We start from the raw sequence: 243,793 nt of genomic DNA, 5'->3' as shown, positions 1-243,793 counted from the left end.
GTACCCCACTATAGTTTTAAGTTGCATCTCAATAAGAGGTAGTAAAATTGAACATTTTCTCATGTCTGTTACTTCTGTTTCCTCTTGGTGAATCATCTGTTCATGTCCAACTTTACATTAAAGGTGATGTTTTTTGGGCTTCCCTGGTGGCTCAGTGGTTGAGAGTCCGCTTGCCGATGCAGGGGACATGGGTTCGTGCCCCTGTCCGGGAAGATCCCACATGCCGCGGAGCGGCTGGGCCCGTGAGCCATGGCCGCTGAGCCTGCACGTCTGGAGCCTGTGCTCCGCAACGGGAGAGGCCACAGCAGTGAGAGGCCCACGTACCACAAAAAAAAAAAAAAAAAAAAGTTTTTCCTTTCAATTTTCATGAGGTTTTGTGCAATACTGGGAGAGATTCTCTCTGGTTTATTTGATGAAAATATTTTCCCCAGTTGGTTTGCCTTTTTATTTGCGCTATGATAGTATTTACTCTACAGACTTGCAAACATTTCCCACTGAGATTCATTCAATATGTTGAAGGCCTAGAAGCAAAATTCCACTACACATATCACGTCTACTCTTTTTATTTTGATGGTTTTACATGTTTTTATTCTTAATATTAACTCTGTAATACAATTGGATTTATTTTGACATAAAGTCTAGAATTTTACTTAAAATTTCTTAAATTTGAGCAATTAATTTAATGTGGGACTCGGGTTCTTCATCTGTTAAAAAAAAAAAAAGCACCTAGTTTTCACTTTTATTCCAAGATGCTCTAATAGAATACTGGGTGGGTCAAATACTTGATTGCCCAGCATACCCCGTTCTTCAACCATACTATGTCAGTTATCAAGTCATTACCTTTTAGCTCCCCAGTATTACCTGCTCCCCGGTATTACTTTAAGCATTTGTTTTGTACAGGGTGCAAGATGTTAAGCTTTCTCAGTAGAGGAAGCAGGAAGGGACTCTTCTGCTTCTGGCGGCTGCACCATCGGTCAGCAATGAGGATGTGAGAATGACCAGTGTTGCTTTCCCCCCCGCCCCCCATATGCCTAGAACACACAGTCCTTTGACGATGTTTCAGCCTCAGCCCGAGCTGGTGGTCGCCTTCCTGCAGCTCTCTCAGCATGGACACCGAATGCTGCAGCCCATCCTGCCTGCACTGGTGCTGCAACTCCATCTGCTTCCCTATGCCCCACCTCACAGGTTTGTCTCCTGGGACTTTTGGCGCCATAACCCTTCTGACACAAGCACCACAGCTCCAGATCTCCATCTTACACTGGTGCCCCCGCTTTCTTTGCACACTGGTGTGGCCACAGCCACTGGTTGTGGCTTTACCCCACCTGCATTCTGTGAGTTGCTTCTTGCTGGCCCAGCAACTGCAGATCAGCTCAGGCCTGTGCAAACCAGTGAACTTCTCTGCCATCTACTGGGCTGCAATTATGCCAGATCCAAAAAAGTCTAAATGCTAGCCTTGGGCGTGGGTGGGGGGTTCCCATTCCAAGTTTGTCCTTCCTTGGTTACTCCCTTTCAGCCCTGGGTTAATGGTCTTTTTTTTTTTTTTTTTTTTTTTTTGCGGTACGCGGGCCTCTCACTGTTGTGGCTTCTTCCATTGCGGAGCACAGGCTCCAGACACGCTGGTTCAGCGGCCATGGCTCACGGGCCCAGCTGCTCCGTGGCATGTGGGATCTTTCCGGACTGGGGCACGAACCCGTGTCCCCTGCATCGGCAGGCGGACTCTCACCCACTGTGCCACCAGGGAAGCCCGAATGGTCTTTATATTAACCTTATCCTGTTTAAATTATTGTGTGGTTTCTGTCTCTTGATTAGATCCAAATTGATAAATGTGATATGAACCAGGGTGTCTTTTATATTTTTCTCTAGAGAAGGGGTCAGAAACCTTTTCTTAAGGGTCTGGATAGTAAATATTCTAGGCTTTCGGACCAGATGATCTTTGTCACAAAACTCAACACTCATTCATGTTAAAAAAAAAACCACAAGAAATGAAAAACCAGAAAAAACTCTCAACTCTCAGCAAATTAGGAATAGAAAGGAACTTCCTCAAGTTGATAAAAGTCATCTTAGAACAGCTTACAGTTAACATCATGCTTAATTTGAAGACAGAGATCAGGAACAAGGCAAGAATGTTCAATTTCAGCCGTTCTATTCACCTCTGTTCTGAAAGTCCTAGCCAGTACAATACAGAAAAAAAATAAACAAGTGGCATGAAGGTGAGAACATAACTGTCATTACTCAAAGAAAGCATAATTGTGTATGTAGAAAAACCTATTTAATCTATAAAAATATTAGAACTAATAAGTGAATTTAATAAGATTGCAGAATACAAAGTTAATATACAAACTCAATTGTACTTCTATATATTCTAGCAACAAACAACAGAAAATGAAATTTTAAATATACCATTTACAGTAGCATCATAGGCATAATTACTTAAGAATAAATCTAAGGCTATGTGCAAGACTTGTAAAACGTTGCTAAGAAAAATTAAAGAAGACCTAAATAAAAGTAAATATATATCATGTCATGGTATATGTTTATGAAATCTCAATCATTTAAAGATTTCCCACAAAATTAGTCTATATATTTCATGCAGTCCCAATCAAAACCCCAATAGGCATTTTTTTTATTTAAAGAAATTGGATTCTAAAATTTTATGGAAATGCAAAGGATCTAGATTAGATAAAATCATCTTGAAAAAAAAGAACAAAGTTGTAGGATTTATGCCACTTGATCTCAAGACTGTAAAGCTACAGTAGTTAAAACAGTGTGGTACTGGCCTGAGAACAGGCTAGTGGAACAAAATAGAAACTCCAGTAAAACCCCATGTATATATGGTCAATTGAATTTTGATAAAGGTGCCAAGGCAATTCAGTGGGGAAAGGAAATTCATTTTTAAGAAATGGTGGTGAAACAACTAGGATATGTATGAATAAAACCAAGTCTCAACTCCTATCTCACTCCACACAGGAAATTTAATTTGAGATGGATCATAGATAGGCCTAAATATAAAAGCTGCAACCAAAATGCATAGAAACAAAAACCAGAATATTTTCATGATTTGGGGGTAGGCAAAATTTTCTTAGACAGGACCAAAAGTCACTAACCATAAAAAAAAAAAAAAAACAATAGGGGTTTTTTGTGTCTCCATACAAATTTTAGGATTTTTTGTTCTACTTCTGTAAAAAATGCCATTGGTAATTTGATAGGCATGCATTGAATCTCTGGATTGCTTTGGGTAGTATAGTCATTTTCACAATATTGAGACTTCCAATCCAAGAACATGGTATATCTCTCCATCTCTTTGTGTCATCTTTGATTTCTTTCATCAGTGTCTTATAGTTTTCTGAGTACAGGTCTTTTGTCTCCAGAGGTAGGTTTATTCCTAGGTATTTCGTTCTTTTTGTTCCAATGGTGAATGGGATTGTTTCCTTAATTTCTCTTTCTGATCTTTTGTTGTTAGTGGATAGGAATGCAAGAGATTTCTGTGCATTAATTTTGTATCCTGCAACATTACCAAATTCATTGATTAGCTCTGGTAGTTTTCTGGTGGCATCTTTAGGATTCTCTATGTATAGTATCATGTCATCCGCAAACAGTGACAGTTTTACTTCTTTTCCAATTTGTATTGTTTTTTTTTCTTTTTGTTCTCTGATTGCCATGGCTAGGACTTCCAAAACTATTTTGAATAATAGCAGTGAGAGTGGACATCCTTGCCTTGCTCCTGATCTTAGAGGAAATGCTTTCAGTTTTTCACCATTGAGAATGATGTTTGCCGTGGGTTTGTCATATATGGCCTTTATTATGTTGAGGTAGGTTCCCTCTATGCCCACTTTCTGGAGAGTTTTTCTTACCATAAATGGGTATTGAATTTTGTCAAAAGCTTTTTCTACATCTATTGAGATGATCATATGGTTTTTATTCTTCAATTTGTTAATATGGTGTATCACACTGATTGATTTCTGTATATTGAAGAATTCTTGCATCCCTGGGATAAATCCCACTTGATCATGGTGTATGATCTTTTTAATGTGTTGTTGGATTCTGTTTGTTAGTATTTTGTTGAGGATTTTTGCATCTATATTCATCAGTGATACTGGTTTGTAATACTCTTTTCTTGTAGTATCTTTGTCTGGTTTTGGTGTCAGGGTGATGTTGGCCTCATACAATGAATTTGGGGGTGTTCCTTCCTCTGCAGTTTTTTGGAAGAGTTTGAGAAGGATGGGTGTTAGCTCTTCTCTAAATGTTTGATAGAATTCACCTGTGAAGCCATCTGGTCCAAGACTTTTGTTTGTTGAAAGATTTTTAATCACAGTTTCAATTTCATTACTTGTGATTGGTCTGTTCACATTTTCTATTTCTTCCTGGTTCAGTCTTGGAAGGTTATACCTTTCTAAGAATTTGTCCATTCCTTGCAGGTTGTCCATTTTATTGGCATAGAATTGCTTGTAGTAGTCTCTTAGGATGCTTTGTATTTCTTCGGTGTCTGTTGTAACTTCTCCTTTTTAATTTCTAATTGTATTGATTTGAGTCCTCTCCCTCTTTTTCTTGATGAGTCTGGCTAATGGTTTATCAATTTTGTTCATCTTCTCAAAGAACCATCTTTTACTTTTATTGATCTTTGCTATTGTTTTCTTTGTTTCTATTTCATTTATATCTGCTCTGCTCTTTATGATTTTTTTCTTTCTACTAACTTTGGGTTTTGTTCTTCTTTCTCTAGTTCCTTTAGGTGTAAAGTTAGATTGTATATTTGAGATTTTTCTTGTTTCTTGAGGTAGGATTGTATTGCTATAAACTTCCCTCTTAGAATGGTTTTTGCTGCATCCCATAGGTTTTGGATTGTCGTGTTTTCATTGTCATTTGTCTCTAGGTATTTCTTTTTTTTTTTTTTTTTTTTTTTGTGGTACGCGGGCCTCTCACTGTTGTGGCCTCTCCTGTTGCGGAGCACTGGCTCCGGACGCGCAGGCTCAGTGGCCATGGCTCACGGGCCCAGCCGCTCCGCAGCATGTGGGATCTTCCCAGACCAGGGCATGAACCCGCGTCCCCTGCACTGGCAGGCGCACTCTCAACCCCTGCGCCACCAGGGAAGCCCGTCTCCAGGTATTTCTTGATTTCCTCTTTGATTTCTTCAGTGATCTCTTGGTTATTTAGTAACGTAATATTTAGCCTCCATGTGTTTGTGTTTTTTACCTTTTTTCCCCCTGTAATTTATTTCTAATCTCACAGCGTTGTGGTCAGAAAAGATGTTTGATGTGATTTCAATTTTCTTAAATTTACCGAGACTTGATTTGTGACCCAAGATGTGATCTATCCTGGAGAATGTTCTGTGTGCACTTGAGAAGAAAGCGTAATCTGCTGTTTTTGGGGAATGTCCTATAAATATCAATTAAATCTATCTGCTCCATTGCATCATTTAAAGCTTGTGTTTCCTTATTAATTTTCTGTCTGGATGATCTGTCCAAGTCCCCCACTATTATTGTGTTACTGTCGATTTCCTCTTTTATAGCTGTTAGCATTTGTCTTATGTATGGAGGTGCTCTTATGTTGGATGCATACATATTTATAATTGTTATATCTTCTTGGATTGATTCCTTGATCATTATGTAGTGTCCTTCTTTGTCTCTTGTAACATTCTTTATTTTAAAGTCTATTTTATGTGATATGAGTATTGGTACTCCAGCTTTCTTTTGACTTCCATTTGCATGGAACATCTTTTTCCATCTCCTCACTTTCAGTCTGTATGTGTCCCTAGGTCTGAAGTGGCTCTCTTGTAGACAGCATATATACAGGTCTTGTTTTTGTATCCATTCAGTGAGCCTGTGTTTGTTTGGAGCATTTAATCCTTTCACATTTAAGGTAATTATCAATATGTATATCCTACTACCATTTTCTTAATTGTTTTGGGTTTGTTTTTGTAGGTCCTTGTCTTCTCTTGTGTTTCCCACTTAGAGAAGTTCCTTTAGCATTTGTTGTAGAGCTGGTTTGGTGGTGCTGAAATCTCTTAGCTTTTGCTTGTCTATAAAGCTTTTGATTTCTCCATCGAATCTGAATTATATCCTTGCTGGTTAGAATAATGCTGGTTGTACGTTCTTCCCTTTCATCAGTTTATATCATGCCACTCCATTCTGGCTTGTAGAGTTTCTGCTGAGAAATCAGCTGTTAGCCTCATGGGAGTTCCCTTGTATGTTATTTGTCGTTTTTCCCTTGTTGCTTTTAATAACTTTTCTTTGTCTTTAATCTTTGTCAATTTGATTACTATGTGTCTCAGCATGTTTCTCTTTGGGTTTATCCTGCCTGGGACTGTCTGAGCTTCCTGGACTTGGGTGGCAATTTCCTTTCCCATGTTAGGGAAGTTTTTGACTCTAAGCTCTTCAAATATTTTCTCGGGTCCTTTCTCTCTCTCTTCTCCTTCTGGGACCCCTATAATGTGAATGTTGGTGTGTTTAATGTTGTTCCAGAGGTCTCTTAGGGTGTCTTTGTTTCTTTTCATTCTTTTTTCTTTATTCTGTTCTGCGGCAGAGATTTCCACCAATTCTGTCTTCCAGGTCACTTATCTGTTCTTCTGCCTCAGTTATTCTGCTATTGATTTCTTCTAGTGTATTTTTCATTTCAGTTATTGTATGGTTCATCTCTGTTTGTTCTTTAACTCTTCTAGATGTCTGTTAAACATTTCTTGCATCTTCTTGATCTTTGCCTCCATTCTTTTTCCGAGGTCCTGGGTCATCTTCACTATCATTATTCTGAATTCTTTTTCTGGAAGGTTGCCCATCTCCACTTCATTTAGTTGTTTTTCTGGGGTTTTATCTTGTTCCTTCATTGGTACATAGTCCTCGGCCTTTTCATTTTGTCTACCTTTCTGTGAATGTGGTTTTTGTTCCACAGGCTGCCGGACTGTAGTTCTTCTTGCTTCTGCTGTCTGCCCTCCGGTGGATGAGGCTATCTAAGAGGCTTGTGCAAGCTTCCTCATGGGAGGGACTGGTGGTGGGCAGAGCTGGGTGTTGCTCTGGTGAGCAGAGCTCTGTAAAACTTTCATCTGCTTGTCTGCTGATGGGTGGGGCTGAGTTCCATCTCTATTGGTTGTTTGGCCTGAGGTGACCCAGCACTGGAACCTGCAGGCTCTTTGGAGGGGCTAATGGCAGAATCCGAGAGGGCTCACAGCAAGGAGTACTTCCCAGAATTTCTGCTGCCAGTGTCCTTGTCCTCACAGTGAAACAGAGCCACCCTCCGCCTCTGCAGGAGACCCTCCAACACAAGCAGGTAGGTCTTGTTCCATCTCCTGTAGGGTCACTGCTCCTTCCCCATGGGTCCTGATGTGCACACTATTTTGTGTGTGCCCTCCAACAGTGGAGTCACTGTTTCCCCCGTCCCGTTGAAGTCCTGCAATCAAATCCCATTGGTCTTCAAAGTCTGTTTCTCTGGGCATTCCTCCTCCCTTTGCTGGACCCCCAGGTTGGGAAGCCTGACGTGGGGCTTGGAACCTTCACTCCAGCGGGAGGACTTCTGTGGTGTAAGTGTTCTCCAGTTTGTGAGTCACCCACTCAGCAGTTATGGGATGTGATTTTACTGTGATTGCGCCCCTCTTATCGTCTCACTGTGGTTTCTCCTTTGTCTTTGGATGTGGGGTATCTTTTTTGTCACCAAAACAGTTCCAGTGTCCTCCTGTCGATGACTGTTCAGCATTTAGTTGTAATTCTGGTGCTCTCGCAAGAGGGAGTGAGCACACGTCCTTCTACTCTGCCATCTTGAACCAATCTCCCATTATGCTTTTAACGCCTATAGGGTCTCTAGTGATAATTCCTCTTCGTGTTAATTTGTGTTGTTTCTCTTCTGTCTTACTAATTAGAGGTTCATCTCTTTTGTTGACTTCTTTCAAAGGACTAACTTTAGAATTTGCCATTTTACCTTGTAGTTTTCTCTTTGTTCTATCAATTATTCAGAAATGTGTTTAATTTCCAAATATTTTGAGATTTTAATGAATATCTTATTGCCATTTGTTTCTCGTTTAATTTCACTGTGGTCCAAAAACGTGCTCTGTATGATTGTAATTCCTTTAAATTTATTGAGACTTATTTTATGGCCAAGCATATGGGCTATCTTGGTAAATCTACCACGCATGCTGGAAAAGAAAGTTTGCCAGGATTTGGAATTTAAGTTGAGGTGGTTAAGATAATCTTGTTTATTTTAATTTATTTTATATTTTATTTTATTTTTATTTTTTAAATTTTATTTTAGTCTACTTAAGTGCCAAAAGAAAAGAGTTAGTATCCACACCTATGTAAAATGTAGAAACCTTGCAGTCATGTAAATCCATTTACCACTCTACCAGTTGCCTTTCAAGCCATAGTTGTCATATGTATTATGTCTATATGTATACCATGGAAACTGAGAGGAAAAATAGTTAACAAATATTTCCTAGATACTTACCATTTCAGAAGCTGTTCATTCCATCTTTAAGATCTGATTTTCTATATTGCATCATTTCTCTTCAGACTGAAGAATTTCCTTTAGCATTTCTTACTGTATAAGTATTCTCATAATAACTTCTCATTTACTTTTATCTGAAAATGCTTTTATTTTTATTTCATTTTTGAAGGATATTTTCAGATGATACAGAATTTTGGGTTGAGAGGTTTTGTTTTCTTTCAACAATTTAATGATGTTTCACTGCCTTCTAGCTTCTATAGTTTCTGATGAGAAGTCAGTGATTTCTAGTTATTGTTCCTTTATGTGATGTGTCGTTTTTCATCTGGAAGCTTTCAAGATTTTCTCTTTATGTTTGGTTCTCAACATTTTACCCACATGGAGTAATTTTCTTCTTATTTATTCTGTTTGGGGTTCACTGAACTTCTTGAATCTATAAGTTTGTATCTCTCAAGAAATTTGTGATTTTTTCAGCCAGTGTATCTCCAAATATCCTTTCCTTCCTCTCTCTCCAGTTACAAAGGGTATTAGATTTTTTGATATTCTCCAAAGTTCCCAAAGTCCATGAAAAAAGTCTTTTATCTCTTTTTCAGACCAAACAATTTCTTTGATCAATCTCAGTTCCATTAACTCTTTCCTTGGTCTATTCTGCTCATAAGTCCAGTCAGTGGTTTTTTTTCTTTAAACTTAAGATATAATTTTTTGTTCTAGAATTTCCATTTTTAACAGTCTTTTTCTCTGCTGGGATTTCCTGTCTTTTCATTAATTATAAGCATGTTTTTCTTTACCTTAATGGACATAGTTATAATAGCTGCTTTAAAGTTCTTGTCTGATAATCCAACATCTGGGTCATATCAGGGTTAGTTTGTTGCCTTTTCTCTTGAAACTGGATCACATGTTTATATATTGAATAACTTAAAATTGTATCTCAGACTTTGTGCATATTAGCTTGTAGAGATGCTGGATTCTGTAACATTCCTCAGAAGCCTAGTTATTTTTGTTTTAACAGACGTTAACTTTGTTGAACTTAAATGGAAATCTCTGCCTCTTTGGCGGCAGCTCAAATTTCCATGTAATTTTTTAACCTCGGATGGTGATCCTGTAACCTGATTGTGCATGTGTGGTTAAGATGTCAGTCAGAAATATGGGAAGAGTTTGTATACACAATATTTTTGGTTCCCTGTCTCTGGCTCTCTCCTTGCTGGGATTCTCTCTGCACTTTTCAGAAGCTATAGTTTCTCCAAACTCTGTTTTCTGGTTTTTCAAGACAGAAAGACTATATGTTTTCATTCAGAGATTAAACCTGCCCGTATGGTACTGACCACGTCCTGCCTCAGGTTCCCTCAAGCTAAAAAAATATAATAACAGGAAACTCACTACATCAGAATCTGCCTGTCTTTGGTCACTTTTCAGGATCTCTGGGTAGTTGTTATTTGTATGCTGTCTGTCAGAGGGTTCTGTGTTAAGAGTTTACGTTTTCAAATGTACTGGAAGTGGAATTTCTCTTGCCTTTATTGTTGAAGGTTAGTTCCACTGAACATACAATTCCTTGTTACATATTTTTGTTATTTTCCTCTTTCTGCACTTTCCTGTCCCAATATCTTCTGGTTGCCATAGTTTTTGTTGAGAGGTCATTGATATTGTGTCATCATTTCCTGGAATGTGACACACTGTTCTTCTCTGGTCACTTTCAAGATTTTCTTGCTATCATTTTTCAGCAGTTTGACTGTGACGTGCCTGGAGTGGTTTTCTTTGTATTTATCATGCTTGGGATTATTTAGGCTTCTAGGATCTACTAATGTTTTCCATCACATTTTGGAAGTTTTCAGTCATTGTCTCTAAATATGTTTTTTCTTTCTCTTTTCCGGTCTCCTTTTCTTCTAGGTCTTCAATTTCACATATTTTGAAATCATCCCACAGGTCTCTGAGGTTCTGTTTACTTTTCTCCAATCCCCTTTCTGTTCTTTTTGTTGAATTGGGAAATTTTTATTAATCTATCTTCAAGTTCAATGATTCTTCCGATCTCTCCTCCTGCTGTTCAGTCCATTTAATATGTGTTGTTGTACTTCTCAGCTCTAGAATTTTCCTTTTGCATTTTTAATACCTTCATTATCTGTTGAGATTCCCTATACATTTCTTCATTGATTTTCCTTTAATTCTCTGCACATATTTATGATTGTTGCTTTGAAGTTTGTTAAATACAACATCTGGACTCAAAAGTTTCCATTGACTGTCTTTTAGCCATTAGAATGGAACACATTTTCCCATTCCTTTTCATGTCTGAGTTTTTTGATTCAGAAATCAGACATTGTAGGCAGTATATTCTAGCAACGTTGTAGTCTACTGTGTTCTTCAAGGTTTTCGTTTATTTATTTTTGGTCTGTTGTCTGCTTGTTTTTTTTTTTTTTTTTCCTATTCTAGTAGGAAGTTAACTTGCCTGTATTCAAACTGCAAACGTTTCTCTGCTGTAATATGAAGCAGCTCACATTTTAATTCTGTTTTTATGGTTTGTCATTGCTGCTTTTCAATCCTGGCACCTTGGGTGTTTCCTCTATGGCTACATAATTTGGTGGCAGATGTTGGAGCTCACTCTTTCAGTGATTTCCCTCCTTAACTTTTCAACTGCATTGCCAGCCTTGGAGTCTGTCCCCTGACACTATAATCCCACAGGACTAGATTACTGCTGCCCAAGCTGTACATGACTTGGAAATACATTTCAGTTAACAAGGAGCAAACACACAGACTTTGCTCCATGCAGTTCTATCTCACGAAATTCCTCTGTTTTCTGCCTATTTTGGTTTTGAATAGGGCTCCCTGGGTTCTCCCCGGTACATGCTTAAGTAGTTTAGTGATCAGCCAGGAATAAAAACAGTTTATATTTAGATTTCATGACTCACTCTTACTGTGGTTTCTTGCTGCCAAGATGTTGTCTTTAAATTTTCACTTCTTTTCTACCCTTGAACTCTTATCTCTGGCACCTTGAGCCAGTCAGGCTGTAGTTTTCTGTGGCCTTGGCCATGAAAACTGGGGAGTGCCCTTAGGCCAGAGTGTCACCACCTCACAATTCTTACCTCTTCCAGGTGCAGTTTTTGGAGACTAAACTCTATGCTTTTGAACATTTTCTTGTGAATTTAAATACTTGTTGACTTTTAAAAACATTTCATCCAGGTCTTAAAATTAAGATTAATTAAGGGATTAGTTAAGGGATTTGGATTACCACTTCACATTGCCACATTTCTGGAAGTGCTCTAAATGTAGTTTTAAATTATATTTCTCTTAACATGAGTGAAGTTAAATATCTTTTCAAACTTTTAGGTTTATATATTTGCAAATAGTTGATGTCCTTTGCCTGTTTTTCTGCCATGTTTTTGGTCATTTTTCTCCCTCAATTTTTAAGAGTTTATGATATACTAAACTCTTTATGATATACTAAATTTCAATTTTTATTTGGGTCTGTTTCTAGACTCTATTCTATCCCATTGGTCTATTTGTCTTTTCTTGTGCTAGCACCATACAATTTTAAGCGTGAAGATATTATAGTGTTTTGTGTGTTCTTACAAGTCCCTCCTCACGGCTTTTCTTTTTCAGAATTTTATAGTTACTCTCACATATTTATTTTTCCATTGAACTTTATTATCAACTTTTCAAGCCTTATAAAATATTTGCTGTTATTTTTATTGGGATTGTGTTACATTAATAGATTAGCTCAGGGGCTTCCCTGGTGGCTCAGCAGTTAAGAATCCACCTGCCAATGCAGGGGACACGGGTTCGAGCCCTGGTCCAGGAAGATCACACATGCTGCAGAGCAACTAAGCCCATGTGCCACAACTGCTGAAGCCTGCACACCTAGAGCCCGTGCTCCGCAACAAGAGAAGCCACCGCAATGAGAGGCTCACGTACCACAACAAAGAGTAGTCCCCGCTCGCCGCAACTAGAGAAAGTCCGTGCACAGGAACGAAGACCCAACACAGCCAAAAATAAACAAATAAAATAAATTTATAATAAATAAATAAATGAGCTCAGGGAGAACTAACATCTTCATGATGTTGAGCCATTCTATCTAAAAACAAGCGATATTTATTAAGTCGAATTTTGTGTCTTTCAGGAGTGTTTTAAAGTTTTCCCCGTATTGTTTTTGTTTATTGTTAAGTTTATTCAAGCTACAGTTGATCCTCATTATTCATGGATTCCATGTTTGTGATTCACCTAGTCACTAAAACTTATTCCTAACTCCGAAATCAATACTCAAAGTATTTTGTAGACATGCATATGCTCAGAGTGGTGAAAATCTGAGTCACCTTTCTGTCTCGTTTCAGCTCTTACTGGAAAACAGTGTCCTTTTCATGGCATATTTAGTGCCATGTTTTTCACATTTTTGTGTTTACTACTGGTGATTTCACTGTTTAAAATGAAGTAGTGTTGAAGTGCTGTCTAGTGTTCTTAAGTGCAAGAAGGCTGTGACGTGCCTTACAAAGAAAATACGTGTTAGTTTCCTTCAGGCATGAGTTATAGTGCTGTTGGCCATGAATTCTATGTTAATAATTCAATAATACATATTAAATAAGGTGTCTTTAAACAGAAACACACATAAAAGAAGGTTAGATATTGATCAGCTGGTGGAAATGATGTGACCAGAGGCTCACAGGAACCTAACCCCTAAGGGCCATAATTCAGTATTTGCTCAATTTAGTTTTAGAGATGACTTTATAGAACAGAACTGCCATTTTAAAAATGAGATTTATGAGAATTGACTATATTTAGTTTTCTATATTTCTATTGTAAATGAGGTTTTCATTACCAATATATCTTCTAATTGATCGTTATCTGTATATATGAAGACTACTGATTTCTGTATATTAAATTTCTATCCTGCCCCCTCACTGAATTATTTTTTTGTTTCAATTCGTATTATTATTTATTCTCTCAGGTTTTTCAGGTATATTCTCTTATCATGTGCAAATATAATTTTACTTCTTTTTCAATTCTATTTCCCTAATTAATTTTTCTTATCTAATTGTGTTTGCTACAACTCCTCCTCCCTTTTATAAGGATGCATTTTCATCTATGTTGAACTGCTCTGAGCTGGTAACGGCCTAGGTTATTGATCCATAGATTCCTGAAGTTGAAAGGAACTTAGAGGTAATGTTGGTGATTCTGCCACTTGATGCATGAATCTTTTTTACACCCTTCAAGTGGTCATCCGGTCTCTTCTTGAACCATCTGTTCCCTTTCTTCTGGTAAGAGCTTATCACCCTGTATGCATTCCACACAGTTCTCTGTGGCTACCCGTCACTTCATCCTGATGCCTCTGCACCTGGCTTATGATCCAGGCCAATTATATAGGGTAGGCTATAAAATCTGGATATATAGCCATTATTTTTAACAGATTGAATCCTTTTATTGCTGCTTCTGTCACATGCTAAAAGTGCAGATTTATTCAGTGAAAATCAAACACACAAATTACCTGAGGCAATGCATACAGAGGCACAAGAAGGATGGATGGTAACGCATCCCCTCCATTTGCTGCAGCCTGGAAACTGTCTCTAGACAGTAAGTCGGGCACTCACAGGGCTCACTTCGTTTGTTTCTCAGAGATCAATGCTTCTGTCCAATGTTTTGGAAACTGTTGTTACATACATTTTATCAGGTGTTTTAGTTGTTTCAGGTGGGGGATGGGGGTTGGGGTGGAAATCCAGTTCCTGTTACCATGCTGGCTGGAAGTGGAAATACGTAGTCATTATTGCAGTCTTCCCCAACACATAGAACTGGGCATGATCGTTGAAGGACAACACACTGAACATATCACTTGATGTCACTGAGCATATCATGCATTGTAATATAATATCAATACACTATTTCATATATTTGTCCTGTGGTTCATCCTTGCATCCCCGTGGAAATGAAGAGGGTAGAATAGTCTAATGGTCTCTCTGCAGCCTGGCCCACTGTGAGCACTCAATTGTTTGTTGAATAATTGAATGAATACATGCAGGCTTACATGAATGCACTCAGGCATGAATGAATCACTTTGACTGTGTGAACGGATTCTTTCCTACCCGAGCCCACCCCCACCCCCCAAATTCTCCACTGTGCAGACCAAACCCAGACGACTGCTCCAGAGCCTTCCTGCCCGGGTTCTGGGTGACAGGATGTCCAGTGACAGGACACTGTCCCCGGCCTTGTTCCAGATCATTTCCTCACTCCTCAATTTCTTCCTCCCTGCCTTACTACTTTTAGCCTGATGCTGAGCTGATGTCCCTTCTTCTTACATATTTTTGGAAGTGGTTAAATTCTTCACCATCACCCTGGTGACCCCTTAGCTTTTGAGAATGTAAGTATCACTTTTAATTAGGTTGTGGATTTTAGAGTATCACAACGCTGCCCTATCATTTCTATTTGCAAAAAGCATCCAATATTTTTCTTATTAATAATCTGTACTCTATTATTATCTAGCCCTAGGGCTATTATTGACTAGAAGAAAACAATTTGGGAGACTATTTCATTTTTTAAAATTAATGATGCTAATTTTACTAAAATATTTTTGAAGTGAATACTTTGGTACCTCATTGCTAAAATGTGTTCAGAGAAAACAGTAACAGCCCAATAGTTCTGAAATGTTTCCAATGTAAGAGTTTTTATTCTGGTTCCACGCTCAGAGGTACCTACAACAGACTACAGATAAAACTAATTAGGGAGGGCTCAATAAAAATTTTCAGAAAACAGTAAAATAGGCAATGTTCAGCCTTGCAGCTCTCAGACAAGTTACTTGGTCTTAAATTTCAGTCCTAACATTTAATGATAAAATCTCTAATTCTGATGAGATAATCAATTTAAAACAAGACTGCAGGCTTGGATTAGAACTACATAATTTCAAGATTAGAACTACAGATTTCAAAAAATTTGAAAATCCTATGATGGTAATCTATCAGAGTAAATTTCTGGGTGTGGGGAGTCTACCAGAAGATGGTATTCAATCAGTTCTGTGGGGGCAGGGAAAATAATAGGATAAAGAATGGTCCAGGAAAGCCAGAACCAATAAGCTCAAACAGATCCAGGTGGAGGATGGCAGGGAAGTCTACCTTTGTTACAACCGGGGAAGGCAGGGGTAGAATGAAGCATGGCCTCACCTCAGCAGAGGGGCTAGTTCCACAATGTCTGGTGGCTGAGGGCAGCCCAGGAGGAACACTGGTTCTCTTAAACATGGTTGCCACTAGACTGCTTTCAGGTTTCTCAGCGATGCTCCTCAGCGCTTTGCTGCTGTGGGTGGCTTTATAAGGGCAGGGCAGGGCAGGGCTGCTCGAGGTGGAGGTGTGGCAGCGATGGCGTGGCTGGTTAACTCCTAGACCCCACGCCGGGGACTTTCTCTGGGGAAGTGGATGTCAGCGTTACTTAAGGGTGTTGGAGTTTTTGCTGTCCTGGCGCCTAAACTGGCCCGGAAACTGGGGAGTGATCTTACGTGCACTATCCTTGAGAGACATTTCAGGGTGTTCCTGAGAGAAATGATGTTGTCCCTCTCCCAGCCTGGGCTTGGGGTGTGTTTTGTGGTAGGACTCTCGGGACCTGTTTCCATGGGAAGAGTCATCTGAGTCCGAGGAGACCATCTCCTGGAGAGGTAGCCTCTTGGTGGCTTTCTTTTTCTTCCTTCTAGGGTTCTCCTGTCTTAGTGCTTGTAAATCCCCAGTGTTAACTTCTTTGATTGGCCATATTAGGAGAGTAGAGTTCTTTATCTCCATGTCTTCCCTAGAGAGAGAGAAAGAGAGTGAGAGAGAGAGATCAGGGTTATCCTGGTCTGGATGGCTGCTGTGTCTACAGAAATGTTCAAGCCAAGAGATAACAAGTGTGGTGAGGATGTGGATAAAAAGGAACCCTCGTGCACTGCTGGTGGGAATGTAAACTGGTACCGCCACTATGGAAAACAGTATGGAGGTTCCTCAAAAAATTAAAAGAAGAACTACCATGTGATCCAGCAATTCAACTTCTGGGTATATACCCAAAGGAAATAAAATCAGTATCTTGAAGAGATATCTCCACTCTCATGTTCATTGCAGCATTATTGACAATAGTCAAGACATGGTAACAACCTAAGTGTCCATTGATGGACGAATGGATAAAGAAAATGTGATATACATGGCATATTATTTAGCCATAAGAAAGAAGGAAATTTGCCATTTGTGACAACATGGATGGACCTTGAGGGCATTATGCTAACTGAAATACGTCAGACAGAGAAAGACAAATACTGTATGATCTCACTCATATGTGAATCTAAAAAGAGCCAAACTCACAGAAACAGAGAATAGCATGATGATTGCCAGGGGCTGGGGAGGTGGGAGAAATGGGGAGATGTTGGTCAAAGGGTATAAAAAAATAAAAGAAAATATATCGGGCAGTTTATTTATCTAGAAGTGTCATCCTTCAAAGAAGGCGTCTTGGGAACACCACGACCCCATCTCAGCCAGGCCATCATGGCATACCATTTCGGGAACTTGCCTTTTTCAGGGCCTTTAGGGTACAGTAAGGACACCAGCTGTTCAACCTTATTTTGTTCCCATACTCAGTACCTGCCACCTTGATCACCCATCTTTCACTCTGAGTAACTTTGCCATGGCTGCTTCAGATCCTTTTGGAAATTGTCCAGAAAAAAATTAGTAGAGTGGAAAAAGATTTTTAGTTACTTTTAAATAGAAAATTTCATCAATCAAATTCCTCTTCAAAGGATCAAGATTCACCACATGTGATACTTTTCAAAGATTGGCTCAAGGACTCAGGAGGTGATTTCCAAGAGACTTTAAAAAATTGGCCTGACCAGTTCACACGCATTAGGATAGCTATTGCCAAAAAAAGAAGAAGAAAAAAAATCAAGCAGTAACAAGTGTTGGCAAGGATGTAGAGAAACCGGAATCCTTGTGCACTGATGGGAATGTGAAGTGGTACAGCTGCTGTGGGAAACAGTGTGGCAGTTCCTCAAAATACTAAAAATAGAATTATATAATCCAGAAATTCCACTTATGGGTATGTACTCACAAGAATAAAAGCAGGGACCCAGATACAGATATCTGCACACTGATGTTCATAGCAGCATTATTCACAATAGCCAAAAGGTAAAAGAAGCCCAAGCGTTCATTGACGGACAAATGAACAAACAAAATAGGATATATACACGCAATGGAATATTGTTGAGCTTTAAACAGGGAGGAAATTCTGGCATTTGCTGTGACGTGGACGAACGTTAAGCTGAGTGAAATAAGGCAGTCACAAAATGGCAAACGCTATGATTCCGCGTAGATGAGGTAGTACCCGGAGTCGTCAAGATCACAGAGGTAGAACATAAAACGGTGGTTGCCAAAGGCTGAGGGGAAGAGGGAGTGGGGAGTCCGTGTTCATGGGTGCAGAGTTTCAATCTGAGAAACTGAGGAAAAGCTCTGGAGATGAATGGTGGTGATGGTTGCACAACCATGTGGATGTACTTAATGCCACGGAACTGCACGCTTAAAAATGGTTAAAATGGTCACTTTTATGTTATGTATATTTTACTACAATGAAACAGCTGGCCTTAGCAATAGCAGGAGCATTGGAAAAAGGCTTCCCAGCAGGCCACCAACAAGATTATCTTTAAATATAAGGCCAGCGCCTGTGTGGATGGGTAAGTTCTGTGAGGCCAGGTTCTCAGAGACTCGAAATCACGCCGCAAGGCTGTAATCACCAACCCTGTTCTTTGAAATCTAAAATCTTATCCACCACACCACCATCAATTCTCCCGCAACTCACTACGCTGCTCCAGAGGAGACTAAGTTGATACATACTATTGCCTTTCAGAGGTTTTCTCTGTTTCCCATATATTAGAGTTGGTCGCAGTCCAGTCTATAACCTATCAGCTCTCCGACAGAAGAGCAGCAAGGAAGGAATGCGAAGAAGAGAGTTTTCCGGGTGTACTGAAGGCACCCAAAGAGTAAGGCAGAGGAGAGGCCTACCTGCCCACCTGAAGGACACCAGGAGATGATCTTGGAAGGAACCCAGGAAGAAGAGCATGAAAGACCGAGAAGCAACGTGTGTCCAGCCCTCCCTCAGTAGGGGGTTGGTCACATAAGTGGTGGACCACCTGGACAACTAGATTCGAGGCAGGCAATAATGAAACAAGAAGTGCCCTTGTCCTGTAAAGACGCAAGTAACATATTAAGTAGAAAAAACGGTGCAGAACAGAACGTACGTTACGTGTTCATTTCTGTTATTAAGATTGTGAATATGGGGGATGACTGGAAACCTTCACATCCGTCTCTTAATAGTTGCCTCAGAGAAGCGGGTTCCAGGAGAATTGCCACTTTCTCCACATTAAGAAGTCTTTTTTCAACTGTCATAAATGATTAAGAGAAACAAAGGTTTCTGTTTTGAGGAAAGAGAAGCAAAATAGCAGAGAAAACGCTCTAGAAGGAAATACATCAAAATGCAAATGGCGATCACTCTTGAAATGTGGAACTACGGATGGTTTTTATATTCCTTTTGTTTTTTGCTTTTAATTCCTAAATTATATTAACTATGCATTACTTTTTGAATAAGAATAAAACAGTGTAAGTTAGCACGACTCGAATAAAAATGGGCCGGGATTTTGATCAAGGAAAAGCCTTTACATCAACCAAGTAGATGCTGCTAGGCTACCCTATTATATCCTCCAGCATGACTGATGTCGACCAAGTTCAAGATATTCCACAAGGAAATGTCCCCTTATAGGACAGGGGAGCAGGGTAGGTGTGAATCTGATGTGAAAGCTCTTTTCCACGCCCCCCGGCCCCCCACGCGCCCTCACTCTGCTCTGTGGGAAGGGGAAGGGCGGCCATGCTCCCAACTTCAGCCAGTGGACATTCTCCACCAGCACACCCGGAAGGGCCCTGCTAAGTGGCTTTCTTTTGCCTTATTTCATGCCCAAACTGAATTCGATTTAGTGCCCTATTAATTATTTTAGGCTACAGAGTTGGTCAACACTGCAGGGGATCGTGGAGGAGCCAGGCACTGTGCCTTCCTTCACTGGCTCTTCAGAGCAGCTCGTTCCGCTACGGGGACGAGTTCTGAGCATCCTGTCCTTGCTCTCCTTGGGTCAAAATCCACCGCCTTCACCTGACCTGGGCATCGTCAGTCTGCCCGTATTCTTGCTGGCTCCCTGAGGCCTCATGTCTATTCTGCCCTAAGTGTGTCTCTGTTGGCAAGGCCATCTTAGAACATAAAGAACAGGAGGACGTCTGGCGTAGGTACCGGATACACGTTTGACGAGGGCCAGGAGGCCCCTGAGTTTTAACAACGGAAGGGGCAGAAAAAGGAGAGACTGAGAAGAAAAGGCAGTTTTTGCTATCCAGATTGCTCTCACTGGCCCTCAGGGGTAACGAATCACCATGACTGTCTGTGCTCTTGTCCCAAGTACAAGCACGCCTTCTTCCCAAGTACTTCCCAAGTACAAGCACACTTCCAGGCAATGGCACCTGTCCCTCTGGATAAGGTAGGACACTCACAGACAGGGTTATGGCGGACCTGCTTGTTTTCCAGGCCTTAGGAAATGGGGCTCCTGATCTGGCCAGAAGGGACCGAGGGAGCTGATGACATACACAGGCTTAATGATTTCCAGAGGCACAGCTCCTTCTAAGGGAAAAATAGTCAGTAGTGACCCGGTGAGAGGATGGGAGTGATTCATCTCAGAGGCAGCACTGAATCCTGAAGTTTTAATCGATGACTTAATAGCCCTGCTGTCAGGAAGGCAATGTGAGGCCATGCTACGTGGATAAGGGGAGGAGGGGTCAACAATATGGGAATTATCATTTCCTTTGGGGGCACAGTCCTAAATCCGAATAGCTTGATGGAAAATTGCTAAACTGCTCAAAGAAAGGTAACGAGAGGCTCATATTTTGTGTAATAGGAATTAAGAGCTGGCTGCAGACCCAGACACACCACATCAGAACGCTGGGAGGGGGCTCTCCCCTCCAGGATTCTCCTACCCAGCCACGTCCCCAAGACCACACGGTTATAATTGTGCACGAAGGGAAGAACACTTTCGTCTTCAACAACCTCCTTCAGACGCCCAGTGATTTTTCCGGAGCACAGAGGAAATGACTAGTCCAATCTGGTTCTCCTGTGATTCCATTGAGAATGTTGCTCATTATTTCAAGAAATCAAACTCCCTTTGTGGTGAATCTTCTTAAAGAGGAAACTTGAAGGTAATTTGCCCAAGCCTTGTTCTGTCAACAAGGGAGGGAGGATGGATTCCAGCTCGGCTGCGAGGGGTTTCCTGCCAGTTACATGGCACCAGAGGCGCCCTGCCCAGAGGAGCACGTGGTCCCCACCTGTGGGTGGTTGAGTAACACCTGCTAGAGGCACTTCCCTTCAATGGAGAAAACCGGAAGTCAGAGCATGAAGCCCAGCAAACACGCTTTCCCTGAAGGAGCCGGAGGCCGCAGCCTTCTGATGTGAACAGGACCCCAGGGCAGGCAGTCAGGGAAGACCTCGTGCTGTGAATCTCCGGCCTGGCAAGGAGGGAGGATGCCAAAATGAAGGAAAATTCCTTCTGGCTCCCTTGCCTTTTGGAGTTAGGAGAAATTACATGTGTGTTCTCTAAATGGAGAAAGTTACTGACAGGTTAGGGACTATTTGCATTCAGAACAGACATCTCTGATGGCGTGAAATGCAGAAAAAGCTCAGGGACTTTCCTGAAGGTAAGGCAAGGCAAGAGCAATCATTTCCCTCCACCAGACACACCTCTCTCAGTGGTGCTGTCAGAGAATGCAATCGTCAGGTTTCAAAGGAAAGAGAAAATTGGAAGAGCCTCACCTGACTTCATATCACAAACATGGTAATACTAAAACTCTCTCCTTTAAGGACTAGTTATTTGGAATTTAGCAAAATGGGTAACATATTTTGCAAGACAACCTTGCTATAAGTCTTCAAGAATCATCTCTGTCGAGCCTCCCTGGTGGCGCAGTGGTTGAGAGTCCGCCTGCTGATGCAGGGGATGTGGGTTCGTGCCCCGGTCCGGGAAGATCTCACATGCCGCGGAGCGGCTGGGCCTGTGAGCCGTGGCCGCTGAGTCTGCGCGTCCGGAGCCTGTGCTCCGCAACGGGAGAGGCCACAACAGTGAGAGGCCCGCGTACCGTTAAAAAAAAAAAAAAAAAAAAAAAAAAATCATTTGTGTCAAATTTTGAATTGAAAATGAAAATTTGTATCAGCTGTGGCCATATTCAATCAATTTTGAACCTTTACCTTCCAAATACTTTTCTTCCTGCCTTTCACTGTGTACCAGCCTTGTTAGGAACCAGAGGAGGGGCTTGCAGAAAATACTCTCAGTGACCCCAAACTGAAGACCCCAAGAAGGAAGAAAAAGAGGAGGGGCAGAGGGTGGAGAGCTGGATGTCTGGCATCCTGGTCCACAGCTGTCTGGGACCATATACCCCTTGTCTTACCAACCCCCTATGGATGGTTATAGTGGATTCAGTATTTTAAAATTAAATTTGGCCATATGATGTCCCGTTGAAGTTGTAACCTACAGTACATTTCTTTAATTAGCCCATGAAGAAAGCACCACGATCTTTTTTTTTTTTTAAATGGTCTCATCTGGGGTAAGAGTGTGAAGATTTACTAAAGAACAACCAAAGGGAGGTGGCACGTTTAGAAAGGAGGTGAGAAAGAGTTTCTGATGAGAAAGGACCTACCAGAAGGAAATCCCAGAGTAGATGCAAAATAAGACCTACGCCTTTATTCTGTGTGCTCACATCTACCAGCCCTGATTATGGAAACAGAGACAGATTAAGCTCTGAACGTAGCGGGCTGGATGCGACCTCTGCTTAGGAGAATTAAATGCAGTCTCTTTCTAACGGAGAGGCAGCTAGAGCAACAAAACAGTGGAAATTACAATGGGAGACAAGGGGGGTCAACGAACGCTTCCGCTGTGTAAAGCCCCAGGAGCTGGGGTAGGCAACTAGCCGCAGAGCTTTAAATAAGGCCTGGGGTAGTACTAAGGCAGAAAATAATGAAAGGTCTTTCTCAACATAGAAAGAACTGAATTTTAATTCTAAAATAGTGATGGATAATACTGAGTTTAGTGAAGATGGTACCTAGACAATACCTAGACACGTGTATCCACAGTCCGTTATGAGGTACTGTAAGTTGGATATCATACTGCTTGAGTAGGATTTTGCGACAACAAAAGTGCTCTTATTGAAAATGATATATTCATCTAGAAAAAGACTGAAGGATTGTAGAATATATTCTCAACAATCACGCCCAACAGAAGCTTCTCTGTGGAACTACATGCCCCTCAAGGAGCCTTGCTGGGCGTCCCCTAGTATTTGTGTGTTCACTGGTTCATTCTTCAAAGAGTCCTTGGGTACATCCTGTGGGCTGGACCCTGGCAACCAGGATTTAGAAGCAGATAGAACCTTGCCCCCGCTTTCAAGGACTGACGCCTAGTAGGGGTGATGGTCCTGAAAGTACACGGCCCAACACAAGGTAAAATTCCTATAATGAAAACGTCTACAGGATGCAGTGGAATCGCCTCACCACATAGGGCTGGAGTCCTGGAACACAGGGCTTGCGTTCAATGTGGGAGTTCCCCAGGTGGCCAAGGGCAAGAATAGCATTCCAGGGAGGAGATACTTAGTCTCTGCAAAGGTACAGAGCCTTGAAAATGCACAGCATGGGAAAAAAACTGCAAGTTTTTTAATGGTTAGTTTACAAATTTAATATGGTTAGTGTGCAGAGGGGCTTTTGGGAGGTTTGTTGGGGAGTGGCTAGGGGAGAAGTAAGGCCAGCTAGGCAGGCCTGGTTCAGGGCAACAAAAGGCTAAGCTAGGATAAGAAGAGGGATGGGGGGCGGGGTTCGTCGGAGAGGGGCAAGAGCAGATTTACACGTGAGGAAGATTCCTCTGCTCAGCACTTAGGGGAGATGGCAGGACCTCAGGGCAGGAGGAGGCCTCAGGAAATGAGAGCACTTGTGCCGCCAAGCTGAGAAATATTTGCAAGCTGTTTATGGAATGTGTATATCTCTAACTAAATCCACTTCTTACCTATCACTTTGTCTCTTCACTGAATTCTTTCTGTGATGCGACGACGTAAAGAACCTGAGCTTCCAGGTGTGTGAGACCAGGTGTGTGATCTCAGTTAAAATACAGTGGGTTCAACTCCCAATCTGGATTTTGGCTGGATTCGAGTCCCAGCCCGTGGGTTCAAGTCCCAGTCTGAGTTGTGCGGTTTCAGATCTGGGTGGCGAAGGGAGAGGAGGGTGCTGGGTCACACTGCAGCAGGCAAGGAGGTCTAGTTATTTAGGATCGTGTGTGCACACATGCATGTGTGCGTGCCAACAGAAGAGGCAATTTGGGGGTTTTGCAGAGGAGAAGGAATCGGTGGAGAGGAGCTAAGGAGAGAGGGGAGGAGAGTCCAGGGGTAAATCACAGAGCAAGGACCTGGGCAGGGGGGGGACAGGCCTGCCGGACGGATCAGCATTGGATGAGGAGGGACTCTGACATCAGGGGGAGAGATCCAGGCTTCCACAAGCCCAGAGGTGAGGAAAGCAGAGCAGGAAGAGAACGTCTGGTGGTTTCTGTTTATGAAGCACAAGGTGAGGCCACTGGGAGGTTGAAGGTTGGCACCCAAAGACGGCTCAATCCGTGCTCAAAATCCACCTTCACCTCCAAGGGCAGGGCTCTGACTCCAACTTTGATGCCCCTCGTTGGCCCCATGGACTTGGTCTTGCCTGCTCTTCAGGCCTCAGCTTTTTCTTACTGATTTTGCTTTAATCCACCTTTCCAGCTGTGAGCCATCCTGCTGCCTCAGATGAAAATGTGTTTACCCCACTGTCGCCCCTGGAAACCACCACCCACCCACCCACACTCCCCTGGGCACAGGCAAGCCAGGGCCAGCACCTCACTCTCACCCCCAACAGGGAGAGGTGATGGGTGATTAGTCCCAAGTGCAACTTAGTCTAACCTGTGCTTTACAGTGAGGCTTCATTAGAAGACCCTGAGTCCTTACAAATAAGAGGAAAATAATTCCTTCAGAGTCACGACAGGATTGAAAGCTTTGCTGAAGGGTCAGTAAAATACATAATGTTGAATTTGAGATTAGAACAAGATAGACAAATAACCGGCAGGTAAAAGCTGTGACGTTGCAGGAACAATCATCATAGACTTGCACTTTGGTAGGAAGTCCTCCACCTTTGCTTTTCTCCCCAAGTATGTAGAGATAGTGGGTCTCAACTCAGAAACAGATTAAAAGTGCCAAGATATAAATAAAATTCAGAAAGTAGAAAGTTGGGTCCACTTACACTTTTGAATCCTCCTGAATTGGGGGTGACTTAATATGAGCGCAAGAGAGGGCGTATTTGTTTTGGCTGATCTTAATAAGTGCACTCCGAGGGCAAAATCCCTGTAATGATACCAAAAGAGTTCATTCAATTTAAATCAGAAATGTCCATAATTCAGATGTAATTTTAATCTAGCTCAACCCACTGTAACAGCTGCCAGCCATTATCCTGTTCCGGGCAGCGTAAATGCAGAGTCCAGCTTGACAAGTTTACGCTGAATAAAAGTCATCACTGAGTTCTTCCTGTCATTTCTCCACATCCTGGATCATTTGTCAAGTATACCATTTGCCAAGGGGTGTGTGTGTGTGTGTGCGTGCACGTGCCTCCACTGATGTACACGCGCGCACACAAACACACACAGACACACACCTTCATATAACCACCTTCCTTTCTAGCTTAAGTCCAGCCTTGGCCATCTCTTTCCTGGACTTATGAACTATCACCACCACCCCACGCTGTATGTCCCACTGTCAGCCCCCGGGTCTCTCAGAATTTCTATCAGAACTGTTCTCAGCATCCATCCCCAAGACCATGCCGTCTAGTCCAGGGCCCCACTGCCAAGGGGGGTAACCTGCAAGGTCCTTGTTGGGCTCTGAGGCTCTTCCTCAGGGATCCTGGGTCACCAGCTACATCTCTCCCCACACCGGGGACCCACCCACAGGCATCTCGTCAAACGTCCCTTGATCTGCTTTCTCCTCTCTTGCCTGGTAGATGTCCCCAGACCAGGGCCACCTGGCAGAGATGCTTCCCACCCGCTGCCCTTCCAGGCTCCTTCAATGTCATCCAAACAGCTCCAGGAAAGTCCATTATCTCTCACGGTTTTTCCTGGGTTGATGAGAAGATGCCCTTTCTCCCTCTTATTCTGTCGGATGGGATACAGTGCTCCTGCGGCCACTGGCTCTGACGGCCTTCACTCATCCATCCTACATTTCATCCCTTCATCCTAAAATTCATTCACCATGACCCCTTCCCTTATGGACATACCCCATGCTACAGTCAAGAATCGATTAGAGATTCACTTTGTTATACAGCAGAAACTAACACAACAATGTAAAGCAATTATACTTCAATAAAGATGTTTAAAAAAAAAGAACTGATTAGATATTTTTGTTCTGTTTACTAGGCATTTGGGCATAGACAGTTAGAGTGCAGGCCACGGAATCAGACTGCCTGGGTTCAAAGCCTGTAACACCGCTCACCCTGGGTGTGACTTCACCTCTCTGCGTCAGGTTCCTTATCTGAAAATGGGGATAAGAGTACCTACCTCACAACGTTCTGAGCAGCCAGCTGTTCACTATGTGTGAAGCACCTGGGTTAGGACCTGTGCCACATAGTAAGTGCTGAATAAGTTAGCACGACTCTTTCGTTTGCTGCTTTTCGCTTGCCAATCCATTTTCCAGGCGTATTAAGTGGGCCATCAGAACATGTTATTTCCATTAGAAAACATTGTTCATTCAAGTACCTCATAAAGCAATTGTGAGAACTTGCTCTTCACCAGCAGTGGTACCAGGGATGCAAAGATGGATAGGACCCGGTCCCTGCCTTTAAGGAGTTGGGAGATTGGTGAGGGAGCCGGGGCGGAAGGAAGGCAGGACAGTGTGCAGGGGAACCTGAGGGCCTCAGCAGAGATCAGGCAGCATCTTCAGGTGACAGGAGTTTTTATAGAAAGAAGATGGGGAGAGTGGTCCAGGAAGGGTTAAAACGCAGGGGCTTGGGAAAGCCCACTGTGTTCGGGAAGCAGTGAACCTTCCATAGGGCTGGTAGCCAAGCTCACGGGGCAGGTGGGGGGGTCAGGCGGGGGTCGGGCTGGGCTTTTCCTTGAGGTTGCCAAGAAGTGTGTGTGTGTGCGCATGTGTGTAGGGGGGGTGAGGGACAGGGGGCACATCAGGTAGGCAAGTGACATCATCAGATTTGTAAACTGATAATGATTTTTCTTCTAAAACTTTTAGGAAAAATACAGAGGGAACAGCAGCAGTAGCAGCAGGGAGAGAGAGAGAGTGGGGCTGTAAGAACCTGGGGAGGCCCTTGACGAAGCCAGAATTGGCGTGAGCCTCCCCAGACCCCAAACGTGGAACGAGAGCCCCAAAGACCACCTGACAGAGGAGTGAGGAGGCCATGGCGACCTTAGCAAAGGCGGATTTTGTGTTGTACAGCGGACAGAACTCTAACCACAGCGGGTGGATGTGCAGGGGGAATAGAAACAGCCAGGGAGATCGCTCTTTCCAGACATCTGGCGGTGCCAGGAGAGAGCCAGGCATTGCCTGCAAGAAAGGCAGGGGTAAAAGGAAGCCACTCTCTGCCTAGCAAGAATGTTCTTTTCTAGTGAAAGTCTACTTACTCTCCGGTTGTTACATTTTAAGACTGTGTAGACTTTATCTTCGGCCACATCTTGATTTGGAACTGCTATGACAACGGCGGGCACGTAGAAGCCAAACCCTCGGGGTATCACAATTTTGGCAAACACATAATCTCCAACCTGTAGATGAGAACATCTTTCACGGCAAATATTTCGCTTATCCATCTTAGAGACAATATTCATACAAGCTTGTTTTAAAACACCCCAAGATGACTAGCAAGTACTGATGCTAGAATTCAAATACATATTTTTTTCCTTGGTTGGAAAGAGTCGCTAGGTCCAAAATTCCCTGGGCTCATTGGGCCACAGCTGGAATTTTGTGACCAGTTTGGGGAAGCCGCATTTTAGCAGGGCTTCCCCTGACAAGGGTCTCAGGGACAGTCAGCAAGATGGTGAGGGGTCTGGAAACCGTATCTTACAAAGACTGGTTGAAGGAAGCTGTAATGTTTCACGTGAGGGCCAGGGAGAGAATGGACGGTGCCCTCCTGTGTCTGAAGGGTTATCGGGGACAGAGGAGAGGAGCAGATTGGTTTAATGTGGTTCCAAAGCTCACACCTGGAGTCCATGGGAAAAAGTCCCAAGAGATAACTTCCAGCAGAAAGAAAGTCTTGTGAAGGAGCATACAAAGCTGCAGGGCACCTGTCAGATGGAGAGGATTCACGGTCAGGGGGAAAGTGCACTGATGTGCCCTCTGAGTGTGCCCAGGGGAGGTGGGAACAGACAACCGATGTGAATCCTACGAGCACTCCTCAGCACTCTTCCTCCTGGCTCACATATCCAAGAAACAGCAGCAGTGCAGCTCTGGGGGGTTTTCTCTCTACACTCTCGCCTTGGTGCGGGGATAGGGATAGCACAGGAGGATGTGCCAGACACAGCACAGCTCTGATGAATTTATAAGCAGAAGAGAACACATCAGCTCGGCTCACCCCTGGAATGCATGTTCAGGGGTAACTGCATTATGCCATCAAGGGCTGGCATCAACTGACTACAACGTCAAGGAAAGGGCTCCCTCTGCCTTTGTTATTAAATCCGTTTTAGTATAATCTTCTGCAGTGAAAGCTTCGAGAGCACCAGCAGTTACAGCAACTCCCGCCCAGGACCATCCATCGTCTGTAAAGCAACAAGAGCCTCAGGGCAATGCAAGCAGGTCTGTGCGGTCCTGAGCTACTTACCAGGGCGTTAGCAGACCAGGGTCAGGAGCAAAGAAATTGCTAGGCAAGGGGTCATAGGAAGAGGGGTCACTGTTATCCAGAGCTCTAGGAACGGTGGAAAGGGGCCCAGGGGGCTTCCCTGGTGGCGCAGTGGTTGAGAGTCCACCTGCCGATGCAGGGGATGCGGGTTCGTGCCCCAGTCCGGGAAGATCCCACATGCCGCGGAGCGGCTGCGCCCGTGAGCCATGGCCGCTGAGCCTGCGCGTCCGGAGCCTGTGCTCCGCAACGGGAGAGGCCACAACAGTGAGAGGCCCGGGTACTGAAAAAAAAAAAAAAAAAGGGGGGGCCCAGGAACAGATGGCTGGAGCAGGTACCTGGAGCAGTGGGCAGGGCATGGCGCCCCCCACAGGTGTGATGAACGAGATGGGCACGACCTTGGTGTCGCCACACCTGAAGCCCACGAGCGCGTGGGTGGGGCTCACACACCTCTTCACAACCCCTGTAAGGAATCACATTTAAAATAAAACAGAAAGGCAATGCTTATTCCCTTAGGCTCACCCCATCCCGTTGGTCAAGCTAAGTTACAGCACTTTGCCTGCTTACGTCACTGTGCCCCTTGGTTTCTCCACCAGTTAACACTGGATACTCCATGATGCCTGCTGGGGTTGACCAACTCAGAGTGCAGTGCCGTGCTCTGCTCTAGAGCTGAGCTGGGAAGCTAAGAGAATGCATGGAAACTTGTTCAACCAGCATTACCAGCGGCCATCCTGCTGGGAACACTGTTCCTAGAAATATCCTTTCCCTGGACACTTCCTCACGTCTGATTCCCTTATTTATTTTAGTCATATTTCCTTCTATAATACTTGGAGACAGAAAATCGTTGTTAGTATACACACTACTATATATAAAATAGATAACTAATAAGGACCTACTATCCAGCACAGGGAACACTACTCAATACTCTGTAATGACCTATATGGGAGTAGAATCTAAAACAGAGTGGATGTAGGTATATGTATGACTGATTCACTTTGCTGTACACCTGAAACTAACACAACATTGTAAATCAACTATACTCCAATAAAAATTTAAAAAAGGAAAATCACTGTTAAATTGTGAAAGTGAAAGGAAATATGAATTTTCATCCTCAGCTTTTCATCTAATATTATACACCCCACAGTGTCCCTAAAATGTACAATCAGAAAAGGAAGAAAAAAGGAAGCAAGAAGTTTTCTCGTCTTTTAGTTACGTGCAGAGATTATTGTAACAGGAAAAGAAAATACTGGTGTTAAGGTTCACATATTTTGTCATTTATCCTAGTTGAAATTTATTATATTTTCCCATTTAAAAGGGATTATAAATACTGGGGGGACGTTTTGACTTCCCCGGCAGTAACAGCTGCACTTGGATGCCCTAGTTTGAGACAGAAATGTGCTCGTCCCCACTGGGCTCCCACAGCGTGAGTGCCCGGCATCCTCGCCCCGGCTCACACACCGGCGTTCGCAAAGTCCTATGTGCTTTCAGGTGGCGAAGAAACAGCTGCTGATTTTCATCTCAAGTCCAGGTGTCTTGTTTTAAATGGCCAAAGAAAGGGAAAACTTATTTTTTTAAAAAACACCACACACACATGAAAACCAGCTTTATATTGTCTGTTTTCTTATTGGACTAGATGTTCGGTTTGGCTTCTGAAACATTCTTTACACATGGTTCACACATTTTCTACCATAAACTGACTCTACCCTTTTAATTAGGAAAACTAACACTATTTTTTAGGAAGAATTCCTATTATGAAAATGAAGAACCTCTCTGAGTTGAGGAGAATCCTAGCAACCCCAGCACACAACCCCATCCCAACCCACCCCGACCCCGGCCCTGCCCCAGGCAGGGGTAAAGGTCTGGGCTGCCAAGATGACCTTGTTGGCCAGTGGGACCCTCCTCAAATTCTTAGCCTTTGGGACTTTGCAGAATCCGGTCTTAAACCTGGGATGCAGTTTTTCAGGTATCTGCCTCAGGTGAGTAGCTGTGTGACTGGACGGCCTGCGGCATCTAAGCCATGTATCAGCTGCCTTTTACAGAAAAAGGCTGCCGACCCCTGCTCGAGACCGTTAGACCTAGACTTTTGGTATGTTACTACCAGCTCTTTTTTTTTTTTAAATCTCTTTCCACATCTTTTATTCTGATAACAAGCAAAATAGCTCACTTAGTGTCTTGTATTCTTTTTTAATTTTATTTATTTTTTTATACAGCAGGTTCTTATTAGTCATCCATTTTATACATATTAGTGTATACATGTCAATCCCAATCTCCCAGTTCATCCCACCACCACCTCCCCCCGCCACTTCCCCCCTTGGTGTCCATACGTTTGTTCTCTACATCTGTGTCTCTATTTCTGCCCTGCAGACAGGTTCATCTGTGCCATTTTTCTAGGTTCCACAAATATGAGTTAATATATGATATTTGTTTTTCTCTTTCTGACTTACTTCACTCTGTATGACAGTCTCTAGGTCCATCCACATCTCTACAAATGACCCAATTTCGTTCCTTTTTATGGCTGCGTAATATTCCATTGTATATATGTACCACATCTTCTTTATCCATTCATCTGTCGACGGGCAATTTAGACTACTAGCTCTTTTATGTTCCAATCTCTGCAGGTGTGGACCCTTGTTCGCCTCCAGAAATCAGTGTAGTTTCTTCCAATCTAACTCTAGAACCAGCCTCACGGTGTTGACACCTGGCTGTCCTCCAAGGTGGGAGGACCCAGAGCTGCTGGCCTGTTTGGTCATGGCTCAGCCTCTGCACTTACCCCTTCTCCACCTCATTAAGGAGATGCTACCATTTCTAGGCCCTGATTCAAGATCAGCTTCCGATTTTTGGCTGCCCTTACACTGCAGCTTCTCTTTGCCCTCAGCCTCAGAGAGGTGAGATGGTGTTTCCTGCTCTGAAATGTCTCCTGGGACCATGTTAGGGGACTGGGCTCTGGAGGTTGGACCAGCAGGCAGAAAGAAGCATCTCTACTCCGTCATCTTCCTGGGTACGAGTGGGCCTCCCCACCTCAGTCAGGGGGCTCTCCTATACCCAGGCACGGGGGAAAAGGGGGCACACCTTAGTTGAGACCCTCAGCAAAAACACTGCCTATGCCCAGAGGTCAGGGGAGTGAAGAAACAGTCTAGGCAGACAGCACGGGTGAGTTCATTTGGTGAAAAAAGCAGGAATGGTTTTCAATCTTTGCTCCAAACAGGAATTTCTCAGGCTGGAGAGCGGATTTTTTTTTTAACCTCTGGCTATAAGAACCTTCCGATATTCACAGCCCGGCTCGAATCCCATTTCCTGAAAAGGGCGTCAGTTCTGCTCCACCAGAAGCGTCCCCTCCACCTGCCCCCCTCCGCTGAATGCCAGCCTACACGTCTAGTCATCACATTCTCTTCTTCTTTAGTCTCAGAGGTTTCCTTTAGAGCGCACTCTGCTGGTTTTTGCCTTTTCAAATTGCTCTTAAAGTTTGAAAGCTGTTGTTAAAGTTTTTAAACTGCAAGCGCTCCCTCTACCCCCAGGTGAGGACCCCAGGTGAGTTGTTTATATCTCCCAAGAGGAGATAATAGAAATACTCTACAGGTAATGAACACTTTCCAATTTCAAGATGCTGTACATTATCATGTTTAATCTACACCATGATCTTATGGGGGGTTTAACTGTTTTAAATCTCATTTGGCAAGATAAGGAAACAGGCTCAGAGAACTTCAGTGATTCCAGTCACACGGCTGGTAGAGGCAAGAAGCAGGCTTCGAATAAATAAAAACTTAGGATTGTCTGACCCTAAATCATGACCCCTGAGAAAGTATTCAGTCCTCCCCCGCCCCAACCTTTTTCTTCCGTTATAACTTGTTCCAACAACATAGTGCAGAAATCTTGCAACCCAGACTTTTCGTCACTGAATTTCCTGAGATAAAATGCTGCTTCTTGCTAAACAATGGGAAGGATGACCCAATTCCTACAAATAATGATTTAAAATAAGGTTCTGAAGTGTGTCTGCCTCCCTGCCTTTCAGCATCCTAATAAGCCAGGCTACCAGCTTGTCCCTTCTGTTCTGCACGACGCAATCCTTCCTCAACTAGTGAATCCACACTGACCCCTGAATAGAGTTAGCCATACGGAAATCCCTGCCCTGATTCCCAAGGATGGCAGCAACAACTGGGTCAGCTCTGCTCCAGTGTAGACCTGGCCTCGAGCAATGGATGCTCTGATCCCATTGCTCCAAAGCCACCTTCCGCTCAGATACATTTTAAAGCTATTTTTCATTAAAAACATTTAGGAGGTTTTGAACAAAAGTTATCAGAAAAGGAGTCATCCGTGAATATCATGCCACAAAACTCTATTTGGCCTTTTTTGTCAGGGGTAAAAATAGTCACCTGCAGTGACCAGGTGATCTAAATGAACATCACTAATGAGGACACCTGGACATCATGTGCCTTTGGATAGGTTACCCTGAGAGGGATGCGGCATCAATGATATCACATAACATTTTGGCTGGAAACACTTAACCTGAATCTAATTTAACCCAAATTGAGGAACATTCCATAACATAATTGGCCTTACTGTTAAATAATGTCAGTATCATGAAAGATGATGGAAAAGGCTAGAGAATGATCTAGATTAAAGCAGACTAAAGAGAAATAACTAAATGCAATAACAATTCTGAATTGGGACCTATACTAGAGGAAAAAAATGCTATAAGGGCTATTCTTGGCATAATTAACCAAATTGAAATATATAGATAAAACTATACAATATTAACTTTCCTGAATTTTATAACTTGACTGTGGTAATATTAAGCCAATACCCTTGTTCTTGAGAAATACATGTATCAAGGGGCAAAGGGGCATGATGTTACCTAATCTCAAATAGTTCAGGATAAAATAATGTGTGTGTTATGTAGAGGGAAGGAGACACAGAGAATGGAAAAATAGAATAATAGATTGGTAAAATAAATGTGACAAAATGTTAAAAATTGGTAAATCTGGGTAAAAGTATACAGGAGTTCTCTATTATTCTTGCAAATTTTCTGGAAGTTTAAAATTATTTTTTTTTGAAAAAATAACTCTATGAGGGTAAAATAGAGTTGAAGTTCCCAGTTAAAGACAAGATACATTGACTTTGTGGGGGGGAGGGGAGTGTAAAGGGGGGCTGTGGGGAGGGAAACAGAAACTAAGTCCATCCTTAACCGATGCATCATCATTTAATTCAGCTGAGTCAATATTTACTAACTAGCCACTAATCAAAATAACTGATTATATGACTAAATTCAAGTGTTTGTTATGTTATTACCTTTTTTTTTTTTTTTTCTGGCCGCACCACACGGCTTGCAGGATCTTAGTTCCCTGACCAGGGATTGACTGAACCCAGGCCCTGGCAGTGAACATGCCGAGACCTAACCACTTACCACCTGACTGCCAGGGGATTCCCATCAAATATTTATTACCTTTCAAGTGACTTATCTGAGCCACAGATTAAAAATTCCCAAATGGCCAAATCCCATGGAGCTATTAGGACTGTGCGTTCTCTGCTTCTAGCTGCATATTTAAAAACAACCAGGGCAACAATCATTGCTGTCATGGCCTTAGGTATTGCATGTGGCTATACGTTACCTGTTTCCTCTACTCCCCCAGATCAGCAGTGGTAGGTCTTCTGCATTTCCTTATTACGCAGGGATGGTTGGGGGAAAAGTTTGAGCAGTATTATTTTTTTCTGGGACCCTGGCCGGCAAACTGATCTCAAGCCCTAGTCCAGCCATTTGGAATCCTGTCATTTTCAGCATTTTCATTCAATTGCTAAATTAGCCTCGGGTCCTGCTCCGTGACTCAGATTCAGAAAACCAAGCAGGGGTGGCCTCCCATGATCACCTCTCAGTGAATCTAAGCCCCGGAGAAATAGGAGGTTCTCAGGCCCTGCTCTTGCAAAGAAGAGTTTCATGCCTCCGCCTAGGAGCTCATCTCAAATGCCTGGATCCGTTTTTCTCTCAACCAGTCAACTTCAAAGCACATTTACCAAATTTCAAATAAAATATCCTAGTTATAAGTTCTACACATATGCCTGCTGGAAACCCAAACTCCAGATGAAGCATTTTTCTCACTTAAAAAGCAGATTAAATTAAGTTTAATAAAGAACTACTTAACTGGTGATTGACAAGATAATGCCTACGTTAAGATCAGCTATATTTTGAGGTACAGTCTTTCTGCTTGACAGCTCTTCCTCAGGGTTCTTTCTCTAAGCTCTCTTTCCCAATAGGCCTTTACCATGATTTCAATGACTCCTTTTGTGCTGATGTGGCAAAAATCTCTATCTCCCGACAGATTTCCTCCTCCAGACTCTGGACCCTTTATCTCCAATTGCTTCTCTGACAACTTTAGCGTCTTGTGGTGCACCTACAATTCATCACGTCCCAGACACACCTCGTTATCTTCCTGTCCATACCACCATCTCCTACAGGTACCATCCTTTACCTTATGACCCACGCCAGGGACCCGAGTGACATCCTAATCCACTCTGTATATACTCTTCACACAGCGCTGGGAGGGATCTTTTTAAAACTTCAAGTGTGATTGTGTTTCTTCCTGCTTTAAATGTGACTCCCCAGTAAAGTTCAAACCTCTTAACATAACCCTTTATGAACAGCCACACACTTACCTCTCCGAAGAGCTTTCTTACTTTCTACCCTTCCCTTGCATTCTAGGTTCCAGCCATAATCTATTTTATTTCTCCAGGCATATAAAATGTTTTTCTTCACCTCTAGATCTTCACACGTATCATTTTCATTATTCATGAAGCTCTTGCTTAACTTCACCTGGCTGATTCCTTCAGGATCACATGCCCCAGAAAGTCTTGGGCAAACCCCTTGGGTCCAGTCACACTGGCCTCTTCCTTCAAGGAAGAGGGTGTCATGGGCACTCCATCCTCAGGACTTCGTACTGCTGTTCCCTGTGTTTAGAACTCTCCCTGAGATAATCTCATGGCTCCTTTTTAAAGTCCTTAGTAATATGTTGCCTTCCCTGGAAGCTCTTCCTTGACCACCATATCTAGAATCGCGAGCTTCACCTTTGACACGCTCAACCCTCTTCGTGGCTTCATTTCCCTTCATAGCCCTGTGTCTGACACACTACGTATTTTACTTATTTGGTTGCTTGTCTGTCTCCTCTACTTGCATGTAAGCTTCATGAAAACAAGGATTTTCTTCTGGGGTCTGCTCACTACGCTAGACCAGCACCTTAGGGATATTACATACGTGGAACATAGTAGGTATGCAGGAAAACTTTACTAAACAAAAGAAAGATTAAAGTAAGTTTTTCTGGCTGTTACTTCCCCACAAATATGGGGAGAAACTTCATCATTTCATTTTAGAAGTAGAATACCTCAGCATAGCTCATGAAGTGTCAGTGTGCTAGGGAAAGCATAGTTTGAGAACTTCTGGTTCCTAATATCATATTATGTAACAAAGGAATCTTACAAAATAAAATACCTACCTGGAAAATAAAAGCCATTTTCATCACATCTTGCAATAACCTTCTGGCCTTTGAGTGGATCCAGTTTTTTGGATTTGTTTTTCTTTGTTGGAGTTCCTTGAATTTTCTGTTGCTAAAAAAAAAATAAAACATTAATAGTTGATAGAAAAAGTAAGTGCAGACAGTGAAAGTCACAGATACAGGATAGTGTGCGATTCTTTACTTAGAATCACACTGTTGAGGAATTACAGGACATGCATATACTGTATACTCACTCTGGAGTACTTTCTGTTCTATGCTGTTGGGAACAGCCTTTTGAAACTGAACTGATATGGGAAACACTGCACATAGAAAATGAGGCAGAATTTACAGTCTAAATCTAATCAAGCTTTGTTAAAACAAAACAAAAAAAGGCAGCCTTTTCTGGAGAATTTAAACAGGATCCAGAGTTTTGAACTATAATATTCAACATATGCATACACGATCCAAAATGCAACATACAAAAGAAGCAAGCAAACATAACCAATTCTCAAGGTAAAGGAAATCAACAGATCACAGTATTTAGATGGCTCAGGTGTTGGAATAATCAGATTAAGATGCAAATCAGCAGTTATAACCATAGTACGTGAGGTAAAGGTAAATACTCTTGAAATGAACAGTAAGGTAGTTGTTTTCAGCTGAGAAAAAGGAACTATAAAAAAACAAATGGAAATTTTAGAAGTAAAAAAAACCCCAACAATAGCTGGAAGGGCTAAATAGCAGAATTGATACGATGGAGGAAAGAGACCTGAAGACAAATGAACAGAAATCATCCAATCTGAAGAAAGAGAAAAAAAGATATTTAAAAATGAGCAAGGGCCTTCATGTTCCAGATAACCCCTTCAAAGCCCAGCTCAGTCATAATCTCTCTGGGAAGACTTCACCCCAGGCAATTTCAGAAAAAACAAAGGAAAGTACTGCTCTGTTATTTCCAAATGCTACCACCTGAATCAACACTTGGAGTGAATGTGATTGTTGTGTCCACTACAGGAAGAAACTGGTAGCTTCATTTTTGATCTGTAAAGTCCAATTCTATCTAAAGTCCTATTTTCTATGCTAGATGATTGATCATTAGTAGAGAGACCCAATCTCCACTACTCCTCCAAAAAACCCCCAAAAGCCTCCATTCCATCATCCAGAAAAGTCATTATTTTTGATTTCCAATCAATGTGAGGACCAACGATCTTGTAAAATAAATTTAAAATGAATGATTAGAAAACAAAATAAAAAACAGACATATAGTGTTTGGGTTTCTAGGTAAAATCTATTTAAGAATTCTGAAAAGCAACTGGTAGCAAATGGGTTGGAAAAGAAGACAAGAATTCAAAGTACCACCAAATTGGTAGGGTGTTTACCATTTTTTTCCTCTGGTATTCCCTGGCCTGACCTCAAGACAGCCCAAAACACAGAAGTGGGCTCCAGGGTATAGACAGAGAGAGTTCTAAAAGAAGCCCTCTAGTTCTGGCTTGAGGAATGGGAAAAGGAACTCCTAACCCTTGGAGAGAATACAGAAATCCTTCTCCCCTTTCTCCCTCCATACTCAGACCTCAGTCCCTAAGCAGTTCTGTGCAGTGGCAGCAGTGTTGGCAATACGAGCCTGGAGGAGCCAAAACCCTGCAGGAGTGGAATCTTCTTGCTCCAACAGGGTGGGTGAACCCCCACTGTTCTCTCTCTCTATGTATCTAGCCTCTGTTTGGTCCCAAAGGCAAGCACGATATGTGGAAGCACGTGACTGAGTTAGGGACATAAAACCCTGGATTTCTGGCTGAAGGACTGAAGAGAGGAACCCTAGGAAACCAGAAATTACTGGGAAGGTCACTTATATTAGAAAAGGGAAGGCCAAGTATTACCCCAATACCAAAACAGGCAAAGACATCACAAGAAAAAGAACACTACAGTCCTATATTCCTCATGAATATAGATGCAAATATCTCTTAAGAAAATATCAGCAAAAGATCCAGCAACATATGAGAAGAATTATACACAGTGACCAAGTAGGAGTCATCCAAGGAATGCAAAGCTAATTTAACATCCATAATTATGCATCCACAATTAATGTAATACTCCAAATTAGTACAGTAAAGAATAAAACCATATTATTATCTTAATGCATGAAGAAGGCGCATCTGACAAAATCCAACAGCCTTTCATGATAAAGACGCTCAACAAACCAGGAATAGAAGGAGACTTCCTCAACTTGATGAAAAGCATCTGTAAAAAGCCTACAGCAAGCATGACACTTAATGGCGAAATATGGGATGATTTCCCCTTAAGATCAGAAACAAGGCCAGGTACTCTTGCAACTTCTACTTAACATTGTACTTGATGTTCTAGCCAGTGCAATCAGGCAAGAAAAAAATAAAGGCATCGAGATTGGAAAGGAACGGGTAAAGCTGTCTTTCTTCATAAATGATATAACCCTATATGTGGAAAACCCTGAGGAAAGCACATAAACACTACTAGAGTTAACAAGTTTTGCAAGATGTCATGATGCAAGTTAAATATACAAAAAAAAAAAATTGTATTTCTATGTACTAATAATGAACAGTCTGAAAATAAAATTAAGAAAAGAATTTCATTTATAGAATCAAAAAGAACAGACTAAGGAATAAATTTATCAAAAATATATGAAAAGCTCATACACTGGAAACTACAAAACACTGCTGAGAGAAATGACAGATCTAAGAAGTTGAATATCATGTTCATGGACGAGAAAACTTGATATTGTTAAAATAGTCATTTTTACCAAACTGATCTATAGATTCTACATAAATCAAACAAAATCCCAGTAATTTTTTTTGGCCAAAATTGAGATGCTGATCTTAAAATTTACACATAAATGTAAATGACCCAGAAGAGCCAAAACCATTTTGAAAAAGAACAAATCTGGCGGACTTACTCTTCTTAATTTCAAAACTTACTGTAAACCTTCAGTAATCAAGAAAGTGTGGTCCTGAATTAAGGATAGTCATATGATCAGTGGAACAGTATTCAGAGTCCAGAAATAAATCCTTACATTTATGGTCAATTGATTTTTGACACTTTGGAAAAGCTTTTGGCAGTTTCTTTAAAAATTAAACATAAACTTACTGTATGCCCTGGAAATACCACTATTAGACAGCTAGCCAAGAGAAATAGAAATTTTTATCACACAAACACTTGTATGTGAGTGTTCATATCAGCATTATTCACAGTAATGGAAAGATGGAAATAATCCAAACGTCAGTGGACTGGGGAAATGGGTAAACAAAATGTGGTATATCAATGCAATGGAATGTTACTCAGCCATTTATATATGAAACTTACAGAAAACACAAATTTATAGAGACAGAAGTTGATTAGTGGTTACCTGGGGCTTGAGGTGTAAATGGAGACTGACTCCAAATAGGCATGAGGGATCTTTTCTGGGTGATGGAAATGCTCTGAAACTGGATTGTAGTGGTGGTTGAAGCTCTGTCAGTTTTGCTAAAAATCACTGAATTGAAATAGGCGAATTTTGTGGTGTGAAAATTATATTTGTATACATCTGCCTTTTTCAAAAAGGTTAAAATAGGCAGCCATCTACTTCTTGTTTCCTCTGTGTAACTGCTCAAGGTATTTTGCAGATAGTGGGCTGAAGAAGCAAATGAACACAGAAGTTTCTGAATCTACTCTTAAATCAAAAAATAAACAAAATAGGCCTTTTGCTTCAAATTGCTATATTGTAGAAAATGGGGGTTTTCCCACCCAGATTTTTTTCATTTTTTTCCTTTCTTGACCCTTAACTTATTAATTTTTGGATTTCTCAAAGAAATTAGTCCTCCAACCCAATCAAAGCACCCAGTGACATCATTCACCAGCTTCTCATCTTTGCAGACCATCAAGTGACCCTCTTCTCCATGACACAAAGCCAATACAAACTGTTTTCACATGCACTTTGATGCCATCTTTTTTGCACTGCTATAGCTATATCATCAATAAAGTATTCAATGCATATTTTATGAGTTCATCTGCTGGTCTTCACTTAAGCAAGTCTCTAATTTATGAGGCAATTGACAATAAAAATTTAAATAACTTCAGGTGGTGTGAACACCACTTACTCTTGGGTCATGATTCATGTTCAGTATGGTTTGGGCTCCTGAAACCTGCAGCTCATTTCCCTGGTGCACTGACATAACTGAGCATTTTGCAGCCATCTATCATTTGTATCTGTTTGGTGATACTTTTCAGGTTCACTAAAAGAAGTGGGAGTATGCTTTATTTCCTGGGAGCTGAAAAGTTAGAGCTAGGTCCTCAGGGAAGAAATAATGAACTAAGGGCTTAAAGTCTCTTGCAGGATGGTGGTATATGATCAAGTCTTCAGACCTGTGTTGCTTGTAGCCTATGTGGTCACAGACAAAAATGTAAGATGAACACCACCCTTTTGTTTATGATGTTCCCATCTAGTTGAATTTTGCTGGGGACCCTCTATTCTCATGGAATTTCTATTTTTACAGATGTACTCAATACGTCAAAGAGGATGGCCCAACATCATTGGTAGCTGATGAATGTCATCTGCCTGTTCCTGGGCTTCACTCAGAGAAGAAACCTAAGCACTCCTTCCCGTGGGCAATCAGAATGACCTCCTGCCCATCTGAAATGGCCTCAAAGGGAGGAGACTGGACCAGGGGACAGGAGAAATGGGACTGAGCGCTGTCCAGGTGGCTGTGTGACTTTGGGCAGTCTGTTCACATTTCTGGGCTTCAGTTTCTACATGTGCAAAATACGGGGATAAAATAAATGATCTCTAACATCCTCTCATATCTGTCCAGGAGAGTCTAGGCCTTACTAGCCTTTCTGCAGTGCTGGGGAAACTGTCAGGCTATGTGTGTACACGGACAGGAACACAAGCAGGATACCCTTGCTTGTGGTTTTTACAATATAAGGGAAATGTAATGGCCAGAACTGTGACATGAACAGCAGTGTTTTCCATCATAATACTCCAAAGAGATGCCCACACCAGTTTCCTACAGTCAGTTCCTTGATGGAAGATTCCATGTACAGTATATTCTCATTATTGATACAATTTAGAATCTTGAGAATTTGGAATAAGCCAAATTACATCAGCTGTTGCATAAATACCTCACCTGTACATAAAGTGAACCTCCAAAGCCACCTTACTTCACACCATCAGTGTTCATATCAAAGACCAATCAGCCAGGGAGGTGCTGTTGGTCCCTGAGGCATCAGACAGTCTTATCACCTCCAGACCAGTAACAACCTGTTACTACAAAAGATGTCCACATCGATTCCAGAAAGCGATTTTTCCCCTTTAGGTTTCATCAACAGACCAGACATTTATTAGAACCTATGCCTAGATACATTTAAAACTCCTTTTCAAAATTCTAAATGAGTGTAATCACATAATTTATTTAAATAGCGCCTTTTTATCTCTAGATTCCAAATACTGATTCTCTCAATACACTAGCCAGAAGCTAACGAATGTGACTGCTTTCTACAGTTTCACATGTACAAATCTGGGAAGTCAGTTGCCAGAAATCATCAGGGATCTCTTTTTTTTTTTTTTTCCCCATAGTTGTCACTCACTTCCCAATTCATCTGATATAGGAAAACCACTCACTCTGTGAGGACCTTCCCTGCAAGGGCAGCAGCAACGGACGGAAGCGATACAGAGGGCTGCCGGTGTTCATTTTTAACACACTGAAAATGCCACCTAAGAAACTGCCTTTTTAAATCGCTGAAAAGTATCACCTCCCATTCGAGTCATTCACACATCTGTGAGTTTACCTGAAAGAATCATTACAGCTACTAAAGGGCTTTGCATACTCACATTCACTCTGCTCTTGTTTCCAACAGTTACTACTATTGGCAAGAATTCATTTCTGGCTGTTTCCACAGCACGTAGCTTTATGGAAGGAACTGTTCACTGTACACTCAGTGATTCTTCCATATCCCTGCAGAGGCAACTCAGCTACACCACAGATAGAGCAGAGAAGCCATGGTGAAACAAATCAACAGGGCCAGCATTAATAACAACGGTTCATTCACAGAAATAGAGCATTGGTCTCCCAGGATGGAAGGACATCGATCAGGGCAGCTAGACACACCATCCCTTCAGCCACAAAGTTGACAGCACCTTTCCAGAAAGATGATATCCCGCTGTTTCTGAGTCTTGCCAAAGACTTTAGAGACCCCTTACAGCCCATACTAGAGGACATTAGCTTCCCTGTTCCTTTCCTGCCATCAGTCACCTATGCACGTGCACAAGACAAGCATGCTACTGGGCTTTAAAATGAAATCTATGGGGACTTCCCTGGCAGTCCAGTGGTTAAGACTCTGCACTTCCGATGCCGGGGGTGCAGGTTCGATCCCTGGTCCAGGAGCTAAGATCCCACATGCTGCACGGTGCGGTCAAAAAAATAAATAAAATAAAAATAAAAAAACAAAATAAAATAACATTCTTTACAAAAAAAAAAAAAAAATCTATGGAGGACAAGGGGATGGAGAATCAGCGAACAAGAAATGCTAGCAGTAAATAAATAAGCTGACCCATCTCTAGGTTCAAGTGCCTGGGAGTCACTGCGTGCCAGTTTCAGTGAGGAAGTCAGATAGGCAATGATGCTGGCAGTTAGGGATGCTGTCCACTGGATAATTGATTTTGCCTTGTCTCCAAAATTCAGAGAATCCAATTCACTTCTTTGCCAGATTCAATTATCAGAGGGTGCAGATCAGGATCCAACATGGTCTACCCTCCTTTCATTGCATTACTTAGTTTCAAGGTCATGCTCTCAGGTTTGCATTGGTGGAGTAAAGTTACTAAATGTTTGATGCTTTAGAATTTTCCATTTAACAAACAACATGTTTTCACATCAGGTACACAATGCACTTCCATGATGTAACTAGAACTAGTCTTCGGCTCAAAATCTTGTCATAAAACCACTATATTTTTTCCTGCCCCAAATCACTGAACTCTGCTGGACCCAATCCCCAAACTGTACTAGCGGCAGTTCCAATGGCTTGTCTGTCCATGTTTTGTCCTTAAAGCCAAGTAAAGTCTGTGACTGTGCTAATCAAGATAATACACGTAGTGTAGTGTCAGGCATGTTCTGACCTTTCCTCTCGCTAGCATACCTAATTATAAGACCAGAATACTTGCAAACTGTCTCTGAATAATTCAACTCTTTTTAAAACCTTGGTGAGGAGGACAGAGCCAGCCTGGAGCATTTTCTGACATTCACTATCTCTCCCTTCATTTAGATTTAGAGGGGTTTCTCCACCATGAGAGTATCCAGGGTCTTGCATCCCTTTTGGAAATGGGTTCTGGAGAGAAAATGAGAAAAAGACCTTACAGGAAAACATAAATCAGGGGTGGCAAACTCCTGCCCAGCCCCTCTAGGCAGCGGAGTGACCGACCCATGGTAAGAACTGAAAGGACTTGGATAGGCTATTTGCATTTTAACAGGAGTCAAACCATAAGGCTAAAGAAGTGAAGCTCTAGGTGGAATTTCCTGCCTCAGCCCCTCCGGTCTGAAGAGGAAGCTAAGACTCCTTGCAAGACCTCTCACAAGCACAGCAGGTCGGCGCTGGGCTCCCGGGGCCCCTGAGGACACCGTGTGTGAGCCCAAGGCTTAAGGCGGAAGCTGCGGCCAGGAGGACATGCAGAGAGAATTATCGTCCCCTTTCAGAAGCCTCAGGCGCTTAGCCGTGCTTTAAAATCCAAAGCAGCATAGGGACGTGCTTTTTCGGAGCTGTTTCCCCCTCCTCCTCAGGGAACATCATAACTTTAGGAAACACAGCGTGAGCAACACGTGTCCCCAAAACTTCTGTGCGGGTTTCCACTTCCCCTCTCCGGGGGCTGCTTCCTGAGCAGATCAGGACTGGTGAGCTGCTTGGTCTTCCCCTCTTCCCAATGTGGTTCCTGTGCTGTGTGAGGGGCTGCTTAGGAAGCACAGGAAACAATTACAGGATGATGCCCTGAACTACCAGACAGCCCCCAGACAGGTCCCCAGCACTGAGCAAGGGAGAAGACTTAACCACTCTGACAGTCAAATCTCCAATCAAATCTCAGTCAATAGCAACTCAAAGGGCTTTTGTGGGAGGCTGAACTTATTTTGGGTGGTTTTTTTTTTTTGGTAGGAGCAAAGGAACCTAATAAATATGCATTAGATTCTGAATCGAACGATTTCCCTAGCTTGAAGAGCACACTTGTAACATCTTCTCAGGGAACACTCCCTTGTTGCTCTTTTAGGGAAGAATCAAAGAGAGAAAAACTTGGAATGTTTTAAGTATTGAAACCTGAAAATTACCACAGCGCTGTGGCCTGCAATTCGGATGTTACTGACATAGTTATCTACAGGCAGCTACTCCAGAGATGCACCACAGCCATACACTGGAGCCGCTTCTGTGTCACTGCCTGGAGCGTGGACCACCGCCAGCTGTCTGCTGTGGTTGTATACAGATACCTCACACGAGGTGATGGCATAAAAAGAAATGCTGAGCCTTTAAGAAAACTTTTCAAGAGATCTCTGTGCTGGTTACTCTGGGCCATCCACCTGCCCCCAGGTCCATTCCCTGCCCTGCTCCATGCCCCAGGAGGCTGACCCCCAAGGACAACATGACCCAATTTCTCTTGTTGGCTGACTTTCCAATAGGCGGAGCCAATGGGAGGCGAGAGGTCGGAGGGCAGCAGGGGGAGGAAGACAGGGGTATTGGCTCTGGGCTCCCTCCGTGCCCTTTGTCTCTCTAGGAATACCCCCTACTCTGGCTAGTGGCCTTCGCTCTTACAGGCTCCAGTAGCACTATTTCCCTCCACCCTTCAAGTCTGGGGGTGGTGACAACTTCCTGCTATTGCCAGTGCTGGGGTGAAATTCCCTTTTGGCTGCCTTAGACCTGCCTCCGCCTCTGCAAATAGTCCCTTCATTAATGTTTCTTCACTTGAAGTGACTGAATGGGATTCTGTTTCCTGCCTGGACCCTCCTGATAAGCCCTCCACATTCAGTTCTCCTCCTTCAGACTGGGAGGTCAATGACCATCCCCAAACCTGTTTAGGGTAGAACTTATGCCAATGAAAAAAGATGAGCCTTGTGGCAAAAGAGTGCCAGGGTCCACCCAGCTGCAATCTCCAGCCAGGATGGCTGTCCTCAGCTTTAGAATGAAAAGACAATCTGGCAGTGATTTTTGTCCCTGGAGCTGATACCCTCCTTCCCACTGCTAAACATCAGGATACTAGACAGAAACCTTTCTGGATACTATTTAGAGTTGGTGGGAGTTTTTCTTCCCTTCTGTGAATTTCCTTCAGTGGCTGGTCTTCCTGAGTAGGATCCTCTCCTTAAATCCCCAGCTAACTGGGGCATGATCACGGCACGGCAGCATCTTCTCTTTGGCATCCTCGCCCATCCCATCCAGGCACCTCACTCTCTCTGGGATTTCAGTCTCACCCTGGCCACATGTCCTACCCTTATCTCTCAGGAACCCATCGGGGGTCTGGTTTCCGTATGTTAATGTATCACCAAGGCACTGGCCTGAACGTGCACGTGTCATTCTTTGTGTGATGGCATCACTGATGCACAACCCACACCTGCTAATTCCCCACCCTTGCACCAGGGGATCTTCTGTGTCACTGTCACTAAGGAGTCAGTCCTCCTACCAGACCCAAGTATCAGCAGAAGAGACTAAAGGTTTTACTTGTGGAATGAGAAAGGCTGGCTAGTCATAAAGGGTTAAGGTGTGATGCCTCCGTTCTCCCCTTAAAGAGGGAATAATGAGAGCTGCAAAAGGATGGGTTACAATGCAAGAATGACAACTGGTCCAATTATTATTTGGGAGCAGATATAACAAATGACGCTACTTATTCTGACTTCATTTTATATACAACTCAAAGAAGTTTCTCTCTAAGTCTCCCCAACTAATGTTCTCCTGTGTAGTGTCAAAGTCACAACCCAATATAATGTTTTCAAATCCAAGTGGTCTCTTTTCGTCCCTTCATTCTCCCATTCCCATCTCACCCCGCCTCACCCATATCCTCCTTCCTGCTGTGCATTTTCCTAACACTCTCTTTCTCCTGGACAGTTTTCCATGGAGTGGACCACTCAATTAGTCATTCTTCAAAGCTAGAGACTCCACATTCCTTGCCAGTCTCAACTTGGAAAAGTAACCGCGTGCAGCCAGCTGTGTAAGTACATTTCCGAGGCCTCTATTAGGGTTGTTTAGAGCTACTTAGAATTTAACAAGACTTTCTGCCTCCGAGTTTTTAAAGGCAGCCAAGGTTGGGTGCAGAAAGCCCGTTGGATCTTTCTGGGTCTGGATTCTGTGGGATTTGCTCTGGAGAACAATCCTTATTTACCAAGAAAATGCTGCAGGACAACATAGCTGGAGCTGCCCTAGACCAGGCTCCCAGCGAAAACTTGGGAAGTTTAATTACAACTCAGATGCCCTTGGTGATTTCCACCATACTGCAGCTCCGAGGGCTCAGGAGTGGCCAGTGACGCTGGACTCTGCAATCACGGCAACAAGAAGGGTGCTCGTGAAGGGAGCTTTCAAGTGGAATTTACAATTTCAGAATTAAGATCTTTCATTATGCAGTCAGTAAGCCAAGCACCTGTCTCCAGGGATGCCACGAAACTAGTGGATTACAGAAACAGGGAGGGACAATTAATCATGGAATGTGTCCAGTATAAGGTGCTGGGCAGAGCAGGTGGGATAATGATGCTTGCCCTACGTCTGATCCTGGGGCCAGCAAGGGACTGCCAGTGAAAGCCTGAGTGGAAAAAGCAGGGCGCATTCTAGCCAGACACTGGCATGTATAGCCACTTCTCCCCACCTCTGATCCTCACCAACAGAAAAATCAGGAAGCTGTCCCAAACTCAGGAACCAATACGGCAGCTACTGTGGGTGCCAGCGTACTGTAGGGGAAAGAATCAGAGAGCCACAGACCTCCAGACTCCTTAACATATTCTGGAGTGGATCAAACAGTGACCACTCCCTTCTGAACACACATGGGCATTTCTGATTGGGCATCCCATTCCGACCAACTTTGATCACCTTTTGTTACTTCTTATCAATAAACTTTAGGGGGTCTTAATGAAAAACAGGTTTCTTCCTCTCCAAATTACAGTCATTGATCAAAATCTTCGGCCTCTGCTAAAAACATTTAAAGTGAGACTTTTTTTATATGAGTCAATAAAAATGACTTGCGCCTGTGATGGATTTTCACCGCAGGATCTCAAAAGGCCTGGCAATCTTGAGCTTTGGTCCGAACCATTTTTCAGGCTGAAGGATGAGACTTGTTAGCAGGTCATGAAATCAACTCAACAGAGCACGATAAAAATGGAATAAAAATACCACACAATACATCACACATGGTAAGGAGAAGTACCGTTTTAAGAAAATAATACAGAAAATCTTCCATTGCAGAGGGCCATGTTGAGAGTGGAAAGAACTCTGTAGATGAGCTGCCAACTATGGACCCCTCCCCGCCCGTTCATTACCTACGGACTATTGTCCTAGGCACATGGGTGCTTTCCTGAACTGACAGTGGGGGCTTTGGTCACCCTATGTAGGGACAGGGCAGTGAAAGGACAGCCTTAGCCCCTGACCAAGAAAGGGGGCAGCAGTGGACCCATCAATACCATCACACAAACTCAATGTCTTCCTCACTCTGGCTCCCACATCAAGTTCCCTCCATTTTTTCTCCTTTGCTTTCTAGGAAGATCTTGAACAAAAAGTGCGCTTCCTGTATTTACTTTCTCCACTGCTCTCTACTTCTCCATCCTCTGCACACTGGCTTCCACTCCCAAAATGCCACCGAAGTTGTTCTGGCTAAGATCACTAACGATCTCCCTCTTGAAAATCAAATGGTTTTCAGACATCATCCTGTCTGACTTTCCAAACTCCTCAGTAATATTTTAACAACGGAAATAGCAATGACGGGCAAGGTGGGTTGAGGGCATTTCCTGTTGAGCATTTAGTGTGGCACGCTGTACTGAGCATATTACGCGCGTTGTCTCACAACCATCTTGCAGGTGGCTACTATGATTTTTCTAATTTAAGGATGAGGGATCTAGGCTTAGAGTGCCTAAGGAAGGTCCACATCTGGAAGTACTGAGACTTGCATTCAGGTCTGTCTGACTCCAGACCCAGGGCTCTTGCCATCTCTCCTCCTCAGGCTCTGACATCATAGCTCCCTACCCTGCACCTTCTGCTCCTCTAGCTTTCCTGTCTTGGCCCTTTCCACAGTCTCCTCTTCCTTTCTCAGCACCTCAAATGACCTCCAAATCTATCTCTGTAACATGGACTTCTCTCCTAAGCTCCAAACACATGGCTGCCTATCGGGTTTTCTCGCCAGGATGCCCTGTGGACATCTAAGGATCCAGAGGACCTAAAGTGAGTTACCTTTCCCTGAAAACCCACTCTGCCTCTCATGGTACCTCTTCCTCTTGTTCTTTCATTCATGTATTCATTCGAATACCTGGGAGTGCCTACAAGGTGCCACGCGATACTGCAGCAACACTAGGTATACCCAGAACACAACGGACCAAGTCCCACCCTCATTCCAGCGGAGGAGACAGATGATGAACAAATACGTACATGATGTCAGGTGGTGAAACGTGCTGTGAAGAAAACAAAAATGTGGGAAGGGGTTAGAGAATGACAGGGTGTTTAGAGGGGCTGTCTCTCTGCGGAGCAGAGGTGACACGGATGTGGTGGCTAACCGTGCCTCTGTCTCCCAGTTGTCCAAGACGGGAAGTTTGTGGGTATCCTCAACGTTGCCCTCTGGCTCACCCCACACATTCACTTTCCACCAACTGGTATCTCTTTCACCCATTCCCTCCCCACTGTACCGGCTTGACTCAAGGACTCAACACCTCCCAGTGGAGGCTGCACCTGGTTTTGGTCTTCCCCCCCTACACTGAGCCTCATCTTGCTGCCAAAAAAATCTTTCCAAGACACAAATCTGCTCATGTCCTCCACTTGCTGAAAAGCCCTCGCTGGTACCCACTTCCTACAGGCTTGGTTCCTGATCCTAGGAGAGATTTCCAAGTTCCCTGTATTCTGGGGCCATCTTCCCTTTCCCGTCTTGTCTCCTGCCACGCCCCTGGTGAACATGCCATGCTCTTTCCACCTTCCTGCCTTTGCACAAAGTTTCTCTCACTCAGAACATTTCTCACACTCGCCCCCTCAAATTCCTACACATCCTTCCAGACCAAATTCAATCATCCCCTCCATGAAGACCTCCTCAACGCCTCAGCCAGAATCGTTCGCTTCTTCCCATCTTCCAGTTGTTCTATGGCTATGCCTCTGTTGTCATATTTATAATACTCTGCTACAAGGATCTGGGTTTCATTCCTTCAATAAATATCTTTGCGTGTCCACTGTGTGCCAGGCATCATTCTCAGTGCATGTAGCTATGGATACAGCTACAAGTAAGGCCAGACAAGACCTCAGCTCTCACATAGGTTACGTTCTATGCCAGTATGTCTCCTCCACTAGGCTGGATCCATGTCTCCATTGCTGTTAACAAACCCCTATTTTGTGTCCAATGTATGGTATCACCTTGGGAGGCCCCAAGGAAAGAAAGAAGAATGTGGCAGGCTGAGACCACCTGTGCCAAGGACAGAATCTGACCCATGGTCGGGAGTGAACAAATGTTTCTGGATGAAGAAATTGTGGAAATTATTTTAATTCCTACTCTGTGGACAAGGGAATAAAAAAATAGAGCAATTAATTCACATCCCATGAACAATGAGCTTTTGGTTCCCACAAATTCAGGAGACTACACTACGCTCTGAAACACAAGAGGCTTCTTTCCACTTCATTAGCAACACTTCCCATTTTAACACTTAATATAAAGTACAGATAAAAGAATAATGCTTGCAAATTCTGCTGTTAGGCAGTAATGTCACCAGAGCTCAACATGCGAAAGTCCCTCATTTAGAACCTATCTGTTCACCTCAACTAGAATAAGAGTGGGACCTGGTCCATGTGTTGAGGTACCTCTAGTGCCTAGAATAGGGCTTGGTACCTCATAGGAACTCATACATATTTCAACAAATAAATGAAAGAACAGAGAGGAAGAAGCGGGAGGAAAAGAAGAGCAGGTTTCCAGGGCGAGGGATTTAATTCATTTGAATTCAGTCTTCTTGATTCTCGGCGTTTACAGGGCACCTACGTGAGGAAGGCCAATATACAGCCACATGTTTGGGGTCATCAGATGGTACCTTCTAAGGAAAGACTGAACAACTCTTTGAGGAGGTCACTTTGAATAAAAACGACCACCCCCCCCCAATATATATAAATAAATAAATAAAAACAAAAATATAAATAAAGATATGATAAAACTTTTGTACTCCGCACAAAAGAAATCGCTTTCTACACTGAAGGAAAAAAAGCCATTTGCAGGGGAAAAATAAATTTAAATAAAAATAAGCAAATAAAACACAAGAATCTAGAACAGCAAATACAGAATTTAAAACCAGGCAAAGCTGGTATCACTTAGCAAAGACTGAAATCAAAAAAGATGAATCTCAAAGGTCAGTTCCTTGGATATATCTTTTAGACTATCATATGGTAAATATATTAAAATTATATAGAACTCAGTAAGATTCTGGATGAACTGTTCCAGGTTTACACACACCCTACTATAGTCAGAAAGAGGATATTACACAGGCAGCAAGTATTTAGAGCCCCCAAATGTTCATGTCCTTTGGTCCAAGAATCCCACACCTAAGAATTTATCCTAGCAAAATAGTTCAACTATATGCACTATAGAAGCAATAAAACATGATGTGAAAGAGAAGAAAATTGGAAAAAAACCCTCAAATGCCCAACATCCAGTGAAGAGTTAAACAAATGAGGGCATTTACACACCATGGAATATTATGTAACCACAAAAAATATCAGTCTGATGATTCAGCAAAAACACCAAGAAAATATATGAAACGTTGAAAAGTAGACCATAAAATGATTATGGATACTCTAACTGCAATTCTGTGTAAAATTTATTCAAGGAAAAGAAACAATTAAAAGTAAATGATACAAAGTGGTAATAAATAATATGGCTGCCAGAAAATAAATTTTCCTTGTAGAAGGTCTGTTTTACTAGTAATAATAATTGCAAACACTTATGTGGGGAACTTTCAATACTAAGTACTTTAAATGCTCATTTTGCTTCCGTAACAAGCCTATGAGGCAGATACTATTAACACTCTTATTTTACAGATTTAAAAAAAAAACCCTAAGGTTTAGAGAGACAGAGCCACTGGCCAAGATCACACAGGGATTAGGTGGTGGGTCTGAGGCTGGACTTCGGTCTGGCTCATATCAAAGTCCAGGCTTTTAATCACTACACGGTACTTCTGTTTAGATTTATTTTTCAATTAAAACACGTACTGTTTAAAAAATAAGGCCAGAGTAAAATCAAATGGCATTTCCTTTCTGTTGAAAGAAGTCCTGCGACCTTAAGTGGGTTGGCTGCAACTCTTAGAAATCAGTGCAGTGGGAGGTGGGAGAGAGGGGAGGCCAGCACAGGAATGGCAAGGGCTTGGGATAGGAGGGAGGGAGGGAATACAGACAACCTCCACGGTACACACCTCTTCAAGGGCCCTGCTCACATGATTCTCCTTCTTGGCAGCCTCCTGGAGCTCCATGGCCTGCTGCACATACATTTTCCCAGCTAGGATTTCATTCTCCAGCACTGACAGCTCCTTCAATGAAATGGGCCAATTCAACCGTTCTAATGCCTTGTTTAAAGCTGCCTTGTTTTCTAAGTAACGCATTGGTTTGTTTGCACCTAACCTAAGAAAAGAAGAAGAAAGAGAAACATAAAGTGATCATAGTAGAACATAGTAGAACATATGGAAAGATGTTTTTTCTGTAAACCCTCCCCTGAGAAACATCTGTCAAAGCAGATGTCAGGTGTCAGTTGACAGAATCACAGCCATGCCTTCTGGCTTTGGTAGTTTACGCAAGTCAGAAACAATCATCTCCGAGTCACGGTAGGCACTTTTCCCCATTACCTAATTTGATGATCTGATTTTATAGAAGTTTGATACACGTAAGTTATTTTTTCAACAATTTTTTCAGCGTATTTGGAACCCATTCCTTTCTCCCTAGGTCTAACATTTGGCAGAACCAACAGTGAGTTTCAAAGACATTTCACACAACTATGCCTAGCAGTGACTCTGGAAAACAAAGCAAACCCTAAACTCAAATATTTGTCTCAGTGCAGTAATTCTCCTATTAGCTCATGTTAGCTATTTTTATCTTCTCTCCTCTTGTGAGCCTAAATAGACCTAAACTTTCTGGCTTCACTGTTTTGGTACACAAAGAACAGAAGCCAAACTTTCTATCAGCTGATGAACAAGCTGTGTGATTCCAGGGGAACCCAGTGGGGTATGGAGGTCCCAAGTCCTGGATTCTGTTTCCAGTCCCAGTACTTATGAGTCAGATACTCATGGAAGCAGGTACAGAGATTGACTGATTGAGGGACATGGGGGAGGAAAAACATTGCATAATTGTCATTCTCTTATTGTTGAAAATGTCATGGCATTTTTTTAGATGTCGGGTGTTGGAAGAGCACACTGTTAAACCAGTACATTCACAGGACTCAATCCACAAACAAACTTGTCAACAGAAGACAGCAAAAATTCTTATTAAAACATCTAAATTGGTGTGATGTCAGCAAAGCGGTGAAATGAGAAACCCCAGGCCCTCATGCCCCCACGAAGACGCTGACTAACCATATAAAGACCAAACTGCCTTTGTGAGAATTCTAGAAACCAGTTAAAATGTACCTACCCTCCAGCACCACAAAGCCAAGAAGAGTAGGCATTGAAGCGAGTAGGAAAATGTGTTGCATTTTGTCTGGCCAAGCCCCTCCCCTTCCCTGGCACACTGCAGAGCAACTGGGAGAAAACTCCTATTCAACATGTATCCAACATTTTGGTCTTTTGTGGGGCTTCCCGGGAGACTGGCTTCTGTCTCACTTGACTCAGAATGTTGATAAAAATGGCAGTATACTTTGGATGCCAGGTTGGGGCAGCTGAGAACAAAGGCAAGTTTCATGGGTGGTTACAGCACCAGAGATACTGCCGTACTAAAGACAGACACCAGGGAGAGCAAGAGATTACGGGTTCCTAAGAGAAAAACAGGGGCAAAACCTCTTCAACTGGGAAATGACATGCACAAGCCTAGAGAAGACATATCCCCAGAAAAGGTGTGAGAGGGTCCCAGAATCTCTAGCCAGAATGATTGGTGAAGGTCTTCCCCTGTAAGAAGCCATCTGTAAAGACTGGGAGAAGTGTTTGTTTTATCAAATGCCCAAATATTGCCTAAAGATACTAAGGCATACAAAGAAACAGAGAAAGATGGCACAATCCAAGGAACAAAATAATCTCCACAAAATCTACCCTAAAGAAAGGAGATCTATGAATTACCTGACAAACAATTGAAAATAACTGTCTTAAAAATGCTCAATGAGCTCAAGGAGAATACAGACAACTAAATGAAATCAGGAAAATGATGCATGAACAAAATGAGAATATCAACAGATATAGAGACTATAAAAAGAACCAAACAGAAATTCTGGATCTGAAGAATACAATAACTGAGCAAAATGGATGGCTAGTGGGAAGCTGCTGCATTGCACAGGGAGATCTGCTTGGTACTTTGTGACGACCTAATGGGGTTGGATAGGGAGAGTGGGAGGGAGGCTCAAGAGGGGATATGGGGATATATGTGTACATATAGCCGATTCACTTTGTTGTACGGCAGAAACTAACACAACATTGTAAAGCAATTATACTCCAATAAAGATATATATAGAAAAATAATACAATAACTGAAGAATTCACTAGAGAGCTTCAAAAGCACACTTCGTCAATCAGAAGAAATAAATTAGCAAATTATGATTATTTTAAGTCATAAATTGTCACAAGGACAAAGAAGGACATTATATAATGGTAAAAGGGTCTATCCACCAGGAAGATTTGACAATCATAAATATATATGCACCTAATTTCAGAGCTCCCAAATATAGAAGCAAACATTAACAGAATTGAAGGGAGAAATAGAAAGAAAGAATATAAAAGGAGATTTCAATTTCCATTTTCAATAATGGATAGAACCACCAAACAGAAGACCAATAAAGAAACAGAGGACTTGAAAAACACTATAGATTAATTAGACCTAACAGACATATACAGAACACATCACCAGCCAACAGCAGAATACATATTCTTAAGTACACATGGAACATTCTCTCCAGGATAAACCACATATAAGAACACAAATATTAAAGGTTTTTAAGATAAAATCATATAAAGTATAATCTCCAATAACAATGGAATAAAACTAGAAATCATTAGCAGAAGGAAAACTGGAAAATACACAAATATGTGGAAATTAAACAACCCACTCTTAAACAACCAATGGGTCAAAGAAGAAATTCTAAGGGAGATTATAAAATATCTTGAGATATTTTAAAATAAAAATACAACATATCGAAATGTCTAAGATATAGCAAAAGCAGTCATAAGAGGGAAATTTATAGTGCTAAATATTTACATTAAAAAAGAGGAAAAATCTCAAATCAACAACCTAACTTTACACCTAAAGGAACTGGGAAAATGGAGAATAAACTAAACTAAACTAAACCCAAGTTAGCAGAAAGAAGGAAATAAGGATCAGAGCAGAAATAAGTGAAATAGAGTATAGAAAAACAATAGAAAAAATCTATGAAACTAAGAGTTAGATTCTGGAAAGAACAACAAAATTGACAAATGCTTATCAGCTAGATTAAGAGGAAAAAAGAGAAGATTCAAATAACTAGAATCTGAAAGGAAACAGTGAACATTACAACTGTTGTCACAGAAATAAAAAGGATCATAAAAGACTCCTATGATCCATTATACACCAACAAAATGGATAACCTAGAGGAAATGGAAACATTCCTATAAAATTATAACCAACTAAGACTAAATCAGGAAGAAATAAAAAATCTAAACAGACCTATAACTAGTAAGGAGACTGAATCAGTAATCAAATAATTTCCAACAAGCTTGAGCTCAGCACTATGTAGCTTCCATGGAGAGTGCTACCACACATTCAAAGAAGATTTAACACCAATCCTCCTCAAATACTTCCAAATATTTAAGAGCAGGGAACATTTTGAAACTCATTCTATGATGCCAGCATTACCCTGATACCAAAGCCAGACAAAGATACTACAAGAAAACTACAGCCCAATATTCCTTGTGAACATTGATTCAAAAATCCTCAACACAATACTAGCAAACCGAATTCAACAGCATATTATGAAAGGATTAAACACCATGAAGAGTGAGATTTTATTCCTGGAATGCAACATACAAAAATGAATCAATATAATACATCACAGTAACAGAATGAAGGAAAAAAACCACTTGATCATCTCAATTGATACAGCAAAATCATGACAAAATTCAACACTCTTTCATGATTAAAAAGTCAAACACTCAACAAACTAGGAATAGAAGGAAACTATCTCAACATAATAAAGGCCTCATAACTAACTCAAACCTTGCTTTAGATAGTGAGGAGGGAAGTGATGTCATGAAAGGTGGTGGAGTAGAGAAATCAAGGAATTTGTCTTTTCACCAAAACAACTATTGATAGAATTAGCTATTTTGAAATTCTGGAATCTAGTTGAATACTTACAGTATCCAGGGGAATGCTTGATGAAGACAGAGGCTGGCATTTAGGGAAATCTCTGTCAGGTCACTGGCTGACCACAGAGATGAAACAATACTTCAGTGAACACACATGACAAGGAATATAGTCTTTGCAAAAACAGTGTGGAAAGACACTAAACAGACAAGTGCAGCCTTCATCAGGCAACAACAGAAATTTCTGGGAAGGGTAGAGAATCTAATTTCCAGAGTTACTACGTTACAATGTCCAAAATGTTCTGTTCTCAATAAAAAATTGCAAAGAACACAAAGAAACATGGAAGTATATAACCCATTCACATGGAAAAAAAGAAACTGACAGATGAAGTCCAGACACTGGATTTGGTAGAGAAAGACTTTAAAATAACTGTCTTAAATATGCTCAAAGAGGTGAAGGGAACCATGGACAAAGAACTAAATGAAGTCCTGAGAATGATATATGAGCAACTAGACAATATCAATAAAGAGAAATTATGAAACTGAACCAAATAGAAATTCTAGAGCTGAAAAGTGCTACAGGTGAAATGAAAAATTCATTAGAGGGTTTTAACAGTAGATTTGAGCAGGCAGGAGAAAGAATCAGCAAACTTGCAGATAGATCAAATGAGATTACATAGTGTCTGAAGTAGAAAGAATACAAGAATGAAGAAGAGTCTAAAGGACATATGGGATTCTATCAAGCTTAACAACATATGCATTATGAGAGTGCCAAAAGGAAATGAGAGGGAAAAGCGTGAAAATATTTGGCAAAAATGAAATAATGGCCAAAAACTCTCCAAAATTTGATGGAAGACATACATCTACACGATCCAAGAGGCACAGTGAATGAAAAGCAGAATACACTCAAAGAGAGCTATACCAAGACACTATACTATAATTAAACTGTTGAAAGACAAAGACAAAGACAGAGAATCTTGAAAGGAACAAAAGTGGCTCATGAACAAGAAATCCTCAATAAGATCAACAGCTGATTCCTTATGAGAAACCATGAAGTCCAGAAGGCAGTGATAGGGTTTGTTTGTTTGTTTATTTATTTATTTATTTATTTATTTAGGCCACGCCGCATGGCATGTGGGATCTTAGTTCCCTGAACAGGGATCGAACCCAAGCCCCCTGCATTGGAAGCGTGGAGTCTTAACCACTGGACCACCAGAGATGTCCCCTTGATATGGTATATTTAGAATGCTGAGAGGAAAACACTATCAAGCAAGGATTCTATATCTGGCAAAACTATCCTTCACAAATGAAGGAGAAATTGATACATTTGTTAACACATAACAAAAGCTAAGGGTGTTTGTTGCTAGTAGGGCTTCCCCATACAGGAAATGCTAAAGAGAGCTCTTCAGGATGAAATAAAAGGACACTGGAAGACAAGTTACACTGGCCATATGAAGAAATAAAGATGACTGGCAAAGATGACTACATACGTAAATATAAAAGCTAATATTCTTGTATTTTTGGTATGTAACTCCTCTTTTGTTTCCTATATTATTTAAAAGACAAATGCATAAAACAATGATTATAAAGCTATGTTAACGGACACATAATGTAAAAGATGTAATTTGTGACAATAACAATATAAAGAGGGGATGGAGCTGGATAGAGACAGAGATAATGTACACTATTGGAAATAAGTTGATATCAATTCAAACTACTTTGTTATAAATTTAGGATGTTAACTGTAATCTCCATGTAATCATTAAGAAAATAATGAAAAACTATGCAAAAAAGGAAATGAAGAGGGATCACAATGATACATTAGAAAAAAAATCAAATACAAAAGAAGGCGATATTGGAGGAATTGAGAAACAAAATAGACAAGACATATACAAAACAAACAGCACAATGACAGAAGTAAGTCCTTCATTATCAGTAGTTACTGTAAATGTAAACGGATTAAACTCACCAGTTAAAAGACAGAGATAGGCAGAATGGATTAAAAAAACCATGATCCAACTATATGCTACTATAAAGAGACCCACTTTAGACTTAAAGACACAAATAGGTTGAACATGATAAAATGAAAAAAGATATTCCATGCAAATAATAACCAAAAGAGAGCTGGAATGATTATACTAATATCAGATAAAATAGATTTTAAGTCATACACTTTTACAAGAGAAAAAGAAGGACATTACTTATATTAATAAAAATGTCAAATCATCAAGAAGACATAACAACTGTAAATACATATCATCTATCAACAGAGCCCAAAAGTATATGAAGCAAACATTGACAAAATCGAAGGAAGATATAGACAGTTGTACAAAAAGGAGACTTCAATATCTATTACTTTCAGTAATAGAACAACCAGACAGAAGATCATAAAGGAAACAGAGAACTAGAAAACACTATAAAACAATTAGACTTATATATAGAACACCTCACCCAACAACAGTAAAATAAGTATTCTTAAATGCACATGCAACATTCTCCAGGATAGACCATATGTTAGGTCATAAGGCAATTCTCAAAATATTTTAAAGATCAAATCATATAGAGTACCTTTTCCAGAACAGTGGAATGAAGCTAGAAATAATAACAGAGATAAAACTGGAAGTATATACATACAAATATACACCACACTCTTAGACAACCAATGGGTCAAAGAAGAAATCACTATTAGAAATTGGAAATTAGAAAATACGTTGAGATAAATAAAAATGAAAATACAACATATAAAAACACATGGGATGCAGCAAAGCCAATGGTCAGAGGGAAATTTCTGGCTGTAAATGTCTAGTAAAAAGAAAGAAAGATCTCAAATCAACAACCTAGGTGTACACCTTAAGGAACAAGAAAAAGAAGAGAAAACTAAACCCAAAGCCAGCAGAAGGAAGGAAATATTAAAGATTAGAGCAGAGATAAACAAAAGAGAGAACAGAAAAATAACAGAATCAACAAAATGAAAAGTTGGGTTTTGACAATATCAACAAAATTGGCAAAGCTTTAGCTAGGCTGACTAAAAGGAGAAAAGACAGAACTACTAAAATCAGAAACAAAAGCAAGGACATTACTATTGATCTTACAAAAATTAAAAGGATTATATGGAATAATATGAACAACTGTATGTTTTCAAATTAGATAATCTATACAAATGGACAAATTCCTAGAAACACACAAATTACCAAAACTGACTTCACACAAAATAGACAATCTCAACAGCCTATAATAAAGACATTGAATCAGTAATCAAAAATCCCCCAACAAAGAAAAGTCCAGGACCAAAAGGCCTCACTGATGAATTCTACCAAACATAAAAAGATCAATTAACATCAATCCTATTCAATCCCAAAAAAACAAAAGAGAGGAGTCACTTCCAAATATATTATATGAGGACAAGATTCATCTGATACCAATGCCAAACAAAGATCCTAAAGAAAAGAAAACTACACGATTATTTCTGCTTATGAATATAGAACTAAATAGCCTCACCATATTACTAGCAAAACATTATTATTTATTTATATAAATTTATTTATTTATTGGCTGCACTGCGTCTTCGTTGCTGTGCACAGGCTTTCTTTAGCTGTGGTGAGCGGGGGCTACTCTTGGTTGCGGTGCATGGGCTTCTCATTGCGGTGGCTTCTCTTGTTGTGCAGCATGGGCACTAGGCACGTGGGCTTCAGTAGTTGTGGCATATGGGCTCAGTAGTTGTGGCTCGTGGGCTGTAGAGCACAGGCTCAGTAGTTGTAGCGCACAGGCTTAGCTGCTCCGCTAAGGGGATCTTCCCGGACCAGGGCTCAAACCCATGTTCCCTGCATTGGCAGGCAGTTTCTTAACCACTGCGCCACCAGGGAAGTCCGACTTCAGTTTTTTAAAACGAGAAAAATAACAAGTGTCGGCAACAATGTGGAGAAACAAGAACCTTCATACATTGCTGTATGTACGAGGTGGGAATGTAAAAAGATGCAGTTGCGGAAAGTAAATGAGAAGTTTGGCAGTTCCTCAAAAAGTTAAACACAGAATTACTCTGTGACCCAGAATACCCACGGCTAGGTATGTACTCAAGAGAAATGAGAACACATGTCCACACAGAAACGTCTACGTATTTTGCAGCATTGTTCATAAAAGCCCCAAAGTAGACACAACCCAAATATTCATCAATGGGAGAATGGATAAACAAACTGTGGTATATACATACAAGGGATCATTACTCAGGCAACAAGGAAGGAAATACTACATGTGCTTACAACTTGGAGGCACCTTGAAAACATTAAATCTTTACATTAACTAAGTAAAAGAAGCCAGACACAAAAGGTCACATGATATGTGATTCCTTTCATATGATATATCCAGAATACGCAGACTCACAGAGACAGAAAGCAGATTGGTGGTTACCAGAGGGGGAGAGAGGAATGGGGAAGGATTACTTAATGGGTACAAGGTGTTTTCTGAGATGATAAAAAAGTTTTGAAACTACAGGGAGGTGGTGGTTTGCACAACATTTTGAATAACTTAAATACCACTGAATTGTACATTTAAAAACTGTTAATTGTAAGTTACGGGAATTTCACCAAAATTTAAAAAATTTTTAACAAGTGAGAAGAAACTGGCTTACTTTTTTTTTTCCTCTTGAGATAATGCTTGCCAAACAATTTTATTCAGGCGCCTGTTTAAAAAAAAATCAACAATAGTTATTTAGGAGCAACAGTTCATTTCATGACAAAAAGCTGAACCCGGGCAGGGAGATCCCAAGCCCCGCAGCACCACCACCGCTGGACCATGTCACTGCCACTCGCTCAAAGAGATGGGATGTGAGTGTCTCCCACCCTCAGCATCACTGCAGAAGCCTCGGGGCTTTGTGGCAATCATGCTAAATATTAAAGGAGGGCACAGCTCTCTGCTGGATCAGGTAAAACCCGGACTGAGAAAAGGCAGCAAACAAACTGTTCCTCATTATCTCTGCATGAAGATATTTCTAAACACCCACTGCTTTTCTTCGTAAGGAAAAATATGTGTGCCCTTAACCTGCCTTCTGTAGACATTCTTCTGTCTGGATTCTCAGAGCAAAAATAAAAGGTTAATAGGGTCATAAATAAGAGGATTGGGACACACTTTAGAGATCAACCAGCCTGATCTCCTTGTTTTCCAAATGCAGCCGCTAAGAGGGGCAGACAGATGAAGCGCCTTACTTATCCAGCACCGAGAGCTGGTGGGGCTGAGACTAAAGCTCACCGAACGTGTTTGCAGAGAGATGCTGGCAACCCAAGAAGGAAGGAGGAAGTTGGAGCCAGTGCTTTCTATCAGGTAGTTACAGCTCCTTTTCTTGTTACTAATCAGTGGTGCTTTTTCCAGAGCTTCCAGCCCAGTTCTGTAGTGCTACATCATCACCCAAATCAGGCTTACTAGGGCACAGGGCACAGAACACTGGCTCCACAGGTTGTGAGCTGGTGTTCCATGAAGCAAAAAAGCTTCAGTAAAATGGGGTGGGAGAATACTGCCTCTCCCCAGGAGGCATGCTTCTAATCCTTGGACCCAGCGTCCGTGGCACAGGGCTCTGGGAGCACACTTTGGGTGGTGTTATCCTGCCCTGATCTCCCATCACAGGCCTGGTGAGATCATGGAAAGGGGGTCTGGCACGGTGGTGAAAAGCACAGACCCTGGAGCCAGACTGCCTGGGTCCAAAGCTCAGCTAGCTCCTCCTCTTATTAGCTGGGAGACTTTGGGCCAGTAGCCAACTTTTCTGTAGAAAGGGGGTAATCACAGTACCTCCCTCCCAGTGCTGCAGTGCAGACTCAACGAGCAAGTTATGTGCCGCACACAGAACTATGTCTCACACAGGTAAACGCTCTGTAAGTGACAGGAAGAGTCAGGAAGTGGGAAATAAGCCAGCTCGGCTCCTGTGTCTCTTGATGTTTTTAGTTTTTTGGGGTCTATTTGGAAATGGTTTTCTTTAATGATGTGGTTGATGAAACAATGGGCTTCTAAGGCTTGTGTGCATTTCTGGGGAAAAAACAAAACAAAACAAAACTGTAAATCCTTTTAAGTCTAAATCTTGAAAGTGCAGGCAGTAGAGTAGGGAGGTTGGGAGTGTGATGAGGGCTTGGGAGCTACGTGGGTCTGGGTTCAAATCTCAGCATCTCCACTTTGCCACCGTGTGAACCTGTTACATAACTTTTTGAAACACTGTTTTCTTATTGATAAAACAAAGATAACACCACCTACCCTTGCAGTTGTGAGGATTAAGTGAGCTATATGTATAAAGTGACCAGGAATAACTAAGGCTCATTCCTTCCAGCTTCTGAAGGAGGGTGAGGCTTAGACACTCAGAAACAGTTGGTGAATGTGGGTCCAATTAGCTAGGACATGTCTCTAATTTTAATTCTGTTCTTCAGAAAATATTTTTCCAAGAGGGTATTTCCATAACCTCTATTATTCCTCTGTTTTCCGCCTTCACTGAACTATTTCAAAGCACACAGGGCAGAAAAAGCGAGTGGGTGTGAGCTGAGGGCAGCAGAGAGTGTGTGAATCCCGGCTCCACTGTCCCTGAAGGCAACCGTGGGAAAGCCTCTAAGCGTGCGGGACGAGGGCAGTCCTTGTGGGATGCTGGGATTTGACAAACCACAGTTTTCCTCTTTGCTTTAGGAGACTGAAATTTGGCTGAGCATAGCGTTTGCTAGCTTTCTCTACCTCTAGTTGGCAAATCCACTTGTACCGAGTGGCTCATTTGCAAAGCAACTTGTAACTAATGACACTTCAGAAGTCTAGTCAGCAGCCCAAGCAAATCGATGATAAGCAGAGGCTACTATGCCTGGTCCCTGAGCCAGAACTGATGCTTCTCCTGTGGATCTGAGGGCTGAGACCTTGACCTCAGATTCACAACACAGGCTGTGGAAAAGTCACCCCAGAATCCAGCCAACCCTGGTAATCCTCACTCAGAGCTTATGCTCAGACACACAAAGCCAAAACTGCTTCTGCAATTCTTAAAATATTGAACCAGAAGGACTCCTACACATGGGCACTAAGTGTGACCAAAACTGCTAGTTTATGTCACTATTTTGGCCAGAGGACTGTGAACTTCCCACTCATTTGGTCATCCCTAACCATACGGACTTAGGGTTATATCTGGCTTACTTGTGGTGGGAAACTCCTTAGAAATGTTGTATTGGGGATGAGATGGGGATAAACTAAGTTTCATTAATTACTTTTCATCTTTTCATATTCCGCATATCTTTAGAAAGATGAAGCAAGATGGAAAAGGGAACTGACATTTATGCCAGCAAAATTCTTCAACACTATTGAATACAAAAGATCAGGAAGCTTTGTTCTGTATAATATTAATGTTAATATTATTAAATAACAATAATAAATAAATAATTCATTTAAAATAAACATCAAGTTATTAATACCAAATAATACTAATGTAATCAATAATATCAAACATTAATCATATTAAAATAAATGTTAATGATCATATTTAAATTAATATCATTTTAATAAACAATATAGTATAATATTCCTCTAAGGGTACTAAAAGGCTTTTCTGGATTCACTCATTGGAAGTAAGAACTGGAACAAATCACTACTTTGTCTGTATTTTGGTTTTGCCATTAACGAAGGACTCTCTTCTGCCTGGGAAGGAAGGGTCCCTGTCCTGGAAACTCTCGGGAAAGGGTCAGCTCAGTGGGAAGAGCTGTGTGACCCTTCCATTCCATGTATTTAGGGTTATTTTAGCATCAGCAGATATAGGGAATGAAAGAGGGAAATAATTAACATGAGTTGCTCTTTGTATGTAATTTACATAACCCTCACAACTGCCCCGAGAGCCAGATCTTGCAAGTGAAGCTCACAAGTGTCGTATGACCTGTCAAGTAGCTATCTGACCTCAAAGCCCCAGTTCATGGCCTGGCATCAGGCTTTCACAGGCCAGGTAATCACAGCACTCAAATATTTGAATGAGTCAAGCAAATTAAATTACAATATGAATGATATTATATTTCATTTTGAATAACTGAATTGGATCAATTTTAATAAGTAAACTTGAATTAGATCAAATTCAAATTAAATTCCAACAGTCAAAAAAAATATATATATATATATTATATATATATTGTGACACCTGCTAGGAAGAGGAGAAGACCAGGGGGAAAGCAGGCAGCCCAGCGCCTGCCTTCGGGGGCCAACATCCTCGCAGGGAAGGGACAGGCCTGTACAGAAGCTGTGAGCGCTCCAAGGGCCACACGCAAGGTGGGTGGTGCAGAGTCGTTGGGGAAAGGCCTCTCTGGGGAGGGCCGTTGGCGCTGAGGCAAGAAGGGAAGAAAGAGGACAGCTGGCGGGAGGGGGCAGGAAGAGGGGCAGTGGAGCTTCAAGGCAAGGGAAGGACTGCCTGGTGCAGGGGCGGGGAGGCGGAGAAGAGGGCCAGCACCAGTAAGAGGGTAACTACAGAGCAAAGTCTCAGGCCCACAGGGGAGGGCGAGCCTTGGCAGAGTTCAGCCTGCCTTCGAGAGAAACGAAGGGCCCACAAAGACTCAGAGAAGTCCTGAGAAGCCCGTGGAGGCAGCTGCAGGAGCCCGTGCCACACAGCCTCAGTTCTCAGGCAAGGGCAGTGGAGGAGGCTCAAGTGTAAGGAGATTTGGAGAGGACCGTGATGGGCGTGGGGCGGAAAGGCCAGCCTCTGGGCTGGGTCGTGCACTCCAGGCAACAGAAGTCAGGCTTTATACTTTTTTTGAACACACACTAGACACGCTGCAAAATGACAACAGATCAGTAAATGCTGGCCTGGGCCCCGTCGTTCACTCTGGTGTACTTTATTACCTTTCCCCAACCGCATGGTATTAATGAAAACCCAACTGCACAGCTTCCAGAACCAAGAATAGGCTTGCCTGGAGGAGCTGGGTAGCTCAACGTTTAATCAAAGCGTGTGCACCAAGGACTAATTAAGTGCTGAGGGGCAGGGTGCGGAGGTGATTAGAGAGCTGGGAGCGGGTGAGATTCTAGCCCCAGAGCTGTGTTCTCCACCAACACTCTGAGGCAGGCTCCCAGGTCAGGCCGGAAGGAGCCAGGCCCCAGGAAGGGGCTGGGATTCAAGGACCCTGGGTCTCCTTCTCCAGCAAACCCTGGGTTATCTGCCCTTGGGAAAAAAGGCCCCCTCACTCAGTACTAACACAGTGGCTAGTTAAGAGTACAGTTTTCACTGTAGTCAACTTGGTCATCTTCTTGATTTTGCTATAAAAATTGTTTAAATCAATTATCTCATTATTGTGGTGTTTCTTTATTGTGGTGTGGTGTCACTTTACAGAATGTTAGATACTAAAATGGTCCAATTCGCTCTGCTAAAAAGCAAAGCTTTAAAGAGCTCATGGAAACATGAGATTTCTGCAGAGTTTGGAAAGGGAAGATGGCTTCTCGAAAACCCCGCTGGACATACTCAGGTAAAGCATTGGGCTGGCCGAAAAGTTTGCTCGGGCTTTTCTGTAACACCTTACGGAAAAACCCGAACGAACTTTTTGGCCAGCCCAGTACTTAACGCAGTGCTGGCACAGAGGAAGCCCCTTATGTTAGCTGCTGCTGCTGTTAATATTCCTCACGGACCACAGTTAAACAGCTGCGCCAGATGAAAAATTTAAGCTAAAAGAAGGGAAAACAAGCCAAAACAAATTCCACATCCATTAAAGAGTAGCCAGGTGTAATACTCACTTGTCGTAGGACTTAATTGCCTGTTCCACTTTTTGCTTGTAGATATTAAGCTTCACTCCTTGGGGGTTAATTAAAGTCATCTTATTTGTGTCACTGCACACATGTGCCAGAGGGAACACCTATATGCCAATGCCAAAGGAAAGGGTCACTTGATAGGTTAACACGTGCCTTCAGAAATGGATCTGATGGCTGTACAGTATGTTTTTCTGACTATAAAATCAATACATTATATTTGTAGAGAAATTAGAAAATAGAGAAAATTAAAAAAAATAAGAATCAGAGATATCACTGCTAACCTTTTCCTTCCAATTTTTAAAACTATATATTTAAAAAATACCCCCCCCCCAAAAAAAAACCTGTTTCAGGAAACCCAAATCAGAATCAAGTGTTATCTTAATAAGCCTCTGTCAAATTGAAGGGCATCGGCGATAAGAAATAGAATATCATTGTTGCTGCTTTGTGAACTACTAGCTGGGTTAAACATCTTTCTCACATATTTATTTTATATTTGATTTTCTCTTAAGAATATCTGACTATAGTTAATATCTTTTGACCACTTTCTTTATCAATTTGTAAGAGATCCTTATACATGTCAAATAAAGAAGGCTTAGTGATCAATGAAACCACTTTCTGTAAGAACAACAGAGTACCAGAATGAGAGGGCATCTTTTTGAGTTCTTTCTGTCTGTGTCTGATGCTTCCTTCTGGGTTTGGGGATGCCTCTGATTCCATGCTATCTTAACAGCACCTGTAATATTTTACATTTACCTGTCTGCATATTACTTTGTTTCATTCACTGCTGTATTCCTATCACCTAGAACAGTGCCTGGCCCTCAACAAATATCTGTTGATAAATGAATAAATGTATGCTTGCAAAAAGGCTTATTCCATGTCTTATTATTTACATAAAAAGAAGAAGTCTAACAGGAGAATATAAGGTCTAACAGTGTTTCGATACTGTGTATGATTCCAACCACGAGGAGCATGTAGGCATTTTAGAAATGTGGGGAATCAAAGCAACTATACACCAATAAAAATTAATTAAAAAAAACCCAATTAATCATAAGATGAAAGAAAGCTTTGGCCTTGACAACAGGGACCTGTGATATTTACTTTCAGAATATTTTCTATCAGTAATTTCAATAAATTGATATGTTAATTTAAAAAAATGTGGGAATCACTTTTAAGAAGTAAATTTTTACTTCCAATCCAGATGATACAGAGCTCATGTTTTATGTTCCCCTTTGCCTTCAAAATCATACAAAAATTGTATTGTTGTTATTTAAGGAAAAAATGCATAAAAAGAAAGGAAGGAAAGGAAGGAGAGAAGGGAAAGGAAGAAGGAGAAAAGGAAAAAGAAAGATGCATGGTTGATGTATTTCTAGAGACAAAATGTTGAATAAGTCAGCAGGGCTGAAGTTGTGTCTTTGTTGACTCTCGTGGGCAAAGATGGCAGGGGCGGTGGGAGCTCAACACCCAGAAAGCAAGTGGGACTCTGAGTCAGGCTCAGTGCCTGAAGCCAGCACTAGTATGAGGTTCTCTCACCCCTGCAAGAAGGTCCTGCCTGGTGAGAGAGGACACTAGTGCAGTCTAACAACCAAGAACTGAACCAAACCATCCTCAATCCACACTATCCCAGTATCATCATGGGACAAGAGCTCTAAATACCAATGACTGGGGTACAAGGGGATGGATTTAGGTAACTGCAAAACAGAAGACAGAGAAAAAAACAGGTTTTTAAAAATCTTGTCAAAATGTGCCAACCGGGCTTCCCTGGTGGCACAGTGGTTGAGAGTCCGCCTGCCGATGCAGGGGACACGGGTTCGTACCCCAGTCCGTGAAGATCCCACATGCCGCAGAGCGGCTGGGCCCGTGAGCCATGGCCACTGAGCCTGCGCGTCTGGAGCCAGTGCTCCACACGGGAGAGGCCACAGCAGTGAGAGGCCCGTGTACCGCAAAAAAAACCCCAAATGTGCCAACGTACTAAAATTCCTAAATACACACACAAAAATGCTAAAAACAGTAGCTGAGCAAATCAACAATCAGAACATCAATTCACGTGAGTAGAAATTAATTTTACGAGCCACCTAACAATAACTTTATATGAATTATGATTAAAATTAAGTATGATTAGGTTGTTCAAAGATGTAACAGTCATATAAAAGTGTAAGAACAGAGTGCCGTTAAGAACAAATGGATGAGAAAAAGAACAGTATTTTAAATAATAAAGTCATGTAAAAAAAACAGATACTGAAATTGCAAACTACATAATTTTGCAATTAAAACATCAAGGCCAAAAGAGACAAAAAAAATAGCCAAAGATTCAGAAGGCTGAAAAGCAAGACATTTGGTTTGGCTGAATAGTCGAACCTCGCTACTTGTCAGACACAAGAAGTCATCATGTGGCTTCTAAGCAATCTTTGTCAAAGGGAAGAAGCCAAAACAGTGGGTTAAAAGCTGAGGTGACTGGACGTTGAAAACTTAATGAAATTTGCAGAAGTGGAAAAAAAAAAACCCAACCAAACAAACAAAAAACACCATCTCTTAAAATTTCACATAAACTTGCAGAGGAAAAATAATCAGTCTCAACAGAATGAAAGACCCTTACATAGGTATCTCCCCTGGGAAAAAGGCCCCCTAGAAGTCTATAAATAGCTCTGCAAACTGCCAGCTTATGGCTCAACTGCAAATCAACCCCACAAAGTATTTAGCAGCATTACACCATTTCACCAGGATCCGCTGGACGCCTGACTGACGGTGCGTAAAGAAAACCCATTGTTTAACGTTCTACCTCCCTCTTTGGTGGATTTGGATCTCAGGCCTTGCATGGCCATCATGGACTTCAGTGTGGTAGGAGTTCAAATTTGGCTCGTGTGTACCCACTCTCGTTCCTTTCTGCATGCAGATTTAGGGAAAGACAAAGTCATACTCCACACCTTCAGTCTGTGGTCTTGGTTTTTGCAACATGGTAGTCACGTGGAGGTCCCATGGGCTATTCTCTTTATGATGTCAAGTTTAGTGTGACTATGAGGTCATAAGGGGCATTCTCACAGGGACTTGGGGGATCAGAATCATGGCTTCCCAGCTTCTGTAGGGAAGCAGGTGGGGAGCAGAGTGTGATCAATGAGGAAACTGATACTATGTGAGAGGGAATGAAACCACCTGGTCACACCTCCTGAACATGGTTTACTTGTTACCTCTTTCTTTTTTTCTCTTTTTTTTTTTATAAGAAGAGGGGTAGACACAGAGACAGAGAAGTCCAGGCCATGTGATGACAGAGGAAGAGACTGGAGTAATGCAGGTCCAAGCCACGGGATGCCAAGGATTCCACCACCAGAAGCCAGGAACAGCCACGGAAGGGCTCTTCCTTAGAGCAGTCAGAGGAAGCATGGCCCTGCCAACACTTAGATTTCAGACTTCCAGCCTCCAGAACTGTGAAAGAATAAACAAATTTCTAAGCCACCCGGTTTGCGGCACACTTTGTCACAGCAAACCTAGGAAAGTAATACAGAGATAGGAATACATATATATAACTGTTTATGTTTTCAAAACAAAATAATGGAACAACCAACTAGCTGTTGGCTGATCTGGGAATGACTTCTTGGAATGACTGGGGGGACTTGGCTCTGCTCCACGTGTCTCTAGAAGGCTTGACCAGGCATGTTCCCAGGCACAAGTGAGTAAGCAGAAATAGCCAAGGAGCCTTAATGCCTGGGCTTGGGACTGGTATACCCTTGCTTCCGTTTCATTCTATTGGTCAAAGATACTTGCTACCTCTTATAATGCAAATCAAGCATTAACAACTAATGGGAGACGCTTCTGGACAGTGTTTGAAAATAAAAGGGAGCCTCAAGGTATTACCTACTTCAATTCTCTTGAGGTAAACCTAGAAGCCTTACCAAATTGATGCTAATCACACCCTGTGTGAGAAGATTTTAACTGTGAGGGATGGAGGGCAGAGGGAGGAAGGGGGGGCAGGGGGGAGGGGGGGAGTGAGAGAGAGATACTGACCATAATTCCTGGAATTCATGGACAGCCCTAGTTTGGGCTGATTCTGTTAGAATTTTTCCCAGTGTTAGACCAGAGATACACCTTAACCACTAATTTTGTCAATAGGTGAGAATAGTTTTATCAATTCTATTAAGAATAGTTTTATCAATAATGGGATTGTAGCTTTAAGATGGCGGAGTAGAAGGACGTGCTCTCACTCCCTCTTGCGAGAGCACCAGAAGCACAACTAACTGCTGAACAATCATCGACAGGAAGACACTGTAACTCACCAAAAAAGATACCCCACATCCAAAGACAAAGGAGAAGCCGCAATGAGATGCTAGGAGGGGTGCAATCACAATAAAATCAAATCCCATAACCACTGGACTCACAAACTGGAGAACAATTATACCACAGAAGGGAAAAATGACAACTAACATACAAGGGAACTCCCATAAGGTTAACAGCTGATTTCTCAGCAGGAACTCTACAAGCCAGAAAGGAGTGGCATGATATACTTAAAGTGATGAAAGGGAAGAACGTACAACCAAGATTACTCTACCCGGCAAGGATCTCATTCAGATTTGACAAACAAATCAAAAGCTTTATAGACAAGCAAAAGCTAAGAGAACTCAGCACCACCAAACCAGCTCTACAACAAAATGCTAAAGGAACTTCTCTAAGTGGGAAACATAAGAGAAGAAAAGGACCTACAAAAACAAACCCAAAACAATTAAGAAAATGGTAATAGGAACATACATACATATTGATAATCATCTTAAATGTGAATGGATTAAATGCTCCAACCAAAGGACACAAGCTCGCTGAAGGGATACAAAAGCAAGACCCATATATATGTAATCTACAAGAGACCCACTTCAGACCTAGGGACACATACCGACTGAAAGTGAGGGGATGGAAAAAGATATTCCATGCAAATAGAAATCAAAAGAAAACTGGAGTACCAATACTCATATCAGATAAAATAGACTTTAAAATAAAGAATGTTACAAGAAACAAGGAAGGACACTACATAATGATCAAGGGATCAATCCAAGAAGAAGATATAACAGTTATAAATATATATGCACCCAACATAGGAGCACTTCCATACATAAGGCAAATGCTAACAGCTATAAAAGAGGAAATTGACAGTAACACAATAATAGTGGGGGACATTAACACCTCATTTACGTAGATGAACAGATCATCCAGACAGAAAATTAATAAGGAAACACAAGCTTTAAATGACACAATAGAACAGATATATTTAATTGATGTTTATAGGACATTCCACCCGAAAACAGCAGATTACACTTTCTTCTCAAGTGCACATGGAACATTCTCCAGGATAGATCACACCTTGGGTCACCAATCAAGCCTCAGTAAATTTAAGAAAATTGAAATCATATCAAGCATCTTTTCCAACCACAATGCTATGAGATTAGAAATAAATTACAGGGGAAAAAATGTAAAAAACACAAACACATGGAAGCTAAACAATATGTTACCAAATAACCAAGAGATCAGTGAAGATATCAAAGAGGAAATCAAAAAATACCTAGAGACAAATGACAACAAAAACACAATGATCCGAAACCTATGGGATGCAGCAAAAGCAGTTCTAAGAGGGAAGTTTATAGCAATACAATAAGAAACAGGAAAAATCGCAAATAAACAATCTAACCTTACACCTAAAGGAACTAGGGAAAGAAGAACCAACAAAACCCAAAGTTAGTAGAAGGAAAGAAATCATAAGATCAGAACAGAGATAGATGAAATAGAAACAAAGAAAACAATAGCAAAGATCAATAAAACTAAAATCTGGTTCTTTGTGAAGATAAACAAAATTGATAAACTTTTACCCAGACTCATCAGGAAAAAGAGGGAGAGGACTCAAATCAATAAAAATAGAAATGAAAAAGGAGAAGTTACAATGGACGCCACAGAAATACAAAGCATCATAAGAGACTAGTACAAGCTAATTCTATGCCAATAAAATGGACAACCTGCAAGAAATGGACAAATTCTTAGAAAGGTATAACATCCAAGACTGAACCAGGAAGAAATAGAAAATATGAACAGACCAATCACAAGTAATGAAATTGAAACTGTGATTAAAAATCTGCCAACAAACACAAGTCCTGGACCAGATGGCTTCACAGGTGAATTCTACCAAACATTCAGAGAAGAACTAACAACCATCCTTCTCAAACTCTTCCAAAATATTGCAGAGGAAGGAACACTCCCAAATTCATTCTATGAGGCCACCATCACCCTGGTACCAGACAAAGACACTACAAAAAAAGAAAATTACAGACCAATGTAACTGATGAATATAGATGTAAAAATCCTCAACAAAATACTAACAAACAGAATAAACAACACATTAAAAAGATCATACACCATGAACAGGTAGGATTTATCCCAGGGATACAAGGATTCTTCAATGTAAACAAATCAATCAATGTGATACACCATATTAACAAATTAAAGAATAAAAACCATATGATCATCTCAATAGATGCAGAAAAAGCTTTTGACAAAATTCAACACCCATTTATGATAAGAAAAACTCTCCAGAAAGTGGGCATAGAGGGAACCTACCTCAACATAATAAAGGCCATATATGACAAACCCACAGCAAACATCATTCTCAATGGTGAAAAACTGAAAGCATTTCCTCTAAGATCAGGAAAAAGACAAGGATGTCCACTCTCGCCACTATTATTCAACATAGTTCTGGAAGTCCTAGCCATGGCAATCAGAGAAGAAAAAGAAATAAAAGGAATACAAATTGGAAAACAAGAAGTAAAACTGTCACTGTTTGCAGATGACATGATACTATACATAGATAATCTTAAAGATGCCACCAGAAAACTACTAGAGCTAATCAATGAATTTGGTAAAGTAGCAGGATACAAAATTAATGCACAGAAATCTCTTGTATTCCTATCCACTAACAACGAAAGACCAGAAAGAGAAATTAAGGAAACAATCCCAGTCACCATTGCAACAAAAAGAATAAAATACATAGAAATAAACCTACCTAGGGAGGTTAAAGACCTGTACTCAGAAAACTATAAGACACTGATGAAAGAAATCAAAGATGACACAAACAGATGGAGAGATATACCATGTTCTTGGATTGGAAGAATCAATACTGTGAAAACGACTATACTACCCAAAGCAATCTACAGATTCAATGCAATCCCTGTCAAATTACCAATGGCATTTTTTTACTGGATGGAGACACAAAAGACCCTGAATAGCCTAAGCAATCTTGAGAGAAGAAAATGGAGCTGGAGGAATCAGACTCCCTGACTTCAGACTATACTACCAAGCTACAGTAATCAAGACAATATGGTACTGGCACAAAAACAGAAATATAGATCCATGGAACAGCATAGAAAGCCCAGAGATAAACCCATGCAGCTATGGTCAACTAATCTGTGACAAAGGAGGCAAGCATACACAATGGAGAAAAGACAGTCTCTTCAATAAGTGGTGCTGGGAAAACTGGACAGCTACATGTAAAAGAATGAAATTAGAACACTCCCTAACACCATACACAAAAATAAACTCAAAATGGATTAAAGACCTAAATGTAAGACCAGACACTATAAAAGTCTTAGAAGAAAATATAGGAAGAACACTCTTTGACATAAATCACAGCAAGATCTTTTTTGACCCACCTCCTAGAGTAATGGAAATAAAAACAAAAATAAACAAATGGGACCTAATGACACTTAAATGCTTCTGCACAGCACAGGAAACTATAAACAAGATGAAAAGACAACACTTAGAATAGGAGAAAATATTTGCAAACGAATCAATGGACAAAGGATTAATCTCCAAAATATATAAACAGCTCATGCAGCTCAATATTAAAAAAACAAACGACCCAATCCAAAAATGGGTAGAAGACCTAAATAGCCATTTCTCAAAGAAGACATACAGATGGCCAAGAGGCACGTGAAAAGCTGCTCAACATCACTAATTATTAGAGAAATGCAAATCAAAACTACAATGAGGTATCACCTCACACCAGTTAGAATGGGCATCATCAGAAAATCTACAAACAACAAATGCTGGAGAGGGTGTGGAGAAAAGGGAAGCCTCTTGCACTGTTGGTGGGAATGTAAATTGATACAGCCACTATGGAGAACAGTATGGAGGTTCCTTAAAAAACTAAAAATAGAATTACCATATGACCCAGCAACCCCACTACCGGGCATATACCCAGAGAAAACCATAATTCAAAAAGACACATACTCCCTAATGTTCATTGCAGCACTATTTACAATAGCCAGGTCACGGAAGCAACCTAAATGCCTATCGACAGAAGAATGGATAAGGAAGATGTGGTACATATATACAATGGAATATTACTCAGCCATAAAAAGGAACGAAATTGGGCCATTTGTAGAGACGTGGATGGACCTAGAGACTGTCATACAGAATGAAGTAAGTCAGAAAGAGAAAAACAAATATCATATATTAATGCATATATGTGGAATCTAGAAAAATGGTACAGAGGAACTGGTTTGCAAAGCAGAAATAGAGACACAGATGTAGAGAACAAATGTATGGACACCAAGGGGGGAAAGCGGGGTTTTGGGGGTGGTGGCAGTGGGATGAACTGGGAGATTGGGATTGACATGTATACATTCATATGTGTAAAACAGATACCTAATAAGAACCTGCTGTATAAAAAATAACAATAAAATAAAAATTAAAAAACATGATAATAGTGTTTATCTCTTACTCTTTGCCAAGTACCAGGCAATCTATATATTTTCTCATTCAATCCCTCTATAGATGTATACATTGAAATGCAGTTTTGTTATTTGGTTTTCCTCTCCACTGAACTCTAGTTTTTTATTCCTTTAAAAAATATTAGTTTCTAGCACAATGCATGTACAAAGTAACCACTTACTGAATACGTAAAAGACTAAAATTATATAAATTCAAATAATGGCTGAGGCCCCAACATTTTTAGAAGTTTATCTCTATTATAAAATACTGTGTTTGGAGTCTACCAAATTTGAGTTCTCGGTGATTGAGGCACGAGATGAGCGTACCTTTGCTATTTTAAAAGAGGTGTTTGCCAAGAAGGTTAATGATGTAACCAAGATTTTAAGAGATATATTTAGCTTACACAAGAAAACTATTCTCAAACAATAAAAGAAAAAAATTAAAATTGAATGCCATTTTCACTTAGCAATTGGCAGGTGTTTTTTGTTTGTTTGTTTTAATGTTACTGCTCTAAGTGACAGCAAAGATGTAGGAAAATAGGCACTCTTAAAATTCCAAGTAAACTGCCCAATAATGGGGGGAATAGTTAAATTAATTGTAGTAATTCATGTCATTGAATATTAGGACAACCATTAAAATTCATCCAAAATTGGTCATTACAGGGAAATATGTTCATAAGATATGCTAAATGAAGAAAGGGGGATACGGAACTGTACACACAGTTATTAGCTGTTAAAGTAGTACAGGAAGAATTCTACCTGACAACATTCTGGCTGTGTTTGTAAGCCATCCCACAACATTTTGAAAATGAGAAAATAGTGTAAACTGGTGTTTATATATTCATCACTCAACACTAACTGAATTCACCAACTTCACTGTTTTTCAACTAAATCATTTCTTCCAATAAATATCCCAGAGCCTGCTGTCAGACTGGCCAAGGAGGGGTCTGATTGGATGTGAGTAATGAAAATGCAAAGGCTGTGCAAATCCCACGTGGCTGACCCTGAACACGGTGCAGTGACCTTATAGTTGTGCAAACTGCTGAGTGCTGAAGCTTAAACCTCTGCTTAAACAGAAACATCTCCAGGCTCCACAGAACAAATTGAAGGTGGGGCTACAAAGTCAACTGGGAAAGAGAAGTGTCAATCAGATCATTCATAAACCCATGAAAATATGTTGCTTACTACAGTGTAGGTTATATCTCACAAATTTCAATCTAAATTTTTAGAAAGTAAAAAAAAATTTTTAATATAAATTTCAATTAAATTGCTAGTGAGGTCACTAGCATTTTAATTGGTATAGTAAATGAGTATTTGCTGGCATGCAATAATATTTGAAATAGACTGCTGAGTAAAAATCAAGGCACAGAGTATCTTTAGTTCAACTTCATTTTGGTAAAACAAAAACAAAGAACAAAGGCTATACATGTAGTGAAAAAACTTTGGCCAGATAACCACCAAACAATTCATATGTGAGGAATTATATTCTATTGTTTCTTTTCTACTTATCTGTAGTTTCTAATTTTTCTACACAATGAATACGTATAGCTTTTGTACTAACTGTCCTTCTAGATTTTTTTAATTAAAATAAACTTTTCTATCAGCATCGTTTTCATTGCTACTATATTTGAAAGCAACAAGATGCCATGCCCTTAGCAGCATCCCTAACATTCCTCGTCAGCTAAATGATGAGATAAAAAGCCACCTCACTATGTTGGTCTAAATTTTCCATCAGATACTTTGATGAGATCAAATGTTTTTCTCAAAACCTAGTCTGAGGGCTCACCACGTACCAGATTAGGGACCTTGCCATGACCCATCGGGAGTCAGTGACAAAGCTGGGGTGCAGGCCCGGGCTACCTGATCACAAAGCTATGTGCTGAACCCAGATTAGGGCAAAGCAGGAAGCCTTGATGCAGTGCTGGTAAGACATGATGATGATGATGGTGGTGGTGGTGGTGGTGATGTAGTGGACTTTTCAACGATGCAAACTAATGTTCCCAAATTGTTTCTTTTTTTTCAAAGGCATTGGCAATAAAGAGCTTTAAGTTCCAGATTCATCAAATACCTAAAGCAGTTTTACTCTGTATATGACTTGGTGATGAATTAATCTTTTTGAAAGAGCTAAGATTAAATTTATCTGGTCCACTGAAAGTGCCAGTTAGCATCTTGTAATGAAGAGTTGCTAGGGCAACCTCCCTGCTCAACACTTCATTTCCAAGGTGACAGATTTGATGCTGGCCCAAGAAACATGAAAACCAAAATAGCATTGTGTTCCAGAAGAAGAAACAGCCCATACATAAGTCATGAATGAAACAAGCAGCCGGGGATAAAGCCAAATGCTGCTTTACGATTCTACCCAGACAGATGTGGCTGCACACAGAACACAGGAGTAAAAGGCAATTACAGTTCTCAGTGAAGTGGGTTAAGATTCATGTCTCCTTTTCAGCTCCAGTCTACTTTTTCAAAAAACTGTTAGGTCCAAATCTCAAAAAGCTATGTATCTCACTCAGTGGGATTATATTTTTCAATCACTGTTTTCCCATTCTTTCCATCAGAGAAAATATTAAATAAAAGATGTTAAGTGGGCTTTGAGGGTGAAATGGGAATTTATTGCAGTATATTTCCTTCATCATCATGATTCTTGCTCTTATGAGCAATAATGGAGGGGGGAGAGCATGTCGTGTGCTACGTACCCACAGGCTTGTGATGAGAATTTACAAAGCCACAGAAGGCACGAGCACAGGTGCCCATGGTGGAATGCACGTGAAAAAATATACAGCCTCTTCCCTTGGCTTTGCTTTCTGGAGTCAGAAGACAGGCTCTCCAGAAAAACAGGACCCTCACTACTCTTCCATTTTTTCCTTCTTGGAAGTCACTCAACATTTCTCTCTCTCTCAGCCCCATGTGGTTTAGTCCTGTCGACTTGACTTTATATCGAGCCTTGGATCCATCCTCAGCATTGTCACCTGGGTCACAGCCACCTAGACCTTGCCTCCTGACTGCCCCGCTTCGTTCCAGCCTTGAACCTCTAACAACCCTTTTCCACATAGTAGCCAAAGACCAAACCTGATCTTCTCTGTCCTCTGCTAAAAACCCTTTGGCTTCCCTCAGGATGACCTTCAGAAAATCCTTAACTCGACCTTCACCAGCTTTCACACCTTCCTCCAGTTCCACTAAACTTTCTTTGGAACGACAAACGTCCTCTGACCCTTAGACTTCCCCCTAGGTCACTCCTCACTCCCCTCCACCTCATCACCCTTGTAACTCCTCCTCCCCTAGGTCCAAACCTGGATTGATCAGATCCCCCAGGTCTGAACTTCCCAGGCCAGGTCCAAAGCGCCCTCTGCCAACTCAAGGTGGTTAGGGACCCCTCTGGCATCTTCACTCTGCTCTTCCCACTCATCACATTTAACTAGAACTTCTTATTTTAATTGCTAGTTCCTCCATGAGATTGTAAGTTGTGATTGGGTAGGCTGTAGTCTAGCCCAGTTCAGAGCCTGCATACGGCAGGCAATGTAATATTTATTGAATATTTTTATAATAAAAGCCAACGTTTGGGCTTCCCTGGTGGCGCAGTGGTTGAGAGTCTGCCTGCCGATGCAGGGGACCCGGGTTCGTGCCCCGGTCCGGGAGGATCCCACGTGCCGCGGAGCGGCTGGGTCCGTGAGCCATGGCCACTGGGCCTGCGCGTCCGGAGCCTGTGCTCCGCAGCGGGAGAGGCCACAGCAGTGAGAGGCCTGCGTACTGCAAAAAAAAAAAAAAAAAAAAAAAAGCCAGAAAAAGCCAACGTTTATTCAGTGCTTGCAGCCCATTATATGCATTACTTCTTTTTATACTATATATATATACCTATACTATATATATTCACTATACTATACACAGTATAACAGTCTCAGAGTAGGTATATTATTATCCCCAGAGTCCAGATACATTGCATACAGCCTGGAGAGCAAATTTCAAAGTGCTGCAGTGAGTTACTATGTTTATTTCTTCTAAATATGAGGAGAGGACAAGTTGAATAAGATATCTGCACACTAAGGTCTGCACACTATTTTTAGGGTTTTCAAAGTATCTCTATACTTGTAGAACTAATGCTTATCAACAAGTATGATATACAGTTCCTCTTAGGAAAATGGCTATCTTTCTGAATATAAACTAGTGGAAATATAGAATCTATCTGGAGGGTGATTTGGTTTAATCTGTCAAATATTTAAATGTACACATCCTTTGGGTCCAGCAATCCATCTACCACAAAGACAGACTTGTAGAGGTGCCCAGAAGTCTCTGTGCAAGGAAATCCATTACAGGATTGTTTGTGATAGGGGGAGGAAGGACACAATGTAAATGTCCATTAACAATGGGGAAGAAATTTGCAACTAACAAAAATGAGATAGACCCATATCTACGCACAGAGAAAAGTCTCTAAGACGTATGTTTTTAAAAGATAAAATAGCAAATCCATATGGTATTACCTTATTAAAACTGTTTTGTATATTAAAATTGTTATGTGTATGTGTAAAAATATATGTAATGTATTCATGTGTGTGTGTGTGTGTGTGTGTGTGTGTTGAAAAGGATTAGCAGGATATTCACCAAACTATTCAGAGTGTTTCCTTCATAAATGAGGTTGGTGGAGAGAGAAACTTTGACATTTTCCTCTAAAGACTTCTAAATGGTCATTCTATACAAGAATGTACTCATATATTACTCATCAAACAAAAATAAACCAATAAATTAATTAAAAATCAAGTGTCCTTTGCATTTAAACTATTTTATCTCTTGTTTTAGGTCTGTTTTTCTTAACTTTTTTTTTCTCAGCATATTATTAATGTATGTTCAGAGTTGAAAGAACTACAACAAAAACTAAAAATTATATAAACAAACCCCCAGATCTCCAATAATCTCACCCCTCAGATAAACACTAGTAACATTTTGGTAAAAGAGAAAAGGGAGAGACAAAGAGTGCTATGTCTACATCATACACATATGTAACCAAACTAATGTACTATCTGTGCGGTTTTGTACCCTGATTTTTTCATTTAGCATTGTATTGAGAACTTCTCCCCATGTCATTACTTATTCTTCAGAAACATGATATTTAATGAACGTATGACATTCAGTCATATGGGTGTACTTATTGGATATTTAGGTCGCTTTCAATTTTCTCATTGTTAGATATAAGGCAGCAATAATTATCCTCTGAATATATTCTTCGGTATTTCTGATTATTTCCTTCTGTAGATTATGGAATATCTACCTATGGATTTGCTGGAGGAGAAGTTGTAAGCCCTTAACACCTCTGCACATATTGCTAAGGTTATACCAACTTATACTCCCCCCAGCAGGATGTAAAAGTTCTAATTCCATCCTATTTTCACCACGACTGTTTATTAGTACTTTTTAACCTTACACATTTGATGATGGGGGGAAGTTGTCTAATTTTTTTTAATTTGCATTTTTTCAAAAATGCATTTATTTGGTTACCAGCAAGAAATATTTTTCTATGTGGTTTTTGACTTCTTATTTTTAAACTTTTTCCCCTAGATTTTCCACTGGGATATTTATCATTTTCTTATTCCTTTATGGTATGGGTGCATGTGCATTTTTGTGTGTATACTGAACCCTGATTTATACACACACACACACCATATGCATGTGCTAACTTACATGGATACACACATGCAAACACATATTTAACATATTACTCCTGTAACTCTTTGTTGTATACGTTAAAAATATTTTTCTGAGATTTGCCTTCATTTTAGTTATATGTTTTTAGTGCAAAATAACATTTTTAGGTATTCAATCTATAAATCTTCCCTTTGATTTTATGTGCTTGCCTTCCTACCTTCTCATATTTGTTTTTTGAGTATTTACTTTTCAATGTATCTCAGGTTGTTGGGAGGCTTAGAAGGAGACATGATAAGTACCAGAAAATTCTATTTCCAGGGATAGTTCACCAAATATATTTTCTTTCAAACAGAACTCAAGAATAGTAATAAAATAGGTGCACAGAATATGAGAAGCTGTTCACCAAACTTCCTAGAAGGAATAAATCAGCATTCAGTTTCTCTCTCTTGCTTTTGGAAGAAGTCAGATTCAAATGATAAGCTGGTATCTGAGTAATCAGGTTAGAGTTCACTGAAGGTAGAAGTAGAATCTTCCAGTCACAAGGTCACAGCCAGGGATAGGACCGCTCACCTTGAGGCAAAGTCATCAGGAACCCAGCCTAAGGGGTCATATACCCAACCTCCAGAGCAAGAACTGCTGGTCATGTCAAATCAGGATGCATATCCAACTCCATGGGTATAATCTCTTAAATGTGACTAACAGGAAAAGTCCACCAATTCATCTGCTTCTTCCAAATACATCAAATTTCAGCTACTGTGAGACCAGTTAGATAAAGCCTTTTTTTTTTTTTTAATTTTCCTGCCTTTGCTTTTTCTCAACTTTTTACTATGGAAACTTCCAAATACGTAAAAAAGCAGAGAGAATAGTAGAATGACCCTCCCCCAACTCAATATTCTTATTATCCAAATTTAACAATTATCAGCTCATGGCCAATCTTGCTTTATCTACTCCTCCCTTCCCCCAACTACTCCCACCATCCAGATTATTTGGAAGCAAATCCCAAATTTCCTATATACCCTCTGCAAAATTTCAGCATGAGATAAGGTCTTTTAAGGATATTATTTCAATTTACTGACTGTAAAGCTTGATACGTTCCTATTTAAATCATGAGTTGCTGCTATATTTGCCGGGAAGCACCAGGGTTCAATCTTCCTATTCTTGTTTTTCTTGTGTTCCTCATCTCTGTGCAATCTGGCTGCTCCACTGGATCTGTTCTTGCGTAGGGCAAGGACCTTCCAGTTGCCCAATTCAAGGCAAACTTTACAGTGCTTGGCTTTCCTCCACAGTTAACCCCAACTTGCGCCCTCCTACCGGAAGCTCTTTTTCTCCTGCCAGGACGTGACTCTCTCACTTTCTCATCGCTCTTGTGCTCTGGCTCACTCCCGATCCTCTCTCTCAATCCCTCTCTTTTTCTGCATCTCTGTCTTTGTGTCTCTCTCCCTCCCTCTTTCTGACGTTTTCCTTTGGAGACTTTTAGGATGGAAAAGATGCCACTGTATTTAGGAAGAGAAGGTAAGCAAAGGATGGACAAAATCTCTCACAAGCGCTCCCTGTCCTTTGATACAGACTGATATTCACTCGTGACTCATGACTCTGACCTAGAGGCTTTTCAGACATTTCTGCAGCTCCACAATGCCACCCATCAGCAACGAGCCATGAACAGCCAACCCAACAAAGAAGAAATTGTTCTTCTCAGCTTAGAAGCAAAAATGCTTAAGAGCTTCTCTCTCTCCTTTTTACTGCCTTTGCAAATAATTTTTTCCCAATCGCTGAAATACATTTCTGTGACAACTGTACAAGACGTCGAGTGAACTACTCTTTATTTAGGCAGGAAATGAAAACTACATCAAGCAGGGACATACAGAAAATCAGTTTTACCTCATCAAAGACCTTGGAAACGACATGCTTGTCCAGAATGGGGACGTAGGTGGGACTGTGAGGGATGGCGGTCATGGACAAAGCATCCATGATGGTGAGCTTCTTGGCCACCAAGCCATGGATCTTGAGCCAGTTTGCTGAAGACATTCCTGCAGAACTAAGAACACGAGACTGTGACCTTTTAAAACTTGTATCAAACAAAAACACAACAAAACTGTCCCAGTAAAATTACTCACTCTTGGTCATAAACTTGGGTTCCTTCTCGAGTCAATCTTTCTAATGACTTGTCATCTGGAAACTCATTTGTCAGCAGGATGCTCATTTCTGTGGAAAGGGAAATGGCAGCTGTATAATTTCCTCATATATGGGGTTTATATCAAAAATGCAAAAGGATCACACTTATCTCTGAGTTCAGTTGTGACTGAGGGCTAATAAATGGACTATTTTTCCCAGAACTGATCTGTCAGAGGGGGTTCTAGGCAAGATTCATTTGCAATGGACGCTAAAGACCAATGCAAGAGTAAACAGGGTACTCTCATTGCTTTGCTAATCTATCTCACCCCATACCCATTGAGATCTCTCTCCATAAAAGGATGAGACAAACTCATTCTCCAGAAAACATATTTTTAAAATGTCAAGTAAGAATACCATGAACCAATAATTGTTCAATGTGGCCCTCATTAGACTTCCCCCAAATTACACAGGAGAGCCTTGTTCAACGTTTCAGGTTTCGATAGTTTATTCTGTAATTCCTCAGCTCTGTGCAGAAACCCAAAATCCCTACTAGGTCCTGTTTAGTTATAAGTTCACATTTTCAAATTATTATTTGGAGTTTTTAATGTATATCCTTATAGAATCTTGGATTCATAAATGAAAAGGGATATGAGCTAGTTGAATCAGCAGCATGTAGAAAGAAGGGGTGTTTGGGAGTGAGCTAGTTACATGCCTAAGAAATCATATCCCAATTATCATGGGATCAGCCCCTTAAAGGACTGTGCACGTAGCAGATTTAGGAGATAGGGCAGGTTAACTGAAACAGAGGAAAAGGCATCCCACGATCAGCACTGAAGAACACAAGGTTTGATTAAGCTATGGCTCAGTAACAACAGGTGTAATTTTGTCCCTCAGGCGCTTCCTACTACTTAGGGGCTCGTGTGGATGTGTGTGTTTAGCTGGGGATTTATTATTTATCAACTCTTTGAAAGACAGGGAGAAGTGCTACAGGAATTAAACTTTTAGGAAATTTATTCTTAAAATTTACTATTTTAAGAATAATGATATTATCAGTCGTCATAACAATTGAGGGGAAAAGTCTCGTTTTCCTCACATTTAGCCCCCAAAAGGCTGACAGTGTGGATTGGAGAGGGGCTTGCCGGATGGCGCCACCTGTGAACGAGGGGAAGAAAATAAACCAGCTATGGAGTACTAGGTTTTCAAGTTCAAACCACGCAGTGACAGCGAGCATCACCACTAGTGCCGCGGTTGTACGAGCCACGGGTGTATTAAACACCCAGGCACCATATATGCAAGTCTGACCCTAAGAAAATCCAGTTCACTAACGCAAGACGACCTGATTTACAAGGGAGTCCTTTGAAGAGGAAGCTCTCTGGACTCACTTAAAAATGATTTGTTTTCCCCCCAAAGTACCTCTACCCAGCTCTTCCAGGAGCAGACACACTGGGGAGAGGAGACCACCCTGGGCTTCCTGACCTAGAGACCCTTGCTGGCTTGCCTCTGTCGCTTGGAGTGTTCCAGCTGCTGGAATTGGAAAGGCCGTCCCTCCTCTCACTGCAAGCTGAGCTCCTGAGGGTGGACAGCTGGCTCCTGAGTAGGCTGGTTTTGGTTGGTTCTGTGGGTACCACAGGGAGAAGGGTTAAAGGAATGTGGGTTGGAAGGAGGTATTTCATGAGATGCAACTACATTCTTGGATCCTTTAAAAAGAAAGCAGGTTCAGTTTCCCAACCCTCAGGGGGACAGTACTGCCACCAAGTAAATGCTGCGGTAATGGCTTGTTCCACTAATCTGAGTTCAAACTCCGCCCCTCTTGGAGAGAAATCTCTTTCCGAGCTCATTCAGGTTGTTGGCAGAACTTATTTCCTTGCAGTTGCAGGACTGAGGTCCCATATCCTTGCTGGCTGTCAGCTGGGGGCCTGTCTCAGCTCCTTAAGCACCCCCATTCCTACTCATGGGCCCCCTCTATCTTCAGGCCAACAATGGCAGACCGATGCCCCTCCTGCCCCAAATCTCTCTGACTTCCTCTTCTGCCGCCAGCTGGTAGAAGACCCTGCTCTCAGGGGCTCACATGAGTACACTGGGCTCTCCTAGAGAACCTGGCCGAGGTCACCTAACACTCTTATCACTCCCAGAATCATGGGAGTGATGCCCCATCACACTCACAGCTTGTAGGGTTTAGAGCGGGACATCTCTGTAATTCATTTTATAAACTCTGCTGACCACAGTTGCTGTCTAAGCCTTTATTTATATGATTTTCTACCCTCTGTTGGGTCCTTTCAACTAGAAAGTAGACACTTATCAAATTCTGACATTGAATCTGTGTGCTTTAGAGGAAAATAAGTTTGTACCAAGACATGTTGATTACTTTTCCCATGTGGTCACAGAAACCAGACTAATTGTAAATGTGTTCTGTACTTCACGACCTGGATGCCTTCTGTAGTACCAAGGCATTATGTGGTATTCATAAATGAAATGCGTCCTATTTTCGACAAGATGTGACTTACCCTCTCTCACAAGAAATTAGACAATTAGAGTGAACATTAGCTAATAATCTGCACTGTCTATCTTTTTTTTCTTTTGCGGTACGTGGGCCTCTCACTGTTGTGGCCTGTCCCACTGCAGAGCACAGGCTCAGGACGCGCAGGCTCAGCGGCCATGGCTCACGGGCCCAGCCGCTCCGTGGCATGTGGGATCTTCCCGGACCGGGGCACGAACCCGTGTCTCCTGCATCGGCAGGCGGACTCTCAGCCACTGCACCACCAGGGAAGCCTGCATTGTCTATCTTTTGCACAGGAAGATAACACAAGGGTCTCCATGCATGGAGTTAGGAGTGTGCTATGTGTTATTTGTTTTCCTAGGCAACAGACAGGGTGATTGCTGTTTTGGTTGCCTCTGTAACACGGAATTAAGAAGGATATATTTTCTCAGGAGCTACGTCTATGGGCAAAAGAGATGAATGATCCACATACGAGAGCTGCACTCCTGCCCCTGACCACACCGGCAGGCCACCTCGATCAAACTCGCTGGGCAAACACACGACGTGTGTCCAAGTGAAAATGAAATTTAGCTCCCAAAGTCCCCAAACATAACAACTGTGCTATTCCCAAACTTTGAAAATAAGGAGTAAAAGTATGTTGATCTGGCAGTGGATTCAAGCATTTAACTACTCCCCCAGCTCTGTACAGTCAGTCACCACATTTCATCACTCTTCTAAATTAAAAACTGAAACAGAATAAAAACTCAGCACAGGGATGCCTGCCAACAGCAACAATCCCAAATCTAAGTGACCGGGTACAAATGACCAAAGGCCATTAAGATGTTCAGGATGAGCGGCAAGCAGCATTTCTAGCAGAAGCCACGTGTACTGGAATGGGCAGGCAGGACTGGCACAAGGGATGCTGCCGCACAAGTGGCCCAGTATGGGAATCCTCTTTGTCCCCATGGGCTCAAGACAGAGACACCAGGGCAAATGGACAGATCATGCAAGAGGGACCAAGCTTCAGCCAATGCCTCTTGGTCCCTACAGGGTTGAGGCTCTCTTCTCCTGCCCAGAGACATGGGGACACGCAAGAGACAGTGTGTGTGTGGCAGGGGAAGCCACCACAACCTTCCTCCACTGAGAGGCATCTAGCATCCTGGCCTGGGATACTCCTCTGCTCCCTCAGGCAGCACCAGTAGGAGCCCCAGTGACACCAGGAAACCAAGCACCAAAATAACACCACAAAGGCTGTGAAAATGAAATTACCACCGGAACCACAACCCACAAGAGCAGGCCATGACCTATGGGCTAACTTTAAACAGGACAGCTGCTACCTAAAATAAAAGATTTACACAGCATCCAGCGTCCCTAACATAATAGACAAAACATTCAGGATACTGTAAAAAAAAATCACCCATCATTTCAAGAATAAACATCATTTCAGGAATAATCACACCTTGATGGAGAAAAAACAATCAAATGATGCCAATACCATGATGAGTCAGAAGCTGGAACTACCTGACAAGGATCTCAAAGCATGTCAGAAACATGCTTCAGCAATTAATTACAATTTCTCTTGAAACAAATAAACAAATAGAAAATCCCAGCTAAGAAACTGAAGTTATAAAAGTTTCCAAGTGGAAATTGTAGAACTGAAAAATAAAATATGAGAAATTAAAAAAATTTGTGGGATGAGCTCCGTAGTAGAGTGAAAATGGCAGAGGGCAGCATCAGAGAACTCTGGGGACATAAAAATAGAATTCAGCCGATTTTAACAACAGAGAGCAAATACAATAAGAAAAGATAAACAGAGCCTCAGGGACCTGTAGGGTAATAGCAAAATACCCAACATTCATATTATCAGAGTCCCAAGACAGGGAGGAAAAAAGTGGGACTGAGAGACCATTTGAAGAATAATAGACGAAAACTTCCCCAATTTGGTGAAAGATACAACACACAAATCAAGAAGCTGTGCAAACCCCAAACAGGGTAAACCCAAGGAAATCCATGCCAAGATGCGTTATAGTTCAACACTGAAAATTCGAGACAAAGAAAAAATTTTTAAAGCAAGCCAGAGAGAAAGGACCCAGTACCTAGAGGGAAGCACCAGTTTGAACAACAGCAAATTTCACATTTAAAAAGTAGGAGGCCCGAGGAAGAGGCACTATGTTTTTCAACGACAGACAGGAAAGAACAATCAACTGCAAATTCTGAATATGGCAAAAATGTCCTTCAGGAACGAAGAGAAAATAAAAACATTCCTAGACAAGGAAAAAATAAAAAATAATTGTGGCTAGCAGACCTACCTTTAAAGACTGAACACAGGAAGTTCCTCAAACAGACAGGAAATGATAAAAGAAGGAATTCTGGAGAATCAGGAAGGAAGAGAGAACAAGAGAGAGCAAAAATATGGTAAATACAATAGATTATCCTTTCCTCTTGAGATTTAGAAATCATATTTGATGATTTAAATAAAAATTGTAGCATCACCTGATACTCAAGACAATGATATTTAAAACTGGGGAAGGCAAAGAAACCTAAACTGAAGTAAGATGTCCACACCCACAAAAAGTGGTAAAATGTTGATACCAGAAGAGTGTTATAAGTCATGTTTATATGCTGCTATACCCAGAGAAACCATACAAAGAGTTACACTCAAAAGCACTGCAAATAAACACTAAGGCCAAGTGGAAGATATTCCAGACATACAAGGCTGCTTCAACATTTGAAGCAATCAATGTAATCCACCATCATATCAATAGACTAAAGAAGGAAAACCATATGATATATCATTTGACACAGAAAGAGCATTTGACAAAATCCAGCACCAGCTCATGATAAAAACTCTCAGAAAACTGGGAATGAGGGGAACTTCCTCAACTTGATAAAGAATATCTACAATAAACCTACAGCTAAAATCATAGTTACTGGGGAAAGATTGAATATCTTTCCCCCTTAAGACCAGGATAAAGGCAAGGATGCCCACTCTCATCACCCTTGTTAAACATAGTGCTGGAAGTTCTAGCTTCTGCCAACAAGGCAAGAAAAAGAGATAAAGCCAGAAAGACTGGAAAAGAAGATAAAACTGTCCAAATTTGCAGATAACATATTGTATATGTGAAAACAGTAAGGAATTCACACACACACACCAAAATTTAAAAAAAAACCACCCACAAAACCCAAAAAACTCCTAGCACCATTAAGTGAGTTCTGTAAGGTTGTTCATTATGGGATCAACACACAAAATCAATCACATGTTGATACACTAACAATGAACATACAGCAACCTATATTAAAAAACCAATACCATTTGTAATTGTTCAAAATACTCAAATGAAATAATTAGGTATATACTTAACAAAATATGTACAGGATGTGTAAACTGAAAATTACAAAATGCTGCTTGTAAGACATCAAAGAAGATTTAAAGACATGGTCATGGTCAGGGGTCATGTTCATGGGTCATGCCACATTCAGAGGCTGGAAGAATCAACATTGTGGAGATGTCAGTTGTTCCCAGATTGATCTACAGGTTTAATGCAATTCCTATCAAAATCTGAGAGGATTTTTAGTAAACAGAGACAAACACATTCTAAAATTTAAGCAGAAATTTCAGGCCCTAGAATAGCTAAAATAATTTTGCAGAAGAAAAATAAAGTTGGAAGAATCATTGTATCTGATATTAAAGCTTACCTTGTAGCTACATTAATGAAGACATTGATCAGTGATCTACGTGGAGAGATGTACACATAGATCACTGAAAACAGAACATATAGTCTAGATTTAACCCATGCGGATATGCCCAGATGATCTTTGGCAAAGGTGCAAAATTAATTCAATGGAGTAAGTATAGCCTTTTCAACAAATGCTGCTGAAGCAACATCTATAGGCCAAACAACAAACAAACATAAAAAACCTTGATCTAAAACTCACACCTTATACAAAAATTAACTCAAGTGAATCATGGACTTAAATGTAAAATATAAACCTACAAAATCTGTAGGAAAAAACATAAAAGCTAATCTTCAGTAATTAGGGTTAGGGAAAGAGTTCTTAGATTTGACACCAAAACCATGATCCATAAAGGAAAGACTGATAAATTGGATCTTATCAAAATTAAAAGCTTTTGCTTGGTCAAAGACCCTAAGTAGAGGACGAAAAGACAAGCTACAGACTGGGAGAAAACATTTGCAAACGACATATCTGATAAAGACCTAGTGTCTAGAATACATGAAGAACTCTCAAAATTCACCAATAAAAAACAAATCGATCCACATAGAAAATGGGCAAAGCACATGGGCACAGACATTTCACTGAAAAGGATATATGGAAGAGGATAGCTATTTCACTGAAGAGGATATATTGTGAATGAGCACATAAAAAGATGTTCAATATCACTAGCCATTAGGGAAATGCAAGTAAAAACCACCGTGAGATGGTACACACCTATCAGAACAGTTAAAATAGAAAAGAGCGACAATCAATACCAAGTTCTGGCGAGAGTGTGGAGAGACTGAATCACTCATTCTTTGCTGTGATAATATAAAATGGCACAGCCACTCCAGCAAGTAGTCTGGCAGTTTCTTATAAAACTAAACATTCAATACTATATGACTCAGCAATGGCACCCTTGGGCTTTATCTTAAAGAGATGAAAAATTATGTTCACATAAAACCTGTACAAAAATGTTTATAACTGCTGTATTCCTGATAGCCCCAAACTGGAAACAACCCAGATGTCCTTCAACAGATGAATGGTTAAACCAACTCTGGTACATCCATATCACAGGCTACTACTCTGTAATGAAAAGGATTGAACTGCTGATACCTGCCAGAAATCTGGATGAATCCCAAGGAAAATATGTTGAGTGAAAAACGCCAAAACCCAGAGGTTATGTGCTGTATAATTCCGTTTTATATAACATTTTTGAAATGACAACATTTTAGAAACGGAGAACTTAGTGGTCCCCAAGAATTGGGAAAGGGTGTCAGAGGGAGATGGCCGTGGTTATAAAAGAGCAATGCCAGGGATTCTTGTGGTGATGGAGATGTTCTGTAGCTTGACTGTGATGGTGGAAATATGAAACCACGTATGATAAAATCATATAGAAGTACACACACACATAAATGAACACATGCAAAACTGGGGCAATCTGAGTAAGATCGTGGATTGTATCAATGTCGATCTCCTGGTTGCAAAATTGTACTATTTTTTCATGATGTTACCATTGGGGGAAGCTGGGGGAAGAGCAGATATACGGGAGCTCTCTGTATTATTTCTCATAACTGCATGTGAATGTATAATCACTTCCATAAAAATTTCAATTTAATAAACACAGGTTTAGGCTTCTTTTAAAATATTATGGGGCTTTAGTTTTATTCTACCTTCTTGCATTAAAGGAAAACTGGTAATGAGAGTCAAACCATTTTGTTCACTGATACCTGCGTGGAGGACTTTCTTTTTCTGAATCTTTTGACTTGACAGGTCCTCTGGTACTTTTGACATTCGTGTTGATTCAACATCAGCGTGAGATTTTGCACATTTTTCTGGGGTTGAAACAATGGAACAGATTTCTTTTTGATGCCTGTTTTAGATAAAAAGTAGACAAAGAAGATGAAAGAAAAAAAAAAAGGAGGGGGAAACAAAATTTCAATCAAGAAGGCAGAGCTAGATCAATACAATCGTGTTGAATGCTGCAAGCTTAAGAAGTGAGCCGCTCCCCTTATATTTGGTTAAAATAAGAATAGTCATTTATCTCTGCCCCCGCAGAAGAGTGCACAGGAGCCCAGCCCTGGCTCACACCACAGCTCTGTTCCTTCCCAGCTATGTGACTAAGTGCAGTCGCTCGATCCTCTAAATTTCATCACTTCCCTCACCCACAAACTGAAGGAAACATCAGCTGGGCCCTAACAGCATGGAGCTGATGAGAGGATTAACTCCAGAAAGAGTCTGTTGTAAAGCAGAAAGCATTATAGAAACCCTTTTCTCTAACTAAAGGGTTGAACAGCTAGCTCTTATAAAAGCCAGAAAAGGGAAACCCCTGCCTTGAACCCTCTGCCAGCACCAGATCATGGCAAACCATTCTGTTGAAGATCTCGGGCCAGGAGGGATCCCCCAAAATTCCTAAATATTTTCCCAGACACACCTTCTCTGACACTCTGAACACAGCAACCACAGAAAGGAGTTTCCAGAACAACCTCCTGCTCCAACACTGTAAAGCACGCCCTCCTTCCTTCACCTCCCCCTCCAAGCCCATCTCCATGGAGCACCCGCCCAGTGTCCCATGATGCCCCACCACACTGCATCCTGTGACAAGGGCCCAGGCTTACATTCATTTGTGCACCCCAGTTCGCCTGGCGTATGATTTGTACTCAGTAAATGTTTGAAAAAAGAAAGAAGGGAGATGAGATTTGGAGGCTGTAACATTTATTCCACCTGGTAAAAAACTCAATCTGTTTTCAACCACAGCTAGGTAGGCGAATTAACTTTTCCTAATGATATGTTATAAGGAAGTACAGAAGCATAATACCTATAGAATGAGGCACTGCATTTTACTCTTTTCTTTATATTAATTCAGAGCTCTTATTATGTGCTGGGCATGCCCTCATTTAATCCACCCAACAACCCTATGATGACCATTACTCCCCTCTTATAGATGAGGAAATTGAGGCTCAGTGAGGTTAAGTAGCTTGCCCAAAGTTACTAACATGTAATGGTGGGAAGCCTGGATTAAAACACTCCCCTGCATGACTCTAGAACCTGCTCCTTAGAGCCCCTAAAATATATATACATATAAAAAACCAAGAATACATCTACTAGTCAATCAATAGCAGCTACAGTCAACTGACCAAACCAACTTCCAAGCAATAGCTGGTCATGTTGTCCTGACATTTTTTAGTTTGATTAAGTAAGGGGAAGAAGACAGGTAAGGTACTAGCTGAAAAGTATAGAGAAGATAATTGACACTGATGTGCTGCTCATTTATTTCTTAGTTTATTTGCTTAAATTCTCCAGATTTAGGAGATGTATCTAAGCTTTCCCAAACAAATTAAAAAAAAATAATGCTGTAAAATCTCATTATAAGAGATGCCTGGGGGCTTCGCTGGTGGCGCAGTGGTTGAGAGTCCGCCTGCCGATGCAGGGGACACGGGTTCGTGCCCTGGTCCGGGAAGATCCCACATGCCGCAGAGCGGCTGGGCCCGTGAGCCATGGCCACTGAGCCTGCGCGTCCGGAGCCTGTGCTCCGCAACGGGAGAGGCCACAACAGTGAGAGGCCCACTTACCGCAAAAAAAAAAAAAAAAAAAAAGAGATGCCTGGTATAACATTTATCTTTTTACTGATTCCATGCTCATGCCCTGCCCCCAGCCCATATTAAATGCTTAGTTTGCTAAGAGGAAGACAATCAATTTCGAAGAAGGAGAAATCCTGATTAATATGTATTTTCAACTTCTTTCCATTTTAGATAAAAAGTAGACAAAGAAGATGAAAGAAAAAAAAAGGAGGGGGAAACAAAATTTCAATCAAGAAGGCAGAGCTAGATCAATACAATCATGTTGAATGCTGCAAGCTTAAGAAGTGAGCCGCTCCCCTTATATTTGGTTAAAATAAGAATAGTCATTTATCTCTGCCCCCGCAGAAGAGCGGACAGGAGCCCAGCCCTGGCTCACATCACAGCTCTGTTCCTTCCCAGCTATGTGACTAAGTGCAGTCGCTCAGTCAGTTGCTATCACTCTTTTAAATAAAAAGACATCTTCCTGATGGGGTATTCATATGAAGCTGTGACACTTGAATATGTGTACAATGTGAAATCATTTAAATAAGATTTGACACATTTTCTGAGTGTTTGTTAGGGTGGTTTTGATCTTTATTTAAGGAACTACTAGTTAGAAACATATTAGAGGGAATTCCCTGGTGGTCCAGTGGTTAGGACTCTGCGCCCTCACTGCCGAGGGCCCAGGTTCAATCCCTGGTTGGGGAACTAAGATCCCACAAGCCATGTGGCACGGCCAAAAAAACCCCAAAACCAACCAACCAACCAAACACAAAACCCCCCAAAATAAACATATTAGAATACAGGATGGGAAAAGACCTGAGGAATCATCTATCCCAAATTCTACCACCACACCCATCATTTTAAAGATGAGGAAACTGAGACCCATGGCAATGGACAATATGGAGATCCGCCAAGGTCACATAGAGTGAAGTCTGGACCTTGGCCTCCTGACCCTGAGTCAGATCTCCTTCATGACACAGCACTCCTGCTCTGCTCCGTCACTGCTTCAGTTGGTGGGGGGTATTGTCCTCACTGGGTGGAAATGAGACATCCTTAGGGCTCATGCAAGGGTTTCAGAATCTACATATAAGGATGACCATGTGGCCTCTCTAAGCCAATCGTTATTATCTTTTTAATATATTTAAAAAATTTTTAAGTTATTTATTTTTATTTTTGGCTGCGTTGGGTCTTCGTTGCTGCGCGCAGGCTTTCTCTAGTTGTGGTGAGCTGGGGCTACTCTTCATTGCGGTGCGCGGGCTTCTCATTGCGCTGGCTTCTCTTGTTGCGGAGCACGGGCTCTAGGTGCGTGGGCTTCAGTAGTTGTGGCACGTGGGCTCGGTAGCTGTGGCTCGCGGGCTCTAGAGCGCAGGCTCAGTAGTTGTGGCACACGGGCTTAGTTACTCCGTGGCATGTGGGATCTTCTCAGACCAGGGCTCGAACCTGTGTCTCCTGCATTGGCAGGTGGATTCTTAACCACTGTGCCACCAGGAAAGTCCGCCAATCATTATTAATTTACTAGATTATGAGTTCCCTTTGCTTAAACAAAAATCCTAACATAATCATACTACGTGATTCTTTAAAAGAAATCTCACAAAGTATTGCAGAAAGAAGTGGCAAAGAGATCCAGCAGAGCATCCTAGGGGACCCCCTGCGATGGGGAAGTGGGAGCTCTGCTGTGCTCACCTGTCTCCATCCTTTTCTCCGTTGTACCACCAGTCCATGACCAAGGACTCCGAGTAAAGGTCTTGTACCTTCTCCAGGTCACTGCGTCCCTGCTCCATTTCCTTAATTAAAAGAGTCAGATCTTCATTCTGCCAAAATAAGTTAATGCATTACGAGATTAGAGTTCAGATTTCAAACATTTCTAACAGAAAACGGACTGTATCAGGAAAAGTAGAATCTAAAGAATTTCATGTAGTTCTTATATTATTCCTTTTTTAGACAGCCCAATTGAGGTATAATTCATTTATATTATAACAAACTGAATGTACGTGAAGTGTGCCATTTGAACAGTTTCGACAGTCACGCCTGTGAAGTCATCACTGCAATGAAGACAATAAACATATCCATTACCCCCGAAAGCCTCCTAGTTTCCCATTGTAAATCTGCCTTTCCTTTGCCTCAAAACCTCTCTTTCCCCAATCAACTACTCATCTCCTTTCTGTCACTATATTAGTTTCGATTTTCTGGAATTTTATTTAAAGGACTCATATAGTATATACCCCTTTTTTGGTCTAGCTTGCTTTACTTTTATAATTATTTTGAGATTCACCCATGATGTAGCATAAATCAGTAGTACATTCATTTTTATGGCTGAGTAGTATTCTATTACATACCGAATTCAAAATTTAGTCACCTGTGGATGGACATTTGAGTTTCCAGGTTTCGGCTATTATAAATACTAAAGCTGTGAACATTTGTGCACAAGTCTTTGTATGGACATCTGCTTTCATTTCTCTTGGGTAAATAAATAGGAATGGAATGGTTGGATCATATGGTTGGTGATGTTGAACTTTTAAAGAAACTATCAAACTTTTCCAGAATGGTTGTGCTAGTTTACATTCCCTCCAGTAATGAATGAGAGTTCTAGTTCCTTCATATAATTGCAAACACTTGATGAGGTCAGTTGTCTTAATTATAGCCATTCTGATAGCTGTGTAGTGGTATCTCATCATGTAATTTGTATTTCCCTAATGACGAATGATGTTAACCATCTTTTCATGATCTTGTTTGCCATGCATATATCTTCTTTGATGAAGTGTCTGTCCAAATCTTTTGCTTATTTTTTGTTTCTTTGAGTTTTGAGAGATCTTTATATGTTCTGGATACTAGTCCTTTATTAGATATACAATTTGAAAACATTTTCTCCCAGTTTACAACTTGTCTTTTCATTATCTTAGCATTGTTTTTTAAAGAGAAGCTTTTAATTTTGATCAACTCAAATTTATCAGTTTGTTCTTATATATAATTTGCTTTTGATAACCTATTAAAAAAATTTTGGGGGCTAACACAGTGCCTCAAAGGGTTTTTCATATGTTCTCCTCTACCTGGAAAAGACCTAGATTTTACATTTGGATCCATGTATCATATTAATTTTTGAATACGGCATGATGTATGGAGGAAATTGTGTTTATTTTGTCCAATTGTTCCAACACCATTTTGGGGGGGAATAAAAAACTATATCCTTTTTCCACTGAATTGCCTTTGCATCTTTGTTGAAAATCAGTTGTCTACATATGTGTCAGTCTATTTCTGGTTTTGCTATTCTGTTCTGCTGATCTATATACCTATCTTTACACTAATACCACCCTGTCTTGATAACTATAGCTTTATATGTCTTGAGATCAGGCAGTATTAGTCCTCCAACTTTGATTTTCTTTTTCAAAGTTTCCATGGAATTAGTTTGTCAATTTTGAATTGAAAAAACCTGCTGAGATTTTGATTGGGATTGTGATGAATCTAAAGATCAATTGAGAGAGAATGCACATATGAACACTGTGATGTCTTCTGACCCGTAAACAAGATACATCCCTCAGCAATGTTTTGTAGTTTTCAGTATACAGGCCCTTTCACATATTTTGACAAATTTGTCCCTACATGTTTCATACTTTTGATGCTATTGTAAATGATAATTTTTATTTTTCTTTGCTAATATGTAGAAACAAAATTCATTTTTGTATGTTGACCTTGTATCCTACAATCTTGCTAAATTCAATGATTAGCTCCAGCAGCACTTTTGTATATTCCATTGGATTTTCTACATGTATAACCATGTTGAATGAAAATAAAGACGGTTTTACTTCATCCTTTCCATTCTGGATGGTTTTCCTGCCCCCTGGTTTATTGGGCTAACTAGAATTTCCATTACACTGTTGACTAGGAGTGGTGAAAGCAGACAACCTTGCCATTTTACTGATGTGAGGGGGAAACCGTACAATCTTTTACTATTAGAGTATGGTGCTAGCTGTAGGTTTTTCCTAAGTGCCATTTAACAGAATGAGGAAGTCTGTTCTGTTCATATTTTGCTGAGAGATTTCATTAGAAAAGTGTGTTGGATTTTGTCAAAACTTTTTCTGCATAAATTGAGATGACTGTAAGGTTTTTAATAAAGTATGTTAATTTGGTGAATTGTATATCAATTTTCAAATGTTAAACAGAACTTGCATTTCTGGGACAAACCCAACTTGGTCCTTATGCATTCGACTTCTGTATGCGTAAGGAATATTAGCCTATAAGTTTCTTGTCTGATTGTATTTGCGAGGGTTTGGTATCAGGTTAATGCTTGCCTCATATGAAAGTATTCCCTCCTTTCATTTTCCTAGACGGGTTTGTGTAGAACTGATATTATTTTCTCCTTTAAATGTTTGATGTAAATTAGCAGTAAAGCAATCTGGGCCTGGAGGCTTCTATGCATAAAGGTTTTTAACTACAAATTCAATTTCTTAAATAGATGTAAGGCTGTTCAGGTTATCTATTTCTTCTTGAGAGAGTTTTGGTAATTTGGGTCTTTTGAGCAGTTTATCGCTAGATGTTGAATTTATGATTATTTTTTGCGTTACCAGTAAATTGTCTTTTTAAAATTAAATAACTGTAGATTTCATGCAGCTGTAATAAATAATACAGAGAGATCCCATGTACTCTTCGCCCAGTTTCTCCCAAGGGAACGGCAGACACTCCCAGTGTCTTTTCATCCTATTAACAGGGTCTTTTGCAAAGCAAAAGGTTTTATTTTTGATGAGGTCCAATTTATCCATCTTTTCTTTTATGGATCATGCTTTTGTTCTCAAGACTAAAAATTCTTTGCCTAGCCCAAGGTCCTTGAGATTTTCTTCCATATTTCTTTCCAGAATTTTTATAGTTTTATGTTTTACATTTAAGTCCGTAATCCATTTTGAGTTAATATTTGCATGAAGGGTGAGGTTTAGGTTGAGGTTCACTGTTTTGTCTGTGAATGTCCAATTGCTCCAACCATTTTTTGAAAAGGCTCTCCTTCCCCCATTGAATTGCTTTTGTACCTTTGTCAAAAATCAGTTTGGCATACTGGCATGCCGGGTATACTTCTGGGTTCTATACTCTATCCATTGGTCTAGGTGTCTGTTTCTCCACCAAAGCCATACTGCCTTAACTAACGCAGCTACACTGTAAGCCTTAATACTGCAATTATTTCTCCCACTTTATTCTTCTTTTTCAAGATTTGTAGGGTTTTCTAGGGCCTGTGACTTGCCATATAGATTTTAGAATAAGCTTGACCACGTCTGTAAAATACCTTTCTGGGATTTTGACAGGAATTGGATTCAATCTATAAATCAAATAGATCTCTAATATGTTCAGTCATCCAATCCATGAACAAGGTATACGCCTGTCCATTTATTTAGGTTTTCTTTGATTTCTTTCTTCAGCCTTTTGTAATTGTCAGCATAAAAATCCTGTACATAGTTTTAAAATATACATCTAAGTATTTCATATTCTTTGGAGCAATTGTAAATAATATGGAATATTTAATTTTGACTTCTCAAAATGTGATTGAATTTTGTGTGCTGATCTTGTAACCAGTGGCCTTGCTGAACTCACTTAATAGTTCTAGAAGTTTTGCTTTGTTTTTTAGCTCCTTGGGGTTTTATGTGTAGACAACATGTTACGAGCCAACAGGGACAGGTCTCTTTCTTCCTTTCCGATCTGTATGCCTTTTGTTTATTCTCTTGCCTTGTTGCCATGGGTACAGCTTCCAGTCGTATGTTAAATAGGAGTGGTGAGAGTGGATGCCTTTGCCACGTTCTTGATCTTAGGAGGAAATTATTCAATCTTTCACTATTAAGTATGATTTTACTCGTAGGTATTAAGTTGATGTAAGTTGAGGAAGTTCCCCTCTGTTTCTATTTTGCTGAGTTTTTTATTATTAACGGGTGTTGCATTTGGTCAAGGCTATTTGCGCACAATAATACGACCATATGATTTCTCTTCTTTAGCCAGTTAATACGCTTGATTACGTTGATTGATTTTCTAATGTCAAACCAGCCTTGTACATCTGAGTAAAATCCCCCTTGGTCATAATGTATAATTCTTTTATACGCTGCTGGATTCAGGTTACTAATGTATTATTGAGGATTTTGGCATCGTTGTTCATTGGTATATTGGTCTGTGGATTTCTTTTTTCTTTTTTTTTTTTTTAATACTGTCTTCTGGTTTTGGTGTCAAGGCAATACTGGCCTCATAAAGAGAATTAGGAAGGAAGTGATCTCTCCTATTTTTTGAAATAAATTGGTTTAATTATTTTTTGAACTGTTTGGTAAAATTCTCCATGGAGCCATCTGAGCCTTGGTATTTCTCTTTCAGAAGTTTTAAAATTATAAATTCAGTTTATTTTATGATTTTAGTGCTATTCACATTGTCCATTTTATCTTGGTTGAGTTTTGGTAGTTGGTGGATTTTGTGGAAGTGGTCCATGTTTTTTCTAAGTTGTCAAATTTATGAATGCAAAGTTGTTTGTTGTATTCCTTTTATTATCTTTTAAGGACTGTGAGATCTACTGTGATGTCCCCTATTTCATTCCTGATATTAGTGCTTTGTGTCTACTCTCTTTGTCTTTGTCAGCCTTCTGAGAGGTTTTATCAAATTCTTGAGAGAATTTTTTTTCAAAGGAACAGCTTTTTGTCTCATTGATTTTCTCCACTGTTTTACTATTTTCAATTTCACTGATTTTATGCTCTTATCTTCATTGTTTCCTTCCTTCTGACTGCTTTGGGTTTATTTTGCTCTTCTTGTTCTAGTTTCTTGGGGTGAGAATGCAGATTGTTGATTCAATACATTTTCTTGTTTCCAATATAAGCATTTAGTGCTATAAATTTCACTCCCAACACTGTTTTAGCTGCGTTCCACATAGTTTGATGTGCATTTTTGTTTTCATTCAGTTCTAAGCAAATTGAGAACTTTTCTTTGACTCATTGATAAAGGGTTTTCCTGGAGTGGACCATTTGCTTGGGCTGGGTCCCTCCTGCCTATTTTTCCCTCCCACTCTGGCATCTCTGTACAGAGGTGGAGTCTCAGGACCATGGGGGTAAAGAGGCTTCCCAGAGGGGGCCACTTGTGGCTGTGTCCCTTTGACTAGTCCTCTCACTTACTCCAGTAAACCTGTTTTTCTGGTACATGTTTTATATATTTGGGAACTTTTATAGTTAAAGTTCATTTTCATTTGGGCATACCTGTGTATCTGGTGATTTTTTTTTTTTTTCAGCTGTTTTCATCAAGGCGAACTGTCACAGCGGCCAGAGTCAGGAGTTCAGCTCTCTTTTTGTGGGACAGTTATCTCCACTTTGTTCACAGTCAGAGGCTCCTAAGGGTAGGGGTTAACAGAGCACTGAGTAGCCCCACATAGCACACCTCCTTTGACCTTGTTGATGCTGGATAGAGGTAGAGGCTCAGCTCTCCACTGCGGGAGGAGCGCTGTGGGGTTAGTCCTATTTCATACTACCTCAACTATCTTATGCTGGTGGGTGTTGTGGAGGCAGCTTCCCACCAAGCCTCACTGACACAAAGGATGGGGGAAAGTGGAGTGTCTGTCACCTATCCCCAGCCCACACTTACTTTTTCATTTTCATTGATGCTGGGTGTTTGTGGAAGCTTAGCTCCTTGCTGATCCCTCTGCCATGAAGGCTGTGGTGAAGAATAGCAGTGATGCCCCTGATCTCACAGTGCCTTGTTAAGTCTCAGCGCTGCCTGGTGGGACGGTGGTTCAGCTGCCACTGGACTTAGCAGTGATGCTCCTGGTCTCACAGTGCCTTGCTAAGTCTCAGCGCTGCCTGGTGGGACGGTGGTTCAGCTGCCACTGGACGCCTTGGACAACACCCTGCTTAGGGAACGAGGGCACTGCTTACTTCTACCGGAGTGGGGCGGGATGGATGACCAGCTTCCCTCTCAATCCTCTGATACTACCTTAGCGCAGGATTTGCAGCACACCTGCTTCTGCCTGGTGGGGTTTGGAGAATCAACTTTCCATTCAGCCCCACTCACACTACCCCAGCAGAGAAGCATTGCCACTGGCTTCCACCATGTCGGGGCTGGAATATTAGCTCTCTGGGCAGATATACTGATACCACCTGACAGGGATATCAGAGCACCATCACTTCCTTCCATGGAGCAGGTGGGTGGTAACGGAAGATCATCTCCCTGTTCAGCTCCACTGAAATCCTGGGGAAGGGGATGTAGTCTTCCCATTGATGTATGGCTGGAGTAGGGCAGGTATTGCCAAAAAGGTCTTTGGCTAAGCTAGGGGAAATAGGTTGTTCTTGGGTCATTTTTCGGGTCTGTGCCTGTTAGGGATTCCAGGTTGGAGGCTTTGGCAGTGCCCCATCTGGGGTATATGGAAGACAATAATAAAACCCACAGAACTCATGCCACGTCATTCCTTAGGTTCTGAGGTCCCCAAGGCATTCCACCTCCTTCTTTCTACTTTTCAGAGTCTTCCTTTGCTTGTTTGTTGTTTTACGTCCAGGGCTTTTAAGCTGTAAGACAGAGGACCTAGGAGGAATGGGGCTACTCCATTATTGCTGGAACTGGAAATCCCTCCAGTTATTTATAATTAGATTTAAATAACAAGGTAAAAAAACGTATTTACCCATGCAGTTACCATTTCCTTTGCTCTTCATGCCTTGGTGTAGGTCTGTATTTCTATCTGGTGTGATTCCCTTCTACATATAGTACTCTCTTTAACATTTCTTGTATTGCAAGTTTATCGGTGATGACTTACTTCAGTTTTTGTATATCTTTATTAACTTTGCTTTTTGAAATACATTCTGCATATAGATTCTACCCTGACAGATGTTTTTCTTTCAGTACTTTGAAAATGTCACGTCACTCTCTTTTCACTTGCATTGTTTCTAATGAGAAATCTGCTGTCATTCTTATCTTTGTTCCTCTGTACATAATTCACCTTCCTTTAAAATTTTCTCTTTGTCACTGTTTTTGAGAAGTTTGATTCTGATGTAACTTGGTGTCGTCTTCTTCACGTTTATTGTGCTGGGGATTCACTGAGTTTCTTGGATCTGTGGATTTAAAGTTTTAATCCAATTTGTAAAATTTCTGGTCACTGTTGCTTCATATATGTTTAAGCTACTTGAATTTTTCCACAGCTCACTGATGCCTTGTTTTCTATTTTTCTGGTTTTTTGGTTTTAATTCTCTTTCTTTCCTATGTTACATTTTGGATATTTCTATTGCTATCCTGCAGTTTACTAATCTTTTGTTCTGCAATGTCTGATCTGCTGTTCATCCTATTTACATGTATTTTTTTATCTCATACATGGTACTTTTTTATCTCCAGAAGCTTGATTTGTGTCTTACTTGTATCTTCCATGTCTCTCCCTAACGTTTTGAACATATCAAATACAGTTACAATAACTGTTTTCATGCTCTAATACTAACATCTGAGTCAGTTTTACATGTTTCACTTTTTCTGTTTTTCTCCTCATTATGGACCTGTATTTTCCTGCTTCTTTGCATGCCTGGTACTATTTGACTGGATGTCAGAAACTGTCGATTTTACTTGGTTGAGTGGTGGATATTTTTGCTTTCCTATAATTATTCTTGGGGTTTGTTCAGAGATGCAGTTAAGTTCCTTGGAAATGGACTGATCCTTTCAGGTCTTGCATTTAAGATTTTCTAGACAGAACTGGAGCAGTGCTTGGTTGTTCCCACTGCTAAGAGAAGATCATTCTTTAAATTCTACCCAATGCCCATAAGATTATGAGGTTTTCCAGTATGACTGATGGAAGTAGTCAGTATTCTCTGCCTTGTGTGAGCTCAGAGTACTGTTCCCTCCAATTCCTTTGGATGATTCATTTCCCAGACTCTGGTAGTTTCCTCACATGTAAGCACTGATCAGTACTCTGGTTTGTCACTCCTTAAAGCAGACAGTAGGACAAAAACCACATTCTCTAGAAGGGCATTCTTTTTTTTTTTAAAAAAGGATTATTTATTTATTTATTTATTTATTTGGCTGTGTTGGGTCTTTGTTGCTGCGCGCGGGCTTTCTCTAGTTGTGACAAGCGGGGACTACTCTTTCGTTGTGGTGCGTGGGCTTCTCATTACGGTGGCTTCTCTTGTTGCGGAGCACGGGCTGTAGGCATGCGGGCTCAGTAGTTGTGGCTCACAGGCTTTAGAACACAGGCTCAGTAGTTGTGGCACACGGGCTTAGTTGCTCTGTGGCATGGGGGATCTTCCTGAACCAGGGCTCGAACCCATGTCTCCTGCATTGGCAGGCGGATTCTTAACCACTGTGCCACCAGGGAAGCCCATACGAGGGCATTCTTGAAGGGCATATCTTCAGGCCAAGACTGGAAGACTGGAGCATAGGATTTTATTTACTTTCTCCCATTAGTGCATTAGAATGGATTGCTTTATCAGGTGTCACGTGGTCATATAGCCTGAGAAGTCAGAAGACAACTCCCTAACATCTGAATTTTTTGAAAGTTTCCCACAAATGTCTGTAAACAGGCAGTGGTTAATGAACTTTATGTATGGACCCCCAGGATGCTTGTTAAAAATACAGATTCCTGAAGTTTGGCAAAATGTTGATAATTGTTAAATTTGACTGATAGGTACATGGTCCATATACTCTTCTACTTTTGTGTTTGTCTGAAACTTTCCATAATAAAAAGCATAGAAAAAAACAAAATATATTAAGATTCCTAGGCCTCTATGCCTAGACCCTGATTTAGTAGCTCTGAAGTAGGACCCAGGAATCTGCATTGTCACAGGTGCCTTAGCTCAGGTGGTCCTTAGACCACATTTTGTAGTATGCTCACTGTTAAGTGATTCATTTTCTCCACTTAGGTGTCCTTGTGGTTGCTGTTTTCCCAATTAAAGTCTCATCCATGGGCCTCCAGCCATTAGTGCTGAAATAAGTGAACACTCTCTTCTCAGCCCATTAAGCTCTTACCTGAACAGCCTCTGGAGGACAGGGATCCTTGTAACCAAAACTGTAAGAATGGAACTCTCCTCCAGTCAAAGCAGCAAGCTCTTTCAAAAATCCATTTGCAATCTCATCATTGTAACAGAAGGAGATGGTGTAAATAGGGACTTTCTGAAAACATCTGGCCTGCTCTATAACCATTTTAGGTGGCTGAAATGATAAATTTTGAGGGGAAAAGGGGAGAAGGAAAGAGAGAGGAAGAGACAGAAAAAAAAAAAAGACGTGAAAATTCCTAGTATTCGCTCTAGATAGTGAAATTCTCAAATAGTAATCCTGTATACAGTGGAGAGTGACTTCTTGGAAAGGTGTAAATTCAATTCAATAAACAAAGCAAACATTGCCAGATAGTGAGAGTATGAAGACCAATGACTCAGCTCTTGCCCTCTGAGGGCTCACAGTTTGGTGGGAAAAAATCTGGGAGAAATATTTGACTAACCAAACTACTCAATTTCAGTGCGCCTAAACCTGAAGTCCATGCTTTTAAAATGCTGGGCTATACTTCTGAGCACTTAAAGTATTAGGGTCATGGGTAATACACCTTGGCTATTGGGATGCTACAGAGTGAGGTCACCAGATCTCCATGTGGCTTCCAAAACATCTACTCCCAAAAAGTAATTTCTAGGCCATGGTCAATGTGTCTCCCACAGAGTGAAAATAGAGACATTGATTTAGGGTCCTTCCCTGTGCTGGGCACTCTGCTGGGGACAATAATATCCCAGTTAATCCTCACAACCATCTTGTGAGAGAGTTTTGGAAAGACTGCTAGTTGCCTACCTCTCCTTTTTTTTTTTTTTACTGTCAGAGCCCTGGTTTTCTTTTCATGGTAGCAACATACTTAGTTAAAAACAAACAAACAAACACAACACATACACACTCATCTTCTGACACTTTTTTTGCAGCTAGGTGTGGCCAGGTCTGTCCATTGAGATATAAGCAGAAGTCTCAAGGGAGAGACTTTTTTTTGCCAATAAAAAAGACAAAGACTTAACAAAAAAAGCTAATATCCTCCCCTTTTCACCCCTGCCCCCTGGAAAGTGGACACTCTGCCTAGAAGTGGAGCAGCTCTTTTGTGACCATGAGGGTGGACGTCACACACAAAGACAGTGAAGCATAAAGATTAAAGGAAGCCTATTTCTTGGAGACGTCCTTGAATAGCTGTATAACCCAGACTACCTTCCGCTGGGCTTCGCAGCCATAGGATATAGGCCTCTCCATTGTTTCAGCCATCACTGGTCTGCTCTTCTGCTTTTCCTCCCAGTAACGTGATTGGCACAGTAGGTACGGATACGGACTCCACTTAAAGATGGAGAAACTGAGGCTCAGAAGAACTAAGTTTCCTGGGGTCATCAACCTCTTAAGTGGTAAGACTAGATTCAAAGAGTTTTTACTCCTAGAAGCAATGCCAGACTATGTGTTTCCCCGTCATTTGCAATAAAGACCGTCTCTTGCTAAGGACTGACTCTCCGTAAACATTACCCGACTCTCAGGAAAGATGACTGATGAACTGCCCTGCCACCTCTCTACCAGCACCACCACACCCAGCTGAGCACCCTCAGAAGTGCCTCTGATTGTCTTGCTTCCACTGCCTCTGTGTTTCTCAGTCCCTCTTTGATGGACCCAAACTGCTGGCTCCAACTGGAGAGTGGCCAGTTCCCACTCTCCACCCCCAGTTCCTATCCTTTGACTGTTAACCCTTCCTATACGTTTGCTATGAGCCCTGGGTAGGCAGGGGGATGAGGGAGGCCTCTGGACTCACCACTGGGAGATGGCCAGTTGAGTGGTCCCCCAGAGACTGGTCTCATTCCAGCCACCACTTACACATGGCTTCAGTCTCTGTATCTGACCAGCCTTGAACCTGTCCTTGCCCATAAGTCCACCCACACCTCTCCTCCTCTCTTCTCTCCCCTCCCCTCTGCCCATTGGCTGGTTCCTAACCAAACAGCAACCTAACCTAGCTGAGGGCTGATCCCATCCCTCTTGTCAACTTCAAGGACAGAGCAAAGCCCTCTCTGCTGCCTGCTCTTCCTTCAACCTAGCTTCCGTTTTGAGGACTTATCATGTGCTGGGCACTAAGGGCTCTGCTTGTGCTCTCTCCCTGCATCCCCCCCACAACCCACCATGGAAGGTACTATCATTATCCTCATTTCTTACAGGACTCCTGGCCACTGCCCCTCAGCCCCATATACCAGACTGGAGATGCTAGACCTAAATTCTGTTAATTTGATAGATAGGGTTTTAGCTAGAAATTACTCCTATATTGACTTACAGCTGAGATATTTGGGAAGGGAAAGAAACTAACGTTGATTTAGTGCCAGCGGTGTGGGTGCCAGGGACTGTGGACAGCGTTTTCATCTTCCATACGCTACCTGACATTATTTCATATGGTCATTTGCTCCTTGCCTATCTCACCACAAAACAGAAGCTTCACTGAAGGCAGGCATGTTGTCTATCTTGCTCCTCACTGTATCCCAGACTGATAGCAGTACCTGGCACATAAAAGGTGCTCAGTAAATATCCGTGGAATGCCAAAACAAAAACAAAAACAACCCCCCCCCCCCAAAAAAAAACCCCCAGTGTTTAGGGACTTCCCTGGCGGTCCAGTGGTTAAGACTCCGTGCTTCCACTGCAGGGGGCATAGGTTCGATCCCTGGTGGAGGAACTAAGATTCCACTAAGGAACTAAGATTTCCACGGGTGGCAAAAAAAAATATATAACCCTGTGAGGAGGGAGCATTAGCTCTAAGTCACGGATGAGGAAATTCACATCGGGGGGCACTTGAATGGCACTGAATGGCCCAGGGTCATTCAGATGGGCAGTGCTGGGGATGAGCTCTAACCCAGGTCTCTGGCTCTAAAGCTGTTTATTTCCATCAGTCCTGACAGCTCAAGAGAGCAGGAGCAAGTCTCTTATGTGTATCGCTGTGAGCCCCCCAGCAGCACACAGCCCCAGGTAGTGTTTGCTAAACCGGCACGAGGTTCTAGTGCCCAGCGTGGTGGTGGAGAGTTGGGCGGAAGGCGGGGCTGCACCTGGATTGCAGAAGGGGCTCCATCCCTGCAACAGAAGAGAGCCACGCCTGTCCTCCCGCCCCAACCCTGCAGCCCCCAGGGATCCTTTTCGCTGGTGGGTGTCCTCACAGCTTAAAAGAAGACTCAGTATGTTGAAGTAAGCCTTTCACCACCACAGCCTGAGTCACCCTGACTCTCCCCAGCCACTTACTATAGTAGCTCAGCTCGCGGGGCCGTGCAATGTGGGGGTCATGTCTGTAGGACACCGAGGAAGCCTTTCTCAGCCCAGGACTCCTTAGTCTGTTCCCCTCAGAGGTCCCGTCGGTCCCTAAGATGGGGCCAAGCAGCACACCTGAGACACTCTCCCCCAGTGCCCTCGTCCCCGAGTCTAAACAGGTGTGCGGCCAGATGTTCCTTTCACCACAAAGGTCAACTTGGGGTGTCAAGAAAGGCAGGGACGGTTCTCCCAACAGCCTGAAGGAGGTTTGTCTGTGCAGAGGGGGTCACCCTGTGCCCTCCCCTGCTCCCATCCCTCGCATACCCTACGTGGGGCTTTATCATCCATCCGTTTTTGTTTAGAACGGTGCAGATACCTTCCTCACGTCCATTCTTGCGAGGGTGAGCCCCTAACTTCAAAGAAGTCCCAAAATAACCACAGCCAAAGATGTGCTGGGCTGCTCCTGACAGAGGCCCTGCAGTGTCCACCTGCACCTACAGATGCCCACCCAAGGACACCTAGCAATCCAGGCTCAGGAAGAACCCTCTGAACTTGACTAATTAAAAGACTTGTCGTCTATATAATTCTGCCCTGGACATTTAATAAACAAGCAGCACGCTGATGTCCATGGAACTGAATCCTGAACAGCATCTCTGTGTGTTCTTCCAAGTAGAAAATTCTGCGGAGTACCGGGAATAATGACATTGGTCTTACATATTCAGGTCCTACAGTCAGTGAAAATTCAAAACCAAATCGAGATCGAGTGGTACATCTTAATGTCCTCTACATAGAACATGAATATCAAATGTCCATTTGTTTTTTTGAGAGAGTCTGAGGAATAATGCAAAATAAGTAGATTGTTTGTGGGGAAAAGGCAGATACAAATATGAAATGCCTGAATAAGAGTTTATAAATCACTTTTTCAGTAACTTGCATATTTCTGATTCCAGCTCGTTCATTTCCCTAGTGCCTCATCATTAAGTGGACCACAGACCCTCTGGGAATTTGGGGGCAAGCTACTGATCTTCTCCCCAGAGAAGTGTATGAGTGCATTTTTTATATAATTTTGGGAGATTCCAGACCCTCATAAGTCTATGATGGACTGTAGACCAAGAATCCTTCTCAACACCCTGCTGGCACAGTGGTACTTGGTAAATCTTCTTCAAGGGCTATTTGGCGTAGCTATCTAAACATATACCTTTTAATTGAGTCCACTTCTCAGAACTTATGCTACAGATATACATGTGCAAAATGATATATGTGCACAGTTACTTTTGCAACCTTGTATATAACAGGAAGATTGAAATAACCTAAACACTCATCACCAGGGGACATGACTAAGTAGCTGTGTGATGGAATAGTAGGCAGCTATAGAAAAAATGAGGAAGCTCTTTATGAAATGATATTAAGCAATCTCCAAGGTATATTGTTTTATTAATACAGTCGCAGAATTGTGTGTGTAATGTGCTACCATTTATGTATTTTAAAAGGAAATATACATAAACAAATATCTGTCTGCATAGCAAACTATCTCTCAAAGAAGATGCAAGAAACTGGTAATATACTGGTAATATACATATCACCTGCCTCATAGCTGGTGAAAGGAGGTGGGAGGGAGGATTTTCTCTACATTCTATCCTTTCGTACCTTTGTCATTTGTACCATGTGAATGTATTACTATTCAAAAATTAAATCAAGTCAATTTTTAAGGTAGTTTTATTAAATCTATGTCATTTAATATGATGCACTCATTGAGAATGATGTTTCTGAAGAATTTCTCATGACTTGGAAAAACGCATATATTAGATGAGAAAGAGCAGAAAATTGAATTATGAACAATTTACACCTTATTCTTCCTTATGATTATATGCTTACTTATATTTTCTAAATTACAATAAAATCAGTTAGGATTTATTAACAAGAAAAAGATCCCCTGTCTGTCCAGATGACTTGCAAGTCAGAACCTGCAGCCTACTTCTTCCCCCAAATGCCAGCCCCATCCTTCTAGGGGCTTTTGGACAGCCGTGAACTCCAGGTGCTCAAACTCAGCTTCCTCCACCAGAAACCCCCAGGTCTCTCCTTTTTAGATTTTAATCAGTTAATAACAATTACTAGAAACCAGCAATCAGTCATCTTGACCCCTTTCTCCCTTGTTCCTCACCCAGCCCCCCACCTCCTGCCCCCAAACTGGCCACCAAGTCCTTTGATGCTACTTCTATGATCTCATCTCTGGAGGGTCCCCTCCTCCGCATTTCTGCTGCTCCTCCCAGCCCAAGATCTAGTCTTTCCCTGGCTCTCCCATCCACCTGTGCATTAGAGGCATATCTCTAACGCACCGGCAGATGGGACCATCTGCTCCTCTGAGAGTCCCTACTGAGGTAAAGCCCATCCTTTGTGTGTGGCATTCAAGGACCTTCACAATCTCCCCCAACCAAACACCCAAGACTCGGCCCTGACACTTTTCCATTCATTGCTCTCGGGATGTTCCCTCGAGCAGCCCACATATTTTCACACCTCTGTTCCTTCTGCCCAGGATACCAGTAATCTCCCCTGTTTAGGAAATTTCTTCTCCTCCTTCCAGACACAGCTGAAATGCACCCTCCTCGGTGGAACCTTGCCTGGCCTTCTCTCCATCGCGTACAGCAGAATTCATCACTGTGCTCCCGTACAGCCCGTAGCACAGGCAACTCCACTCCCTCTATCTCACCAGAATTAACTGTATATGCTAGCGCATCCTCCGATGCGCAAGCTCCCCTAGGGCAGGATATTATTCATCTCTGCAGCCTCAAACGTGCAGCCGCCGCACAAGGAGCATAAACAAGGCACGATAAATCGCCTCTGAATAGAAAGGGCAGTGACATTGATAGGAAAATCATTCCAAATACAATTTCACTTTATACAACTTCGCGGCCATAGATCTAACACGGTAGTAAAATCCAGCTGCTCTAGTATTTAAGCCCTGGACCGTTTGACACCGGGTATTGTACAATATTTGCCTAGCAGTCTTCGCATGCAGACACTTCACAATGAAGGAAACAAGTTGATACCAATTCACTTTAGCGGTTAATTTACATTGTACTGGCCTGCACACCCGTATATTTATTTAATGCCCAGAGCATTAGTCTTTCATTCACAAAGCTCAAAAGAAGATGAACAGACGCCGCTAAAACTTTTCAAATATTTTCCAGTCAGGCTAAACAAAGAACATTTCACCAGAAAGGCATGCTTTTGTTTAAATGATTACTAAGTTAAAATTAGGGATAAAACCAGATTCAGCGTCCCCAAAGGAAAAAAATCAAAAAGAATCTCCTCACTCTTAGTTTATAATAAAATATAAACCAGCCTTCCATGGAAGGCATACATCTCCTTTCATCGGGTTTGTCTCCAGGTCTATGGGTGGGCATCAAATTAACCAAACAACACTCACTGTCACTTAAATTCTCCTCACTGTTGTAGTAGACAAAGGAATTTCTCAGTGTGTGTGTTTTTACCTCAGTTCTGTGTCCCTAAGCCAGGCAAGTATCTCTCAACAGCTTTTTAGTGGCAGTGGATAAGGTCCCCCAAACCCACTCTCAGCATTCACTTTCAGGGGATTAGTGAGTCCCTCTTTGTTCCCAACTTTGATAAGTACCTGGTCAGGTCTCCCATCTGTCAAAAGGTAGATTACTTGTGTTTCTTTATCAGCAAAAGCAATTTGCAGGGCGCTCAAGGTGTTTGTGGAACTTCCAATCTACAGAAAAGAGAGAGAGAGACATACCAAGTACATACTTGAATCTCAAAAAAGATCTCACAAACAACTGCTATTTATTCTCTGCTTCCAAAAAGAAAAGTACTTGTGAAATAAAAGATATATTTAAATTAGATTGAGATCATAATTTAAGTCCAGGAATTCCAAGAAGACAAATCCCTGAATGTGTCATAAAAGCATCTATGCAGACAGTTCCAGGATAGCTAGAAGCCAGGACGATGGATTTCCTGTCCTGATGACAGAGCTCTTAATTCAATTTTATCTTTGTGTGTTTCTGTGGCAGGCACTAACTCAGTTACTGTTCATTCAGCTGTCAGCACGGCTTAAACATGCAGCCTGAATTCCCCCCAGGCGGGGACCATGTTAGCTTCCAACCAGGATTGATTCATGACACCCAGTATTCAGCAAACATGAGTGTGGTGTCATGAGCAATCCAGAGGTACAGGAAACTGTAAAGTTGTAAAACGCCTGCAGTTCCTGCCCAGGGAGGTACCGAACTGGCCAAGTTGTCACTCCAAAACTCAGAATGAGAAAAAGCCAGACAAACAGCAAGTACATGACTTTTGTTATGCCCATGAGAGGGCTCAGGTCACAGGGCAACCAAGTGGCCCCAAATCTGGGGAGAGTCAGGCAAGAGGCCAGCCCTGGCTTTCTGGGACAGGATGCAGCCAGACACTACAAGAAGAGTTGGGCTGGGGTGACTGGTGAATCAGCGGAGGCTGCCAGGTGTATGTTGGCAAGAGGCCACAGATATGGGGGCATCGGCGCTCTCTTGAAGGCTGTTTTGCCACAAACCCCACAGGGTGCTCACAGAATAGATTGGGAGAGTCTAGAGAAAGTCTCCTTCACGGTGCAGAACTGGGGGAGAGAAACACAGGAATCTCCATAGAGACCCTCTCCTCACTCTCCCCAGCAGAACAAAAGCCTTAATCTGTGTGTGTGTATGGGGTGGGGGGCAACAATGAACACGCTCACCCTGGGGCGCTGGTCAAAACCCAGGAAGGCTGGGGGAAGGAAAGAGGAAACAACACACTCTCTACATCTGCGGAAGGAGCAGGGCTATGTGCTGGGCTCAGAGACACTGAGAAGGCCACGCCCCTGAGACTCCTGGACACCATGCCCGATTAAGACTGAGGCTTATTCAGAGAACACCCACCCCCATCACTCCCCTAGAAACATCAACTAACAATTAACTTTCAAGAGAAACGCTCTCTTTGAGGCCCAGTGTGAAGGGAAAAATCAAAAGCCGAAGATGAAGCAGACAGCCCTCTGGCACGTCATCCCCTAACCAACACCAAGTGTCGCTGCAAGAATGTGAGGGATGCGGTGCAAACAAACCTCAAAGCCAGCCCAACTCCTAATCAGAGTAATTTTAACCCACCCCACCAAGAAAGGCACGCCCATTTCCAGGCATGAAAAATATTTATCTCAGTCGCTACATACTGCACGTGATGTCCAGCTTTTAACAGAAAATAAGCACATAAACAGAAGAGCAAACAACATACTCCCGAGAGACAAAAGTACTCGTCGGAAACAAACACAGATATGACACAGATGCTGAAACCATCGGACAGAAAATTTAAAATAACTGTGATAATGGCAAAGGTGAACAACATTCAAGACCAGGTGGGTAATTTCAGCAGAGATGGAACCTTAAGAAATAATAGAATAAAAATGCTAACAGTAAAAAAACTCAGTAGGACGGTGAAGAAGTCTTTCAAAGAGTTCAGAGTACAGTTGTTCCTTGGTATCCACAGGGGTTGGTCCAGGACCCTCTCCCCCTGACAGATACCAAAATCTGCAGATGCCCAAGTCCCTTATATAAAATGGCGTAGTATTTGCATATAACCTATGCACATCCTCACATACACTTTATTTATTTTTTTGATAAATTTATTTATTTTTGGCTGCATTGGGTCTTTGTTGCTGCACGCGGGCTTTCTCTAGTTGCGGCAAGCGGGGGCTGCTCTTCGTTTTGGTGCACAGGCTTCTCATTGCGGTGGCTTCTCTTGTTGCGGAGCACAGGCTCTAGGCGTGCAGGCTCAGTAGCTGTGGTGCACGGGCTTAGTTGCTCCGCGGCATGTGGGATCTTCCCGGACCAGGGCTCGAACCCGTGTCCCCTGCATTGGCAGGAGGATTCTTAACCACTGCGCCACCAGGGAAGTCCCAACCTCCCGTACACTTTAAATCGTCTCTAGATTATGTATAATACCTAATACAGTTCAAATGCTATGTAAACAGTTGCCAGCATGCAGCAAATTCAAGTTTTGTTTTTTGGAACTTTCTGGAATTAAAAAAAAATTTCCATCTGGGGTTGGGTGAATCCATGAATGAGGACCCTATAGATACAGAGGAATGACTATAGGTTCAAAACAGCCAAGGAAAGAAGTAGTGAACGTGAAGATAGAGGAATAGGAATTACCCAAATTAAAATACAAAGAGAAAAAACAGCAAATCAAAACAGAAAAGAGCACCAAAGAGCTGTGGAACAGTATCAAATGGTCTGATATACGCTTAATTGGAAACATAGGAGAAGAGGGAAAACAGGACAGAAGAAATATTTGAAAAATAAATAATGGCTGAGAATTTTCCAAAAACAATGACAGACATAACCCCATGGACCCAAGAAGGTCAGATAACACCAAGTAGGATAAATAAAATAAATCACCTAACACTTCTGCCAGAGTGGTATACAAGGAAGCCAAGTAGTGAGCTGGGACGTTCATCCCCACCAACTGTACCACGTCCTCCCTGCCCAGTGATGTCCCCTCCCACCCAGCAGTAACAAGGTACTCCTCCCCATCAGGTGTCAACAGAGTTCGAGTGGGGAACTTGAACTTCAACCTGCACCTGGAAGTATGATGCAGGGCCCACCCATCCCCCTGACAGCGCAGTGTGAGACACAGCCAACTAAACAGAAGGCTAGAAGAATATCCAGAGCCTCATAACATGAAACAAAAATGTCTAGGATTCAACTGATAATCAGTCCATCGTACCAAGAAGCAGGAAGCTCTCAACCTCAAATGAAAAAGATAATAGATACCAACAGCAAGAAGACAAATATATTAGAGTTATTCGACAAAAATTTTACATTAGCCATGAAAAAAATACTTCAGCTAGCAATTATCAACAATCTTGAAACAAATGAAAACTAAAATTCATCAGCAAAGAAAAAGAAGGTCTCATCAGAGAAGAAAAAAAGACATGAAGGAGAATCAAATGGAACTTCTAGAACTTAAAAATAACAGTAACTGGGCTTCCCTGGTGGCGCAGTGGTTGAGAGTCCGCCTGCCGATGCAGGGGACATGGGTTCGTGCCCCGGACCGGGAAGATCCCACATGCCGCGGAGCGGCTGGGCCCGTGAGCCATGGCCGCTGAGCCTGCGCATCCGGAGCCTGTGCTCCGCAACGGGAGAGGCCACAACAGTGGCAGGCCCGCGTGCCGTAAAAGAAAAATAATAACAACTAAAATTTTTAAAATTCTCTTACCCAAGGACTGGCTATGCCAGCTGACCACTGCTCTGTGACACCAGCACACGGCAGGCTCAGAACGTCTGAGCGTTGTCCTGAACTTACTGGGTTGATTCCTGGACCAAACCAGTCCAAAGAATAATAGAGGAATCTGGTCTTCTTGAAAATGAATTTTGCACATTCAGCAAGCAAGCAAGGGTTCTTCAATGAAGACTTTTGAAGAGACCAGAATCACACTTTACAAAAAAATGATCTGACGTATCTTCAGCCACGTAGATGGCTGATACTATGCATCAGTGATTTTTACACGAAGGAGAACCCACTTATGTTTTCACCCAATGAGATTACATATATAATATCTTGTTATCACAAACTCTAAATTAGTGGGCTCTGACTTAAGGTATTTCCTACTGTAAAAGAAGACAACATATGTCCCAAGGAACCAATTTAACAAATTGTTTATGAATTTAATATTCTTTCCCAGCATAAGGTAGCCAGTTAGGACAAAATTTTACAGGCATTAATATTTCTTATAGATTTCCTCCTCCCATTTTAATTTTATTTATTTATTTATTTGGCCATGCTGTGCAGCTTATGGGATCTTCCCTAAACAGGGATCGAACCCGGGCCTTTGGCAGTGAAAGCACAAATCCTAACCACTGTATTGCCCCTGAATTCCCCTTCCTTCCATTTTTAAAAAACAACTCCCAAGGGAACTCTAGAACATCTCAATGACAGTGCAAGTTCTGCTTGGTTAATATTCAGGGAGAGTCACTAACGCCCATTTGTGGCTTCTTGTCAAATCCAGGACTCTAAACTCAGGCACTGAACTATTTTAAAGATACTTGCGATCCATATTGGACCTCTAAGAATAACTCTTGGTCTCAGTTTTAGTATATCTTAAATATCTGGAATGCTATGTGGTTCTAGAAAAAGAACTTTTAAAATTAAGTTCAAGGCAAGAGAAAATTTGAGGAAAGGCAAATTCTCCCTAGTCTGTGTAAATGCCAAGAGCAGAAGCTTTAAAGTTCTCCAAGTAAAATGCAGGCCTGAAGAAAGTATTTCACCTTCTTATGATATCCTGCTGCCCTATCTCTCTCCTTGCTTTCAGCCCTTACCACTCACACTGTACTGTATGTTTCCACAAGTTCATTACTTTTGAACAAAGTCCACTGTTAAAAGCAGCTGTAATATATCATTTGAAGCAAGAATGAAGCGTCAGAAGAAACAAATATGAATGTTTAAGTAAAAAAAAAAATTGTATTTTGAAATTTGTTTTCATAAAAGTGCTGAGACTTGAGCCAAGGGAAGTGCTGTCAATAGAAGCTTATCTAAATGTTAGATATTGACAGAAAAGACTGAATTAACATGACCTCTGTAAGCAAAATGAACGTCTATGTGAAGCCATGGCTATCCTTGGCGTTCAAAGCATTTCTCAAGCATTTCTATCCTGATCTCTATCCTTCTTCTCCCGGACCCAGCCTCCTTCTTACCTTAATGTCTCTAACCCAGGCCTGGGCCCCTTTCAAATTATCCTCATCAATTTCAACAAGTTTTTCCTGCCAAGCAACGGCCTGAGCATCAAACTGCACAAAATTGAATTTCCTTTTATACTTCAGCTGTTCCTGTAAGAGACAATTAGTATTTAGCCATGAAACCACTTATGTGTGAGAAAAGATTAGGACAGGCCAGGGTTTGATACATTTTAATCGTTTGATACCTCTTTTCAGTTCTAGAAGCTAAAAATTACATTCAAGAGAGAAAATGTTTTCTAGTTCAAAAGGCATTTAAATAAAATTTACACACAGTTTGGATATTAAAAATTTACAAATGTATATATGTATAAACACATATATATATGTCACATATAAGTTTATGTATATAATGTGATATTATATCCTGTGTTTAATACTGACATTAATGGTATACCGAATATGCACACTAAATGCTTAAAAGAATCCGAAACAGTGTTATCGCTTTGGGCAACATCTTTTTGGTCAACATCTTTTTGGTAAAGCTATTTTATTCACTTGCCTTCCATCCATCAGCTCATGTTCCTCCAGCAGAAGTTCATCAAATTAAAAATTCTATTTCGTATTTGTCAAACACTCCCTGCAATTGTTTACTATGGTTCATACTCACATGAATACTACCAAGTCATGACAGCACTCTGATACCCGTTTATATGTGTGGAAACTAGGAGCTAGGGAGTGTTAGCAGCCTGCTTTGGGTAGTACAACTCAGAGGCAGCACAGGTGGAATAAGGACCAGAAGCTCCTGACCGTCAGCCCACGCTCCTCCCACACATGCAGCATCCCTAACACGCACTGGTAATTAAAATAAGCATGCCGAGCTGAAGAGTATCTGGAAGACAGTGGAGGCGTGTGCACACCACAGATTCCAGGATAGAGAAAACCTGGGGCAATGGACATAGAAATTTCCTTAGCAACCCGTGTGTTACAGGAAGGACCCACAGAAGGAAGGGTCTGCTTGCAAAGAACGGATGATGCTCTCACTGGCAAAAGGGAGCCTTTTTCTGAAGTGGCTTTTCTGTGATTTCTGAGTGCACGCCTGGCCTGTGCATCTCTGACAACCACTACAGGTGCTGACTGGCGGAGACGCACTCATGATACTCGGCCCCCAGGTGCCTGATCCCGAGAGCTCCATCTCACCTGCATGAGCTGGATGATCTTGTTCTTCACCAGGTCCAGTTTCCCCTTCATTGAGTGAGATGTGTCAATGAGAATGTAGACACAATCACTAGGCACTTTTCCGAAAAGGACTTGACTCCCATCCTGTAGCCACTGGATCCTAGGCAGGAAATAGTTGAAAGGGAATGGCTAGAGCCTGTGGCACTCAGAGCATCGTCCTAAGAACTTAATGATACGTCTACAGAGGAAAATCAATAGGACAGAAAAATAAATCCAATACTGGGCTCCAAAGCCAAAAGTAAATTACTTCCAGTCATCTGGTATTTTTGAGGCCTTTAGCTATGACTTCACACCATGTATTCTTCTAACCCTGCTGACTGCAGTCAAGCTAGTCATGCCAGCACATTCCTGAAGCTTCAGTGAAGCTTATGGATAGAATCAAGCAACCCCAGATCCCAGGAATAACCAAGCGCTAGGTGGTCGTGTAAGCAGGACTGCTTCTGTGGTCCAGGCTCAGGATCCCATCACAGGATGTAGATTAAATTCATGGTTGCAGGCAAACCCTGGGGGAGAGGGTGGGGCAGACCAAAAAAATACTTGAAACTGAGTTCAGAGTTCGGCAAGGCCCAGTCAATTAGACTTTACAGGGCAAAACACTGAAGAGGAGATCACTACATAGGAGAGAAAGCGCGTCAGAGAGGGATGGAAAGAGAGATTGAAAGGGAGAGAGAATGTGCTCCAGATATCTGCAGAAGGGTGCCCTGGAGACTTTGGCTAAGTTATGATCAGGGCATGTGCGTGAAGAAACTACTGAAGTCAGGGAATAAATCACCGAAAAAGTAATAGATGGACCAACCCCTCAGAGCTCACGCAAGTCTGGAAATAGTTCATCTTCCAATCAGCCAGAGTGGAAAAGCCTCCATAATGCATGTGGCCTCAAGTAGAGTCCTCACAACGGTATTGCCTTAATAGTAGGACCAAATTAGTCCTGAACTAAAGGCTCCCCTGCACCTACGCTGACAGAACTTAAAAGCAAGCCCCAGAGTAACTTACTGCATTCCAAGTAACAACTGCGTCACAGAACACACATAAAAAATGCATCAAAATCCAGTACCCGACAATGTAGAATTCAAAATATCTGGCATCCAGTAGAAAATTACCAGGCACACAGAGAAGCAGGAAACGATGACCCATAACCAGAAGAAAGACAGATCAAAAGAAACGTACCTGAAAATGACACAGATGATAGGATTTGCCAAAAAGGATGTTACGCAGCTATTGCAAACATAATCCATACGTTCAAGAAGGTAAAGTAGGAACAGAATGAGGAGAGGAACGGAAGATCCAAAAAGAATCCTCTGAGGAAACGTCTAGAGATATACAATGACTGAAATGAAAAATACACTGCATGCTATTAACAGTGAAGTAGACACTAGCAGAAGAAAAGATCAGGGAATTTTAAGAAAGACACAGTAATAGTAAACAATCCAAAATAAAACACTGAGAGAAAAAGGTTAAAAAAATATAACAGAATAAGCAACCCATGGAACAATATCAAGGAGTCTAACGCGTGTGTAATTAGACACTAAGGAGGGGGAAAGGGGCACAGAAAAATATTTGAAGAAATACAATCAAATGTTTCCAGTTTTGATGAAAACAATACACCCATAGATCCAAGAAGCTCAAAGAACCCAAATAGAAAGAAAAAAAAAACCAAAAAAACAAACCATGACACATCATAATATAATGGCTGAAATTTAGTGATAAAGAAAAAAATCTTAAAAGGAACCAGAGACAACATAGGAATAATAGGTGACTTCTCATCATGCAAGCCAAAAAGAATGGGGAACAATTTTTAAAGTATTAAAAGATAAAACTGTAAACCTAGAATCCTATACTTAGCAAAAATACCTTCCACAAATAAAAGTAAATTCAAGAGTTTTTCAGACTAAAACAGCTGAGAGAATGCATCACCAACAGACCTGTGCCAGGATCTATACAAACAGACTGAAGAGCAACAGAAATCACAAATATGTGAATCAATACAAAATACATTTATTCTCATTTTAAATCTGTTTACAAGACAACTGATTGTTTATAATGTATTTTGGGTTTATAGCATATGTGGAAGTAAAGTGTGTAGGACAGCAACAGACAAGTCAGAAAGGGAATGGAAGCTGAAGACCTTCATGATGTACATGAAGCAATATATTATTATTTGAAGCTAGACTGTGATAAGTTAGAGATGCATATTGTAAATGCTAAAGTAGTCACACCACAACAAAACAAAACAAAGAGGCAGAGTTAACAAGCCAATAGTGGGGATGAAATGGAATCGTAAAAAATATTCAAACCAAAGTAGGCAGAATAAGAGTAAAAAGGGAACAAAGAACAGGTGGAACGAATAGAAAACAAACAGCAAGATCTTAGGTTTAAATCCAACTAAATCAATAATCACATTAAATATAAATGATCTTAACACTCCAATGAAAAGCAGGGATTGTCAGATTGGATTAAAAATAATATCCTTACATATTCTGTTGACAAGAAGCCTATTTCAATATAAGATACATATAGGTAAAGGTAAAAGGACAGAAAAAAGAGAAATCCTGCAGAAAATAACAAAAGGAAGCCAGAGTAGCTATATTGATATTAGACAAAGCAGACTCCATAACAAAGAATATTACCAAAGATAAAAAGGGACATTTCATAACAATAAGGGAGTTGAGTCATCAAGAGGACCTAACAACACTAAATGTACATGTATTGGCTAATCGAGCTTCCAATTACATGAAGAAAAAATTTTAGAACTGAAAGAAAAATTGGACAAATACACAACTATAGTTGGAGATTCTAACACCCTTCTCTCAATAATTTATAGAATAATTAAGCAGAAAATCAGTAATAATATGGAAGATTTTAATAATATTATCAACCAACTTGAGCTGAGATATTTAAAGTATACTCCACCCAACAAAAGTGTTTTTTTCTTCATGTTCTGGGCCACAAAACAGATCTCAACGGATTTCTAAGAACTGAAATCATACAGTATTTCTCTGTCCACAGTGAAATTAAAAGCTATCGGGAAAAATCCACAAATACTTGGGAAGTAACCCTTTGGTCAAAGAGGAAATCAAAGGGGAAATTAGAAAATGTTTTGAGATGAATGAAATGAAATACAACATATCAAAATTCGTGAGAGACAGCTAAAGCACTACTCAGAGGGAAATGTATAAAATTAAATGTTTATGTTAGAAAGGGAGGCCAAGATCAGTGATCTAAGTACCTACCTCAAAAAACTCAAACCCAGAGTAAAGAGAAAGAAGGAAATAATAAAGATAAGAGTAGAAATCAATGGCATAGAAAGGAGAAAACCCTACAGAGAAACAAAACAAAACAAAACAACAACAGTGAAACCAGAAGCCATTTCTTTGAAAAGATTGATAGGATGGATAACCTCCAGTCAGACTTAGAAAATAAAGATGACATAAATGACCAACATCAGCTCTATGTATATTTAAAGAAATTGAATGCAGCGTTAAAAAAAAAAAAAAAAACCTTCCCACAAAGAAAAGCTCCAGGCCCAGATGGCTTCAATGGTGAATTCCATGAACATTTAAGGGGGAGATGATACTAATTCTCCATGAAGTCTTCCAGAAAATACAAGAGGAGAGAAACCTTCCCGGCAACCCTTGATACCTGGTGGGAGGAGAGGGACAAACAGACCCAGGAGCTGCCAGGTGGGGTGTCTTCTAAGCAGCTTCCTTTTCCCCAGATTTGAAATCCAAACTACTCTCCTAAGGGAGTCAATCCCAAAACCATAAGCACAGAAGACTCCAGAAGCAAGGATGACTTTTTCTGAGTAACCCATCATCAGCTGGGTTTTGAGAAACTGGGGCTCTGCAGAGTATATATGGGGGGAGACAGGTGTCTGCAGCTTGTGGTTTATAACAGAAAACATGGAAGGAGGGAAAACGCTCTGATTGCAAGTGACTACTACAGGCTGGGTACTAGCCTAAACTCATTAGACTTAGTATCTAATCTAATCCACAGAACACATTTGTAAATGGCATTATCATTCCTGCTTTATAAATGAGAAAGCTGATGCACACAGACACTGACTAACCTGCCCAGGGTCACAGAAAATAGCAGACTGGGGTTAGAATCCAGCTCTACCTGACCTTAGGGCCCATGCACCTAAATGGACGTGGTCTTCATATTCTAGAGCATCATCTAGAGCACCTCCCTTGGCATCAGCGAGATGAAGGCGTTGAGCTAGGTCACCCCATGGAGCTGATGTTGAGGTCACAGCCTAGTACACTAGACTCTTATGAGCATTACCATATTTTAAGAACCAGCAGGGTTGAGAGGGAGCACATGAAGTTATTTTTAGCAGATTTCTAATATGTATATATATATTATTCCATTGCATATAAATGTTTCACAACATTGTAACAGTTGCCTTGAAAGGTAATATTCAAGAGTACAGAGGACAGGTGTCATACAGTCTGCTATACACCTGGGGCCCACAGAAAATGCAAGACATTAGCAGAAGTGTTCCTTTGCCTCCTACAGTGATGCACAATCAACATGACAACTACACCTTTGTTTGCTGTTTTCCAGAGTCTGCACTGGCATCAAGGCAGCTCAGAATCTGCATCCAAACATCCCCTTTGGTTATTAACAATGAGGCCAACAGCAAACCATCAGATGGCAACCCTGACGTAACAATGCTTACTGGCCATTTCTCCTGGTTGAGCTTTACCAAGGGCTCAAACAGACTTGAATTTCAAGAGAGACTGGATCATGCAATGTACCCTCATGCAGTACACCAACCTCCTCTGGATCCGGGCCAGGACTGCATGAATTCTCTCACTGTACCATGTGTACTTCTCCTTGGTAATGCAGACGTGGACCAAGCTCCCATCCTTCCAGGGAGCATGGACAAATCTGCTGCAGTATTTCGCATGCACTGTCTTCTTGTTGGTCTCCTAAGGAAAAGACACAGGACAGAAGCCACTCAGAAGCCTTTCAAAGAAGAAAAGTCCCCAGATGGTACCTCTACCTCTGCCTTATTACACAGCTCCTAGCACTCGCTCCCACCATAAAATCATTCAACAGTTGGTTCAACCAAACTTATTACCGGGGCCTACTCCATATGGAGCCCTGCACTGGATGTCGTGAATGATGGTCAGCAAGACATGGGCAATCCCACTTGTGCCCAGAGAAGCTAATGTTTCCAGCAGGGAGATGCTAAACACACACACAGGCACACACCAATATATACAAACACAGAGAAAGTAGCAGTGTAGAACACTAGCACCCAGTACCTGGTCCTGGGTTGAGACAGTAATGATTGGGCAAGTTCTGGCAAAGAAGAAAGAGTTCACAATGGACTAGAGGGTCAGGGAGATCTAGAGGAGGTGGGACTTAAGACACCCCAAGCATCTTTCCACTGTTACTCCCAGCGCCAAATGAAGAAAAGTAGTAAAGAACCGCATGCCACATCTAGGGTCCTTCCTGGACATACGGAACTGGCCCAAGGACAAAGTCCTCCCACAAAGAGAGCTTTCCGAAGGACTGTCTCTATCACTCACCCAACCAGTTTATAAATGCATCAAGCACCACTCCGCCAGGCCCTGTTCTAAGCACCAGGAACACAGTCCATAAAAGAAGACCCAAATCCCTGCCTTCATGGAGCTCACATGACAGGAAAAGAGCCAGATGATAAACCAATACTCATCTAGCAGGTCAGAGGATGACAAATGCTGTGGAGACAAATAAGGCAAGGAAGGAGAAGAGAGAATGCTGAGGGACAGGGGAGGGGAAGGGGCAAGTTAAAACCTAGAAGGGAAAGCCTCAAAGAGAAGATGAGAGCTTCCCTGGTGGCGCCGTGGTTGAGAGTCCGCCTGCCGATGCAGGGGACACGGGTTCGGGCCCCGGTCCGGGAAGATCCCACGCGCCGCGGAGCGGCTGGGCCCGTGAGCCATGGCCGCTGAGCCTGCGCGTCCGGAGCCTGTGCTCCGCAACGGGAGAGGCCACGGCAGCGAGAGGCCCGCGTACCGCAAAAAAAAAAAAAAGAGAGAAGATGAAATATGACTGAACCCTGAGGGAACAAAGCGTGTGGCCCTTCGGAGGTCTAGGGGGAGTCTGAGGACACGTCAATGACAAAAGCCCTAGGTAAGTGTTTGCCTAGCATGTCTGTGGACTTTTAGGAAGGGCAGTATAGCCGAAACACGGTGAGTGAGGCAAAGAGCAAGATGAAGCCGCAGAAACAGGAGGAGGACCAGGGAGCAGATGCTGTGAAGCTTGCTCACTGACGGAGCGATTCTGGCTTGTCCTCTGAATGACAAAAGGAACCATCCGAGGGCCTTAACATAAGAAGCGGCACAATGCGTTTAAATTGAGATACAACTGACATTTAACGTTTTATTAGTTTTAGGTGTACAACATAATGATTTGATATATGGATATACGGGGAAATGATCACCATGGTAAGTTTAGTTAACCTTCATCACCCCACAGTTACAATTTTTTTCTTGTGATGAGAACTTTCCAGATCTATTCTCTTAGAAAAATGACACAATGTATACTTGTCTTACTCACAATTTAAAAGTTTCATTTCTAAACAGTTTTCGGGTTTTTTTAAAAAATAAATTTATTTATTTATGGTTGCGTTGGGTCTTCGTTGCTGTGCGCAGGCTTTAGTTTCAGTGAATGGTGCACGGGCTTCTTGTTGTGGTGGCTTGTCGCGGAGCCCAGGCTCCAGGCGTGCGGGCTTCAGTATTTGTGGCACGCAGCCTCAGTAGCTGTGGCTCGCGGGCTCTAGAACGCAGGCTCGGTAGTTGTGGCACACGGGCTTAGTTGCCCCGCAGCATGTGGGATCCTCCCGGACCAGGGCTCGAATCTGTGTCCCCTGTATTGGCAGGTGGATTCTTAACCACTGCGCCACCAGGGAAGCCCCCTTTTTTCATTTTAAAGGATAACTGTGGATACTCTGCTGAGAATAGACTGTAGATAGTCAAGGGCAGAGTCGGGAGATCAGTGAGGGGGCTTGGACCAGAGGTAGGAATGGTGAGAAGTGGCCAGATGCTGATTTACAGGTATATTATGAAGGTAGAACTGACAGGATTTAATGGGAGATCAGATGTGGGTATGAGATAAAAGAGGGGAGTCAGGAATGACTCCCAGGTTTTTGGCCCAAAGAACTAAAAAAGTGGAGTGGCAATAAATTGATGGGAGGAAGATTATGGGAGAGCAGCCTTGAAGGGAAAGATGGGGATTCAGTGTCGATGTGTTAGGTTCCAGATGCCTATTAGACATCCCAGTAACATGGCAAGTAGTCCGGCAAAGGCCAGGGAAGGACTCAGGGCTGGAGATTTAAAGTTGGAAGTCACCAGCACGCACACAGTATTAAAAGCCACGGGGCCGGATGAGGTCATCCAGAGAATGAGAGCAGATAGAGAAGAGGTCCAGGGACTGCGCCTTGAGGCCCTTCGGCAGATAGAGATTGGGAAAATGAGAAGGAAACAACAAGGAAGACTGAGAAAGATTAGCCAGGATGAACTGGGGGATGGGGATTGACATTTATACACAATAGATACTATGTATAAAATAGATAGCTAATGAGAACCGGCTGTGTAGCACAGGAAACTCTACTCAGTGCTCTGGGGTGACCTAAACGAGAAGGAAATCCAAAAAAGAGGGGATATGTGTATACATATAGCTGATTTACTTTGCTGTACAGTAGGAACTAACACAACATTGTAAAACAACAATACTCCAATAAAAAGGTTTTTAAAAAATAAAATGTTTCATAAAATTCTCTGATTTAAAAAAAAAAAAAAAGGTTAGCCAGTGAGCTAGGCAGAAAAACAAGACAGTGTATTTTCTGCAAGCCAAAGAATTTCATGGAAGTAACCAACAATAGCAACTGGTGGTAACAGGTCAAGTAAGAAAGAGACAGAGAATTAACCTCTGAATTTAGCAATTCAGGGGTCCTCGGAAAGAGTGAGACCTTTGCCTCATTGGAGTATATTCAAGAGAGCACGGGAGAACTATGGGATTAGAGAAAAAGAATTTACAAAACTACTGAGGCATTGGGTTCCAAACATGAACAGAGGAATAAGGCAAAAGAGGCAGAGCCAGAGACGAAGACGGGGGTCAAAGAATTGTATTTTTAAGATGGGAGAAGTACCGCCACGTTTTTTATGCTGACAGGAAAGAGCTAGAAATGAGGACAATAATAATGACACAGACTGGAAAGGGGGAGAATGGATGAAAGAGAGGATAGGGGTCAGTGCACACGTGGAAGGGTTGGTTGGTGAGGACGATTCAGCCATCCTAGAAGAAACAGGGGTAGAGCGTACAGGTGCAGATGCCCGGGGATTTGTAACGTGGAGGCAAATGTTCACGGATGTTCACTTCAGTGTTCGGTGAACTGCGAAGCAAGGTCTCCTGCTAAGAGCGGGTGGGGAGGAGGAGGTGTTGGAGGTGTGAGGAGAGAGGAGGCAGGCATCTCAGAGAACAGGAGTCACAGTGGATGGTAAACCCGAGCAGAGTGCGGGGCAGCGGCACAAAAGATCTGCCTGAAATCAGACGTCAGGAATTTAAAGTGAAACCAGGTGGCTGTGTGTTTTTCTCCAGTTTCCTTCATCAGAGTCAACTGCACGAGTATAAGGCAGAAAGCTGGGTTTAACAAAGGTTGGGGATAAGGTTGGGGATAAGTGCAAGAATGTAAGGCATGGGGAGTAGCTGAGGATTATGAAAGGGACAAAGGATAGAGGACAGAGAAAAGGTCACAGAAACAACCAGCTGTATATCCCCATGGGGCTGAAAGACTGGAATTAGCGTAGCAGAGGAAATGACCTAAAAAGAGTGGGACCTTTGGAATTGATTATGTGGGTTATGATTACACAGTTATTTGCCATGACGAGGTCAAGGGTATGCCATGGCAGGATGGAAGAGAAGGAATGGAGGAGAAGGTCATTGAACAGGTCAGAGAAATGAAAGGTCTGGGTATGGGAAGGGTCATCCACAAAAAACTGACATCAGTAAGGATTGAAACAGCTGGAGCCAGTGACAGCAAGCCAGAAGCTATAATCTTCAAGGATGGGTGGGGGTGACCTGAGGCTCAGGGGGTGTCAGATACAGAAGGTACCTTGGGTGGTACATTCTGATGACCTGGGAAGAGGGAGGGAGAATGATCAAGAAACAGCAAAGAGAAGCAAGGAGGTCACCACCCACCTCTGTGCCCACAGACCCAGGGAAAATGGGAGAGAAGCTAGGGTCCTTGAGCGAGAACCCAGACAAGCAGGGGAAGGGAACATCTCAGAGTATGTGAGGCTACGGGGGTCTGCTGATGACTTCCAGTTCCAGGGGGCACAGTGGAGGGGTTTTAGGAGTCAGTGGGGGATGGAAGAGGCTCACAGAAGGGATGCCAGAGCCACACAGGGATGAGAATCCAGGGTCCAGGGGTGACTGCTGTAGGCAGGGTTGAAGCACATAATGGGATCAGTCCTGATGTTCTCAAGGCAGGCAGGAAGGCAAACCATGTCTCCACCGCAGTGCAAAGATGGAAGGAGAAACACATCCTCTCTCTCAGTCTCACCACGTGCTCCCTACACTGAATCCCATCACGTGGCATTTCCCAACTGTGCCCTGTGCATTTCCAAATGGAAACACACCAGACCAGAAGTTACGAGAACACAGGTGTCCGGCACCAGAGTGTCCAAATGGGAAAAGCACGGTGTTGAGAGCCCAACAGATGTGAATTCAAACCCTGCCTCTACCTGCCACGAGATCTCAGCTGAGTTGTCTAACCCCTTGGAGGCCCTGGGACTTCATTTTCTCATGTGTGATACAAGAGCACAAATATTCACCTTGCATATAAAGTGAGTAGGCATTCCATAAATGCTCCTTTCTGACTCACCATGTTTGTAATAAGAAAACAAGGAAGGCAACATCTAGTGGGCATCTCCTAAGTGCCAAGCATCGTGCTTATACGTGCAGTGTTCAAATTTAGACTTTACACCACCCATTTTACAGATGTGGAGAGTGAGACTCAAAACAGGTTAAATTATTTGCTCAACATCTCATATTTAGTAACTGGTAGAAGCAGTATTTACACCCAAGTCTTCTCATTCAACTCCGGTGTACTTTCCACCATACCACACTGCCTGGTACATAGTGAAGGCTCAATAAATATTTGTTGGAGGAATAAGTGATGAGACTAGAGTGGGTTTCTGAACATCAGGGCTGGCTTTGTGCTCAAGCAACATAAGTGGCCATGAATGCAACGTGACTTCAAGGGGTGCCCCAAGACATCAAGTTACTAGACTTTGCCTGCAAATTCCCTAACTAGAAATGCATTTTTGTCTCCTCTCCTCCCCTGCTCATCCATCTTAGAAATGCTACACAACAAGGCATTTTTCGTCGTTTATTTCTCAGTGTCTCAATTTCCTGGATCCATACCTACAAAGCAGTTTTTATAGTTAAAAGTCTAGGGGGTCCTTCCCAGTGGGAGTCTGGGGGAACCCTAAAGAATCAACCTATTTCACAGCTTCAGTTTCTTTCTACCTTATACACACATCACAGTTTTAGGTATAAATCCAGTTTCAGATACGTAGCCCCAAATACTAAAAATAAAATTGTCGGGCTCCCCTGGTGGCGCAGTGGTTGAGAGTCCGCCTGCCGATGCAGGGGACACGGGTTCGTGCCCTGGTCCGGGAAGATCCCACATGCTGTGGAGCGGCTGGGCCCGTGAGCCATGGCCGCTGAGCCTGCGCGTCTGGAGCCTGTGCTCCGCAATGGGAGAGGCCACAGCAGTGAGAGGCCCGTGTACCACAAAAAAATAAATAAATAAATAATAAAATTGTCCCTTTTTCATTGGTGAACGAGGGCAGCTATACTGTACACTTCTCAACTTTTACTATATTATAATTTGTTAGTGTCAGAAGTTTGAGGTTAAATTCCCCATTTATAAAGCCAAATTCTTCGAACCATCCCTGCAAAATTTCATTTAAATTTGTCAAGAAAGCAAAGGAAAAAATCAGTATTAGAGAAGACCTGTGCATACCACACTGTTGGGAGCCTGCAGTAAGCTATGTTCAAATTGACACGAATTCATATTTTAAAATATCCAGGGCCTAACGTATTTTAAAAATGAAAATTTAATTAGGTATGATTTCCTGAACCAATAACATTACTGAATAAGGTCTACAAAAGCAGAAAACGGTACTGAGGGAGGAAACCCACAAATGAGATTTCCCTGCAATGTAGCAATTACTCTGGATCCCAATATGTAAGCCAGGAAACAAGTCTTGCGTCAATTCTGCATTTTTTCTCATTCAATTTTGATATTCTCCTCCTTGCAGTTCATTGTAAACGGCAATCAGAGGGCAAAAACACAACGTCATGTGGCTAACGTGGCCCCAAAGGAAAACAGCACTTCCTCGGGTGGACGTGTGGAACCAGTGGCCATGCAGCCTAAGAGGGAGTGTCAGAGAGACGGGGGTTTCACCTCTGTAGGATTGAGAGGTTTCGCAATGATGATCTTGACACTGAATCAGAGCCTTAGAGAATACATAAAGGGACACTGCATTTGGGAAGGACCTTGATTTCCTCTCCAAGTAGTCCCTGCTGGGCTGCTGTGACTGACATGTCTGCTCTGTGGCTTGCATTTTAGCTCTCACTTCAGTGTGTATCTGGGTTTTCACTAACTTCTAAAAGAGATTTCCCTCAGTTTTACAGATTTACAATATTCATTTTACACTGATTTTCTGTTTCATAGGGAGACACTTTTTAGTCTTTCTATAATTCTAAACTTCGGACAGTCTTCTGGGTCCTGTTCTACACACCAGTGTTTCTCAAAGTGTGGCTCCCAGATCAGCAGCTTCGGCATCCTCTGGGGATTGTTATAAATGCACTTTCCTGGGCCCGGCCTCCAACCCAGTGACTCATGCACCCTGAAGGTTAGGAGCCACTACTACAGATCACTATCCTTCCACTACGAGCCAGAGCCAGGCATTTTGAGAAGCTGTATTCCTTTCAGACCCACTGTCACAAGGGAACCACACCTTTCAAAAGTTTACAGCATAGACCCTTACCACGCTATAACCCCTTAGAGAATATAATTTTATGTTTACTGGAAATCCAGTAAATGCTGGCTGGTAGCCACTTGAATAATGTAGCTCTAATACAGTGACGGTCCAAGAGGACCGGAGAAATGCCTGCTTTGGGGCATATTCACCAGCAGTTTCTCTCTTCCATTCAATACGGGGAAACAAAGGGCTTCTTTTTCGACCCAATGCCTGAATTTCTATAAGCACAGCTCCTGGCTTCTGTATAATGATTGTCTAATTCACTTACATCTAGAAGCCATTCTCAGACTTGAGCTCCACTCCCACAAGTAGCATTCAGAAAAGTGTAAGGCAGGGAACAGAGGGGCATCCTTCTTCAAAGGCAGCATTCATGCTGCCTTTCAACCTTGGTCCTGCCCTGGGTCTAGCCCTGGTCCTAGATGCCCCTCCCAGGGCATCCCCGTCTAGGGGTCCACTTCACTTACCGCACTGGTCTGCACCAACTCGTCCTCTGGTTTGGCTTTTATATCAACAACTCCATCAGCATGGCGGAAGGAGCAGTCAGCAATGACATCATAAAATGACAGCTTCTGGGATTTCAAACCGTATTTCTGTAGCCACTTCTCAGAGTCCCAGGCATCCTCTGGATTCGACTCATTGTCGGCAGAGGTTGCTCCTAATTGTAGTTTTGGAATCACAATTCATCAGCCGTTCATATGACACAAGACTTTCATATGTCATCCTCAACTTAATATTTTAAAGAAACATGTTCTTTGTTAGCTCACAATCTTTTCAGGAAGCATGCTTTCCAAAGCAGGACTGGCAGAGAATTGGTTCACAAGACTGGAAGGCAGGAATCTGCTACTTTTCGTTTCACTTCCTCTGCTGCCTAAGTTGACTGGACCCATGCAGAGGGGGAGGTGGCTGATAGGCAAGGCAGGAGAGCATTAACCGTAGGGTCAGAAGCTCTGGGTTCAAGTCCTGCCCCGTTACTTACTAGCTTGGGCAAGTTGCTCAAACTTGGGTGAGTCACCCCATTTAACCTCTCCGAGCTTCAGTGGAATTCTTCACCTGCAGATAGCATCTGCTTGGCCTTCCTAAGGGTGTCGAAGTGATTCAATATGAAAAGTTATGTGAAAGTGCGTGGTAACGAGTGGGGAGGGGAATCAGGGACAGGAGCTCCCCTGTTAACTTGGTGAATTTATCCTGATTCAGAGCCTGGCTCTCAACTCTGCAGGCTCAAGAACCTCACGTCAGCTCAGGCGCCTGGAGCTGTATCTATGCCTCACTTTAGGCTCACATGATCAATTACAGCAAGAAGGCCAACTGCCCAAATATCCCTAGCCTTAGGCGCATTCCCTTGGTGTTTTCCAAATCTTATCTGTACTCTCTAAGGGGGAGGAGGTGTTATGTTACCTGAGCAGAACACCGGAGAAGCCAGCTTATCATACAAACAGCAAAGTATCTATCCATGTGGCTCAAAACCCTTATGGCCACCTAAGGGAGAGTGGGGTATCTGAGGGTGGGCACAGAGGAGGCATGGTGTCTGGAGCTGGCCCGTGAGAGCTGACTGTGCCCCTTTCCCTCCCGACTCCAGGCTCAGTGGTAGCGCCTGGTGAAACTGACCATGCCTGCTGGGAGCATAATACAAAATCTGAAAATCAGCAGATGCTACAAATGAGGGCTTTCTTATTCCAGAGAGTAGCTGATAACATTTGTCTGCATGAGGCCCCTGCAAGGAAGGCAGAAAGGAGCCTGAGCTCTTAGCCCCAGTGGGACCAGTAGAGCCTCAGGAGAACCGGGAGAAGGTGCTGTGCAGAGAGGTGGTTTTTAAAACGGGTACTACCACGTATTAGGTCCACCAGCCCTACGGAGTTTATTTTCACTTGGATCAGTGGGTGGTTCTCAACCCCGCACACTGGAATCCTCTGAGGAGTTTAAAAATATACTGATGCCTGGGCCCCATGCATTAGCTTCTGTTTTAACTGATCTGGACGTTGAGATTTTTCAAAGTTCCCTAGGCGATTATACTGTGCAGCCAACACTAGGGTAAGATGAAGAGAGCTTTCTAAATTATGATTCGGTGATCGCTCCATTTATGCTTCTATCAGACAGATTCATGTTACATTATACTTTTAATGGGAAACAAAAATATTACCCATAGTTACCCATGACTATATTTAAGGGGATATATAATTAGAATAATATTTGAAGAAATAAAACACTTGAGAGCCAATTATTTCTCAATAACACATAAAAGATCTGTCCATTAATGTTACATATGTCCTCAAATTTTAATAGAACAGCTTTTAAATAACGCACTCTGAAACCTACTGGAGCTGGAACTTCTCAAAGAAGCTTGATTTGGGCTTTTGAACTTGAAACCAATCTGGCATCAAAAGCCCCTCTGGACACCATCCCCGATGTCAGCAGCTGGTTTCTACGTGATTCACAAAGTGTCTTTTCAATCTGCACAGGGGACTGAAATCAGAGGTTTCCCAGAGCTTCTGATCCCAAGGTTCTCCTGCAAGTTCTCCTGCATCGCAGGGAAAAAAGCAAAAGGAAATTGGAGGCATTTTCGTCAGGGGGGTCAGCCTCCTTGGAGAAACCCTTTGGGTGACCATTTTTCCTCAATTAGTGTTGATTACATTCTAAGCCTTTGTCTCCTCTTTACTCCTACTTTCTTCTCCTCCCTCCTTTATGATCAATAGGTGTAAGTAGGAAATAAAGTTTTCATTCAATTATTTCCATAGCAACACACACACCCATCACATGCTTTGCTCTCTTTTGGGTTGCTTTCTTTTGAAAAGACAAGAGCCTTTTATCAATTATAAATTCAAGCCAATCATAAAAGAATTTCCTAAAAACACATCAAACAAATTCTAAGAAGGGATTTTTAAAGAGCCAGAGACTAATTTTTGACTGGAGCTTCACCCAGGACCAGGCAGTGCAGTCACCCTGAGGGTATGATTCAGGCTCCCAATTACCCTCTGAAAAGGGGTTGGAGGAAGACCCCAAAGCAACTTGAACTTCATAAAGGAAAGAAGGGGCAGCCAAGCATACAAAACCAAAGAGCATAGGTGCCCCAAAGCTGAAGAAAGGAGAGAAAGGGTGAAATCTTTTCACTTTCAGTGCTAATTACACCACCCCCATCTGAGCCTCATTTTCCCAGGGAGAGGAGAGGAGTGGCGAGGGAGTCATCCATTCATTACAAGTCACTCACTAAGGGGTCCTTCCCTTTCCCCTGCAGTTGTCTTAATTAAATGTGCTACATAAATTCTCACCTATGGAGCCAAGGATAATACCTTTATGTATGATAGAGATGTGACCTCACAGTGCATCCTAGATTCTCTCTAATCCATGGGCAGATCACATCCATGTCACAGGATAACTTACCTGCCACCCAGCCCCTGTCCTACTTATCAATCTCAGAACATTTTTCAAGGAGTAAGACCTACTGGCCAGTGCTTTCGAAACATCACAGCTACAGCCAGGGCCACGGCAAAGAGACAAACTGGACACAGTCCGTCAGTGCCCACTCCTCCTCTAGAGGCTCACAGCCATCAAGGACTTAGAGTCACCATAACTACCCTCCCCTTGGCGATGGTTAATCTTATGTGTCAACTTAGCCGAGCCACACTACCCAGATATCTGACAAACATTATTCTAGATGTTTCTATGAAGGTATTTTAAAAGTGAGATTAACATTTAAATTAGCAGACTCTGAGTAAAGCAGATAGTCCTCCGTATTGTGAGTGGGCATCTCCACTCAGCTGAAGCCTTAGTAGAAGACAGACTGACGTCCCCTGAGGAAGAGCGAATTCTGCTTTTAGACCCAAACTGCAATACCAGCTCTCCCCTGGGTCTCCAGCCTGCTGGCCTGCCCTGCAGATTTTGGACATGCTGGCTTCCATAGTCATGTGAGCTAATTCCTTAAATCTCTCTCTATATACACACATGTATACATACACACACACACACACACACACACACACACACTTAAATATACACATATCCTATTGGTTTTGTGTCTCTGAAGAACCATGACTAAGAGGCCCATCCTCCTCCACTGAAAGTTACTTGGCCAGCACCTCATTCCTGCCATGGCCCATGTGCCTTTCAAGGGAACAGTCAGCTAATGACTAAACTACAGCTCTAGATCTGGAACCAACCTCACAGAGCATCGAGTTCAATGTTTCCCACAGTGTGTTCCACAGACTCTACTTCTACTGCATGTCAGTGGCTATTACTCAGAAAGAGGGTTCCTTAGCAAAAAGTTTGGAGAGCTTGAAAATAAACAGTTTCAACAGGTTTTTCAACGAAGGACTTGTCAAAGCCTTTGTTGTAGGAATCAGCAGTGGGTCTCACCATGAGCAGAGGCATGAATAGTATTTCCTAAAGGCATTTAGTCTAAGCCCTTTCTCCACAGAACATTTTGTAGGGCTTTTATTTGATAGATCACAGCTTGGTACACACTGTCCAACATCCCTGTTATCACAAGTGTCATGAGACAGTAAACCAGCCCTTGGCTACCATGTGGGAAGTGGCACGTGGGAAGTGGCACAGGAAAAGTAGCACATCATGTGGGAAGTGGCACTGTGAAACAGTTACAAAGAAGCTGGAAGTGGTGTCCAACAGCAAGCAAGCAAGCGAGAGAGAAGGAAAGAGAGAGGAAGGAAGGAAGGGAGGGAGGGAGGGAGGGAGGGAGGGGAGGGAAGGAAGGAGGGAGGGAAGGAGGGAAGGAAGGAAGGAGGGAAGGAAGGAAGGAGGGAAGGAAGGAAGGAGGGAAGGAAGGAAGGAGGGAAGGAAGGAAGGAGGGAAACAGAAGAGAAGAGAAGGAAAGAGAGAGAGGGAGGGGGGAAGAATTGAGGACAGCTGGGAAGGGAGAGAGAGGAAGGAGAAAGGGGGCAACTGCCAGGGAAAGAAATCCGGACGCTCCTGCTGGTGAGATGGGTGAGATTTCAACAGGCTCAGCAGGCAGCAGCTGGTAGGACTGAGGGTTCTCTGAAGGTGGGATGATGAGGTCCACCTGGGTCGGGAGCCCAAGAGACAGGTGTTGACAGCTGGCTCAGGAGAGTAGACTGTCTCCGGGCAGTTACACACTTTGTTCACTGCACTTGCTGACTGACTGATATCTTCTGTTCATTGACACTTGTTAAAGCACCGAGGGCTGAGCATGTTTGCCTGGCACTGGGAGGGGAGCCAAGCCAGAGGGAGGAGGAGATGGAAGGGCAGAGAAAGGTACCCACTGATATTCTGCACAACTGATTCACCGGGCAGATTGGGGTAAAGGTTCTCTGGAGTGCCCCAGGGGGTGCACACACGAGGGCAGGGGTACAAGGAGATGCAGTGACGTGCCTGAAGTCACATCTCTAATATGTGCCTGAGTCCAAACTGGCAGCTATAGAGTCTGCCCCGAGTGGACTGTTGAATAATCTTGGGAGTGATGATTAGCGTGTGCAACCATTACGTTCATGGGAGATTGGGAAAGAATCTTGATGAAGTCTAGGTCCTTTCTCCCCTGAAAATGATTTTTACTTCCTACTTGTAATGCTTGTAAAAATCAAAGTAGAATCTGTTGAAAAGAAGGGTTCCATGGTTTATGCAACTTCAATAAACCAGCAAAAAAACGATCCCAACCCTGAGTTCTCTAACTCCTATAGTCTTCAGGGGGTGTAAGCAGGAGGGGAAGGAAGTTAAATGAACAAAGAGGCAAAAAAGAAGCAGATGTAAAAATAAAGAACATAAAGCACGGATAATGGATAGGATGTGGGAGAGGAGCTAATGCCTCTCAAAGATATCGTTCTGTTTTCTAATTTTTTTTTCTTCTGCCCCGTGATTCTGAAAGAAGGAAGCTTAAAAAAAATTACGAGTAGGCTGTGGATGAGGCAGCTGCAGGAAGAATGTTTACTTTGTGATGATACCTGCAACTAGACACTGAGAGATAAGGAGCAATAGCTCATGACAAACCTGCATGAAGGCTGAGAAGAACCCACCAGTAGAACACGGACTCCAAGAGAAGAATTTCGAAAGCCACACATTTCATGTGTCTATGTCTAAAATGACATTGAAAATAAATTGAAAATAGCTGAGGATCAGTGACATAGGCCACAAATTATACCAGAGGCAACTATTTCTTTAAAAGATAGCATGACACGGCAAGAGAAACACAGACCAACTCAAGATGCTTAGTACAAAGTAGAAAAATCAAGATTAAGAAATGAGCAAGGGGGCTTCCCTGGTGGCGCAGTGGTTGAGAGTCCGCCTGCCGATGCAGGGGACACAGGTTCGTGCCCCGGTCCGGGAAGATCCCACATGCCGCGGAGCGGCTGGGCCCGTGAGCCATGGCCGCTGAGCCTGCGCATCTGGAGCCTGTGCTCTGCAACGGGAGAGGCCACAGCAGTGAGAGGCCCGCGTAACGCAAAAAAAAAAAAAAAAAAAAAAGAAATGAGCAAGGGATTAACGGAGTTTGGGAATTTAAGGTTAAGAACCTGAAATTCTTGCGGTAGTGAGAATGGCAACTCTTAGAGTGGGGATACTAGAATTAAACCAAGACAGAGATCTGAATCTGCTTCCCTTGGGAGATTAAAATACTTGCCACTTTTTTGATCTTGCATCAACAGAGAACATGTTTTGTATTATTTTAATCCTTTTAAATTTATTGAGACTTATTTTATTGTCCAACAGATGGTCTCTTCTGGAGAATAATCTGGGTGCATTTGAGAAGAATGTGTATTATAATGCCGTTGCGTGGAACAGGTATCTATAGATATCTATTAAGTCTAGTTGATTTATTGTGTTGTTAAAGTTTTCTATTGATCTTCTGCCTGGTTATTCCATTCTTTTTTTTTTTTTTTTTTTGCCACCTTGCGGCATGTGGGATCCTAGTTCCCTGACCAGGGATCTAACCCGTGCCCCCTGCAATGGAAGCATGGAGCCTTAACCACTGGACCACCGGGGAAGTCCCTCCATCATTATTGAAAGTAGGATATTGAAGTCTTCAACTATTATTGTTGAACTATTTCTCCTTTCAATTTGCCAGTTTTTGCTTAAAGATCTGCTGTTAGGTGCATATATGTTTACAATTATAATACCTTCTTGGTAACTTGACCCTTTTATTATTATCAGATATCTCTTTGTAAAAATTTTTTGTTTTATAATCTATTTTGTCCAAAATTAGCACAGCTACTCCAGCTCTTTGATTGTTACTATTTGTATGTCTTTTTCCATCCTTGACTTTCATCCTATTTGCACCTTTCAATCTAAAGTGTGTATTTTGTAGACAGCATACAGTTGGAACATTTTTTTTTAATCCATGTGTTTATCTCTGCTGTTTAACTGAAGTGTATAATTCATTTTTATGTAATATAGTAAATGATATGGTAGGATTCACATCTGCCATTTTGCTATTTATTTTCTATATGTCTTAAATCTTTTTGTTCCTCTATTCTTCTATTACTGCCTTTTGTGTCCAAAAAGATATTTTCTAGTATACCATTTTAATTCCCTTGGCATTTCTTTTACTAAATTTTTTTGAGTTATATTTTTAGTGGCTGCCCTCAGGACTACACTTAATATCTTAACTTACCACAATCTAGTTCAGATAAATGCCAAATTAATCTCAATAGGTACACAAAAGCTTTGCACCTATATAGCTCCATTCTCTCCCCACTCCTTGTGCTGTTATTCTCATATAAATTATATCTTTATACATTATGTGCCCATCAACACATATTTATAATTATTGCTATGTGCAGTTGTCTTTTAAATCAAATAGGAGAATAAGTTCAAACAAAAGCTACATTTATACTGTCTTTTATATTTACCCATGTAGTTATCGTTTTTTTTTTTTTTTTTTTTTTGCGGTACGCGGGCCTCTCACTGCTGTGGCCTCTCCCGTTGCGGAGCACAGGCTCCGGACGCGCAGGCTCAGCGGCCATGGCTCACGGGCCCAGCCGCTCCGCGGCATGTGGGATCTTCCCGGACCGGGGCACGAACCCGTGTCTCCTGCATCGGCAGGCGGACTCTCAACCACTGCACCGCCAGGGAAGCCCCCCATGTAGTTATCTTTATAATGTGGATTCAAGTTACTCTCTAATACCCTTTCATTTCATCCTTAAAGACTTTCTTTATTATCTTCTATAGGGCAAGTTTTCTAGCAATGAAATCTCTCAGTTTTTGTTTATCTTGAATGTGTTAATCTTTCCTCCTTTTGATGGATAATTTTCCCAGATGTAGTATTCTTCATTGACAGACTTTTTCTTTCCCCACTTTGAATATTTCATCCCACTGCCTCTGGCCTCTATGGTGTCTGATGAGAAATCAGCTGTTAATTGTACTGAGGATCACTTGCATGTGATGAGTCACTTGTTTCTTGATGCTTTCAGGAGTCCCTTTTAGGGCCTGGTGCTTTCTGTTGTGGACAGTTGTTTGTTATTGATTCCATTTCTTTAACAGATATAGGCCTATTAAGATTGTTTGTTTCTTCTTGTGGGAGATTTGACAGATTGTGCCTTTCAAGGAATTGGTCCATTGCATCCAGGTTATCAATTTTGTAGGCACAGAGTTGTTCATAATATTCCTTTACTATCCTCTTAATATGGGATCCCTAGCGATGTTTCCTCTTTCATCGCTGATATTTGTAATTTGTGTGTTTTCTCTTCCGTTCTTAGCTAGCCTGACTAAAAGTTTATGGATTTTATGGATCTTTTCAAAGAACCAGAGCCAGCTTTTAATTCTGTTGATTTTCTTTACAGATTTTGTTTTCAACGTCATTAATATCTGCTCCAGTTTTTATCATTTTTTTCTTCTGTGTACTTTGCATTTAATTTGCTCCTCTTTTTCTAGCTTCCTAAGGTGGAAGCTTATTGACTTTGGATCTGTTTTCTCTTTTAATTTAATTGCATTCAATGCTATAAATTTCCCTCTAAGCACTGCTTTTGCTGCATCCCACAAATCTTGATAAGTTGAATTTTTATTTTCACTTAACACAGTCACTTTCTAACATGATTCTAGCTTTGACATTTCATCATATCTTGTATCACATTCCAATAACCTTCCTGAATTAAATGCACCACATCTACAGAATCCTAATGAAATAATTCTTCTTCCACATTTTGGGGGGATTTTTTCAGTGAGAGCCTTAACACTGATTTGTGGAAGCATTACATGCTACTCTTATGCAGATGTTTTTATGTTTGTGTTTTTTGTCTAGAAAATACAGAGCTCACTACACATGAGAAAACGTATGCTTGAGTTAAACAAAATACTGGCCCTTTCTAGCACTCTCACTTGCTCCTTATTAATCAGCTTCGTCAATATTCATCTAGAAGCTTAGCTTTGACACCTATATCTCCTTTAACCCAAGTCCTGCCAGGTTCAATGTTTGAATTCTCCCTCAGATCTGCCCACTTAGCATCATCTTCACATACTATCACCCTAGTCCAATATTCTTTCATTTCTTATCTATATTAACATCCTAACTCTCTTCCCTCATCCTCACTTGGTCCCTCCCCTCCAATCTTTTCCCACACAATAGTCAAAGTGGTTTTTTTCTAAATACAAATCTGATCTTATCATTCCCTTGCTTAAAAGCTTCCACTGGGTTCCCACTGGTCTGAAATTAAGAACTGACTTCTCGGGCTTCCCTGGTGGCGCAGTGGTTGAGAGTCCACCTGCCGATGCAGGGGACACGGGTTCGTGCCCCGGTCTGGGAAGATCCCACATGACACGGAGCGGCTGTGCCCGTGAGCCATGGCCGCTGAGCCTGCGCGTCCGGAACCTGTGCTCCGCAACGGGAGAGGCCACAACAGTGAGAGGCCCGCGTACCGCAAAAAAAAAAAAAAAAAAGAACTGACTTCTCATGCCATGGACTCCAGACCCAGCATGGTCTGGTCCTTAGGTACTTTTCCAGACTCATCACAGGCCAATTGCTAACTTGAATTCTGAGCTCTGGCCACACTCATCTTTTCCAGCTCTACTAAAGTGCCATGCTCCTTCCCGCCTCAGGACCTTTGCATGCGCTATTCTGTTGCCTAGCGTAAATTCTTCCCTTACTCTCACCCTTCATCTCATTAACTCACCCCCTCAAGCCTCAGATATCAGCTCCAATGTTATTTCCTCAGCGAGGCTTTCCTTTACCCCAAAAACCTCAGGAGCTCACACCTTTCCTTAGTCATACTTCCCCAGGTGGGAATTATACTTCCATGTGCTTCTGATTTTCTACCCTTCCTGAACAAGAAATGGTACAAGATCCTGCTTTATTAGGGGCCATTCCATGTCTGTTTTTGGTCATTATACTCACTGTCTAGCACAGAGCTACGTATAGTGAGCATTCAATAAACAAAAGAATAAATAAATGGATCAAGCTTTTTTATGCTGTCATTACATTCTATGGCCGGCACGGTTCTGAGTGTTTTACATATATTTTCTCATTTAATTCTCACAGCAGCACATTGGGTAGGTATTACCATTATCCCAATTTTGCAAATAAGGAAACTGAGGCACAGATAATAAATGTCTTGTCCAGGGTCACACAGGAGTGGGCAGAGCCAAGATTAATGTCTTTGTAACTCCAAACCTGTGTACTTCACCATCACCAATGACTACAGGGAAATCCAGCCAGTTATTTAATACAATGCCAATAAAAATGAGCATTATCTCTTTCTCCACTTGTTAAAAAAAAATGCTCAAAACTCCCGTAGAGCTCCTTGACGGAACTTCCTACAGAGCCTGAGTGGACCTTTTGCCTTTTCCTTGTCTTTTGACATTGAGTTTGATATTCTGAACCAACCAAGTATGCGGAGTCCAGCTTCGGCATCACTACACAACATGATTAGACTAATTATCTCTAGTGAGTCACAAAATGTCTGTGAAGGTTACTGCAAATGTAGAGTTCCTGAAATGCTTTGAGCTGAAGCATCATCCAAAGAAGAGTAAAGTCTCCCTAACTTTGGACAAATTCCTGAACGTTTTGTGAGAAAGGCCATATTATCGTTTGAGAGCCATACCTGGCACACACACAGACACATACACAAACACATAGAATGCTCGTATATGCCAACACCAATGTCTCTGAACAGCTCAGCACTTCAGGAGAGATGCACAGCCTCCTGTGTTACTTTATTAAGAGCTGTGTTAAGGTATAATTGATCATTGATAACAATAAACCATATACATTTAAAATGTACAAACTGGTAAGTTTTGCCATATGCATGGTTAGGTTTCTGTCAATCATTTTGCTATTTGTTGTCTATTGGCCCCATCTGTCCTTAATTCTCTCTCTTTTTTTCCTGACAGCTTTTGGATTGAGTATTTTCAAATCCAATTTATCTTGTTTGTTGGCTTGCTTTGTTATTTAGTGGTTATTTTAGTTTATAGTACACATGTTCAATGTATCATGGTCTAATTTCAATTGATATTATATCACCCCACACATAGTGTAAGAACCTTACAATAGCATATTTCCATTTCTCCCCTCCTGGATTTTTTTTTTTTTTTTGCAATGCAGTGGTTTGCTGTTTTTACAATTGTGGTAAAATACACATAACACAAAGTTTATCACTGTAACCAGTTTCAGGTGGCATTAAGTACGTTCACACTGTTGAATCACCATCACCACCATCCAACTCCAGAACTTTTACAGTATCCCAAACAGAAACTCTGTACCCATTAAATGACTCCCTCCATTCCCCAATCCCACCAGCCCCAGGTAACCACTTTTTGGGTCTGGCTTTTCACTTAGCATAGTGTTTTCAAGGTTTACCTGTGTTGTAGCATGTGTCAGAGTTTCCTTCTTAAAGCTGAATAATATTCCATTGTCTGTATATACCACCCTTTGTTTATCCAGTCATCTGTTGGTGGACTTTTGGGTTGTTCATCCTTGGAACTTATGAATAATGCTGCTATTCCCCTCCTGCTTTTATGCTACTATTGTCATACACTTAACTTTTATATACATGGTATAAACCCCACAGTACACTGTTATTATTTTTGCTTAAACAGTCAACTGTCTTTTAACGGTATCTGAATAGAAAAATACCACCTATTTACCCATGCAGTTATTCCCAGTGTCCTTAACTCCTTTGTGTAGGACCATGTCGCCATTCATTTCTTTCCATATCAAAGTATTACATGCTCCTTCTGCCTGAAGGATTCCCTCTAACTTTTCCTGCAGTGCAGATGAGCTGATAATAAATTCTTTCAGCTGTTGTACATTTGAAAATGTCCTTATTTTGCCTTTGTTTTTGAAAGATATTTTCACAAAATATAGAATTCTAGATTGAGAGTTTAAGGTACTGAATGAAAAAAAATAAGATGTCACTCCACTGTCTTTTCACGTGCAACAAGAAATCTGCTGTCATGCTTATCTCTGTTCCTTTTACAGAAAATGTCTTTTTTGCTCTGCTTGCTTTTAACATTTTCTCTTCCTTAGCGGTTTCAAGCAAATTGATTGTGATGTCCTTTGGTACAGTTCCCCTCATCTTCTTGTACTTGGCATTCATCGAATTTCTTGGATCTCTAAGTTATAATTTTCATCAAATTTGGAAATTTTTCAATCTTTATTTCTCCAAATATATTTCTGTTCTCCCTCCTCCCCTCTCCTCAGGAATTCCATCTACATTTGTTTACTTGAAGTCGTCCTACAGTTCACTGACGCTCTTTTGTTAGTTGTTCTTATTTTTTATTATTGGTTTTTTTTTCTCCGTATGTCTCATTTTGGATAGTTTCTATTGCTATGCCTTCAAGATCACTAATCTTTTTCCCTGCAATGTCTAATCTGCCATTGATCCCATTCAGCATGTTTCCAAGTAAGATATTTTCTTCCCTAAAAATTTTCATCTCTAAAAGTTCAACATGTATTTTTTAAAAATACTTCCCTGTCTCCACTTAACTTTTTGAACATATGGAATACAGTTGTAACTGTTTAAATGTCTTTTTCTGCCAATTCTAACATCTGTGTCAGTTTTCTTCTTTTCACGCCTAGTAAACTTTGATTGGATACCAATTGTTGTGAATTTTACCTTGTTAGGTACTGGATAATTTTATATTCTTATAAATCTTCTTGAGCTTTGTTCTGAGATGCAGTTAAGTTACCCATAAAGAACTCTCTACTTTCATGTCTTGCTTTGATGATTTCTTAGAAGGGCCCAGAGCTCAGTTTAAGGCTAGTCAGTCCCCATTACCGAGGCAAGACCTTCCCAAGTAGTCTACCCAGTGCTCTGTGACTTATAAATTTTTCCAATCAGGCTGGTAAGAACAGGCACTGTTCCTGGCCCTGTGTGAGCTCTAAACCCTTTCTTTCTAATTCTTTCCAATGGATCTTCCCCAGCCTCGGGTAGTTTCCTTATAGAATGATCAATATTGAGCAGAAACCACAAGAGGGGCTCTTTGCAGATTTTCCAGAGTTCTCTCTCTGTGCATCTCTCTCCTCTCTGGTACTTTGTCCCGTGAAATCTTGATATCTTGATCTCCCTGGACTCCTAATTCTGTCTCTCAAACCTGGAAGTTTGCTCTGCTCTACCTGGCATCCTTCTCCCTACACCATGGCCTGGAAACTCTCTCAGAGCACTAAGCATTAAAGCTGGGACAATCAGAGTTTACCTTGGATTTTCCTGTATCTCAGAGACCACTGGCCTTGGTTGCTTGGTGTCAAGCGCCTTTAAAAACCGATGTTTCATATATTTTTGTCAGTTTTTTTTTCCCCTCAGGGAATTATCATGCACTGCTCTTGGTAATTAAAAGAGGTCAAAATTACCAACGGCCAGATTGTGTGGCCTCCCCATCTTCTTATTCCAGGTATCAGGCTGATGAGTCATCCCTGCCAGGAACTGCCCTCCCGGTCCTGGTCCTATAGGTGCCAGTTGGTCCCTGAATCAGTGCACCCAGTCCAGGGGGCAGATGGGGGCCGCTATGTCCAGGAAGGAAGACTTTGTCTAATTCACAGGAAGGTTCCACGTGTAATGACAGCTCACCTGATCTCCTCCATCCTACCCTTCCCCTCTCCAGATGGCTACCATATCTCCTCTGGCCTGCGGGCCCTGGGCAGCCAAACATGGAAAATGGCTGCTGCCCTCACACAAAGCAGACGCAGGGTCTTGGGCTGACACAGGCTTTGCTTCAATAACATTGGGCTGTGGGCGGCAACGGGGGCAAGTCAGATGCTACATGTGGCCTTTGGGGCCAAAGCAAGGTTACAAAAGCTTCTTTTGGTATCCAACAGTGGAAAGGTCCTGACCAAATTTTCCTTTTTAAATAGAAATGGTAGGGGCTTCCCTGGTGGCGCAGTGGTTAAGAATCCACCTGCCAGTGCAGGGGACACGGGTTCGAGCCCTGGTCTGGGAAGATCCCACATGCCGCGGAGCAACTAAGCCCGTGCGCCACAGCTATTGAGCCTGAGCTCTAGAGCCCACGAAATACAAGTACTGAGTCCACGTGCCACAACTACTGAAGCCCGCACGCCTAGAGCCCATGCTCTTCAATGAGAGAAGCCACCAAAATGAAAAGCCCGTGCACTGCAACGAAGAGTAGCCCCACTCGCTGCAACTAGAGAAAGCCAGTGTGCAGCAACAAAGACCCAATGCAGCCAAAAATAAAAATAAATTTAAAAAAATAGAAATGGTACATTTAAAGCATCTTTTGGGACTTCCCTGGTCGTCCAGTGGTAAAGAATCTGCCTTCCAATGCAGGCGACGCGGGTTCAATCCCTGGTCGGGGTACTTGGTTCCCACATGCTGCGGGGCAGCTAAGCCCGCATGCCACAACTACTGAGCTCGTGTGCCTCAGCGAGAGAGCCTGTGCGCCACAACTAAGACCCGATACAGCCCCCCAAAAAAAAAGCATGTTTTGAAAGTTTATGCTTGGAGTTATTTTGGTTTTTAGTTCTATGTGTGTATTAGATTGAAACAAAGGGATGACAATCTATCTTTCTAAAGATTACAGAGGCCAATAGCTCTTCTGTTTCCTTTAGAAACAACATCTAAAAACCTTCTGTTAACCCTCAAGATTACCCCAAGCTTCAATATTCCCTCTGTTTGTCTGCTCAATATGCCATAACAAAATACTAAAGACCGGGTGGCTTAAACAACAGAAGTTTATTTTCTCACAGTTCTGAAGGCTGGAAGTCCAAGATCAAGGTGCCTACAGGTTTGGTTTCTGGTGAAGCATCTCTTCCTGGCTTGTAGATGGCAACCTTCCAGCTGTGTCCTCATGTGATGTGTGAAGAGAGAGAGGTCTCTAGTGTCTCTTTCTCTTCTTATTAGGACACCAGTTCTATTAGATTAGGGCCCCACCCTTACGATCTCATGTAACTTTACCTCCTTAAAGGCCCTTTCTCCAAATATAGACACACTGGGGTTAGGGCTTCAACATCTGAATTTGGCGGGACAGATTTCAGTCCATAGCACTCCCCCAGACACCTTAGCAGCGAGTATTTGTCTGGCATGAATGTTTGCCTTATCCCAGGTCCCCTGCTTCATTTTCATTCTCTCAGGATGACAGAGGACTCTCTGAGTCCTTGACTCTAAGCTCACGCTGAGGGGGGACGGGTGTCACCACAAGTGAGCAGCCCCTCCAGACAAGCCTGATTGGGCCCCTCCTTGGAAACCCCAGACAGCTGGTCCTGGGGAAGCAACTGCAGCTGCTGCTGCCCCAGACCCAAGTCAGGACACCCACTCACAGGAAAAAGCCACTGTTGCCAGGAATTTATTAAGTCGCACAGGGCAAGCTCACCCATGCCTTCTACCTCCTCCTCCCTCTACTCGTGTCCCCTTCCCCGCTTCTCCTCTTCAACTGCATCCCTGACCCCAGCCAGCCTGGCCTTCTTGCTCTCCTCCCCTATTGATGCCTCTGTAACACAGGCAGGGTACCAGGAGGCAATACAGCGTGGCAGGGGCTTCCAAACTTTGCTGCACATTAGGATTGCCTGGGGAACTCTCAAAACTCCCAATGTCCAGATTGCATCCTTTATGGATTCAATCAGAACGTCTGGGTTGGGAGCCAGACATCAGTATTTTTACTGAAGAACTAGGTTTTGAATCCTGGCCTCATTACTTCTAGCATGGCCTTGGGCAAGTTACTTAACCTTAAATGGAGATAAAAGTAGCAGCTATCCTATAAGATTGTGGTAACGATGAAATGAGCTAATACTTGTGAAGTGCCTAGAACAGTGCCTGACGTGTAAGGTATGTGCTTTGTTAACTACTGTTATTACCAGCCGTGCCCTAAATGAAACCAGTCCCCTACAGAGGAAAATCCTTTACTAACTCAAGAACTCAGGACGAAGAATCAGTATTCTCACTGCCCTAACTGTGAAAGAGAAAAGATGGAGCTAACATTTACTGAGTACCTGTTTGGTGCAAAGCATGCATTATTTTACTTAATTTTTACAATAATCTCTTAAGACTGATGTTATCATTATTTAACAGGAGAATAAACTAAGGCTCAAAGAGATAGACTCAGGTTAATCTAGTGATGGAGCTGGGATTTACAACCAGATTTCTCACTCCAAACCCAGGTTCCTCTGAATCCTCTTTTCAACTGGATCTTGACCTATGGACTTCCGTGTTTGTCTCTGCATAGCCTAATTTTAGCAAAAATCCTGAGAAGACAGTTTACCAGGATCCCCCACCCACCATACCTGAGCAAATTCCTCATTCCCCCTGTCCCCCAGGTGATGTCTGATCACCCCGGCCCACCTTCAGCAAGAATCCTGTCAGATAGGTTTAGCCAGAAATCCCCTTTTAACCCTGATGTTTCTTCTTGGTAATTTTCCACCCACCAACCCTCCACCCTGCTCCTTGCCTGTAAATCCCCACTGGTCCATGTTTATTCATAACTGAGCCCACTTCCATACTGAGGTCTCTTTTCCCCTCTTGCAATAGTCCCTGAATAGAACTCTGATTTTGCTTTGACAAACTGCAGACACACACACACACACACACACACACACACACACACACACGGAGCACAGCAGAGCTCTGCAGAGTCCCCTCAGGAGCTGGGCTAAGGAGCTCTCCTTGGTAAGGAACATGGAAACAGCCCCCATCCCCAACCAGTAGCAGTTATGACTCTTTTACACTCGTGCCCGTAAACAGCACCCACCGTGATCTGTTGTGGCCACGTCGGTATTGGGAGGCTCAGCCACCAGACTCTGGATCTGGGCCAACGTGCTGCTGGCTTCCTGCATCTCCCTCCAGATGAGAAACACGTCCTCTCTGACCCCAGCTCCTGGAAGGGAAACACATGTGAGCAGGCAGCTGTGGAAGGCCCCAGAATGCTCTGGTGGTCCTAGCAAGCCTGACACAGCCCGGCCAAGTTTCTAGAATATTTCTGAACACCCTCTTCCATTTGCTCCACTAACGTCTTTCTGAGATTCAGAAGTGAGATCCCTAAGAAAATGCTGTCATCTCAAGAAATCGTAAGTGCAGACCTTAGGAGGTAATAAATCCTTATAAAGTAAATATCTGTGGCAGCCAGGATATTTTAAGATGAATTTATTGATAATACTCAAATAAGATAAAGAATAAAAATATTCAAAGGCACCCAATAAAAGCCAGGGTGATCACTGTGAGCAAGGGAAACACAACGGTATATGGAAGTAACAACCCCTCACCTCTCTTGATTAAGCTGAGATTCCCTGCTTCTTTGAAACCACCTTCACAACTCTATTTTTCCCTAATGTAATAACAATTCTTTGGCTTCCTTTTCTGGACCTCTCCTGTCTCAGTTAAGGGTTTGGTTTGGCTGTATGACATTTTTTTTTAATGATATGGCTTAATTAATATAGACATTTATATCATTTTAGCAATCAGTCAATAGATGTTCATCCCATGGGTAAGAAGTCCAAGGCTGGGACAGAGGCTCTGCCTCCACCAGGATCCTGGCTCTAATAGATTAGTAACCTCCAGAGGTTAAGGAGGGTGTAGGAGCAGGAGGGGGATGGGTATGACGATAAGATGCAACACGTGGGAACCTGGGGTGGTATCCTGAGAGCATCAATATCGATATCCTTGTTGTGATACCATCCTATAGTTTTGCAAGATGCTACCATGGGGGAAACCCAGTAAAGAGCATGTGGGCATTTCTGTTATTTCTTACAACTGTATGGGAACCTACAGTTCTCTCCACCAGAGCCCGCTGTGCATACGAGGCCAGCAGTGACTCTAACAGGCAACCGTGCTTAGAAGATGCCACTCACCCATTTTCAGTGGCAGCCACGGGCCCAGCCGCCAGCCTGGCACCACTCACGGCATCGTGGGGGCTACAGGGGAGTCCCTGCTCTGGGGTGCTTCTAAAAGGTTGCTCAGACAAGAATTTAGCAGACGTATTCTCTAGTTTTAAAGACTCCATTCCAGTAAAAGTTTATTTAAAAACAAACATGCACAAGAAATCTACTTCACAGACTGTGTACAGTCGGCTCAGAGAACACTGATGCTGTTATTACTTAAGTAAGCTGAGTCCCAATTCTCTAATGATAAACACCTTTTTGGGGTACCTGCTACGTGCCTGGCATTGTGCTTAGGCCTTTCAAAACATTTTCTCATCTCTCTTCACAATTCTCCAGGCAAATTCTATTCCTGTCCCCATTTCCCAGCTGTGTAAACTGAGGTGGAGCTAGTTAGTTGTCCAAGGTCATACCCTCAAGAGTGGCAGAGCAGGGTGTCAAACCCAAGTTGGTGTAAGTGTACCAACTCAGCCACCCTGACTAGGTGTCCTGGAAAAGGGACGGCTGGTTTATAGAGGTCCCTACCCAAGCTGCTGATGGCATCCCACTGAACAGTCCACAGATGCCTGAGATCCCACAACCACAGAGAAAGAGAATAGCCATCAGGTGTAGGGGCCGCCCCAGGAGATTCGTCCACCCTGGGCCAAAAGACTGACCTTAAGCTACCAGGGCAGACCAGAGTTGATGTTTCTGACTTTTAAAATGTAGTCCGGAAGGGTGGGGCGGAATTAAGGGAAACCAGAGCTCTGGCCCTCCTGAAGTTGGCCAGATCAAGTGAGAGAGTATTAACAGCTATATTTATTAAGAAGCAAGTGACAAGCCCGGACAGAGATGGATGGCCACCAGGGCTCCACAGCCATCAATAGCCCGAGGAGTGAAACGTGATGAGTACCCAGCTCCACGCGGGAACTCCAAACATATCGCAGGCTGCTACCCATTGCAAACCTGGAGCCCCCAGGATTTTCTGACCCTGTGAAAGCAAAACTGGCTTCCAGCTGCTTGCTTTAGCCTGGAGGTGTTAAGTAGCAGAATTCTCTCTTTAAAAGTTTCAAATGAGTCAAGGCTTTCCATTTCCCCCAGGCTTGTCAATAACATCTTCAGAAGGAGTAGACTACTCCTTCAGCCTCAAAGGAAAAACTTCCAAGGAAATACAGTTGCCGCTGGCTGATCCACAGACAGGAAAGTGCGTTTAAGGGGCAGCAGTGACCTGGGATGTGCTCTCCTGAGCAAGCAGTCATCAGACTCTCACTCCACTGGTTTAGTCGTTATAATCAGGCAGCTACAGATTCCTACGCTGGTGATCAGAAAACAAAACAACTCAAAACTACCCATTTAACTTGGTTTGCTTTAAGAACAAAACATAATGAAACAAAACCAGCTAGCGGACAAGAAAAACCACAGGCAATAAAAAGCCTAACTTAGGGCTTCCCTGGTGGCGCAGTGGTTGAGAGTCCGCCTGCCGATGCAGGGGACGCTAGTTCATGCCCCGGTCTGGGAGGATCCCACGTGCCGCGGCGTGGCTGGGCCCGTGAGCCATGGCCGCTGAGCCTGTGCATCCGGAGCCTGTGCTCCGCAACGGGAGAGGCCACAACAGTGAGAGGCCCGCGTACCGCAACACACACACACACACAAAAAAGCCTAACTTAGAAGGTAGAGGTTTTATTTCAAGTTATTCGACAGGCAGTCAGGAAGGGCTGCCATTTTTATCTGGGTCATTTCTAAGGACCTTAGCTGGGAAATCAGACGGCTACAGCCAAGGAGGACAGCCCCACTGGAAACAGAAGAGCGTGGAGGACAAGGCACAGGAGATTGCAGTATTCAGAGAGCTTTGTGAGTTTGAAGTTCTCCAGGCCAAACCAGAAAGGAGATGAAACCACAGCGGATCCTGCCGCGCACAGAGACAGGATATGGTTCCTCAGACAGACACCCAGGTGACCTAAAAGATCCTCCAACCCCAGCTGCCCCCTCCCACCCCAACCCCTGACATCCCCCATAGGCCTTGTGGTGACCACTTGAAGGCTCACAGAATGCTGACACTAGCTGGAGGTGATGTCACATCAAGCTGCTGTTTGTTGTCAGCACCCAGTACTGACTGGCTTGTTTAACATACGAAGGAGACCCACCTGCCACCAAACACCACCTCCCTGTTAAATCTTGCTTGTCTCACTTGTAGGATAAAGTCCAGTTGTCAGAGTCCAAGTCAGTCATCTATTCACGTGGCAAATATTTGTTGAACACTTAGTATATGTGGTGGGTGGGCACTGCCAGTGAACCCTGAGCTGGCATTCAAATCCAGGGTTCAAGGCCCCCGCCATGACACCCCCTCTAACAGTCTGTCACCATGAACCCAGCCCCTGGGTTGGGATGAGAGCACCATCCTCCCAGCCCTCCAGGGCCCCTGCACTCCCGTGTGCCACCTATCAGGGGGCTCAGAGCCCTCCACTGCACTCACCCAGCCCCACCCTTCATTCAAGGCAGCAGCCTGACTCCACCATCAAACTCTGCCCCGCCACCCCAGGAAACAGCCATCTGCCTCCTGTTCCTTTTCAATTCCCATGAAATGAACCAGCCACAGCCACTGCTCTCGGTGCTTTTGCTGCCAGGACACATGCAATTAAAGAGGCTGGCGCCATATGCAATTCCTGGCTGCCTGGCCGGCCAACCTCCAATTCCAAAGAGCATAAAGAAGCATCAGCTGGAGATGGTGAATTAGTGTATCCAGACCTTGAATTCAGGCTCATTTAAGTCAATCCTTCACAAACACGAAGCTTTATTTTTAGTAAGCAGCTGCTTACAGCACAGCTCACCACTCAGCGGTGGGTCCAGGGCCATCCTGGGGCCGAGAGCTGTGATCTACAGCTTTCCTGCAGTATCAGTCTGCTGTGTTGGATTACGATTTATGTTTGCAAGGGCAGAATGTCTCTTCTCTCTTTGTATCCTCCACGGCACTCAGCACAGGGTCCAGGGTTTCCAGTAAGGATTCCTATCCTTCCTTCTTTTCATTTTTCTTTATTACAAAGAAACAATGACGGAGCACCTAATGCATTCTTTCCTCGAGGGATTGCTCTGTCCCATAACCGACAACCCCCAATAATGCAAGAAACTCTTCTAAATGGTAACAGATTTATATCATTTGAGCATATGGCTATACCCTAGGTGTTCCAGACATTAACAGTGACATGCCCTAGAGCAGTAAGTCATTTCTTTTTAGGTCCTCGTGCCACAGCAAGGCAAGGTCCCCACCCCCTCACCCCCATATCTGAAATATTAGCAATACCAGGGGCAGGAAGGGAAGGGCTATTAAATTAAATTAAAACCACCCTCAGCAACCGTGAATCCCAGACCACCCCCCCGAGTCCTGCTGTGGCCTTTTCCCCATTGCCGGGACTCCTGGGGGAAGAACTGGCCCCCCTGGGTGGAGACTCTGCTGACTGCCTGAGCCCTAAATGCCTACTCGGTCTTGAGGATCTGAAAGAGTTGAATATGACTATAAAAGGCAGTATTTTCAGGAAAACACAGCACCTCTATTTTCAGAAAGTGATATAACATTTAAAAATAATAATAAACAATGAGGTAATTAAAATCCCCAGAGACCTAAAATTACAACATGCATCTGGTAAAAGGGTGTATATTACATCCATAAAGGGATTGAAAGTGGTGAAATCAGTAGTTTTTGTTGTAATGGAAGCATTCCCAGTTCCTTGTTTTAATTACATATTAAGATATTTCGCTCAGTCTCGCCCTATGGAAATTAACCATTAATTAATTTAAAGCAAATAGAGTCATTCCACCATCTTGATAAATGTCTAATGTTTTCTTGGGACAAGGAATATATGTGTTTCACAAACGTCATGATGCCTTAAAAGCAGTTTCAAATATCAAGTATGGACAACTCTTAATAGGCGGCTATGGTACCATCTCCTGGGGCCTCTTTCTTCTAAATATAACACTGTACAATGCAAATGGAATGCAGTCTAATTGTCCAATATTCACATAGAAAACCTGTATATAAACCATAACTCTTCTCCCCATGGTAGAGAGCAAGTGTTCCACAAAACTCAGTAAGAAGCATGACCCCAGACTCTGTGGGCTACTAGCAAACAGGTGATAAAGACACAGGCACAAGAATAGAGAAGCAATATCTAAAGAGAAAATGCCCAAAATGCCCACGAATAAAGTTTAGCTGCATAAATCTATTCTATTTAGAATTGCTAATGCCGTTCAGAAGACACCAACTCAAAGGTAAGTGTTTTAATGAAATGGTAAATTCGAAGGAACTTTATGAGTTTCCTTTAGAGCAAAGTTATCAAAGTTTTTGTTTTTCAGCTTTCCTAATCACATAAAAGGCCTGCACTTCTTTTGGTTCTAAGGGACTTACAGTGCCCAAAAGAATTATAAGATGCTCACAGGGCTGCTCACTGATTTCTGTCAACCAACTCTGAACCCAGAGAAAAACAGTAAGGCTAGGACTGTTGTTTTGCGGGAGTGATCCCACGCTAGTATCTGCTCTGCCTCCTGCCCTCAATGGAAACCCGTTTTGGGGATGGTAGGTCACATGGGCTACTGGGGACTGGGTCTCACTCACATAGAGGGGTCTCTTCCCAGCTCTGCCAGGTCATTCAGGAATGAGTAAGTTTTAGGAGACTCATTATTTCACTCTAAACTCACAAGAGACTAACCTAGAAACCAGGAAGCCAATCATTTAAAAATATCCTTTTCACAACAGGACATCTTCTCGGAGAGTCATCATTCATCATTTCTTCAACAAAACTCAATCAACGCCCATGATATCTGGGCACTGGAAATACAGAGTGAATAGGAGACAGTGTGAGCTTTGAAGCGGCTCCCCCTCCAGGGTGGTCTTCCCAAAGTGTGGTCCTCAGAACTTGTGTCAGAACCCCCCATCAGCTTATCAAAATGCAGATTCCTAGGCCACGCCCCAGACTCACTCTGAGGGCGGGAATCCAGGAAATTGGACTCTTACAAGCATCCCCGTGAGTCTCTTGCAACAAAAGTTTGCGAAGCTTTTATTTCTATCATTTCTATCCAGCATATGCTTGGAGAAAAAACAAAAAAGTTGGGTGATTTCTGGGAATGGTATTCTAATACCCTGATGTCCCTATTTCTGCCCTAAAGAAATGCTCCTAAAGAGTCAGAGCTCTTTTTTGTGTCTGACCTTCAAGGTGTCAGAGAGTCCCTGACATACCACCTTCCAGATCCCGTTCCAGGCCACTCTCATTGATATGGTTCATGATATTCTACTATTTCTAAGAGTGTCGTTTATTTTAGATGTATTTCATAATGGCTGCTTCCTGCTGATACAAAAAGAGGGAGGAAGGGGGGAAAGTAAAATTGACTTTGTACCTACTATGTGCCAGTCACTATGTTGGGCACTTAAACATACTACTTCATTTGTTCTTACAGCCATCACCCAAGTAGGGCTCATCACTCCCACTTAACAGATGAGCAAACTGCAGTTCAGAGAAGTTAAGGAACTTGCCCAAGGCCACACAGCTAATAAGTGATAAAGTCAGGCTTCAGCCTCAGGTCTGTCTGTCTCCAACTCCCCCTCCCCGTACTCTTCCCATGTGGAGCACTGTCCTTGTATATCCTCAAAAATTACCACAATGCAGGATTTGTGTAAGCAAACCTCATCTGTTATGTACCGGTTGCTTTCAGTTTCCTTCAAGGGGCTTATAGGTTCATCTCTTCCTGGTATGGAAACCACCCAGTTTGTAATTCTGATCTGTAGACGATGATGGTTGGTGAGCTGTATCACCAAGGTCAGGACCTAATACTGCACTCTGCTGAGGTGTAGCACACACCTGCTTGCTTAGCTGTAATCTCCCTGTGCTGGGATGGGCGGTCACCCACTGGCAGGCCCGATGGGTTTTACTAACTCTGAGAGCTCTCCAGGGTTGAGCTTCTACTATCGGCATACTGCATCCCTTATCAAACAGTTATTACTTTGAGGACAGAACTACGTTTATCCCTTTTTGTAACTGCTCTCCTTGGTACATCCCTGACACCTTGTAGGCTGCTCCAGAACATCAGCTTCTTGAAGAGAGGGACCCCCTCTTTTTTCATTGTAACCCCAGAGCTCAGCACAATGCTCCACTTTCAAATAATATATGTGGAGTAGACCCCTCACCTTGAAACCAGAACAAGCGTCTTCAAATGTAAGCAGAAATCTACACTAGCTCTTTTTCCTGGTAATTCAAGTTAATTTTTAAAAGATTTTTCAGAGATTTCTCTATGCTTCAGTGTTTTGTTAGGTGATGCAGGATGTCTGAACCCACTTGATTATTTCAGTGTGATTCTAAGAGAATGATTATCTTGGTGACTAAAGAACTGGGCTGAGCCCACCACGGCCCGGTGCCAAGAGAGGGTTCCAGTGAGCAGTGCAGGGGTCCTGGTGACAGGCTAAGAATAAACAAGGAACCCAGGATTTAAACCCACTATGGGGGAAAAAAATACAGGGGGTCCCTGCCCCTAAAGGGACTTACTCTCTGGTGGGGAAAACTAGACCTTCCTACACATTAGGTGAAGGTGTGAACTAAGGGAACAAGAGGGTTGAGTGTAGGTGGGCAAGTCTTAAATCCTAAACTGAGATCCTGCAGCTGTGATGGGAAGGAGCAACGTTTTTTTCCCACTTTTATTATTTTTTTAAATTAATTTTTACTGGAGTATAATTGCTTTACAATGTTGTGTTAGTTTCTGCTGTACAGCAAAGTGAATCAGCTATACGTATACATATATCCCCTCCTTTTTGTGAAGGAGCAACTTGGAAATCATCAAGCAGAAGCATAATTGATATCCTAAGAGTTTAGGGTTCCCTGAATAGGAAACTTGTCTTTTATTCCTTCTGAATCTCCTCCTCGCCCCTAGGGAGACACTAAAGCACACAGAAGGCGTTTCATAAATGCTTTGCCGACAAGAGGACTGTCTCAAGAAATCCAAGGCAAGCCATTATTAGAAGGAGCAGGACTTCGGAGACAAAGTCTCAGCCTTGTACACTGGAATGTGGCAGCAATTTTGGACGTGCAGCTGCTCCAGCTCCATCCATTGAATTAAACTGAGTTCTAGGGAGCAGAAAGGAGACCTCTGAGAGCACTGCTCTCAGTAGCCCATAAACAGGCACCAGTCAGTGCCTCTATATTAAACTAGAGCTTAGACGCAAAGAAGCCAAGCCAAGCCTGAGTGATGGGCCAGCAAACTTGAAATATCGAATTAAAGATCACAAGTGTCTTCCAAGAATGAGGACTTGGTTGTTTATTCTCCTTAAGCCTGTCAGCCTGAACATACCTTAAAACAAATGAATTTTGGTTTTGTAATACTGAGTTTCGTTCATGCATTTTTCTCCACCAACACACAAAAAATTGCAGTTTCCAAAGGTAGAATCATCAAATTTTTACAGCTACACCATTTTCAGACTTCAGAATAATACTGTTGAGCAGAACAGATTTTCTAACACCATTTTGCCAGAAGTACTGGACACAAACAAAAACACTCTCAGAAAAACACTGTCTTTTCCTATTACCTGAAATTCACTCCTGTTTTCCCCATTTAAAAAAAATTGAAGTATAGCTGATTTACAATGTCAGGCGTACAGCAAAGTGACTCAGTTATACTATACATATATGTGTGTGTATATGCTTTTTCAGATACTTTTCCATTATAGGTTATTACAAGGCATTGAATATAGTTCCCTGTGCTGTACAGTAAGCCCTTGTTGTTTATCTATTTTGTATATAGTCATGTGTATCTGTTAATCCCAAATTCCTAATTGATCCCTCCCCGACCCTTTCCCCCTTGGTAACCATAAGTGTGTTTTCAATGTTTTTGAGTCTATTTCTGTTCTGCAAATAAGTTCATTTGTATCCGTTTTTCATATTCCACATATAAGTGATACCATATTTGTCTTTCTCTGACTTACTTCACTTAGTATGATAATCTCTAGGTCCATCCATGTTGCTGCAAATGGCACTATTTCATTCTTTTTATGTCTGAGTAATATTCCATCATATATATGTACCACATCTTCTTTACCCATTCATCTGTCAATGGACATTTAGGCTACTTCCATGTCTTGCCTATTGTAACTAGTTCTGCTATGAACATTGGAGTAGATGTATCTTTTCAAATTACAGTTTTCATCTTTTCCAAAACTCACTCCTTTTTACTTATTCATTGCAGTCTTTCTCTTATCCCATGAGCAAAATATGGTGATGAGCAACTGAACCTATTTGCCGCTTCTGCTCAAGGAGCAGAGGCTGGCCAGCATGCTGGGCTGAGCTGGCCGAGGGGAGTCCAGGCTCAGAAGGAAGAGGCGATCACAGATCTACTAATGATGGCTGATGGTGGGAGACAGGGCTAGAAGTGAAAGGTGTTCAGCTGCCTAACCCTGGTCTGGAACCATGAGGGGGTCCTGAGCTGTGGGTTGTGGCTGTACATATGAAACACGCTAAAGTTAAGACTGCCCCTCAAGTGTCTGCATCTGCCTCTTCTTCTTCCTTCCCCTCCCTTCCCCTCCCCTCCCCTTCCTCCTCCTCTGGTATAAGATACCAGCTCTGGCTTGAAGTGGGAGCTCAGAGCTCCAACCACGGCCATCAGCCTGGGTGCTCATCCTACCACTGGATGTCTTGCATTCTCAACTCTGAAGAGCCTGGCGTGGAAAATGAGTCCACTGTCAGCTTCACCGATGAGTCCGGATTTTGAGCTAGCCACATCAATGCCAAAATGATTGACTTCTGTTTAGGCTGGTGCCAGGCCCTCAGTGAAAAATTTTACTCTAATGTGATTTTCTCAGTCCATACTTACTATTTCAGTTTAATTAAAATGTTGAGGACAAAACAGGAAGAGAAAAACCAAAGTAAAAGATGAGGTCTGCTCCGAACCCTAGAGATCAGAAGCCTTTTTCCTTCCTGAGAGGGAGCCCCCAGACCACTACGTAGACCCCTCACTCTGGGCCCACAAGGCTTTCCTAACTTAAGGAGCAGCTTCCCATGGAATTAGGACTGTACCCCTTAAAGATACAGTCCCTGGAAAGGACCAGCAGTTAAAGTTCCTTCCTAAGTCAGCAATAACCCAGCTCTCATGCAGAACAATCCATCCCATCCAATCATGAAAGCTTCCGAGAACTGAAAATTACCACATCCAACTGACAAATATTCCTGCACCATTCACACCTCTCACTGCGCCCAATTTGACAATAGGGAAGTGGGGGGAAGTCATGCCGAGAAAGGGCCCCACAGTATAATCCTAGGTACCACCGCTAGTAGATGAACAGGTGCTCCTGATTTCCTCTAGAAAGGTCCTGGTCACCTAGCCTTAATATAAACCTTGGAAATGGATCCACCTCCAATCGGGACGCAGCTAATCAGTACAGTATTCACTTCCTACTTCCAAATTCCGATTCCCATCCATCACTATGCATGCGAATAAACTGGTTAGTATCATAACTAGTCTGAAAATGCTCACTGTCCTGTTGGATTATTTTACTTTCTAGAGCCAATGTCTACAATAAAAGCCCACTTGGAATCCTAAAAGGAAACTAATATTAATTGAATGTCATTTTTGTACTAAACATTACCATGGGTGTTATATGCCTTAACTCCCCCAACAATCATATGAGGTAAATGTGATTTTTCCCATTTTTACAACTAAGAGAACATAGCTCAGAAAGGTTAGGTAACTTACCTAAAGTCACACAAGTAGTTAGTGGCAAAACTAACTAGGGTTTGAATCCAGGTCTGACTCCAAAGTTGATTCACTTTCCAGCAAACGCTGTTTGCCAGAGCCAAAAAAAAGCATCATGCAGGAACAAAACATTGTGAGAGCTTTTGCACTACTGTTTCGCAAATATTCATTTCCCTCCCCACCTCAGTGTGAGCGAAGTAGATGTCCTCATCTGCTTGATGTGGGACTTGGTCATGTCACTTGCTTTGGCCAACAGAATATGAGTGGGTGTGACATGAGCAGAGGCCGTAAGTAGGGCTGCACGGCTTGGCCTGGCGCTTGTGCCCATTGCTCATGCTGACGGCCGCAACAGAACTATATCCTGGAGAGCACTAGTTAAAGGAGGACACGTCCCTCCTCAATTAATCAATCTGCAGTTGACCTGTAGACCTGTGAGCAAGAAATAATGGCGAAAGTATTACTAATTTGATGAAAACTATACACCAGCAGGTCCAAGAAGCTCAATGAACCCCAAGGACAAGACACAGCCGTCAGGCTTGGAGGGGAGACTCAGTGGCAGGCTTTGCTCTTGAAAAGAAATGTTGAGAAGCTTCAGGAGGCAAAAGGAAGAAACAGAAGGGAGGAGCCGGGGAGAATGTATGTCACTCTTTCCTCCTCCAGTGGCTCAGCAGCAGCTATTAAAATATCACCTAATGAGGACTTAACTGGTGGTCCAGCAGTTAAGACTCCACACTCCCAATGCAGGGGACAGGGTTCGATCCCTGGTCATGGAACTAAATCCTGCATCCGTGCCGCAACTGAAAGATTCCCACATGCCACGACTAAAAAGATCCTGCGTGCCACAACTAAAGATCCCGCACGCCACAACTAAGACCGGGCGCAGCCAAATAAATAAATAAATATTTTTTTAAAAAAATATCACACCTAATGAAGAGTATGTGAGGAGGATGGTGGGAGGGAATAAAGAGAGGAGCTGAATTTTCATCCAGACTAGCATGGAAAAACTAGACACAGCGCCAGGCAAACAGAGGATCCCAGGGGGCAAGGAGAATAGAAGGGTATCCCCCCTCCCCTAAGAGTTCTCAGAAATCCAGGGGAAGGTCTTTGGACAGCACCTGGCCACAGAATCAGAGGTGAGAGGCAATTTACTCTTGATTCCTGAGGCAGGCAGGCACCACCATATGCACAAGAGCTCAGCGGGGCTGATGCAGTAGGTGCCATGAACCTTAGTCCTCTTCCCGTCCTCTCTCTGAATATTCCTGACAGCCAAAGAAAACTGCCCAGGAACTCTTAGGAAGTAATGCAGAAACAAATTTTAATGTAATGCACTATTTAAGGTACCACCCTAGGCAGCACATATTGCCTGTGTCAAAACACTGGAAAAGCTTTCTATCGCCCAAAAAGAGCAGTCCTGGGAAAATGAGCAGACAGGAAAACATTCAGTCTGGGGGGGAAATTCTTCCAAGTACATATAAGAATCCAAAGCAGGCACAGAATAAAGAAATGATTGTACACGATGTATCTAGTGCTGTCTTTGCAAGGAAGCAAGAAACAAGACAAAATTGTTCTCAGCCTACAACTACTTTTTGCTATCTCAGGGGAAGACGATGATGTACGGATTTGCCCCAAAACATGAGGCCTAAAAGTTCGTTAAAATTCACACATAATTAACTTATTTGTAGATACTATTACAATTCATTTATCAAACCCACTACAAGAAATGCAGATTCCTACAAATAGCTTTTTATCAACAAGTATCACACATCAAAATTAAGTGAAATAAGAACTTGTAGCTATGCATTTATCTAATCTATCCAGTCTCCACTAATCTGAGTTGGAGTAGTCCAAAGGACTTCGGAAACCTTAGAGAATAATTATAGCCTTTTAAATCTTGAATTGATAATGGGCACAAATGCAATATAATTGGTCCAAATTTTTAAAGGCTTTTTAATACATTGGCAAGGAAAGCTGCAGTAAGCAAACTGCTGATACAACTCAATAATTTTTTTAAATATCTTTATTAGAGTATAATTGCTTTACAATGGTGCGTTAGTTTCTGCTTTATAACAAAGCAAATCAGCTATACATATACATATATCCCCATATGTCCTCCCTCTTGCATCTCCCTCCCACCCTCCCTATCCCACCCCTCTAGGTGGTCACAAAGTACGGAACTGATCTCCCTGTGCTATGCGGCTGCTTCCCACTAGCTATCTATTTTACATTTGGTAGTGTATATATGTCAATGCTACTCTCTCACTTCGTCCCAGCTTACCCTTCCCCCATACCATGTCCTCAAGTCCATTCTCCATTCTCTACATCTGCGTCATTATTCCTATCCTGCCCCTAAGTACTTCATAACCATTTTTTTCTTTTTAGATTCCATATATATGTGTTAGCATACGGTATTTGTTTTTCTCCTCCTGACTTACTTCACTCTGTATGACAGACTCTAGGCCCATCCACCTCATTACAAATAACTCAATTTCATTTCTTTTTATGGCTGAGTAATATTCCATTGTATATACTGCCACATCTTCTTTATCCATTCATTTGTTGATGGACACTTAGGTTGCTTCCATGTCCTGGATATTGTATACAGAGCTGCAGTGAACATTGTGGTACATGACTCTTTTTGAATTATGGTTTTCTCAGGGTATATGCCCAGTAGTGGGACTGCTGGGTTGTATGGTAGTTCTATTTTTAGTTTCTTAAGGAACCTCCATACTGTTCTCCATAGTGGCTGTATCAATTTACATTCCCACCAACACTGCAAGAGGGTTCCCTTTTCTCCACACCCTCTCCAGCATTTATTGTTTGTAGATTTTTTGATGATGGCCATTCTGACTGGTGTGAGTTGATACCTCACTGTAGTTCTGATTTTCATTTCTCTAATGATTAGTGATGCTGAACATTCTTTCATGTGTTTGTTGGTAGTCTGTATATCTTCTTTGGAGAAATGTCTATTTAGGTCTTCTGTCAATTTTTGGATTGGGTTGGTTTTTTTTGATATTGAGCTGCATGAGCTGCTTGTAAACTTTGAAGATTAGTCCTTTGTCAGTTGCTTCATTTGCAAATATTTTCTCCCATTCTGAGGGTTGTCTTTTCGTCTTGTTTATGGTTTCCTTTGCTGTGCAAAAGCCTTTGTTTCATTAGGTCCCATTTGTTTTTGTTTTTATTTCCATTTCTCTACAAGGTGGGTCAAAAGGATCTTGCTGTGATTTATGTCCTAGAGTGTTCTGCCTAGGTTTTCCTCTAAGACTTTTATAGTGTCTGGCCTTACATTTAGGTCTTTAATCCATCTGGAGTTTATTTTTGTGTATGGTACTAGGGGGTGTTCTGATTTCATTCTTTTACATATAGCTGTCCAGTTTTCCCAGCACCACTTATTGAAGCGGCTGTCTTTTCTCTATTGTATAGTCCTGCCTCCCTTATCAAAGATAAGGTGACCATATCTGTGTGGGTTTTTCTCTGGGCTTTCTAACCTGTTCCATTGATCTATTATTTCTGTTTTTGTGCCGGTACCATACTGTCTTGATTACTGTAGCTTTGTAGTATAGTCTGAAGTCAGAAAGCCTGATTCCTCCAGCTCTGTTTTTCTTTCTCAAGATTGCTTTGGTTACTCGGTGTTTCCATACAAATTGTGAAATTTTTTGTTCTAGTTCTGTGAAAAATGCCATTGGTAGTTTGATAGGGATTGCATTGAATCTGTACACTGCTTTGGGTAGTAGAGTCATTTTCACAATATTGAATCTTCCAATCCAAGAACATGGTATATCTCTCCATCTGTTTGTATCATCTTTAATTTCTTTCATCAGTGTCTTATAGTTTTCTGTATACAGGTCTTTTGTCTCCAGAGGTAGGTTTATTCCTAGGTATTTTATTCTTTTTGTTGCAATAGTAAATGGGAGGGTTTCCTTAATTTTTCCTTCAGATTTTTCATCACTGGTGTACAGGAAAGCAAGAGATTTCTGTGCATTAATTTTGTATCCTGCTACTCTACCAAATTCATTAATTAGCTCTAGTAGTTTTCTGGTAGCATCTTTAGGATTCTCTATGTATAGTATCATGTCATCTGCAAACAGTGACAGCTTTACTTCTTCTTTTCCGATTTGGATTCCTTTTCTTTCTTTTTCTTGTCTGATTGCTGTGGCTAAAACTTCCAAAACTATGTTGAACAATAGCAGTGAGAGTGGGCAACCTTGTCTTGCTCCTGATCTTAGTGGAAATGGTTTCAGTTCTTCACCATGAGAACAATATTGGCTGGGGGTTTGTCATATATAGCCTTTATTATGTTGAGGTAAATTCCCTCTATGCCTACTTTCTGGAGGGTTTTTATCATAAATGGGTGTTGAATTTTGTCAAAAGCTTTTTCTGCATCTATTGAGGTGATCATACGGTTTTTCTCCTTCAGTTTGTTAATATGGTGTCTCTCATTGATTGATTTGCATATACTGAAGAATCCTTGCATTCCTGGGATAAACCCCACTTGATCATGGTGTATGATCCTTTTAATGTGCTGTTGGATTCTGTTTGCTAGTATTTTGTTGAGGATTTTTACATCTGTTTTCATCAGTGATACTGCCTGTAGTTTTCTTTCTTTGTGATATCTTGCTCCCAAAGTCCAATGCCTCAGTTTGGGATGATTCATTATCTATTCAGGTATTCCACAGATGCAGGTACATCAGGTTGATTGTTGAGATTTAATCCACTGCTCCTGAGGCTGCTGGGTGAAATTTCCCTTTCTCTTCTTTGTTCGCACAACTCCTGGGGTTCAGCTTTGGATTTGGCACCGCCTCTGCGTGTAGGTCACCTGAGGGCGTCTGTTCTCCACTCAGGACGGGGTTAAAGGAGCAGCTGATTCGGGGGCTCTGGCTCACTCAGGCCTGGGGGAGGGAGTGGTATGGAATGCAGGGCCAGCCTGCTGCGGCAGAGGCTGGCATGATGTTGCACCAGCCTGAGGCGCACCATGTGTTCTCCCAGGAAACTGTCCCTGGATCACGGGACCCTGGCAGTGGCGGGCTGCACAGGCTCCCGGGAGCGGAGGTGTGGACAGTGACCTGTGCTCACACACAGGCTTCTTGGTGGTGGCAGCAGCAGCCTTAGCATCTCATGCCCGTCTCTGGTGCCCGAGCTGATAGCCGCGGCCTGTGCTCGTCTCTGGAGCTCATTCAGGCTGTGCTCTGAATCCCCTCTCCTCACGCACCCTGTAACAATGGTCTCTTGCTTCTTCAGCAGCTCCAGACTTTTTCCCGGACTCCCTCCCGGCTAGCCGTGGCACACTAGTCCCCTTCAGGCTGTGTTCATGCAGCCAACCCCAGTCGTATCCCTGGGATCCGACCTCCAAAGCCCGAGCCTCAGCTCCCAGCCCCCACCCGCCCCGGCGGGTGAGCAGACGAGCCTCTCAGGCTGGTGAGTGCTGGTCGGCACCCATCCTCTGTGCGGGAATCTCTCCGCTTTGCCCTCTGCACCCCTGTTGCTGCGCTCTCCTCCATGGCTCTGAAGCTTCCCCCACTCCGCCACCCGTAGTCTCTGCCCACGAAGGGCCTTCCTAGTATGCGGAAACTTTTCCTCCTTCACAGCTCCCTCCCACTGGTGCAGGTCCCGTCCCTATTCTTTCGTCTCTGTTTTTCCTTTTCTCTTTTGCCCTACCCAGGTACGTGGGGAGTTTCTTGCCTTTTGGGAGGTCTGAGGTCTTCTGCCAGCATTCAGCAGGTGTTCTGTAGGAGTTGTTCCACATGTTGATGTATTTCTGATGTATTTGTGGGGAAGGAGGCGATATCCAGGTCTCACTCCTCTGCCATCTTGAATGTCTCCTCACAACTCAATCTTTTATTTGCTTTCTAATTATATCACTAGACCTACCCAAATCTACACTAATAAACAGGGTAGGGGAGGAGTGGAGAAAAGAAAAACGAGAAAGGAAGAAAGGAAAATATATTGGGGGCAAAAAATGAAAAGCTTTAAAAGCCAGTGTATAGTATGAGAAAAAGCATGGATTGAATAAGACAGCACAGAAACCAAGAATACATGTGCTCCCATGTGTGTGTGTTGAAAAAGTGTGTGTTGAATAAGACAGCACAGAAACCGAGAATATACATGCTCACCACTTAGAATATTCAGTCCAGCAATACACAAAATGAAGGTTTATTCGGATAACATCAAACCCATTTTTCACATCTACAGTAAATATACAGGGCAGAGAGAAAAACAAATTGAATGTCAAAAGGTCATTACCAATCAAGAGTAGAGTGCGACAGGGCAATGCAGCAGAGTAGATGGCCCAGGGCAAGCCCACCACATACAGGAATGTAATATTGCAAAGGAATCCACATACATCAGTGGAGAAAGAAAGATTAATAAGTGAATGGTGTGAATATCTTTTTTGGTGGTGTATTTCTTTCTGTACTTTAGACTTCTTGGGGAGATAGATTTCTAGTAGTGAAAATACTGGATCAACATGATTAAACATTTTGGGGTCATGTCTCACACTGAATTGCTTTCCAAAATAAGTTTTAAGACAATCTAAGTCACATCAGCAGTGTATATGGAATACCCATTTCACTGAACCTGAATTAGCATAAAAATAATATCTCACCGTTTCCAGTTGAATTTGCTTTGATGAAGAAATTAATGTCAATTAGTAGTGAACAGTAGTGAAATTGAACATTTTTGTATTTAACTTCTTTTGCCCATTTATCTGTTGGGGTCTGCCGACTTGGTTCAGAAAGGCAAGAGGGAGAGCATCACAAACTATCACTCAGAGAAAACTTATTTGCAGGAACCACTCTCAGCAACAGCAAAGAAGAGTGCGTTTAGCCATGAAGCATAGCCCCTTCCCCACACCATCTCCCATATGAACCACCAGAAGATACCTACCTTGTGTCCTTTCAGTGGTGAATAGTAAAGAGGAAGCCAGCACACAGCATCCAAAGAACAACATAAGAAAAAAATGAGGCAAAGAGCAGCAAAATTACCAAGAGATGAATAACACTCACTAAAAACGTTATCAGGGAATACATGAAAATTATGATCCAATATTTCACCATGAATTTAAAAATATATATGAAGCCATCATCTCCTTGAAGGAAGAAAACAAAGCAGACATGCAAAAACTCAAGAATGTGATGGCAAGATAACAGGAAGAGATGAAATAGGAAAAAGTCAGGAAAGAAGAAAAAAATCACAGAAATTAAGATGAAAATGGTGGGAAATCAACAAAGAAAATATATGCTGGAACTCACTATAATAAACTAGACAAGGTGAACACAAGCAGAAATAAAGTATTCCCAAACATCAGCGAGAAAATAATAGGAGACAGTCAAAGGAGAGCTATCGTACTTTATACACAAAGTGAGTCACCAAGAAAGAAGAAAATCAGCCTGGCACAACGGTTAAGAAAATGAAGTATTTGACTTCATGTCAATGAAGTGAATGTGAATTTGGACAAGTTTCTTAACCACTTTCTTTCTTGGTTTCCCCGTCACTAAAATGAGGATAATGTTAGTACCTACTCCATAGGGCTGTTAGGAAGTTTAAGTGGGTTAAAATATGATATGAGGCTGGAACAGTGCCTGGCATATTCCAAGCAATGTCCAAGTGTTTGTTAAATTTAAAAATAGTAATAAATAAAACAACAGGGCAGAAGAAGTATTTTAAAGTATAATTCAAGGAAACTTGCCTGAAATAGAAGTCTTAGAGGTTCATATTAAAGGGCACACTACATACCAGGGAATATCAACCACAGCAGTCAACGCTGAGACATATCCTAGGACTTAGTGGATTTAAAGATAAAAAAAAGAATCCTTTGGAGCAAAATGGCCAAACAAGATATCCCTTGATCATATCCCGGCCTCAACAACAATAACTTGGCATCCACCCACGGACAAAAGTGCCTTCACAGGAGCTTTGAAAGTGTCTTCATAGGAGCTTTGGGATCCAGATAGGAGATGGCGAAGTCCAAGACCAAGGAGAGGTGTTTTGAGAAGGCAGGTCTGCCCCATGCTGCTGACTTACCAACCATGCTCCCCGCTACAGAAACAGAAACAGCTTTGTGCCCCTGAGAACTTGACTACAGCCCTGTTTGGCTTGGTCCTGTCTCCAGCACCACATGCCGAAGGACCCAGGAGGAGCCATGCTCACCCGAGCATCAGGTGATAGACAGACAGCCCTCGGTCCCAACTGTGGACCCTAAATTGGCCCGTGAACCAGTTCCAGCCGCTCTTGGCCACAGTCTGGGAGCCCCTGGAGGTAAGCCCCCAAACTCAGTCAGACTGTGGATTCTCAAGAGGTCCTGTAATTGGGCTCCAGCCCATCCCAGCCATTGTCCACAGTCTTGCTAGCACAGGGATCCTGCAGGAGAAATACCTGTCTATACCCCCAGAGATCCAGAAAGGGCCCCATACTTGCCTCTAAACCCCTCACAGCCTCCATCTGCCAGCAGTCCTTAGGGTCCAGGGCCCCAGTGGGAGACTCTCCAGTCTGAACCCCCAGAAGGGCCCGGTACTGGGCTCCAACCTCAACACAGCTTCAGTCCACCAGCAGACCTGCCAGCAAGGGACCCAGTAGTACACACTACTGTCTGTGCTCCAAGAGACTCTGAAAAGGACATATACTCAGTTCCAGGTCCTCCCAGCCTCAGTCCACACCACTGAGCCCAACCTGCCCAGGGACCTGGTGGGAGACATACACATCTGTGCCTCCAGGGCCAGGTCTGCAGACCTCAAACCTGGCTATAGAATCTCAAACAACCCTGGGGCCCCATTCCAGCCTCTCTCAGCCATGGTCCAGGGCCAGTCCTGCCCACCTAGGGGCCCATCCAGTGACCAGGCATCAGTCCTCCCAGGGATCTAGTGGGAGCCATGCCCCCTGCACACCTAGTAATAGACCTGCTGTCTAAGGACCCAACTGTGGAACCTGAAGAGGATCCTTATCCCAGAACACCCTACTGAACAAGGTACTGGAGGCAGTCCCATTCACCCAGAGATGAGACAGGATCCACACCTGTCCCAGCCCCTGATAACAAGCCTGCCAACTGAAGATCCCACTACAGACCCAGCAACAGCCATATAACTGGGTCTAACCCAGCACAACTGAGATTTCAGAGGTAGTCCATCAGCCCAGGGAACAGACAGGAGAAGGTTTTTACCTATGGAAACTAGTCTGTAAAGAGTGGAAGAAGTGTATGCTTCTTCAAATGTACAGATACCAATGCAAGGCTACATGAATCATTAAGAACCAGGCAAAGATGACACCATCAAAGGAATTAATAAAGATCCAGTAACTGACCCCAAAGAAATGGAGACCTACAGATTACTTGAAAAAGAATTCAAAATAATCATCTTAAAGAAACTCAGTGAGGGCTTCCCTGGTGGCGCAGTGGTTGAGAGTCCACCTGCCAATGCAGGGGACGCGGGTTCGTGCCCCGGTCCGGGAAGATCCCACATGCTGTGGAGCGGCTAGGCCCGTGAGCCATGGCTGCTGAGCCTGCGCATCCGGAGCCTGTGCTCTGCAACGGGAGAGGCCACAGCAGTGAGAGGCCCGCGTACCACACACACAAAAAAAAAAAGAAACTCAGTGAAATGCAAGAACACAGATAACTAAACAAAATCAGGAAAACAATGCATGAACAAAATGAGTTTAATAAAGAAACAGAAACCATAAAAAAGAACCAAAACAGAAATCCTGAACCTGAAGAATAAAATGTCAGAACTGAAAAATTCTTTAGAGAGCCTCAACAGTAGACTTGATCATGAAGCAGAATCAGAAAACTTGAAGACAGATGATTTGAAATTAGCCAATTATAAGAACAAAAAGGAAAAAGAATGAAAAAGAGTGAAGAAAACCTATATGTATTATGAGACACCTTCAAGCAAATGAATAGTCACAACACAGGAGTCCCAGAAGGAAAAGACAGAAAGGGGCAGAAAGATTATTTAAAGAAATAATAGCTGAAAATTTCCCAAATCTAGAAAGAGATATGGACCTCTAAGTAGAAGAATCTCAAAGGATCCCAAGGACCCCAAGCAAGACCAACCCAAAGAAGATCACTCTGAGACACACTATCATCAAAATGTAAAAAGTCAAAGATGAAGAGAAAATTTTGAAAGCAGCAAGAGAAAAATGACTTATCATGAACAAGGGAACCCCCATAAGGCTATCAGCAGATTTCTCTGCAGAAAGTCTGCAGGCCATGAGGGAATGAGCTGATATGAAATATTCACAGTGCTAAAAGCAAAAAACTGCCAACCAAGAAAACTATACCCAGCAAAACTGTCCTTCAGAAATGAAGGAGAGATAAAGAATTTCACAGACAAACAAAAGCTAAGGAAGTTCATCATCACTACATCTACCTTACAGAAATGCTAAAGGGAGTTGAAATGAAAGGATGCTAAGTAACAACTTAAAAATACATAAAAGTATAAAACTCACTGGTAAAGGTAATTATATAGTTCAATTCAGAATACCCAAATGCTGTAATCATGGTGTGTAAACCACTTTTATCTCTAGCACAGAAGTTAAACAATAATATTAAAAACAACTATAATAAGCTACAATAATAAATAAGCTACAATATGTATAAGCTATAATTATATACAGTATATAAGCTACAATAATTTGTTAATGGATGCACAAGATAAAAAGACCAATAGCATAAAATGTGGGGAGGAGAGAGTAAAAGAGTAGTGGTTTTGTATGCAATTGAAAGTAAGTTGTTATCAGCTTAAAACAGACTGCTATATCTTACAAGATGTTTTACGTAAGCCTTGTGGTGGCCACACATATACAAAAAATACAACAAAGACCTTTAGTAGTTACACAAAAAATAAAGGAATTAAAGCATACCATTACAAAAAGGAAGACAGTAAGAGAAGAAGAAAGGAACAAAATAACTAAAAAAGTCATAAAATAACATAATGGTAATAGTAAGTCTTTATCTATCAATAATTACATTAAATGTAAATGGACTAAATTCTCCAATCAAAAGACACAAAGTGGCTGAATGGATAGAAGAAACATCCAACAACATGCTGCCTATAGGAGACTCACTTTAGCTTTAAGGACACACATAGGTTGAAAGTGAAGGGATGAAAAAAGATGTTCCATGCAAATGGTAACCAAAGGAGAGCAGAAGTGGCTATACTTATATCAGATAAAATAGCCTTTCAATCAAAACTGGTCACAAGAGACAAAGAAGGTCACTATGTAAAAAGGGACCAAGTGATAAAGAGACCAAGTCATTAAGAGGATATAACAATTGTAGGTATATATGCACCCAACACTGAAGCACCTAAATATTTAAAGCAAATATTAATAGAACTGAAGGGAGAAATAGATAACAATGTAATAATAGTAGGGAACTTCAATACCCCACATTCAACAATGGTTACATCACCCAGACAGAAAATAAATAAGGAAACACTGTACTTGAACTATTCCTTAGACCAAATGGACCTGAGACACATACAGAACATACCACCAACAGCACCAGAATACACATTTCTCTCAATTGCATCTGAAACATTCTCCAGGATAGATCATATATTAAGTCACAAAATAAGCTTGAGCAAATGTAAGGAAACTGAAATCATACCAAGTATCTTTTCCAACCATAATAGTATGAAACTAGAAATTAATCAAAAGAGGAAAATGGAAAATTCACAAATGTGTGGAAATTAAACAACACACTCCTGAACAAATGAGTCAAAGAAGACATCAAAAAAGGAATCAAAAAATATCTTGAAACAAATAGAAATGGAAACACAGAACAAAAAAATATCAAAACTTATGGAGTGCAGCAAAAGCCATTCTAAGAGGGAAGTGTATAGCAACAGCACCTACATTTAAAAGATAAAAAGAAAGATCACAGATAAATGACCTAACTTTACACCTCAAGGAAATAAAGAACTAAATGAGTCCAAAGATGGCAGAAGTAACAAAGATCAGAGCAGAAATAAACGAAATATAGCCAGGGAAAACAATAGAAAAGATCAACAAAACTAAGACGGTATTCTGAAAAGATAAAATTGACAAACCTTTAGCTAGACTAAGAAAAAAGAGCAAAGACTCAGTGATCATGAGTTGCCTGTGCCCTGGTCATCGACAGTACAGGCAGAGGAGTTACTGAAAGACATTTTTCCATGTTTGAAGGGCCCAGCTGTCCCTTCCAAACCCTGGATCTTTCACACACTATCTTTTTTCTCCTGCCATTCCCTTCAGAGCTCAGGCCTTTGCTGCCCCCCTCCGTGATATGGTGACCAGGCTGGCGCCCAGATTGCAGGGATTCACTTTGTCTTTGAAGTTAAGGAGTCTCTTGGCAGAAATCAGTCAACACATCTATATTTGGATCTCACACTGGAACGAGTTCAGGTCGGTTCGGTGGGAGGTAGAAACCCTGTGACAGTGCCTTTGCTTAGTAGACTCCACAGATGCAACATGGTGCCCCCAAGAGGCATGCCTGGCTCCCAGGTAACAGGTCAGCCTTAGATCTGGAGATTGTTGAGGAAGTCCCATGAGTCAGTGACCTTGGGGTGATGTGGGATCTGGGATTGCTGGTATTTCTCCCCAAGATTCCTATTGTTCGTGGACACCAGTGGGGCAGAGAATGGACAGTGAGGTCTCCATGTGAAGAGCTCCCTGCTGCCTGCTCAGAGCATCACAGGAGAACTGTTCACTCAGCATGAGAGATCAGGGGCAAAGCACTGGGACTGGGGGCTTGGCATCCCCTTTAGCTGGCTCTGAGTCCTGACAGCAGTGCCCTTGGAAGGCCAGGGAAGGCTGACCCTGGTCCCTCTGCTGTGCCTGGATGACTTCAATAACCAAGAGATTTTTTCTTGAGTTGGCAGCTGCTCCTCATCATCATTTTCTCTCCATCCATCCATTCAATAAACCATATGGACCCATCCACCCCCAAAAAAAGAGCAAAGACTCAAATAAAATTAGAAATGAAATCTAAATATGACACAATAGAAATACAAAGGATCATAAGAGACTATTATAAATAATCACATGCCAACAAATTGGATAACCTAAAAGAATGGATAAATTCCTAGAAATATAGAAACTACCAACACTGAATCATGAAGAAAAAGAAAATCTGGGCCAGGTGCCTGGAGGCACGTCAGCTGGTCCTTCGGCGGGCTTTTCGGGGACAAGGATGGCTATAGCCAGTGATTTCTACCTAAACTACTATGTAGGGCATAAGGGCAAGTTTGGACACGAGTTTCTGGAGTTTGAGTTTTGGCCAGATGGAAAACTTAGATATGCCAACAACAGCAATTATAAAAATGATGTCATGATCAGAAGGGAGGCTTATGTACACAAGAGTGTAATGGAAGAACTGAAGAGAATTATTGATGACAGTAAATTACAAAAGAAGATGATGCTTTGTGGCCTCCCTCTGACAGGGCTGGCCGGCAGGAGCTTGAAATTGTAATTGGAGATGAACACATTTCTTTTACCACATCAAAAACGGGTTCTCTTATTGATGTTAATCAGTCAAAGGATCCTGAAGGCCTTCGAGTATTTTACTATTTGGTACAGGACGTGAAATGTTTAGTTTTTAGTCCTACTGGATTACATTTCAAGATTAAACCAATCTAAATTGTAAAAAAAAAAAAAAGAAAATCTGAACAGATTAAGAATTAATACCAATCCTCCTCAAGCCCTTCCAAAAAACTGAAAAAGAGGGAGCACTTCCAAGCTCATTTTATGAGGCCAGCACTAGCCTTATACCAAAGCCAAATAATGACACTACAAGAAAAGTTTACTATAGACTAATATCACTAATGAATATGTCTGCAAAAATTCTCAACAAAATACTAGCAAACCAAATTCAACATCACATTAAAAGGTTCATACACTATGATCAAGTAGGATTTATCCCTGAGATGCAAAGATTGTTCAACATACACAAATTAATAAATGTGATACACCAAATCATGATTCTCTCAATAGATGTAGAAAAAGCATTTCACAAAATTCAACATTCTTTCATGAAAAATGAACATCAAGTGAACTCTCAAGAAATTGGGTACAGAAGGAATATACCCCAACATAATAAAAACCATATATGACAAACTCACAGCTAACATACTCAGTGGTGAAAGGTTGAAAGCTTTCCCACTAAGATCAGGAACAAGAAAAGAGTTTCCACTCTCACTACTCCCATTCAGCATAGTACTGGAAGTCCCAGCAAGAGCAATCAGGCAAGAAAAATAAATAAATACATCCAAATCAGACAGGCAGAAGTAAAATAGTCTCTGTTTGCAGATGATATGACCTTAAAAACTCCACCAAAAACCCTATTAGAACTAATAAACAAATTCAGTAAAGTTGCAGGATACAAAATCAACAGGCAAAAATCAGTTGTGTTTCTGCATACTAACAGCAAATTATCTGAAAAAGATATAAAGAAAACAATCCCACTTATAATAGCATCAAAAATAATAAAATATTTAGAAATAAATTTAAATAAGATGTTGAAAGATCTGTACACTGACAAATTATAAGACATTGATAAAAAATAAATTGATGAAGACACAAATAAATGGAAAAAAATCTCTTGTATGTGAATTAGAATAATTAACATTGTTAAAATGTCTATATTACCAAAAGCCATCTATAGATTCAAGGCAATTCCTATTAAAATTCCAAAGGGGGCTTCCCTGGTGGCACAGTGGTTAAGAATCTGCCTGCCAATGCAGGGGACAGGGGTTCAAGCCCTGGTCCGGGAAAATCCCACATGCCGTGGAGCAACTAAGCCTGTGCGCCACAACTACTGAACCTGCGCTCTAGAGCCCGCGAGCCACAACTACTGAGCCCGCATGTCACAGCTACTGAAGCCCGCGCACCTAGACCCTGTGCTCCCAACAAGAGAAGCCACCGCAATGAGAAGCCCATGAGCTGCAATGAAGAGTAGCCCCCACTTGCTGCAACTAGAGAAAGCCCGTGAATAGCAACGAAGACCCAACTCAGCCAAAAATTAAATTAATTAATTAATTTTTAAAAATTCCAAAGGCATTTTTCACAGAAATAGAAAAAACAATCCTAAAATTCATATGGAACCACATAAGACCCTGAATACCCAAAGCAATCCTGGGAAATAAGAACAAAGCTGGAGGCATCATGATTCCTGATTTCAAGCTCTATTACAACACAATAGTAATCAAAACAATATGATACTGGCATAAAAGTGACACACAGACCAATGGAACTGAATAAAGAACCCAGAAATAAACCCATGCATATACAGTCAACTAATACCTGACAAGGGAGCCAAGAATCCTCAACAGAAAAATTATAGTCTCTTCAATAAATGGTGTTGGAAAAACTGAATATGCACATGCGGAAGAATGAAATTGGACCCCTATATTATACCACTCACCAAATTAACTTGAAACAGATTAAAGACTTAAACATAAGACTTGAAACTGTAAAATACTAGAGGAAAACAGGGGAAAAGCTCCTTGATACTGGTTTTGGCAACAATTATTTTGGATATGACACCAATAGAGCAAGCAACAAAAGCAAAAATAAACAAGTGGGGCTACATCCAACTAAAAATCTTCTGCACAGCAAAAGAAACAATCAGCAAAACAAAAGTCAACTTACAGAATGGAAGTAAATATTTACAAACCATCTATCTTAGAGGAAGTTAATATGCCAAATATATAAGGAACTCATACAACTTAATAGCAAAATACAAACAATCCAATTAAAATGGACAAAGGATTTGAATAGATATTTTTCCAGAAAAGATATACAAATCGCCAACAGATACATGGGAAGGTGCTCAACATCACTAATTACCAGGGAAATGCAAAAGATATCCCCACACACCTGTTACAATGGCTATTATCAAAAAGATAAGAGACAACAGTGTTGGTGTGGAGGTAGAGAAAAGAGAACCTTTGTGCCCTGTTGGTGCGAAATGTGAATTGGTGAAGCCACTATGGAAAACAGGATGGAGGTTCCTCAAAAAAATTGAAAATAGAACTACCATATGAACCAGCAATCCCACTTCTGGGTATATACCCAAAGGAAATGAAATTACTATTTTGAAGAGATATCTATACTCCCGTGTTCATTCCAGCATTATTTACAATATTCAAGACATGGAAGTAACCAAAGCATCCACTGACAGATGAATGGATAAAGAAAATGTGATTTTATATATTTTTTTATGGGTACAAAAATTTGAAATATATCAATGCAGTATTACTCATCCATGAGAAAGAAGGAAATCCTGTCATTTGCAACAACATGGATGGACCTCGAGGGCATTATGCTAAGTGAAATAAGTCAGATAGAGAAAGACAAATACTGTATGATCTCAGTTATATGTGGAAACAAAAAAAAGCCAAACTCATAGAAAGAGAGAGTAGAATGGTGGTTGCCAGGGGCTGGGGCTGAGAGAAATGGGGAGAAATTGGTCAAAGGGTCCAAACTTTCAGTTATTAGATGAATAAGTCCTGGGGATCTAATGTACAGTGTGGTGACTACATTTAACAATACAGTATTATACACTTGAAGGTTTCTAATTGAATGTTCTCACCACACGCAAAAAAACGTAATTATGTGAGGTGATGGATGCATTAACTAAGCTTATTGTGATAATCATTTCACAATATATATGTGTATTACATTGTACACCTTAAATTTTCTCAATACTATATGTCAATTTTATCTCAATGAAGCTGGTGGAATAAAAGAAACCTCTGAGCAACCAGGCAAAAAGATAAAGTCACTTACAAAAGAAAAAAATCAAGTTGGCCTTGGATTTCTTCTCGGCAGCACAGACTATGAGAAGACACTGCAGCACCACCCATAGCACACACAAGACAAACAAAAAGTGAGCCAAGGGCGTTCTATCCAGCCAAGCTGTCCTTTAAGTATAAAAACGTAGAAAAGAACATTTGGAAACCCTGGGCATATTGTTCCTCTGATTCCCTCCTTGAGGAAACTATTAGAAGATAAATTTTAGCCAACCAAGAGGGGGCTGGGGAAACCAAAGGAGATGGACTACAAGTGAGAACAGAATGTACTTAATAGCAGAAATATTAAAACTAAAACAAACATGGGAATTGGGATGACAGAAGAAAAGTAAAAGTGATAAAAAAAACTTAGTCTTTAAGGGCTTTCCTGGTGGCGCAGTGGTTGAGAGTCCGCCTGCCGATGCAGGGGACATGGGTTCGTGCCCCGGTCCAGGAAGATCCCACATGCCGCGGAGCGGCTGCGCCCGCGAGCCATGGCCGCTGAGCCTGCGCGTCCGGAGCCTGTTGCTCCGCAACGGGAGAAGAACTTAGTCTTTAAGTTGCTTACCTAGTAGTAATAACAGTAGGGTTACCCACAGGATGATGATGGTCATGGCAGTAACAGCAGTTATAATTATTGACTGGCTAACCATGAGCCAGGTACTACATAAAACACTGTGTGTGTGTGTGTGTGTGTGTGTGTGTGTGTGTGTGTGTGTGTGTGTGTATACACACAGTGTTTCATACAGTGTATACACACATATACACATATATACACACACGCATATATATATCTATACATATATATCCCTAACAACCCATAAGGTAAACATCATCATCCCCATTCATAACTAAGAGAGCTAAAGCTCAGATTAGTTAAGTACCTCGACCACGATCACACAGCTAAGTGACAAATCCAAACCCAGGCCTGACTCCAAAGCCCAGGCTCTTGGTTTTACCGCATTTGCGTTCATTGAACATAGGACAGAGCCTTATTCCCCTCTGCCTCCTCATCATTTAACACAACTAATATCATATAATAATAACAATCTATTTTTCCCGTTTTATAGATGAGGAAAGGAAGCAGAAAGGTTAAATGACTTTCCCAAAGTTTCACAGCTACGTAATCGACGGGGCAGCTAGCATGGCTCTACAGCAGCGCTATCCAATACTAATTCAATGGTAGGTGAACCACAAGTATAATTTCCAATTTTCTAGTAGCCATATCTTAGAAAAAACTTAATTTTATTAATATATTTGACGTAACCCATATGTTCCTATTATCATTGTGACATATAATCTGTATTAAAAACTATTCATGTCATAATTCACATGTTTTCCTCACTTAGTCTTTGAAATCCAGGGTGTATTTTATACTTACAGCACATCTCAAATCGGACTCACATTTCCATGCTCAGTAGCCACATGTGGTCAGCGGCTCCCATATTTAACAGAGCAGCTCCAAAGCTACATGTGGCACCAACTTAACAACGCACGAACTCTCCATTTTCCATTCTCCAGCATCAATTCCTGAAGTGTTATTTTATAAAATCAAGAAACAAAGTAACTAGTTATATTATCTACCTCCACAGAAAACCCATCCTGGGGTTAGGGTTTCACTCTTATAAAAAGGTCGTATTTATGCGTGTCGTTGGATCATATTTTTGATGGTAATCTGTTCTCCCTCTACTTTCTCTTCCCTACCCACTCCCTCCACATTCAAGCAGCCATTCTCTCCTTGCCCCAAAGAAGGCAGAGCAGAAAGATGAAATAGGCTGCAAGACATTCTGGCTTTTTCCTTTTAAGCCTAACCCCTGAGGAGAGGCGCTGGGGTTTACAGTGCAGGCAGCTTTAAGAAGCAGGAGGTAGAGAGGAGTCATCCCAGATTAGAAGGACATTCCCCTTGGCTTGGGGGGAGAGGAGGAGAGCATCCCAGGAGAGGGTGGGAACTGGCTCCGTGTCTTTGCAGCACCTTGGGAGCAAGGCACAGGGTGAACGGGGGTGGGGCAGAGTCTGCAAACGACTCCCACATCCAAAGCCAGCACGGGAGCAGCAGAGAACTGCTCAACCTGGACTGGCCGTGAGACGGGGACAATGGGTATTTATAGGGCGGTTTGCAGGAAGAGATGTCTAATTACTAGAGACCCCTCCCGATGCCTTAGCACTGCCTAGGATCTCCAAGCTGTGGGAAAAGCTCAGGAGGAGTCCCTGGGAATGACTGGGGTTAATTTCCCCCCAATCCACTGGGATAGAAGGGCACTGGAATCAAAAATTAAACTGAATTCTAGAAATCAAAGCAAGTGTCTGGCTGGACTTGTTTTTGTGACCAGACACTCATATCTGCCACTTAGGGGGCCTCACTTGAGCCTGTCAGGGGCAGTGGGCAGTGTCCCCCCACAAACCATTACACCGGAGCCAGTTCATCTCCAGTGGACGGCTGTAACCCAGGAGGAACTGGAGTGCTGAGGTGTGTGGCCTCTCAGAAGTCACTGCCGACTTGGGGAACACCAGTGGCCTGGGATGAAACCGAGTTTCAAAGAATATCACGGAATACGTTTAAGTCCTGATCAGACACAAAGCAATCAGCAAAAAGGCCACTTGTTGGAGTCTGCTTAAATGATGAGTTTCCCTGACTCCCTGAGAAGACCCAGAAATAGAGGGGTGTAGAAGATGATTTTCAGGCCACTATTTCAGACTCTGAGGAAAGAAGGACTATTTCAGCAGCAGCAGTAGCCATAGCTCTACTAGACAGGACAGATGAAGACCATCACTGCAGCCAAGCCCTGGCTGACACTGTAACAGGAAGAACAAATCTGACTCCATGTTAGATCTGTTCCTCTTACTGTAACCCTTTGTGCTTTGTTGCTTGTGCTTAATCATACTGGCTCTGCACCTTTTGTAAGAGAATGTTGCCTGTAGCCTGAAAGATACAGGATAGCCTACTCTCAGGGCTCTGACCTTTGAGAGTCCATTCATACAGAGATAAAAGGTTGCAGGACAGAGAATAACATTTGCCTTGTTGGAGGTTTACAGGAACATCGTGACCTGACCTATGTGGACAGCTGCAAGAGCAAAGGAATCCAACACCAAGAAGTCTGCAACAACTAACCACACCCCTCCCTCACCTGGCCTTTAAAAGTGCTTTGCTGAAACCCTTCAAGCAGTTTGGGGTTTTTTGGGCACAAGCCACCCATCTCCTTGTGTGTCCCTGCAGTAAACCTTTCTCTGCTCCAAACTCGGACATTTCAGTACTGTTTGGCCTCACTACGGATCAGGCACATGAACTTGCATTCAGTAACACCATGTTTAAGGACTTTAGGAAGAGAGGCAGGAGCACTGTCCACAGATCTCTACAAGCCAGGTGTCAAGACAAGGAGACCCCCGCTACCTGCCCATCAGGCCTACTCCTTAACCTGCGGTCAGTGACTGCTAGGAGACTGGGGGGGAGGGAGAGCCCAGACCCAGCGCAAGAATGGGGAAAGTGTTGCTCAGTCCTGGAGAGAAATCTTTCCCAAGGAAAAATGCCTGGAGTTCGGGGAAAGTCAACATGCCTCTGTTTTATTTTGCTTATAAGTGAGATGAATATTTCACAGTACACAGAGACTGTGAAGAGAACCCACACTCATTAACGGGGAAGGAAAGCCAAACTTCAGGGGACTGGGTGGCTCAGAGGAGCTCCAGAAGGTAGCATCATCACTCTGGTCCCACAGCAATCTAGGCTCTGTTGGCACCCTTTCCCCTCCCCAGTAAATAGTCAAAGAGAGCGGTTAAACAGAGAAAGAGGCAAGGACACCTACATGGAAGGTGCTGGCTACACAGCAGAGCAGCCACCCCCCTGCTGTATGCCCCGTGAATATGAACATGAGCAGGGACCCACCCAACTCTGGGCGGAAAGCCAAGGGGAAGGATGGCCATGAGGAGGAAGAGTGTAGAGCTGCAGCTTCAGGTCAGCGTCACCTGCCATATTAGATCCCCCACCCTTCTTACATCTAAATCACAGATCCTGCTCCCCCCAGTGAGGGGAATCCATCCGAGGCTGATGGAGCATTCCTACACGGGATGGAGCCTGCGCCGGAAGAAAGCAGAATTTCTAAGGCAGACAGTCATCCCTGGAAGGGAAAGGGGAGAGGTCTACTCAGTGCCCAGGTTCATGAACTCAACTCCTGGGAGCCTGAGATTATGACCCACCCAGCCAAGTGCTGCCAACGTCCTGGGATCCGGGTGCAAAGCCACTGCTCCAGCCCTGCCTTCGTGCAGGTGAGAAGCCATTCCTTTCTAGAAACAGACAGATTTGCTTCAGGAGATGTGGATGGCTGGGATCATGTCATGAGATAGTATGAGATATTGCACCCTACACACACACACACACACACACACACACACACACACACACACACACACACACACACACACACACACACACACCCCAGAATATTATTCGGCCCTTAAAAGGAAGGAAATTCTGACTCATGCTATGACATGGATGAACCTTGAGAACATTATGCTAAATAAAGTAAGCCAGTCACAAAATGACACGTATTGTATGATTCCACTTACATGGGGCATCTAGAGCGGTCAGATTCAGAGACAGAAAGTAGGATGTTAAGTGCTGAGGGCTGTGGGGAGGGACAAATGGGAAGTTGTTTAATGGGTACAGAGTTTCAATTTTCCAAAATGGAGAGAGTTCTGGAGACTGGGTTGCACAACAAGGTGAATGTACTTGACACCTCACTACTGAATTTAGGGAATATACTTAACACTTAGAAATGGTTACAATGGTAAATTTTATGTTATGTACATTTCACAACAATTTTTAAAACTATTATTTTGACTACAGAGGTTTTTTGCATTGATGTGGTACATGGGGTGATGGTAACTCACAGGCTAAAAAGCCAACTATGTAGAAACCTCAAAGTCAGAAACAGCAGGACATTTCTTTCAGTTGCCAGTTCACTTCTCTGAGCAATGCTTCTCTAGCCCCTCACTTGATAGTCTGTCTTTTCTACACAACAGAAGGCAAAATTGTCTCCCGAGGAGACACCCTCCCTTCCCAAACTAGAGAGGGCCTGAGGAAACTCATACTGATAAATGCTTGAGACAAATGATGGGGAAGGAGGGAGGGGAAACTGATCAGGGAAAGATTGGAGAACTGCCTCTGAGCCCGAGTGAGGTTGAAAACCACACATTTTGCAAACAAGAATCGTCTCAAGGATTTCTGGCCAGTTTTTGAGTGGGAGAGGTAGGCTCTGAAATGTTGGCATTCCTGGGACATTCTGATGGATTGAGGAGACAAGATCACATATTTAGGATCTGGGACACTCTTCCCAAATTCAGAACATGTGATCACTGAAATGGCATTAGAATGGCAGGCCACGCTCTGAGCATTTCATTCTAAGAAAAATGTTTTTATCTGTAATCTGATTCGTATGCTTCACAGGGGTTGGAAAGACGGTGGTTGTTGAAAATGTAAGCTATGCAGCCAGACATGCTTCCCTCTATAACTAAGTTGCCAAGGAACACAGAGGCCCAAATGAAACCCCATTTATGGTCATTGGCACACCTTGGGGAGCTGGTGACATCTCACATTCTTTAACTTCATTGATTCATTGCCCACTAGGCTTAATCTTGTAAATTACTTTCAAAGGCATGGCATACATCCTAAATTACTTTTTTTCTTAGATTAGCATCAATCTTGCTTATCAATTGACATTTTCTCAAATTCCCTGGAAATGTCCACCTCACCATCAGAGCAAAGCTGTAAGTTACCTAAGGCAGCGGCCCTGACAAGCTGGACGGGAACCTCTCCCCAGCTCTGCTTTGGGGCACTAAGAATCTGAATCCACAAAGTGTGTGTCTAGGACACACTCTGTGATTCAGCCCTCTGCCTGGGTCTCCACCTGACCCCCTAGCCCAGGATTGCAAATGCCTCCTACCCAGTCCCAGGGCCCTTCTCCCAGGAGCCTTTGCAACACTGTTATGTAAACAGAGGAAACTTGCAAGCACGTGTATCCTGCAGCTTCTCCCCCAGCCCCAAACAACCCCCAAAGAGTAATTCCTGCCTTGTTTGAAGCTAGAAATCCTTCTGTTGATTAGTAAAAACGAGCAGGAAGGTGGAGGTGGGGATGGGCTTTCTCAGACTTCTAACCACCCCCGCGCTGCATCATGTCACGGTCCCACAGGAGCTGCCGTCCCTGCTCTTCTCGGCGGCGTTTACTCAGTGTAGTTGGCACTTGGCAATTTCATCAGCTCCCCGAAGAAACTCCCATCTCCTGCTTCCTGAGGAACCTTCTAGTGCTGGTTTCCCGAATCACAGTACTATTTCTCACTTATTTCCTGACCTCGTTCTCTACGCCTGTTAAACTCTCTGATCACATCCTTTGAATGAAAGGGGAAGTTCATTCAGCCTCCATAGAGGTTCCTGTGTGGCCTTGGCCCTCACAAGAGGCAGGTCCATCCCTCATGTGCATGTAGAAACACCGCCATCACTGATGGGGAAGCAACAGAAAACCCACGAGAAGCGAGGGCATCCTCGCTACAGCTTCCAGCCAACCTGGGCAACAGAGCAGCTCTGCCTTGCCAAGAACTAAGAGTGCGCTGACACGTCTGGGGCCAGGTCTCTAGAAGTTTCCCAAGTTAGGAAACACATCTCACTGAGGCCACTTCCCTAGGTAATACACTTATGCCTGGTTGCCAGGCTGCCAAATTCCCCACTAACATCCAAGAACTCTGCCCTTGCACCACAGGAATAATACAAAAGGTACGGTGAGTCCTGCCCTAGAGCTAAGGCTAGGGATCATCTGAAGTTATTAAGACATAAAGTACACTGTTTCTTTTCCATCCCAGGTACCTGGAGGGAGTTTTCCTTTCAGTTTCCTTGAATTCCAAGTAATTACACTGTCGCCATCCTTAATGGGGAAGGCAGGAAGTTCCACGCACTCTGTTCTCTCTGCAAATGCATGGAATCTGAAACAGGAAGAGATATGCCACGTCAGGCTAGTAAGTGGTATCTGCGCATTATCTATTCATCCTCCCAAGACTGGGAACTTGCTCTTCTGTGGTGCTAGGCATCTTCCAAGTGTTCACTGCTTTTCCCTGTGCCTTGTCAATTCCCACAAATAAAAGACAGGAAGGTGGAAGGCACCAGAGAATTGCGGAGCCATTGGGATTTTAACTGATGACTCTTCTGTTCATTAGAGGATACTTAGCTCAACCAAAGGGTATTTATCGACCCTGGAAAAATGATACCCTGTGCTTAGACTTATCCTTTTGTTCCCAGGGTTCAATCATGTAAACACAGTTTGGACAAGCCCAGAGGCTAATGAGGGGCCCAACAGTGCCCAGAGCCCTGCGGGTTCACTGTTGAAAGCTGGTGACAAGAGGCAGCGTTGGCTCATCTGCCCACTGCTGAGGGGCTTCAGTCAACTTTCACTTGGCAAATACACACCTCCCCAGGACCTGAGCATCAGCACTAATGAGAAGAACTCAGTGTGGGCACGTTTTTAAGGCAGCCTCTCAGAGTGTGGTCCTAGGAGCAGCACCTGGGAGCAGGCTAGGGATGCACATTCCCCGGGCCCCACCTGATCTGCCGAGTCAGAATATGCACTTTAACAAGATCCCCAGGGGATTCATAAGCAGCTTGAAGCTAAAAAGGCGCTCATGTACCAATGTTCATAGCAGCACTATTCACAACAGTCAAGACATGGAAGCAACCTAAATGTCCACTGACAGAGGAATGGATAAAGAAGATGTGTGTATATATACAATGGAATATTCCTCAGCCATAAAAAAGAATGAAATAATGCCATTTGCAGCAACACGGATGGATCTAGACATTATCATACAAAGTGAAGTGAGCCAAAGACAAATATCATACGATATCACTTATACGTGGAATCTAAAAACAAGATACAAATGGACTTATTCACAAAACAGAAACAGACTCATAGCATAGAAGACAAACTTGTAGTGACCAAAGGGGGAAGGGGGGGAGGCATAAATTAGGAGTTTGGGATTAAAATATGTACACTACTGTATATAAAATAACCAACAAGGACCTACTGTATAGCACAGGGAACTATACTCAATATCTTGTAATAACCTATAATGGAAAAGAATCTAAAAAAGAATATATATATATACACATGTATACATATATACACATATATGTGTATAAAACTGAATCACTTTGCCGTATACCTGAAACTAACACACCATTGGAAATCAACTGTATTTCAATTAAAAAAAATTTTTTTAAGCACTGGTGTAGTGTTCCAGGTGATGATGGGCTAAATCGCACCCTCAAAGCCAGTTGTCTGGAATCCAAAAAATCAGTAATAGCAGGAAATTTCTTTCAGATGGCAGAGGAGATCTCTGAGTAACGCTCCTCCGGCCTCTCAAGAGTACCATCCCTGCCTATCACCACTCATGACGCAAAAAGAACCCTGAAACATGAGCTGGGATGGACAGAAGGATGGGCAGATGGCGGGAGAGGTCTGTGGGCCTTGCCTGGGCCATAGAAGGCCTCAGTCTCGTCTATTTCTAAAGGGTTTCAGGTGACACTGGGACAATGAAAGCAGGGGCTTCCTCCAAAACAGAAATGCCCAGTTTCCTTCGTCCCATTGTTACCAACCCGGGTTCTCAGGCTCTTTAATCAATAGAAATTGATAAAAGAGGCCAGAGAAATTCAGGCAAGGCTTTATTGGTACTCTTGCTGCAGCACAAGGGCATGAAAACAAGTAGCAGGTTCCCTTGCTAAGCAGTGAAGGTGGAGGCGGATCAGTGGGTGGAGCTGGAGGGGGGGCTTAGGTGGTCTGCCCACCCCCTTGGTGGTGCTGTGCGCAGGGATCATGCTCAGGACCCTGCTTTTGCTCCCAGGCCCTCAGAAATGGCAGCTGGGTTTTGGCCTTTTTGTATTTTATTGTTCATAATTTGCCCCGACTACCCATGCATGCAGTTATTTTTAGTCCCTTATAGTTCCTCTGTATTCTGTTGCTGGAGGAGACGTTTGTCCAGCTGCAGGCACTGCAGTAAAGGGTCCCAGGTCCCCACCTGTCTCACCACGACCTCCCTGCAGGACAGACGGGGGGATGATCGAGGTTTGTCCTGACAGGCCTCACACTCTGAGTGCCAAGGCCTTTGCCCAGAATTTTCTACTCTGAAGAACAGGGCAGACATTTCCTCTGGCTAATACAGCCTCGCTTGTGCAGAAAGCAAATCACGATTAGGTCAGGCTCTTTGGAGAGTCTGAGGAGTGTAGCGCTGTGTCTGAGAGCTGGTGGCTCTGTCCAGACACAGCCTCAGGCACCGGGGGACACAGAGTCCAGCCTCCCTGCAAGCTGAAATGCTCAGGACACGCCCTTTACAGTTTGATAATAACTGCTCTTCAGCTGGGGCTCAACAGCAAAAGATGCACTGAGACCATCCAGGACCCCCGGGAGGAGGTGGGCTGGCAGGTAGCAGAGCGGGCAGGGGCACTGCTGGTCGTGGGTTGGCCTCACTTCCCAGGACTAGAGGAGGGACAGAAGGGCCCGGGTGTACCCCGTCCTCTTCTGCAGAATCCGCTCTCCACGGAGCATGGCCTGAAAGTCAGGGGCTGAACTGCAGCTTCTCCCGTGTTAAATTACTCCCTGGCCTCTCACCTTCCCAGAGAGTGTCCCACATGAGCTGAGCAGAGGACCAGCAAGAAAGGTGGCCCTGCCAGCTGGGGTTTTCTCTCTCCACTAGCAAAAGTGGGGGCAGTGAGCCCCTTCTGTATTTGGGGGTTTCAAGAGCCCAGAATTGAAGCAAAGCACCTGCTGTTAAAAGATTTCAAAGTGCTTTATGAGAAGCCAGAGCACTGGTCTTCAGAATCACCAGGGATCCTGTTAAAAATGCATATCCCTGTTCCTCCCTAGACCCTGAAAATCAGAATCTCTGGGACTGTGGTCAAGATACCTGCATTTTAATCAAGATTCCTAGGTAGTGAAAGGCTTTGCAAAGTGAAAGCCTAACTGCATATTCCCAGACTCCCCTCTACTGTGCAAAATCAGCCTGCAAGGTGAAGCCCACGTCTCCCAGGCCAATATGATGAGCAGCTAAATTTGAGAACAAATGCTCAAGAGTGGGCATTTTACCCATTTTAGACAGGCTGACTTAGGAAAGAACTCAGTCATTCTCCTGTTACCACATAAGTAGCTGGTCTCTCTCTACAAGAGACACAAACTCTCTCACATGCACAGATAGGGTTGTTTTGAAATGTAGGTATTATTATTATTCAGGTATAGTGAGGCCAACAGATCAGGAGACAGCTACCATTGAAAAGATAGTTTACAAGGAGACCTTCAAGATGGCGGAGGAGTAAGACGTGGAGATCACCTTCCTCCCCACAGATACACCAGAAATACATCTACACGTGGAACAACTCCTGCAGAACACCTACTGAATGCTGGCAGAAGACCTCAGACTTCCCAAAAGGCAAGAAACTCCCCACGTACCTGGGTAGGGCAAAAGAAAAAAGGAAAAACAGAGACAAAAGAATAGGGATGGGACCTGCACCTCTGGGAGGGAGCTGTGAAGGAGGAAAGGTTTCCACACACTAGGAAGCCCCTTCGCGGGCGGAGACTGCGGGTGGCGGAGGGGGGAAGCTTCGGAGCCGCGGAGGAGAGCACAGCAACGGGTGCGGAGGGCAAAGCAGAGAGATTGCCGCACAGAGGATGGGTGCCGACCAGCACTCACCAGCCCAAGAGGCTTGTCTGCTCACCCGCCGGGGCGGGTGGGGGCTGGGAGCTGAGGCTCGGGCTTCAGAGGTCGGATCCCAGGGAGAGGACTGGGGTTGGCTGCAGGAACACAGCCTGAAGCGGGTTAGTGCACCACGGCTAGCCGGGAGGGAGCCCGGGAAAAAGTCTGGAGCTGACAAAGAGGCAAGAGAACATTGTTACAGGGTGCGTGAGGAGAGGGGATTCAGAGCACCGCCTAAATGAGCTCCAGAGACAGGGGCGAGCCGCGGCTATCAGCATGGACCACAGAGACGGGCATAAGACGCTAAGGCTGCTGCTACCGCCACCAAGAAGCCTGTGTGCGAGCACAGGTCACTATCCACAGCTCCCCTCCCAGGAGCCTGTGCAGCCCGCCACTGCCAGTGTCCCATGATCCAGGGACAACTTCCCTGGGAGAACACATGGCACGCTTCAGGCTGGTGCAACGTCACGCTGGCCTCTGCTGCCGCAGGCTCACCCCACATCCGTACCCCTACCTCCCCCCAGCCTGAGTGAGCCAGAGCCCCCAAATCAGCTGCTTCTTTAACCCCGTCCTGTCTGAGCCGACAACAGATGCCCTCAGGTGACCTACATGCAGATGCAGGGCCAAATCCAAAGCTGAGCCCCTGGGAGCTGTGCGAACAAAGAAGAGAAAGGGAAATCTCTCCCAGCAGCCTCAGGAGCAGCGGATTAAATCTCCACAATCAACTGGATGTACCCTGCATCTGTGGAATACCTGAATAGACAACAAATCATCCCAAAATTGAGGTGGTGGACTTTGGGAGCAATTGTAGACTTGGGGTTTGCTTCCTGCATCTAATTTGTTCCTGGTTTTATGTTTATCTTAGTTTAGTATTTAGAGTTTATTATCGCTGGTAGATTTGTTTATTGATTTGGTTGCCATCTTCCCTTTTATATGTATTTTTTTCCTTTTTCTGTGAGTGTGTATGCTTCCTTGTGTGATTTTGTCTGTATAGCTTTGCTTTTACAATTTGTCCTAGGGTTTTGTCTGTCCGTTTTTTTTTAGTATAGTTTTTCGCACTTATCATTGGTGGATTTGTTTCTTGGTTTGGTTGCTCTCTTCTTTCTTTCTTTTTTTAAATTACATTTTAATTTTTTTAAATAATTTTTAAAAATATTTTATTTTAATAACTTTATTTTATTTTTTTTTCTTTCTATTTTTCTCCCTTCTCTTCTGAGCCATGTGGTTGACAGGGTCTTGGTGCTCCAGCCAGGTGTCAGGCCTGTGCCTCTGAGGTAGGAGAGCTGAGTTCAGGACGTTGGTCCACCAGAGACCTCCCAGCTCCATGGAATATCAAATGGTGAAAGCTCTCCCAGGGAGCTCCATCTCAACGCTAAGACCCAGCTCCACTCAATGACCAGCAAGCTACAGTGCTGGACACCCTATGCCAAACAACTAGCAAGACAGGAACACAACCCCACCGATTAGCAGAGAGGCTGCCTAAAATCGTAATAATGTCACAGACACCGGAAAACACACCACTGGATGCGGTCCTGCCCACCAGAAAGACAAGATCCAGCCTCATCCACCAGAACACAGGCACTAGTCCCCTCCACCAAGAAGCCTACACAACCCACTGAACCAACTTTAGCCACTGGGGACAGACACCAAAAACAACGGGAACTACAGACCTGCAGCCTGTGAAAAGGAGACCACAAACACAGTAAGTTAAGTAAAATGAGAAGACAGAGAAACACACAGCAGATGAAGAAGTAAGGTAAAAACCCACCAGACCAAACAAATGAAGAGGAAACAGGAAGTCTACCTGAAAAAGAACACACAGTAATAACAGTAAAGATGGTCCAAAATCTTGGAAATAGAAAGGAGTAAATAGAAGAAATGTTTAACAAGGACCTAGAAGAATGAAGAGCTAACAAACAATGATGAACAACACAATAAATGAAATTAAAAATTCTCTAGAAGGAATCAACAGCAGAATAACTGAGGCAGAAGAACGGATAAGTGACCTGGAAGATAAAAGAGGGGAAATAACTACTGCAGAGCAGAATAAAGAAAAATAATGAAGAGAATTGAGGACAGTCTCAGAGACCACTGGGACAACACTAAGCACAGCAACATTTGAATTATAGGGGTTCCAGAAAAGAAGAGAAAAAGAAAGGGACTGAGAAAATACTTGAAGAGATTATACTTGAAAACTTCCCTAATATGGGAAAGGAAAGAGTCAATCAAGTCCAGGAAGTGCAGAGTCCCATACAGGATAAATCCAAGGAGAAACATGCCAAGACATATTAATCAAACTATCAAAAATTAAATACAGAGAAAAAATATTAAAAGCAGCAAGGGAAAAACAATAAATAACATACAAGGGAATCCCCATAAGGTTAAGAGCTAATCTTTAAGCAGAAACTCTGCAAGCCAGAAGGGAGTGGCAGGACATATTTTAAGTGATGAAAGAGAAGAACCTACAACCAAGATTACACTACCCAGCAAGAATCTCACTCAGATTCCACGGAGAAGTTAAAACCTTTACAGATAAGCAAAAACTAAGAGAATTCAGCACCACAAAACCAGCTTTACAATAAATGCTAAAGAAACTTCTCTAGGCAGGAAACACAAGAGAAGGAAAAGACCTAGAATAACAAACCTAAAACAGTTAAGAAAATGGTAATAGGAACATACATATCGATAATTACCTTAAACGTAAATGGATTAAATGCTCCAACCAAAACACATAGACTGGCTGAATGGATACAAAAACAAGACCCATATATATGCTGTCTACAAGAGACCCACTTCAGACCTAGGGACACATACAGATGGAAAGTGAGGGGATGGAAAAAGATATTCCATGCAAATGGAAATCAAAAGAAAGCTAGAGTAGCAGTACTCATATCAGATAAAATAGACTTTAAAATAAAGACTATTACAAGAGACGAAGAAGGACACTACATAATGATCAAGGGATCAATTCAAGAAGAAGATACAGCAATTGTAAATATTTATGCACCCAACATAGGAGCACCTCAATACATAAGGCAAATGCTAACAGCCATAAAAGGGGAAATCAACAGTAACACAATCATAGTAGGGGACTTTAACACCCCACTTTCACCAATGGACAGATCATCCAAAATGAAAATAAATAAGGAAACACAAGCTTTAAATGACACATTAAACATGACGGACTTAATTGATATTTATAGGACATTCCATCCAAAGACAACAGAATACACTATCTTCTCAAGTGCTCATGGAACATTCTCCAGGATAGATCATACCTTGGGTCACAAATCAAGCCTTGGTAAATGTAACAAAATTGAAATCGTATCAAGTATCATTTCTGACCACAATGCCTTGAGACTAGACACCAATTACAGGGAAAAATCTGTAAAAAATAGAAAACATGGAGGCTAAACAATACACTACTTAATAACCAAGACATCATTGAAGAAATCAAAGAGGAAATCAAAAAATAGCTAGTGAAAAATGACAATGAAAACACAACAACCCAAAACCTATGAGATGGAGCAAAAGCAGCTCTGAGAGGGTTATAGCAATATAATCCTACCTTAAGTAACAAGAAACATCTCAAATAAACAACCTAACCTTACACCTAAAGCAACCAGAGAAAGAACAAAAAAACCCCAAAGTTAGCAGAAGGAAAGAGATCATAAAGATCAGATCAGAAATAAATGAAAAAGAAATGAAGTAAACAATAGCAAAGATCAATAAAACTAAAAGCTGGTTCTTTGAGAAGATAAACAAAATTGATAAACCATTAGCCAGGCTCATCAAGAAAAAGGGGAAGAAATAAATCAGTAGAATTAGAAATGAAAAAGGAAAGTAACAACTGACACTGCAGAAATACAAAGGATCATGAGAGATTACTACAAGCAACTGTATGCCAATAAAATGGACAACCTGGAAGAACTGGACAAATTCTTAGAAAAATACAACCTTCTGAGTCTGAACCAGGAAGAAATAGAAAATGTAAACAGACCAATCACAAGCACTGAAATTGAGACAATGATTAAAAATCATTCAACAGGGCTTCCCTGGTGGCAAGGGCTGAGAGTCCACCTGCCGATGCAGGGGACACGGGTTCGTGCCCCAGTCCAGGAGGATCCCACATGCCGCAGAGTGGCTAGGCCCATGAGCCACGGCCACTGAGCCTGCGCATCCGGAGCCTGTGCTCCACAATGGGAGAGGCCGCAACAGTGAGAGGCTTGAATACCACAAAAACAAAAAAAAAAAAAGAAAAAAAAATCATTCAACAAAAAAAAAACCCAGGACCAGATGGCTTCACAGGTGAATTCTATCAAACATTTAGAGAAGAGCTAACACCTCTCCTTCTCAAACTTTTCCAAAACATAGCAGAGGGAGGAACACTCCCAAACTCATTCTACGAGGCCACCATCACCTTGATACCAAAACCAGACAAACATGTCCCAAAGAAAGAAAACCACAGGCAGTATCACTGATGAAAACAGATGCAAAAATCCTCAACAAAATACTATCAAACAGAATCCAACAGCACATTAAAAGAATCATACACCATGATAAAGTGGGGTTTATCCCAAGAATGCAAGGATTCTTCAATATATGCAAATCAATCAATGTGATACACCATATTAACAAACTGAAGGAGAAAAACCATATGATCATCTCAATAAATGCAGAAAAAGCTTTTGACAAAATTCAACACCCATTTATGATAAAAACCCTCCAGAAAGTAGGCAGAGAGGGAATTTACCTCAACATAATAAAGGCCATATATGACAAACCCACAGCCAATATCGTTCACATGGTGAAAAACTGAAAGCATTTCCACTAAGATCAGGAACAAGACAAGGTTGCCCACTCTCACCACTATTATTCAACATAGTTTTGGAAGTTTTCTCCACAGCAATCAGACAAGAAAAAGAAATAAAAGGAATCCAAATCGGAAAAGAAGAAGTAAAGCTGTCACTGTTTGCAGATGACATGATACTATACATAGAGAATCCTAAAGATGCTACCAGAAAATTACTAGAGCTAATTAATGAATTTGGTAAAGTAGCAGGATACAAAATTAATGTACAGAAATCTCTGGCATTCCTATACACTAATGATGAAAAGTCTGAAACAGAAATGAAGGAAACACTCCCATTTACCATGGCAACAAAAAGAATAAAATAACTAGGAATAAACCTACCTCTGGAGACAAAAGACCTGTATGCAGAAAACAATAAGACACTGATGAAAGAAATCAAAGATGATACAAACAGATGAAGAGATATACCATGTTCCTGGATTGGAAGAATCAACATTGTGAAAATGACTATACTACCCAAAGCAGTGTACAGATTCAATGCAATCCCTAACAAACTACCAGTGGCATTTTTCACAGAACTAGAACAAATAATTTCACAATTTGTATGGAAACACAAAAGACCCCAAATAGCAAAGCAATCCTGAGAAAGAAAAACAGAGCTGGAGGAATCAGGCTCCCTGACTTCAGACTATACTACAAAGCTACAGTAATCAAGACAGTATGGTACCAGCACAAAAACAGAAATATAGATTAACGAAACAGGATAAAAAGCCCAGAGATAAACCCACACAGATATGGTCACCTTATTTTTGATAAAGGAGGCAAGACTATAACAATGGAGAAAAGACAGCCTCTTCAATAAGTGGTGCTGGGAAAACTGGACAGCTACATGGAAAAGAATGAAATCAGAACACCCCCTAACACCATACACAAAAATAAACTCCAAATGGATTAAAGATCTAAATGTAAGGCCAGACACTATCAAACTCTTAGAGGAAAACCTAGGCAGAACACTCTAGGACATAAATCACAGCAAGATCCTTTTTGACCCACCTCCTAGAGAAATGGAAATAAAAATAAATATAAACAAATGGGACCTAATGTAACTTAAAAGCATTTGCACAGCAAAGGAAACCTTAAACAAGACAAATAGACAACCCTCAGAATGGGAGAAAATATTTGCAAATGAAGCAACTGACAAAGGATTAACCTCCAAAATTTACAAGCAGCTCATGCAACTCAACATCCAAAAAACAAACAACCCAATCCAAAAATGGGTAGAAGACCTAAACAGACATTCTTCCAAACAAGATATACAGATCACCAACAAACACATGAAACAATGCTCGACATCAGTAATCATTAGAGAAATGCAAATCAAAACTACAGTGAGGTATCACCTCACACCGGTCAGAATTGCCATCATCAAATAATCTAGAAACAATAAATGCTGGAGAGGGTGTGGAGAAAAGGGAACCCTCTTGCAGTGTTGGTGGGAATGTAAATTAATACAGCCACTATGGAGAACAGTATGGAGGTTCCTTAAGAAACTAAAAATAGAACTACCATATGATCCAGCAATCCCACTACTGGGCATATACCCTGAGAAAACCATAATTCAAAAAGTCATGTACCACAATGTTCACTGCAGCTCTATTTACAAGAGCCAGGACATGGAAGCAACCTAAGTGTCTATCAACAGATGAATGGATAAAGATGATGTGGTACATATATACAATGGAATATTACTCAGCCATAAAAAAGAAACTTAATTGAGTTATTTGTAGTGAGGTGGATGAACCTAGTTTGTCATACAGAGTGAAGTAAGTCAGAAAGAGGAAAACAAAAACCATATGCTAATACATATATATGGAATCTAAAAAAAAAGGTTCTTAAGAACCTAGGGGCAGGACAGGAATAAGGATGCAGAAGTAGAGAATGGATTTGAGGATACGGGGAGGGGGAGGGGTAAGCTGGGATGAAGTGAGAGAGTGGCATGGATTTATATATACTACCAAATGTAAAACAGATAGCTAGTGGGAAGCAGCCCCATAGCACAGGGAGATCGCTCAGTGCTTTGTGCCCACCTAGAGGGGTGGGATAGGGAGGGTGGGAGGGAGGGAGACGCAAGAGGGAGGAGATACGGGAATATATGTATATGTATAGCTGATTCACTTTGTTATAAAGCAGAAACTAACACACCATTGTAAAGCAATTATACTCCAATAAAGATGTTAAAAAAAAGAAAAGATAGTTTGCCACTCACAGTTTCTGCTATGGAGTGAATTGTGCCGCCGCCCATCACCTCCCCAAATATCTGTGTTGAAGCCTTAATCTTCAATGGGATTGTATTTGGAGACAGGACTTATAAGAAGGTCATTAAGGTTAAATGAGGTCATAGGGGTGGGGCCCTGATCCAATAGGACTGGTATCCTTTTAAGAAGAGACACCAAAGAGTTTACATGCCCTCTCTCTCTGTCTCTCTGTCTGTGTCTCCCTCTCTCTCTCTCTCTGTCTCTGTCTCTCTGTCTCTCTCTGTCCTCCATGGAAGGATGGAAGGACACAGCAAGAGGGCAGCTGCCTACAAGAGAGAAAGAGATTTCTCACCAGAAACAGAATCTGCTAGCACCTTGATCTTGGACTTCCCAGCCTTCAGAATTGTGAGAAATAAATATGTCATTTAAGCCACCCAGTCTGTGGTGTTTTCTTGTGGCAGCCAGAACTGACTAACATTTTTCCAAAGAGATGGGGGCATGCCACACCACACAGGGCCACACAGGGAAGCCCCAGGTTTGGTCAGGAAGCAGAGAGAACAAGGGGAAAACATGGGCAAGTCTTTCTTGTGGATCCTGCAGAAAGAAATGGGTGAGGCAGAGTAAGGAGGCTTAGGATTGGCTAGTTTGAATGATTTCAGCGGGTGCTGGAGTGTAGGGGCTGTCCTGAGCTGTCTGGTACCTGGCCCTGGGGTGACTGGGACAGGGGACAGACAGTGTTTAGGGTACGAGAGCCTGGATTGAGAGTGTGGGCTGGATTTGTTAGTTTGCACATAAAAGGTGCATTCCGTCCCGGGTGAGCCTTTTACTGTCTTTACGAATCAGCTAACCTGGGAGGCGCGGTCTGTCCAGGGTCAGCAAGACCCCAAAATGTCAAAGCGTCAGAAAAAAAAGTCAAGATTAATGCCAGGTAGAGGAGCAAAGGTGAATGGAGACTAAAGACTACTGGAAAGAGGAGAACACAGCAACCGACTGGTCAGGAAGACCGCTAGGAATCAAGACCCACTGTCGACTACAGGCAAGCACGCAGCTCACTCGCAGTCTTCCCAGAGCACCTTTTCTGCCTACCTGCTTCGGGTCTTGGCACTCAGATCCTTTAAGAAAGCTGTCGTGCCCTCTTGTCTGGCATTGAAGGACACCGTGCGGACAGGATATGGGACCTCCAAAGCCCCCTGAAGGAGAAGCTCCTTGGATTCCTCTGGAACATCCCCCACCACAAAGTAATAAATGGATTCAACCTGCAGAACAGTGACACCAACAGTTTATTTCCCTGAGGCACCCTAGCCGTGAACCAGACTCATCGGCAATATACTCTCTATAAACCTGCCTCTTTAAAAAAATAAGCGGGCAGAAAGAAGAGCAGCACCGCTCAATGTTTCATGACGATGTGTTGGGGCCAAAGTCAGGAAGTAAGATATTCAAGGCCCGGTGCTAAGAAGTGTCAGGCTTTGCATGGGAAGGATATGGTTGGTGGATTTGGAGAAGAGCTTCCTCCGAGCCCACGAATATATTATTCAAGAGTTTGGCATGCAAACTCTTAGTTGCGGCATGCATGTGGGATCTAGTTCCCTGACCAGGGATCAAGTGTGGGCCCCTGCATGGGGAGAGGGGAGTCTTAGCCACTGGACCACCAGGGGAGTCCCTGTATTGTGTTTTAAGGGATAAACAGATGTCACCAGCCCTTTAGGATTCATGAGCTTCTAATCACACATCCCCAGTTAGCTGACGGTAAACAGTCAATTACCTCACCTCGCCTTCAAAGCTGGGACTTAAAGCTACCTGGCCCAGAGAGAGGTGGGCTGAGGGTCAGCTCCCAGCTGCTTAGGACACCCCGTCTGTGGCAGCAGGGGGCAGGCTGTGCCCAAGAAGGCAGGTGGGGAGAGGGTGGCAGAGGGGCCCGGCTGGGAGTTAGGAGACCGCCGGGGTGGGAGCTGAGCCCAGCCTACTTCAGCAACATTCCTCCCCAGGCTGGGCACAAAGAGTCTTCCTGCCCCCATGACTCTCTCTCTCAGGCCCTTCATCACCAAGTCCCTGATTTTCAGAAGTACCTCATGGGAGGTAAAGACTGAGGAAGGTTGTACATTTCTCCCAGTCAGTCACCTGAGAAGCAGAAAACACACTGACAGGAGGAAGAAAGTGTTCTCCAGATTCCTAATTATACAACTAATACTGTTCTTCCAGAAAATGCATTCTATGTTGTTGTCTTCCCGGTGTTAGGCATTACCTTCTGTAAGACGTCTTGAATAGGCTCCAGTGAGCTGCAGTTACTAGTTTTCCAGCTGTGTTGGTGCCCAAGTTTAGCATGAGGACAGCTTCATCCTCTCAGAGGGTCTAAGAACACACATGGCTCAAGACAGGGGAACAGACCCAGGGAGTATATTCTAGGGTTTGGTAGATCAACAGGGAAGTGAGTGAGGACAAACAACTCTGGCTGGTCTGTCGGCAGCTTCTGACTCCCTCTGTCTCCACCGCATGCTGTGGAGACAGCTTCTTTGCTCTGGCAATAACCCAAGAGCCTGAAATCCTCACGCAGAGATGTTTTTTCCCTCAAGACTTCAGCAAACTAGAAATTGCTATAGCCAGCAGTGAGTCAGGATTTCCTTTCCTTCATTAATTAAGGCTATGGGGTTATTCACTATTCACTAAGGTCCTTACTCAGCTTCTTAGTTGCCTGTGTTTTCAGTCAACTCTCAGTTATCCGTGCTCCAGATTTCCAGGGATATGCTTTCCCAGAGACCAGCTACCTCACCACCATCTGCACACTGCCTTTCTGCCTCTCCTTTCTGCTCGCATAATGACATTTAGAAAAACAAAGAGGACGATAAATATGCTACCTGCTACTATCCCCCCAAATTTGGCAAAATGCCTTTGAAAGTGAAATGGCTTTGAGGTCATCTGCTATTGGGGATGATAAGCTAACATAAATTTGAACTCTTGTTATCATGCCCAGTTTACAGATGAAGACACTGAGGCCTGGACAGGTTATTTGACCCGGGTGAGCAGCCAGGACCCAGCCTGCCTGACCTCACGAACTTCCGTCCTTGCTTTTTTCAGCCACTGCACTGTCAGCTCATCATGGCAAGACTGGTCCTCACGTGTGAGAGATGATGGTGAATCCCAGAACTGGAGAGGCGAGATCATGCGACAAGAAGGTGGCCAGGGGTGGGCACTGTTTTCATTTTCTTGGTCCCCACAGCATCCAAGGCTCCTACCCCCAATCTCACTACCACTGACCAAAAGTTGGGTCCAAGAGGTTGTCTGGCTCAAGAGAATTACTCTCATGGGAATCCTCACTCCTTAACCAGGACCTCTGTGCTCCTTGAGGGCAAGAGGACCTGGAGCAGCTTCTTCACTGACCAGCATCACCTTAAATGCTGATTTGTACCGAATTTGGTAACACCAGACATAGAAAATATTTGGGTTCCATGCAGCTATTTAACCATGACTCAAAAACTCTTGCCACTTTATACTACGTAAAATAGGTTGGAGCCTTTATGTTTTCACTTGATATGTCTTATTCTGTCAGGCCACATGTTCTGCAGCTTCCCAAGGTAACCTGCAATCCGCCTGACCAAGGAGGCCTTGCCATCTTCCCAGCCATGGGTTTTAGGGAAAAGAACCAAACTGGGAGCAGCTGCTTCCATTCTGCCCGCCATCTGCTCCAGCCTGTCAGAAGCTCCCAAGGCCTCTGGGTGTAAAAATTCCCACTTTGCTAGGAAACAAAAATGAAAGTCAACCGGAACAGCAGTGAGAGGTCCAGCAAATTCTGTCTTCTCCTTCATGTAACTTTGGCCATTACAACAGTGTTGACCAACTCCAGAGCTTGGATCTAACTTCCAGATCTTCCCTGTGCCTGTGGCCGCCCTCCCTGGTTCAGCCCATTTGGATTTTCTGACCGACCGCCCCCCACCCCCGCACCCAAGGTGGTGACTGCCCCTTGCTATTGATCCAGCTCCCTTCTCAGATTCCTCCTAACACCGTCGACCACCACCAACGTTCCGGCCTCCTGGGCTTCAGGATCCCTATTCCAACCCTACATCCCCATCACAGCATACAAGGCTCAGCAAATTCACCCACCTGGTCCCATGCAGACCACCTCCCTTCAATTCAAGAAAACTCAAATCCGTACCATAGCTTGGGGACGGGAATCTCTTGGATCCACATCTAACCCCCAATCTCAAGAATATTGACATTATTTCCTTTCTATTCCTTCACTGTTCAACAAACATTTATCGAGCCCATGCTAGGCACTGCCATTGCTAGGCAATGCTAAGGCAAAGAAGAAAAGATGTGATGCCTGTCTGAGCCGCAGCAAGGAGGAAAATGAAATGCCAGGGGCATGACCGATGTGGCCAGGCCTTCGGCTCACCGTTCAGTGGTGAAGGCTCCTTATGGAATCACGGGGGTCTGCCTCTAATTCACCCACCTAGTCTCTCAGTGAATATGACTTTTTTAAAAACAAGTAAACAAATTTGTGCCTATCGGGTAGATGGAAGAGAGGATGAGAGAACACAAAGAGAAATACAGGCGCCTTTGAAAGCAGAAGGCAGGTCCCTCCCTTAGGTAGCTGGGAATTGGGGCTTTGGGTAAACAGCCATCTCTTTCCTAAGGACCCTTCTCGTCCTGGGTCAGCTGGCCATCCAGGGCCCCCTGACACAGCACCCCTCCTCAAAAAGGCCAGGGAAGCTACCAACTTCCAAAAGACGCATCCAGAGACCAGAGGACGCTGCAGAGTAGAAACCCTGTGCCAGACACATGCCTGGGCTCTGAAGGCAACACCAGCCCCTCTAAACACCTCCTCGATACTCCAAGGGCTGCCCTTCCCGTACACCAGGTTCTTTTTTACAGGGTACACCAGTAATTCATTCATCAATAGTGCTCTTCGTGTGCCACTATGAGATACACGATTTAAACAGACCCCACACTCTGCCCGGGCTCTTCCTGGACCCGAAGGCTCATGCTCTGTCATCTGTCTCTGGTAAACCTTCCTGGCCCACCCATGGTTACAAAGACCAGTCCTGGAGGCCAGCGGGCTCTGGGCATCCTCCTCCATTGTAACCAAACCCATCAGTCAGCCCTCCCTCTTCATGTGGAACGGGTACAAAAACCCACTTCCCTGTTAATCTTTGAACACAAGACAATACCCACTTTCTTGCTTCCTCTCAGGATCCACTCACGGAGGGAGATGAAAACTCAAAGCAGGTTATCGTGAGCAGGAAAAGGCTGGGGTTTTAGATTTACTGTTCAAGACACTTCTTAAGCCTTAAATCCTTTCCGTTCATAGCAAACTGCAGCCACATGGACCAACTGGAAACTCACTGGGGTGGACATGAGGGGCTCAGGGCAGAGCAGCCGGTCTTTATGGGAACCGTGTCTCTCCCCACCCCTAACACATGCATGCTTTTCTGGGGTTGTTCTTGGCCACTCTGCAAGATATGCAGGATCTTAATTCCCCAACCAGGGATCAGACCCATGCCCCCTGCAGTGGAAGCACGGAGTCTTAATCACTGGACTGCCAGGGAAGTCCCCATGCATGCTTTTCTTTACTCCTCGTAAGACACAGAGTATGGCATTTTTATATGTGAGGCAGTTGCATTTACTAAACTCTTCCTCAGGACCACAGCCAGATATAAGCTCTGGGTGGAGAATACCATGGTCTGAATATGTTTAGCATCTTTCATACCCCGTGGTCTCTTCTCAAGAGTTTTCGCGTGACATTTGATGACCAGTGCCTGGAAGCTTCTTTCTTGGTTATTCCTCTTCTACAGAACTTCCCTGGAACTCACTAAATTGTTACACATTCCCTGGGCTAGGGAAAAACCCCCAGAGAAAGGAGACATACAAACCAGAGGGAAGTAAAACAGAAAGTCAAGGTCACCAGGAAATCTTGCAGTCAGGTCAGGTTGCCAGAGCCACCTATGACCGGGGAGCCAGGTAAACAGACAAAGAAGGAGAGCACCCATGTACGCGCGCACACATGCACACACACGCACACACGCGCGCACGCACACACACACACACACACACACACACACAAAGAGCCTGTGAAATATTCCATTTCTTGAATGCTTATTAAGGTGTCCAGACATTTGAATTTTTACAGATGTTAAAACAAACTTAAAAGGCCAAAGAACAAAGTTGCTTGCATTTCATTCTTCTTTAATGGGAAACATTTGTTCCTCTGGGTTTCTGAGGATAAACAGTATGTTTATCTGGGTTTCTGAGGATAAACAGTATTTCAAACCATCACCCTCAGTATCAATAAACACAGTCTGGTGACCACTGGGAGCTCTCCTTTCAAGGTGCCAGCACATGGCCACCTTGCCCAAGAAAGGACTTCTTAATGCGGCAGAGTAAAGCTTGAAACCTGCAGAATCCCCGGGATTCCAGAGTGGAAGAAGCAATTAAGTATTAATTAATATTAATCAATTAGTAAGGATTAGTTAAGCATCTGTATCCCAAAAGAAAGCAGACCTATCCCTACCTGGGGAGTAAGGCTGGCCTAAGGACCTCATGTGCCCAGAGTACTTCCTCTCTAGCCTGTCACTACCCTTAACAGTCCCACCATTAGAGCTGCTCACAAAAACACACACTCTTGTGGCTAAAAGAGATATAAAACACCACCAGTGAATCACTGCTTCCAGGTAAAGCTTTATATCCGAAAGGTCCCTATCAAAAAGCTTATGTGAATGCATCAGCATTCAGGAGCGGATGACACACTGACTGGGATACACTTCACCTTGGAAAGCACACGATGGACCCATCTGTGAAGAAGAGGAACTGGGAAAGATTCAGAGCACGGATGCTGGGAAACCCTATTTCCTCATCCTCAAGGTTCAGTGACGAGTCTTCCAACCTCTCCTCCCATAAGAGATGGGTTTATCTAATTGCCAGGAGAGCAAGAGTGGAACTGAAGCATTAGAGATGCACACTCACGGCCTCACTCCCTTCCTTTCTCGATGCTCGGGGGCTGTGAGCAGCACGTGGCTCTCCTGGCAGCGGCTAAATGAGGGCCTGACCTGCGGCCCCAATGACGCCCCCTAGGGGAAGCCCAGCCAGGCTCAGGTGTTAGAGTCTCATTTTGGTTGGTCCAGCCCTGCCATCACCAGAGATGCTCTTTTGATCCCCATCTGGGGCCTGTCACCTATTTATCAATTGGTTCCAAATTCAGAGGTGAACAGGATTAAGACTGCTGGGGCTCTTGAATGCCAAGGATGTAGTCTCTGTGGGATGCAACTGGAAGGGCCCAAGCTCGGCTGGAAGGCAGTATGCAGATACTGAGTGGGAAGCAGACACAGACACACACTTACCGATTCGTCTCTCCCCGCCTCCAGCAGAGCGTCTAAGCGGCTAGTCTGGCTCAGAGCCAGCTCAAAAGGCGATTTCTCAACCCAGCTGATGGCAGCGGCTATGGACTGTGCAGTCACAGGAACAGCACCTTCCTGCCATTTCACAGGCTCTTGAGAAACCCTGAAAGGGACCGCATGGGGCTGTCACTGGCAGTGCACGATGTAGCTGTCAGCCCTCAGTCTCACAGCTACGAGCAGCAAGACACCCAATGTCACCAGAGCTGAGAGAAAGAAAACACAGCTCCCAGCCCTCTCAAAGTTACCGAGAAAACAAGCGAGCTGTTTAAGGCAGGTTTTCAAAGCACTATGACCTTCCATAAGCTGTACTGACTGGGAAAAACAATGCTTACAGGAGAATTTAAAAATCTCAAAAATTCGAACATCAACAATTGCATTAAAATTACTGAGGAACGTGCACAGGGAACTACACTCAATATCTTGTAATAACCTATAATGGAAAAGAATCTAAAAAGGAATATATGTATATACATATATAAAACTGAATCACTTTGCTGTATACCTGAAACTAACACCACATTGTAAATCAACTATATTTCAATAAAAAATTTTTAATGTCAAAAAAATTATTGAGGAAAGTTATTTTCATAAACAGGAAGGTTTAGGGCTTCCCTGGTGGCGCAGTGGTTGAGAGTCTGCCTGTCGATGCAGGGGACACGGGTTCGTGCCCCAGTCCGGGAAGATCCCACATGCTGCGGAGCGGCTGGGCCCGTGAGCCATGGCCTCTGAGCCTGCGCGTCCGGAGCCTGTGCTCCACAACGGGAGAGGCCACAACGGTGAGAGACTCGCGTACCGCAAAAAAAAAAAAAAAAAAAAAAAATAGGAAGGTTTAGATGCAACTGTCTTCTGTGAATAGTTAAGTTTATAAGGATTCACAGCATTAAGATTTGCAAATCAGCAACAATTTTGTTACTCCACAATTTTATTTCTAATTCTTTTATTACATTGTTTTCATTGTTCTGAAAGTTTCCCATCAGTTACCTTTTTTTGGATCAAAAATAGTATTGTTCTGAGTTCACCAGAGCGTAAGTTTTTAAATCCTGGAACATTTTAATTCAATCATTTAATTTGAGCTTAGAAATGTGATGGAATACCCCCAAAAAACAAGGGCCACTTGAGTTTATCTCTGTGTTTATAATTAAACAAATTTTATGAATCACTTATGAATTTGTAATTATAAGAATTATGTGAATCCTGGACTAAATGAATCAGCCTCATTTGCCCCTCCTAGCCCACCTCCAGATACAGAGGCTGCCTTACCTCTGTGTGGCCCTTTGGGTAGAGAATCTGGCTGAGTGGCATCTATGCTACACATTTCCAAGGAAGCTAAAGCACTGTAGACTTAATAACTTAATTCCTTCAATAATATAACTGCGACAGAAATAGAAACTTGGGATAGAACACAATTAGGCAGCATCCTCAAAGGTGTCATCTGTTTAGCTGAAAATATTTTACTTAAAAAAGAAAAACTCGGGCTTCCCTGGTGGCGCAGTGGTTGAGAGTCCGCCTGTCGATGCAGGGGACGGGTTCGTGCCCCGGTCCGGGAAGATCCCACATGCCGCGGAGCGGCTGGGCCCGTGAGCCATGGCCGCTGAGCCTGCACATCCAGAACCTGTGGCTCCGCAACGGGAGAGGCCACAACAGTGAGAGGCCTGCGTACCACCAAAAAAAAAAAAAAAAAAAGATTTAAAAAAGAAAAACTCAATTAGATAGATGTCCCTCTCATCCAGATGTTTTCTGTCAGGGAAGTACAGCCACTGTTCCACATGAGAAGTCAGTGCTGAAGTCCAAATTCTCTTGAATACAAGAATCTGTAAAAAATTGATTGTGAAAAATCTGAAATATGGGAAAGTCTATAAAGCCAGCCACCTGTTGTTCTGATTAAAGGGGGTCAACTTACAGGGGAAATCAATATGAGCTGCAAACTCAATCTGAAAAGCAGTGAAATTTGTGACACTGGAATTCATTATTGAACCTAAAGTCTAAAACGTATGAAGGAATTTTAAGAATTTATATTCTTATATTTTGACCTTGCCATACCATACACTGAAGAAAACAATGTTTTAAAGTATCTTCTAATTTGAAAACTAAGATGCCATATACAAAGCAGATAAAAGTTTTTAAGATTTACTCATTGTGGGTTTTCTGCTGGAATAATATATTCTAGGAAATTACAATATTAAAGCTCCTCCCTCCCCACAGATCTAACTGTGTTAGTTATGCTCCTTAACTCCAAATACATGAAAATTCCTCATGAAGTTTCAGGGAAATACTCCTTTCCTATGGGAACTCACCATATGATATTGAACTTGGCTATGTGAGCCACCTGCTCCTGGAGGACCATGATTAGAGCATCTTGGCACAGATTAAGCTCCTCCTCCAGCATGCCGCCACAATCCAGCACTATGGTGATGCACTGTTCCAAGATGACACCAAATATCTGCCGGCTGTTGCTGGTGAGCCAGTCCATCCGCTGCTTGTAGCTCTCCACAGCTTGTGTTAAGTGTTCCACATACTGATAGATCAGTTCTGATTTGGCTGTCAACTTAATGAAAATAAAAGTAACAAAATAAAATAAAATTAATAAAAGCACACCAAATCAAGTTATTTGAACCACATTGCAGCCAGGAACAATAGGGCCCACTGAGTCATGGGCTATACCATCAAGAACTGTACATTAATAACAGTTTCATAGATGATCCTTCAAACTCCACATAATCCAGGAGGAAGTCTTCCAATCTTTCAACTGAAAAACCCCTGGATAATTCCCCATAGAAGGAAACATCGTGATGAAATCTATTCAAAAATATAGCACTTTTTAAAAAAACGTGTTTCCAGATTGTGTTTAACCTTTCTAGTTACAGAATTATTTTTATCTGAAAATGCTCAGGGGTACTTTAAGAAATTAGGTAGAAGAAAAGAGAGATTAGCAAAGGCAGAGGGGAAAAAAGTTCCTAAAGGAACTAGAAAAAGATGAACAAACAAAACACAGAGTTAGTAGAAAGAAGGAAATCATAAAGATCAGAGCAGAAATAAATGAAATAGAGACTAAAGAAGCAATAGAAAATAACAACGAAACTAAGAGTTGGTTCTTTGAAAGATAAACAAAACTGATAAACCTTTAGCCAGACTCATAGAGAAAAAAAGAGAGAGTGCCCAAATCAATAAAACCAGTAATGAAAAAGAAAAACTTACAACCAACATTACAGAAATACAAAGGATCATAAAGAGATTGCTATGAACAACTATACACCAATAAAATGAACAACCTAGAAGAAATGCACAAATCTCCCAGATGGAACCAGGAAGAAACAGAAAATATGAACAGGTCAATTATCAGTAATGAAATTTAATCAGTAATAAAAAAAAAACCCAACAACTCCCCCAAAACAAAAATGTAGAACCAGATGGCTTCACAGGTGAATTCTACCAAACATTTAGGGAAGAGTTAACACCTATCCTTCTCAAACTATTCCACAAAAATTGCAAAGGAAAGAACACTTCCAAACTCATTCGGCCAGCATCACCGATACCAAAACCAGATTATCACAAAAAGAGAAAATTACAGGCTTATCACTGATTCACATAGATGCAAAAATCTTCAACGAAATATTAGCAAACCAAATCCAAAAATACATTAAAAGGATCATATATCATGATCAAGTGGGATTTATTCCAGAGATGCAAGGATGGTTCAGTACCTGCAAATCAATAAATGCAATACACCACTTTAACAAACTGAAGAATAAAAATCATATGATCATCTCAATGGATGCAGAAAAAGTTTCTGACAAAACTTAACATCCATTTATGACAAAAAAAAAAAAACTCTCCACAAAGTGGATATAGAGGGAATAGACTTCAACAAAATAAAGGCCATATATGATAAACCTATAGCTAACAGCATACTTGATGGTGAAAAGCTGAAAGCATTTCCTCTAAGATCAGGAACAAGACCAGGATGCCTGCTCTTGCCACTTTAATTCAACATAGTATTGTAAGTCTTAGCCAGAGCAATCAGACAAAAAAGAAATAAAAGGAATTCAAATTGGAAAGGAAGAAGTAAAACTGTCACTATTTGCAAATGACATGATACTATACATAGAAAATCCTAGACACCACCAAAAAACTACCAGAGTTCATCAATGAATTCAGGATACAAAATTAGTATACAGAAATTTGTTGTAGTTCTATACACTAACAATGAACTAGCAGAAAGAGAAATTAAGAAAACAATCCATTTACTATCACATCAAAAAGAATAAAATACCTAGGAATAAATCTAAGGAGGTAAAAGACCTGTACTCAGAAAACTATTAAGACACTAATGAAAGAAATTAAAGATGACACAAACAGATAGAAAGATATACTGTGTTCACGGATTGGAAGAATTAATATTGTTAAAACGACCATACTACCCAAGGCAACCTATATATTTATGCCAGCCTTATCAAAACACCAATGGCGTTTTTCACAGAACTAGAACAAATAATTTTAAAATTTGTATGAAAACACAAAAGACCGCGAATAGCCAAAGCAATCTTTAGAAAGAAGAACCGAGCTGGTGGTATCATGTTCCCTGACTTCAGACTATACTACAAAGCCAGCAATCAAAACAGTATGGTACTGGAACAAAAACAGACACATAGATCAACGATGCAGAACAAACAGCCCAGAAATAAACCCATGCATTTATGGTCAATTAATTTATGCAAAAGAGGCAAGAATATACAATTGGGAAAAGACACTCTCTTCAATAAGTGGTGCTGGGAAAACTAGACAGCTACTTGTAAAAGAATAAAATTAGAATATTTTCTCACATCGCATACAAAAATAACCTCAAAATGAATTAAAGACCTAAATGTAATACTGGAAACCATAAAACTCCTGGGGGAAAACATAGGAAGAACACTCTTTGACATAAATCGCAGCAATATCTTTTTGAATCTGTCTCCTAAGGCAAAGGAAACAAAAGCAAAAGTGAACAAATGGGACCTAATTAAACTGAAAAGCTTTTGCACAACATATGAAACCACTGGCAAAATGAAAAGACAACCTTCTGAACGGGAGAAAATATTTGCAAATGATATGACTGATAAGGGATTAATATCCAAAATATAGAGTCATACAAATCAATATCAAAAAAACAAACAACTCACTCTCCGCCCTGGGTCGCCGCAGCCTCCGCCGCTTTCAGGCCTAGCAGCCTGAAGAAAAAAAAAAAAAAAACAGAAAAAGATAGAAAAAGAAAAAAAATCCGGAAACGCTTTTAAATCTTTTTTTAAAAGAAAGAAAGAGGGCTTCCCTAGTGGCGCTAGTGCTTGAGAGTCCGCCTGCCGATGCAGGGGACACGGGTTCGTGCCCCGGTCCGGGAAGATCCCACATGCCGCGGAGCAGCTGGGCCCGTGAGCCATGGCCGCTGAGCCTGCGCGTCCGGAGCCTGTGCTCCACAACGGGAGAGGCCACAACAGTGAGAGGCCCGCGTACCGCAAAAAAAAAAAAAAGAAAGAAAGAAAAAAAAGAGCGAATCCTCCTCAGAGAACCCGTGGGGAAGTCACTTTCGCACGCTTCCGGCCTGCCCCACGCCGCCGCCCCCGGGCGTCCGTCAGTCCCCGCCCTTCGGTCCGGTGGTGAGCCGCTCGCGCGCCCGCGTCCACGCACTTCCGCACGCCACCCGGCCGCGCCGCGTGGCAGCCCGAGCCCGCCGCACCGGCCCCCCGCACGCCGGCCTCCGCGCTGCACGTGTCCGCGCTGCACTTCGCCTGCCTGGCGTGGGTGGCGCCTGCGCGCTCGGGCAGCCCGGGGGCTTGCAGAGTCGGCACCGACAAATATTTGGTTTCCCGTTTTCCCGGGCTGCCGTAATCTTAAACCGCCAGGAGCCCGAGGCCTATATTTATAGAGAAATGCACGTTCCGGAGGCCGCCGTGGGCACCACGGGGTTGCCTCTGGAAGAATTTTTGTAATTTGGAGGACAGTCCCCGTTTTAATTTTTTTCATTTTTTGAAATTGGGAGCTTCCGGACCAGGACAGCTGAAAATTGCAAACTCCCAGGGAGGGCCATATTGTTTTTGAGAGCCTTTTGTCTGCGGTTTGGCAGTCTCCTCCGAGCCGCCCCCAGACTCCTCTCCGGCCCGCGGAGCCCACTCCAGCTTCTCTGAGCTTCACTGCCACCTGTGAGCCGCGGCACGGGCCACGGCTCCGAGCGGAAACCCCCTTTGTCCTGTGTGGTCCCTCTAAGAAGTCCTCCTGGCGGGGCTCAGGGTGGTGGGGAGATGAACGCTGCAGCCAGCAGCTACCCCATAGCCTCCCTGTACGTGGGTGACCTGCACTCAGACGTCACCGAGGCCGTGCTGAACGAAAAGTTCAGTCCTGCGGGGCCTGTGCTGTCCGTCTGGGTCTGCCGCGATATGATCACCCACCACTCCCTGGGTTATGCGTACGTCAACTTCCGGCAGCCGGCTGACGCTGAGCGGGCTTTGGATACCATGAACTTTGATGCGATTAAGAGAAAGCCAATCGGTAACATGTAGTCTCAGAGGGATCCCTCTTTGAGAAAATCTGGCGTGGGAAGCGTCTTCATCAAAAACCTGGACAAATCTATAGATAACAAGGCACTTTATGATACTTTTTCTGCTTTTGGAAACAGTCTGTCCTGCAAGATAGTGTGTGATGAGAACGGCTCTAAGGGTTACGTCTTTGTCCACTTCGAGACCCAGGAAGCTGCCGACAAGGCCATCGAGAAGATGAACTGCATGCTCCTCGATGACCACAAAGTGTTTGTGGGCAGGTTCAAGTCTCGAAAAGAGCGAGAAGCTGAGCTTGGAGCCAAAGCCAAGGAATTCACGAAAAACTCTGGGGAAGAGGTGGATGATGAGAGTCTGAGCTATTCAGCCAGTTTGGTAAGTGTCGAGGTGACGAGAGATCCCAGTGGGAAATCCAAAGGCTTTGGCTTTGTGAGTTACATAAAGCACGAGGATTCCAATAAGGCCGTGGAAGAGATGAATGGAAAAGAAATCAGGGGGAAAGTCATTTTCGTCAGCCGTGCGCAGAAGAAAGTGGAACAGCAGGCCGAGTTAAAGCGAAAATTTGAACAGCTGAAACAGGAGAGAATTAGTCACTGTCAGAGGGTGAATCTCTACATTAAGAACTTGGATGAGACCATTGATGATGAGAAGTTAAGGAAAGAGTTTTCTCCTTTGGGATCAATCACCAGTCCTAAGGTGATGCTGGAGGATGGGAAAAGCAAAGAGTTTGGCTTTGTCTGCTTCTCATCCCCTGAAGAGGCAACCAAAGCAGTCACAGAGATGAACGGACGCATCATGGGCTCCAAGCCACTGTATGTCGCCCTGGCCCAGAGAAAGGAAGAGAGAAAGGCTCACCTGACCTACCAGTATATGCATTGGGTGGTTGGGATAAGAGCACTCCCTGCCAATGCCATCTGAAATCAGTTCCAGCCTGCAGCTGGGGGCTACTTTGTGCCAGCAGTTCCACAGGCTCAGGGAAGACCTCCGTATTACCTAACCAATTAGCACAGATGAGGCCTAATCCACGCTGGCAGCAAGGTGGGAGACCTCAAGGCTTCCAAGGAATGCCAAGTGCTATACGCCAGTCTGGGCGTCGTCCAGCCCTTCGCCATCTGGCTCCAGCTGGTAATGCTCCAGCTTCTCGCAGCCTCCCTACTACCACTCAGAGTCGGGTCTGAGTGCCCAGACCGCTTGGCTATTGACTTTGGTGGGGCTGGTGCCGCCAGCAAGGGCTGACTGACAGCTGCCAGTCTGGAGGTGTTTCCGCAGCTGGGCAGAACCTAGCGTGCTGCTGTTGCTGCCGCTGCTGCTTGGGCTGTTGCACCTTACAAATACGCCTCCAGTGTCCGCAGCCCTCACCCTGCCATCCAGCCCCTGCAGGCACCCCAGCCTGCAGTCCATGTGCAGGGGCCGCTGACCGTCTCCATGCTGGCCGCAGCACCCCCGCCCAGGAACAGAAGCAGATGCTGGGTGAACGTTTGTTCCTGCTCATCCAGACGATGCACTCAAACCTGGCCGGGAGGATTACGGGGATGCTGCTGGAGATTGACAGCTCGGAGCTGCTGCACATGCTGGAGTCCCTGAGTCTCTCTGCTCCAAGGTGGATGAAGCTGTGGCGGTCCTACAGGCTCATCATGCCAAGAAAGAAGGTGCCCAGAAGGTGGGCGCTGTTGCTGCTGCTACCTCTTAGACAAGGACAAACCGATTCAAAAGCCAAATAACCCCTCATGGAATTCAGCTCAAGGTTTGAAGATGCCCTAGCTCGTCCTATGGACCTCAACACCAAGACCCACAAATTGCAAATTTAATAGGTCATTTTGTATCAAAAGGTCAATTCTGAAGCGCCTAGAATTTTTCAATTGAAAGATTATATTCTTTGGGTTCTGATATGGCGAAGACAGTGTTAACTTTTTTTTTCTATTGTGAGTTTTGATTTTTCCCCCCAGAAATTGATTTTATTTGATGTACCCAAGTCTTACCCAAGTTTCTCAATAAAGAAAAAAATCTCCATTAAAAAAAAAATGGAAAAAATGGGCAGAAGATCTAAATAGACATTTTCCCAAAGAAGACATACAGATGGTCAACAGGCACATGAAAAGATGCTCGTCACTAATCATCAGAGAAATGCAAATCAAAACCACAATGAGATATCAGCTCACACCTGTCAGAATGGCTATCATCAAAAAGACCACAAATAGGGCTTCCCTGGTGGCGCAGTGGTTGGGAGTCCGCCTGCCAATGCAGGGGACACGGGTTCGAGCCCTGGTCCGGGAGGATCCCACATGCCGCGGAGCAACTAAGCCCGTGCACCACAACTACTGAGCCTGTGCTCTAAAGCTCGAGAGCCACAACTGCTAAGCCCGCACGCCTAGAGCCTGTGTTCCACAACAAGAGAGGCCACCGCAGTGAGAAGCCCGCGCACCGCGATGAAGAGTAGCCCCCTCTTGCGGCAACTAGAGAAAACCCGTGCATGGCAAGGAAGACCCAATGCAGCCAAAAGTAAAAAATAAAGTAAAAAAAATTTTTTAAAAATAGAGATGAAAAGGTCCTTAAAAATGTTTAAAAAAAAAAAAAGACCACAAATAACAAATGCTCAGGAAATGGAGAAAAAGGAACCCTCCTACACTGTTGGTGGAAATGTAATTGGTGCAGCCCCTATGAAAAACAGTATGGAAGTTCTTCAAAAAACTAAAAATAGAACTGGCATGTAATCCAGCAATTCTCCTGGGTATATATCCAAAGAAAATGAAAATGCTAATTCGTAGGTATACATGCAGCCCAATGTTCATAGCAGCATTATTTACAGTAGCCAGATAATGGAAGCTATAGAAACAACGTAAGTATCCATCAACATATGAATGGATAAAGGAGATGTGATATATATATATATACACATATATCACACAATAGAATAGAATATTACTCAGAATTTTACTCAGCCATAAATAGAATATTACTCAGCCATAAAAAATAATGAAAGCTTGCCATTTGCAACAACATGGATGGATCTGGCGGATATTATGCTCAGTGAAATAAGTCAGACAGAGAAAGACAAATATTGTGTAATCACATGTGGAATCTGAAAAATAAAACGAATGAATATAACAAAAAATGCATCTGTATCATATTTGCATCTGGCGTTGAATTGTATCGTTTCATAAATGACATTTGTATTCAACCTAGAGATTATCATACTAAGTGAAGTCAGACAAGAAAGACAAATATCATATGATATCACTTATATGTGGAATTTTAAAAAATGATACAAATGGACTTATTTACAGAACGGAAACAGACTCAACAGACTTTGAGAAAAAACTTATGGTTACCAAAGGGGGAAGGTGGCGGGGGGAGGATAAATCAGGAGTTTGGGATTAACATATACCCACTACTATATATAAAATCAACAAGGACCTACTGTATAACACAGGGAACTCTACTCAATCATCTGTAATAACATGGGAAAAGAATCTGAAAAAGAATGGATATGTGTATATGTATAACTAAATCACTTTGTACACCTGAAACTAACACAACAATGTCAATAAACAATGTACTCTAATAAAAAAATTAAATTAAAAAAATTTGTATTCAACAAATCTAGATAAAATTCAGACACTCCAGAGAAAACTGGGTTGGGCTGGGGGAGAAATTAGGTAGAAGAAAAGAGAGATCAGCAAAGGCAGATGAAAAAAAAAAGTCTCACTGAAACATCTGCCTAAGCATAATATGCCAAAAATATTTCTGAAAATGCTTCTAAACATGCCAGCACATCTGCCTGGCTTCCTCTAAGGGATGCCACCCCACTACCCATCCTCCCGCTCACAGCCTTTGTCCTATGTCCTCTTGTCTCTCAGGCCAAGCTCCCCTGTACCTGGATCACTTGATCACCCAGGGCTGCCACCAACACTCTAGGGGCTGCCCCTGAAAGGTGACTTACAAATAAAGCATCGTTCACACAGGTCAGGCAAAATCGTGCAAGGCCTTTCAGGGTGTAGGGTGGCAGGAGACAGACAAAAGGAATATGAAAAAAGTGTACCCTATGCTGTGAAGAATCAGACATTAAAAGATCTGGTACTTTAAAAAAAAACAACTTTAACAATCTTCACAACACCCCCAAACACCTAAATGGTTAAGGAAAATGTGTCTTCGGAACACACCATGTAATTCTACGTTTTCACGCTGGCCCCTCTGCCTTCAACTCCTTTCGTTCTCATCCCAGCCCCCTCCTCACGCCCCCGTGTCGGCAGAATTCCTAACTCCCTCGCCAGAGTTCACGGCACTTGCTACAAACCTCTACCATAACACAGAAACCAGGGTGGGACCATGTCATAGGGGCCATGTGGGTGGAATTAGATGGCAAAGACAGACGTTTTCAATACTGCCACATTGGTTTTAAGGTGGTTCAGATAAAAAAAAACTGCACAGCGCCACCAAAATAAAATAAAATGAAAATAAAAGTAATGTACATTTTTTAAATGTTAAGAAATAACCATCCAGGTGGTACATGAATATAAAGTGACATGAAAAAGTATCCAGGAAGCAACATGATGGGACGTGTGTCTCTGGAGCTCCCTGTGGTGGCTGGGGTGTGCACAGCACCTGACGTGTTAAGGGTGCGCAGGAATCACGTGTTGAATTGCTGGGAATGAAGGACTCCAGTAACAGATGCCACTCAATCTCTGTCCACTACTACCAGCATCAGGGGTCCTCTATTTCTAGAGCATCTACCAGATAACAGCAGTCTTGTGCTTGCCTTTCAGCTAACTTCTGTCATACTGCTTTGTTTCTTTATTTTCCAGGCAAAACAAAGTGTTGATATGCAAAGCTTTTCACCTCCGGTCAAGACCTTTCTGCTCTCATCTCTAATGGGTCAAGTGCTTCTCTCCCCAGTTCCTGGGCCGTGACATTCACCACTGTCTACACACAGAAGAAATCCTCCAGCCCTGATAAGGCCTTGGCCTGCCTGCCTCTCCATGTAGACCTCAGTGGCATGTCCCAGGACCTGGCCATCCATCGAGGGAACTCTGACTTACATTGTACGCTCTGCCATCTTCCGTTGTGTAGATCCGTGGAAACAGGCCATCTGCATACCGGGAAGCCACAAGTCTCCCCAGAGACGTCACATAATCTGCATGTTTATAAAGAAAAGCAGTCAAAATGGTACATTATCAACACTGATTTTTATTTCAAAATGCTATTCTCTGACATCAGATTATATCCCCAGGGACACCAATCATCCGTGATGCTTAGTATTCTGTTCTAGGTAATAAAGTATTTCTAGGTGCTATGATAAATGTGACTGTTTACGACATGTGAAATCCTGTGATGCATGAATGAATGGGGAGGAAGAACAGGGTTTGTTTCTTGGTCTCCTGGTTCTTTTGTCCAGAATGATTAAGGCAGAGGTCAAAAAGATGACATAGAGACTGTGTTTAATTCCAGAGATCTTTTATTCAGGACTTGGGCTTAGTTTTCAGAATTTTAAAAATTAAACTTAGATATTATCTACTGTTCTCTCGAGTGGGGATTCATGAATAAATGAGTGAGATGAAGCAAGTAGGGAACAGAGTCAGAACACTCATACAGGATGTCAAGACCACTTTCTTCTCAGAGCATATGCTCAGCTGTTCAACATCCATCCCATAAACACTCATTGAGCACCGCTATGCGCTAGACACAGTGCTTACAGAATGGGAGTACAGTGCTTCCTGAAACATATGTTTACTCCTTCGCAGAACTAACAGAAGATTTCAAGGACTAATTATGACTTGGCAGGACAGAGATGAGGTAAGCCTTCATGGAGCTGTTTTATTGTGATAATTATTTTATTGTTGCTGTTATTGTTAGTATTATTAAGTCTCAAAGGTGGTAGAGAGAGCGGTGGTACTCTTCGATCCAACACTTCCTTTCCTTTGCCTTTCCAGGGAGGCAGGATCATGGCCTACTTGGGAAAGGCAGAAGGGGCAAGGCTGAATTTTAGAGACCAGGTTTGGTCCCAAATCACCAGGAATGATAAAATTCACAAGTTCTGAAGTTCAATGTCCATAATAGTAAAGAGCAAAGAATGGATACTTGAATCCCATCAGCAATAACCTCACTCAATAAATCTCTCAATCTTTAAAATCTTCATTTCTAAGATTTCAACATCTTTTTTTTTTTTCTTTGCAGTATGCGGGCCTCTCACCGTTGTGGCCTCTCCCATTGCGGAGCACAGGCTCCGGACGCGCAGGCTCAGCGGCCATGGCTCACGGGCCCAGCCGCTCCGTGGCATGTGGGATCTTCCCGGACCGGGGCACGAACCCGTGTCCCCTGCATCGGCAGGCGGACTCTCAACCACTGCGCCACCAGGGAAGCCCCTGATTTCAACATCTTGACTGACATCTACAGAGCAGCATCAAATCACCAGCAGCATTCTCTCTTTACCTAAGACATTTATCTGGAGTCAGGAGGGAGGGCTATTTTCTGAGAATTGAAGAAGATGAATCTATGTAAGGCTCCATAGCTGTATTAAAATTAAATTAAAAGCCAATTAAAATTAAGGCATTATGAATTCCCCATCCAATAATGGTGAAGTAGATTTTATTGGCTAACTCTCACACAGAAAAAAATTATAAGCCCTGGACAAAATATTAAAATAGCTACTTGAAGGCACTAGAGAGCAATCAAGAACAGGCAGAAACTGGAGTAGCATTAATCCTTGAAAAAAGGAAATTGGTGCGATTTGCATTCATTTAATAAGGGAGGCAGAGTTTGGAGTTTGAGTCCAACCAAGTTAACTGCTTGCTAGAATAAGAATCAGCTCTCCACCCATCAACTGGTAAGTGGATAAACAAACTGTGGAATATCCATACAATTCATCTCCTGATTTTATTTGGCCATAAAATGAATAAAGTTCTGGTACATGCTACAACATGGACGAATCTTAAAAACATCACATTAAGTGAAAGATGTCAGGGACTTCCCTGGTGGCACAGTGGTTAAGAATCCGCCTGCCAATGCAGGCGACACAGGTTCGAGCCCTGGTCCGGGAAGATCCCCCATGCTGTGGAGCAACTAAGCCCATGCACCACAACGACTGAGCCTGCGCTCTAGAACCTGCAAGCCACAACTACTGAGCCCGTGTGCCACAACTACTGAAGCCTGCGTGCCTAGAGCCAATGCTCCACAACAAGAGAAGCCACCATAATGAGAAGACCGCGCACCGCAATGAAGAGTAGCCCCCACTCGCTATAACTAGAGAAAGCCCACGTGCAGCAACGAAGACCCAACTCAGCCAAAAATTAATTAATTTTTTTAAAAGTAAAAGATGTCAGTCACAAAACACCACATATTATATGACTCCATTTATATAAAATGTCCAGAACAAGAAAATCTATAGAGACAGAAAGTAGACTGCTTTGGGCTGGGGCCTGATGGGCAGGGTGCATAGCTAAGAAGTACACGGTTTCTTTCTGCAGTGATGAAAATGTTCTAAAGTTGACTGTGATGATGGTTGCACATATCTGTAAATATTGAATTGCACACTTTAAATGGGTGAATCGTATAGTATGTGAATTACATCTCAATAAAGCTGTTATTTTTTAAAAAGCAGATATGAGAATCTAGCTGTTTTCTATTGGGACAAATATTAAAGGGATTTGCAACAATGTAAAACAGTGCCACTCTTCTCACTACCATTTTTATTTTAAAAAACATTTTTTTCTTAAAAATGTTATGTTAACATATAATGGGTTTGTTACTTTTAAATGAATTAATAAATATTTTTAAGGGTTTTAGTTTTAACTTCCAATATGATAAATATCAACAGATGTAAAATGCATAAATTCTTGTAAGAGATTAAAAATGAGGACGTGATATGAAAGTGTATAAAGGAGATGTAATGAACTGAATAAAGAAACATTAGGATAAAAACATTTACATACTAATATAGGTAATCAATTCTAATGACAGTGGATTTCTCATCAGAAATCACAGAGGCCAGAAGGAAGTGGCACAATGTCTTTTAAGTGCTGAAAGAAAAGAACTGTCAACCCCAAATCTTATATCTGGTGAAATTATTCTTCAGGAATGAAGGAGAAATAAAGATATTGTCAGACAAAGAAAAAAAAATGTTGCCAGCAGAGCTATTCTTACAGAATAAATAAAGGAAGTTCTATAAACAGGAAGGAGATGATAAAAGAAAGAACCTTGAAACATCAGGAAGGAAGAACACAGTAAGCATAAATATGTGTAAATAAAACAGATTTCTCTTCTTGAATTTTCTAAATTGCTTGATGGTTGAATTAAAAAGTATAGTACAGCCTAATGTGATTCTCAATGTATGAAGATAAACAATAAAGCATATTATAAATGAGATTAAAGGGACATAAAGGGAAATAGTTACCATTCTTCATTCAAACTGATAAAATGCTGACACCAGTAGACTTTGATAAGTTACATATTTATAATGTAATACCTAGCACAACCACTAAAAGAGCTGTGTGAAGAGCTACTCAAAAAATACTATAGATAAATTTTTTTAAATTCTGAAAAATGTTTAAGTAACCCAAAGATAGGCAAGAAAAAGAAATAAATGGAAAACAGAGGAAAACAACAGAAAACAAAAAATAAAATGTCAAACAAACTCTAACATATAAATAATTACATTTAATATAATTGGTCTAGATACAACAATTAAAAGAGATTGGCAAAGAGGATTTAAAAACTGACCCAATAATAAGGTGTCTATAAAAACCTGCTTCAAATAAAATGATGTATAAGTTAAAAGTAAAAGGACAAAAAAGATAAGTCATGTAAATATTAAAAAAAAAGAAAGCAGGATTGGCCATATAATGTAAAAAAAGTAAACTACAGAGGAAAGAATATTACTAAGGATAGAGGAGAACATAATATAATTATAAAAGTGTCAATCCACCAGGAAGACTTTGCAATTCTAAATGTACGTGCACCAAACAATAGAGCAGCAAATATGTAAAGTAGAAACTGATAGAACTGAAAGTAGAAACAGACAAATCCACAATTATAGTTGGAGATTTCAATATCACTCCTGTCAACAATTGATAGAATAACTAAACAGAAAATCAGCAAGAATAAACAGGATCTAATTGGCATTTATTTTAAAAAATACTCCATACAACAACAGAAGAATACACATTCAAGTACCACAGAATATATACCAAGGTAAACCATATCCAGGGCTAGAAAACAAACCTCGAAAAATTTAAAAGAATTGAAACTGAGTATGTTCTCTGTCCACAGTGGAAACAAACTAGAAATCAATAACAAAAAGGTAAGAGATTCTGGGTCTGGGTTTCGTATGTAGCAGAGCAGCTCCCTCGCTGCGATCTATTGAAAGTCAGCCCTCGACACAAGGGTTTGAAAAAAAAAAAAGTTAAAATAGAAATTAAAAAGAGAAAAAAAATTTTAAAAAGATGAGCGAAATCTCCAAACTCTTGGAAACTAAATAACATGCTTCTAAAAAAAAAAAAAAAGTCCTTGAATCAAAGAAGTCTCAACAGAAATAAAAAATACTTTCTTAACTGAAATGATATACAATAAAATGAATTGATAATGAAATGAAATGATAATACAACATACGAAAATTTGAAGGACACAGCTCAAGCAGTCTCAAGAGAGAAATTTATAGCACTAAATCCTGACACAAGAAGAGCTGAAAAGTCCCAGAACAATAATCTAAAGGTCCCACCTGAAGAAACTAGAAAAAGAAGAGCAAAATAAAATCCAAAGCATGCAGAAGTAAATAATAAAGATCAAGGCAGAAATCAATGAAATTAAACAAAGAAAAATAGAGAAAATCAATTAAATTAAAAACTGGTATTTTAATAAGATCAATAAAATTGACAAACCCCTAGCAAGACTGACAAAGATGAAAATAGAGAAGACATAGGGCTTCCCTGGTGGCACAGTGGTTGAGAATCTGCTTGCTAATGCAGGGGACACGGGTTCGAGCCCTGGTCTGGGAGGATCCCACATGCCGCAGAGCAACCAGGCCCATGAGCCACAACTGCTGAGCCTGCGCTTCTGGAGCCTGTGATCCGCAAAAAGAGAGGCCCGCGCACCGCGATGAAGAGTGGCCCCCGCTTGCCGCAACTGGAGAAAGCCCTCGCACAGAAACGAAGACCCAACACAGCAAAAATAAATAAAATAAATTAATTTAAAAAAAAAAAGAGAGAAGACATGAATTATTGATACCAGGAATGAAACAGGGACTATCACTTAAAACCCTACAGAATCAAAAGAATAATGGAATACTACAAACAACTCTGCACACATAAATTAAACAACTTAGATGAAATGAATCAATTCCTCAAAAAACGCAAACTACCACGACTCACTCAATACAAAATAGATCATTTGAATAGTCCTATACCTTATTAAGGAAAGAAATTTGTAATTTAAAAACTTCTAGAAAAAGAAATCCCCAGGCTTGGATAGGTTCCCTGGATAATTCTACTGAACACAGAAAGAATTAAATTCTATACAATATTTTCCAGAATATAGAAGATAAGGGAACATTTCCCAACTCATTTTATGAAGCCAGCGTTACCCTGATACCAAAATCTGACAAAGGCAGTATAAAAAAAGAGAAACTACAGACAAATATCCTTCATGAATATAGATGCAAAACTCCTTAACACAAAATTAGCAAGTAGAATTCAGCAATATATAGTATAAAAAAAATTGTACAACATGATGGAGTCATGTTTATTCCAGGATACAAGGCTGGTTCAATATTCAAAAATCAATATAATCAAGCAAATTAACAGGCTAGGGAAGAAAAATCACATGAACCTTTCAACTGACACAGAAAAAGCATTTGACAAAATCTAACACCCATTCATGATAAAAGCTCTCAGAAAACTAGAAATATAAGGGACCTTCCTTAACTTGATTTTTTTTTTTAATCTACCAAAAAACCTAACATCATACTTAATGGTTAAAGACTGAAAGCTTTCTCCTAAGATCTGAAATGAGGTAAGGATGTCTACTCTTACCACTTCTATTCAAACTAATACTAGTAAAATATATACTAATACTATAAATATAAATATATTTATATAAATATATTTATATATACCATAAAAATATATACTAATATACTAATACTATAAAATATATTTATATAAAATATATTTTATATATATATAATATATACTAATATATTAAAATATTAAAATAAATAAATTAATTAATTAAATAATAAATAATAAATAAAATAAATAAATAAATAATATTAAAATATTAAAAATAAAATATATACTAATATACTAATACTATAAATATAAATATATTTATATAAATATATTTATATATACTATAAAAATATATACTAATATACTAATACTATAAAATATATTTATATAAAATATATTTATATATACTATAAAAATATATACTAATATACTAATACTATAAAATATATATATATATAAAATATATAATACTAATAAAAGTTCTAGCCATCACGACAAGACAAGGAAATAAAAGGCATATAGATCAGAAAGGAAGAATAAAAACCTTCCCTATTGGGCTTCCCTGGTGGCGCAGTGGTTGGGAGTCCGCCTGCCGATGCAGGGGACACGGGTTCATGCCCTGGTCCGGGAAGATCCCACATGCTGCGGAGTGGCTGGGCCCGTGAGCCATGGTCGCTGAGCCTGTGCATCTGGAGCCTGTGCTCCACAACGGGAGAGGCCACGACAGTGAGAGGCCGGCGTACCGAAAAAAAAAAAAAAAAACCTTCCCTATTTGGAAGTGACATGATGGTCTACCTAGAAATCCCAAGGAATCAACAACAACCAAAGAAAACCTCGTAGAATTAATATGTGAGTTCAATAAGGTCACTGGATAAAAGATCAACATTAAAAAACCAACCATATTCCTACATACTAGCAATGAACATGTGGAAACCAAAATCAAAAATACAGTTTCATTTATAATTGCTCAGAAAAATGAAATACGCACTAAATCTAACAAAACATGTCCAATACTTGTACACTGAAAATTACAAGACAGGTGTTGAAGGAAATCAAAGATGTAAATAAATGAAGAGATACTCCATATTCATGGACTGAAAGACTCAACATAGTAAAGATGCCAATTCTCCTTAAATTGATATACTGGTTTAATGCAATTCCTATCAAAATCCCAGCAATATTTTTGTAGACAGACATGGTTATTCTAAAATTTATATGGAAAGGCAAAGAAAATAGAGTAGTAGTTAAGACAATTGTGAAAAAAGAATAAAGAGGGAGGAATCAGTCTACCCAATGTCAAGACATTATATAATTATAGTAATCAAGAGTATGGGGTTTGGTGGAGAGACAGACATACAGATAAATAGAACAAAACAGAGGACCCAGAAGTAGCCCCATATAAGTACAACCAGCTAATTTTTAACAAAGATAGAAAAGCAATTCAAAAGAGAAAGGATAGTCTTTTCAATAAAAGTTGCTGGAGAAATTGGATATCCATAGTCCCAAAAAATCAACCTTATACAAAAAATAAATTAATCACAGGCTAAATGTAGGGTGTAAAATCATAAAAGTTTCAGGAAGAAAAGGGGGGAGAAAAACTCTGAGACTTAGCAAGATCTATACAAGAAAAAAAATAAATTGGATCCCATCACCTGTGCACTGAGAAACTCTGTTAAAAGGATGAAAAAAGAAGTTACAGACTAGGAGAATATATCTGTGAAACACGTATGTGACAAAGGACTTCTGTCTAGAATACATAATGAACATTTAAGACACCAAGCTAATTAGAAAACAATCAAAAGACATGAAGAAACATTTATTTTGCCAAAGATGATATATAGCAAATAAGCACATGAAAAGGTATTCAACAAAACTAGACATTAGGGAAATACAGATTGAAACCACGGTGAAATATCACTACACAACTGTTAAAACAGCTAAAATTTTTAAATGGTGACAATACCAAATGCTGATATGATGTGGAAAAACTGGATCCCTCATATATTACTGATGTGAATAGCACAACAACTCTGGAAAACAGTTTGGCAAGTTTCTTAACAAAACAAAATAAAAACAAAACATATACTTAACATACCACCTAGCAATTGCATTCCTGGGCATTTATCCCAGAGAAGTGAAAATTTACGTCCACATAAAAACCTGTAAACAATTATTCATAGCAGCTTTACTTGTAATATCCCCAAACTGGAAACAACCTAGACGTCTTTTAATGGGTGACTGGTTAAACAAACAGTGGTACATCCATACCATGGAATACTACTCTGTAATAAAAAGAAACAAACTATTGATACATGCAACAACTTGCACGAACCTCAAAGAAATAATACCAAGTGAAAAAACTGCCAATCCCAAAAGGTCATGTACTATATGATTCCATATATATAAACAGTCTCTAAATGAGACAATTATAGATGTGAAAAACAGACTGGTGGTTGCCAGGAGTTAAGGATTTTGGGAGATAGAGTATCTGTATGCCTATAAAGGGGTACCACAAGGGAGCTCTTTGTGGTGATAAACAGTTCTGTATCTTGATTGTGGTGGTGGTTACACAAATCTAAACAGGAAATAAAATTACGTAGAATTAGTCACAGACAGTGTATCAATGTCAAATTCCTGGATTTGGTATTATACTATGATTTTATAAGATGTAACCAGTGGGAGAATTGGATGAAGGGTATGTGGGATCTGTTTATATTATCTTTGCAACTTCCTGTGAATATATCATTTCAGAATTTTAAAAATGTCAATCAATCATCCAAAAAAAGAGAAAAAAAATAAAGACAATATCAGATGAACAAAAACTGAGAAAACTCTGTCACCAGCAGACCAGCACTACAAGAAATGCTTAAAAGAAATTCTTTAGGAAAAAACACCAGATGGAATTTCAAATCTTAACAGGAAGGATGAATATTATAAACAGTAAATATGTGGATTTTAAGATGCTATTTTTTCCCACTCAATTTCTTTAAAACACAAATGACTTTTTAAACCAATAATTATAACACTGGATTGTGAGGTTTATGATATATGTAAAAATAAAATATACTAAAACAATAACACCAAGGACAGGTGTGGGGGATAAGTGGAGCTACACTGTTATAAGAGTCTTACATTTTATATGAAGTAGTGCAAAGCTAACTTTTACCAGACCGTGACAAGTTATGGATATAATCACTAGAGCAACCACTGAAAATGCAATGCAAAAAGGTATACCTTGGGCTTCCCTGGTGGCGCAGTGGTTAAGAATCTGCCTGCCAATGCAGGGGACACAGGTTCGAGCCCTTGTCTGGGAGGATCCCACATGCCGCAGAGCAACTAAGCCTGTGTACCACAACTACTGAGCCCGTGCACCACAACTACTGAGGCTGTGTGCCACAACTACTGAAGCCTGCGTGCCTAGAGCCAATGCTCCACAACAAGAGAAGCCACCGCAATGAGAAGCCCGCGCACCACAATGAAGACCCAACACAGCCAAAAATAAAATAAATAAAAATTTAAAAAAAAACTTTATTTTTTAAAAAACGGTATACCTTAAAATCCTATTGCAATTCAAATGGAAAATAAAACTGGAATTAAATGAAATACAAAAATATTCAATGTACCCAAAAGAGGTCAGGAAAGGAGAAACAGAGGGGAATGAAAGTGATGGGACAAATGGAAAACAAACAGTGAAATGGTAAACCTAAATCTAACTAAGTCAATTACTACATTAAATGTAGAGACCCAAACTACAATTAAAAGACAGATTATGAGACTGGGTTAAAGGGGCACTCTTTAAAGACAGAGAGAACAGATAATTTGTAAGTGAAGAGTCTAAACATATATGCCATGTAAAAATGAAGCACGAGGAAGCTGTAGTGGTTATATTAATATTAGACAAAGTAAATGTCAAAACAAGGACTACCATGTGATATAAAGATGGACATTTCAAAATTATTAAAATTTGCCAATTCATCAGACAGATATGAAAATCTTAAATGTGTATGCATTTAGAGTTTCAAACTACACGAACAAAACTGACAGAACTAAAGGGAGAAATGGACAAATCCACTAGAAAAAAAAAACACTGAAGACATAGAACATCTCTACAATACTATCAAGCATCTTGACCTAATTAACCTTTATAGATACCACCTAACAACTGCAGAATACACATTGTTTTCAAGCATGTATGAAATGTGCAGCAAGATACACGTTGGGCCCTAAGTTAAATGTCAGTCAATTTCAAAGACTAAGAGATGCTCTCTGACCTCAATAGAAGTGAATTAGAAATCCAACTACAAAAAAGATATCTTTAAAAGTCCTAAGATATTTGGAAATTAAACGCATTTCTTAAAAAACATGAATCTAAGAAAAAAGATTATGAATCTAAGAAGTCTAAGAATATGAATCTAAGAAAAAGAGGAAATAAATACTTTAAACTCAATAATAATGAAAACACCACCTATCAAGATGTCTGCGATTCAGCCTAAGCAATGCTTAGAGGAATACTTATAACTTTAAATACCTATATGAGAAGAGAAGAAAGATTTAAAATCAATTATCTACGTTTCCACCTTAAAATAGAAAAAGAAATGCAAGTTAAACTCAAAGTAAGTAGAAGGAAATAAATAATAAATATCAAAGCAGATATCAATGAAATAGAAAACAAGGGATAGAAAAAAGAAATCAACAAACCCCAAATTTGATTCTTTGAAAAGAGGTATGATATACCCCTAACAAGACTTATCAAGAAAAGTGAGAGAAAACACAAATTATCAATATCAAGAGGGAACATCACTACTGATTCTACAGGTATTTAAAAAATGTTAAGGGAATATTTCGAACAATGTTTTGCCAATATATTAGAAAACATTCATGAAAGGGACAAATTTCTTGAAAAACACAACTTTCCAAAACTGACATGATGAAACAGAAAACCTGAATAGTTCTACGTCAATTACAGAAACTGAATTTCTTATGAAACTTTTCCTATAAACTCCAGGCTCAGATAAGTTTCGCTGGTGAGTTCTATCAAACATTTAAAGTTGAAATAGTACTAATCATATACAAACACCACCAGAACATAGAGGAGAAGGGAATACTTCCAAATCATTTTATGAGGCCAGCATAACCCTGATGCCAAAACCTAACAAGGACATGAAACGAAAATTATGGAGCAATATCCTTCATGATCTTAAAAGGAAAACTCCTTGACAAAATATAAAGAATTGCTACTTTGCTAATATTAATGACTGAATTATAATTATTTGAAACATGAGATAAAACTGCTTTCAGTTTGTTTCTTTATAAAGGAATCCCACAGACCCTGACTCTCGCAGACTCCCCCACATCTAAAAGGTATTTAGATGGTACAGGGTCGGCTGTACCAGCCTTTGTGGAAGGATAAATAAGAAGGCACAGCTTGAGCCCTGAAGAGCAAGGTCTTGCCCTTAGGATGGGCCCCCAGATCAGTCTGTAACACCCACATCCCCTAGATCTTCCTTATTACCAGCATGGAACAAAGCTGTCAAGGGAACTGGTGAAAAATGTGAAAAACACAGTATTAACGGCTGCTCAAAAAATACGTTTAATTGATTAATTAATTGACAAATTCAGAATAAAATCCTAGTCATGAAAATTGCCCTGACTGAAGGAGTGTTTCCCTCAGGTGGGGTGTTACTGAAATGTGGGCCAGCACAGCCCCAATGAGTGGGCAATCACACAATGTAAGACACTCAGTATCTCTGGTCCCCAGGCCCTACATTTCAGTAGCGACTCAAGTCAACATGTCCTTTAAAAAAAAAAACCCTCACACATTTCCATACTCCCTGTTGGAGGGCGGTACTCCTGGGAGTTGAAAACTAACATTCTAACTAAGATATTTAAGAAAATACTGGACCTTTAACAGGCAGGTCACAACAGGAAAATAGCATGTTCTCCCTGAAACCACACACAGCTATTGTTCTCATCCATAGCCTCCAGAAGGGTTTGCATAGGCCAGGGGGTGAGCAAGACATCTGCGGGGACAAGGGGTAGAACTCCTATTTATTTCTTATTTCATCTTTAGAAGAAGAAAGAATGAAATTAAGCATTATTAATATTTAATATGTGGGTTGAGGACTGTACATCTAAATAATATATTGATACATATATTGGGGGTCCGTGCGCAAACCTTTTTTACCCATAAGGATGTGAGATCAAAATAAACTCAGAGACCTGTGCTTTTGAGGGAACTTCAGAACTGATGCGACCTCGTCAAAGGCTAAAGGGCAGCATGCTGGTTGGGTTTTCCAGCCAGTGCTGCGTTGTGAGTATTATACCTTCACAACGTGGAAATCCAATCTGTGACAAAATCTGTTTCAAGGTCAATTTGTTGCTCTTAAGCCCATGCAGTTGAAGCCATTCCTCAGAAGAGATGAGACTCTGCTTGGCCGAGTCTGTTCTGGCGTGGCTCAGTCCCTCTTGCCACCGCAGCTGCTGCTCAGAGATGGTGGAAGATGAGCCTGGTACCTCCATCTCTGAGCTAGGATCTAAGTCATAGGGACCTCCTGTAAGGGCAATTGTCAACATCAGACTTCCCGAAAACTTGGAAGCAATCTAACATCAACCAAGGATTGGTTTAATATAAATTACAGTGCAACCATTCACTGGAATTCTATCAGGTAAAAATTATAATACAAACTGTATATTTGTTGGCAAAGAAAGTGTCTACATGTATGGCTAAAAGGTATCCATAAAACTCAATGTCTACATGTGTATACCCACAGACACTCAGAAAAACATCTAGAAAGATATGTGCCAATTTTTACAGTAGTTTTCTCTGTGTGGTGGAAGCACGTGTAGTCTTTGCCTTTTCTATATTGTTTAAACTTTTACACTACTTAAACATTTCTAAGACAAGATTTACTTTTATAATCAGAAAAATACAAAACTCTTCCATTTTGGAAAATAAACATTCGCTCCTGAACCTTCATGATACATCAGTATTCCAGTTATAATCACACCTGACCTTCCTCTTCCAAAGAGGATAAAGAGGATAAAACGCTGAAAGGAAACAAACCTTTTCTCAGGTGGAGTGGCTAACTGGGAGCTAGGGACATGGGGGCAACCAGACAGAGGCTCAGCCCTGATAGAATACAGGGACTCACCTTCCCACGTTTCATTCTCTGGGACTTCACTCGAAAGCTGTACTTAAACGTTCTGGCTCAGGTAGCCAAGCTGTTCTGAGACCAACCAGACTCAATGCAATACACAACACACTGAACTGATCCAGACCTGCCTAAACATAGCTGGTGCACACACAGGGAAGGAGGAGCCTGACTGTAATGTAATCTTAACCCACTCATTGCAACTTCAGGCAGGGCCTGATGACTTGGAGAAAGAGTAGAAACCTCTGCTTCCCTCTGTATCTAGAATGTGCAATGCATATAAATGTGTTTCCCTGGAATGTAACATTTTTCAACAATGGAAAAACTCGTTTTTCCCATTTCTAAAACTCTAACCCTATTTTCTGAAAGTATCAGTGTTACGACATGCAAATTCAGTCAAACAGAAATCAATCCGACCCACGCTGGGGAGGTTTTGTGAAAAGAAGTTAGAAGTATTATTATTAGCAAACATTTATTTAACTTTATATATGTTCTGTGTAGTATATACTTTTCCTTACAATAACCTTATGAGGTAGGTAGTACTATTATTCCCATCATACAGATGAGGAAACCAAGACAGAGTGCTTAACTAACTTGCCCAGTTCTCACAGCTGGTGGGGGATGTAGCTGAGATTCTCACCCACTCCAGAGTCTATGTTCTGTGAACTTTACAGTAATGAAACCAACCGCAGCAACTTCCATTTGTTGGCCAGGAACTGAGCTTTTTAAAGACACTACCCACAAATTCTTCATCATGGTATCCGTTACCCACTGCTATCACCCCACTTACCTTTGAGGAATTGGAAGCTTCAAGAATTTAAAGAACTTGTTCAGGACCCATAGCCAGTAAAGCAGAGGCAGAAGTCAAAGCCGTTTCTTAACCTCTCTGCCATGGCGATAAGTGACCTCCAGCCTGGTCCTACGGTACAAGCTTACTGATTCCTTCCAGTAAGACTGCTGTCCATCAGGGCTCCTGGGTCCTCACTGAAGACAGAGCACTAACCTTTATTATCAGAGCTCAGGCTCCATAAACTTCCTGGCTTATCATTTTCAAGTTTTTAAAGATAATGATTTCTATTTTAAGGTTTATGTGAATTTGTATTGTCCATATATGTTGAATTCCTAAGGTACACAAACCCATGCTATTGGTGAAGATCTTTCTACAAGGGCTCAATTTGATGAGAATGTTACAAGAGTATCTTGGAGAGCATCGTGTAGGAGTGGGAAGATTTAGAATGACAACTCTGTGTAGGTCCATTCTGCCATTTCAGGCAAGCGATTCCTCCTCTCTACATTGGTAATACACCCTAACTCCCAGGTCCACTGCAAGGAACAAACGTGGCAATACATGAGTTATGTGTGGGTGAGCACCTGATGTATTGGTAAGAACTATGTACAAATAAATTCCTTAAAAGTCATTACCCTTTATATTACTGCATGTTTGTGAGCTAATACATGGATGTTTTTAAGCTAAAAATAAAACCAGTCATTACCCTTTAGTACTTTGTTTCATATACCCACTTTTTCTCCAAGCCTCTTTTTTTTTTTTTTTTTTTTTGCGGTACGCGGACCTCTACACTGTTGTGGCTTCTCCCGTTGTGGGGCACAGGCTCCGGACGTGCAGGCTCAGCGGCCATGGCTCACAGGCCCAGCCACTCTGTGGCATGTGGGATCTTCCCGGACTGGGGCACGAACCCGCGTCCCCTGCATCGGCAGGCGGACTCTCAACCACTGCGCCACCAGGGAAGCCCTCTCGAAGCCTCTTTTTACCCACCAGGTCCCCAGAGCTATGAAGTTTGGGCTCCTCCTCCTTTAGAATCACAGAACATGAAAAGAGCAAGGAAGGCAGACTAATAATACGCTTCTACTCTCTTTTTGAGCTCTGTCCAACAGAGACTGCCAGCTGAAGAACTTTTAAATTTGGCCAGTGGTTCCTACAGAAACAAGAAAAAGGAAGTCCCAGAATATTTTTCACTATTTCACCATTTCCGGTTGATCTTTCTCCTTCTCAAACACATTCATCCACCTCCTGTAGTCTTCTTACTAGAGGAAGCTACAGGCCCTAGGTTAAAAAGGGAGCACGGCCACATAAACTGTCCTACTAAGACTACTAAACTGGATTTAAAGAAGATCTCAGAAGAGTCATAGCTTTTGTTTTTAAGCCAAAGGGACGTGTTCTCAATTCCAAACAAAAGACAACTGAATCCTCCAGCTAAGGTGTATGCCCCAGTCTCTTTTGCATTCGAATGATTTTTTTTTTAAATAAAAGTTGTTTTTTATGTCTGGTTGGCTCTACTGGATCAGAGAACCTACATGAGTCATTCTAATTCAGATCCTGATCCTTCAGGCTTTTTAGCTTGAGAATACCCATTTTGTTGGAAATGAAAGCTTGGAAAGTTGAACTTATCCAGAGAAAACAAAGAAGGAAGGAGAGAAAGGGCACCTCCGACAGAAGGGATCATTTTACACAGATGCGATAAGGGCTACTCTGTCAGAGCAGGGAAGCCTTCGAGAGCAAAGTTGTCAAGTAAACTGACAAAGCAACCCTTCCACACAGCCTTCCTGCTTTCCTACATCTAAGCTGCTCTCAGGTCGTTCTCCTGCATGGAATCTTAGCCTTGAAGGCCCATTTCCATCCCTGCTCCTTCATTAAGACTCTCCAGATCCTCTCACCAACCTTCTGCAGCCTCCCCCTGGGAAAGCCCTAGTTTTTGCTTTGATACTTCACCCATATGGCCTTGGCCACTTCGGGTCTGTCCTCCCTAGATTGAAAGAAGTTTCAATGACTACAGGGACAAACTACATGAATGTCAGCAGGTACTTTGTACAGGTGTTGAGTTGAATTAAATTGATTGCTCAGAATTACTGAGAATCCTGATCTTCAAACAAGGCAAAGATTCTCAGGGCAGGAAACAGCTGTCTCTTTAAACAGACATTTCCCAGATATTACTATGCTATTATTATTCCTATTATAATTCAGTTTCTTCTTCTGAGGTTATTACAATATAGAGGAACCCAGAAGTTAGAAACAACAAATCCCAGTTGAGCACTTCCCTAAGTTTTAAAAGCTATCCCAAGAGCCAAAGTTTGGGGAAATAGAAAGGGGTTTCCTAAATAGAAAAAGTATAAATGGAAAAAAGAAAAAAATAAATAAAGAAGTGAACGTCTGAGCTGAAGGCAGGGTCGGGCAGGCAGAATTTGGGGAAAAAATATAAAGTTGATTAAGCTGGCACAGTCCAAAAGGTCCCAACCAAGGTAACTAGGGGCTCCGTGTACAGCCAGCCTGGGGCTGCTAGGGCGTGCCGGTTCTAGGCGGCCAAGAGCTGCCCCAGGGCGGTCCTGGGGTGAGCCCCTGTGGAAGTCCTGACGCCTTAAGAGAGCAGGTCCTATATGGTCAGAGGTTGAGGGACCGTGCATGACTTAATTATGCATTAATTCAGCTTAAATATTTGGAAAACTCTACCTGCTTCACCTTATTACTGCTGGCCTATAGTACAGACAAAACTTTTCTAAGCTGGTTCTCTACCAGAGCGACCGAGCTTTCCCTGGGAGTGAGGTATGGTGCAAAGAGCTCTGAAATAGGAGGGGTCGGTCCCTTGTTTCTGGGTCTGACCCTCGTAGGAATTAGTTAAGTGAGTCAAAGCAAGTCGCTGCGCTTTTCTGGGCCTCTTTCCACATCTGTAAGCGGGGGCTAGTCCAGCTCGGAAACTGTATGATCCCAAGGTTTCCCTACGCAGCTTGCTGGAAACCTCGGCACCTCAGAGGTTCTGACGTGAGGGGATAGTATCCCACACTTACTAGGCAACCTGTCAGATGAATGACAAGGCGATTCCTGTTCAGCAGCCACCCTCCCATGCTAGGGGCGCCGTCTGGCCCGAGAGGACAAGCAAGCCACGCATCCCGTTGGTTGAAAAAGCGGGCGCAGGGTCCGCGCTTGGCGCGATAGGATTCCAGCTTTTCGATATCTCCGTGGCCCGAGCGCGACCTGTTGACCACTGCGTCGCCGCGGTTGCTCGGACACCGCCAATCAAGGCGCGGCTTCCCGAGCCGGCCCCCGTGGAGGCGGAGCCAGAGGAGAATGGGTGGGGCTCCCAGGTGGTTCCGCCGTGGGGCGGCGCGAGACTGGGTACCGGGTCCAGCTGAGACAGACGGATTGGAAGGACAGTGTGCTGCGGTTTTGCAAATTTGCAACTGGTGGGGGGGGGGGGGGGGCGGGGGAGGGCGCTTCAGTTACCAAAATTCCTCATATCTTTGGATATAAGTATTCCTATAGGCATTATTTTCTCTTACTTTATTTGTACCTTAACGAGTAAGCAAAGAGCTCAAAATATGCGTCTGTGATTTTTCAGTCACTCGGAAATAAAATCGTGCTTGTGAAAAGCGTCTTTAAATCCTTAAGAGGAGATCCCACAGGCAAGAATTGTTTTATTATATGTATTGGGATATTAAACTGTGTCTTAGATTTTAAAACTCAAAAAGTGACCAGATTATTTGTAGGCTCAAAGATCTAATAAAACATAGTTAATATTAGAACTGAATAATTCTGTCCTCGACAGAAAAGTCTACTTCATCTACAGGGGTTTACTTTTCCTACATTCTTTTAATGCCTTTATAACTTTAAAAGTACGGAAAGGTTTGATCTCAGATCATAAATCATTATGCAAAGGTAGTAGATTGTGTACCATTGGCCCTGCAAATGACATCTGCCAACCACACCCCCAAAAAACAAACAAAAACTCGGCAGTACTGAAGATTCTGTTCAGAAGGCAAGTAGCACAACGCCCACGCCCACGCCCACGCCCACGTTTGCCAATGCCACCTTAATCCCTGCTGTCCACACCCTGCCAGACTCATATTTCTGGGTCAGGTGGGTGAGATGGAGCGCACAGCATCCGCTGAGCCAAACCCACTGCCTCATGCTGTCACACCAGGCGGTCCTGTCTCCACCTTCACCCCATGCCTTCTCCCTTCCCTGGGACGCTTGCCAATTATATGCAAGTCACTGCAGATGACTCTATGCTTCTGTCATTTACATTTATGTGCCTATAAGCATAAATTCTTAAGAAATGTTAAATATTAATTATTTAAACTGTAGACAGATAAGTGAGCAGAAGTTTAGGCCATTTTGAAGTATTGCAAAGCTGACATGGACTTCAGTTCAGCCAGCCACAGGATGGTTCACCTCATTTTTGTTTGCTGGTCTGGCATAAGAATACCTTTAGCACAGTTGTGATATGCCATTGGACTGAACTGTCACACGTTTGTTTCGAATTTACATTTTACAGATATTTTGTATCCTACCAGCAAACTCAGTAATTGGCATTTATTATTTCACTCCCATCCTTCAAGTAATGTCTAACCTGAGTTTATCATTCAGGGCCCGTATTGTACTTTTGTCCACAACTCAAACCCTCCAGCAGGAAGACTAACCTGGTCCCTGCCTTTGACCACACGTGCCTTTACTCCAACACCCCCTTCACCTGGATCACCACAACTTGGGAGCCACAGACCTGCCCAGGGCCTACAGGGCGAGCTCAAGCTCCTCTGTCTTCACTTGACCCTTGGGGACACAACAGCCCCAATCATTTCTTTCCACCTGTCCAGACTCAGAGCATCAGTTGTCAGTGCCACACACCTGGCACTGCCTCCTGCCTTGTGACAGCCCTTACATTGTTATTTGACCTTTGTGCTGGTTACTTTTCAGGTTGAATGGTTTTTCCTTTTCCTTAAACAAGCCCATCACTGGCACTGCTGGGCTTATGATCATGATTAGAATCTTGGTGGGTGAGGGGCAAGGATGATGATAAATGAAAAAAAGGAGGAAAAGCAATTTTCCGGAGCCCACCACAAAAACTGGAACCAGAGAAAAATTAAAATGTTAATTCAAGAGAATTGTATGTATGTATGAGAAAGAGTCTGAGAGAGAATTAATGCTACACAGTAGCATTCCCAAATAGAAAGGAGGAAGTGGGGAGCAAAGCACCTGGATCAGGCAGCCGTTGCTCTTGAACCTTGGTTGGCACTGTTGGTCCAGGGAGTTTGGCTACCTAGGGGCTGCCTGAGATAGCTGGGGTGGGCAAAGTCCAAACGGACATTTGTATATATTGTGATATTCTTCAATTCACTGTTCTTTGTTTGAGGAGTGAATGTAGGCTTGCGGCTCTCAACCTAACATCTTCCATGAGGAACAGGGCTTTTAAGGATAACTCTTCTGCCCTTGACAATTACTATGTTCACTGTTACTCGACATTTAAAAATAATAGCTAGAATTTCTTGAATGCCAAACAATGCTCTAAGCGCTTTAAATATATCACTTCATTCAATCCTCACAAAAACTCCAGGAGGGAAATACCACGATTATCCCCATTTGACAGACAAGGAAACTCAGACATAAGATCAAGCGACTTCTCCAAGGCTACTCAGCAAGTAAAAGGTGGCTGGAGAATCTGAACCCGGGCAGCCTGCCTCAACACCCCACCCTCGTAATTACGTGCTGTGATGGTCAGTTGCTGGCTTTAGCTTTCTCCAAAAGAAATGTTCTGCTGTCTCAGCTGTACAGTATTCCCTTAGAACGGGATATTAATGCCACAATGAAAACCTCACTGGACTTGAATGGGCTTTTAGCAGAACACATTTCAATTTTAAATGGCATAAAGCAGGCCCATTTTCTAATGGCCTCTGCCTTCCACACTTCCTGTTAATCAACCCCTTTGCAGCTCAGTGTGGCTTTTCAATGAACTGGATGCCTCTGAGTCTACAGTCATATCCCAATAGCTGAATTAAGACTTGAACAATATTTTATCTAAGCAGGAAGTCCCAAACACTTGAAAATTTTAAATCACTCTTCAAAATAGATACTTACACCAAAAGCTGGCAAAACCAACACTCCTGGGATGAGATTTTGATCACATGGAAGCGATATTCAGGAATGGGCCTGAATCTTGCATTGGCTGAGTCATCCTCGTCTTGTGGTTCCTAAGGAGAGGAGTAGACAAACTGGAAATGGCAATGGGAGATAAGACATCTCTTCATTTTAGGGCCCTCTGACCCTAGGGCAGGGTGACCTGGCAACACTTTGTGTGCACAAGACTTGGGCACAAGGCTGGGGCCTCTCTCTCCTTCTAAGCTCAGATCTCTCTACCGGCGTCTTGCCAATCCTGGAGGGGCAAATATGTGGTGGGAGGAGGAGAGAAGAGGCTCTGCCCACCAGAAGAGGTAAGCTCTGGTTTTGCTGCCCTCTTCTCCCCTTTGCGAAAGAGCTAAGTGCCAGAGGGAGAAACACACCTGGTGGACAGCTTCACGCTCTAACCTTGGCACCAGCAGCATCCTGAAATCTGATCCAATTAGATCAATACTCACACTTCTTGAGGAGTGAAGGGAAGAGGAAAGAGAGGAAGAGGATAACATTAAACGAATTACAACATTCTCACTGATGAATCTAATTGTGAAAATCCCAGGTAAAATACCAATAATTTGAATTTAAGAGAATATTTTTGAAATCAGTTTTTAAAAAACTGTAAAAGTACATACTTTTCTACCAAGCCATTCCACTTGGTTTCCTTGAGAATATGTAAAAGAGATTTTATGATAGCAAAATAATGGCAATCATCTAAATGTCCATCAATAAGGAAGTAGTTGAAATTATGGTATATTCTCATTGTAATATAGTAGTTAAAAAAAAATAAGTTTATTTGGAATAATGTAGAAAGATCTCCAAGGTATGTTATTGAGTTATTTTTTAATCAAGTTACAGAACAAATGCAAACATTTTATGTTAATACGCACGTATACACACACACACACACACACACACACACACACACACACACAATTATATTGATGCAGTCATATGTTTGCTTCCACTCACAACTCATTGGCCAGAGCAAGTCACATGACCCCACCTCATTACTAGGAGATGGGGAACTTTGGGAAGCACAGGATAGTCACTGGGCAGTGGGAATTTCTCTCTGCCTTATAAACCAAGGCTTGGGCTTTTGGAGAACAGCAGTCAGAAAGAGTTGCAGCCAAACACACTCTGCTTTCCACTGTGCTACGTGGAAATAAAGTAAAGAAGAGGCTGCCTGGTGGAATGTGGCAGCAAGGGCACACGGAGTATATGGAAACTCAGAAAACACACACACACGCTCACACACACACGGTCCAGCTACAATTATATACTAAGAGTTTCTTACTCAAATAGAAATGCTGTCACAGAGACAGGGTTTATAATGTCATATGCCAAGGGCTTTTGTAAAATGCTAATATAATAATGATCATTTGAAGATTATATGTTCTAAAAGTATCTATTAAAGACACCATTATGTTGCCATAAGCCCCAATTCAAATGCCCTACAAGCTTCTCTAGGAATTCAGTGCTTTGGAAAAGTGTGCCTCTTGTCGGGTTGTTTTTTGTTTGTTTGCGGGGTTTTTTTGGCTATGCCTTAGGCTCACCTGAAGTATCTTTCTGAGGTTATTTGCCTCCCTCCCATCTTTCACCTCTCAACTGTTATAATTCTACTCTGGTCTCAACATTTTTGAAAGTGTGTATGGGAAGGACCTTTAACTGTAGCTCAGTGCCTTTCAAGAAGGGAGAAGAGCATAAATAAAATCTCAAACAGAAAAATGGAGGCATCTTTGTACGATGCCTTCCAAAGCCTGCATGGTTGCTGGGAGGGGCTGAGCAGGAATTGCAAGATGAGGTGGGGCAGGATGACTGCTCCGCCTCTGGGAATGGGCCAATGGGCACTCAGATTTCAGAGCTCAGAGGTCCCGGGGAGAAAGGCGGCTGCCTTTTTCTTTACTTGAGGCTCCTTCCCCCAGCTCCCCGCCCTGCTGGAGGTGGAGAATCCCGCTGTGACTGAGGCTTCCATGGGGCAAGCTGATCCCCCCAGGCCTCACTCACGCAGAGCCCCCCACAAGAGGGAGCCCCTGATCCCATCTCTTTGCTTAAGTTGGCAGGAGTTTGCCCCCACCTTCCAAGCCCCAGAGCCTGCTCTCCCCTTCACCCTACTCAGTTTCACACGTGTCCTTCCTCCTGACCGATAAATTAACCTGGTTCTTGAATCATTCACAGATAATGGACAGAGAAGTATTGATTTTTAACTGCAGTGAAATTTTAAGCAAAACTCCAGAAAGTCCTTACCTGAAGGCCACTTTTTTGTCTTTTGAAGAACTCTTTAACTGAAAGGGTGGCTTCAGAAGAATACATAATTAGTAGGTTTCTTCCTTCTATTGAAAACTTTTCCATCTTCTTGATGAAAGCCTAGTGCTAATGCAAAGCTGCAAGCCTGTCTTTAAGACCTCAGCTACATTTCCTGAAAGAAAAGGACAAAAAGTAAATGACGACTAATGTGAGACACAAATTCCACAGAACCATTCTGTGAAAGAATAAATTTATTTACATGGAGAAGCAAAAAGGTGATTGTGTCTCCCTTTAGTGAAAGGTACCTGTTAATTGTATAAAATTAGGTGCCCAGTATTCGGGACATATTGCTCTGTATGCCCTCATCTATTTAGATACACATGGGTATCTCAGTGACTATATAATTGATTATTGTAATCAACGGCCCTTCATTTTAAATAGAACTTCCAATTTGGGGGCTTATAAACCAAACATCAGAAAACTGAGAAATATAAAATAATTTCTAAAAAAAAAATAAAATAAAATAATTTATGCCCCTGGGCCACACCTATCCTATCCAAAGTGTACCAAAAGGAAGTTTGTAGGGTATAGGAATCAGAGATGATGGACCAAGGGGCCCATGCCCTGAATAAAGACACCTACTAGCTGTGTGACCTTGGTCAGGTTAATTACAGTCTCTGATCATTTTTCTCATGTGTCATGTCTCATTTGACAGGGATCATAAAACATACATGCCTTCATACCTCCCAGGGTGATGTAAGGTACAAATGAGAAAGAAAACAAACTACCCTTCTTAAATTCTGTATATCAAAATAACATCATGTATCTGAACTCAGCTCTCTAGGACAGGAATTAGATGAACTATCGTGTGTGCATATGAGGTGGGCCTTTAACTGCAGCTCATTGCCTTTCAAGAAAGGAGAGCTCAGTGGGAGACGGAGTCAGGAGACTTCTTTCTGGGCCCAGAGCGATGAGCATGGATGCAGAGGAGAAAGCAAATTGTGAATAACGTATAAGCTTGTAGATTCAGAGAACCCAGAATGTACTGACCCAAAGGGCAATGCACAGGGAAATACACCTGGAAGGAAAGTAGCACCTGGAGGAAAAGGGCTGCAGAGAGATAATAAGGAAGTTCAGGGAAGGGGCTGGTCAGTCTGGGTTTCCTATAGGTGTCCGTCAAGCTGCTAGACAGACATGGAACAGACTTGGAAGGAGCCTGGCTGTGAACCAGAGGATGGAATGCAAACAGACTAAAGGAGGTCCCATAGCCTGACAAGAAGGGTGAAGACAGTCAAATCAATGGACAACAGCTGTGGAGGCCCAGTGACGCCAACTCTGCCAGGGCTGCCCTGGACGGCACACTCCCAGCAGCTCAGAATCCACTCTCGCCGTGGCCAGGTCTCCTTGTGCCCTTGAACCTACCCAAGATGCTGGTCCAGAGGGCCACAGAGAAAGCAAACATCACCAGTAGCCATGCTCGGGGCCCAGTCACTGACAAAATCCTCCTCCCATCCCAACCCAGATTTGATTTTTTTAAACTGGGTAATAGAAGTAGAATTTTAACCTGAGTGCAAACACGCCTTTATATTTACTGTGCGTCCTCCTGAAATATTCTTTCCCCAGATAGTGAAATATAAGTTATAAATTAATGAAATATAAGTGTTAAAAGTGTTACTGACCTGGGTCCTTGGGACTCTTTATTTTTTTTTATTAACTTTTACTGGGGTATAGCTGTTTACAATGTTGTATTAGTTTCTGCTGTACAGCAAAGTGAATCTCTTATACATACACATATATCCCTCTTTTTTTGGATTTCCTTCCCATTTAGGTCACCGCAGAGCACTGAATAGAGTTCTCTCTGTGCTCTACAGTTGGTTCTCATTAGTTGTCTGTTTTATACATAGTAGTGTACATATGTCAATCCCAATCTCCCAATTCATCCCACCCCCTTCCCCCACACACACCCCGTATCTATACTGGACTCTTTAATCAATAGAAATTATAAGAGGCCAGACAAGGAATTCAAGCAAGACTTTACTGGGACTCGTGCTATAGCACCAGGGAGCGAAAACAAGTAACAGGTGCCCTTGATCGCTCCCTGGGGGCTGGGGGAGGGGTGAGCTGGTCCCTTAAATGGGGCGAGGGTGCGGGTAGATCTGTGGGGGCCAAAGGGGGGGCTTAGGTGGTCTGCCCACCCCCTTGGTAGTGCCGTGCGCAGGGATCATGCGCAGGACCCTGCTTTTGCTCCCAGCTCCTCAGAAGCGGCAGTTGATTGGTGGCCTTTTTGTGTCTTGCTGTTCCTAATTCGCCCCAACTGCGCATGTGTGCAGTTATTTTTAGTCCCTTATAGTTTCTTTGCATTCTGTTGCTAGAGGAGACATTTGTCCAGGTGCAAGCACTACAGCAAAGAGTCCCAGGTTCCAGATCACAGCCTGTCTCAAAAGAAAAAAGTTCTTATTTCTGTGAAACTTAGGATGAATGCTTTGGAAGTCCTAGATGGAGGTGAGTCACTAAGTAACATTGCTATGGAGTTAGGAATGGGTAAAACCCACCCTGGGGGAAAGTGACTGGGGGAAGGAACAAGCAGTTCTACAAATCTAGAAGTACTCAGCTTGCCAATCTTTAAGCTCTATTTCCACTTTACAGAGAGTGAAACTGGAAATCGTTGTTGTCTGTGACATGTTATGAGTGTGATTTTTGAAAAAATGAGAAGTAACTCTCAACAGTAGACAAATATTCAAAGGAAGTAGCCTTGACCCTAACAAAAAGGTAACATCATGGCTCTCATTCAGATATAAAAATGAACACACGTTAAGATTCTATTAAACTCATCAAATGAAAGAACGAGGCGGATGTTATAAGTGCTTCAAAGAAAAAATTTTTTAAAATTACATGGAGTAATTTTGAGTTGAATATACAAATAGACACAGACTGGCTCTTCCACAGGAGAGGGGGAAGCCCATCTCTACCAGATGGGACAGAATTTGCATGTCTAGCAGTTACCCACACTATAGATTTACAGAATCAATCTGATACGGCAGAAAAGTACACTATAGACAACACATCATTTTCCACTGAGGTACAAATAGTTTTTCTACAGCCCTATACCAAAAGATTGATTTTACATCTTGACATGAGCCAAATTAAAATGAGGTATCTAAGATCTGTATATCGTTTTATGGTTCCAACATTTTCAATTAACTGGTTAATAATTAGCCCCAGTCACTTGAATAAGAGAGTCTTGGGTATGATAGATTTTCTTTCACTGGATGAAAGGACTTAAAGAAAAGTTTCTACATTTCCTAGTTAAAAAAAAACCCAAACAAACAGAAATTGATTATTTTTTCCAAACGTTGTAACCTAACAAATGAACATTAAGGTAAGTGCCCGGGAGAAACTGGGTGAAGGATACCAAGGACTCCTCTGTACTATTTTTGCCACTTTCTGTGAATCTATAATTATTTCCCCAAAAATGTTAAAAAGCAAAAGACCATTAAAGTACAGCACCAGGGGAGACCCCCCGCAAAGATTGCACCTTGCCTTCCTGGTAGAATGATGGAAGGCTCTCTTGGGCACAGGAAGTGAGGGGCAAGGGAGGTCTGCTCCATGTATTCAAGATGAGGGATTATAAGAACTGCATTTCTCTGCCTAAAGAAGGCATGGGTATTACAAAACGAAAGTAGTCTGAGCAGGGTGAAGTGTGGAGAACTTGAACCTGGTAGCAGTAGATCTTATCAGGAGATGGAATTTTTTTTTTTTTTAACAACTTTACTGGAGTATAATTGCTTTACAATGGTGTGTTAGTTTCTGCTTTATAACAAAGTGAATCAGTTATACATATACATATGTTCCCATATCTCTTCCCTCTTGCGTCTCCCTCCCTCCCACCCTCCCTATCCCACCCCTCCAGGCAGTCACAAAGCACCAAGCCGATATCCCTGTGCCATGCGGCTGCTTCCCACTAGCTATCTACCTTACATTTGGTAGTGTATATATGTCCATGCCTCTCTCTCGCCCTGTCACTGCTCACCCTTCCCCCTCCCCATATCCTCAAGTCCATTCTCCAGTAGGTCTGTGTCTTTATTCCTGTCTTACCCCTAGGTTCTTCATGACATTTTTTTTTCTTAAATTCCATATATATGTGTTAGCATACGGTATTTGTCTTTTTCTTTCTGACTTACTTCACTCTGTATGACAGACTCTAGGTCTATCCACCTCATTACAAATAGCTCAATTTCGTTTCTTTTTATGGCTGAGTAATATTCCTTTGTATATATGTGCCACATCTTCTTTATCCATTCATCCGATGATGGGCACTTAGGGTGTTTCCATCTCCGGGCTATTGTAAATAGAGCTGCAATGAACATTTTGGTACATGACTCTTTTTGAATTATGCTTTTCTCAGGGTATATGCCCAGTAGTGGGATTGCTGGGTCATATGGTAGTTCTATTTGTAATTTTTTAAGGAACCTCCATACTGTTCTCCATAGTGGAGATGGAATTTATTCGTTTTCTTAGGTTTTAGGACTTTCAGTTCTTATGCTGTCAGAAGTCAAAATGAATAGTGGCAGTAGCCCCAATGTCAGTGTCAATTTCCTGGCTTTGATCTAGCTGTATAAGATGTTCATATTGGAAGCTGGGGTAAATCTACAGGGAACTCTCTCTACTATTTTTAAAACTTTCTGTGAGTCTATAATTATTTAAAAATAAAAGTTAAAAAAAAAAGAATGGTGGCATATGTTTCAAAGTTTACGGAGCTGACTTTATGAACTTTTGCTGACAGAGGCAGAACTGTAATTTCTCTGGTGTGTTGGATCCATTGTGAAGTCAGATGCATTTGGGGTACACATGGGCCAAGTTAAGGTTACAAGTATCATTCCGGGATTACTGGAAATTTCTCCATCAGCATCTTAAGGATCATCATAAGAAAATTAATGAGAAGTGGAGGCGCTTTTCATAACCTTCAGGGAAAGACAGATGCAGGAAAGAGCTTCCTTTTGCTCGTAGACAAACGTCTAGTTGCCAGAGAAGAAAGTAGCCTGCGATTGTTTCTCTTCTCTCTCTGTAAATGTTTTCAAAGTCAAAGATTTGCAGGGGACTTCTTTTCACATGCTCAAGGGTAAACCTAGACCTGGGCCTGACTGTGCACGTTTCCCTTGAGAGGAGGAGCCCCAATGCCATGGTCCCTGACACAGTTGTTACCACCAAGCCCTCAGTGTCCCTGGTCTTTGTGGATGTCTTTATGGCCTGGCGAAGGCTTTGTCAACACAGGGTCGGGCAGTCTCTGGACATTCTTTTTAACTTCGGGTGTTAACCTTTGGCTGAGCCACAACTGGAACTTCCATGACGTCCTGCTCTATCTGCCCTCCTGTCTCCCTTGTCTGCCTTTTGCCCTGGAAGCATCCTTCTTTGTTCCCACCGCAGAGACTCACAGTTAAGGATGTAAAAGATTTCTTTGCAGACTGAACAAGCTAAAAGGGGTCAGTTGCCTGGCTTAGAAGAAAAGTAAACAAGACCACCATTGTCTAGTGACCATCATCTTTTAAAAGAGACCTTCCCTGAGGAACAGGGGATTGTTTTGCGAAAGTAGCTTTTTGTAATGTGTTGAATGGCACTGTCTTACAGTCATATGTGGAGAGTGCTTTATGTGATGTTTTCAGCTGATATGGGTGCCCCAGAGCCTGTTTATTCCAGTGGTGTAAAGTGTACCCTTCTGTCCTACTACAGTAAGAATCACAGAGAGTGCAGCTTACCAAAAATGAAGACCCTTTTTGTGACCTTGTTATTGTATTTAAGAGCCCTGGTCACAATTCTTTTTATGCAAACCCTTGGTGTGTCTTCAACAGGATTTGTAGCCATAGGTGAAAGAATGCTGTCCAGTCGTCCAAAAAGCAATTTACATGAGAAATCAGAAAACTAATCTTTTCTGATGTTTAATTTCACTTAGATAAATACTTCTTGAGGTTTAATTCCCTTAAAATTGCATTTTTATTGCAAATGTGGTCTTTTAATAGTTAAATTCACACAGCCACGCACTGTGCTGTAGGCAGATAACTAATCAAGATAAGCGCAGTTTTTCCCTTAGGAAACTTGCACCTAAATTACCACATCATCAATAAAGACTAAATATATAACAAGTGAAGGTTTATAATGGTGTAAAATTGTAATCAACGTGAGTTGCAAACAAGAGGCCTTGGTAAATAAATTATGGTCTACACAAACAAGCCATTAAAAACGGTGTGTAGAAGTCACATTTAATGACTCGGAAAGGTTGAAACACTATCATAAGTGAAAACAAAAAGACCTCAGCGTAATATATCGTGTGCACCAAGTAAAAGTACTAGAAGGAAGTATAAATCATTGTAGGTCAGCAGAGGTTATCTCCAAATGGTATGATAATGGGGAATTTTCATTTTCTTCCTTTTCCTTTTTGTAGTTTCTAGATTTTCTATAATAAGTATGTGCTATTTTAGAATTTGAAAAACTAATAACCATTTCCCCCTTAAATGAAAGAAAATACATTCCTAATGTCATTTACAATAAGAAAATCTGATGCTAGTCAATTATTTTCTTTAAGCATATATATGTGTTTGCTTGTCTGTGCATAAATTATCTCTGGAAGGAGACCAAGACTGCAACATTGGTGGCCTCCAGGGAGGGGAAATGAGTGCTTAGGGACACCAGTGGAAAGAAGATTTTTCACTAAATATTGTTTTATGTCTTCTGAATGTTATACCATATAAATATGTAGCCTATTCAAAAAAGTAGAGCTTGAAAATTAAGAATTTAATCAGTATTAGCTGAAACTAAGCTTTAGAAACCTTAATCAAGTCCCTGTGTTGGTGTCATTGGCAAACCTTCAATGCCTGGGACCACAACCAATACACCCGGTAAGGACTTTTCCCAACTCACTACGAAGTAACACATGAGAGGACCACGCATTCCTAAAGCATGGTCATGGCTACTCTTCCCAGGAACCTGATGGCTGGGGGTAGAATATTGAATCTAATATGGTCTAATGTGGTGTAAGGGCTACAGTTGGCAAAGCAACCTGTCAGTTAATTCTGCTTGCTACACAGTTGTTGATTCACCGGGTAGAGAGAAGAAGGGGTGAAGGAAAGTCATTGATTGAATTGACTGGGTAAAGTACGTTGACCTCAATGATCAAAATTGAGCATAGCCTTAGCATCATTACTCTGATGGCCATACCAGATCTTTCTGTGTGTTGTGTTTCTCTATGAGTCCTGGGATGCCCTGAGCCCCCCTTTCATGGACCACCCTTTGGGATGCAAGTCACTGTTCTGTACTGTCTGCCTAAGGCTCCGTTCAGCTGTTCCTCCCATGAAGCTTATTCTCACTGCTCTGCTCTTGGGCCATTCAGGCTACTTGGCACTCCTGTGGCACCGTGACTCTAGCACTGCATTCTCACATTGAACTGACTGCTGGGGTCCTCTCCCCCAGGCCCACTCACCTTTCCCTTTGAATGTAGCACTTAGCCATGTCTCAACATAAAAGAAACCAATATATTTTTAAATACATCAAAGAATAGCCAATAACAATGTTTCTCAAACTGGACTCCCAACCCTATATTCCTTAAATTTCTTTTGGAATATCTATGAATGTTCTATGGAAATTTATTAATTTTGTTCTCATTTCCATTATTCACCTTCTTTAAAAATATATAGCTATATTCTTGATGAATTCATGAATATTTGAATGACGTCCTGCTAACCGGTGGGATTTGAGTGACCATATTTACACATGTTTATTGATGTGTTGGTGTCAGAAATTAAATGCCTCAAATAATTAGACAAGAACTGGGAGGATACCATGAATATGAGATGATGCATTCTGCCCAGTAAAGGCCAAATGACTGTCAAAGCTACCTCTATGTGAGAAGCTTTCACTGTAGTTTGATAGAGACCAGTGGTGGGGAAAAAGTCATCATGTCACATCCAGCAGTGGCGACTGCACCGGGGACAGGCAGTGGTATTCTCATGCACAACAGCACCATATCCCAGGAGAAGTCAACTTGAATTATACTGGGTTTGGTCACTTTTTCATGTTTATTTTATAAATTTCTTTGGGTTTTACCATTATATGTGTGCTGTAAGCCCAAGGAGTTTACTACTAGCTTACGTTGTTGCATATTTAAGAGATATCACACCGTAAGGCAATAGTGGCTGTTTTCTTTTCCTTCAAGTGAGTCCACATATTCCTCAAGAAACTCTGGCTTTTAAGAGTCTGTCTTTGACAGAAAACAAACTTATGGTTACCAAAGGGGAAAGCAGTGGTGGGGGGAAGGGGATGAAGGATAAATTAGGAGTTTGAGATTAACAGATGCATACTAATACATATAAAATAGATAAACAACAAGGACCTACTGTATAGCACAGGGAACTATATTCAATATCTTGTAATAAACTATAATGGAAAAGAATCTGTAAAAGAATAGACATAAATATATATAATATATTTTATATAATATAAATGTTTATAAATATATTTTTACATATATATATGTGTATATATATATAAGTGAATCACTCCGCTGTACCTGAAACTAACACAACATTGTAAATCAACTATGCTTCAATTTTTTTTTTCTTAAGTGTCTGTCTTTGGACTTATCTACCATATGCACTAATGCTCTAAAAGTTAGTGACTGTTTGATTTGCTTGCTTCCTATACCACCTACTATAGTACTTAGCAAATGTCTATAATCATTATGATGACAGGCAATAAGTGCTATGTTAGCATTGCCCTTTTCCAGCATTTGGACACAATGGCAAGTTTCACATTGATGTTTTTCAGTGAACCTATCTTCAAGTCCAACCTCGTCAAAACTATTCCAGAGCATCATTATCCTTTGTAAAATTTCTTGTATTGGTTGGGAAAATCTTAACTGGTGTCTTGGCCCTTGGTGATAATTATTCCAATAAATACTCTCTAAGAAAAACTTTCATGGTGCATACTTTTTACCGGTATATGTGTAGGCAGATGGGTCCCCTCATCCGCTATTCTCAGCACATACATTATTTCACTAAGGGCCTCAAGACATCCATTGCCTGTGGCCTACCAGCATGTGGTACCAAGCCTGGTGGACCCAACAGACAAAACCAAAGAAAATCAAATAATGATTTAGTGAAGGAGGAGGAATAGCTCAAGAAACTCCAAAAACAGATCTAATTACTAGTTCAGGTTCCTTTAATAGGTTAATTATATGCCTCACTTTAGCAGCTAAAGAAAGAATGTTCTCGATTTTTGATAAGAATTTGATGAATTTGCTCATGTATGATAGTTCGGAATACGTCTTCTTAGATGTTCTACTGCTTAAAGTAGGTATGGTCAAGGTGGCATTCTTTTGTACTTAGCAATTTTCAGCTCCTTATTAATCTTATCATCTTCATTCTTGATGATTTTATCATCACCTTTACATGGGTGTGAACCACATGCTCACATGTTCTAAGTCCGAGTCAGAACAGAGAAACATAACTCTTTACTCTTTTTCTCAAGACAAGAAGGAGTTGGCAGTTTCAGACTCCTGAAACTTAGATCCAGTACCATTTGGTGTAAACCCAAGGAAAGGGGAACTGAAATGAATACTGTTCATGGCCAAAAAAACTTACTTACATTTGCTTTCATCACTAAAATCTTAGTAAAGATAAGTAAGCTCCCAAATTTTCCCTATTTAGGCAATCTGGCCCACTTCTCTGTGCTTATGTCTCTCCATCCCAAAAGCTGTTATACTCGAGAAAGATACAGCTGTCATCATTTAAGCAAAGCAGTGAAAATTAAAGCTAGCTTGAAGCCATGTATGGTCATCACAGTTGTGTGAAAATGCACTAAAATTAGATTTATGGGACCAGGACAACCTTTAGAAATGATCACTTCTCCCAATCAAACTTACGCTTCCGGTAGTATGGATTATTAAGGTGCAGCAGTGACAGCTGAACACGTTTAGGGGAAAGAAACAGTTTAATCCTACAGAGGTCACTTGTGACATTTATGCATAATTTCCGTAAAACAGCAGTTCTCAAAGTGTGATCGGTGGACCCCTAGGGGTCCCTGAGACCTTTTTAGGGGATCTGCAATTTAAAACGATTTTTATAGTGATATTAAGATATTATTTTTCTTCATCACTGTATTGACATTGTTATTGATGTCACAAAGGCTATGGTGGGTAAAACTGCTAGCATGTTAGCAGGGAGCCACGCAGTGGCTCCACACTGTATTGGAAGTCATTATATTCTTCTCCACTACATACAAGGGGGAAAGAAAAGACAATTTCACCTAAGAATGTCCTTCATGAAGCAGTAAATCTATTCACTTTATTAAATTTCAACATTTGAGTTTTTTTCAAATTAAAATTATTTATTTTATTAAATATCAAACCTTTGACAACATGTATTGTGACAAAATAGTACATTGCTGTATACCAAAATACAGTGGCTGTCCCCCTAAAGAAAAACTAATTGAGAGATTATTTGTGTTGTGAGCTGAACTTTTTTCACAGAACATCATTTTTACTTGAAAGAACAACTGATAGACAAACTATGATTATTCAGGATTGGGTACTTGGCAGATGTTTTCCTAAAAATGAGTAAAATGAGCCTATCACTTTAAGAAAACTACTGACAGTATTTGTTACTCATGATGAAATTTATGATCTCAAATGAAAATCAGAATTTTGGAAGATTAGTGTCCACCACCACAAACTTAACAGCTTCTCAACACCTAAATATTTTTCTGATGAGATTGATTATAACATTAACAACTGTTTTAAATATTATATGCTAAATTGTGTCACTATTTGAAAGATCTGTATACTCAGTGAACCAATATTTTCCAAATGACCAACACATGATATTACAAAATTATGTGTGATCAAAAGAGACCATTCAAAGACAGACCAATGAGTTTAATATAACAGAGATCAACATTGCTATTTTATTTCATATTATAAAATCAAGTGGGATTTATCCTAGGAATGCAAGATTGGTTCAATGTAATATACCTTATTAATAGAATAAAAGACAAAACCCACATGATTATCTCAAAGGTATGCAGAGATGCATTTGACAAAATCCAACATCCCTTCGTGATAAAAACACAACAAACTAGGAATAGAAGGGGATTTTCTCAACCTGATAAAAAACATCGATGAAAAACCCACATCTAACGTCAGACTTAAGAGTGAAAACTGGCTGCTTTCCTTCTAATTTCAGGAACAAGACATGGATATCTGCTTTGGCACTTATAATCAACATTATACTGGCAGTTCCAGCCAAGTCAATTAGGCAAGAAAATGAAATAAAAGGCATTCAGATTGGAAAGGAGGAAGTAAAACCCAATTTTCAGATGACATGATCATATATAGAAAATCCTAAGGAAGTCACTAAAAACAAACAAACTATTAGCACTAATAAACAAGCTCAGCAAAGTTAGGGGATACAAGACCAATGTACAAAAATCAATGGTACTTCTGTAGACTAACAATGAACAAACTGGAAGTGAAATTAAGAAAAAACTTCTGTTTACAATAGCATCAAAAAGAATAAAATATGTAGGAGTAGAATTAAGAAAAAATGGTGCAAAACTTATATTCTGAAAACTGCATAACATTGTTGAAAGAAATTAAAGAACACCTAATTAAGTGGAAAGACATCCCATGTACAAGGATTGGGAGACTAAATATTGTTAAGATGTCAGTACTCCTCAGACTGACCTACAGATTCAATGCAATCCCTATCAAAATCCCGGCTGACCTTTGCAGAAATTAACAAGCTGAACCTAAAATTCATATGCAAATGCAAGGGACCCAGAAAAGCCAAAACAATCTTGAAAAAGAAGAACAAAGTTGGAAGACTCATACTTCTTGATTTCAAAATTTACTACAAAGCTACAATAATCAACACAGTACGATACTGGCATAAGGATAGACACATAGACTGATAAAATAGAATTGAGTGTCCAGGAATAAATCTTCACATTTATTGTCTATTGATTTTCAAAAAGGATGCCAAGACCACTCAATGGGAAAAGAAATGGTGTTGTGACAACCGAATCTCATCAGGCAAAAGAATGAAGTTCCTATATACAAAAATTAGCTCAAAATGGATCAAAGACCTGAATGTAAGTGCTAAAAATATAAAACTCTCAGAAGAAAACATAGGTTTAAACTCCATGACCCTGTATTAGGCAGTGGTTTCTTAGATATGACACCAAATGCACAAGCAATAAAAGAAAATATACATAAATAATTCATCATCAAAAGTGAAGACTTTTGTGCCTAAAAGAATAGAATCAAGAAAGTGAAATGAGGGACTTTCCTAGCGGTCCAGTGGTTAAGACTCTGCGCTCCTAATGCAGGGGTCGCGGGTTCGATCCCTGGTCAGAGAAAGTGAAATGACGATCCACAGAATGAGAGAAAATATTTGCAAATCATATACCTGAGAAAGGTCTTGTATTTAAGACCTCGTAATTCAGGCTCATTATTCAGCAACAACAGCAAACAAGTAACCCAAATTAAAAATGGACAAAGGATCTGAGTAGACATTTCTCCAAAGCAGATATACAAATGGCCAACAAGCACGTGTAAAGATGCTTGTCATTAGGCATTGGGGAAATCAAAACCATAAT

The 243,793-nt window shown here is 42.0% G+C and overlaps 1 protein-coding gene and 2 pseudogenes across 4 annotated transcripts; 2 read left to right on the top strand and 1 right to left on the bottom strand.

Annotated features, from left to right (window-relative positions):
* Window positions 1-15,803: 15,803 nt before the first annotated feature.
* Window positions 15,804-221,392, bottom strand: VWA3B (von Willebrand factor A domain containing 3B; the record flags this gene model as incomplete). 2 transcript variants are annotated; one of them, XM_082851817.1, is made up of 27 exons in its annotated part: window positions 15,804-16,158; window positions 24,712-24,812; window positions 27,089-27,226; window positions 28,632-28,756; window positions 35,772-35,883; window positions 51,356-51,560; window positions 60,033-60,083; window positions 65,111-65,229; window positions 81,370-81,526; window positions 81,606-81,693; window positions 83,102-83,218; window positions 89,524-89,666; window positions 93,040-93,167; window positions 102,289-102,471; window positions 109,175-109,273; window positions 114,255-114,386; window positions 115,434-115,572; window positions 120,249-120,403; window positions 127,978-128,168; window positions 144,593-144,718; window positions 179,016-179,131; window positions 191,039-191,208; window positions 197,281-197,440; window positions 199,632-199,882; window positions 202,497-202,544; window positions 208,898-208,992; window positions 221,182-221,377. In XM_082851817.1, the coding sequence occupies 27 exons, from the start codon at window positions 221,375-221,377 to the stop codon at window positions 15,804-15,806; spliced, it is 3,900 nt and encodes a 1,299-aa protein (XP_082707943.1). The 2 variants fall into 2 exon arrangements, with proteins under 2 accessions (XP_082707943.1, XP_082707944.1); XM_082851818.1 differs by lacking the exon at window positions 202,497-202,544 and having other exon boundaries at window positions 221,182-221,392.
* Window positions 168,571-169,189, top strand: LOC309969836 (protein mago nashi homolog 2-like; annotated as a pseudogene). Its single transcript has one exon. The product of its transcript is annotated as a protein mago nashi homolog 2-like (transcript).
* On the top strand, window positions 203,610-205,592 carry LOC309969833 (polyadenylate-binding protein 4-like; annotated as a pseudogene). Its single transcript has one exon. The product of its transcript is annotated as a polyadenylate-binding protein 4-like (transcript).
* Window positions 221,393-243,793: the final 22,401 nt, after the last annotated feature.

The sequence above is a fragment of the Leucopleurus acutus genome, assembly GCF_964270905.1.
Source record: "Leucopleurus acutus genome assembly, chromosome: 12".
NCBI classification, from domain to species: domain Eukaryota; kingdom Metazoa; phylum Chordata; class Mammalia; order Artiodactyla; family Delphinidae; genus Leucopleurus; species Leucopleurus acutus.
This window is presented reverse-complemented; position numbering and strand designations above follow the sequence as displayed.